The sequence below is a fragment of the Anolis sagrei genome, chromosome 2 (genome assembly GCF_037176765.1).
Source record: "Anolis sagrei isolate rAnoSag1 chromosome 2, rAnoSag1.mat, whole genome shotgun sequence".
Taxonomy (NCBI): Eukaryota; Metazoa; Chordata; class Lepidosauria; order Squamata; family Dactyloidae; genus Anolis; species Anolis sagrei.
Window position 1 is genome coordinate 281,642,082 of NC_090022.1, and position 246,631 is coordinate 281,888,712.

General features: G+C 40.4%; 1 protein-coding gene across 2 annotated transcripts; it reads left to right on the forward strand.

Annotated features, from left to right (window-relative positions):
• Positions 1 to 11,874: 11,874 nt before the first annotated feature.
• On the forward strand, positions 11,875 to 197,868 carry CCBE1 (collagen and calcium binding EGF domains 1). Of its 2 annotated transcripts, none has more exons than XM_060760797.2 (11): positions 11,875 to 12,122; positions 13,484 to 13,564; positions 164,777 to 164,829; positions 176,144 to 176,278; positions 179,391 to 179,528; positions 182,185 to 182,291; positions 186,246 to 186,366; positions 187,278 to 187,417; positions 187,506 to 187,541; positions 189,173 to 189,208; positions 192,467 to 197,868. In XM_060760797.2, exons 1-11 carry the CDS (start codon positions 11,995 to 11,997, stop codon positions 192,698 to 192,700), a joined length of 1,209 nt encoding a protein of 402 aa, XP_060616780.2. In that variant the 5' UTR covers positions 11,875 to 11,994; the 3' UTR covers positions 192,701 to 197,868. The 2 variants fall into 2 exon arrangements, with proteins under 2 accessions (XP_060616780.2, XP_060616781.2); XM_060760798.2 differs by having other exon boundaries at positions 182,188 to 182,291.
• Positions 197,869 to 246,631: the final 48,763 nt, after the last annotated feature.

The following is a 246,631-nucleotide window of genomic DNA, read 5'->3' on the forward strand; positions in this document are numbered from 1 at the left end:
TAGTAATGACATTTGTAAAAGAACTGTGTGTGGTATGACATTTGTATTGGGTTTTTAAAAAAACAGTACCTCAAGACACATTAAAAAGAACTGCAATGATTTAAAAAAGTATTTTCATTGCAGGCCTGCATTCAATACTCGGTCTGACTTCTGCATTTAGGTGTGAGTGCTTGTTGGTTTTAGTGGGGAAATAATTTGTTGACATCCTTCAGTAACTGTTTACCTTTCCACTCCTATTTCTAAAAAGTTGACCCCATACTTGTCAAGGAGGTCAAGAATGATTAAGCACAAGCTCACCTCAGGTCCTTTGAGTAACTGATAGACAGCAGAGATCTGTGAAAGAGCCCACTTCCTTCATCTTGAACCTCTTGTAACAAAATAGGTGTCTTCAAGTAGTTTCTGACATATGGCAACCCTGATGTGAGTGGAGTTTTATTGGCAAGATTCACTCAGAGGGAGTTTGCTCTTCCCTTCCTCTGAGGCTGAAAGAGTGTGATTTGCCCAAGGTCATCCAGTGGGTTTTCATGACACTGGAGGAATTTGAACCCAAAATCTTAGGTCAACATCCAAATTACTATAGTAGCTGGCTCTAAAAGTCTTGATTTTTTTCACTACAGCTCATAGAATCTACCTGCCAGCATAGATACTGGATACATTGGCTGGTGGATTCCAGTAGCTGAAATTCATAAAAGAAAAGGAAAAAAACAACAACCATGCTCGGGTTGAATTAGATTAAAGGTTCATATCTCCTGTCTCTCCCATAGGTAGCTAGATCTCTTCACATTTGCTTGAAACCAGACCTGAAAATGATGTTACTTCATCCTTGGATGCCTAGGTGTTTGGAAATGTAAAGATTCTATATACTATGTAAAGATTTTAAAGATTCTATATATCATATTATATCGTGTAGAGTAAATCTCTGCATTACACACTGGTTGTCTTATACAGGTCTTCTACTGAATGGCAACATCATGGAATTGAATGTGGAGCTCTATGCATCACTGAATATGTAGTGCAAAGCCCAGCTGAATGTTGTTGTTGTTGTTGTTCATTCGTTCAGTCGTTTCCAACCTTTTGTGACTTCATGGACCAGTCCACGTCAGAGCTCCCTGTCGGTCGTCACCACACCCAGCTCCTTCAAGGTCAATCCAATCACTTCAAGGATACCATCCATCTATCTTGCCCTTGGTCAGCCCCTCTTCCTTTTTCCTTCCATTTTCCCCAGCATCATTGTCTTCTCTAAGCTTTCCTGTCTTCTCATGATGTGGCCAAAGTACTTCATCTTGGCCTCTACTATTTTCCCTCCAATGAGCAGTCAGGCTTTATTTCTTGAAGTATGGACTGTTTGGGTCTTCTTGCTGTCCAAGGCACTCTCAGAACTTTCCTCCAGCACCACAGTTCAAAAGTATCTATCTTCCTTCGCTCAGCCTTCCCTATGGTCCAGCTCTCACATCCATAGTTAAATTGCTTTAACTATGCAGATCTTTGTTGCCAGTATGAATATGCCCAGCTGAATGTGCAACTGAAAACACAAGCAAAAGTGTGTTTATGTATGCAACAATAAAAGGTAAAAGTTTCCCCTTGACCTTAAGTCTTGTCGAGTCCAACTCTGGAGGGTGATGCTCATCTCCATTTCTAAGTCAAAGAACTGGTGTTGTCCATAGATGCCTCCTGGGTCATGTGGCCACCATGACTGCATGGAGCACTATTACCTTCCTGCTGAAGCGGTACCTGTTTATCTACTCGCATTTGCATATTTTTGAACTGCTAGGTTTGCAGATGCTGGAGCTAGCAACAGAAGCTCACCCCATCTCATGGATGCGAACCACCAACCTTCTGGTCAGCAAGTTCGGCAGCTTAGTGGTTTATCCCACTTTGCCACTGCAGTATCACATACATCATTCCGCTTCACCAAATTTGGATTTAATATGGGCATTTTGCACTGGGCAAAATTTTCCAGCCTTCCATAGAGAAACTCACATAAGTGAAAGATGGCGGCAGGATTCCAGTCCATAGTTTTATATAGCTCTAATGCAAGTAAGAATATATAAATCTCCTCCAACAAAATGTCCCAGCACAGAGAACTCCCCTTCAGAACTTCTCGGTAATGCTATAATCTAGGACTGAGTTGTTAACTCACTGAACTCATAAACTCAGGATGAATCCGTAACTAGTCATGTTTCAATAATACCAACAACACATTTGTGCAGATAAACAAAGATAATTGCGGAAGCTGTTTGGCGTCATAAAAAACACAAGGAACAGGCTGCAATGCAAAGCTAAAACAAACAAATGTTTCTGCACCCTGAATAGCTTTTGCTGATGGCACGTGACACAATTCTTCTAAAGTATTATAAACGAAAATATACAATGCAGCTGTACACCATTCAGTTTCCCTTTAAACAGTTCTGGGCAGGATTGCTTTGCTCAGTTCTTTAGCTCATGTCTAAAAATGCTCCCAGATTGCATCTGTATCATTTCTCTACTTGCCTTTTCAACTGAAAGCTAAAGCTGCCTCCATCCAAGGAAGAGAGTGTCCTCGCACCAGGAAACACTCCATTGAAGTCTACTTTAGAAAAATCTGTGCCAGATTATTTCTGCCCATGGCGACAGAACTTCTAATATTGCCTTGACTATTGGAGCACTTTTTAGGATGTAACTCGTGCTCTTTTAATGGAGTTGGCTAGCCATCCTTTACAAAAGGAGATAAAACAAGATCAGATTCACATCTTTTATGTATTAGTGTTATGATTACCAATTGCAAAAGATTCCGTTGCGTTGTATCACATCATATAACTTGGAGAGGCCTCTTGCTGAAGAAAGCATTTTCATTCTGAAAACAAGAATTTACAGCATACTTCACTGTGAGGCATACTTCCAGTAATCCATCTGGATACAAGGCAACTGCTTGGCTTCTTTATTTATCAAAACACTTGCAGATATGAGGCCTTTGGAAAAGAAACAAAAGCAAGTTGAATGGCCAGTTGTAAGCTGCTTTGGGTTGAAACTTGGAATATAAATCAAACAGATTACAATAATGGCTTGATATAAAGATGATGACGACGATGACGACGACGACGATGATGATGGAAGTAGCACTTAACTCCAATATAGTTATATATTACTATATATATTGGAGCCTCCAGTAGTGCAGTGGGTTAAATCACTGAACTGCTGAATTTGCTAATTGAAAGGTCACAGATTCGAATCTGAGGAGCGACTTGAGCCCCCGGTGTCAGCCCCAGCTTGTGCCAACCTAGCAGTTCAAAAACATGCAAATGTGAGTAGATCAATAGGTACCACTATGGCAGAAAGGTAATGGCGCTCCATGCAGTCATGACCTTGAAGGTGTCTACGGACAACGCTGACTCTTTGCTTGGAAATGGAGATGAACACCAACCCCCAGAGTCGGACACGACTGGACTTCATGTCAGGGGAAAACCTTTACCTTAGTATATATTTTATCCTAATATACATATTACATTTACTGCCATATTTTAATCTTTGTACCATTTATTTAATATATATGTTTTATGGCATGTAATGAATTTTACTACTGTTGTTGGTTCTGATGTTTGTTCAATATATTGTATAATGTTGTTTCATTGTGTTATATTGCTTTTATTATTATTTTTGTTGATGTGATTTTAATTGTGTTATTAACTGTACTATTGGGCTTGGCCGCACGTAAGCTGCTCCAAGTCCCTTTGGGAGAGATGGAAGCGGGGTATAAAAATAAAGTTATTATTATATCATGTATTTTGTGTTTATGTGTTTTGACTGGATTGTATCTTGCTTTGAACTGTGAGGAGAGGCAGGTTAATAATAACAACAACAACAGCCCAGTGCTCAAACCATTACAATGTGCTTGCCAGAGTTCCCTTCATAGTTCAGGACCTTGGACAGCTCCACTAAACCTTGGAATGGATTCATTGTCCCACTGATATGGGAGTCACCACTTATCATTAAGGGTAGCCAGTGGATTTGTTGATTGTGGGAATAAACCCTGTTTCCTTGCTGCTCCTCCAACATTTGGACAGAGCTTCAGATCCAGAAGAACTTCTGTACAACTACAGATGGAGCAGCTGTAAACCCAAGTGTGGATTGTAAGTTGAAGCAGCCTTTCTGGTACCTCTTGAGAAATGACACAGAGACAGTAGAATATGCGTTATATGTACTTCATGATAACTTTCTCCTTGGTAAGATTTTTCCAGATGAGGTTTTCTATTGCCATTCTGAAAGGCTGAGACAGTGTGTGTTGCCTAAAATCACTCAGTGGGTTTCAGGGTCTGAGTAGGAACTCAAACCTTGGTCTCTCTGTGTTGTAGTTCAACACTCACACTACTTAGAATATGCCCGTCTTACATGACATTCCTCCCCCTCCTTTTCCCACTCATGTTTCCTTCAACCTATGGAGGTGGTTTTCACATTTTATTACTTCTTAAATCTAAATTGAATATGCCTCCAAAAAGTATTCTAAATGTAGATTTAACTACATTCTACTGGACAATATTAGTGTATAGCAAAACATGCAGGAGGTTTCTACACACTTGGACACGCATTTAGATATATCTACTGAGCAATGCAATGCACGTGGAGTGAGTCTGTTGTTGTTTATTCATTCATTTGCTTCTGACTCTTTGTGACCTCATGGACCAGCCCACACCAGAGCTCCCTGTCAGCTGTCACCACACCCAGCTCCTTCAGGGTCAAACCAATGACTTTAAGGACAACATCCATCCATCTTCCCCTTGGTCATCCCCTCTTCCTTTTTCCTTCCATTTTCCTCAGCATAATTGTCTTCTCTAAGCTTTCCTGTCTTCTCATGACGTGGCCAAAGTACTTCATCTTTGCCTCTACTATCCTTCCCTCCAGTGAGCAGTCGGGCTTTATTTCCTTGAGGATGGACTGGTTTGATCTTCTCATGGTCCAAGGCACTCTCAGAATTTTCCTCCAACACCATAGTTCAAAAGCATTTATCTTCCTTTGCTCAGCCTTCCTTATCATCCAGCTCTCACATCCATAGGTTACTACAGGGAATACCATTGCTTTAAACTGGTCTCGAACGGAGGTGAGAAGACCGGTATACAAAACTGCTAAATAAATAAATAAATGTAACTATGCAGACCTTTGCTGTCAGTGTGACGTCTCTACTCTTCACTATATTATCGAGATTGGTCATTGCTCTCCTCCTCAGAAGGAAACATCTTCTGATTTCCTGGCTGCAGTCTGTGTCTGCAGTAATCTTCGCACCTAGAAATACAAAATCTGTCATGGCCTCCACCTTTTCTCCCTCTATTTGCCAGTTATCAATCATTCTGGTTATCATCATCTTGGGTTTTTTATTTTTAACTGCAACCCAGCTTTTGCACTTTCCTATTTCACCTTGGTTAGAAGGCTTCTCAGCTCCTCTTTGCTTTCAGCCATCAACGTGGTATCATCTGTGTATCTAAGGTTGCTAATGTTTCATCCAGCAATTTTAACTCCAGCCTTGGATTTATCGAGCCCCACACCTTACTTGATGAATCAACTGCATACAAGTTGAATAAGCAGGTTGAGAGTACACAGCTCTGCTATACTCTTTTCCCAATCTTGAACCAGTCTGTTGTTCCATGGTCAGTTCTTACTGTAGCTACTTGGTTGTTACACAGATTCCTCAGGAGGCAGACAAGGTGACTTGGTATCCCCATATCACCAAGAACTTGCCACAATTTATTATGAGCCACACAGTCAAAGACTTTAGTCTGTACTTGTAGAAATTGTTCAAATTATCCTTCATCATTGGCTATGCTGATAAGAGCTGATGAGAGTTGTAATATAACAGTTACATGTTCCCCCAGCCTTGCTTCCAACTTTATGGAAGCACTTTATGTTGTATTTTAAAGGGTTAGTCTTAAGGAATCTAGTATTCATTGTCAGTTTAGTCAACTATCTAAAAGATGTTGGGTTGTAATTTCTCAGCAACTCCAGCCCGTATAGCAAATGTTAAAGGACAAGGATCACACTTTGCTCATTCCTGGTTTAAAACATGGAGAGGAGAGGACTTGAGGAAAACTACCCCAAGTAGGTTACCTGTGATGCCCACAAAAGTACAGAGTATGTGTCATTGCAGTAAAAAAAATGCACAAAAAATGGGACATCAAAGGGAGGGAGCAAAGCCCTGTTGACTTTAGTTAACTCCTTTTGTTTGAAGGTGTTGGAAGATTAAGCCTGCCCGGAAGCAAGGACTTCTGACCTCATGAAATCTGCCCTTTAACCTCTACTGAGGATTCACTTGTCAGGGAAAAGAGAACATTGACTGTGCATTCTCAAATGCAACCTTTCCTATACTGTTACCAAATGCTTTATTCATTTACTTAGTCAGTTTGGTAATGTTTCTAGACAGCTGCTCATACCAGTGGAGGAATTCTGGAAGGTGCAATCCAAAACATAATAGGAAAGCTTTGTGCTGTCATCTTTCATTAAATGTTGAGATATATATATATATGTTAAAAGCATGACAGACTACAATAACAACAACCAAAGCAGAAAATGCTAGCCAACTGTGCCACTCCTATTCAAGAATTGATTTAAAATGTGTTCCTGAGACTGAACTGGCAATTAAAACTGGTTCCAATTCCCTAGTTTGAATTAAGATGCGGCTGCCCAACCATGAAGCTCATAGTTGGCCTCGGATGAATCACTTTCTTTCAGCCTAACCTTCCTCAAGGCCAAAAAGAGACACGTATCTTTTGGGTTATGTTAAGCCTCTAGTCCACAAGGTTTGGCTCTAGGCAGCCAGGTTGCAGGACATAGAGGAAGAAGGGTGAAGGAATCAAGAGAAGGTGAGGTTGGGTTTCACAGAAGGCCAGGGAGCCAGAAACAGGTGTGTACTGTGCGTCAAAGAGGGTGTTAAAAACTCGAGGTCACCTTGACCAACTTCCTACTCAATGCAGGAATCTTGCAGCTGCTTCAGTAGCAATAATAGTTCTGACACACAGTCACCCCTGGTACACATAAATACATCCAGCAAAAGATAATCTACTACCCCCAAGTCAGTCTATTTCTCTATCAAGTAGTTTTTAGAATTTGGAAGTTTTCCCCTGATGTTTATCCCAAATCATCTTCTAATAACAGCTCAGAAATGATGGGAGGGAATACACACATTTGGTTCATGAGCCACTGATATCTGTTTCCTTGCAATGCCATCTCTGTCTTAAAGCATAACTTTTCCAAGCTCTGAGGGTGAAGAGACTCTATTGCTGATTTTCCAGCACTTGAATCTTCCATCAAGATACAGAAAGTTATATCTACTGCCAGAGGCGGCCCTAGGTAATTTTCAACAGTAAGCAAACAGTATTTTGCCCCCCCCCCCAACCAATCATTGATATGTATTTTCTGTTCGTCGTGGGAGTTCTGTGTGCCACATTTGGTTCAATTCCATCATTGGTGGAGTTCAGAATGCTCTTTGATTGTAGGTGAACTATACATCCCAGTAACTACACTTGCCGCACTTGCTCCCTTGCCTGGCCCGCTTTGGGTCCGGAGGCGTGCCTGAAGACCCCGGCGTGTGCACCAAAAGTCACCTCTTCTCCTGACTTTCTCCTCAGCCATTGGGACCAAGAGAGAGACAGAAACAGAGAGAGAGAGAGACAGAGGTGGAGTTGCCCACGAGAGGGGCTAGGTGAGGCTCAAGGGCCCAATCCCTTTGGGAAGAGGATTGCCCGGCAGTGAGGCAAAAAAGCCGAGGCTCCCCCCGGACTGCTAGGGCTGTTGTGAGCTGAGGGGGCGCTCCTCAAGTGGCTGTCGAGGGGCATTTACAGAGGCGCCTCTGCGCCCCTGGCAAAAAAAAAGTGTTCTGCGGCCGCTTACTTCGCGTAATGGACGAGCCGCCCCTGTCTACTGCTCTTTTCTGCTTAAGATTTCCACCATCGAGCTGTGAGAGCTGTTCAGCAGTGGAACTCTGCCCCAGAGTGTGGTGGAGGCTCCTTCCATGGAGGCTTTTAAACATAGGCTGGATGGCCATCTGTTGAGGGTGTTTTGAAAGTGATTTTCCTGTTTCTTGGCAGGAGGTTGGACTGGATGGCCCACGAAGTCTATTCCAACTCTACGATTCTATGATTATAAGCTCTGTGTTCCTTGCATTGCTGTGAGTTTTCCAGGCTGTCTGGCCATGTTCCAGAAGCATTATCTCCTGATGTTTCACCCACATTGAAGGTAGTCATCCTCAGAGGTTGGGGGGTCTGTTGGAAATTAGGCAAGTGAGGTTTATAGATCTGTGGTACATCCAGGGTGGGACAAAGAAATCTTGTCTGCTTGAGGTGAGTGTGAATGTTGTAATTGGCCGCCTTGGTTTGCATTGAATGGCCTTGCAGTTTCAAAGCCTGGCTGAGTGCTGCCTGAGGGGAAATCCTTTGTTGGGAAGTGTTAACTGGGCCTGATTAATTCTTGTTTGAAATTCCCTTGCTTTTTGAGTGTTGCTCTGTTCCTTGTTTTCTCAGTCAAAACACAGTCCTGATAACAGGGACAGGGATTTAACAAAATAAGCATTCCAGGAAGGACTAGATCGATTGCCTTAGTCAGATCACACGTGGAATACTGTGTCCAATTCTGGACACCACAATTAAAGGGAGATATTGGTGGTGCAGTGGGTTAAAGTGTTGAGCTTGTTGGTCATAGGTTCGAATCCGGGGAACGGCGTGAGCTTCCGCTGTCAGCCCCAGCTTCTGCCAACCTAGCAGTTCGAAAACATGCATATGTGAGTAGATCAATAGGTACCACTCTGGTGGGAAGGTAACAGCGCTCCATGCAGTCATGTTGGCTCCATGACCTAGGAGGTGTCTATGGACAACGCCAGCTCTTCAGCTTAGAAATGGAGATGAGCATCACACCCCAGAGTCAGACACGACTGGACTTCATGTCAGGGGAAAACCTTTACTTTTACCTTATTGACAAGCTGGAATGTGTCCAGAGGAGGGCAACAAAAATCATCTAGGATCTGGAGAACAAGCCCTATGAGGAGCAGCTTAAAGAGCTGGGCATCTTTAGCCTGCAGAAAAGAATGCTGAGAGGGGGCATGATGTCCATGTATAAATTTGTGAGGGGGAGTCATAGGAGCAGGGTGAAAACTTGTTTTCTACTGCCCTGGAGACTAGGACAGGGAACAATGGCTTCAAACTACAAGAAAGGAGATTCCATCTGAACATTAGGAAGAAGTTCCTGATTGTGAGAGCCATTCAGCAGTGGAACTCTCTGTCCCAGAGTGTGGTGGAGGTTTTTAAGCAGAAGCTGGATGACCATTTGTCGGGGGTGCTTTGCGATTTTCCTGCTTCTTGGCAGAATGGGGTTGGACTGGATGGCCAACGAGGTCTCTTCCAACTCTATGAGTCTATGATTCAGCTCTTTTCTTTCCCTTTTCTGCTTCCCAACAGGAAAAGGGAGATCTTTGCAAGCAAATGCAATTGCCTGAGCTTTTGAATAAGAATCTTCTGTTCACATCAAGTCCTTTGGTCAGGTATTTTGTAAAGAAGGAGCAACCTCAGTCTCTTGCAGCATAAAAAGGAGGAAGGGAGGAGGAGGAAAAGGGAAATTGGTGGGCAGCACTTTTAGGTATTGTAACTCTCTGACAGGTCTAAGGGAGATGTGATTGATGACTCTCCCTCACCCCACTTTTCTCCAAAAGAGAAGCCAAGCAGGATTTACAGAGCTGTTGTCCAAACGAATTAACAGGTTCGTTTTTTGTTAGTTGAGCAGACACCACATCCCACACCAAGGGATGCAGTGTTTTCTGTGCAGAAGTGCTTTCAACAGGTCTCTTTCCTCATTCGCCCAAGTGAGTCCTGCAGCTCCTCTCTTCCCTTGCTTTCCAATCCCTGTCCGGCTTCCTCTGCTTGTCCCTCTCCCACCTCTTCTGCTTCCTCCAGTTCCAGCTTCAGGGGTTCATCTCCCCTTGTCCTTCCTCCCCCTCTCTTGGCATCCAGGATGCCTTCTTCTTGCTCCTTGGGCTCTTCTGCTCACCCACCTCCAGGTTCTGGGTCTCTCCTGCCTGCCCTTCCTGCTCCTCCCCACTTCCTAGAGCAGTAATTCTCAACCTTCCTAATGCTGTCACCCCTTAATACAGTTCCTCATGTTGTGGTGACCCCCAACCATAACATTATTTTTGTTGCTACTTCATAACGGTAATTTTTCTACTGTTATGAATTAAATAATGCAGGATGGATTTTCATTCACAAATTTTGCACAAATACCCGATACGCCCACATTTGAATACTGGTGGGTTTGGGGGTGGGGTGGGGGTTGATTTTGTCATTTGGGAGTTGTTGGGATTTATAGTTAATCTACAATCAAAGAGCATTCTCTACCAACAATGGAATTGAACCAAACTTGGAACACAGAATTCCCATGACCAACAGAAAATACTAGAAGAGTTTGGTGAGCGCTGACCTTGAGTTTGGTAGTTGTAGTTCACCTACATCCAGACAGCATTGTGGACTCAAACAATAATAGCTCTGGACCAAACTTGGCACAGACACTCAATATGCCCAAAAGTGAACACTGGTGGAGTTTGGGGATAACAGACCTTCACATTTGGGAGTTGTAGCTGCTGGGATTTCTAGTTCTCCTACAATCAAAGAGCATTCCGAACCCCACCAACGATAGAATTGGGCCCAACTTCCCACACAGAACCCCCATGACCAACAGAAAATACTGTGTTTTCTGATGGTCTTTGGCAACTCCTCTGAAATCCCCCTCGTGGCCCCCCAGGGGTCCCGACCCCCAGGTTGAGAAAACTGTCCTAGAGCCCTTCACCTGTGGGAAGCGGGTCTTGATAGAATCATAGAATCATGGAGTTGGAAGAGACCTCATGGGCCATCCAGTCCAACCCCCTGCCAAGTAGCAGGAAAAATGCATTCAAAGCACCCCCGACAGATGGCCATCCAGCCTTTGTTTAAAAGCTTCCAAAGAAGGAACCTCCACCACACTCTGGGGCAGAGAGTTCCACTGCTGAATGGTTCTCACAATCAGGAAGATCTTCCTAATGTTCAGGTGGAATCTTTTTTCTTGTAGTTTGAAGCCACTGTCCCGCATCCTAGTCTCCAGAAAAGCAGGAAACAAGCTTGCTCCCTCCTCCCTGTGGCTTCCTCTCACATATTTATACATGGCTCTCATCATATCTCCTCTCAGCCTTCTCTTCTTCAGGCTAAATATGTCCAGCTCTTTACGCTGGTCCTCATAGGGCTTGTTCTCCAGACCCTTGATCATTTTAGTCGCCCTCCTCTGGACACATTCCAGCTTAGAGTCAATATCTCTCTTGAATTGTTGTGCCCAGAATTGGACACAATATTCCAGGTGTGGTTTAACCAAGTCGGAATAGAGGGGGAGCATCCCTGGATCTCAAATAGTTGATGCTACAACTATTCCTGATTCGGAGGGCTGCAGTTCCTCTTCTTCCTCCTCTCGCCCGGCGTCTTGTCCCTGCTTCTTCTTCCCACGGAAAGAAACCCCACAAATCGCGTCCTCCCCCCTCTTCCTTCTTCCTCGGCCATTCCCAAACTTCTCCTTCAGCCAGATCCTGCCTTCATCTTCGCCTCGGGAGACACACAGATTTCCTTACCCAGCGAGGGCTGCTGCCCCCACCCCACCTTCCTTGCCCCACAGCCAGCTTTTCCACACACCTCGTCTTCCTTCTCCTTCTCTTCCTCTTCTCCTCTTCTGCCTCCCGTTCCTCTCCTCCCCCCGGGACTCTCTCTCTCTCTCTCTCTCTCTCTCTGTTTGCAACAGCTGGGGGAGAACCCTTCCCCGCCCCCTCGCCTCCTTCACAGCCTCAGGCAAAGCCTGGGAAGGATCCTTTCCCTCCGCGAAGTCACCTCTCTCTTGCCTCCTCCTCCTCCTCAGCTCGCCTTCCCCTTCCTCTCTCCCACAGCACGCGCTCAGGCCCCACGCTCGGAGGCTTCCCTCTTTTTTCCTCCTTGTTGGAGAATCCAGGCTCAAAAGTAGCAGAAGCAAGTCCTCCCGATGGGGCTGCGCCGGCCTTGGTGGCCCTCGCGCCCTCCGCGCCTCCGGCTCCCGCTGGTGCTGGCGCTGCTGCTCGCCGCCCTGGGACACGCGTGGACCTACCGCGAGGAGCCCGAGCAGAGCGACAGGTGGGTCCGCGGGAGCAGCAGCAAGGGCGAGGGCGAGGGAGGGAAAGAGGACGGAGAGGCAGGTTGAAGGCACAGGGTTTAGGACAGGCAGGGGCCAGCTTGGCCCTCCCTCCAGGTGGTTTGGACTTCAGCTCCCACCATTCCCAACAGACTCAGGCCCCTTCGCCCCCCTGCCGAGACGCTGGTGTTTTGGACTTCAGCTCCCACCATTCCCAACAGCCTCAGGACCCTGCCTTTCCCTCCTCAGCCGCTGGTGTTTGGACTTCAGCTCCCACCATTCCCAACAGTTTCAGGCTCCTTCCTATCCCCCCCCCCCCCAAGACGCTGGTGTTTTGGACTCCAACTCCTACCATTCCTAACAGCCTCAGGCCCCTTCGCGCCCCTCTCAGCTGCTCGTGTTTTGGACTTCAGCTCCCACCATTCCCAGCAGCCTCAGGACCCTTCCTTTCCCTCCTCAGCCGCTGGTGTTTGGACTTCAGCTCCCACCATTCCCAACAGTTTCAGGCTCCTTCCTATCCCCCCCCCCCCAAGACGCTGGTGTTTTGGACTCCAACTCCTACCATTCCTAACAGCCTCAGGCCCCTTCGCGCCCCTCTCAGCTGCTCGTGTTTTGGACTTCAGCTCCCACCATTCCCAGAAGCCTCAGGACCCTTCCTTTCCCTCCTCAGCTGCTGGTGTTTTGGACTTCAGCTCCCACCATTCCCAACAGCCTCAGGGTCCTTCCTATCCCCCCCCCCCCCAAGACGCTGGTGTTTTGGACTTCAGCTCCCACCATTCCCAACAGACGCAGGGCCCTTCGTTTACCTCCCCCCCCCCTCCACATGCTGGTGTTTTGGACTTCAGTTCCTATTCCAATTCCAGTTCCAATTCCAGTTGGGAATCAACAGCCTCGGGGCTCTTCCTTTTCCCCCTCAGCTGCTGGTGTTTTGGACTTCAACTCCCACCATTCCCAACAGTCTCAGGCCCCTTTCTATCCCCCTGCCCCCAAAACGCTGGGGTTTTGGATTTCAACTGCCACAATTCCCAACAGACTCAGGCCCCTTCCTTTTCTTCCTTGGCCGCTGGTGTTTTGGACTTCAGCTCCCACAATTCCCAACAGCCTCAGGCCCCTTCCTTTTCCCCCTCAGCCACTGGTGTTTTGGACCTCAACCCCCACTATTCCTAACATCCTCAGGTCAATTCCTTACCCCCCTAGGCCACTTAAGGAAAGGACCTGAGACTGTTAGGAATGGTGGGAGTTGAAGTCCAAACCACCTGGAGGGAGGGTCCAAGCTTGTCCATGCCTGATTGAGAAGATGTGACAAGATGCCTTTCTTTGCACCCAGTCCTGGCTAACATGCAGGCGTCTTCTCCTCTGGCAGGGAAGTGTGTTCGGAGAGCAAAGTGGCCACCACCAGGTATTCCTGCCTCAAGCCCAGTGGGGAGCTCGCCACCTGCTTCAGGTGAGTGGCCTTGGTTTCGCGAAAACGAGGAAGAGGAGGAGAAGGCTTCGAAGTGCCTTGCAATTGATTTTCTCCAGCCAGAGGTCTTTCTCCTCTGAGAGTGTCTGAAGTCCCTATTCCCTTCCTTCCTTCCTTTCTTCCTTTTTCCATTGTGGTTAATGCCTTGAGCAAATCAGCCCTGTGGCACCGTGGGAGGCAGGAGCATGGGCAGAGTGCCATTTCCATCAGGCACTTGCTGCATTTTATTTGCTTCCAGGTTTCAGAGAAAAGGCAGCAGTGTCACTAGAGTGGCTGTCAGCTGGACCTCCTTCCAAAACAGTCCTTAGCACAATATTGTAGCCAAAATACCAGAGTATTGGAGGAAAGCTGCTATTCAAGCCTCCAGCAGCAACAAAACTGACAGCAGGTGCTTGTGGCATGTGCAGGCGAAACCCTGCGATTCAAAGTGTCATGGGGTAATTGTGATCACTTGGATGGCATGCACATTAGAAAGTTCAAAAAGTGACCTAGCATTGTAGGTGGAATCTGGGTTTACAAAAAATCCTTTTGTGGTTATAACTAATTGCAAGGATAATTTTATTTTTAAAAATCAATATATTTCTGCTGAAACGCTGCACAAATTTTATATGGTGCTAGCCCTGGTAATGGTGTCACCACCAAGTGTGTTTAGCACCCCGCACATTCCCCAGGAAAGGAGGAGGCTTGGTTGACCTTTCCTCTTGGCTGTCTTGGTTTTCCTTCCTCCCGGCTTTCTGGGATAAATGAGACAAGATTTGAAACCCCTTTGCCTTGTTTCTTCTTATGTTTGCTGGCTTGGAGAGAGTGGCAGAAGGTGGTTGTGTGTCATTTTCTGATAACTTCTGGTGTCAAGCAGCACAGCAAATGATTGTATTGTAATTTCACCTTAAATGCCCCTTTACTTTCCTTTTTCACTCTTCTTCATTTCTCTTTTGCATTGGTCAATCTTCTGTTTAATCTTGTTCACCTCTGTATTTATTTACATATCTGCTCAGATACTGAAATGCAGTGGCAAATGTCTTTAGGTCAATGTCTATTCAGTGCCTTGACTGATGGTAATGAGCCTTTCTCTGTTTTTTGAAAAATTGTGCTGGCTTCTGCTGTGCAACTGTGAATCAAAATAGCTTTATAACTGTAATTATTTCCCATTGAAATGGGTGTCATTGATTCTTAGGATCTTTCTGCACCTTCCTGATGTCTCTTAGGGCCCTTCCATACAATCATATAACCCAGAATATCAAGGCAGAAAAGCCCATATCTACTTTGAAGTGGGTTATTTGAGTCTACACGGCCATATAATCCAGTTCAATGTGGATATTATACAACTGTGTGGAAGGGGTCTGAGAATAGTTTTCTGTAGAAGGACCCAAACGTGTGGGCATAGTAATGCTTTGTTTACAGACTTGTGCACAATACAGGTGCTTCACTCTCTGCAGGTTCCTTTAAAGTGCATACTTCATCATGCAAATCTTTATATGCTTTAGTTAATGTGTTCTGTGCCATCTGTCTCAGAGATCAGTTTTTGCCCTGATGATAGGACACACTTTTCAAATCCTCTAACTTTGTATAGTGGGCTGTAAGTCGGTCACTACCCTTTTCAGCAATGATGAGACAAATGACTCCGAAATAAGGTAATTCATTGCTGAAATTAACATGGTACAATGTTGCTGTTCCTGCTCGAAAAGAGTGCTCTCTGTGTTGGCTAAATATAATGTTGAGATAAAATCCTTTTGGTGTTCAAGAACTAGTTACAGTGTCAAGTGTCACGATTATAATGCACAGTTTAACAGTTTTGAAACACATTTTATTTTGTTCTGTAGCACTTTACCAAAGGGTTTTCTGGAATATATGGCAGCCCACTCATCTTAAAGCAGTGGTGCCCAACCTTTTTTTTGACCACGGACCACTTTGACCAGGGACACTTTGCTCCACTTTGACCAACATTAGTACTAAAAGGGTTACGAATCAGGTTTTGGTCAATTTTAGATTCGGTTTGGTTATTTGGGGTGCTGATTTAGAAAATAGATAGGTCATATATCTCATTTTTGATACTTTATTTATTGATTTATATACAGCATTCATATTCTGCCCTTCTCACCCCAAAGGGGACACAAGGTGGATCACAGAACACATACACGGTAAACATCCAATGCCATTAGAAAGGACAGACAACAGATAGAAGTATTATGTCGGAATTTTTCCCAACTTCAGCGTCCTGGAGGTTGTGCTCAATTCCAGCCACAGGGGAGTGCTGTTGCTCCATCCTCTATGACAAAGAGCCCTTGATCAAAGACTTCCTCCTTCCTTTGATCACTGGCATTTTCTGGTATTTTCTTCACGGTGTCATAAAATACCTCCCCAGTTAAGCAGTGTCTAATTTCTTTACTCACAGCTGTTTTCGGACTGTTTAGGTGGACAGTAAGCTGGGCTAAAAGTCAGGTGTTCACCCTGACCTGGGCTTTGAACTGCAAACCTTTCAATTGCTAAGATCTATTGCTGCTGGTGATTAACCAGCTGTGCTAAAGCCTAGCCCATATGCCATCCAGTAGTTGCCATCTGCTCTCCCACAGAAAACCATATTTAATAATCTAGAGCCAATGTGGTCTATACAATTTCCAAATCAGTACCCCAAATAACCCCAGGAAGAGGCCTAAAAACAAAGACACCAAGGTGTCCTATCTTCCAGGCACCACATGGAATGACTCTGCTCAGGGGGAGGAAGGAGGAGGAGAAACAGCAGTCAGGAGGGTTGTTGTGGTGCCTTTCATGGGTAGTCAGCCTTTTCCCTCCTGACATCCCCGTTGCCTCAGCACTATAAGAGGGTTTCACAAGACCAGTTTCTCTTGTCGCAATGGTGTAGTAATGGTGAAGCTGCAGACCATATTTTAGTTCATGGGGACCACTGGTGGTCCATAGACCACAGGTTGGGAACCACTGCCCTAAAGCAATACCTGTTTATACTGGTGTCTTACATCATTTTAGTCTAACAGTGCTTGGCTGATGCCTACAGTCTACCTACAATGAGGAACTGGAGTTTTCCATGTAAATCTAATTTCTTGTGTCAGCTAGAGGAGGCCAGCTGAACTGACTGAAGTGTTAATTTGCTATCCAGCAGTTCAATTGGATTCAGGCCTCTCTAATGCTAGTCCAAGACATTTTAAACAGTGCACTTTGCAATAATTAAAAGATAATGCTCTCTGGGTGGTATCTTCACATTAAGAATCTATTTTTGAGTATGTGTGAATTAATTTGGCCAGGATGCTGTGACATTTCTAGATCTTTAAAATACTGACACTTTGCAATGTGTAACTGCTTTTCATTAGGAACATATGTACATCCTTACGATGTATGCCATTATGTGATTATGATTTGTGTCCTTATGATATATGCATTAATTTAAGTTTCATATTGCTCTTAAACTTAAAGCTTGTCAAACACTATGTTTATTGGACACAAATTATAATCATAGTTTCATTTTTTGCTGTTTAGTGTTTATTCATAAGACTGTAGCCTTAGTTTGTGAAACATTTACAAAGAGTAGTAAAGTAAAGGTTTCCCCTTGACATCAAGTCTAGTTGTGTCTGACTTTGGGGGGTGGTGCTCATCTCCATTTCTAAGCTGAAGAGCCGGTGTTGTCTGTAGACACCTCCTAGGTCGTGTGGCCAGCAGGACTTCATGGAGTGCCGTTGCCTTCCCACTGGAGTGGTATTTATTGATCTACTCACATTAGCATGTTTTCAAACTGCTAGGTTGCTAGGAGCTGGGGCTAACAGCAGGCACTAACTCTGCTCCCTGGATTCTAACTGCTGACCTTTCAGTCAGTAAGTTCAGCAGCTCAGCAGTTTTACCTGCTACACCAATGGGGGCTGAAACTAGCGAAGAGTAGACATGCGTTAACAAAAGTATGAAATTGATGTAAGCATACAATTTTATTTTGAAATATTGTTGAAAATCTAAGCAAGCAAGCGAAGCATAGTAAACAACAGCACAAGAAACCCACTAATTAAGACCAAAAAATTTGAAATGAAACTCTGCTTTACAGTAGAGGTGTGAATGACGCAGCTCTCCATATGTTGAGATTGTAGCTTTCAGGATTCCTTGCTACTGGTTGTACTTACTAGGGCTAGTAAGGCTTCCAACAACATCTTGAGGGCCACGTGTTACTTGCATCTGATTTATCAGAGGGATTTGGAGATCGGAATAAAACAGCTTGGCAAATAGCTTATGAGTTATTGAGAGTATATGAACGTAAAATTTCTGTAGCTGAATTATAGTCAGAATATGCATATGTATTTGATTGTAGTGTGATCAGAAACTTGACGGGCTTCCACAAAGGAAATAAATGAAAAACTTAGTGCCGTAACATTTTTAGAAATGGAATGCCATGCTTGCAGCACTTGTTGCGCAAGAATGTGAAATGTTTGACACGTTTGTAGTGTAGTGTTGTGTCAAGAGTGCAAGTTCCCTGTGTGTCTGGCGATGTCTGTGTTATGCCAACATGACACTCGAAAGCTTGTGAGACTTGTGACTGTGGCTTGCAATATGTGGCTGTCAAGGGCAATGTGTTCTGGGTACTAAAGACTGCGCATAATGCGACTTTTTAAAAAAATGGCACAGCATGTATCTTGAGAGCAGCTGACAGTGCTACACATGTAAACATTTGCTGCAGGCCATTCAGCAAGATGTATGACCACTTTAATTGCTGCATGCTGTTTATAAAAGAATTGTTAACTAAATCCAGGCAGGCTGTAGCCATTAACTTGGGAAACGGCCTGTCATTTTCCCTGCCCTCTGTCATTTTCCCTTTGACCTTTGTTACTGTGAAGAGTTTAGAGAAAGATGAATTTGTGTAGCAAAATGAAATCACAGCTCTATGTTATAGGATGCAGTTGACTAAAGCAGAACACCTTAAACTTTGCTGTGCCAAACCACTATTCTGATAGGCTTCCTATTTGCAGACCACCCCATTTTTATAACTTCCACCCTTGTTACTAGAAGGTCCATGAAAGACTTCCAGACTGAAACTAAGCTGATACATTTGAATCCAGAATAGGTCTTCATATTCATAGTCATTTATTGATCCACCTCTGGAAGATAATCACACTTGACCACAAGTAACGGCTATAGGAAAGATAGGAATCCAGATTATCTGCTTTGAACTGGGTTATATGGCTGTGTAGACTCAGATAATCCAGTTCAAAGCAGATAATGTGGATTATCTGATTTGATAATCTGGATCATATGGCAGTGTAGAAGGGGCCTGAGAAGTTGGAGGGAGACTTTGTGGCATTTTCAGCAACTGGTTGAAAATGTCCTATCAAACTTTAGTATTTCCTTTTATTATTTTAATTGTATGGCCTTATGAAGGTTCTCCTGAGAATGTGTGGGATTGCCTAGTCACAGGGCTCTTCCACATAACCATATAATCTAGAATATCAAGGTAGATAATCCACAATGTCTGAGTCCACACTGCCGTATAATCCAGTTCAATGTGGATTTTATACAGCTATGTGGAAGGGGCCATAGTGTAAGAACTAATGCGAGATACAAATATCACAGGAGATGAATTCTATGAGAGAAGGGTACTGTGTACTGAGTTTAGTGTAAGCAGCTCAGCCCAGATTTCATAAAAAGGTCCATCTTAAATTTAATTTGGAAAGAAGAGAGAGACAGCATGCATGTGATTGTGTAGGATGTCTGAGTTGAAGTTCTAGGCATAAAATTGAAGGGAGAATGGGATATGTTGTTTTATTGTAGAATATCACACAAATACCCATTTAGCAGACTGTAATGGATGCTTAGGTAGGTGATTCTGGAGTGCATTGGTATGGATCCTCATGACCATTCATTGTGAAACCTTTCTATACAGTAGAGTCTTGCTTTATCCAACCTTCGCTCGTCCAATGTTCTGTATTATCCAACACAATGTGCCTCCCGTACGGATCCACAGCTGTTTCAATACATTGCGATGTTTTGGTGCTAAATTCATAAATATAGTAATTACTACATAATGTTACCATGTATTGAACTGCTTTTTCTGTCAATTTGTTGTGAAACATGATGTTTTGGTACTTAATTTGTAAAATCATAGTGTAATTTGATGTTTAATAGGCTTATCCTTAATCCCTTCTTATTATCCAACATTTTCGCTTATTCAACATTTTGCCAGCCTGTTTATGTTGGATAAGCAAGGCTCTACTGTATTTCTGAATTGGTAGTTGACAGATGGTGAATTCTTATAGTGGCTGTCCTCTCTTGCATGGTCACTTTCTCCCAGTGTGTCACAATAGCCCTTAAGAGTGTGAGAAAAAGAGAGGCAGCCAAACCATTCACCCCAGCAGTCATTGGGTAAATAAAGGTGTTGTCCTGCTCATCCAAAAAATGCTTTGCATTTTGGGCATCTATTTGAACAGACAAGGAGAAATGATAATGTGAAACTGGGAAGACATAGTTAAGATGTGTCATGCAATGCGGACTGTACCACTGTTTACTTCTCACAGATGAAGTGAAGGATGCTGGCCACTGTTACAAAATAAAATGTAACTTCAAAGCCAAGTCAGCTTGTGGATCTCCATCTTGTTCTTTTCTTAGGCAGGCCCTGCAGTTGATGCAGACTTGCTTGGAAATTGAAGATTGTTCACTCTGCTTTTACAATGGCTCCATGTGATATTGGCAGTCAAACTTATTTATTTGTTTGTATATTTAAATGGGAGTCACCGGTGGCGCAGTGGGTTAAAGCACTGAGCTGCTGAACTTGTTGATCAAAAGGTCACAGGTTCAAATCCAGGGAACGGCATGAGCACCCGCAGTTAGCCCCAGCTTCTGCCAACTTAGCAGTTCGAAAACATGCAAATGTGAGTAGATCAATAGGTACCACTCTGGTGGGAAGGTAATGGCACTCCTTGCAGTCACGCTGGCCACATGACCTTGGTGGTGTCTATGGACAATGCCGGCTCTTCGGCTTAGAAATAGAGATGAGCACCACACCCCAGAGTCGGACATGACCGGACTTAATGTCAGGGGATAGCCTTTACCTTTACCTATATTTAAATTATATTCCTCAATTTCCCAAATAGCAGAATGAGGATCATGCAAATATTGTGCCCCTGCCCCTTCAGCTCCTCAGCACCCCAAAAGAATTTCAAAGGAATGTTATTGGTCATTTCCAGATAACTTCCTGCTGGGAAAACAGGTATTTCCAGTGCTTAAAACCATGCAAGGCCATGCCAAAACTGGGCACATCAAGGGGAAGGGTTGGGGAGAAACATGTAGGTTTTTGAGAGTCCTTGAGGGAGGCTTCCAAGGTCCCTTGGTGGTGCAATGTAGCCTCTTAATCATAGTTTATTAGTCCTGCCAAATAGGCACAGAGTGGTTGAAAACGCATTTCTGAGTACTAAAAGAATGCTTTCTAGTGGATCACATAACCTCTAATATAATCTCACGGCCAGAATGTAGATTGGAGGAAAATATAAGAACCCAAATTCAATAAAAATGATGTTAACAACTGAAGATGTATTTAAACTACATGAGCATATATTGAGATATCTGTATTCCAAGCCATAAATAACCAGTCCAAAAAGTAATGTTATAAAGTTATGTGGGTGGTGGTCTCTTAGTTTTTCTTGAGCTCTGTTCAGAGGGAAGGATAGTCTTTATTCTGAAGCCATGGAGTATTCTTCCACTTTGTAACACATGCCTTACTTGACAGTGAAAAATTCGCCAAATTAAGCCCTATGAGAAAACAGGATTTTATGAAGGTGGTCCAGTCCAAGTCTAGCTGAATCTTAAATAGTCTGAAGAAGGGAGGACAAAGGTCTTGTCCATCTAATTCTACCAGTACTTGGAAAGCTACAGAATGAGCAAGCACAGGCCCCATCTACACTGCAATTATAATACAGATTGAAGTGCATTATATGGTCAGTGTAGACCCGGCATGGACAAACTTTGTCCCTCCAGGTGTTTTCCCAGCTGTTGGGAATCATGGGAGTTGGAGTCCAAAACATCTGGAGGGCCCAAAGTTTGCCCATGCCTGGTGTAGACTCATATAAGATGCTTTAACTGCTTTGAACTGGATTATAGGACCATATAATGTAGTTCAGTCTGCATTATAATGGCAGTGTAGATGGGGCCACAGACATTACATGGTCAGAATCTTTTCCACTGTGGTGAGATGTACTGCATCTCTATTTAAATTACAGCAAAGCCCTGTATCCATAGGGGATATGTTCCTGATTTCTATGGGAATCACTTCTACCACAAGTTACCACAAAGTCACCACAAAGGACCTAGAAAATTCTCACAGAGATACCTGCTTTACTAGAAATGTTAGGTCTTCCAACATGTCTCTAGGGTAGTTTCCGGTGAAAGCATGTGATAGAATCACCTGGGGACCTAGAAAATTCCCCCAGAGGTCATATTTTGTCTGACGTGGATCGGCACCTCACTTCTAACTTCCTTCACCTCCAACAGACTTATGAAGATGCCAGCCACAGATGCAGGCAAAACGCTAGGAGAGAATGCTACTGGAACATGGCCAAACTGCCTGAAAAACTCACAGCAACCCAGTGATTCTGGCCATGAAAGCCTTTGCAAACACATAGATATATATCATGTGAATACAGCAGGATCATACTAAATAATTATTTGTAGATTTACACTTGTGCATATAAGTTAGCCTATCCCATTCCATTTTGGGGACACATGCTTCCTTTTTTTTTTGGCTGTCTATAACCAGTCACCCTAGCATCACCAACTGCCATTGGAAAGGATGCTATGGAACAGGTTAGCTTTGGGTAGGGAAACTGAGATCAGACAGAAGCATTCTGATAGTATTGATGTTTCATCTGCCTTGCAATCACAATGTGCCCATTTTCAGTGTCATCTGTCCACTCCCCATCTGACTTCTGATAAATGTTGTGTCAATGAAAAAAAACAACAACAACAACACTTGTCGGGGCTGCTTCCCCAGTGTGGATGAGATTTTCAGCCAAGGAGAGCTATTTCCTGAGGCTGGGGAGGAGACATACTGGTCCTTTGGAGAGGACCTTGGAGAGCAGCACACCTCTACCTCTGCATTTTTAGAAGTGTCCGCTCATAATTCTCCTTTCCCAGTTTACTCTGTATTTTTTAAGATCCAAAAGATGTGCAGCATCCTCTTTGTGTCTCATGCACACTCAAGTTCAGCTACAAAAGATGTTAGGAATTTTTGTGTGATGTAGTTCAAGGTTGCAGAAAAGGTGCCATTGTGGTTCCACTGTGGATGGACATGGATGAGCACTGATGCAGAGTGTGCATGAATACACATTATACATGCAGATGCACATGCTTATTTGGCAATAGAATTCACAATTGAGATGGCATTTCATAATTGAGGCTGGATCTACACTGCTCTATATCCCAGGATCTGATTTGAGATTATCTGCTTTGGACTTCATTATATGAGCCTCCACAGACAGAGAACCTGAGATAAACAGATAATCTGGGATCAAATCCTGGGATATAGGGCAGTGTAGATCTTGCCTGAGAAGCTACAGTCCCATGCTATCTCCCTGATGCAGGATCTCAGCTATGGTTAAATTACTCTGTGTACTCCTAGGGATTTTGTTAGCACAAACAAAAAGAACGAACGCTCCAACATTTTCCATAGTTGGGATAGGGAAGCCCTTGCGGTGGCTCAAAAACATCTGTGGGACCACATTTGGCTTATGGGCTGCCCTGTTCCCACCCCTGCTTTCAGTGCTACTGTGCTTCTGTTTAAGAATATTTTTCTGACAGAGCTTTCACTTCTTTGTTTGTGTTCAGCAAATCTGGCAGATTAGTAATGAATTTATCCTTAATAGTTAATTAGTCATCTTATGTTTCTCATTGGGGGCATTAGCCACTGGTTTGCTTTGATTTTTTTTCATCTTTCTTTTGTAGTGACCTTGCATTGTTTCACCAGAAAATATTAATACAAGCAATAAAAATAACATTAATTAATAATCCCACTGTTCTATTCAAGAGGAGGTAACAAAAGGGGGAAGAACCTTTAAAGACGGAACTTTTGTTGCAGGAGGCTTTTGCATATTACAAGGTATGTTATAGAAGTCTCCTGGACTACAGAGGAAGGCTGCTGCTGGAAAAATGTACATATTTATTTGCTGCATTTGTTGACCGCCGTTCTCAGCCCTAGGGCGACATATTACATCCTGTTTTAATCACATTTAATTCTACTGCTAGTTCATTGTGGGAAAGTGGTGCCTCAATGGTATAGAATAGCCCCTAGTATAAAAGGCAAGCCAGGCTTTCCTCAGAAATATTCTTACAATGTAAGAATGAGGTCTCACATCTATTATTTCATGCATAATACACATACAGTATAACCCCTGTATCCATGCAGGATATGATCCTAAACGTACCACAGAAACAGAAAACTATGGATAATAACAAATCCTATTGGAGACCAATGATTTCCACTAGAAGTTACCATAGATTTTTGCTGGAGGACCTTGAAAATTCTTAGAGATTATGCATTTTGACAAATTTGAGTAGATAAAACTATGGGTACCGGTCCTGTGGGTATGGGGGACTTACTGTATGTGTGTGCATGTACGTATGTATATATATGTATATATATGACTATATATATACACACACACACATACATATATACATATTCATACACATATATACATACACATGCACACACACATACAGTATATATATAGGTGTGTGTGTGTGTGTGTTGTGTGATATGTAGTACTTTCCAGTTCTATGGCATTTTGAATGAGCACACCTATAAAATCTGCAGCTGCAAATGTCCTCTTCTCTCCATCTCAAATCTGTTCCTGGTTCTATTGTTGTCGTTTTTCAAGAAATACATTCTATCCTTTCCTGGATTCTTTTTGAGATTTGTGTATTTAAAATGGTACAGCCTAAATAACATTGTATAAAAATGCATTCTTCAACTAAAGTAAGTTGAAGCAATGGTTTGCATGTGTTTGAAATGTGCATATTTTTCTCTGTGCAAGTTTTGGAAGATCACTGTCCTCAAATATCTAAACTTCATCCTTCCTATAGAAAGCTTGAGATGTGTGAAACTGAGTAGAAACTTGGACTGAAATTATATTTTTTGTGCATTCATGATGAAATATCCTAGATTTTGATCCTGACTTTTCTTCCCCTTCTGTCTGTCTTCATAGGTTAGGATAAAGCTTGTGCTTATTCTTCAGAGATGATTACAGAAATTAGGAAGGATTTTAAAAAACTTGGTTTACAAAAATAATCAAAATAGTAAATATCAAAGTTTCAAAGTGCTGATAATTAATGCACTTTAATGAGCCTGATGTCCTAAGTAAACAACAAACAAGGTATCTTATTGCTAAACTCCTCTACGAAATCTGATCCATATTCACTTTAGATAAGACTTTTAAACACATGAGACTTTGAATCCTGGTGGTTGTTCCAGCAGGATTAGTGCTCTGAAGCAAAAGTTACTCAAAGCAAAACAAAGTTTAAGCCCCTCTGACACCATTTGTTTACTGTGTTTGGAACTTAAGAATATTCCATGGTTTTATTTGCTGTGAAAATGGATCCTAAGCAGTCAGGGGTGCATTTATACTGCAGAATTAAAGCAGACATAACGTTAACTGCTATGGTTCATTGCAATGGGATCATGGGAATTGTAGTATGATAATGGTTTATCCTTTTCTACCAAAGAGTGCTGGTGCCTCACAGAGGCAGCTCTAGGTAATTTTCAGCGGTAAGCAAACAGTATTTTGGCACACCCCCCCCCCCCAATCATTGATATATATTTTCTGTTCATCGTGGGAGTTCTGTATGCCATATGTGGTTCAATTCCATCATTGGTGGAGTTCAGAATGCTCTTTGATTGTATGTGAACTATACATCCCAGTAACTACAACTCGCATATGTCAAGGTCTATTTTCCCCCAAGAGCGCCTCAAGAGCGCCCCTGGGCAAAATCAACTCTACTGCAAAGGCTTACTTTGCGTAATGGCTTGAGCCACCCCTGGTGCTTCACCAAACTACGAATTCCAGGATTCTGCATTAATTCATCCCTGAAAAGATCTGTATGCATTGCAACTTAATGTATTCAAATAATCTGAAAGGGCTCTAAAACCATTTACAGTAGAGTCTCGCTTATCCAACATAAACAGGTTGGCAGAATGTTGGCTAAGCGAAAATGTTGGATAATAAGGAGGGATTAAGGAAAAGCCTATTAAACATCAAATTATGTTATGATTTTACAAATTAAGTGCCAAACATCATGTTTTACAACGAATTGACAAAAAAGCAGTTTAATACATGGTAATATTATGTAGTTATTACTGTATTTACAAATTTAGCACCAAAACATCACAATGTATTGAAACAGCTGTGGATCCGGGCTGGAGGGAGACTGTTGGATAATACAGAACGTTGGATGAGCAAAGGTTGGATACGCTGGACTCTACTGTACATCCATTTGCCTCCCCTCCACTTTTCCCCAAAGAGCGCTGAACTCAGTTTGTCTTTGAAGTACTAGGGACTCTTAGGGTACATGCACACTATAGAATTAATGCAGTTGGCACTACTTTAACTGCCATGGCTCAATGCTATGGAATAGTGGGAGTGGTAGTTTTACAAAGTCTTTTAACGTTCTCTGCCAAAGGGTTAGTGCCTCACCAAACTGCACATCCAACGATTCCATAGCACAGAGCCATTGCTGTTGAAGTGTGGTCAAGCTGCATTCATTCTACAACATGCATTCTCTCCGCTGGAAAACACCAAAGCTTCCTCCTGTCTTGAGCCAAGTTGTTAGTAAACCTGGGGTAGGGGAAGGGGTGAAACAGTGCTTTGTATGATCAAAGTGAACACAGACCTGTTTATTTTGCTTGTAGCAGGCTGCAGCCAGGGTTTTTGTCCTCCCTGACCTTGCTTGCGGGCATTTTTTCACCTTTTTTGAGCAGCTGGTCTTGAATGTCCATATTAATTAATATCTTTCTAACAAAATCTTGACTCCGAGGCATGTATAGCATTACATTATTGAGCAAGCTGATAGGAGGCCCCTTCTGTACACAAAAGATTGTGGCAATGGTAAACTGTAATTTACTGTATATAAACCCTTGCATGTTTAAGATTAAGTTGTCTCCAGTTCATGGGGTCTAGGACTGTTGACTCAGGAGGTTTGTGGACTGGAGCCAAACTTAACCATATGAATGGAAACAAATGGGTAATTGCATCTGCCAGTATTGTCTGTTTTTGGCTTATGGTATACAATTCGATATTGGGGCTTTCCACATCATTGAAAGGTTTCTCATAATCCTGAGCCATACAATATTTCAGAGTAACCAAGTGTGGTAATTCACTGCTCTCAGTGTTTTACAACTGAAGGGCTGAGGATGATATAGTGTGACTTTCTCAAGGTCATTCAACTGAATCCTTGGCTGTTCTGTGATATGAACTTGCATCAAGAGCCAATGTGGGCTGTTTTATTTATTTATTCAGGGATATATGTATATGTGTGTGTATGTGTATACACACACACACACACACACATATAAACTTTCAACTGCAAAAATAGTAGTTACTATTCAGAAGGGCTTGTGAGCAAATACTTGAGCCTGATTTCCTGCATGTCTGCTCAGAAGTAAGTTTTGATGACTTCTCAAATAAGTTTGTGTGGAACTGCACCTGTAGGGCATTCTACTATATGTGTCTCCTTATAAGTAAATTCCACTGTACTCAGTAATAGCTAATATGTCAGTCCATTTTAGTTTGAAAAAAGTGGAAGATTTTTTAAAGACTAAAGCACATCTTGTCAAACTCAAGACCCTCCAGATTCTAGACTGCAACTCATCATTTTCCTCAGCACCCATCCTTGGGAAGGCTGATTGGCCACGGTGATCCACACTGTGGTTACACCCCATATAGACTACTGCAACACACTCAACATGGGGTTGCCTTTGAAGACTGTCTGGAAGCTTCAAATGGTCCAACAAATGGCAGCCAGGTTGCTAACAGGAGCGGTTCTCAGGGATCGTACAACTCCTCTGTTGCACCAGCTCTACTGGCTGCCAGTTTGCTACCGGGCACAATTCAAAGTTCTGGCTTTAGCCTATAAAACCCTAAATGGTTCTGGCTCAACTTACATGCCCGAACGCATCTCCCCTTATGAACCATCTAGGACCTTAAGATCATCTGGGGAGGCCCTGCTCTCGTTACCGCCTTTGTCACAAGTATGTTTGGCGGAGACAAGAGACAGGGCTTTCTCAGTGGTGCCCCCTCGTCTGTGGAATGCCCTCCCTATAGATATTAGATCGGCTACCTACCTTTTAACATTCCGGAAAAAAGTCAAGACATGGCTTTTTGAACAAGTGTTTGCACATACAGAATAACTGACATAGGAAAATGGAATAACTAGACAATGATTTTTAACATGGACAACTTTTTTACAAGGAGACACTATGAATTTATATTTTATTGATTTGTTTAGTTTTTATTAAATGTTATATATTTAACTGTATTTATGACATTGTAAGCATTTAATTTTGCTCTGTTAACCGCCTTGAGTTGCCTATGGGCTGAGAAAGGCAATATACAAATACAGTAAATAAATAAATAAATAATAGTGTTGATGGGAGTTGTGATTACAGTAATACCTGGATACGGTTTGTTCTGTTTAGTCAGGATAGTGGGGTTTGAATTTAGATACAATACTTGAGAATATAATGAGTGACTTTAAAATGTCCTTTAACGTTTCCTCCAACCTCAGAATCACAAGTGCTGTTGGGTTGTAGTTCCCATTATCCTCAGACTACATGGCCGATAATTATTAGAAGTAATGGGAATTATCATTCAGTTAAATCCATGGAATCAAATTTGGTAAAAACTAAAGAGCACTGACTGTTGCTCTTTAGTCAAGGAATCAGTTAATGCAAGGAATCAGTTAATGTGTGTGTGTCAACTATAAAATAAGATACATGAAGCTGATTGGTAGGGCAATGCCTGGGGAGATGGCTGAGCCTGGGACTTTTGAATACTGTTACATTTTTGTTCAGGCTTGAGCTATGCAAGTGCAGAGAGAGATAAAGAGAGAAGCACAGAGAGACAGATATTGGCGTGTGCTCTCACTTCATGAGCTGCTGAAGGAAAAGAAGACAAAAGAAAGACCATTTTAAAATCTCTCATAAAAGGACATTATGTGAGTTGGTGCAACTGATCATATTGTACATATGTTTTCTGAACTAAGAAGAGCAAACTGCTTGTTCTTTACTGTTCACCTGTGTGGCATATTTTCTTTCTGTGGTAAGGCAGTGTGTGGGCTGATCAAACATGAACTATACGTGGTTTATTTTACTTTATGCAACACCAATGACCATGTTAAAAAAAAACTATAGTTGCCCTCTGTATCCATGGATTTCACTGCCCTTTGAAGACAACCGTAAGGCTGATGTGGCCCTCTATGCAAATGGATTTGACACCCTAGACTAAAGCTTAAGTCTTGTTTTTAGTCCTCACTAGAAAATTAATTCAGTTGGATCAACAATTGTTTCTGTGGCTTTGTTTCAATTAGGATAAACCAAAGCATTCTGTTATTCTCCATGACCATTCATAAATTGAAACCCACTTCCTCCTGTGGGTAGTGAAACATCTGATATAAATGCACAGTTACATACCCCTCACATTATTCAACTATATATTTATATGTATTATGGTTATATCAAGGGCAGGGGTGGTCAACAGTTGAAGGCTGACAGGGCACGAGGGACATACAGAGGGCTTCCTCCAAATTGTCGAAATATCCCCATTAGGGGGCATTTTATTCCATTTTATTTCTATCCCAAAATTGGATTCAAGATGGCTGGAGGGGAAAAATAAAAGAAAAAATAATTTCTTTTCCAGAAAAACATTTTGACCCCTTGGGCTGCACTTTTCTCATCCTTGACCAAACAAATTGATGGTAATCCATGAAAGCTGATGCTAAAATACTTCTTGTGTGTTGAAAACAGGCTGAGATGGCATGCCATACTGACTCAATGATGAGACTTGAAGTTACGTGAGCCTGGAGATCAATGAATAAACTAGAAGAATGCCAAAGTGTGTGTGTTGCCTTTGTTTAGTTTTATCAGAGAATGAAAGAACTCTGTTAAATTGTGGTCAAATGTTTTGGCAGTACGTTTTCCTGGAATGTGTTGTATATTTTAGCTGTCTGCTTGTTTTTCAGCAAATAAAGTAGTTAATAAACAAAAATGATTTTGTTAAACACACACACATACACAAGATGAATAACTGCTACGAGTAAGTACACATGGAACATGTTTTAATTAATACTACAAATTCGGGATTTTAGTATGCAATTAATCTGGCCTGGAAGAAAAACAATAAAGCTTAGGCTGGATCTACATTGCCAAATAATGCAATTTGAATTGCAAAATATGGTCAGCATTGAACCATATTATGAAGTCTGAACTGTATTGAACCTTGTTATATGGGTCTACACTGACCATAAAATGCAGTTCAAACTGCATCATTTGGCAGTGTAGATCCAGCCTAGAGGCAGTAGATTGCCCAAAGCTTTTTGTAGCCAGGATCTGAATTCAACTTCTACGAATGCTTCTTTACTACATTAATTTAATGGCATATATAGGAAAATCTCATTGCGTTTGTTTGATCTCCCTTATTTTCACATGGCAATTCAGTACCAGCTAGTAAACAAAAAGCAATTCAACACTTTTAAATCTGACCTCCTGATGACTGCCACACTGGCAAGCCTGCCTGGGCATATCCATGCATTTGTAACATCCTTATTATCATATTCATGTTTTTATTAACCTCATCTATATCTTGTCTCTCTATCAGAAGTGGAATTCATAGAGGCAAAAAGAATGAAAATAGATACGAATTTGCATCAAGAGCCAATGTGGGCACTTAAAACGAATCAAAAGAAGGTGGACATAGTAAAACAAGAATTGGAATGTATAAACACTGTAGTACTTAGCTTTTTTTGTGTCTGGAGCAATTTGAGAAACTGCAAGTCACTTCTGGTGTGAGAGAATTGGTTGTCTGTAAGGACGTTGCCCAGGGGGCGCCCGAATATTTTGATGTTTTACCATCCTTGTGGGAGGCTTCTTTAATGTCCCCACATGGGGAACTGGAGCTGACAGAGGGAGCTCATCCGTGCTCTCCCCGGATTCGAACCTCCAACCTATTGGTCTTCAGTCTTCAGTCCTGTCGGCACAAGGGTTTAACCCATTGTGCCATCGGGGGCTCCTAGTACTTGGGCTGAATGTGGATGGGAATTGGACATTTTTGAGTTACACAGTCTTTTTCTCAAGCAATGAATACCTTAAAAATGGGGTGGCATTAATAGTGAGGACAAATGTAACTGAAGCAGTCAAGGCATGTAATGGAAAGTCTGACAGTATCAATAAGATAAGGGAACTTGGAGGTCTCTTGTTTATGCAGTCAAAGCCATAAGTCGAAGCCCACTTGATGACAGTTAACAACATCAACAAATTCCTTGGGGCAGAGACCTCTACTCTTGCCATTCACAAAACACCGAACTGCAGGGTTGCAACATCCACTGGTGTTCTCCTCCAAAACCTGCTCCCTTTGTTTCCTCTCCAGCCCTCTTTTTCTATTTTTCACCATCTAAAATACAAACCTACCCGTTGCCAGCTCAATAAGTACTGTATTCTGTCTTCTGATCTTAATAAATAGGATATTTTGGATTACACTTTTGTTATGTACACATATTTTTCAATACAGTTGTCAGCGTTTTTTGGATTATTCTAGGTGGCATGGGCTATGGAATTCTCATGATGACCATGCACACTTCAGAATGTACCAGTGCAGCATAGCAGATAGAATTAGAAGAATATTCTTTCCCTGTTAATGTATTATTAGAAGTTCAAATATTCAAGATATATGCCAAGAGTTTCCTGTGCAAAATGGTAATCTGCATTCCACATCTGTGTTTCTTGGGCTCTCTGGTGTGGGGGAATGATCCAGGGAACACTCTTTTGGGTAACACTGATTTGAATGATTCCTTCTTGTATGTCTATATGCGTTTACACCCAGAAGCATTGCGAACAAGATATACTCCTATCTTTCATCCTGTTAGATAAAATATATACATATCCTGTGTCTACACAGTTTAATTCATCTAAGTGTCACTAAATTTGCCCCCTCTAAGCATTTTCTAGGTCCTCAAGCATGACACTATGGCTGAATCTACACTGCCATATAATGCAGTTTGAACTGCATTATATCATCAGTGTAGACCAGTGGTTCCCAACCTGTGCTCTGTGGACCACCAGTGGTCCACAAGAACTAATATATGGTCTGTGGCCTTACTGTTACTACTACGGATAATAACACAACCCAACTATTTTTTTTCTTGGTGTCTTTGGTTTTAGGCCTGTTCCTGGGGTTATTTGGGGTGCTGATTCATCTCTAGATCACTAAATTACTAAATATGGTTTCTGTGGGTGAGCAGATGGCAACTACTGGATGGTATATGTTCTGTATCAGAAACTAGAGCTGATGTGATCTATCCAATGCAATGTTCTGAATCAGCACCCCAAACAACCAGTTCAAATCTAAAGTTGACCAAAAACTGATTTGTGAGCCTTTTGGTACTAATGTTGGAGAGTGGTCCCTGGTCAACAAAAGGTTGGGAACTACTGGTGTAGACCCATATAATGCAAAGCAGTTAAAACTGCATTATATAGATCTACATTGAGCGTATAATGCAGTTCAAATTGCATTATTTGACAGTATAGATCCATCTTGGGATAGAAGTCCTTGATTTCAAGAGGGTTTGCTGTTATCCATGTTTTCATGTATCCATATGAAGTCTGGAAATGTATCTCCTGTGCATAAAGGAATTTTCCTGTATTTAATTGAATTTATAGTATACAAGATGCTAGAAAAAAGTTAATAAAGCTACCCCAGTAGGCAAAAAGAGGAACAGGAGTTTACTTTATAAGCCTAGTTTTCAGGCCCCCTTTTAGGCTGAAAAAGCCCCCCTCAGCTTATACTCAAATGAGGGTCCTGGTGGAAAGGCGTGGGACTGAAATAAGGGTTTATTTCAGCCCCACACCTTCCTGCCATGACCCTCACCTCTCCGCACAGTAACCCAGCTCGCTTTCCTCTCCCCCTCTCTCGGCGCAGTCAGCTTATACTCGGGTATATATGGTACTTAAGTTCAGACATCAGTAAACAGGTACTGCTCTTGGTGAATATGGACAAATGGAGTGCTAAATGGTAATGTGAGTGGAAGAAGATTCATTGCATCCTCTGTTAAACCTTGAAACAAGGTCTATGTTCACATTCAGAACTAGAGACTTAAAGGGAATTTTGAATTAAAATGTATCAGGAACCTTTCTGTTCACATGAGTTGCTGTTGGAAAACATCTTTCTTCTCTCCAGTTTTGGCAGAATATGAATTATTGATAAAGTTAAATGTACACAAAGCTCTGTGTTGTTAGTATTCGGCTGATAATCCGTGATTTCCTTTTATGCAGTGCAGCGTCCCTTTGTTCTTTTGTTAGGGATAAGAGCAGGGATATATTGGTTTGACTCCCAGTGACCTGCTATTTGTTCCCATGGGGGGAGGAATGACATTTGAGGCAGACAGACCACATGTTATCATGAAGTAACTCCCTTGTGTGTTCTCGTGAGAATGTGTTGTCTTTTTAAAATACAGTTCTTTGAAGTTAAGGCACTTGAGCATCTAGCTTAAAAGAGCATTAAGATCAGAATGGAGAATGTTACAACGCGTACGTGAAAACTTGCTCATGGTAATTTTAAAAGGAAAAAACAAGAACAAGAAAAGAAACCTGATCTTATAAGAAGCCATGCTGTAAATGCAGTTTCTCAACATTCAAAGGGAAATATTGCAGTCTGTTGGAACAGCATAATATGGGCATAGCTAATAGTGAATTTGTTGCTCCATTGAAGTAATTTATTAAGACTTACTCACTTAAGAATACCAGCAGTTGTGATTTTATCTTTAAAATGAAAGGATTTGCTGGCTAAGCTCTGTGGTTATGTGCTGACATATAATATAGAAATAATACACACAAAAAATGACAAACTGTAATAGATTCTGGCACTAATAAAAGGAGGTATGTTTTTTTAATTTTTTAAACAAAAGTAGAGTGTGATATAGTTCTATTATGGGCCCAAATATAGCAGCAATGTTTCCTTCTATCATCATTTCTAGGTTCAAAGGATAATATTTCTACAAAAAACACAAATTGGCTCATTCTGGGTACTCAACTTGTGTGGTTCAGATTTTTCATTTGTTAAGGTATGAATTCCTTATAATATGAGTCATTTTTTTCCAAGCTAATTTGCACTCAGGAGCAAGGAATGTCATGGCAGAGTCAGAACCCTAATTTGCAATAGCAAGGACTGAACATTATTTGTATTTGAAAGTCTAGGGCAAGATTCCGCGTTATGCTTGCAGTGCTAATATGTGCCCACATAATTATATAATGGTTGCATTATACTACCCATCTGTTGATTGTGAGCAGCTAGTCCACCTGCTTATTAAGATATCTTTCTGCACTCCCTCTGAATACATTAAAGACAGCAGTACTTATGTATAATAATAGTAGTAGAAGTAATAATAATAATGATTCATTGGAACTTGTGCCACAAATACAATCCGCCTGCAACAAAGAACTGGTGGGATCACAAGCCGGAAAACGTTAGAGAATGAACACATCAAGCTACTCTGGGACTTCCGGATTCAGACAGACAGAGCTTTGGAGCACAATACTCCTGACCTCACAATTGTGTTAAAAAACAAAGTATGGATTGTCGATGTTGCAATCCCAGGTGACAGCAGGATTGCAGAGAAACAACTGGAAAAGCTGACACAATATGAGGATTTAAAGATCCAACTGCAAAGACTCTGGCACAAACCAGTAAAGGGGGTCCTAATGGTGATCGGCACGCTGGGTGCAGTGCCTAAAGACCTTGGCCTGCACTTAAACACAATTGGCGCTGACAAAATTACCATCTGTCAGCTGCAAAAGGCCACCTTACTAGGATCTGCATACATTATTCACCAATACACTTGGGAAGTGTCCGATGTGTGATCCAATACAACAGCCAGCAGAGTGTCTGCTGTGGACTCATCTTGCTATGTTTCAAATAATAATAATAATAATAATAATAATAATAATAATCCTGCAAAGGTAGTAGAAAATGAACACACAAAAATACTGTAGGACTTTCAAATCCAGACTGACAAAGTTTTGGAACATAATACACCAGACATCACGATTGTGGAAAAGAAAAAAGTTTGGATTATTGATGTGGCAATACCAGGTGACAGTCGAATTGAGGAAAAAAATAGGAAAAACTCAGCCATTATCAGGACCTCAAAATTGAACTGCAAAGGCTCTGGCATAAACCAGTACAGGTGGCCCCAGTGGTCATTGGCACACTGGGTGCCACACCAAAAGATCTCAGCTGGCATTTGGAAACCATAAACATTGACAAAATCACGATCTGTCAACTGCAAAAGGCTACCTTATTTGGATTTGCGCACATCATTCGAAAATACATCACACAGTCCTACACACTTGGGAAGTGTTCGACTTGTGATTTTGTGATAAGAAATCCAGCATATATATCTCGTTTGCTGTGACATACTGTGTTTTTGTGCTAGTAAAATAATAATTTTATTTCTTACCCGCCTCTCCTTGTTATGCACCCTCCAGGAAGATACAGCATTATAACTAGGATCCTTTGGTTAGTCCCAGCTTGTGTAGAGTCATTGAATCAATTGTTGAATGGTGATTAGACATGTATGTTAGGGCCCTTCCTATATCCCAGGATCTCATCTCTGAGTTTCTGCTTTAAACTGGATTATATGAGTCCACACTAACAGAAAATCTGGGATCAGATCCTGGGATGAAAGACCTGTCTGCCCTAAATCCAGTTGATTCCATGTACTGTAGATGGGACTAACACTAGCATTCAAGGCCATGTGAAATGGATATTAAAAAGTACAACTACACGCGTAATGGGAGTTACATATGTGTCGTCCGTGAATAAGATTCTGGCACATATCACTGGGAAAACAATCCTAATATGTTATCTCCAATAGTTTAAAAAACAATACGATTCTATGTTGCACTACTACAGTGGGTAGTCTGAAGGATGTAACAATTCCGCTCAGTTCCGCTTTGGTCAGAATACTGTCCTCAGTTCGGGATACCATATTTCAGGAAGTTGAAACTATGGGCATAAAGGCACATAACAACTCATGGATCTTAGGCAAGGAGAGGCATTTTCTGGCCCGTGATCTTATTTTTGTGGGAAGCGTATGCTTTACCATTGAAATCTGTGACATCTACAACATTTTTGAAGAAAGGAATTAACGTTTGTTCTTAGTATACCGGAAATTGCCTGGGTCTTTATCTTAATGGCCGGAACAATTGGCGAATAGGCTAGACTATTTCATGTCTTTGATTTTGAGTATGAAAAGAAAACCTTTCCTAGGTAACATCAAGATAAGCACATGCATACTTTTGTTGCTTGCTGATCAAGAGTGCTAATTGAAAAAATACACTTTGGAAAAGGCTGTTTTCCTTTTTATCATGTTGTGAGGTCCAAACTTCCAACTTGTGATTTTGTGATTCTTTTTGACGAACTGATTTTTGCTGTAACTTGTATGAATTGTATGAATTGTATTTTAATGTATTTTATATTGATGATTTATAATGTTTTTCTTATTGTATTGAATCTTATGTTGTTAGCCGGCCTGAGTCCCTCCTCGGAGGTGGAGAAGACCGGGTTATAAAAACTTCAAATAAATAAATAAATAAATAAATAACTTCACCGTTCCGAAAGGTGCTTGTGCAATGTATCCCTAATGTTTCACTATAAGCTGGAACACATTGTACTGGGGTCATGAGACTAAATTGGGCAAAATGTTCTTGTCCAGATGTGGTTGAACTTCAAATCCCAGCACCTAGGCCCCATAATCAGTAGTGAAGAGTGCTAGGACTGGATCTGAAAGGTTTCTTAAACTATGCACGGTCATCCGTGCAGGTCACATTCTCCATCACAGTTGTGCACCTCCCCTCTATCTAGGTGATTGGTGCATTTCCTAGCATCAGTACACTGAGCAGCACAAAGTGATCAAATGGGAAAGTGATACAACAGTCGAGCAGGTTTCATTTACCATAGACCAGTGGTTCTCAACCTGTGGGTCCCCAGATGTTTTGGCCTTCAACTCCCAGAATTCCTAACAGGTGGAAAACTGGCTGGGATTTCTGGGAATTGTAGGCCAAAACACCTGGAGATCCACAGGTTGAGAGCCACTACCATAGATCTTTTGCATGCAAAGACCTACAGACAACCCCTCTTATTGAAGTGACATTTGCAATGTTCTGTTGGGCACTGGTGGCTTGTGCTGCTAATAATATATTTCCCATATTAATATATCCTATATTGGTTCTGTTCTGGAAGGCAAGCTCTGTTCTATGCAAATACACGCATACAAAAAAATTCCCATAGCTTGCATTGTGATGCAATAGTGAAGGATGTTGATCTTAGGAGGTCCGTGGTCTGTCTGGCTCTTACAGAGCCCTGGAATACACTGGCTAATGTTGGGTTGTTCACTTTTTTCAGCCTGATCTACTTCACAGGGTTTTTGTTTTAGGATAAATCAGAAAAGAGTAGAGCCATGCATACGGCTCCGAACCCATTGAGGGGAAGTTTGGGTATAAGTCTAAATAAACAAATGGATAGGTCAATGAAAGTTTCCATCATTAACAAAATTAGAAATTTAAGAATGCAAAATAAAAATGTTGTCTATTTACTAATTTAATTTATGACAGTTTTGCAAAACTAATGCAAGACGTTTTGCTATTCTAGAATGGTTTGTATAAACATATTCATCAGATCATGGTATAATATGAAAGCTTCAGCTTTTAAAAAAGTTTTACTGTAATTTACTGATGTTCTGAGAAGTCAAGATAGATGCTTTTGGTTATTTTTTTTAAATATAAAGAGCTGTAATATTTCAGGCTATACTTTTGCCAAAATAGTGTTTTAAGATCTTATAAACTAACAATTCAGCATTTGTATGTCATTGGCCTTTACACTTGATAGACACTCTGAGTTTTTTAGAATGAAGATGATACTGTCTGTTCTTCAAGAGTGTCACGCATTCCACATGTTATGATTTTTACTAGCAACGAATTATGAATATGATTTTGGCAGTTTATTTACAAGCTCAGCTGTTGAAACTCAGAAAGAGTAACTCGTGTGTCATACAGAACCATATACTGCACATAATCTTAAAAACCCAGTTTATTAAATCATTAGTTTGAAAAAAGTGTTTAGTTTTAGAGCAGATGTTTGTCCAAGACACTAAAGGCTGAGATGCAATAGGTTCGAGTTTCAGTAAAGCAAATAGGAAAAAGTTTATTAATTGCCAAACTCTTTTTAGCCATTGTTACACTGATCATAAAGTTGGATGAGAACTTTTAAAATAAATAAGTAATTTGCTTTCTGTTTAGAGTTATTCCAAAATGCATTGGAATATTTTGATCCCATATCACTTGGTTTCAATCCTCAATTAAATGCATCTGCTTTCTCTCAATAGGTCAGCTTAGCTCAAAATTAATTTCATTTTGATAGATCTTACTGAGATTTAAGGGATGATGATCATGGAAGGAAAATGTGCAGACTTATAGAATGGAAAAAAGATTAGAAAATATTCAAAAATGGTAGAAAATATATTTCTTGAATGCTGGGAAACACTGATGAAAAATGACCTGTGCAGTGATGTGCAATCTTCAGGTCAGATTTTGCCCAGAGTAAGTTCATTACATTTGCCTGTGTTATTTTAGTTTAGAAAGCCACACTTTAGTTATAAGAAACAGTTTTTGCTGTATCAAAAATAATAGATGATGATGATGATGATGATGATGATGATGATTTTATTATTTGTTGTGTCCAGAGTCTGATAGGCAGCATAGTGTCATGATTTGAGCACTGCACTAGGAATCTGGAAACCAGAGTTTGAAGCTTTGCTCAGCCATGGAAACCTATTGGGTGACCTTGGACAAGTCACACTCTCTCAGCCTCAGAGGAGGGCAAAGGCAAACCCTTTCTAAATAAACCTTGCCAAGAAAGCCTTGTGATAGTGCACCTCAGGACCACCATATGTCCAAAACAGCTTTGAAAGCATAGAAAAAGAGCTAACATCATCTGCACTATTATACAAACGAAGCAGAGAAAGTTTTGTTTGTGTGATACAGATGTTTGGGCACTCTGTGCAAAGACCTTTGACATGTGCTGCCCATATAGCTGGTTTACAATGGGACAGGTCCTTCAAAATAGAAGTTCCAATCTGTGCTTTATTTCTTTCTCACTGACTTTGAATACATGCAAAATTACCTATCCTTTGATGCATGATCATTTGAGTTACATGTACAAAAATTACAATTCCATTCCTGAATGCAACATTACAGGCATACAACACATATTTGTATTGTATGCCTGCATTGCTAAAAATTAATTTTAAAAAACCAAGACCATTAAAATCAATAAACATCAACACTGTGAACATGGGGAATGTTCCCTGGGCAGAGAAGTCATCATCATTGCATGTGCATGGGCGACATCCCTCCCGCTAGTAGCACCAAGGAAGACTCAAACACAGAGTTGGGAAGAAAATGGCCACAACTTGTTTATTGATTACAGGAACAAGGGTTGGCTGCCAGGCATGGGTTCTGGATCATGATCAGTCAGCCCACTGCTGACTGATCCAATACACATCGGGGTGCTGCCAGCACAAGCTGAGGAGGCACAGTGCCTGCAATGAGCCCCAGGGCAGCCTTACAAGGGGATGCCCAGGGACAATGGAAGCCAGCTCTGGCCAATCCAGGGATGGAATGGGGCTGGCCATTGTTTGGCCTGCCAGCCAAGTGGCTGGAAAATTCTTGCCGCACAAGAGGCTTATGGGAGAAAGACGCCCCCTACATGCAGCATGGCTAGTGGGAGAGCACCCCTCGTCGCAATGGCCCTTGCCCGGTAAGTCGGGCAAAGCTTTTACATTGACTAGACAGCTGAGTAACTACCAAGGCTCTGTCTATGGGCCTTTCCATGCAGCCATATAACCCAGGATATCAAGGCAGATAATCCACAATATCTGCTTTGAATTGGAATATCTGAATTCACACTGCTATATAATCCAGTTCAATGTGGATTTTATACAGCTGTGTGGAAACGCCCTATGTCAGCACAAATAATCTGAGTGCAAAACAGAATAATTTGTCCTGTAGGTACTCTGCATTTACCATGTTGGTGCCACACTAATGGTATGGAAATGAGCTGATGTGCTGATGGTCCTCACATATGTCTTCTGCCTGAATATGAATTAGTATTACTCACTCCTTGAGTCCTCTACTACTACTACTACTACTTCCTTCCTTGGTTTCCCCCCTTCCTTGCTTAAACAACTCCCTAGAGAACAGACTGTCTTCTCCAGGTTCCTGCTAAAGAGGAGGAAAAGATTGAATTAGCTATGTGATTGTATTGCTATGAACTGCCAAACCACCCTGAAATTTTGAAGCAAATTATTCTTCTAGAATTATAGAATCATGGAGTTGGAAGAGACCACATTGGCCATGCAATCCATACATGCAGGAATATACAACCAAAGCATGCTGAACAGATGGCCATGCAGCAATCTCAAGAGAAGGAGGCTCCACCACCTTCCGAGGCAGGATATTCTACTGCCTGCCTTGCTCTAGAAAATTTCACATCTTAACTCCATACAATTCTGTTTGTCAGAATTTTCTAAATTCCCTGTTGGACTAAAATTCACCTTAACCCTTCAGAAATCCCTACTTGACCTCTTGGCATTTTTTTTTATTCTTTAACAGCAACTTTTAGAAGACTGATAAATTACAGACTTGCATTTTTGCATTCATGTGTGCTGAATCTTTCCCCGTGAAGTAATTTTAAATACTGTGGAAAGCAGAGCATTCTGAGGTTGCTGAAATCTCACTGGAATGTTAATGACTTTAAGATCCCATTAAAGATACTGTACTTTCCATCATTTGAACTAGTCATTAAGATGATTACTGAACAATTACTGAATCTCAAAATAAAGTTTCTTTCCTTAGTTTGAGAAGGCATGGCAGTTTCTGGCATAGTGGTTTTGCTAAAATGTTTAATTTAGACCATTACGTTTGATAGACAATGTATTGAAACGACCTATAAATCAAATAGAAAAAGATGGCTGAAGAACAAATTGTTGTCTGTTTGAAACATGGCTTTAAAATTGTGCATGCCTACTGGGTTAGAAAGCAATCTGTTATCCATCAGCATTGTTGTCTGAGCAACCTTCCACTTGGAAACAACTGTAGGAAGTGGAGATGTTTTGCAGACTTCGGCTTGAGAGGATGTTCAATGTCATTTGAGGGCAAATTGTTCATGATGGAATGTCAAAGGAGTAGTGAGAGATGGAAAGGAGAAATTCCAGGAAAAGTTAGGAAATAGGCATTCAGGATTTATGCAGGGCAATCAAATTGCTCAGTATGAAGGTATAATATAGAGAGAGGGGAATAAAAGATCCATGGAGGGAACAGTTGGGTTCTGTTCATATCAGTTAACATGTTAATAACTCCAAGGAACAAAATAGAAATCAGGCCAAAGGTAGAAATGTGGTATGTTGGGACTACAGAGTGAAATCCAGAGGTCATAAACCGGGAACTCTGAGTATTTTCACTGCCCAGAATTACTCTTGGGCATGGAAGACTTTTTTTACAGGTCAGAGAAGTCAATGATAATATGCATCAGTGAAGAGTAGAGAAAACCTTTTTGGTCAGGGAGTATTCCCAATTCTTTATCAGCACATGGGAGAGTTTCTCACAAATCATTTGGCCCTGAGTTCTAGCCTTTACAACTTCTGAAAAAAGGAAAGCAAAACAGCTCAAAACAAACAATAATAATACACTATATTTATATTCCGCTTTATCTCCTTGGAGGGATTACAGTTTTGCATACATATTTCACATCAAAAGCACTATTGTGGGGAAAGGAGATGCATCTCTGAAAATAATAATAATAATAATAATAATAATAATAATAATAGTAATAATAATACACTTTATTTATATTCTGCTCTATCTCCCCAAGGGGACTCAGGGTGGATTACAACATACACAGATAGGTAAACATTTGCCTTGGGTTGTTGTAGGTTTTTTTGGGCTATATGGCCATGTTTTAGAGGCATTCTCTCCTGACATTTCTCCTGCATCTATGACAAGCATTCTCAGAGGTTGTGAGGTCACTACGTCACTACCTCTGAGGATGTTTGCCATAGATGCAGGCGAAACTTCAGGAGAGAATGCCTCTAGAACATGGCCATATAGCCCAACAGAACCTGCAACAACCCAGTGATTCCGGCCATGAAAGCCTTCAACAATATATTCAATGCCTTTTTACACAATAAACAACAACATACAACACATAGACAGAGGTACAGGCCTTCCCCTTCCATTTCTATGGGGAGATGTTCTTGTTCCATTTTACCTCCCTGCCAAGGCAGTACCTATTGATCTACTCGCATGACATGCTTTCAAACTGCTGGGTAGGCAGAAGCTAGGGCTGACAGCCAAAAGCTCACCTTGACTCGCTGCTTCAAATTGCTAACTCTCTGGTCAGCAGATTTCCTGCAGCTAGTGGTTGAACCCGCTGCACTACAAACAGGTAACATGGCAACATTTCTATACCACTTGCGGCAATTACACTCCCAGCCATAGCGATTCCATGATCTGTATAGCTGGGTGATGGTGTTGGGGCAAGAAGATGGCATGTCATGTTCTGGCCTTTGTAATTTCTCAGTGGAATTGGCCATTACATGTCTTCCAAGATATTTGATTAGGTAGTTCAAATGAACCCCCAATGCAAATAACAGGGAAAAAGCAGAATGAGGATAAGAATGAATATGATAACGATATTTTCCATAAATCCAGGATGCTATCAATAGCCATTCTAATTGTTTACTCTGGATTTGTTAAAGATAAATGTTGAAGATAAAAAAGGAAAAGGGCAGTAATTTCTTGAGTTTTGTTCAAAACAGCCACATCTTGGATTGGGAAACTGTAATACCAATGCAACTGAGCAGATAGCATCAAACAGGTGTCTGGCATTTCAATATCCCCGTTCCCTGTGGATTAAGAAAACCCTAGCTGAGTATCTTAGTGTTTTGAACCTTTCCTATTTTCTGTCCCTTCAGTATTTCCGACTCCAGCATAAACAGATGTTTGTTGCATGTGGTATCTCTCTGTGTGTCTGTTATGTTTCTCAGCCAACTGGAAAAGGCCGTATAATTTTAGTTGGATGTATAAACATGGTCTTTTTTTGGAATATAATATTCCTGACCTTTTATAGGTCATTTATCTTCTTTTGGAAGAGACATACATTTTCCTTCTGCTTTCATGGAATGAATTCAGCAACATGAGAGATGTGGTGGAGATGTGAACTATAAACATGAATGCTGACATAACAAATACTGGATACTTCTGCATTATTTGTTTGAGTAAATAAGGAAAACAGAAGGGTTGGTTACATGTTGCATTCCAGCCAGTCTCTGCAATCTACTCCTATCCCACAATATGGTGGTGGTGAATATTGTGAAAAGAGCTCCTCATTTCTGTTTTCTGCATAATACTTCTGCTTTATTTTAGGAGGAAGGACATAACCTATTAGTGGTCAGTAGGAGCCCTTTATTTTACAATGTTGCTTTCCTTCCATCTGAAAAAAAATGAATTGAGAAAACCTAGAGCTTGGAGTTGCAGTTAAACATGAAAAAACCAAGATTATGGCAACAAGAATGATTGACAACTGGAAAATAGAGGGAGAAAACATGGAGGCAGTGATAAAGTTTGTGTGCCAATGTAGGTGCCATGAAGTCACTTTTCAACTTACAACGACCCCATGAATTTAATGAGTTTTCTTATGAAAGGAATACTCGGAGGTGGTTTATTTCCTTCCTCTGATGCTGATGCTTATGGTAGCATCCTAGTTTTTTTAAATACAAATATGCCCCAGATCACCCCAAGAACAGCATTTTAGAATTAACAAGTCAACACTACTTGTCTATTTAATAAGCTTGTTGAGAAGTATTACAGTTGGTCTTTGGTATTCATTGGGGTTTATTTCCAGGATCTTCCATGAATATCAAAATATGGATTAAAGTATTTTCTAGCTGTGCATTGTTGAAGCTATAGATGCAGAATCTGTGAATATGACATGCATCAGTATGGTTTTCTTACCAATCTCTAGATCAGCGTTTCTCAGCCTGGGGGGTCAGGACACCTGGGGGGGGGTCGCGAGGGGGTGTCAGAGGGGTCGCCAAAGACCATCAGAAAACACAGTCAGATTCTGTGTGGGAATTTTGGCTCAGTTCTATCGTTGGTGGAGTTCAGAATGCTCTTTGATTGTAGGTGAACTAGAAATCCCAGCAACTACAACTCACAAATGTCAAAGTCTGTTTTCTCCAAAACAGTGTTCACATTTGGACACATTGTTTGATCCCACAGTGCTCTCTGGATGTAGGTGAACTACAACTCCAAAACTCAAGATCAATGCTCACCAAACCCTTTCAGTATTTTCTGTTGGCCACGGGAGTTCTGTGTTCCAAGTTTGGTTCAATTCCATCATTGGTGAAGTTCAGAATGCTCTTTGATTGTAGGTGAACTATAAATCCCAACAACTACAACTTTCACATAACAAAATCAATCCCGCCCCCAAACCCACCAGTATTTGAATTTGGGCACATCGGGTATTTGTGCCAAATTTGGACCAGTGGATGAAAATTCATCCTGCATATCAGATATTTTCATTACAATTAATAACAGTAGCAAATTACAGTTATGACGAAGCAATGAAAATAATGTTATGGTTGGGGGTCACCATGACATGAAGAACTGTATTAAGGGGTCACGGCATTAGGAAGATTGAGAAACACTGCTCTAGATAGAGATGGTTAATGGTGAAAAGTGCAGCCTTAGTGCTGAAAACTTCAGCATCCCAAAGATCTTTGGCTAAGTCCCTTCTGTGTTTGGGTCCCAATGAGTGACTATGAGGAGGTACAGGAGGTACAGTCACAAGCAGGAAAGTGTTTGCTTTATTTTGGTGAAGGCAAGCATCCAGGTTATCCTATTAGACCTGTCTTTTCAGGCTGTCTTTTGGGTCCATTCATTATGACCTTGCCTTATACAGAGTGAGGGAAATGCAATAAAGGCAGCACTGATTTTACTCTTAGTTGGCTTCACTTACTCATTCCACAATTCCTGATACTCAGCGGCTATTTTCTGATGAAGAAAGAAACCTAGTAAGGAAAAACAAAAGGACACTGAAAAATATATATGGCAAAATTAAGCTAGCAGTAATTTTGCCCATACACTGACTAATTTAACATTTTGGGGGGGGGGGGGGAGGGGGGAAGGAACTCACTTTCCATACTTAAAATATTCACCCAAGTACATTTGTTACAGCCTTTATCTCTGTTTCTTGAAACCGAGGTAATTCTCAATATAGACTCGGATGTCCTTGTGAGTTAAACTCTTAAAAAGAGCCAGTAGACATTGTTTGTTTGTTTGTTTGTTTGTCTGTCCTGAGCCATTATTTTCAAGGTCTGTGAGTTAATACACCCCAATGCAATGGGAAAGAAAAAAACTGTATTGTGATTCTGGAACATACTTTTCATATCCATGGAGGCAGAATGTAGATTTTTGAAATGTTTTCTTATGTAGCAAACCTATCCAAACCATTTCCACAGTGGGAATATGCAAATGGTACATAGCTGTAACTGTTCCAGAAAAAATAACTGTGGTTGGGCTAAAACAGCAGGATTGAGAGTGGGAAAAACATGGAATACGTTTCTTCTTTTTCGACTTCTACCGAGTTGGAATGGACAAAGACTATTGCTTTGTTTTGCATTGCTTCTTTGTAAATTCAGCCTTTTGTGTCTAAGAAAATAATCCTAATCTTCTGGAATTATTCTGCACATCATTATCATCTTCCTTGTTATTACAGTGGGTCCTCCACATCCGAGAGATCCAGGTCCACAATTTCCAGTGGTGACAATGTGAATGTGGAAATGCCAAAGCATACATGTTCATATCACCACCACTGAATCGTATGGTAGTAATATGAACAAAAATTCTATTTTCCAAGTAAAAATATCACAAGATATTTGTGCAGAATAAACTAAGCATGATGAATAATTTTTTAAAAAACTTTCAAACGGTGGGAAGAATATTGCTAAAGTGGGTTGTTGTGAGTTTTGGGTTCAGGCCGTAAGGTCATGTTCCAGAAGCATTCTCTTTTGACGTTTCACCTGCATTTATGGCAGGCATCCTCAGAGGTTGTGAGGTTGTTGGAAACTAGGAAAATGGGGTTTATATATCTGTGGAAAGTCCAGGGTGGGAGAAAGAACTCTTGTCTGCTTGAGGTAGGTATCAATGTAGCAACTGGCTGCCTTGATTAGCATTTAATGGCTCAGCAGTTTTCAAGGTTGGCTTCTTTACTGCCTGGGGGAATCCTTTGCTGGCAGGTGATCAGCTGGCTTTAATTGTTTCTTGTCTGGATTTCCCCTGTTTTTGTGTTTTTTTTCTTTATTTACTGTTATGATTTTAGAGTTTTTTTAAAAAAATACTGATAGACATGTTTTGTTCTTTTTCATGGGTTTCTGTTGTAATTGTCCACATGTTTGTGGATTTCAGTGGCTTTTCTGTGTAGTCTGACATGGTAGTTGTTAGTGGTCCAAAATTTATAAAATTACCCATTACTTTCTTTTAGAAGAAAACCTCCAGAGAACTAGATCTTTAGTGGCCAACCTTCTGGTGATGGACATTTCTGTACTATAGTAGTTTCACCTTTAGTTGGCAGAACGTCATTCTGGTGCTGGAATCTTACTCAAAGCCAGTTTGGTAATCCATATAGTGTATTGTCGAAGGCTTTCATGGCCGGAATCACTGGGTTGTTGTAGGTTTTTTCGGGCTATATGGCCATGGTCTAGAGGCATGGTCTAGAGGCCATATAGCCCGAAAAAACCTACAACAACCCAATCCATATAGAGTTTGAAATATGGAAGTAATACATTTCCAGGACCACACCATTAGCATCCTCCCTGATGCATTGTGGGTCAAAAGAAGTTTCTAGAGAGTCCTCTATCTAGGGCAAACTTCAGTAATCCAGTTAAGGTGCCACAAACACATTATTTGTGATAACTAAGCCTTTTTGACATCCTGGATAAACTATTTCTGGCTACTGCTATTGTCTTGATATCCAAGATACTCATTCGGGTTCAAAAGTATTCCTAAATGACAAATTTGCTTTTTGAGGAAAAGGACTAAAATAAAATCAATTACAACCCAACATAATTTCTGGTTCAAATACTTTTTTTTCTTTTGAGAAAGTACATCTTCCGGACTTCCGGTGGACATGGCGACGGGATAGCCTCGTCGAGAGGGAGCTCCCGACGAGGACCAGCGTGGGTGGTTAGGTAGAGCTAAAAAAAGCTCCCCCCTTTGCCGGATTGAGTGCAAAGGTGTCGTGAACCCCAAGGACGCTTGAGGCCCCAAAGATCTCTCCCCCCTCAAGGAGGAGAAATCGAGAGGGTCCGAGCGGGAAGGGGAAGCGAGCCACCCCGCAAGGATCAAGCCGCGAGGCTTGTCTAACCGCCGCCAAAACCACTCAAAATAGAAGAAGAGGAAGACAGAAGAAACCCCGGCTGGGGAAAGGAAAAAAGAAAGACCCCAACCCCAGGTAACGGGAAGGTGTTCCCAAATTAATAATATTTGAAGGAAGGGAGGAACGGAGGGAAGAGAAAGACAAGGAAGGCTGAAGAAGGAACAAACAATAAGAATAAAGAATAAAGAACCAAAGAACAAAGATAATCAAGGAACATAAATTATATATAGGTGATTTGATAACTTGGGCAAATTGGACTAAATTGGATAAGAGGAAATTTGGCGAAAATAGATCAAATTAATGGAAAATAAGCTGATCTATGGAAATTAATCCTTATATATATACTATAATTTACTATAAAAGAAGTAAGGAGGATAAAGAGCCCCTCACGCAATCCTAGTGGAGGTTCCTTTTGGAACTAGAGACGGAAGAAAGAAAGATAAACAATACCGACCTTGACGCCATTATTGTTGAGTCTACCCCTGCCTTCTTTATAAACAATCTGGCTGCATGAAGTAAAGGAAGTGACGGAGCAGGAACAGGAAGGCAGGAGACTCTGGAGGACTAAGAAAAGAGAGGAATCAAGAGGGGTCGGAAAGGAGTGAAGGAGGAAGTGACGGGGCGGAAGGAGAGCTGGCGCCATTTTGGATCATAGAGAAAAAACGCTATAGACTGGCAGAGAAGGAATTTGTGCATTTGGAAGACAGGGAGAATTGGAGGAGCAAAGGAGTGGCGGTGCAAGCATAAGAGTCATAAATAGAAGTGACGGAGAGGAGATACGAGGACGAGAAGAAGACGACGACGGACCAGGAAGAGAAGAAGACGGCGACGGACCAGGAAGAGAAGAAGACGACGACGGACCAGGAAGAGAAGAAGATGACATCGGACCAGGAAGAGAAGTAGACGAAAATTACTATAATTGGGAGGAGAACTGGATGATAAATAACCATTGAAGGAACAAACATAAAGAGGAACAGATAAGTAAAGGACTAATCTAAAATTTTGGTGCTCCCAAGTGGAGGAAAAGAGTCTGTGCTCCCTATTAGAAAGTTTATATTTTAGAAATTTTATATTGGTGATAAATGGATAACCCATTGTAGTCAATATACTATTACATGAAATTGACTTTAGACAAGATAGTGTCATATCCTTTTTAAAAGGGGGAAAATTAGAATAAAATAAATAAAATTAATTAAAATTAGTGAAAGTATTAGATTTTAAATATTAGTGGGTAGATATATTATGAGTGAATGAATTAACTTTATAATTTGTTAATAATTGAATAATTGAAGACCTTTAAGAAGTAAGAAGTAAGAAATTGATTTATATCACAATTGGCTATGAAATTAAATTAAATTGATGGACTTTCGCTTTGAAAATCAATACTATAATTGATAATAGATGTAATTAGAATAAAGATTTTTGGGAAATAAGAGGCAATTGGGAAATGACAACTCCAGGTAAAGCAGAGTCAAGAAGAGGATCATTGGATATAAATCCTAAAATGGATAATCTTTTAAAAGAGATTAAAAAGATATCAGAGAAACAAGATGCATTGAAAACAGAATTGAAGGAGGAAATGAAGACTAAACATGAGGAGTATTATAAGAAACAAGAAGGAATAATTACTAAAATGACAGAAGAATTTAAAGTAATGAAAACAGAAATAAAAGAGGAATTTGGACAGATAAGGAAAGATATAACACAGCTGGATGGAGAAGTAAAGGAATTGAAAGCCTCTAAAGAGAAAATAGAAGGAACGCAAAAGGAGATGACACAAAAAATAAAAGGATTAGATAGACAAAGGGAAAAAATAGAACTAGAACAAGAAAGACTACTGCAAATGCAAATGGATTTTCAATTGAGATTCAGAAATATAATGGAAGATGACAAAGAAGATATAAGATTATTGATAATCAAAATTCTGGCAGATTGTTTGGAATGTGAGGGAGATGAATTAGAACAGGAAGTGGACCAAGTCTACAGGATATCATCATTTTATTCTAGAAGAAATAAGACAGATAGGGACGTGATAGTGAAATTTACAAGAAAGAAGGTACGAGATGATGTGCTCTATAATAATAATAAAAAACCAATCTTTTACAAAGGAAAGAAAATTGCGGTTCTGAAAGAATTCCCACAGGCAACCTTAGCAAGAAGAAGAAAATACTTTTTCTTAACAGAAGAATTGAAGAAAAGAATGATAAGGTTCAGGTGGGAAAGAAAAGAAGGGATAATGGTGACATACAAGGAAGAAAGATATTGGTTGACAACAGAACACAAGGCCAAGATTTTTTATGAAAAACTTATGAAAGAGAAGGAAGGAGATGAAGAGCAAGGAGAAGAGGAAGAAGAAGAAGAATTAGGAGAAGAAGAAGAGGAAGAGGAAGCAGAGGTAGAGGAAGGTGAAGAAAGAAGATTATCTACACCAAGGAAAGGAGTAAAGGCAAAAAAGGCAAGATATAAATCACCAAAGGATTATGGCTTTTTAGGAAAAGAACCAAAACCACAGAGAATGACACCACGGAAAAAGGAAGAAAAAGGAGGTCAGAGTTCGGAACAATCGGCAACTGAAACAATGGAATTGGCTTTTGGCGACACAGGATTGGGACCAGATAAGGATAAATAAAATGATGGAGAGACAAATAAAATGTTTTTCGAATAATATTAACGGTATGAATTCCCCCCAAAAACGGAAGAGAGTATGGAGGAGTCTGAAGAAACAGAATTTTGATGTAATAATGTTACAGGAAACGCACATCTGTGATAAACATGTGGCACACCTTCCGAATAAAAAATTAGAAAAGGAATATTATTCGGCCTACGAAAAAAAGAAAAGAGGAGTGGTTACGTATGTAAAGGACTCAATAGATTCAGAATTGGCATTTAGAGATACAGAAGGGAGATGTGTGGCAGTGAAAATAATAATTGGAGATTCCAAAATATTGGTTTGTAATATATATGCTCCCAATGGACCGAAGAGAAAATTTGCTGAATTCTTAAATACTAAGTTAAAAGAAACAGAATTTGATGAACTGATTTTGGCAGGAGACTTTAATGGGGTCGTCGATTGTCAGATAGATAAAAGTTTGAAGAAAAAGAAGTTTAAGGGAGGGAAACTCCCCCAGAAATTCATGGACTTACAAAAAGACTTCGATCTTGAAGATGCATGGAGAATTAGAAATAAAGATAAAAGAGACTTTACCTTCTTCTCGAATAGACATCAATCCTGGTCAAGAATTGATATGGTTTGGATTACTAAGAATCTCTCTACTAAAGTGAAAGAGATTAATATTCTGCCACGAGACTTATCAGATCACTGCCCTCTGGAAATTGTCGTAAATCAAAAAAATTATCATAGAAAATGGAGATTAAATGAGAACTTAATAAAAATGGAAGATGACAAAGAATATTTCAAGAAGTTAATTCAGGACTACCTACAAACAAATAGACTAGATTCAATGGAGCCACGAGTGGTTTGGGATGCCTTTAAGGCAGTCATGAGAGGGCACTTTATTCAACAAGGAGCAAGAAGGAATAGAGAGAGAAATAAAAGAATAAACGAGTTGAGGGCAGAAATAGCAGTAAAAGAAATGGAGTTAAAGAAAAACCCATCTAAACGAACAGAGAAACAATTGGTGACACTGAAACAGGAAAAAAATTACGTGGAGCTGGAATTCCAATCAAGACAGATGAAATTTCTAAAGCAACAGGCTTTTGAAAATGCTAACAAACCGGGTAAATGGTTGGCAAACCAGGTTAGAAAAAAGAGGCAAATCAACCATATTGCTAAAATAAGTACCAAGGACAAGGACTTGAAAACGGACAAAGAAATTTTGGAGGAGTTTCGGACTTTTTATACACAACTATATACAAAGGAGGATATAAAGAAAGAGGATATTATGGAATATATTGGACAAATGAAACTGGATAAAATAACAGATGAAGATAGAGAAGAACTGAACAAAGAAATAACAGAAGAGGAAATCGAGAAAGCCATTAGTAAAATGAATGCAGATAAAGCTCCGGGACCGGATGGGTTTACGGCAGGATTTTATAAAACGTTTAAACAGCAGTTGATACCTATTTTTAAAGTTATAGCGAATGAAGCTTTAAAATCTCGAAAGGTCCCAGACTCCTGGAAGGAGGCAGAAATAACTGTGATACATAAAGAAGGATCACCGGAGAATGATATTAAAAATTATAGGCCGATCTCCTTGTTAAATACGGATTATAAACTGTTTGCAAATATCATGGCCACAAGATTAAAATTTTTTTTAAGTAAGTGGATTGGAGAAGAACAAACAGGTTTTCTTCCAAATAGACATATGAAAGAAAATATACGCAACGTTCTAGATCTTTTGGAATATTATGAGACCAATCATCAAAAAGAATTTGCCCTTTTGTCAATAGACGCCGAGAAAGCATTTGATAATTTGAATTGGGATTTCTTCAAGATTTTGATACAAGAGTTGGATATGGGAGAGAAATTTAATAATGCAATTAATGCTATTTATGAATTTCAAAAAGCTAAGGTTAAAGTGAATGGGCAAGTGACTCAAGAATTTGAAATTACGAAAGGCACGAGACAAGGTTGTCCACTCTCCCCATTAATTTTTGTTATGGCAGTGGAGATCCTGATGAAGAAAATCAGAGAAGATGAAAAGATCAAAGGAGCAAAAATTGGTAAATTTGAATATAAAATACGAGCGTTTGCAGATGATTTAATAGGTACAATTGAAAACCCGGAGAAAAATTTACAAAGTTGGATAAACAAAATAGAAGATTTTGGAAAGGTGGCAGGTTTTAAGATGAACATGAAGAAAACTAAACTTTTATTTAAGAATGTGAATAAGGAGAAACAAATAAAGATTCAACAACAGGTTGGAATTGAAGGTGTCAAGAAAATTAGATATCTAGGAGTCTGGATCACAGCCAGAAATGGACAACTTTTAAAGAATAACTATGAATTAGTTTGGAAGAAGGTCCAAAGGGATTTGCAGAACTGGGACCGGCTGAAACTATCTCTCCTGGGTAGAATATCCTTGATAAAAATGAATGTATTACCAAAACTTATGTTCTTGTTCCAGAATATACCGATAATAAGAAGTCAAACTCTGTTCAAACAGTGGAAGAAAGATTTAATGAAATTTGTTTGGAAAGGAAAAAGACCAAGAATTAATTATATGAATTTAATAGACAAGAAAACAAGAGGAGGATTGGGATTTCCCGATCTGAAGACCTATCATGAGGCCTGCGCACTGTCCTGGATTAGGGATTGGATGACTTTAGATAAAGAGAAGTGCCTAAATTTAGAAGGTCATGACTTAAGAGTGGGATGGCACGCGTATATATGGTATAATAGAGAGATGAAGGAGAAAAATTTCGGCAACCATTTCGTGCGAGCCTCCCTATTACGGACATGGATGAGGTATAAAGCTCTTTTTTATAAAACAACACCATTATGGATTTCAGCAATGGAGGCGCATCAAAGAAGACTACTAGGATGGAGGACATGGCCAAGATACAAGGATATATTGGTGAAGGGGACAATAGAGATGAAATCATTTGAACAATTAAAGACTTTATTTAGCAATATAACTTGGTTAAATTACCTACAAATTAAAGACTATTTTAAACAAGATCAAAAAACAGGTTTTGATTGGAACGAGAATATATGGGATAGAATACTAAAAACACAAAGGAAAACGGTTACAATATTATACAATAAATTGCTCCAGTGGATGACAGAAACAGAACAGGTGAAAACCTCTATGATTAAATGGGCGGAAAATATAAGAAGGCCCATCCACTTTGGGGAATGGGAAAGGATGTGGAATAAAAAATTGAAATACACATATGCTATGGACTTAAAAGAAAATTGGTATAAAATGTTTTATAGGTGGTATTTGACTCCGAGTAGACTGAGCCATATGTATCAAAATGTATCAGATAAGTGCTGGAAATGTAGTGAGCAAGTAGGCACCTTTTACCACATGTGGTGGACATGTAAAGAAACAACAAAGTTCTGGTCTATTATTCATGAGGAGTTACAAAAAATATTAAAGAAAAGCTTTAAGAAGAAACCTGAATATTATCTTCTGGGATTTACAGATGATGACTGTAAACTGGATGAGAATGAAGATAAATTATTTACCTATTGCACAACGGCGGCTAGGATGGTTTTTGCCAAATACTGGAAGAATGGTGAGGTTCCGAGTATTGAAGACTGGTGGAAGAAAATTAAAGAAATAAGAGACATGGACGAACTAACTTTTTTGTTGAGAAGAAATGAAGGAAGAGTTTTGAGGAGGACAGATTGGTCCCTGATATATGATTATGAAAAGAAAGCTGAAAAAACAATGGGATGAGAATAGATATTAAGGTGAAGAAATATCTTGAAAAGATCCTGAGGTTGGAGTGGAAGTCATTTTAGAATAGTTTGAGTAGTTGTATTGTATGTATTAGATGGTAGTTAGATATGGTGGGTTTTTGTGTTTTTTTGTGTGTACCTCTCCCTTTCCTACTGTTCTATCTTCTTGTTTTTTGTTCCCCCTCTTTCCTTGTGTGGATTGTGAAAAACTTAATAAAAATCATTTCCAAAAAAAAAAAAAAAAGAAAGTACATCTTCCTTTCTGGATTTATTAGTCTTCATCCAGTCTTTCCAAGAGCTGATTCAGAACTTCAGCAGTTTTTCTGGAATTAGATGGAAAGGAGAGATAGAGCTGAGAGTCATCAACCTACTTGGAGTTTTGTTGACTCATTGAGACACATGTGGAATGAACCGAATGATCCACTATATAAATATCTTTGTGTTTGCCAAAGGTTCAATATGAAGAAATTCAGTATCAAAAAGTCCTTAATTAAAATAAACACCTGAAGATCCCAGTGCAGTCTCTGAGTCTGCCTTAATGAACTAGGCCAAAGTCACGCAAGCTAGAATAACAAGGATGAAAAGTGTTATATAATTTGGATTTCATCAAATTAGTATTCCTCCCTCCTCCCCTTCGTTTACACATGATACCAAAATTTTGATATGATGACACAAAGCAGATGTTACGATGGTGATTGGGAATATGAAACAAGGTAAAAGTTGTATCTGAACTTTTACTTACCCTTAAGTAACAAGGCCTATAAGATGTAGTTGATGTCAAACTCCAAATTGAATATTTTCTTCAATACTTTTTGTGTCATCCAGATCAAGGGACCATTATTATTTCTGTACATACCCAGTTGATCCAACACTATGATATTAAGATGGATGGAGAGTTCTCTTTTACTATAAAGAGGCAAGAAGATTTTTTTTCTCTCTCTCACCTCAGAGGTTCTTCTATCCTTCAGATTTCCCCGTGTAACCAAAGCTGAAAATGGTTGTAAATTGTAGGAAACAGACATGATTTTAATGGTATTTTGATTTGTACTATGGCCTATTCAAAAAGGTTTTACAAGTTTCTGAATTAACGCACACTTGCAAACCCAATCAGTAGAGGAAATAAAATGATTAATGTGCACACCATGCATGAATTGGTTTCTTTCATATCAACTAATAAACATGCAACAACAACAACAACAACTTTATTTTTGTATCCCGCCACCATCTCCCCAAAGGGACTTGGGGTGGCTTACATGGGGACAAGCCCTAACAGACATAGATTAAAAACACAATGCAATAAAATTTATAAAACAACACAATAAAACAACCAATGCAAACTCTTTAAGAGGAGCCACTTCTCGGTCTCCAGCTCTACCTAATCTGGAACCCAGCAAAAACATAGCAGGGAATACAAGAGAATACACTCAGTATATTTGTCTTCAAAAAACCAAAAAACAAAAACAAAAAAGAAAACACTGAAATTCTGAAATCCAAACCAACCAACCAACCACATAACTTAGCATGTTTTTACTTTAATTTTTTGAAAACCATTTTTATTGTGGTAAAGCTAATGTTAGATCAGTTAAAGAGGGTAAAGATCAATTTGCATGGTGCAGTAAAGAACAAGATTTTATTCTTCTGCTATGTTTCCTCAGCAATATATGATAGAGGTGTGCACAGTACCCGTTTCTCTCATTTCATCCGTTCTTTTGTTCCTTTTGTTTTGTCCAGAAGTACGAAGCAGGAACCCCTCCCCCAGAACAAAAATATGCTCGAAACGAAAGAAAGTGGGAATGAGTACTGCTTTTTCCCTCAGAGCCCTGCCTGTTGGGCCAACCGGCTCCTCGCCTGCTGCCTGCCTTGCCTCGCCCACCATTGTTTGTCTCCTCTGCTGATTGAGGGGAAAGCATCGCAGAAATAGTGGTATCTTAAACCCTATCTTTATACCCAGGTCTCCTCTGCAGCCTGAAGGGAAAGCATCACAGGAGAAGTGGTATCTTCAGTAACTCTGATGCTTTTAATCCAGATCATAATGAAGGATATAAAGAGCAACCATGCCATTGCCAAAAAAATCCCCTCCCTCCCCCATTGCCACCAGTTAATGAAGAAGTGATGTAATGGGGCTGAGCACTGGGCTGTGTGAATGGTGTGTGGAGCATCTTTGACATTTGGCAGGAAGGAATGGTGCCCTGCCCTGCTTTCCTCCTGCTGCTGCTCCTGGAAAAAATAGAGCACAAGGCCATTGGGGGAAGGGGAATGCTTTTAAGGATATTTAATTTATAGAAAAAAAATATTTCTAAAAACTTGGTAGGCTAAAAGTGGCAGATGTGCCCTTTATGTGTGGCAATTTTCACCCCTCTAGCCCTAAAACTGAGGAGAAGGGGAGCCTGGGGAAGTTCATCCATAGTGGCCAAATGAGTTGAAAGTTTTTTTGAATGCGGAAAGAAAAAGCCCATTCAAAAGGACATCCATTTTGGGAGGCGTGCGAAAACGAAAACGGGTGTGGGCTTATGAATGAAACAAACAGAAACAGATAACAATTCTATACAAATGCACAAGACTAATGTATGCCAATATGGATCTAAAAACTGGACTAATGTTTTATATTTTCAGAGCTGTATCTCCTTTCCCCAATGATAGTGAAATGAGGTGCGCTAATGAGAATCCATCTTCCTTCAGTATAGATCGCTATTTTAACTTTTAAACAATATGAAAAAGCTTTAAAATATCTTTAAATATTTCTTTTCTGAAGAGAGGGTCAATTAGGATAAGGATATCGAAACCACTTCATGTCTTCATGTGAGTTTCAGGAATCTGGGGTGGGATACATTGTGTAGGGCTTTGGTCTATGGCTTCTGTGAGACAAAGCAAAAGCTGATGACGGGAATGTAGGTTCTTCAGACTGGTTCTTAAATCTCTTTCTTTTTTCTTGTCTGAGAGTTAGTCTCTTCAGAAAGAAGACTCTTGCTTGTCTTTTAAAATGGCTTGCATAGATCAATCACCACAAACTTTTTGCTTATTTTAGGTCCCCCCCCCCAAAAAAAAATCATATCATAAATCTGCACTGAGGTCTTTGAACTGTTTTTATTTTTGGCCAGATTAGGATATATACACATATAAAATATTTTGGCCTTGAAGAATGTCTGTGCTATGCAGTTACATTGTCAGCGATTTTGTACTGTTTATAAATAATGGCATCAAGACCTGAACACTTACGAGGTGGTGGAAATTTAGAGTGGATTTGCATGCCTCTCTTGACAGTTTCAAAAGATATTTCATAACCTCAGTCTCATTTGCTCAAGATCCGCCAGAGGAAAGATTTTGGATTGCAATGTCTGGTGTTTGTATAATTCCCCCCACCCTTCTCCTTTTCCTAGAGGTCTCCTTTGGGGACAAACTATCGGATATCTTAAGCAGGCTACTAGTTATTAGAAATCTTGACTTTTTATTTTTACTGCAGCGTAGCTGTAGTGCACAACAGCTTTTTCGTGGCACTAGTGAATAGAGATAGTGTTTTAATATTCTTTGTTAAGACAACCCTTCTGGTTCATGCATTCCTCATGGAATTTTACAAGCATCTGTAAAATCATAAATTTCTTGAACAATATGATAAAATTAGAAATGGGGGAGTTTGCTTACTTCATTATTTCATGTCAGAATGAGTACTTCTGTATGTTTCTTCTTGCCGGGTGAAATTACAAAAACATTTGCACATTTCTCATTTTCTTTTTTGCATTGGGAAATATTGCAAAAAAAATAAATCTATTTACATGAAAATACTAGTTATTTACTCCAAACCAGAGTTTTTGGATAGATAATTATAGTATTTTGAGCAAAGTACACATGGTTTTCCATGATCATCCCTCAAAATGAAAAATCTCCTTCAGACCTGTTTCTCAATAGGATGAAAACATTATGTTTTGAGATTTTTTAATTTATTGTATCATAAGCGAACCAAGGGTACAGTTGTGATGTATTTTAAAAACACAAAACTTGGCATTATATAAAATATCCTTTGACCAGTAGCTGGCCACTTGGAGTGCCTCTGGTGTTGCTATAAGAAGGTCTTCCATTGTGCATAAGGCAGGGCTCAGGGTGAATTGTAATAGGTGGTCTGTGGTTTGCTCTTTTCCACACTCACATGTTGTAGACTTTCTTTGTGGTCCCATTTCTTAAGGTTGGCTCTACATCTTGTGGTGCCAGAGTGCAGTCTGTTCAGCACCTTCCAAGTCACTCAGTCTTCTGTGTGCTCATAGGGGGGGGGGGGAGTCTCTCATTTGGTATCAGTCATCGCTTGAGGTTCTGGGTTTTAGCCTGCCACTTTTGGACTCTCACTTGCTGAGGTATACCTGTGAGTTTCTTTGTAGATCTTAGAAAGCTATTTTTTTTTATTTAGATGTTTTAAGATGGAGTTTCATGATGTGTTGAGGCACCTTTCTTCTTGTGGACCAAACATTTTGTGAGCATCACTTACAACCTTCGCTGAAATCCTGCTGCATTTATTCATCCCATTTTGGAGAGTGGGAACCAATTAATATTCTGTTTAATGATATTGTGATGAATTCTGATATACGTTGTGACAGTTACACCCATAAAAGAAATCCAAGAACTCAGCCAACTATGCGGATCAATATCAGTAAATCATCCCAGGCAGCTTTTATCTCTCCCAGGAATGGTGCTTTAGTAAAGCCAACATTTCTTAATTGGTCTTTCAAGATCAAGCCACCCCAAAATAAAGGAAGAGTAGATTCCAACAATATATTGCTATTGGGAAAGGTCGACTTCCCAGCATAATCTACTTTGAAGATTGTAGCTACACTCAGAGCAAGCAAACATTTAATAGGATGGAATTTATCGAACAGTCCTAGCACTTCCACCCTGTCAGACACGGGCTAACTATAATATGAATGCAATTGTGGTTAGGTGCATGCCAGATGGGGAAGTTCAAGCATCTGTAATTTGAACCTCATTCAATATGGAGAGGAACTTATTACAAAGATACTTAGCATACTTGCTAGACAATACCAACAGAATTCACCAATTTATCCAATAAACAAGACAAACCAAAGAAAGTGATGATATACTTGTGTTATGAAACGTGTTTAGCATTAATGACATATAGTCAAACATGATAAAGTCTGTAATTACTAGATGAATGTAGCCACAAGAATGAAAAGGAATGCTTTTGGAATATAAAAAGGACTCTTCAATCCTTAGACCACTGTGTATGTTAATGTACAGCTTGGGACATCTGCAACAAATGCACTGATCTAATCAGCTGTGATTTTGGAGCACATACAATCCCAGACTCCAATTCTTGATTGAATCTTGTTGTGGGTTCTGGAGGACATAGCATCCCACTCAGATTCTGACAGCAGACTGATCCAATTATGGGTCTCCAGTCACCTGTTTTGGATTATCCTTCGTTATGGGATGACTTATCTTCGGTGACCATCAGTCCTCCGTTTATTGAGGTTTCACCCTGCTAACCGCTTTGAGCTAGTGGTTTACTTATTTTGGCTCTTCTTACTTACTGAGTGAACTTTTATATGGCAGTTACTTGCAGTGGATTCATCTTTTGTTTCCCAGTAAATCATCTTTTTCAAACACAAGACAGAGTTTTTTTAATTCTGGGCTTCTACAGCATTAAGGCTGAAATTCATAAATGCTTTCCTACACTCCACTGTCCACAGCAGGTTAATTGCAACCACTGGTGGCTCCAAGGTCACCAAGGGTGGAGGCACAGCAGTGAATCCCATCTTGAATTTAGTATTTAATTTTAAATGAGATATCCAAATTTCTGAAATTAACTTTGAGTATAGATCACAGCACCTAGGATAGCTCCTTTGAAGTAAGAACTTGAACCAGGAATGGATTCAGGAGGTTATGGTTAGCTTCCATGAAATGCCATATGACAACAGTGTGAGGCTACATCAGGCATGGACCAACTTTGGCCCTTCAGGTGTTTTGGACTTCAACTCCCACAATTATGGGAGTTGAAATCCAAAACACCTAGAGGGCTGAAGTTAACCCAAGCCCGCCCTGGAGGTTGTTAAACAGAGGCTGGATGATCATCTGTTGGAAATTATGTATTCTTGCGTGGCAGGGGATTGGATTAGATGACCCTTGCAGTCTATTCCAACTCTATCATTCAATTTTTTTAAGCTGTTTTTTAAATTTTTGTTGATAGTTTAATAACTTTTTTAACATTTATACTTTGCAAGTTTTAACTTATTTTCACAATCTGCTATCACAATCTGCTATTGTTTTAAATTGTTTTTAAATTGTGTTCAATTTTAGCTTGTTCTTGTAAGCCGCTCTGAGCCCCAGGGGAGTGGCGGCATATAAGTTCAAATAATAAATAATTTAATAAATAAATAAATAAAATATCAGCCACCATGCATCCTGAACTTGGGAAATGGTGGGATGATGATGTTGAAGATGATGATAATACCTTTTAACATTTGAACTTGTTTTGTATTTTAACTGTATTTTAAAGGCTTCTTTTTTCTGAGATGCTCCAAATGCATTTCTGGCAACATTCTAACTTACTGAATTTTTATGTATACTATAAAAAAACCATATTCTGAGCTATTGTAGGTCACAGTCCTGGGAAAAAGGTGGAATATGATTAAATAAGGCTTTGCTAGACTTAAACGGAATTTTTTGCACAATTATTTAGGGCTAAGTTTCACTGGTGGTTAATTCCAAATCAAAATGCACAGGCACAGGTTGCTAATGAAGTAGCACTGTTTGATCTCCACTTGGCAAATCAGGCACACTATTTTTTGTCCTAACTGTAGGAAGTACTTTAAAAAGCTCAATTCAATTTCAGATTTAACAAAAGATCTAGGAACCTGTGATTTGAATTCATGGATTGCTGCTTTTGATATTTATTTATTTATTTATTTACAGTATTTATATTTTGCCCTTCTCACTCCGAAGGGGACTCAGAGAAGATCACAGAACACATACATGGCAAACATTCCATGGTGTTATACACTGATGGGACAGACAACTGTACATAGATAGAGGTATATATAGGCTTTCCCATCTTCGGCATCTTGGAGGCTGTGCTCGGTTCCAACCATGGGAAGTGCTGTTGCTCCACTGTTCCTGCTGAAGAGCTTTGTTTGTAAACTTCCTCCTTGATCAAATCTCCTACATTTTTCTGACATTTCCTCATGGGTGCCTTAAATACCTCCCTGCTTAAGTGGTACCTATTTATCTACTCACAGTTTTCAAAACTCTAGGTAGGCAGAAGCTGGGCTAAAAGGCCAGGAGCTCATCCTGACCCAGGTATCAAACTGTCGAGCTTTTGGTTGGTAAGATTTACTGCATCTGGCAGTTAACCTGCTGTGCTAAGGCCCGGCTGTAAACCTAAGCAAAGTCTAGTCTGTCTGGGAGAAAGAGGAATTACATAGTGTCCACTATTTGACTTTCAATTCCCTTGAACACAGATATTCACATATTTGAATACTGAAGCTATACATTTAGGAGTATGAAAAGCATATTAATTTTAGGTACCACCTGTTTTTTTTTTCAGGACATAGTTGCTTGCTTATGGAAGTTTGCATACCAGTTGTGAGATGTTCTCTCACACAACTCAGATAGAGCAGATAAGTTCATAGGAGTGCGTAGGAACATGTTTGCACATTGGTCTTTTTGAGGTTTTTTTTTGTCCTGTCAGGAGTGACTTGAGAATCTGCAAGTTGCTTCTGGTTTGAGAGAATTAGCCTTCTGCAAGGACATAGCCCAGGGGACACCCGGATGTTTTGATGTTTTTACCATCCTTGTTGGAGGCTTCTCTCATGTCCCCGGATGAAGAGCTGGAGCTGATAGAGGGAGCTCATCCGCGCTCTCTCCAGATTCGAACCTGCGACCTGTCAGTCTTCAGTCCTGCCGGCACAAGGGTTTAACTCACTGTGCCACCGGGTAAGCTCCAACAAACTTAGGATATTCATCAGATACATATTACCAAGGATTTTTTCATTGCATATGTTGGGCAGATCCCTTCCCCAAAGGCATTAATCTTCACAGGTATGACAATAGGAGTGTCCCTCTTCAAATGTAACAGCACTTAGTCTGCTGGCCTTATTCTTATCAAGATTTGGCTAATCGTTGTTCATTTAGACCGCCATATGATATTGATGGCCCAGACCCAAACTCTACATTGTGTTTATGAACAAGCTTGACAAGATGAGATAACTCACCTCAATACACAAGCTGTTCTGTTGTACATCTTTATATATGCACATCGAGCTGGCTCAGAAGTAGTCCAAGAAGAAATGAATCACATGCAAGGAGATATGTGGGATATAAGCTAAATACGTAATGAAGGATTTGAATTTTATTTTAATCTGTTACCATATGTGTTGGAGATAGAAACTCATCTGGAGTATCTTTTAGAATATCTTGCAAACTTGTGATACATGTGTTACATCTATCTGAAATATGCATTCCTTGCTTAGGAAAACCCTCTGAAATGCATGGGGTCACCATAAATCAATGGATGGCTTGAAAGCATATGCACAGAGAGGCCAAAAAGACATACTGTATTTTGGCAGAACTAGGGGTGCAGATACTCTGTAGAATTAGTACAGATTGACACCATTTTAACTGTCATGACTCAATGCTATGGAATCCTAGGATTTGTAGTTTGGTGTGGCCCTAGCACCCTTTGATGGAGAAGGGTAAAGGTCCTGTAAAACTACAAGTCCCACGATTCCATAGTAATGAGCCATGGCAATTAAAGTGGTGTCAAACTGCATCATTTCTACATTGTAGGTGCATCATAGCACTTTGTTCCTTCACTGAGGCTCCTTCCACACAGCTGAATAAAATCCCACATTTTCTGCTTTGAACTGGAATATATGGCAGTGTGGACTCAGATAATCCAGTACAAAGGAAATATTATGGGATTTTCTGGCTTGCTATTCTGGGTTATGTGACTGTGTGGAAGGGCCCTGAGTCCAAGTGCCATTTCATGAAGGACTCAGTATAAGAACTGTTGAAGAAAAACCATTAATTGTAATAAACATTCAAGTTTAGAGACTAAAATTACCTAATTGTACCAACTGGCTCAGACAAAAGAGAGGTTCACAATGGTTCCTTAAGAGCTGATGGAATGTCACCTGTAACCATGAATTATGCAGTTATCTGTATCTCCAAGTTACTTCATTAAGTCCAGGTTTATCTTCTATTAGCGTCGGTAAAGTTGGAAGAAACAGAGCAGTGGTGATAATAGGGTTAACTATGTTATCAGAGATGACAAATGAGCCTGCCTTCAGATAGTTATTTTAGTATAACCCTCTTTATTGTGTTAAGGATTTGTTAAACCGAAGTAGGCATTTTATTTTATGACTGGACTTGATTAGCTGTTTAAAGTTCTCTGCAAGTATCAATAGTATTTATTGAAAGCAATGCAAAATGTTTAATTTATCCTTAATCAATAGAAGATCCACAGAAATACCACATTTTATCTCTTATCTTGCATTTGCTAGAAACTAAATATTTCTAACATATGTTTCTATTTCTTTTTGTATTGTTCGTATTCATTGCTTTGTGATAGGAAAGTATATAGAAGTTTGTGTTTATTGTCTTTAAATTGCACCTTTCTTGTGTCCCTTGCATTGTTGATAAGATTGGATAGTATTTTTGAAGTATGCATGTTGTTTTTGACCTATTCGAGCTGCCCTTTCCCATAGAAGGCATACCACAACTCTATCCTTGGCTCTGCTTTTGCAGCATTCTTTTTGTTTTGTTATTCGACTTCTCTTATCTAAGAATTAGTCCCCTAGGGATTGGGGAGAAAATAAATATGAGCAAGGATTTGGCAGGAGGTAGTTTGGAAGTAGGGATTATCTGGTACATTCCTTTGGCTGCCCTCTGCCATAAATGCACACATATATATCCTTTAACACAGAAGCACAGGCAATGGAGGTAAATTAAAGTGACTGATGCCAAACAGTCCGTGGCCTCTTATAGTCAAACCTTCATTTTCTCCTGTTGACTCAGCAATAATTAGGCATACTTTCTGTGCATTGTCTTTGGCTTCTGGATGACACCATGACTGTTTAAATTGCTTGTTTATTTCACAGATACCCTCCAAACTCTCCGAAGAGTTCAGAACTATGGTTCCAAGCAGCTTTCCATTGAAGCCAGTAACTCTAGAAAGTCTGCTTAGTTTCAGCAAATAAACTAGTCTCCATTGTGTACCTTTTAACCACTATCTGCATTTTGGAGAATGCAGAACTTTTTAAACTATCATAGGCACTTGTCAGAATAGTGTGCAGCTTATTTATAAGAGTCATGTTTGTTTTATACTTCCCCCCCCCCCCCAAAAAAAAAACCTCCATGACTTGCTTCATCCTTGCAGGTGCTTTATGGGGTGGTTTAGGGCAGCTGATAATGCCAAAAACCACTTGGCCAATTGCGTGACTAAATAGAGACTAGAACTCAGATTTCAGTACTCCAAGGTTCATATATCCATGTTACCTGGGGGATATTGGGTAGTGCCGTCCAAAATGTAACATTTCCAAGGTCCAAGCCCTGTCATATAGGTGATGTCTCAGTCAGGATTCCTTGTAAAAATTACTAATACATTGTAAAGAGCTCTGCACGTTATAACACCCCCCCCCCCAATTCTCCTGTGGTTTGGTGCTAAAACATAAGAACTAGAAAAGAGAGGAGTTTATGCAATACATGTATGTGGGGAACGTACAGCTCTTGTAAGTGGAGAGTATTTGGGGCTGAATCAATAGATACATCTGGTTTTTATCTCTCTTAGAAAAATGTGAACAAAATTGTGTAATCTTGGAATATTTTTTGTTGAGTATAGACTTGCTGCTTAATTGAAAATTAGCCCTCCCTTCTTTCTTTCCTCCCAAATTCAAATATATACAGAGTAAACAAAAACCAGAGCAAACCCAGACAACAGTGTGGTATTTGAACTGGCTTGGAGAAGACAAATAGTTGAAGCTGAAGGTTCTGATGTTCTGAGGTTACTTTGGTAAGGGGAGTCACTTGTCAATCCCAATATGCTGGTGTATGTGCATGAGTATGTGGGTATGTGCATGGGCTATAAGCATAGTCATCCTGACAGCTTACACATACACACCCTTTTTGGTATATGCACCCAATGTTTGCTCAGTCCCATTTTGAATCAGAAATGCCTTCATTCTAATTAAATCACATCTCCAAATGTTGAAATGTGGCTCTCTAGGTAGTGTTGGATTGCAAGTTCCATTAACTATAGCTATAGTTAATGTAACCCATAGTGAGGGATAGTGCAATCAGTGGTATAATCACAGTGCCAAAGCTTGATGCAATTCAGCAATATTTGGAGAGCTTACTGTTCCCCAAAACTGCAATATGCAGCAGCATGTATGTGTGTGTCTTCAAATCACCTATTGACTTATTGTGACCCTATGAATATTAAGAATAATAATAATAACAATAACAACTTTATTTTATACCCTGCCTCCATCTCCCCAAAGGGACCTGGGGTGGCTTACTTGGGGCCAAGCCCAACATAACATATTAAAATGCGTATCAACAAAATAATAACAAAAAACAATATAACAAAATAAAAACAACAACAACATTAAACAGTACATAAAATGAACATCAATTAAAAACAATTCCTGCAGCACATGAAAGACTAGTAAATTACTACGGCATGTTCTCAATATGTTTGTTAGTGTTTACAGTTATTGTTTTGTCGAAGCAGATGATCATAGTCCACATCACATGAGTGGGAGTGGAGGAAAGTGTTGGGAACTGCCTTCTTTCATTCCTTATCTTTGAGGTTCCATGTCTTCCATCTTCCGTGATGGCAACAGTCAGTTGCAATCACGTGTTTTTTGCCCATCTTTCCATTTTTATGTCCATTTTATCTCATTGGAAATTGGGTAGCACCCAACTCTTTAAAATGCAGTCTTCTCTCTGTTTCTCTGCATTGCCACAATGGAGTCCCATGGGCCACCGCCAGAAGTGATCACGCGTCATGTGATGGCCTCTATGGGACTCCGTTTCAGTTGTACAGAGAAATGTAAAGAAACCGAATGGTATGAGATCCATAGTAATCCCTTTGGACACTATTAAAGTTAGAAGAACATGATTATTTTAAGTGTAGAGATTGAGTGGTCAGTTGGTGGAAAGCAGCTGAGTCCCCCTCCGGGGGTTGAGAAGGGCAGGGTACAAATGTTTGAAATAAATAATAATAACATAAGCTGCCAGAGTCCTTGCCTTGGCCCACAATCTCCAAGGAAGGCCTTGGGCTAAGTTGAAAAAAGGAAGATGCACAAATGCAGAGTTGAATCGTTTCTCCTTTGTTCTGCATCACTTGCAAACCCACCCAGAATTACAGACCTTCATTTTGTGATGGCATCATGTGTTCAACTACATAGGAATTTTCTTCTCTGTCTGGGATCTGGCCTCTGCAGTCATTGTGTGTTGGCAGGGCTGGTTCTCTCAAAAGGAAAGGACAGTGGGCCTGGGGTGAAAAAGTGAGGGCTGACTTCCAAGAAACCCCTCTCCAAGGAATTAGCATTGCATTCCCTCTTGCCTTTGTTGCCTCCTTGCCCTCAACCACTGTCCTAATGTCCATATTTGTGCATTTGAAAGGTAGAGCCTGTTTTACGCTTAGCTCACATTTTTTCCTCATTTGTTCATTGTGAAATTGTGCACTTAAAGCAAATTTTTAAAAAATCCAGATGGCCTGAGCATTCTTTAGAAGGTTATTGTGATCATGCGATTAACATAGTCTCATCTTTTTTCGTCTTGTAGCAGAAATCCAGGGTTGCCAACTGGCAGTGTGGACAATGGAAAAAATGTTCTTCCTTTTCCTCCTCCACTCTTCAGAATGAGTAACTCAGATAGAAAAGCCAGCAAAAGTTCCAGAAAACAATCAATCAAAGAAAGTCTTTTATTTTGTCTCTTCCCAGTTGTGAAATTACCTGTTGTTGGAGACATACAAAATTGTCTTATTATAATTGTTGGGAGGTGGAAATGGAAAGAAAGATTGCTCAGATGTGTATAACCACAGCACTTTCCACTTTCTGTATACAAATTTGATAGCCTTACCTAGTGTTTTGAGCTGTTGAGCTGTTGGCACAAACTATTGACTTAGTAAGCCAAAATCTCTCTCTCTCTCTGAGTCTTGTATCTCTATTCTTCATACTTCTCCATCCATTCTCAGTGAGCTAGAACTGAATGGTTTCTGGGCTTGTTAACACTAATCTCTTATCACAACTGGTTTATTAGAACAGGCAGAAACTAGAATCTTGACACTACCATTTCAAGATGATTTTAACTACTGAGCTTTCCTAGACTGCAATCCTACATTGTACTTGTAAGTGTGAAGATAAACTGATATAGTTATATGTTCAATGGTTATATAACACTGGCCTTCAGTTGAATATTGTTAAACCATTTCAAGCATACAGATATGAGACACAAGGCTAATGGGCTTACTTGTTTTCCTTTTTCATGGTTAGGAATGCACAGTGTCTATTTCTTCAGTCTCAGTGAAACAAGTGGTACATTGGTTAACACAGCTCAACCAACCCCCCCCCCCAAAAAAAACCCCCAAAACACCTCAATGTCTTGGTTTTTAGGCTTCTTCCTGGGGCTATTTGAAGTACTGATTCAGAAAATTGCATTGGATAATCTGCAGCAGCTCTAATTTCTTATATATGGTTATGATTTTCATTGGGTGAGCAGATGGTGACTAGTAGATGGCACATGTTCTGTATCTCAAAAACTAAAGCTGATATGGGGAAACTAGTACTATTTTTGGAGTCAGCAGGTCAAATATACTAACAGGGTTAACATTTGAGGCACCAAAATGTGTGTTGGCAAGTGTAATTAGTTATGCACTACCCAAATATTCACAACTGCATGTAAAGTAGTTATGCTGGAACAGCTTGAACTCATTGTGCCACAGCCAAAATGTACAACACAATGAGTAACGGAGCTTACACTTGTGTATGACACATTAACCAAGAACATTTTCAGATGCAGTGAGTAGTAAAAGGAGAAATTAAAGATCTGGAAGAGGTCTCTTGAACATCTTGGTCCAAGATTCATAGATATCTTAATTACTTGAGAAATTTACATTGTAACCAGGCTATTGTTTGTATGTAAGTGCAGTTCTCAACCACCAAGGCTCCATATTTTGCTAGATTTCAGTGTCCAGAAACTGCAGTCCATGCTGCCAGTGGTCAGGGATTCTGGTGGTTGAAGGACAACTTCTAGAACTTCCTGGTTGAGAACTAGCTTTCCAGGTGTTGTAGGCTGTATTTCACAGGAAGGAACTGGCAACATTACCTCTTGAGTATAATATCCTCCTCTTGAGTATTCCTTGCCAAAGAAAATCCTATGAAATCCATAGGGTCATACCATAAGTCAAGAGGCACCTTGGCACACAAACACACAGTTTACAATTGCCTAACTAGTGTAAGTTGAGTATGGTTCACACTGAAGTTCAGCATTCACTTTGGATTGCAAAACTTGTAACAAGTAGAAAGACTATTGACTCCCTGCTCTCTACTTAGGATTTGCCAACTGTTTCTATGCAGTTTATTTTGAACTTTTAAGCAAGTTTGTTGTTTTTATGTGCTTTCAAGTTGACTTATATGATTGACTATTGTAAACTTTTTCTTGCCAGTATTTATTCAGAATAACTTTTCTGTTGCCTTTAAAGTCGCTAGCCTGATTTGCCCAAGGTCACCCAGTGGGTTTCCATGGTTGAGCAAAAATGTATGGCAGTCTTCTGTATTAAAGTAAGATTTTAATTGATGTAAAATTTGTTTTTATTTAATACTATTTTACTCTTAATTTTGCATATTTTTTGTGGGTTTCATTGCATTCTCTGCCCCTTGTAAGCCAGGAAGAAAAGTGAGATATAAATAAAGGGATGAATGTGCTAAACCACCCCGGTGTTTCCTGAGAATCTACCTTATAGTAAATGCATGGGTTATCCTACCATCTCTTATAGAGTAGCAATGGCTCTACAGCAGTGGTTCCCAACCTGTGATCCGTGGACCGCCAGTGGTCCACAAGAACTAAAATTTGATCCGCAGCTGCACCATTACTACTATGGATAATAACACCTGTTCCTGGGGTTATTTGGTGTGCTGATTCAGAATATTGCATCAGATAGACCACATCAGATCTAGATTATTAAATATGGTTTTCTGTGGGCAAGCAGGTGATGACTACTGGATGGCCTATGTTCTGTATCAGAAACTAGAGCTGATGCAGTTTTCTGAATCAGCACCCCAAATAACTAAGTCCATTCTAAAGTTGTCCAAAAACCGATTCATAACCCTTTTGGTACTCATGTTGGGGAGTGGTCCCTGGTTAAAGTGATCCCTGGTCAAGTGGTCCCTGGTCAAAAATAGGTTGGGAACCACTACTCTACAGAATTATGCTATGAGTAAAATCATGATGGCAGCCAAACAAAAGAAAAAGCCTTCAATACGAGCACAGAATATCTGAAAGGAGATATAAATAGGAGATATGGCACTCTATAGTCCTTTCCCATAAGCATTGAATCACCAGGTGAAAATTCTCTTTTTTCAGAACATCTTTGGTATGAGTAATACCGTATTTCTTCAATTCGAAGATATTGTTGATTATAAGTTGCACACAAGTTTCACGACCATCAACAGAAAAAAGCTACTCTCTCACACACATATATCTCACCTGTGGTTCTAAGATACACCATGTTTCAGAGATGTCTATATGGGGGGAAAGGTGTGTCTTAGAATGAAAGAAATACCACAATTACATTTTCTTTTCCTTTGGATTTTTTTCTGAGTTTCTTGGGCTAATTCTTTCCTTCTTACTGTTGTATTTATTATTTCTTTGGTTGCAAATATGTTTTGACATTTTTTTAAAAAAAATCTGATTTAGTAGTTCCATACATGGAACAAAAAAAGTAATATTAACAGATCTTAACAGGATCTTAATACTTGACATTATTATCAGCTCTCTTATGAACTCTTTCGTAAAAGAAAATGGCTATCCCACCAGCAATACTAATCAATACATCAAAGAAAGAAAGAAAATGAGTAGACGTGTTTGATCTGTTAAGTATAGGGAGTGCGAGTTCAAGTCACCTGGGCCTTTTGACAAGGAAGGGCATAAGGTTAAGATTCAGGGGAAATGTTTTGTTGTATAAATGGAGGAATTGGATTGATTTATAACACAACTGTAATGTTTATAACAAAAAAAAGCTTTTGATAGTTGCCTAATGTGCAATAAAATAATTCCACACCCATACAATGGTATTTGCATGATTATGTTGAATCTCGTTTAAATTAAAAAACAACATTTTGCCAAATGGAAAGCAGATGAATGGTTTTTAATAGGTAATGGTTGAAAATTACTCACATCGTTGTGGGAGGAGGCTTCAAAACAATGTGCATGATTAAACACCATGTTCAAAGTGTGTACAGAAAAATGTCAAAAGAAAAATGGATTTGCAGCATTGTTTAATTGTGTTTATATCAGTAACGTGCAAGGGAAATTACACTTCTTTTTAATGCCGCAGTTATTAAACTTTTTTTTGCAAAGGTTTTATTAAGAGACTGTGTAAAGTAAAGCAACATAATGGATTTTTACAGTCTATCATCTCACGTGACAGCTGGCATCCTGTTGATGTTTTACACACACGTAGGTTTCATTAGGCATTTGACAGTCCATGTTGATGTTATGTCTGCATTCAGTTTATAGTTGTTTAAGTGGGGTTCTGCAAGAATACATCTAAGTAATTTTGAGTAGACACCTAGAAGATAATATGGGAGGCCACAAAAAGGTGTGTGTTGCAAGAATACTTGTTAAGGAGTTGTGAGTGATCACAGTTCCCTTTTATGTATGCCCCGGGTAGCACAGTGGGTCAAACCACTGAACTGCTGAACTTGCTGACCGAAAGCTTGGCGGTTTGAATCCAGGGAGTGGAGTGAGCTCACACTGTTAGGCCCAGCTTCTGCAGTTCAAAAACATGCAAATATGAGTAGACCAATAGTTACCGCTTCTGTGGGAAGGTAATGGTGCTCCATGCAGTCATGCTGGCCACATGACCTTGGAGGTGTCTACAGACAACACCAGCTCTTCAGCTTAGAAATGGAGACGAGCACCATCTCCCAGAGTCAGACACGACTACACTTAATGTCAGGGGAAACCTTTACACCAGTGATTCTCAACCTGGGGTCCCCAGATGTTTTTGTCCTACAACTCCCAGAAATCTCAGTTGATTTACCACTGTGGTTGAGAACCACAGTGGTCAATCCAGGTTTGCCTATGTGTGATATATCGAACACCTCCATTAGAATGTGGGAGAAATTTGATTTAACCAATTCATATATGCATACATCTATACCCTCACTGGGCAAGGGCGCCTTTAGATGTTGTTGTATTGCACCTCCCAGCATTCATCACTATTCCTTACCATTTACTATGTTGGTTAGGACTCTCTACCTTTCCTTCATAAAAAGTCTGGAATAGCATGCAGTTTTCTCAGTTTTCCCATTCAGCTCCAGACCTGAATGTGCAAAAATTCCTTTTTGGGACTGTGGGTTGTGTGAATTGCAGTGTAAATGTTAACTTCTAAGTTTTGTGTCAGCACTTCATAGGGCTCAAACATGCATGGCTTCCAGTTGTACAGCTTGCTAAACTTGGAGAAGGAGCGTAGGTGAATGGGAAAGCACTTGCATGGTTCATAAAAGGTCCTAAGCTTAAGTATTGGGGTCTTCAGTGGAAAAGGAGCAGATAGAGCTGGAAACATTCCCAGCTGGAGTTTGTATGGAGTCTCTCTGGACTAGGCAAAACATCTGCCCTAGAGTTAAAATCATTTTTCTGTTCCTGTTTCCAGCCTCGATAAGACATTGCTGTGCTCCCAAAAGACTCATAGTTTTGGGAGTAAATGAGAAAAGGAAGAGCATTGCCAGCTAACCATATATCCAGTAGCAAACAACAAGTCATGGGACCAGTCTATACTACCATGGAAACTAAGTCAGGTCAGAGAATGCTCCCCTTCCTATCACTCTGTTATCTCCTGACAATACTGAATAAAGATATTAAGGTAAATCAGCTTTAGGAGAGAATTTGGAGCCTGAATGAGGATATTTCTAGCAAATTTCAAAGGACAAGTGGGCACTGTTATTGTCTTTCTCCATTCTGCTGCTCTGCTTCTGCAGAAATACCAGTTGAAGGTTGGATAAGATAGAAGCAGGAGGGATCTATTATTGAAAATATACTGCCAAATGATATGTCATATGCATGAAAATAAAGGAGGAATATTATTGTGCTATTAGGTTTTTATAAACTGTCTTTGATTTGGACTTTTAATGATGTGCAGTAGTTTTTAAGGTTCCATATATAGGCACTCCCCAAGTTATTTATTTACTTACTTCACTTGTATACTGCTTTTCTCACTCCTGGGGGGGGGGCACTCAAAGCACTTTCCAACATATATATATGGCAAAATTCAATGCCTCACATACATAAAAACCCAACATAAAATAATGTTGTTGTTCATTCGTTCAGTCGTCTCCAACTCTTCGTGACCTCATGGACCAGCCCATGTCAGAGCTCCCTGTCGGCCGTCACCACCCCCAGCTCCTTCAAGGTCAGTCCAGTCACTTCAAGGATGCCATCCATCCATCTTGCCCTTGGTCACCCCCTCTTCCTTTTACCTTCCACTTTCCCCAGCATAATTGTCTTCTCTAGGCTTTGCTGTCTCCTCATGATGTGGCCAAAGTACTTCAACTTTGTCTCTAGTATCCTTCATAAAATAATAACAACATACAATTATCAATTAAATCATAAAAATGAGACATTTAAACATTAAAATGTGGAGTTTAAAACATATTAATATAAACGTTAAAATCACATAAACCAACAATCCTAGTGCAGGTTTATTGCACATAATCCCGACCATTCCTTGTATTGCTTACTGCCCAAAAACTTGGTCCCATAGCCAAGGTTTAACTTTTTTTTCCTGAAGACCAGGAGGGAGGGCGCTGATTTAATTTCACTGGGGAGGGAGTTCCATAGCTGAGGATCCACCACTGAGAAGATCCTGTCTTTTGCTGCCGCCAGCCACACCTGCAAGGGTGGTGGGACCAAGAGCAGGGCCTCCCTGGATAATCTTAACCTCTGAGATGGTTCATAGAGAGATATACATTTGGACAGGTAAGTTACAAACCAGAATAGTTCTGTAGGTTTGTTCTTAAGTTGAATTAGTTTGGGAGTACTTTTTAAAGTGTAAACCACCTTGAGTCGCCGATAAGGCTGAGAAAGGCGGTATAAAACTATAGCAAATAAATAAATAAATAAATCTATTTTTTAGCTTTGGATAGCACAGGGGGGTGTTAACACCCCTATGGAGTTTGCTTTGCTGTCTGTGCTCCTGTTCAGGAGATTTTATTTCATTTTCTGTCTCTATGAGAATTGGATTTGGAAAAATATGGCTTGTTGTGGAAACAAGGATTGGTAATAAAGCCTCACTGGAAACACCCTTTCCCTATGATAATAACTCTTTCAGGAGAGAGTTTCCCTTCTTAGAGGTAGATTTATTTCTCTTTCTGTTGCCTCATCCCCATTCTTAACTGTGAGTCATTTGTAAGTTAGATGTTTGAGGATCAGGACATCCGTAGGGATACCAAGGTGCTTGTTTATAAAGCTATTGTCCTCCCTACCCTGCTATACGGCTGCAAAGTTTGAACTGGATGTCACAATCAACTCCTGGAATGATTCCATCAGCCTTGCCTCCAAAAAATTCTGGAAATCTCTTGGGAGGACAGGTGGACAAATATCAGCATGCTGGAAGAAGCAAAAACCACCAGCACTGAGGCTCCTATGCCTGATCACCATCTCCCAAAGCAGTATACTTCCAACTCAGGAAGGGGAAACATAAGGTTGGTGGACAGGAAAAGAGATTTAAAGATGGGCTTAATGCCAACCTTAAAAACTGTGGCATAGACATCAAGAACTGGGAAGCCCTGGCCCTTGAGTGCTCTAACTGGAGGTCAGTTGTTATCAGCAGTGCTGTGGAATTTCAAAGAGGCATGAATGAAGGGTGAAAGGGAGAAACACGCCAAGAAGAAGGCATGTCAAGCCAACCCTGACCAGGACCACCTTCAACCTGGAAACCGATGCCCTCACTAAACATGTGGATCAAGAATAGATCTCCACAGCCACCTCCATATCCTCAGCCACCTATGTATCCACTGCCAAGATACTACACTTGGAGGGCCATCATCCTTGGACTATGAGGGATCACCTAAGAAGAAGAAGAAGAAGATATGTTTGTAATTCAGAGACTGCCTGTAATCTTTTAATCAATTTCAATCCTTTAATGTTTTAACATTATACATTGTTTAATTATTTTTAAATCTTATATTTATACTTTTATTATTGCTTCTGTATTGTTTTCAATTTGTACTGAAATAGGTTACTAGCCCCTTGAGTTCCATTACTGGGAGAAAGATATAAATGAACGAAATCAATCAACCACACATTCAAACTCTGATTCTCATGGAGAGACATAAACATTGTTGGGAAGCTTGGAAATCTAGTCCTTCCCATGCAACTCTTTTGCGGGGAATGGCTCTCCTCTCTCCTTAAGCATGTTCTGCTTGGAAAGTGATGTTTTATAAATGTAAGCAGTTTTAGCAAGTGGTTGCTAAAAGGAAAAAAAAAGAGACATTTCTGAGTTAATCGGTTGGTTGGTTTTACTACTGAAGCTTCACAGTCTCTTGGCTTATGCTTGAATAGTACTTCCTGACAGTTCCCTGTGTGTTAAGCAATCTTACAACATAAATATTTAACAATAGTATTATACACATTGCAATAAGTGTTTTCTGTAGGGAAGATTTCGTGCTCCATAGATGAATCTGCAAGTAATGTATACTAATCAGTCTTTTACTTACAAAACTGGAAGAGCAGTGAGTCTGAGGATTCTTGTGTTTTGGTTCAGGGACGAAATTTCTTGATCCCTTCTTTCAACCTTCTTGAAATGCCTAGTTAATCGCCTCTTTCCTGAAGACCTCCCCTCCCCTTGTAGACGGCCAGCGGTAACTCATTCTTTATTACTTTTTCAGTCACTGACCTGCTGTTTGTAGTAGTTTCTGTATGAGTTCTCGACAGTGTTAAAACTCTTTTATTATATAGTAATCCCTTTGTAATCCCAAAGGCAGAGGGTCAGTCACCTTACCATTCAGAGTTTCAGATCCCTCTCCCAATGTTTAGTTAAACTTGTGAATAGGGGTTTCTCTTTAATATTATCTCTGTGTATACATATGTATGCAAGTATGAGAGGTTTGCCTTAGGGATGCCGTAAGTTGGAAACTGTTTGAATACACACAATAACAACAAATGCATACAAGAAAGTACACTTATGGACTATAGATGCTTTATTGGTGATGTTGGTTTCCTTTTCTCTTTTTTTGTATCCCTTTAAGTAAATTATAGGGATCCCTTTAAGTAAATTATATTGCATAGCTTGAGATGCTCTGAGTTCTAGTTCATCTTGTTGATTTTCCATTATTTTCCGAAACCTATCTGTGCTGTCACGCACTGGGCCTGTGAAAAGACGTGTTCTGTTTGCCCAATGGGATGCCGGGGGTGCCTCGGATTAGAAGCCCTATAGATTTCCCTAAACAAAGTCTTTAGAAAATTGGAAAGTTTAACAAAGTTCTTTATTAGTGCTTAGGTCTTCAATAAATCAAACAAATATTTCAAGGCTTTGAATCAACTGGTGGCTTTCTTAATCTTGGGACAGGCAACTATCTGTCCCAACTATCTTTACTATGAGGGAAATCCTTGACCTCTACCTGGGCAATCTGTCTTAGGCTCTGCTGGTGTGGGCCCCTACATCTGGTCCAAATTGCGTTATGGCTGCCGCGAGTGGTCCTTACTGAACAGAGTCCTTTTGTAGATTTCCAAGAGGAAAGAAGGTCTTCAATTCCCAGCGAAGGCTGGCTGTAAAGCTGTGGGACTGGATTCCCCCAGCAAAAGCTATGCTTCTCTGTAGAGCTTTGGGACTGAGTCCCCCCCAGCAAAAGCTATGCTGTAGTTATCTGTAGAGCTGTGGGACTGGATCCCCCCAGCCAAGCTGTAAAAGATGAAGCTTTCTACAGGTGGAACTGATTCACATCCTGTACGAAAGGCTTCTCTGTGTGAACAGAACTAGAGGTCCCCCTTTTCCCTCCTTAACCCAGAAAAAGGGGTGGAACTAAAGAACATAATGATAATTGATGGGTCATTGGCCCTATGATTGCAAACCAAGGGAAGCCACCTTATTGCAAAATGCATGGAACTTTGGGATACATGCAAACACTCAGTGAAAGAAAAAGAAGTTGGAGCTTCTGGTACAGCCATACCAGAACACCATCCACTGATCAATCTCTCTTCCTTACATCTCTTAGCCATCATTATATACTGTTGTTACTGTTTTATTGCTATATTGTTATTTAAATTGTATATTTATGTTTTGGTTGTGGGCACCATGGGGTGCTGGTTTGTTAGCCGCCCTGAGTACCTCTCCGGAGGTTGAGATAGGACGGGATACAAATGACTGAAATAAATCAATCAATCAATAATCATTTTTTCATTATACCTTATCTTGTGTTCCTTGTTAACCATGGATTTAATTTCCATTTGATAATCACATACTTGGTCTCCACAGACCTCACCAGCCATTTCTAGTGTTAAGGAAAATTGCTTCAGGAGAAGGCAGTTTGCAATAATGAATTCACAGCGATCTCTCTGTGTGCTTTGTCCTTGCCCTTCAACTTATGCTGTGTTGTTGTTGTAAATCCTGCCCTGGGTGCTTCTACCTTCATGAATGTTGTTGGAAAAATAAATGCAAATATAGAACCCTGCAAAACAATAAAGAAGGATAAAATGAGATTAATTGAGGCTACTCTGGGAAATTGGTGGAGGTGTGTGTCTTCTTTGCTTCCAGCTTATCACTTTCAGAGAGCTGAGTATGATAAATTGCGGTACTGAAGGCCATTGGCCTTTTCAAAACCTTACATCGAAACTGTTTGATATGTGGACTTCTGCATATTTATTCTTGGAACTAGCCAGATACTTGAGAAATAGCCTTTTGCATTTTTGGTCAGCACTGTTAAAACTGGAGGGGTTATTAGTCATCTGAGCAGAGCGCAATACCTGGTTGTAATTTTGTGTATGGACTGGAAATGGGCAAGAAATGAGGAATGTGTTCTGCAGTTTGATTTTAAAATAAAATAAACTCTTCAGAAGCAAGTCTCATTGGATCCAGTGGCAGCTTCAGACGCCCTTGCTTCAATCACTTGAATAATTCTCTCGAATTTGCATTAAAGCTGTGCATTTGTAGTCTTTTCCAAATTATCCAAGAATCAAGAGAGCCAGAAATGTCTGTATGAGAAATCTTTAGTGTAAGATTTCATTTGTGCAAAAATGTGTACACAATACTGTGCTCTTTTCATGGTAATTGTACTAGAATTTTTAGAAGCATTGTACTTTTATATCGCATAAATAACTTAATTAAGATAAATGGCTTGCTTGTAAAACTGAAAGATTTGGCAGAGTCACATGATGAGTTGAATCTCACCTTATACAGAAACATAACATCACAGTTTGATTCCATGAGCTGTGTAAAATGGAACAAGCTGGTGCAAATTAGTCTCAGTTCTAGCTTCCCTTCTGGTCTAGCAAAGATTTCATGTCATGTGACGTTTCTATTTTATCTGTGTCCCTCTGAAATCACCTTCTTAGGTTTGAATGCCTGGATAATGTAGAAATTTGCCTTCTTGAATCAATTGAAGAACAATTTAGACCTTTTAGTAATATCTCTAGCATGCCCTCCAACATTTCTCTAATGTTAACTGTGGCACAGGAGCCCCCGGTGGTGCACTGGGTTAAAGCGCCGAGCTGCTGAACTTGCTAACCGAAAGGTTGCAGGTTTGAATCTGGGGAGCGACATGAGCTTCCGCTGTTAGCCCCAGCTTCTGCCAACCTAGCAGTTCGAAAACATGCAAATGTGAGTAGATCAATAGGTACTGCTTCGGTGGGAAGGTAACGGTGCTCCATGCAGTCATGACAGCCACATGACCTTGGAGGTGTCTACGGACAACGCTGACTCTTCGGCTTAGAAATGGAGATGAGCACCACCCCCCAGAGTCAGACATGACTGGATTTAATGTCAGGGGAAAACCTTTACCTTTACCTAAACTGGGGCACATATGACTGAGCAAAGTGTGGTTAACATGTATGAAGTTATCAATAGGGAAGAAAGCACCAGCTAAGAGAGGCTGCAGCAGTTTGCTTTTGTTTGAGCCTACTGGGAAGATCAAGATCTTTTCCTCTCTTCTTACTGACATAATTGACCTTCAGAGTACTTCTGCACCTTGAACTCAGATTCTACAAGTGAAGTAAATTAAGGACAAAGGGGACGAGCAAGAAAAGAGACCATTGATTGATTTTGTGTGTGATAATAAAGAAAAATGCTTTCCAAACCATATCCCATAGGAAAACAACAGAAGGAGGATGGTATCATCTGATAAGGCCAAATGGAAAGTACTATTATTCTGCTGTAATATCAATTTATCTACTTTTTTGCAGTAATTAAGCCATCTTTTCTTCATTTGGTAAAGGTAAAGGTTTCCCTTGACTTTAAGTCTAGTTGTGTCAGACTCTGGGGGATGGTGCTCATCTCCATTTCTAAGCCGAAGTGCTGGCATTGTCCATAGACACCTTCAAGGTCAAGTGACTAGCATGACTGCATGGAGTGCTGTTATCTTTCTGCAGAAGCGGTACCTATTGATCGACTCACATTTGCATGTTTTTGAATTGCTAGGTTGGCAGAAGCTGGGACTTACAGTAAGAGCTCACCCCGTTTCCTGGATTTGCACGGCCAACCTTTTGGTCAGCAAGTTCAGCAGCTCAGCAATTTAATCCACTGTGCCACCAGGGGGTCCTTCGTTTCTGTCTAATTTGAAGGTTTTTTTCCCAGCAGCATTGGGCAGAAGGCTGAAAAAAAAACAGACGTTCAGTACTGAATTACATTGCCATTTCTTCTATAAACAGTGCAATAAAGCTTGAACTAGAAAAGGATGGGATTCATAGCTGACTCCAGTCTGATCATATGTAGCTGGCTGCATACAACAGGCAAAGTAAACAGCAGCTACCTCCAAATTCCTTTTCTGCCTATATGTGAATGTCAAAACGGGGGGGGGGGGGGGGGAGAGAGAGAAAATAGATTAACCTGCTCACCAGCTACTTTCAAAATGTTGAAAACAGCATGGATCTATATGTTCAGTCACCAAAATGACATGACAAAAGTAGAGGCTAATTAATCAAAGGTCACACTTGTATTTTGGAAGAAACCTTGAAGTTGCCACAGAAAGATTTTTTTTTACTGTCCTGCTTTTCTTTATTTCACAGGAGCATTTTGTTAGCTTTGATTAAAAGATTTGCTGAAACATGTTGAACTGCTCTTTTTTGTGGCATAAGAATCCATCTCTACTCCTTCAGTGTTATTTCTGTCTGAGGTACAAAATTTTCTGTTAAAGAACTAATGTACAGGAAGAAATCCTTCAATCATTTCTGTTTTATGGTAACTTACCATGGCTTTTCTTGGCAATATTTTTTTTCAAAGGGGCTTGCATTTTTCCTTTCTCAGGGCCCTTCCAGACAGGCCCTGTATCCTAGGATCTGATCCTAAGTCTTCCGCTTTAAACTGGATTATATGAGTCCACATTGCCAGAGATTTAAAGATGGGCTTAAAGCCAACCTCAAAAACTGTGGCGTAGACACTGAGAACTGGGAAGCCCTCATCCTTGAGCGCTCTAATTGGAGGTCAGCTGTGACCAGAAGTGCTGCAGAATTCAAAAAGGCACGAATGGAGGGCGAAGGAGAGAAATGTGCCAAGAGGAAGGTGCGTCAAGCCAACCCTGACTAGGACTGCCTTCCGTCTGGAAACTGATGCCCTCACTGCAGGAGAACGTATGGATCAAGAATAGGGCTCCATGGCCACCTACGGACCCACCGCCAAGACACTACATGTGGAAGACCATAATCCTTGAGCTACAAGGGATCACCTAAGAAGAAGAAGAAGAAGAAGAAGACTGCCAGATAATCTGGGATAAACAGAAAACCAGAGATCAGATCCTGGGATATAGGGCCTGTCTGGAAGGGTCCTCAAAGGTGTGGAAGAGCACAAACTGCTCAAGGCCAACCAATGAGTTTCCATAGTTGAGTGGGAATTTGAATTCGGATTTCCAGAATCATAGTCCAATGCTCAAAATGCCACATTATACTGCCTCTCAATAAGTTATCAATTAATTATTGGATCAGAGAAAATTTATTGGGGAACAGAAGTGAGAGTGGTATGAACCGGAAATTGACTGTTTATGTAGTTCTGCTGCCAGTGAGAAACATTTTGAAAACCTGTCACTTGGGTGGTTGTCAGTATATATGAGTTAAGAAAGTTTTCTAAGATTATCTGGTTCAGATTTGATGTATGGAGGAGGAGAGGGAATTGGTACATGCAATAGCCATGGTCTCTTGGTGTGCCCTTTATCCTAAATCTTTATTGACTCTCAGATCCATTTTCTCTTTTATCAGAAATGGGCTTTGAATGTGTGGGGTTATAATAACAGCCCCTGCTTGTGACTTTCTATTTAAAATAGTGCTTTAAAAGCGGCATCCCCAGAATTTACATCCTGGGTATCGTTGTGTTCTTTGTTAAACTTTACTAGCCTGCAGAGAGCAAGATATTAAAAGAAACATAAGGCAGTTTTCACTGAGCGGAACCTCAACTTTGGAACACCTCTATGGCAGATTGTTTTTGATAGTGGCCTTGGGAATTGTAGGCACCACTCAAAATGTAATTAAAGATCTCTTAAAAGTCTTAATTGGAGCTTTGGGGTTCACAATGCTAATTCCAACGCTCAGAATTTCTGTAGGATTTCACTGTGAGAGATTAAGTAAATCCCTGCTTCATTGTGACAAGCGGTTTTCTCTCCAGGAAAAATCCACAATTAGTTTTTAAAAGAACCCAATTAGGAAGTTTTTCATGCTCTTTTTTATCCAGTTCATTAAATACTTGTTGCATTAGCTTGTCAAGTACTTGGGATGGCAATTTGAAGTAATTGCTATCTACATGTTTGGTATTTTTATCACACTACTCATATTAGAGGTGTGCACAACTCCAAAAATCAGCTTCTTTTGTATTTACAAAATTGGTATGATTCCCGTTTGATTCTAAAGTGTTTTGAACTATTCCTAATATAGTATCTAATTGTATAGATTAATGCAGATGCAGACTGGAGCCAGGAAATCAGAATATGTTTACTTATTGGGAGTTGAGCAATGACCAATCTTGATAAGATAGTGAAGAGCAGATACATCATGCTGGCAACAAAGATACACATAGCTAAAGCAATGGTATTCCCTGTAGTAAGCTACAGATATGAGAGCTGGACCATAAGGAAGGCTGAGTGAAGGAAGATAGATGCTTTTGAACTGTGGTGTGGGAGGAAAATTCTGAGGGTGCCTTGGACCGTAAGAAGATCCAACCAGTCCATACTTCAGGAAATAAAGCCCAACTTCTCATTAGAGGGAAGGACATTAGAGGCAAAGGTGAAGTACTTTAGCCACATAATGGGAAGACAGGAAAGCTTAGAGAAGACAATGATGCTGGGGAAAATGGAAGGAAAAAGGAAGATGGGCCGACCAAGGGCAAGATGGATGGCATCCTTGAAGTGACTGGCTTCCCCTGTGTAGCCTTAGGTGAGCAGGCTACAACAGATTCAAAGTGGTTTCTAAAAATGTAGCTCTATTTTATGGTTTGAGTTCTACCAAAATACAAAAATTTGGAGATCCAAAGCAGCAAAATGTAACAATACCCTGAAGGTATTATGTAGTAAAACTCCCCTTCTTTGTTTGTGGGCATGTCTTGGTCCTTCAGCATGACTCTGTGATATACCTGGGCTGGAAGTTGACTTCCCACCCTCAAGCATCTGTACAAGCGTATGAGGAAGCTGCAAGAGAAAAGCTGGGAGCTGACTGGGGCAGGTGAACTGGGAGGAGACTCCTTCTGACCATGAAAAGCCATGCTTTCCACTGCCCTTAAACTTTATAGTATGCCCTATATTACCACACTATGGTTGACTATGCTAATTTCATAGGTTAAGATATAGCTACTAGTACACCAACAAGTGCTATCCCTGAACACTTCTCAGTGCTAAGTCTGTGTTAAGTTACTTTTGGTTCTGTTGAAGTCACAATGTAAGAAGACATGGGATAGAAATCCTCCAGGGATACAAACTAATATGTGATGTTCAGGTAGACCTTGCATACTAAAATGGAAACTTCCCAAGTCTAGTTATCAGCCAATGGCCACTTTAAGACATGTAGATGTTATGATCATCCATGCAGGGCTTGGACAAGAATAACCACGGCTTTTATCAGCATCTTGCGTTAAGATGCAAGGGTCTTAAAGTCAGGTAGAGGGAATGGATCAAGCAGGTCTCCAGATGATTTGGGGTTGTAACATAGCCAATGGAGAGATATATGGAGAATTGCAGTCTACCAGCATCTGGAGGACTGAATGTTTCTATCCTTGCCCTAAATCAATGGGTGATTATAACTTGAGCACAGCCCAATAGGTCTGGCTTTATGCCACTCCCCCTCCTCCTTTTTTGCCAGGTTCTTATGTGTTACATACATTTCCGTCCTCCTACTATACATTTTACATTACTTCTCAACCTTCCTTCAGAAAAGAATTAAAGCCATGTGAGAATTCGAACTCCTGCTGTTGCAAGGCCTCTTCAGAGATGAGGGGGGAAAGAAAGAAAAGAAAACCTGACACAAAAGGAAATGGTTATTGCTGATCGACTATCTGGGAGATAAAACATTACAAGTATGTCCAGTGAAGCATTAAATCTTAACAGATGATATATTGCTTATGGAGACGCCAGTGAAAGAATGGTACATTGGCAATGAAAGCCTGGGGCAGGGTCTATGGAGAGCTTTTGCTAGAGGTTATCTCTATAAAACAGGGTTGGGAATCGGACATCCAGCTCTCTGGATGTTGTTACACTGCAAGTCCTATCAGCCCTAGCCAGCATATCCAATGGTGTGGAATGCTTGGAGCTGTGATCCAACAACATATGGAGAGCTGCATAATTCTCATCCCTGTTGTAAAACTACATGTGAGAGATGGAAACTAAGGTTATGAAAAACAACATATGGAGCTGGGTATATTCAACTTGGAAAAGTTCAGTGGAGAGGTGACATGATCGCTATCTTTACAAGTAAAGAAGATGGAGCTAGCTTATTTTCTGCTTCTCCAGAGACTTGAATATAAACTAGTGGATTCAAATTACAAGAGATTCCTTCTAAACATCAGGAATAACTTTCTCTCTCATAAAAGTGCTTTGATAGCAAAATAGATTGCCTTGGAAGATGATGGCTTCTCTGTCTTTAGAAGTTTTTAAACAGAAGTTGGATGGGCATCACTTAGGGCAGTGGTTCTCAACCTGTGGGTCCTCATGTATTTTGACCTACAACTCCCAGAAATCCCAGCCAGTTTACCAGCTATTAGGATTTCTGGGAGTTGAAGGCCAAAACATCTGGGGACCCACAGGTTGAGAACCACTGGCTTAGGGGTTCTTTAGTTGAATAGCAGGGTCTAGACTAAATGGCTCTTGTGATACCTTCCAGTTTTACAATTCTATGCATCTTTTAAAACTTTAGTGCTGGCCATTGTGATTCTTAGAGACTACAATTGTGCCTTCCCATGCCACTAAGTTCTGCATTTGCTTTGTTTTGTCTGAAGTATCAAGTAATGTTATCATTTCATACAATGCTAATTGATTAACCTAACAGTGGCTCCCTGCTGACATGGTTCCTATGTCTTCAAACATACAGTTATTGAATTAATCAGAGCATTTAAAAGTTATGTTTTGACCATTATTTCCAGAATTCCCCAATCAAATTGGCCACAATTCCAGATTTGCAATCAATATTTTTAGTATACGTACCTTTAACACATCAACACAAAAAGCACAGGAAGATCTAATGTTGGTGTGATGAGATGGTTGTTTTTAATTAACCAAACTGTATTATATTCTGAATATTGAGTGTTGTTTGCAACAGAACATGCTAAAATAATTTTAAAAAGAGTAATATATGATAGCTGTGGAAAAGAGACATTGTGCACAGGTACGTAGTATCAACAGTCTCTCTGGGTTGTTGTAGGTTTTTTCGTGCTATATGGCCATGGTCTAGAGGCATTCTCTCCTGACATTTCGCCTGCATCTATGGCAAGCATCCTCAGAGGTAGTGAGGTCTGTTGGAACTAGGAAAAAGGGTTTATATATCTGTGGAATGGCCAGGAATGACCAACAGTCTCTCTTTCAGCTAGGTACCCTTAGTAAATAAACAGCATACACGGACTGTCATGTATTTAAAAAGAGTAATATATGATAGTTTTGGAGAAGAGACACTGTGTACATACCCCAGGTACGTAGTATCAACAGTATCTCTTTCAGTGTATTGTCAAAGGCTTTCATGGCCAGAATCACTGGGTTGCTGTAAGTTTTTCGGGCTGTATGGCCATGTTCCAGACCTCACAACCTCTGAGGATGCCTGCTATAGATGCAAGTGAAATGTCAGGAGAGAATGCTTCTGGAACATGGCCGTACAGCCTAGAAAACTCACAGCAACCTGATCTCTTTTTCAGTTAGGCACCGTTAGTAAATAAACAGCATATATAGGCTGTCACATATTTTAGAGGCTTGTAATCCAGTATTCATACAACAAATGAAGCTACACGTGCAATTGTACAACTGAGCTTATTTCTTTTTTCCTTTAGTGACAGTCATGTAATAAATTATATCTGCAAAAGCTTTGCTTGTTGTTCTGTTACGTGCTGTTGAGAACGACCTTTGGAAATACTTATCTAACCACAAAAAAGTATCATCGGGCCACCATATGGTACTTATCGGCAAATGAGTAAAGAATGTTTACTGCTTTCCTTGACAGCAATTTGTTATAGGATGTCATAACAGCTCTTTCTCGCATGCTCTAGATTACAACAATCATTTGATTTTGCAAATGTTGTGCCGCGAGGAGCACGCAAGGAATTAAAGCATGTTTACTCTCAAAAAAGCATCTCTCTGCAGAGCGTGGGCTGGTTTTTAAAATAGCCTCACTATGCTGAGCAAATGTGGAACAAGTTTTCTCCGAATGCATTGCTCTATAATAAGAAAGGACATTTTTAAACATGGTCCGTTTTGGGTTACCAGCCCAGCACTTTGAATAGGATACCTGCTAATATCACATTTTGTTCCCATTCATTTAAACATTAATATTCCTTTCAGTTTCTGAAACTGTCAACATTTTTGTGAGTTTAACATTACTACACAACACTGGAACATGTAACAAAATTCTTTTTTTAAACCAATACTTTGAAAATTTGTACAGAATGGTGGAAAAGTCTGATTAAATATTATAGAGTTGGAAGGAAATCCAAGAGATAGCTAGACAAATCCCCTTTTTATATAGGAATTCACAGCTAAAATATTCCTGGTAGATAACCAGCCACTCATTGTTTAAACACCTCAAAAGAACACAATAATATCAGAAATTATTTTAATGTTTTGGCGAAATCAATACAATACAGTACAAAGCGGGGCACAAAGAAACTTTGGTGGAACCTCTCTTCATGTAATTTGAATTCATTGATTTAAGCCCCAGGCTTTGCTAGCAGGTAGTCTCAGAGGTAAGCAATTCATTGATTTAAGCCCCAGGCTTTGCTAGCAGGTAATTTTCAACGGTAAGCAAACAGTATTTTGCCCCCCCCCCCCCCCAACCAATCACTGATATATATTTTCTGTTTGTCATGGGAGTTCTGTGTGCCATATTTGGTTCAATTCCATCCTTGATGGAGTTCAGAATGCTTTTTGATGTTAGTTGAACTATACATCCCAGTAACTACAACTCACATATGTCAAGGTCTATTTTCCCCCAAGAGCGCCTCAAGAGCGCCCCTGGGCAAAATCAACTATACTGCAAATGCTTACTTTGTGTAATGGGTTGAGCTGCCCCTGGGTAGTCTAATACCTACATGTCATCTTTTAAAATATTTAAATATATCTCTCATGTCACCTGTCAATCTTCTCTTCGAAATAAACATAGATCATAGAATCATAGAGTTAGAAGAGACCTCATGGGCCATCCAGTCCAACCCACTGCTAAGAAGCAGGAACATGTCCATTTCTCTTAACCATTCTCTAGACCCTTTATCATCTTGTTCACTCTCTTATGAACATATTTCTGAAATGTTGTTGCCCAGAAATGGCCATAAACGAGGTCTGAACAGTCAGAGCATACTGTTATTGTTACTTCCTTTGATCCGGACACTATTATTCTGTTGATGCATTGGCTTTTTTTGTTAATGCAGCCTACTGTTGAAGCCATTGAGCTTGTAGTCTACTAAAACCCCTAGATCTTTTGCACATGTAATGCTATCAAATCATGCTACCCCATGTTTGCCCATTTGACTTCTTTTCTGTCTTATTGTAGCATCTTTCATTTATCTTTGTTGAAATTCATTTTGTAAGTATTCACCTAGTACAGCTATTGTTTTCTTTTCTATTTGTTTGCAAGATCTGATGAGAATCATCCAGTTTCTCAGATTTTGTAACGAAGCTGCATATTCATAATAGCACAGGTTTGATATCCCTTATTCAAAATTCTTGGAACTAGAAATGTCTTAGATTTTGGACTTTTAATTTTTTTTGGAACGTTGGTATTTGTATAAATGCACATGTTGAAATATCTTGGAACTATTAATGCAATTTACAAAATCAGTGCCTCATTCACTCACTGATAGTGTAAAAGGCATTAATGTTGATGAATCAATTGTGAATGACCTGAAATATTGAAATACTGGGGCATTTAAATTCAATTGCATTTTTGTGTGTGTCAGAAGCGACTTGAGAAACTGCATGTCACTTCTGGTGTGAGAGAATAGGCCATCTGCAGGGACGTTGCCCGAGGACACCCAAATATTTTACCATCTTGTGGGAGGCTTCCCTCATGTCCCCACATGGGAAGTTGGAGCTGACAGATGGAAGCTCACCCTGTTTCGTGGATTCAAACTGCCGACCTTCAAGTCAGCACTTTAGTCGGCATAAGGGTTTAACCTACTGTGCCACTGTAGTTCCAGTTTTTTAAATGTTTTTATTATTCTTATAAAACAATTATACATAACCATAATTACCATGCATTTTATCCTTTTTCATTCCCTTCTCAATCGCAGCTCCAGTTGTATTTAAAGCTATATATAAGTACTTAAAATTTGACTGCTGATGACATTAAAAGTGGTCAACTCAAAAAAACCTGGTGGTGAGCCCAAGTTTCCAGTTTCAAGAAGCAAAAGAATAACTTTGTTGGTGTTCTAAGCCATAGGAAGTCCTGGCGTTTTGTCTCCATATCATAATTGTTTAAAGATGTTTGAAATGTTTTTGTGAACAATGATATCTTTCAAACATGAGCTTCACCAGTTGAAAGACATTTTGCAATTTGATTAACAATGTCGGATTAACTAATATATACTGTGTCAGCTGTGTTACACCCACTTTTATTTGTTGTCCTTCAGTGTTTGGCTTAATTTGAAAAAAAAATATCAGTTGAGATTTATACATTATTGTATCAGTGGGATTACACAATTCAGACTAAGCAAATAAATCTGTCATATTATGGTGTCCTTCCCTTATATTCAAGTGTTTATTCCTATTCTAGCCTTTCTTGAACAAGTAAAAGTCAAGCTTAGCACAAACAGAAAGTGTTCAGAGAATAGTTTTTACATTTATAATTCAGAATGGTTTTATTAAATTTGTGAGAAGAATATTCCATTGATTGCCATTTGGTGAACTAAATAATCTGTGGTGCACGAAGGCATCTCAGTTACACTGTAGAAACATATTAAGGAATAAACATGTCTGCCAATACAGCAAAATACTACAAAATACATAAAAGGGGAATACCTTTACTGGCCAATCAAAATGCAGAAAATACAAGGGTTGTCTGGAAAGTAAGGTTACAAAGCATGTTGCTCTCATGGGGAATTTTCTTGGGGGAAGTTGGTATCACTGCAGTGTAGAGGGAAGCCAGTGGAAGCAAACAAGCAGTGCCAGTCGTCAGTAGCTCATTGACTGGCATTCTGGTGAAGGTTAGAGATGAGCATCCTCATTCTGTTTCCTTCGAAGTGCATTTAAGTAGCTCATTACAGCACAAACTTCACACTTGGAGGGAAATGGAATGAGGACGCTCATCTCTAACCTTTACCACAATGCCAGCCGATGAAATACTGATAACTGGCACTGCTCGTTCTGTTCGGCTGGCTTCTTGCTACACGGTAGTGATACCAACGTCTCATGGGAAAATTCCCCATGAGAGCTAAATGCCTTGAAACCTTACTTTCTGTATAACCCTTGTACATTGTGCAAGTTTTTGAAGATTATGCAAGCGTTTGAGGATTGACTTCTTCATCAGTCAAAGATGTTGAAAAATCACACAGAAGAAAAGTTACATTGGAGTCGTAGACTTTTGTATCAAACAAGTATTTCTGATGTTAATTAAAAGAGGTATCAATACAGGCAAGCCCGTAGCCAGGATTTCGATTCGGGGGGGGGGGGGGGAGGGGGCTGAGTTTGTTTCGGGGGGGGGAGGGTGAGTCTGAGTGAAAGAGGATCTACCCTAGCAAACCTTTTGTATAGTTACCCAATACCCCCATGCATATGGGATATATTGAGTATGGTGATCAGATCATGATATGAATAAACATAGCAGTTTAAATAATGCACCAGTAAGGTCTTTTCGTAAACCACCATGAGAATTTTGAGGGGGGGGGGGGGCTGAAGCCCCTCAAGCCCTCCCCCCCCCCCCCAAGCTACATGCCTGAATACAGGTAAGGGGCCACTCTCCTTTTAGTTTATATTTGTTAGGAATGTGGAAATAGGAATTCCATTTAGGAATTCAACTCCATAAGCCAGGGGTCCACAAACATTTTAAACAGAGGGCCAGGTCACAGTCCCTCAAACTGTTGGAGGGCTGGATTATAATTTGGAAAAAAATGAATGAATTCCTGTGCACACTGCACATATCTTATTTGTAGTGCAAAAACACTTAAAATGTAATAATTAAAATGAAGAACAATTTTAACAAATATAAACTTATTAGTATTTCAATGGGAAGTGTGGGGCTGCTTTTGATTGATGAATGGCATTGTTGTTGTTGTTGCTGTTGCTGTTGTTGTTGTGTGCTTTCAAGTCATTTCAGACTTCGGTTGACCTTGAACGAGGGCAGGTAAATGACCTTGGAGGGCCGTATTTGGCCCCCAGGCCTTAGTTTGAGGACCCCTGCCATAAGCAATTGAAAAGTAACTTTCCCTGAGATCCAGGCTGCCCCTTTTGTGTGCAAAGCTAACTGCACCTTCTTAGGAAATAAACACTGAATTTCTCAAGAAATTCTTGTTCTGTTATTTTCGGGGAAAATAAGGGTGTTGTACAGATAAAACTTTTGGATTGCTGATTTTGGACAGTCACACTGTCTCCTTCATTAATATATAATAGAACTACTACTTTTAAACACATGCTATAAGATGATGTCTTTGTGGGCTGTTCTCCAAAATTGCATGCCCCCTTTAAATAATACATGTATTAGCCATTTCCTCTCATACAGAAAGGGTTGGGTAGTCTATGGCTACTACAAACACGGGAACAAGTTCTTCATGTAGTTGGGCAAGTGTGAATAACAAAATCTCAGTGAGAAGGAAAATATTGAGATGTCTTTTCTTGGCTAATTTTTTACATACAGTCACTCATCCACATTTGTGTTTGACTTTCGCAGATTTTATTATTCATTGATTTTATTAACATGTTCTCTCTAGGAAGTTCTATGTCCCAGTGGAAGTTTACCATAGAGTTGCATTGACGGTCCTAGAGACTCCCAGGGAGGCATTTTCCCAGGTTTTTTAAAAAGATATTTTTATTTGCAGTTTGTGTGTCCCTAACCCAGGGAATGTGCCAAGCCAATTTTTCCAAATACACTGCTTGCTCTTCAGACATTGCCTGACATAACCAATCAATTGTCTCTCCTTGAACAGCAATAATGTTCCAACAATATTTTGAAATGAGGTGCAGGTTTATAATTTGCAGTTCTACATATCAAGAGTGTACAAATGTGCTTCTTATTTTTGAATGGATGCATTCAAATTAGATGGCTTTAACAACTTTGAAGTCAATAAACATTTCCAGATTTTGCTTTTGGAAATAGGTCCTAATAAACCATGTCTGTTATCCTGGGGAATTTAGAGGTCCTTTCATGGGTGTTAAGCCATGTTTGTTGGTTTCCTGGGATTATTGCAGTGAGCATATAGAGACTGAGGCCCCATCTACCCTGCCCCATAATGCAGTTTCAGAATGCAGTGTAACTGCATTGAACTGCATTACAATATATGCCAGTGCAGACTCATAGAATTCAGTTAAACTGCATTCTGAAACTGCATTCTACTGCAGTGTAGATCCAGCCTGAGAGTAATCAAAGTGAAGATACATTGACATATATCTGAACTTTTATACTGGCTATGTGAACTTCATTCTTTAGTGAATCAGAATACTGAATGCAGCCCTTTGCCTAGGATGCATAATGGTGCAGACTGCATGCAGAGGAATGCTGGTAATTTGGATCTCTCAACGGTTTTATGGCTGAGTAGATTTCACTTTATGCAGGTCTCCTAAAACAGGAAATAATATACATACCTTTCCACATATGTAACACGGTTAATATGGTGTGGCACCTCTGCAGACATCAACCATAATCCGCCAATATAAACAATTCAGTGTGTATAAGATACACAAGTTGTCTCACTGTAAGCAAAGCGGTACAAGAAAGCAAGTGTTATATGTATGTCAAGAATCCCATCGATCACAACCATTGGCTACTGATGGCCAGAGCATTTGTACAGATATTTCAAAGCTAGGTGATTTTTTTTAATAAAAAAAAATGCATACAAACAGGTGGGGAAGTAAATCTTTTAGATTTGTACACGGGAAATGAAAAATGTCTCCCTGCTGAGTGAGATTATGAACTTATTCTTATTTGTATTCATATGATTGGTTTATTTCCCACATTATGAGACTTTTTGTGCAACTTTTTTCTTTGTTTCTTCCTTTAGGAAAAGTTATTGGTGATATTGTATCCCCAGTGCATCAACATGTGTGAAAAAATACACATTGATTAGATGTATCAGTATGTCAGAGTATGCTTTGTTGTGGTGGGTCTTTGGTATCCACATACTATTATATATAATGGGTCTTAAGCATCCATGGACTCCCAGGTAGATACCAAAGTCCATGGATGTGTAAGTCCCATTATATACAGTGATGGAGTAAAATGGTGTCCATTATGTAATATGGGGAACAGCTCAAAACTGAATTGGCAAGAGCCTACAGTAGATATATACATCAGCATAATGCTTGGGACACTGTAAAAATGTTATTTTGTTTTATTAATATTAATGTCTAAACTAAAGCATTCAAATATGCAGTTTTGTCACTGCCCAAGTGTCACTTAAAACTTTGTTGACAAGCTAATTAGCAACATGTCTAGTCCCACATAACATTGGCATGCACTGAAGTAAGTGTTCAAATCTGGTTTGCAGCTGGGGAACTACATTTCTAAATGTTGTGGTCAGAGTTTAGCAAAAGCGAAGACAGTGTAAATCAGAAGACTCATTGTAGAGCACATGCTTTGCAAGAAGGAGTCCCAAGGTTCAATTCCTGGCATCTCTAGTAAGAGCTGGATGATTAGTGAGTTTCAAAGGCATCTACCTGAGGTTGAGAGCTGTTTCTTGTCATAGTGTCTTAGCTTGGAATTAACTAGTGAATTACCATTGACAATTATTGTATATTCCATGGGGTACCCAATTTAACATCTTAATTAATATTACCTAAAAGCACCTTAACAAATTAAGTCATTTTTATCACAAGTTTGCATAGTATTTAATAAATCATATCACAGTTTCTAATGGTTGACATTATTGAATTAATTTCCACACTTAATATTCTAAGCTCTGCAAAATAGACAGTGTAGGGAAAATAATTAACAGATAGCCTGATCTAGAGTGTTTCTTACATAGGGAGATAGGCATGATTATGTCTAGGAACAATCAGGGATAAAACAGGAGACCAAGGACAGAGATGGTTGTAATATAAGAATGGTTGCTTTGGTTGCTTCAAGCCCAGAACTTTAGATAAGTTACAAGTTATGGCTGGGGAATTCTGAAACTTGTAGTCCAACAAATATTTTTTCCATGTTCTCCTCTGATTGGAAGATGACATACCGAGCAGTAATTATGAAAGCCAAGCCATGGAATTTTGTTTCTTGGGTTTGAAATGCTAAGAACAGCATATGGGGGAACAGTTGCTATTTTATAAATGTCCAGTCCTGATGTTCAGTATCAAAAGGAAACACGACAAGAAACTGTCCAGATGGCGTGTTCATTTTGGGGTGTCTCTTCTTTCTACTCTGCTGATGAAGTTATTTGTCCCCCCTTTAAAACATTTAGGAGAACTGCAATTTCAAAGCCTTTTACAAAGTCAGCGTGGTTTCACCCAGATGATCTTAGGCAATAAGATACAGCCAGAGAGTATTAAAGGCACGGAGGCGGTGGGAGTGTGGAATATAGCAATTCTTCAACATATGGACAAGTTTTTATTTCAATCTCTTAACTTTTGTGGATCTACCGCATGTGGTTTGAAACATACTGAAGATGAAGCCTGGATCGCCACAACATATACCTCCAGCAGTGATTTGTGTCTTTTCAAACCTTGCTTTGCCGGCCAAGGTGACAGCTGTCAAAATACCAGCTGGCAAACTATTGAGCAGGGATTCTGTAAGCCAGTATGGAAAAGGTGCAGGAATAAGTAAAAGTTCTTGTTTAGATAATGATCCCAATGTGTTGCTCACTGTAGACAAGGCAGTGTCCTATACAGACTATTTCCAGGATTTTTTTTTAAAAAAAAACTATGATCAGGTCCAGCTTTCCCCCCCAAAGTGCAGCCTTCATAAATTATGTCAGTCAAACTGATTTGCTTAACATCTTTTTTACTTAGATTAATTTAATCTGTATTGTTGCCTGTTTGCACATCTTATTCCAATTTTTCTAGTTATGGAAAAAGAGTGAGAAATCATAAAAAGTGCTGGATCCCAACCATTGACAATCTGTTTCACACACCTCTTTGATTTGTGAGATTTTGCAAATATTGGCTACATAGTTCCAAGATTATTTTTGAGCCATATGGATTAGCAATATGGCAAAAGAAAGAACAATGGATTTTTCACTCTCTACAATGTATTACATTTTTTTTGCTTTTCCATGGCTCTGTGCACAACATCAAAATTGGAAATAAATAGTATGCCATAGTAACAGTAGAGGAAATTGATTCTGTTTCTAGTTCTAACTAGAGCAAACAAATTGAATTGATAACATTTTGATAAATGTTCAATTTACCTTTGATTTAATAAGTCAAAGTTGGAAACAAAGATTTAAGACACAAGGTCTTCTTTAACGTGCACTTAACAATGTGAAGGAGTTTCTGAAACCTTGTTAGCCAAAGGGAGAGATGAGATAGTAAAGTGGCTGTGTTTGCGAATAGGTTTGGAGTGCAATCTGTACCCATGTGTAAAGTACAGTTCTGGTTTTGGGAAGAGGTAGAAAAATCACTTATCATCCAATCTAAGCTTCCTCATAGGATTTCTGTAAAGCTAGACCACATATCTGGGTTCATAAGTGGGAAAAGATGGGATTCAAATAACTTGAATCTAGTCTTGATTGGCACATCACCTCTCCTTGGCCTGGAAGGTTAAAGATTGTCTGCAGAGTAAAGCTGTCTGCTTTATTCAGCCATTCGCCCTATGTTTATTGATGTTTATAAATTCACATTTTAAAAACATGATCTTCAAAATTCTCTGGACTGTATAATAGGGAAATTGCTGTGTGCATGCATGTGCATTTACAGAATGTAATCCAAAGAGCCGAGAACCTGTAACGTTCCAAACATTGTTGGTCAAATTTCCATTATATCAAACTATTATCCATGGAGGAAAATACTTTCCTTCTTCTATGTGCTGAGACTGATGTGATCTGAAGTCCAGTCATATCTGGAGAAACACAATTTCCTCACCAAATCTCTGATCCCAAAATGCCAGTGAGTAACTGTGAGGAATGGCTTTACTTTTTGTATACATTTTGCGAATGTAGCTTCTATGTGAAGCAAAATGCTAGATTAAGCTAGTGGTTCACCACTTTTGCCACAGATGTTTAGAGTGGCAGTTTCCTGATTTTTGCCCAAAATGTTTCAGGAAAAAACATTGAGTGTCAGTGAATTAGATGAGCCTTGGTATGATCTAGCAAGACAACCCTCTGAGTATTGTAAAAAGACATTTATCAATGAATGCACAAAGATGGCCACATGCTAGATTTTGTTTGTCTGCTATTTTGCTTTCTGTATATATGTACATACACTTGCAAATAAGTAACATTCTTACTAGCCTGAGTAAGTGTTTAGTTGTCAGCTAGTAGCCACATAGATTCTTTCTCTCATAGCAGACTAGCTAGGACAATAGGGAAAGAGAAAGCCTGCATTGAGGTGGATGGGCATACGGTAATCAAGGAAGCAATAGCTCCAAGTTGGTAATATCTGCAAGGAGAACAGGGTGGCTTTGAGGTCTGTCATTAACCATTAGTTGTAGTCAACTTGAAGGCAGCTGACAACAAAGCTGGCAAAAAAGGTCTTTTTCCATAGTCACTACTGAAGATCTCTCTGCCAACCAATCCAGCATATTTTGGTGATGGTCATTGAAATCATACACTGGCATTCCTCTGTGACGAATGTGGAAGCCAAGTAGTCTGACAGAATGGTTTGGGTTATATTTGCCTGAAGAAGGTTAGTTATTATGTCAGTATAGGAAGACTCACTGATTGAGATAAACCTTTATTTAAAAAGGTCTTGTGGTAGTAACCACTGGATCACATAAACAGTATGATGTCTTAAGTACTTTAGATCGCAGCTTGAAGTTTTTGTGTGTTTTCTAAAGCCAGATTGTACGTGTAGTTTGTGTCTGTACTTTTAAAAATCATTTTGTGGAATAAGCTGGAGAAGCATTTCTCTCCATCATAATATGAAAGCCAAAGGCATGATTCTCCTTCTTTCAGCCCCCCACTTGGTACATTTCTGAAGCTTTGCTCTTTTGAATTTGAGACTTGTTGAGCATCGTCCAGCAGCTGAAGGGGTTGGATGCACTTCAGATTCAAGTGCCTTATACCTTAAAAAGATATATAGTTTTTCAGAGAACTAAATCAAATTAGCAAATGCTCTAGCCAGGTTTTATATGCAATGCCATTAGAGATGCAACTTGTATCAAGAAACTGGCCAGAATTCAAGAGCTTCCCCCATATTTGGACCTCACCAATCCACATTTTGTCAAAGCTCGCATGAAATATCCAATGTTTCTGGTTTCGATTTACCAAAAATAGGCTTTTGTTCTCCAGCTTGGCTCTAAAGGATACAAACTGTCAGATGATAGGCAACACTTGGAAATCTGCTGGGCCCTTAGACCTGTCATTAGAGCTGCTCGAATTTGTGTACTTCGATCACTTAAACTAACGTATTTTCCTGGGCAGTGTTAAGGTCTTTAAATCATTTCCCTTTTCTCTAAAGACACCAAATGTGTTTATTTTCCTTCCTCTATGCATGAACTTCTTTGATTAATGCTGGTTTGAAACTATATGATTTCATTGATCAGTCACTAGGGTTTACTTACCAAATGAGTAAGGACGTTTGTATTGGCATCTCTTAGTGACCTCTTGGAGTAGGAGCAAGAACAACGAAGGCCTAAAAATGGTGCTTCTTGTGCAGCAGCAAGAAACACTTTCAGCCCCATCATCAGGAGTGTAGCTCACAGATTAACAACTGGCACTCTTGCCAACAACTTTTGTACCTTTGAGCACAGCAGCATCTTGAAAACATGATGGCGGAAATGCCCATTCTGATAGTTGGGATGATGTCAAGGTTAAAAGAATGAGCTGTGAGCTCAGATTGTCCCTGTTTGAAAGATCCTCTCTTTCATAAACTCAAAGGGTGGCCATAACTGTGCTGCTGTTTGCCAACTTCATCTTTCTGGCTTCCCAGTCTTCTGTGTAAGTAATATTAGTAATGGTGCATTGTTCAGAAATAAATTACAAACATTCAACTTGATTTAATGACTCATAGTTAAGAACAAGGGTGAGACAACAGAAATAAGAGAAATCTACCCCCCAAAAGAAAAGTCAATCATGGGGAAAAGGTGTCTTCACTGAAGCTTTATCACCAATCCTTTATCACCAAGCCACATTTTTCAAAATCCAATTATCTCAGGGACAGAAAGGAAGGTGAAATCTTCTGACCAGGGGCAAAGATAGCAAAGCAAACCCGCAGGGGTGTTATCCCTTCTCTATACTATCCAAAGTTCTCTCTCTCTCTCTCTCTCTCTCTCTCTCTCTCTGTGTGGCTGGACTTACGCTTACAAATGAACATGCTGCTACTTACATACATATTCAACTTAAGAACAAGCCTACAGAACCTATTTTGCTTGTAACTTGGGGACTGCTTATACCAGTGGTTCTCAACCTATGGTTCCCCAGATGTTTTGGCCTTTAGCTCCCAGAAATCTTAACAGCTACTAAACTGACTGGGATTTCTGGGAGTTGTAGGTCAAAACACCTAAGGACCCATAGGTTGAAAACCACTGGCCATTACTAAGGTAAGAATCATGAAGCAGCTTCAGTGCTAATGAAAAGTACTATAAAAACCCTAAATGTCTGGTTGTTAGGCACCCCAGTATCAAGAATGAAGCTAGGAAAATGGCTTTGTTTATTTATTTTATTTACTTATTTACTGTATTTGTATACTGCCTTTCTCAGCCTTTCGGCGACTAAAGGCGGTTTAGAGGCAGCAAGTCAATACACATAATATCAAAATGCAAATAAAAACATTAAAATACAATATAAAACCATGAAAGAAACAATAAAAAACCAACATTATTAGCGTCTCCTTGCTACTATTGCTTACATATGCCTTTTTCAGAGCATATTCAAAGGGAGGGAAAAAAAGACATAGGCCTTATCTTACACTGACCATTTAATGCAGTTCGAAGCTAGCTTTAAACTGTGGTGGCCGGGCAACACATAGTTCATGAGAAATCGTGATAATCAAGTCCACACTTTATATGGTGCTCTACAAAAAAGCAGAGGAAGAAGCCCCATTCTGAACATGTGGTTGTATGTGGAGTACGGTGACCTAAAGATGAGTAATCATAATCATATTGTAATTTCTTATCCACCTCTCCTTGTGGCTTGAGGTGAGTTACAACATAGCTAAAACATAATTATTATATAAAATACACATATAAAACATATTTCTAAAAAACACATATTACAATACTGTATACAGAGAAATGATTAACATTTTGTAGACACAAGATGTGAGCTTAAAGGTGGCTTGGTAGGCCTTTCAAAAAAGATGGGTCTTCAATTTTGTCTTAAATTTGGACACCTCATTTAGCTGTCAGAGCTCTTCTGGCAGATCATTCCATAGTCTTGCGGTCGCCAATGAAAAGTACTCTGGGTGAAAGTTGCTGACTGCCATATTTTGGACCAACTGGACTTTCTGAACTTGGTACAAAGGTAGCCCAACCTTGAGGTTACCAAGGCATGGACTACCATCTTTGGGTCCTCAAAATTTAGGAAGGGGCACTGCTGATGTATTAACCGAAGCTGGTCATAAGCACTACTTACCATCTACTGAAGAAAGGGAACTGGGGTAAGTATAAATTCAACCGTGGAAGGGTCAAAACATTGGCATAATAGTGTTCATTTTCTTTCACTAATGATATCCAACACTTTCCTTCCTACCTAGACATGTTGTTATGTTACTTAATGCAATACATTGCACGAAGTGGTTGTTTTCCTAATGTGGCCACCCTTGCTCTAAAAGGTGGCTTTGCTTTCCATATATTCCCCCCTCTCCCATGTCACAATACATGTTAGAGGACGTTTCTTTCTTAACCAAACAAGTTTTGAAGCAAACAATCCAAACCCTGAAAAACCACAAGAATTGTCAATGCCAAATACTATATTAATGTTGAGACTGGTAACCACAATAAAGTTCAAGGAGATTTTGAGTTATGACAACCAAAACTTGGCTGTGTCACAAGCAGACAAAGGCAGTGAAATTAACACCACCACACAATAATAAAATAATGTCAGATGTGTGAGCAAAGTGTTTTGAATTGCAGTAGCTGTGGGAGCTCTTACTCTGAATAACTATGTTTTCCTTTTCCAAATTTGGAATGCTGTGGATGGATGCTGTATAGAAAGGGCACTCAGTCAACCCTTCCTTATTTTCCATTCTGAAATTTCTGAAAATAATTTTCCTCTTTCTTTGGAATAAACACCTGATGTAGACTCCATTAAAATCAACTTTTTTGTGGGGAACACAGAAAAAACAGTTGTGGTGCTATAGACACCAGTTCCAGGATCCTAAGGAGCAGTTTTGTTGGTTGAGCTACTTCCAACCATGGAACTGAAAGGTGGAAGATTGTCTTCACTTCCCTGGAGTGTCCTGAAGGTATTCTTCAGTCAACATGATGGGAAGGAGAAAGGAAGAAAATTCTGTAGACCTTGCTGGCATGACATTGGTTGCAAAGAGATTTTATTGTGGTTTGTTGAAAGTGTGTGTGTTTATATATGCCTTTTTATTATGGCGACTCCATGATTATCATAGGGTTTTTCTTAAGCAAGGAATACTTGGGTGGGAGTGCCAGTTCCTTCCTCTGAAATATAGCCTGCAGTACCTGATGTTCATTGGCAGTTTCCCAACCAAGGATTAGCCAGGACTGGCCTACTTAGAAAGTGCCTATGTCATATCCGAAACCAAAATAACTGCTTGGGTATTAGTATTTACAAGTAGCATTGACTCTCAGGTATTGTAGACTATATTTCAGAGCAGGGCAACAGCAAACCACCGATGAGTGTTTCTTTCCTGAGAAAGCCCTACGGAATTAATGGGCCTGCCATAATAGCTATAGACAGTTTTGAGGCAAATGCATAAACACAAGGAAAAAATATATTTTCTAAGTCTATTTTATTGTGTGTGAGAGAGAGAGGGAGGGAGAGAGGGAGAGAGGGAGACATACAGTAGGAAGAGCAAACAATATATCTCCTGTAGCAATGGTCTGCTTTTCTAGGTGCCCACCATAGGCAGCCTGCTTGCTTTCAATGTTTGGCACATAACATATGCTACTGCCTCTTTTCATATATGTGGTATGATGAATCCACTCTTGGTTTTTATTTTAAAACTTTAACATAACAGTGGTGCAGTGGGTTAAACCCCTGTGCCAGCAGTACTGAAGACTGACAGGTAGCAGATTTGAATCTGGGGAGAGGCGGATGAGCTCCCTCTATCAGCTCCAGCTCCTCATGCAGGGACATGAGAGAAGCCTCCCACAAGGATGATAAAAAAAACATCAAATCATCCTGGTGTCCCCTGGGCAACATCCTTGCAGAAGGCCAGTTCTCTCACACCAGAAGCGACTTGCAGTTTCTCAAGTCGCTCCTGACATGACAATCCCCCCCCCCCATCAGATATGCTCATTATGACCTATATGGCTCTATATGTCTTAGGCCTAGACTATCAGAAGGACTATATCTTCTCTTAGGAATCTATCTAAGTTCTGGGATCTTCAGGAGACGAGTATATACTGATTCCATCATCCTTACAGCGAACACCACAAGAAAGCACTGCTAAATATTAGTGATTTTTCCTAGCTTCTGAAACTCCAAGTGAGATTAGCCTGGCTTCACTCTTGCTTTTCTTTGAATGGCAGATGAAAAACCCAGTAGATTTTAGGGAACTAACTGTTTTGCAAGAAAATAGATTTTCCTAGTGAGCTATACAGGTTGAGCATCTGGTATCCAGAATTCTGAAATCCAAGATACTCCAAAATCCAAAATGTTCCAAATGGGTGACAGAGATAGACACCTTTGTGTTTTGATTGTTCAAAGTATACAAATGTTGTTCTGTTCACAGAATCATTATACACAAGACTGTACAAAATTAGCTTCAAGCTATGTGTGCAAGATGCAACTGCATATGAAACAAATGATTTTTTTTTTTTGCATTTAGACTTGAGTCAAAGAGATTTTGTTATACAGGGATATGCAAATACAGTCATTCTGGAATTCTGAAAAAGCCAAAATACTTGTGATCCAATCATTTTGTATAAGGGATACTCAACCTGTGTGGCTTTTATCCTTTGATTTTTAAGAATTTGTTGTTTTTTTTAAAAAAAACCCCATGATTTTAATTATATGAACAATTTTATGCTTTTTAAAAAATACTAACAGTTTGTAACTTTTTAGTTACATTTGTTTGTACTGGTGTTCTTTTAATCATGTTAGCAGGAGCACAATGGGTTAAACATGGTGCGATGGGTTAAACCCTTGTGCTGGGAGGACTGCTAACCGATAGGTCAGAGGTTCGAATCTGGGAGAACGGGTTGAGCTCCTTCTGTCAGCTCAAGCTCCCCATGCGAGGACATGATATAAGCCTCCCACAAGGATGGTAAAACACCAAACATCCCCTGAGCAACGTCCTTGCAGATGGCCAATTTTCTCACACCAGAAGCAACTTGCAAATTCTCAAGTTACTTCTAGCCATCTTGTATCCAAGTTTAGAAAACAGACGGGATGAATAAATAATGCAGCAAAACACAAGGCACTGGATCCCATGCCTCAAATAGGTTTAGTACCTAGGAGAGCTCATTTAAAAGTTTAGAACAAAAACCAGCTTGGATTCACCACCCACTGATATGGAAACCATCAGCTACCACCTGTGGTTTCCATATCATTTCAGAAGAGCTATTCTGTCTATTCTCCAACTTGCTGATGCACCTTGTTTCAAGACAAGGGATAAAGCATTTATTGTATACCACCCTGAGAGTTTTTTTTTTTTACTAAAGCTTGACATAAGGAATTGTTAAATAAATAAATAAATGTGCTGGGGATTCCCATCTTGCCAAAAGACCATGAGTTCTTTTAAGATCACAACCAAAAGATCTAAATATGAGCGGCCTGTAGTTCTCAGGAGGAGTGGGACTTGAGTCACTGAGCCTTGTTTCCTGATATGCTTGATGAAGAGGCTTTGGGGAATAACCAGAATTCCCTTCCTTTCTCAATGAGATTACCAGCTGCTGGTGGTTTTGACACCTTCACACTATGAGCCCTGCTACCACTGACAGGCGGTGTGTATTTTAGGAAACCGAACGCTTAGACCTCAGGTGGTAAAACCTCCCTGGTCATCTGCTTCCCATGGAAGATTTATGTGACTTTGGATACTATTTTTGGCCAAGGATGTTTTGCTTTTCAGAACTCATGTGAAGAGGTTTGGTTGGTAAATGTTATCCTTTGAAAACAAAACAAAACTTTAATATATAACTTCTGTACTAATAGGTTGAAGGTGCTATCTCATGGCCAGGTAAATTTGAGATACAGTCTTTGTGTATCTAAGAAAATTCAATAAGAGGGAGGGTTACAGCAGTGCTAACTGAATTTTCACAGAAATGTCAGTCCATTGTTGCTTTTCCCTCTCCAAGGGCTCCCAAACTACATCCAGTGCCAGTTCTTTAAAGAAGACCTTTCTTCTTATTTTAGGCAGTTAGAGGAAATAAATACAATATTGTCAAAAAATCCCACTCTTATTATCAATGTAATGTAGCAATGGTTACATTTACAGGATCATGTAATGTGTGGTAATTGCTTCTGGGAACACTTTTAACCACCCTTTGGCTCATGTGGTAGTTTTTGAGGAGCTTTAGACATAATAGGTCACATTTGTGTTTTTATACATTCTGTGCTTCCCCAAGCAGAGAGAGAGACTGCGGCAAAGCCTACCAAGATTTCATTTGCTTTGGAAGGGAAGATTACTGGAAACATGGCCATGCTGGGGATTTAGGGATCTGTAATATCATTCCCAATCTCTGATGGAGGTGGGCAACATAGCACTTCCACAAGCAGGTCAACATCAGATCTCCAGATTAAGGTTTTAGTTTAATTTTCCTTTTATCAATCTGTGTTCCCCTCAAATACCTCTTTTGTCCCAATACACAAACCTATCTTCATGTGTCCCTTTAGGTCAGTGGTTCTCAACCTGTGGGTCCCCAGGTGTTTTAGCCTACAACTCCCAGAAATCCCAGCCAGTTTACCAGCTGTTAGGATTTCTGGGAGTTGAAGGCCAAAACATCAGGGGACCCACAGGTTGAGAACCACTGCTTTAGGTAAAGGGAAGAATAATCCTCCAAAATGGCTCCCATAATCCAGAAGAGTCTATAAATCTGGTTTTTAGGAACCTCTAAGGACTTATTCTGAGCTTGTGATAGCAGCAACATTCAATGTTTTTTTGTTTCCGACAAATCCATTAAAAGATGACATTTTAAAGTCAGCAAAACATTACCATATCAGAACCTCTAGAAATTAACTTCTAAAAGCCACATGGTAGTAGAAGGACAACAAGGATGTTGCTCTAGGAAGGGAATTCCAAAGCAGGCCACTAAACATGGTGGTGGAGGTAGTAGGATTGAGAGGAAGATCTTAGAGTCTAAGATCTAATTAGGTTATTCAGATTGCCTGGATCTGTCCCAGACAGGACTGCATACATTATAAACTGCATTTTGAATTGTGCACAGAAATGGACTGTTGTAGCGACGACTTACATGTTCCATTAGCCAACTCAATTATCCAAAGTGGTGGGCTCCAAGGAAGGTTTTACCAGTTGACATTTTACAACTCCTTCAAGCATAATGGGACCAGTTTTGCTGTAAAGAGGCACTGGCCACTCCCTTTACCCACTTGACCAGCCCCCTCTAGTTTGTTCAAAAGAGTCAGGAAGGGCATGATATGGCTTTGTCTTTCCAAGGATCCAAATGATGCCTCAGACTAATCCAATTTAAACTGGAGCAAACCTCGATTTCCAGGGTTTTAAAAAAAAGCCCCTGCAAAGATCCAGACTTCTCAATAAGGTTTGGAAGTCTGAGATACTTGGAGACTTCTCCTGAGATGGACATCCACAATCTCAGGAGCAGTCTCCACTGTGATCCCACCTCCTTGGGCTCAATCAGCAGTGCCTTTTCTGAAAAAGGGGCAAGGGAAAGTGACACCTGAAAATGACACAACAGATCAGTTGTATCATTTCCAGGTGCAGTGGAGCCCTTAGAAGCCCCCAGCCTTGGTAACATCTATTTTTAACTTGTTTAAATGCAGGAAAGGGGGCAAGAGAGATCAGGGAGCTGGTGGCCATATTTCCCCTGTACCGATGCTGGTTTAGCATGGGAGGGAATGTGGACAATACCCCCCCCCCCAAATCATGGTGTTTGGGGCCTCTGATTGGCTTCAAACCCAATTTTTGGCCTGTGTGGAAGAGCCTACAGTTATGTCCAGCAAAACAGCATCAACTATATGATGCTTAAAAACACAATTCTTGCTTTGGATGGATGGTCCATTTGGCTCATTTGTACAACAAGCAATATCTGGAGTTTTGCATACCACCCCAATACTATAAAATAAGGGCTCATCCTAAGGAAAATGTATTAGTGAAGGGAGGTGCCTGCTCAAATTATCAGTGAGTAAGGAACATTAGGAGGAGGAAGAGCTGGCATGGTGAGACTGTGACTTTGGAGACCAGAGTTTGATTCCCTTCTCAGGCATAGAATCCCAGTGGGCGACCTTGGGTGAATCACATACTCTCCAATCCATCAAATTTTATGATAAGTTCACTGTAGTGTCACCACAAGTTGGAAACAACTTGAAGACAACAATATTTTTATAGCAGTGGTTCCCACCTGTGATCTGTGGACCACCAGTGGTTCCCACCTGTGATCTGTGGACCACAAGAATGAAAATATTGTCCATGTCCTCACCATTACTACACTGTTGCAGAGGCAATGGGGATGTTGGGAGGAGTGCTGTTGACTACCTGTGAAAGATTATTACCACCACATCAGCTCTAGATTAAATTTCCGTGGGCGAGCAGATGGCAACTACTGGATGGCATATGTTCTGTATCAGAAACTAGAGCCAATGTGGTCTATCAAGTGCAATTTTCTGTATCAGCACCCCAAATAACCAAACCAAATCTAAAGTTGATAAAAAACTGATTTGTAAGCCTTTTGATACTAATGTTGGAGAGTGGTCCCTGGTCAAAAAAAGGTTGGGAACCATTGTTTATAGGATGGACCATAACTCTGGGATACATAGCATATGCAGTGTATTCAGAAGGTTCCATGTGTGGCGGCAGTAAGAGACATTAGGCAACAAATGTATGAGAAAAATGAGGTATTGATGGACCCTTTTCATCTAGAGAAAGAAGACATCATGATTTTTTTTTAAAAAAACTTTTTTTGCAAAAATGATGCCCACCAGCACAAAATTCCTTTCTTTTAGTCTTGCAGTAAAAGTCAAGATAAGGAGAAAGGAAATAAAGCTATGGCATTTTTTTCCTTTTCTTTAAAGAGCAAGTGTACAAGATCCATGCTATTAATCTTATTGACTCTTCTCAGACCAAGCCTTGAATCTGGAGCCAGCTAATCAGTCCCTAACAAGCAGTTTTTGCGCAGCAATCTGATTTGGTGCAGACTTAGTCTTTTAAGTCAGGGTGGGGATGGGGTTAGGGAAACTCCATTCGACTGTTTAGATCTAGACTCTCTACTTTACTTAAACCACTGTCATTATGGAATGTGTATGTGCATGTTGTGGGAAGGGTCTTTCAGTTTCAGTGGAAAATAGGGATAGTGACTTAACTAATAGGTGCTAAAAGCAAATAAGTTGGCAACATTGTTTAACTGGGCTTTTTTTTTTAAAAAAAAGTTATAGACCACAATACGTCAGCAGCTTCAGAGAACTGTAATAAGTCTTGACATAAGGGGAATAATTGCTGGTAAAACATCTTCAAAGTCAGTGCATAATCTTCTCCAAGAGGAAACTTGGTTTTGTGAGGAATTCCCAAAAAGACAGCTGGCAAAGCTGAACAGACACATCCTTTCCTCCTGCAGAATGGTGATGATATTCTTTGAAGCTTGAGCAAGCAGTCGTTTATTCGGCACAAAGAGAAACACATATAGTTCAATACAGGTGTATGTGTGTTTTCTTTTTTCTTTTATAGGGTGGGGGTTGGAGCTTTATTTCACTGATTATTGAATTGAAATTCTGGCTAAATTAGCAGACAATGGCTCCTTTCTTCCAGCCTTAATGTATGAAAGAGAAAGTAATGGACCAGATCTTCCCCTTCTGAATGCCTCAATAGTTACTTCCTAATTTCAAGACACTGTAACTATGGAAGGCATTGTTTAGATATGCCAACATGGGGACTAAAATTATACACTAAGAATTATATCCTTCATTTGATGGTTTGTCTCTGCCATGAACTCACTAGTCACCTCAGTAAGCCACTCTCTGCTTCAAAGGAATATGCCATACAAGATAAATGCTATGAATTTTTATTTACTGTCTTTTCATATACAGTCTGCATTCCACATTTCCAGGTTTAATTTTTAAAGATTTGATAAATATGCTTCTTGTTTTCTAGGCAGTAACTAACTTTTTGGCATAGGAAAGTGTAGAAAAACCAGGGATTTTGCACAAAAATGTAGTTTTGTCTGTGACTATTTCATCCATAATAATTGGGGACATTCAAATATTTATTTATTTATTTATTTACAGTTCTTATATTCCACCCTTCTCACCCCACAGGGGACTCAGGGCGGATTATAGTAAACACATATATGGCAAACATTCAATGCCAGTTCGACAAACAACATTTAACAGACAAAGGCTATTTAACTTTTTTTCTGGCCGCCAGGGGAGCTGCTGCTTTTCATCGTCCATCAACGACACCGATGAAGTTCTTCCGCATTCCACATTCCCCGGAGTCTTCTTTCTTTATGGCCTCATAAATTAGTTAAATTTAGCCTCCCACACAAGGTGGTCCCTTATTTTCCTACTTGACAGATGCAACTGTCTTTCGGGTTGCAAAGGTCGACAACGGGCTACACAATGGCTGGACACCCACTCCAGCCCGGGCTGGCTTCGAACTCATGACCTTTTGGTCAGAGTGATCTTAATGCAGCTGACACTCAGCCAGCTGCGCCACAATCCCGGTGCGAAATGAGAAAAGTGTGTGTGATTTTAAGATTCTATAATTCTACCATAATTATCCATAATCATGTTGAGATTTCAGCTAGGGCTGTGGATAAAGAGGTCCATGCCCGGTGAGCTTCCACTAAACCAGATCAGCCAGGATAGAGAACAAGGACTTTGGTTTGAAGGCAAGCTACAGAAATTTTTTACAGTTTGGCCAAAGGGGATGCAAGTACCAGCAGACATTCAGAATGTACAAGCATTATTCACAAAAAATACAAGACATTTTATGCAGTTTTGGCAACTACTTAGACTTCCCTCTCCTTCTCCTAATTGGTTGAGAAACCATGCTAGCTAGGATCCATTCAGGGATTGAAAGGGGTTTTTCCTGATGCCACTGATTGGAGGATGAGATCCCTGTGGCGAGAAGAAGAACAGCTAATGGTTGGGTAGTTTAAAGGTCCAGTCCATTGTAGAGATGTCCATGTGGAGAGTGTGAAACAGAATGGGGGTGATGACATGGTTTTGCAGATGATTCCTTGATTGACTTGTGTCCAGTTCTATTGAAACAAAGGTGCAGGACCCAAAGGACAAAGGGTGATGATCTCAAATAATCAGGGGCTTGGTTGCCTATTCAGAAAGCTAATGTATTCATATTTGTGTAGCTTTCTCTTTCCATGAGATTGACAAGCCTCTAGTCTTAGTTGAACAGGAAAAAAAATTAAGCTCATTTTGGTGCCCAAAAGGATAATCTGTTTCACATACATATACAAAGGGTTTGATATTATCTGGCTTGAGAGATTGCTAGAAAGACCCTTTTGTTAATTATACAGGGATCTCAGTTCCTAGGCTTATGCAGACAGGAGGCATGGGAAAAGCAGATGCCTTCAGGATACATTTGATACAAATTTATACATTTAGAAACTGATGAAGTACACATCACACCAAAAATTTCATATTTATAAATTTATTAAAGGGTTTAGCTTTGAAATAGTTTGGGGTGCATTTGCTGCTGGGTTATATCGGAACCTCCAGTGACTTCAGTATTGACAAACTTTGAAAGAGCAGAAAATGTTTAAAAAATAAAGAAAAATATTACTTGAAATCCTCTTATTTATCATAAACCTGTGGGGAGGGGTTGCTGTGGCTCGACAAAACTGACATGCAAGGTTGAAATAGACAAGAGTTTATGTCTTGACTTGGACGCATCTACACAGGCCAGTTATTCCAGGATTAGTCCAGAGGGGCAGTACACTTCCAGCCTCTATTGTGATGAATGCAAGTAAGGTGGAGGGGAGGAGAATGAGTTGTATGGGTGCCTTTGCTTACATCAGCAAATGAGCCCAGGGATGATCAGGGGCTCCATGGAGCACAGGTAAAGTGGAATATCAGCACTGAAATTGGCTTATTTTTGGAAGATGCTTGTTACTGCCATCGGTATCATAATTTACATCTTGTGTGCTATCAAAGCAAGCCAGCATGGTGTAGTACTTTGAATGGTTTGTTTTGACTCTGGGGACAAGTGTCTGGAACCTCGTTCAGCCATGGAAACCCACTGGGTGACCTCTCAGCCTAAGAGGAAGGCAAAGTAAACCCCCTCCAAACAGATTTTGCCAAGAAAACCTCATGACTTGCTTTGATAGCACACAAGATGTAATAAGAGGTAACAAGCATCTTCCAAAAATAAGCGAATTTCCATCCTGATATTTAGTATAACCTTGCATGATGCATCATGAACACAGACCACCTTTTGCATGTGACAACCTAAGACTCCCTCTCTAGCTTCATGATCACCATAAGTCAAAAATAACTTGAAGTGATACGACGACAATGTTATCAAAATGCATTTCTCCATATCAGTGTAAATAGCTACTTGTTTTTATTCAAAGTAGTCATTTTGCAGATTTTCTAATAGTAGAAAATGTTCTTTGACATCTATTCCATAATACCTTTAGTTAAGCCTCCTTGGTTTTCCCCCCTCTGCACCCCTTGCTTTTTGTGTGAAGAAAATACAGCAAAGCAAGCATACTTAAGACATGTGTTGCAGATTGGTTAACTTATTGTTAAATATACTCATCAGCAATACATTTATCTTTAACCTGATGAAGCAGAGCAAGATAAAAATGATCATGGGAAGTAACTTATTTTGACATTTCTCACATAACATTTCTTGAAAAGCAAATGGAATATGATATCATTGCAAGCCTGTGACTTTCTGAATAGTGCTTGTTTACATTAATTGTCCTTATGAGAAATTGCTTCTTTGAAACCATCTTCCAAATAACCCTCAGCAAAGTCAGTGTCATGGACTGGAAAGAACGTGGAGTCCATATGTGATTAATTGCAAAGGAAGAAAAGGGGAGTGAAGTTGAAAGAAACTCTGAATGGTCAGAGCTAGTCTGTAGTAACAGGAAATTATGAGCCATTTATATTCAGGACACTTCTTTCATTGCAACTAACAAGTAATTCTAGTTTTGTAAAGCCTGAGCATATGACAGCTATCATAATATTTCTGTGGCTGTGCTATGCTGGGTCATAAATCCTATCTGGTAATATATAGTCCAGGGTTAATATATATCAGTTACAGAAATATATTGAACTTGCTGGTATGCTGCTGTTTATTTCCATTTATGGCCAGTGTCATCAATAGAGTTCACTATGAAATGGTGAATTTTTTTTTAAACCAAGCTTATATATTTATCTCATTAAAATGTCTATCCTGCTTCATCTTAAATGTACAGTCATTTTAACCAATTTCATTCAGAGTTCTTGTTTGCACATTTCCCAAATCCTTCCAAGTTTTGAAAGTTGCCTTTCAGACTATTGTACACTGATGCCCTTTCCTTGAGAGTACTGCCAACCTGAGTCAGCCATCTGGCAATTATTTCTGAAATATTCTTCAGAGACTGCTTGGTGGGCTACTTTGCTATATCCCATTGCAACCTTTTTATGTACGTGACCAAATCAACTCCAATGGACAGAAGTTTTTCTTGAACCTTGTCAACTCTCTTCCAGCGCATCAGCCAAATGTTTTGCAACCTTCTTAACAACATCTTCCACAAATTCACCCAGTTTAATCAGTTCATCTCACAAGCCAACTAAAACATTAAGGGTGCCAATATTTTGATCTGTAACATTAAATTTGAAATTGGTGGAGAGATTATTATTCTTGATAGTTGCAGCACAGAGTTTCTCCCAAGTCTGGTGACATGTCTTTTCCCTAGGACAATGGTTCTCAACCTGTGGGTCCCGAGATGTTTTGGACTTCAACTCTCAGAAATCCTAACAGCTGGTAAACTGGCTAGGATTAATGGGAGATGTAGGCCAAAACACCTGGGGACCCACAGGTTGAGAACCACTGCCCTAGGAGCAGAAATTAACCAGAACTCCATTTTGGTCACTTTATTGTTATGCTGATGATGACTTTGGAAGAGAAGTTGAGCATCTCTCTTAGGAGATATGGTGGGTAGAAGAGTGTGAAAGCAGTCATGGCTGAGGAGGAAGAGGAGAGAGAAAGGAAAGGAGAGTGCCAGGTTTTGAGGAACAGGAAAACACTCATCCTGGGAGTCACAGGGACAACTGGGCCACGGTCTTGCAGGGACAAACATGGAACGAAATACATTGATACTTTTCAGGTGAAAGCCATTGTATAATTCCTATGAGGAGTGGCAAATCCATTGGCCTTCATGTAGGGCATGTGTCTAGATGTCTCCAATCCTTAAGATCACTTAAAATGGCTTCAGAAAAATGGGTCTGTAGGCTCTTTCTCCCTGAAAACTAGTTCCTATCTCATACAAAAATTGCCCATTCTATATGGCTATAGAAATGTTAACAGCAGTCTTCCTGCAATCCCAAAGCTGAGAATAGAATAAGCCCAATGAACCATTAACCATTTAATGCAGTTTGAAGCTAGCAGTAAACTCCCAGAGAAGCATACAAAACAAAGCCCCTATGTGCATCAGTGCTCTGTGGCTTAAGTAATCATCAACCGGGTTTCAAACTGGTTGCAGGTTTTCCTATGTAATCACCTGCATAGTAAACCCATTTTCTTGAATACCACTTTGAACCTGTACTAGATGGTCAGTGTAGATGTGGACTTGAATCCTGAATGTGGGGTGAAGTAGCTGCTTTTAAACTCCTCCACAGAACTTCTAAAGGTCTGGTCTTCCTTTTCCATTTCTGATTGATTTTTCCCCATACAGAAATTCTAAAAACGATTGGAAATATGGCACTATTGTGCTGCTTATCCAGGGATGGAACCCATTCTGTTATTCATTGTCTGGTCTTAGGGTTCAAATAAGTTCTCCAGGTAAATTTTAGTGGCCCAAGCTTGTATGCAAAACGTCTATTCCCTTGCCTCTCCGGGCAGGAAAGATAGCTTGACCAGCTGCTGTTGGTCATCTGGACAACACTCAGTTATACAGACCAAAGGTCTGCATCTGTATATGATAGCTTTCTATCTTTCAAGCATTCTGTTTTTTCTGGCTTGGAAAATGGCTCCATTTAGTTTACATTTTGACTAATAAAGAAAGTAATCTGGAAAGAGACATTGTTGGTGTTTTTTTTTTTTTTAATGTGAGAGATAGACATCTATTAATGTAAGCCATACATTAGCTGTTTTCCCTGGAGTATGTTGACCCAAACAAACTAGCCCTGTTTGTTTTTAATTCTTTCTTTGCTTTTCATATTTATGATAACTATTAACTACCGATATCTTTCAGAAAATCTGACACTATAGATCAAAATGGCAGATACACTTTTCCTTCAAATGATTTCGCTGAAAATAATAGTGTTATGCTTTTAATAACTATTTATACTATCTAGGACTTTAGCCTGACCATGAACATCTGTTTTGGAAATGAACTTTTGTGACTACAAAACCTTGTATTATTATTTGGCACAATAGATATTGGGTTAAATAATCAGCCTTCAAAGGAGAGTCTTATAAAAGTCTGTGTTAGGAATACTTTAACTGTGGTAGAAAGAGATATTTAAGATCTTTTTGTTATATTTTTAAAGCAAATGACCCAGCCTCTTATTTTCGTGCCTTTTTCTAATTCACAATATTGGATATGACCATGGGATTGCATTCAGAGAAGATAGATTTTACAAAATCCTGAAGAAGCACAGTCATTATAAATACTGTAAATTAAATATACGATACCTTTTTAATCACTGCTTTCTTTCTTTAAAAAATTGTACACCGCATAGATGTGGTATTCACCAATTGTGTGCAGTGCTTTTGGAAAATTGAGAGGGTTCAGAACCTCACCTTAATAAACCAACTCGGTTTCTTTTTGCATTTGTGAAATATCTAGCAGATATGGATGAATTAGCGGTTTCCCCAGTTATGGAAGTTGTAGTTTTACAAGGTTTTTAGCAGTCTCTTCCACTGGGGGCTAGTGTCCCCACCAAACTACATATCCTAGGATTCCATAGCATTGAGCCCTGGCAGTTAAAATAATCTCAAACTGAATTAATTCTATGCTGCAGCTGCACCTTGAGAATGCCTTCTCTTATAAGGTTGGAAGAGACCTTGCGGGCCATCTAGTCCAATCCCCTGCCAAGAAGCAGGAAAATCGCATCCAAAGCACCCCAACAAATGCTAAAAGCCTCCAAAGAAGGAGCTCCACCACACTCTGGAGCAGAGAGTTCCACTGCTGAACAGCTCTCACAGTTAAGAAGTTCTTCCTAAGGTTCAGGTGGAATCTTCCTTCCTGTAATTTGAAGCCATTGTTCTGCGTCCTAGTCTCCAGCGCAGCAGAAAACAAGCTTGCTCCCTCCTCCCCTCACATATTTATACATGGCCATCTGAAAGATGTATCTGTGAGGTTAGTGGGATACAGAGATGGGCCTTCCCAGTGAAGCTCAAAGCACGGGCTCGTTTGTTAGACATTAAACATTAACATATGTGCAAGAAACCCAGTATATATGTCTGTGTGACAAATTAAAGTCTTCTTGCTCCCAGGGATTGCTGATTAACCTTAGTGGACCTTTGCAAAATTAGAATGGACACTTTTCAACTCGTGCCAAAAAAGGAGAAATACGAATATGAATTATCAAATAAAGCAGCAGCCAAAATAAAAATGTTTCCATTGGCGGTGCTGGCTTTTTTTGCCTACCTCTTGGAATCAAGCATGAAAGGATTTTCCATCGGGAGAATAAAGGTCAAGGTTAGCTTCCTCCAAAAAGAAATCTGCACAGATTTATTCTGAGCATATTCCATTTTGTAATTATTTTTTTATAGAAACAGAAGAAAACTTTTGGGATTTAAAATCAGATTAATTCTCTGTGGGGATTTGAAAAAAGAAAAACACATTTCTTCCTTAAGTGGCTTCCAGTAAAATGCACTCATCAGTTCAATAAGCACATGCAGGGAAACTGATATGAATTGGTTCCAGAGGTCAAGAATGCAATTCTGAAGAACAATTAGATTTTGAGTCTTCCATCACTCATTTCAAAGCAACTTGTATAGGATATTATGTAGAATTTTGGCAGATACTCAACTCCCAAACACATGTTGAAGAGCAATGCTGTGTGAATACAGAATATGGGTTTAGAAGGACTCAGACCATTTTCAGTCCATTGTCCTATACCATTAGAGCAGGAGATGCAAGGAATTGTGCCAGATGCCTTCTGCATGCATAATATGTGCTTTAGTTATTACTCTCAACAGTCTGAAAAAGTGTAATTTTCCTCAAAAGCATAGTGGAATTCCCAGATGCTAACCTCACAAGCACACTGTTTCCTTTCAAGATCTTCTGGGCAGAGGGTCAGCTATTGGAAACCATATATCACATGGTTCTGTACAGTAGTCATGTGTTTACTGCAGGCATGAGAAGATAGCCCTAAACATTTCTGCTTGTTGACTCATTGTCCAGCATTGAGCCTTCTTTCCATTAGGCTTCCCTAACCCTAACCCTAACCCTAACTCTCTTCCCCCTTGAGAAAGAGAGAGAAACTGGATTTCATAGCTGTAGTTCCCCAGAACTTTGGTGTCCTTTGGAGCTGATTATAGTAGAGTCTCGCTTATCCAACCTTCACTCATGCAATATTCTATATTATCCAGCGCTTCCTGCCTGGATCCACAGCTGTTTTCATACATTGCAATGTTTTGGTGCTAAATTCATAAATATAGTAATTACTGCACAATGTTTCCTTGTATTGAGCTGCTTTTTCTGTTGATGTGTTGTAAAACATGATGTTTTGGTGCTTCATTTGTAAAATCATAATGTAATTTGACATACAATAGGCTTTTCCTTAATCCCTCCTTATTATCCGTGGGGTTGCTTTCGAAGACTGTTTGGAAGCTGCAATTAGTCCAACATTCTGCAGCCAGGCTACTAACGGGAGCGGGGTACAGGGAGCGCACAACTCCCATGTTGTGCCAGCTCCACTGGCTGCCAATTAGCTTCTGAGCACAATTCAAAGTGTTGGTTTTAACCTACAAAACCCTATACGATTCCAGCCCAGTTTACCTGTCCAAACGTATTCTCCCCTATGAACCATCAAGAGTGTTAAGATCGTCTGGAGAGGCTCTGCTCTCGGCCCCGCCACCTTCGCAGTTGCATCTGGTGGGGCCTTTTCTGTGGGGTTCCCTGGCTATGGAATTCCCTCCCGAATGAAATTAGATCTGCCCCTCCCTCCTGACCTTTAGGAAGCTAGTGAAAACCTGGCTGTGGAACGAGGCCTTTGCAGAATTATGGGTGAGACCAATAATCGACCAAAGTATTGACTACAATACATGGACTGAATATACGGACTGAGTTGGACATGTTTTTTATCTTGTGTATTTATTTTATATGTATTGTTAATTTACTGTTTTATATGTTGTTTTAGATTTTTACTGTTTAGCATTGAATTCTTGTTGTCAGCCAGTCTGAGTCCCTCTATGGAAGTAGAGAAGATCAGGATATAAAAGTTTTAAATAAATAAATAAATAAATGTCCAACATTTTCACTTATCCAACGTTCTGCCAGCCCATTTATGTTGGACAAGTGAGACTCTATTGTGCAAAGTTTCAAGTTGTGTCTACAGACCTCTCACTTGAGAACAGAAAGATCCAACCTTTAAAACAGTTGAAAGGACACAGAATGCAAAGTGCATGATATTAACAAACAAGTACAGTTTGAAAATGCCAGTAATAGTCTCCTTGTGTTGTCGAAGGCTTTCATGGCTGGGTTGCTGTGAGTTTTCCAGGCTATATGGCCATGTATTGTCGAAGGCTTTCATGGCCGGAATCACTGGGTTGTTGTAGGGTTTTTTGGGCTATATGGCCATGTTTCAGAAGCATTCTCTCCTAACATTTTCCCACATCTATGGCACTTTGTGTCATCTGTAAGCCATCCCAAGACCCTTTGGGGAGATGGTGGAAGGATATAAGAATAAAGTTGTTGTTGTTGCTGTTGTTGTTGTTGTTATTGGCATCCTCAGAGGTTGTGAGGTCTCCTTAGTTATTCTTTTAAAGTTACAGAATGTGAAAATGGATCTGCTAACTAAGGGAGTTTCAAAAACACCAGTTTAAGATTAATACACTACTACAGGTTTTTGCCGTAGTGCTTTTCTGAACTAAGGATTACACTGAATTCTTTTTGGCTTTCTGCATGGCTGACTGGAGAGCTTCATCCTGGCTCTGTTCACATTCAAGAAATCAAGAAAGGAAGAAGGAAGAGGAAGGGATTGAGTCATCGTAAAGGAAAGAAATACTTTAATCCACGCATTGTGAAATATGGCCAATTTCTTCTTCTTGTTCCCTTACTATAGTCAGAGCTATACTTATGATCATGTGCAGATAATGGTCAAAAGCCTGGGCTAGTTAAATATGTGGGCCAGCTGGCATGATCTTCCTCCTGTTTTATTACAGGTGCCAATAACAGCTTTCCTTCGGAGCCAGATAACAACATCAGGGTAGGGGATCCATCAGGACTGCAATCTGAGGAAAAATGGTTTATCGCATCATGCTTTTTATTTCCCTACATTGCTAGTAAAGTTTTGGAAATAGATATATGGTGTGCAGTCATACATTTCAAGTATCGGTTTTCATGACCCTTAAATGCTTCTTGATGCTGTATTTGCTGATATGTTGCTATTGTCATGAAGAGAATATATCTGACAGAAAACCTCCTTAATCAGCATTTCAGAGGAATGCAGTCGAGGGAGTAAGTTCTTCTCCTCTTGTTCTTGCTGATATGAGGTCTTTTCTCATTCTGGTATGAAAACACAACTCCTGCTTTATCATTGCCCGAAGACATGAAGCAGCTGTCCTCTGCCACGCAAGCAGTTTGAAGTCTTTCTATGCTGCTGACATCTCATCTCATTGCAAACTGAAAGATCGCTGGTTGCGTTCGGCACTTTCCCATTTAACTCTGCATCCATATGTATACAGGGTAATATGTGAAGGCAAGGATGGGGATGGCACCTACCAAATCCATGACTGGCTTGAAACCAACCATATGGCAAGGGAGGTAACCCAGATTGTGCAGCAAGTACTGGATTTTGGGCATGAGAACTTTTAGATGCTTGATTGGAGGTCAAGTTGGAGGCAACAGATGGGCCCCAGGAAACAGGAAGTTGTTAAAGGGAAAAGTGATGGGAACTACTCAAAATGAGGCCTTAGTCTAAACAAGCAGGGGGCAGGCAGGGAGCCTGGGAGGAAGGCATTGCTTGTTCACAATACAGAGAAAAGGAAATCATAGAATAGCTTGGGGATTGTAGCTACCATCAGTCCTAGAAACAGAGAACAATGGTAAAGAAAAATGTAGGGCCTGGATACTCTAATGGCACAAGATCCAATCTGATCTTGGAAGTTAAACAGGTTCAGCCCTGGTTAGTACTTAGATTTATTTGTTTCGTTGTGTCAGGAGCAAGTCGCTTCTGGTGTGAGAGAATTGGCTGTCTGCAAGGATGTTGCCCAGGGGACGCCTGGATGATTTGATGTTTTTATCATCCTTGTGGGAGGCTTCTCTCATGTCTCCGCATGAGGAGCTGGAGCTGATATAGGGAGCTCATCCGCCTCTCCCCAGATTCAAACCTGCAACCTGTCGGTCTTCAGTCCTGCCGGCACAGGGGTTTAACCCACTGTGCCACCGGGGGCTTCTTAGATGAGTACTTAGATGAGATACTGCAAAAAATACCCGGTGCTATATCCAATGTTTCCTTGGAAGGAACTGGCAAAGCCACCTCTGAATATGGCTTGCTTAAGAGAATGGTGGGAGCTGAGCCTTGGTTTGTAGGAACACACCCTAATTGTTTTGGGGGTGGATATTCAAAAAAATGCTTCCAGAGGACAAAAAATGAGAAGTGGAATTCATAATTGTACTGCCCTGAGGAGTATGTTCTTCTCCTCTTGAGGAGGGCAGTGGGAAATTGTGTGTGTAGACACCATTACCACTGAATGGTTTTGTACCTACAATGTGTGCAATGGAATGATTTCAATTCTCTGCATTGCATTGTAAGCCCTATTAAGTGATGATAATCTTTTGTAACTTAATTACACTTGATCCATTGCCCAACAGACCTTGAACCTTTATCATTTGCTTAGTTGTGCTTCTGCATTCCTTCTCCCTATTACTGAAATGCAGAGGAATCTGCTCTCCACAGTTGAAAGTTTACTGGCAGAAAGTCAAAACTGAAAGAAGCGGAAGGAATTCATTCTGAGACTTGTTATGCCACTGGAAATCTGACAGTTTATATTTTGTTTACATGTGGTCTTTGTTTTCTATGAATGTGCAGATTACTATTGCTCTGCCATAGATGGTAACACTTAGAAGCATAGATACATAGAATTGGAGGAGATCTCAAAGGCTTTCTGACATCATTGAGCATTTACTGATGTTTGACACATCTAACTGTATTTTCTGGATTGCTGTTGCTTCCTGTGTAGGTGAGTCTATCTAAATATTGTGAAACTGAGGTGAGAACATGCATTTTTAGCAGGGACAAGCAGATCTCCAAAGCATCACAAATGCATATCTCTGTAAGCTGACAGCAATATGTTGTAGGGCTAGAGTACTACTGTACATTATATTGTTGACTGGTAGCAAATGGAGATACTTGTTATCATTAACTATAAGCTAAATGTGATGTTATGAATGATGCTAATGCAGTATTCTATCATTCTGTTCTCGCTTGACTTCAGCCGAAGGTTTCTTGACCGAAATAAAGGCTACAGACTGATATTATTGATTGTAAATAATCCAATATTATATAGGGTTAGAATACCCTAATGGCATCAGAACTAATCTTATTTTGGAAGCTAAGCAAGATCAGCCCTGATTAGGACTGTTCTTGGACGGGAAGCCACCAAGAAAGTCCAGAATTGTAGGCAATGTGTCTCAGAAAACCCGAGGGTCTATGAGTCAACTTGAATTTCACTTTAAGAGAAAGGTGGGATGAAATTCTATAAATAAACGAATTATTCACACATATATAATCCAATATTATAATTGTATGAAAAATGATATTAAGATAATTATAGTATGAAAAATAATATTAAGAGAATTAAAATCTCTGAAAAGCTCATTCAGTTAAACATGCACCTTTTTTGTGTCAGGAGTGACTTTGAGAAACTGCAAGTTGCTTCTGGTGTGAGAGAATTGGCCATCTTCAAGGACATTGCCCAGGGGATGCCCTGATGTTTTACCATCCTGTGGGAGGCTCCTCTCATGTCCCCACTTGAGAAGCTGGAGCTGACAGATGAGAGCTCACCCTGCTCCCTGGATTTGAACCATCAACCTTTTGGTCAGCAGTGCAGTCCTGCTGGCACAAGCAGGCATGTAGCTGGGGGGGGGGGCTCGGGGGGGCTTCAGCCCTCCCCCCCAAATTCTCATGGGGGTTCGCGAAAAGGCCTTACTGGTGCATTATTTAAACTGTTATGTTTATTCATATCATGATCTGATCACCATACTCAATATATCCCATATGCATGGGGGTATTGGGGTAATGATACAAAAGGTTTGCTAGGTTAGACCCTCTTTTACTCAGACTCAGCCCCCCCGAAACTCAGCCCCCCCAACCCCGCCCCTGAAAAAAAATCAGCCCCCCCCCCCCCCCGAAACGAAATCCTGGCTACGGGCCTGGGCACAAAGGTTTAAACCATTGCGCCACCGGGGGCTCCTATGCTGCTAAAGGTGTTTAACTATAGCCTAGCTTGAGTTTAACTGTAGCCTAGTGTATATGAATCTGCAGTCGGCCCTCCTTATTTGCTCGAGTTAAGGGAACAGCACCTCCACAAATGTGAAACGTCTCAAACAAACTGGGAGAGAACATCATTCTAGGAATACCTAGTTTCTCCAGCATGACTCCACAGTCAACTTCTGCCAGATCATACTGGAGGACTTAGAAATTCTTAGAGAGAAAACTTCACTCAAATCTGCAAATGTGGTGGGTCAATTGTACTTCTTGTCATGACTTTTAAAAATGCCTTTATGTTGTTATGAAGCTGCTTTGGGAAGATTCAAGCAACATTTTTCTTCAGTCATTAAGCCCTCCCTATCTGAGAAGTTCCGAAATACGTCTTCAAATGGAGTTTATTTTCAGTCACACATATTATCTAACAGTTCTCCTTAACTCATGCCTTGACAACCAGTTCCCCCTTACATGATGAACCCCTGCAGATTTCATTATTAGTCTTGTTTTTTTTTTGTTCTGTATCAAAAACATGTGAGTTATTGGCTAGAACATCTCACACCCAGAACCATGGCAGGATGGGCTGGCAATAAGAGCGGTACACAGCAGGAGCGAGAAGCACAGTTCTGCCATCACCACTCAACAGAGCATAACATTCCAATTTTTCCCCTTTTTTGTATTTTAAGTTTCTGGTTTTGATTTTCCTCTCTTTCCCAACCTCCTGATTCAACAAAAAGGGAATTTTAGCATAACATTAGCTAAAGTGAAAATTCTAACCCTATTATTCCATTATTGTTCTCAGTATGTATGTGTCTTGAATTCACCTGTTGACTTAGAGTGACCCCAATACTTTCATATGGTTTTCTTATGCAGGGAATGTTTACGATGCAGGGAATTCTGTGGATGTAGCATATCTTGATTTCAGTAAAGCCTTTGACAAAGTCCCATGATCTTCTTGCAAGCAAACTAGTGAAATGTGAGCTAGGCAATGCTACTATTAAGTGGATCTGTCATTGGTTGAGTGACCAAACCCAAAGGGTGCTCACCAATGGTTCCACTTCATCCTGGAAAGAAGTGACTAGTGGGGTGCCATGAATAGTCCTGGGCCCAGTTCTGTTCAACATCTTTATTAATGACGTCAATTACGGTTTAGAGTGCATGCTGATCATGTTTGCAGATGACACCAAATTAGGAGGGATAGTTAATACTCCAGAGGACAGGATCAGAATTCAAAATGGCCTTAACAGATTAGAGAAATGGACCTACACTAACAACATGAGTTTCAATGAGAACAAATGTAAGATACTGCACTTAGGCAGAAAAAAAATGAAATGCAAAGATACAGAATGGGTGATACCTGGCTCGACAATCACCCATGTGAAAAAGATCTTTGTTGACAACAAGTTGAATATGAGCCAACAGTGTGATGAAGCAGCTAAAAAACCAATAGGATTTTGGGCTTCATCAAAAGGAGTATTGTGTCTAGATCGAGAGGAGTCATGGTGCCTCTCTATTCTACTTTGGTCAGACCTCACCTGGATTACTGTGTCAAATTCTGGGCACCACAATTCAAGAGGGATATTGACAACCTTGAAGGTGTCCAGGGGAGGGCAACTAAAATGATCTTAAAGAACTGGGTATGTTTAGCTTGCAGAAAAGAACGTTGAGAGGAGACATGATAGCCATGTGGCGGAGGCTCCTTCTTTGGAAGCTTTTAAACAGAGAATGGATGGACATCTGTTGGGGGTGCTTTGAATGCAGTTTTCCTGCTTCTTGGCAGGGGGTTGGACTGGATGGCCTATAAGGTCTCTTCCAACTCTTATGATTCTGTAAATATGTGAAAGGATGTCATAAGGAAGAGGGAGCAGGCTTGTTTTCTGCTGCCCTGGAAACTAGGACTAGGAACAATGGGTTCAAATTACAGGAAAGGAGATTCCATCTGAACATTAGGAAGAGCTTCCTGACTGTAATAGCGGTTCATCAGTGGAACTCTCTGCCATGGAGTCCGGTGAAAGCTCTTTCCTTGGAGGCTTTCAAACAGTGCTGGATGGCCATCTGGGTTTCTTTGATTGTGTTTTTCCTTTATGGCAGGGGTTTGGGCTAGATGGCCCATGTGATCTCTTCCAACTCTATCATTTTATGATACTTAGGCAGGGAATACTCAAACTGGTTTTAGCATTTCCTTTCTACAGCCTAAAGAAGATGATATTCATTGGCAGTCTCTTTTGGGAGGACGGGGGATGGTTGATGGGGGGAACAGGACTTGTCTTACTCAGCTTTTAAGATCAAACTGGACCTGGTGTTTCTTTAAGGGTATTTAGAGCCATGTTCTCAGTCCCATCCACAAAACGTTTCTCTAGTTTTCCCCATCTATTGTTCTTTAGATAGATTGTGTTGCAACTCTCATCTTTACATGTAAAACCTTCCCGGTGGGTCTTGAACTTTTCTCACAAAAGTTAGGAAATTGTTAATGCCACGTAAGATTCAGTTTGTCTTCCTGAAGTGGTTGTTCTGGATATGAGATTGTAGCTGTAAAACATTTTGATTTGCTTCGTAAAGAAAAACACATGTTTTTGTGATTGCTTAATGGAGCAATTTTTTAATTATTCTGCCAGCTCTGTAGATGCAACACATTCTTTCTCACAGGGATCAGTTACTCACCTTAGGTAAAAAGACTAATTTATTTACTGTTCTTACAACCCACCTACCATATGTTCCTAACTGGATACAAAGTTTTTTGTGTTTGTGTGTCAGGAGCGACTTGAGAAACTGCAAGTCACTTCTGGAGTAAGAGAACTGGCCATCTGCAAGGACATTGCCCAAAGAACACCCAATGTTTTACCATCTTGTGGGAGGCTTCTCTCATGTCTCCACCTGGGAAGCTGGAACTGACAGATGGAAGCTCACCCCTTCCCCAGATTCGAACCGCTGAACTTTCAGTCAGCAGTCGTGCCGGCACAAAGGTTTAACCCATTGCGCCACTGAGGGATACAAGGTGCATAAACCACACAGCAGTGCATAAGAATGCATATAATTATACAATTATACTCATGTAATAAAATGCATTGACAAAAAGACAATCATATAATTTTGCAGCAGTGATATGATTAAACAAAAAAAGATGTATTAAAATGATGTGAGCAGGTTTCAGTAAATTAGACCTTGGTCTGGATGGAGACCAACAAAGTAGGAGCAATCACAGAGAAGGCTGCCATTGGCACAACTGCCACACATAAGAACATCCCACACACATGATCTGGGCTATATCTTTAATGATCTTGGGTCCAGCAGTATATAGAGCTTAAAAGATAACCAATATCTGGTAAGCTTTCAAAAGGTATACAGGCTACCATTGCAAGCTTATTAAAATTGTAGTAATATTCAGATTCCCTACTCTCCTAGATTACACCTCGGTGGCATCTTGCACCACTCACAGCCTCTGTTCCATCTTCAGGGACAGCCCCATGTAGAACATATTGCAGTAGTATAGCTGAAAGGTGATTAGAGCCTAGATAACTGAGACCAGGAATAATTATAGATGGAAAATCAACCAAGCTATCTGGGACTGTGCCTCACAGTCAGTAGCTACTTCCAGTAGCCCCTGGTGGCGCAATGGATTAAACCCTTGAGTTCAAATCCAGGGAGTGGGGTGAGCTCCTCTTTGTCAGCTCCTGCTTCTCATGTGGGAACATGAAAGAAGCCTCCCACAGAATGGTAAAACATCTGGGCATCCCTTGGGAAAGGTCCTTGCAGATGGACAGTTCTCTCACAACAGAAGCAACTTGCAGTTTCTCAAGTTGCTCCTGACACACACACACACACAAACCTACTTCCAATCTATGCACCAGCTGAAGGAGAGTACTCTCTCTTCAAGAATAGGTCATTTTCCAAATCCAAGAACCATCTATCTACAGCATCAGCCTCAGATGGTTCTCATCCATTTTCAACAGCCTCTCCTGATTTAGAAAGAAGAAAGACTTAGGCATTATCCACATATTATTTACATTGATCTCCAAATTTCTAGATGGTGTCTCCAAGTGCTTTCATTTATCCCTACAGAGGAAGCAGCTGGTGGAAGAGGAAAAGGAAAGCAAAATTGTCGTTATTCAAATATAATGAATGCTAGGGTTATTTCTAATAGCTTATATAGTAGGGTGTCAGCATAGTGATTGGTGGTTTGAAGCAGCCAGTTTGTAAGTATCCTCTGTTTTCTTTTCTTTTTGCTTTTTTGCTAAGTCAGTTGTTGTGGGGAGAATGGGGCAGATAGATGAGGTTTTTTTCTGTGTCAGGAGCAACTTGAGAAACTGCAAGCTGCTTCTGGTGTGAGAAAATTGGCTGTCTGCAAGGACGTTGCCCAGGGGATGCCTGGATGTTTTGACGTTTTACCATCCTTGTGGGAGGCTTCTCTCATGTCCCCGCATGAGGAGCTGGAGCTGACAGAGGGAGCTCATCGGCACTTTCCCTGGATTCGAACCTCCAACCTGTCGGTCTTCAGTCCTGCTGGGACAAGGGTTTAACCCATTGCACCACTGGGAACTCCTAGATAGATGAGATGAGTGGTCTGAACCATTTGAATGCGATTTTCTTGCTTCTTGGCAGGGGATTGGACTGGATGGCCCACAAGGTCTCTTCCAACTCTACCATTCTATAAGAGTCTCTCCTCTTCTCAGACTCAGGGATTTGGTGGCGTAAGCTACTGCTAGTTTCCTTAACCTGCTGTCCCCCAGATGTTTCTGACTGGAAAATCCCAGTTAAACCTAACCATTGGTCATGCTGGGTAGAGTTTATGGAAACAGTAGTTTTTTAAAAAACGGACCACACCATGTTACGAAAGGCTGAGTCACTGATTTCTTGAACTGTCCTGGCTTAGTGAAGTCAGTTTGGGATGCTAGAGAATTTTCAAGTACACTTAAATTGTTTCAAGATGCTAGAATCTGAAGAAATAACAAATGCCACCTGGGATTAGAAAATGTGCTGCAAGCAAGATGCCTGCTACGATTTTACGTTTTTTTTTCTTGTTGTTCAGATGTGCAAATCTGCCTTCTCCTTAAGCCAAGCATGTTATCTTTGGCTTGGTTTGGTTATTACCTTTTACAATATTCTCTTATTGTTCAGCTTTTTGGTTTTGGGGGGAGGGGGGGTGTCTTCAAAGAAATGCTCTCTACTTGTTTAAATGTGGTAGATATGGTAAGATATTGAGGAAAAGCAGTTACTGGTTTTTTTTTTAAAGGGTGTCTTTGGCTAGAAGATTGTCCACCTTCTAGTGATACCTTCCCCAGCATCATTGTCTTCTCCAAGCTTTCATGTCTTATCATTATGTGGCCAAAGTACTTTGTCTATGCCTCTAATATCTTTCCTTCCAGTGAGCAGTCGGGCTTATGGACTGGTTGGATCTTCTTGTGGTACAAGGCACTCTCAGAATTTTCCTCCAACACCACAGTTCAAAAGCATCTATCTTCCGTTGTTCAGCCTTCCTGATGGTCCAGCTCTCACATCCATAGGTTACTACAGGGAATACCATTGCTTTAACTATGCAGATCTTTGTTGTCAGTGTGATGCAGGCATGTAGCTGGGGGGGGGGGGGGGGGCTTGGGGGACTTCACCCCCCCCCAAATTCTCATGGTGGTCTGCGAAAAGGCCTTACTGGTACATTACTTAAACTGTTATGTTTATTCATATCATGATCTGATCAACATGCTCAATATGTCTCATATGCATGTGGGTATTGGGGTAACAATGCAAAAGGTTTGCTAGGGTAGACACTCGTTCACTCAGAATCAGCCCCCCCCCCCCCCCCCGAATTAAAATCCTGGCTACGGGCCTGGTGTGATGTCTCTACTCTTCATTATTTTATTGAGATTGGTCATTGCTCTCCTCCCAAGAAGTAAATGTCTTCTGATTTCCTGGCTGCAGTCTTTGCACCTAGAAATACAAAGTCTGTCACTGCCTCCACATTTTCTCCCTCTATTTGCCAGTTGTCAATCAGTCCTGTTGCCAGAATCTTGGCGTTTTTGATGTTTAACTGCAACCCAGTTTTTGCACTTTCTTCTTTCACCTTGGTTAGAAGGTTCCTCAGCTCCTCCTCGCTTTCAGCCATCAAAGTGGTATCATTTGCATATCTAAGGTTGCTAATGTTTCTTCCAGCAATTTTAACCCCAGCTTTGCATTCATCAAGCCTTGCACATTGCATGATGTGTTCTGCATACAAGTTGAATAGGTTGGGTGAGAGTATGCAGCCTTGCCGTACGCCTTTCCTAATCTGGAACCAGTCTGTTGTTCCATGGTCAGTTCTTACTGTTGCTACTTAGTCTTTATACAGATTCCTCAGGAGACAGACAAGGTGATTTGGTATCCCCATACCACCAAGAACTTGCCACAATCTTGATGTAACCTGTCATTATGATAATGGTAATAAGAAGAAAGTAAAAGAAAATAAAAAGAAACTTCTACCAATTGTGGAAACTATTGTCCTTTGTGGTAGAAAAGAACTGACTTAAAGAGGGAGCAATGATTCAGGACCTATTGCCTATGAACAACCTTTGCAGAATGATGGTAAATTCAGGACCTTGTTGAAATCTTGTGCCAGATCAGGAGACACTGACCTGAAAAGTCAGCTGGGGAAAAAAAGTTTCAATCCCTCCTGAATTTTTTTCTGGCTACAGGCCTGTAAGACAATATGCTTAGTATATAATTAGAAGTCCTCTTTCATCCAAGTGATGAAAGATGTTCATTTGTTTCAAAAAGCACATGTTTTCCCTCCCCTACACATTTTGTATTTAGCCTGCTTTATTCAGTGATCAGTCATTTGGAAGGTAGACAAGGCATTTGAAAGTCTGATTGCTGAGGCAAACATCTGTGAAGGAACCTCTTTGGTGGCCGAAAGTGTATGACATGATTAACTAAGAGTTAACCAGATGGAGTATGCATCCTCCTTAGTTTTTGGTTTGACTATGGGAAGACAACACACAGCTGCCAGATAGTCCCACCAGCATGCATACTTGCGTGCAACTCATCTCAGAAGGAAGCTACATTCTTGCTACACAATGCTATCTGTGGCCCACTTGGCTGGTCTTTGGCATAGCAAATCCTAGCTAGCAAATCTATCCATTATAACCAGTGGTAGGAATCATAACCCAAGAACATTTTCAAGAGTAACAAGTTACTGTAGCAGTGTTTCTCAATCTTCTTAATGCTGCAACCCCTTAGAACAGTTCCTCATCTTGTGGTGAACCCCAACCATCAAATTATTTTTGTTGCTACTTCATAACTGTAATTTTGCTACTGTTATGAATTGTGGTGTAAATATCTGATATGCAGGATGTATTTTCATTCACTGGAGCAAATTTGGCACAAATACCCAATATTCCCAAATTTGAATATTGGTGGGGTTCGGGGGAGGATTGATTTCATCATTTGGGAGTTGTAGTTGTTGGGATTTATAGCTAACCTACAATCAAAGAGCATACTGAACTCCACCAATGATGGAATTGAACCAAACTTGGCACACAGAACTCCCACGACCAACAGAAAATACTGGATTTGGTGGGTATTGACCTTGAGTTTTGGAGTTATAGTTCACCTACATTCGGAGAGCACTGTGCACACAAACTATGATAGATCTGGAGCAAACTTGGCATGAATACTCAATATGCCCAAATGTGAACACTGGCAGAGTTTGGGCAAAATAGGCCTTGACATTTGGGAGTTGTAGCTGCTGGGATTTCTAGTTCACCTACAATCAAAGAACATTCTGAACTCCACCAACGATAGAATTGGGCCAAACTTCCCACACAGAACCTCGCATGCCTTGAAGGGACTCGTTGGCAAAAGCTCCCTCCAGCCTCACATACTCTCCCTCCCCTGCACATGCACACCATGCTGCCATGTGCCGAGCACACCTTCTCTCCTCTCCCTGCTTGGAGTCTCAGGAACAGCCCTCCCCTTGGCTGAGAGGCCAACCGAGAGGCCAGCCAATCACAGCAGAGGAGGGGTTTTAGTGGGAGGATTCACTGTCTGTTTCCAAAAAGGAAGAGAAGGACAGGTGGTGCAATCTTCAGCTTTCTCTGACAAAGGTGTTCCTAAGACCATCAGAAATACATGTTTTCTGATAGTCTTTGGTGACCCCTCTGAAACCCTGTTGCACCCCCCCCCCAGGGGTCCTGACTCCCAGGTTGAGAAATTTTGTACTGTGAAAATGCCTAATTACCCAGTAGAGACCTAAGTCTTCATGGGATTTTACAAATGAATGAGAACATAAGCAACACAAATATTCTTGCAGACTTTTTCAAGACAAAAAAAATCCGTTAACTTGGAGCGATAAGGCTATCATTTTGTATTTTTTCTTAATCAGTGTTTGCCTCCCCTCCTATCAACTGCAGTGTCAATTATTTGAGGATTTGTTTATAAAAAGCCTTTATTCAGAGGAATATGTCCAGAGGGGTAATATCTTAATCAGTAGCTTGTAGAGATAAAGATTAAATTGAGGCAGGAAACCTAGGGGCTCTTGCAATTTTTTGACAGTAAATTATAAACATTTGCTCATGAACAAGAACCAAGCTTGAATTTTTACTGTCTGGCTTTAATGAGGGATATCTCAGCCATTTTATTGCTCTTTTCCGTCGCTGTCTGAATGAAACAACAAAAACCTGTTCATAAATTCATGCTATTGGAATTTTTGTAGGTAGGGTTATAAATAGTTTTCAATTATTTTTGTTTATATGATCTTTTTCTTTACTTTATCAAAACATATGTTGCTTTTCCATGCATAGTGTCAATATTCAGTATGAAATGGCAAAAGTCTGACAAGGCTTAGAATGAAAGAAATGAAAGACAGACAGATAGTTGGAAATACCTATGCAGTTTATTGTATATGTGTGCATATATTTACATGGCTTGATGGAATGAAATCCTGGGCATTGTAGTTTTGCAAGTAGTTTCATGTTAAGAAGCATCCAGATGAATTAAGTATTCCAAAGACTATGAAGGGTGTTCATTAATTTCCCCTGACCCACTTCTTGTGGACTGAGAGCAACGAAACTTGGTACAGTTGTTAGTCCTTCTCTGCATAGGTGCCACCTAGGGACACACACTTCCCCCATCTTTTTAAGCAACTGTAAACACTTCGCTTGTAGAAGTCGACAGGTTGCTCCAAAAGCCATGTTGTTATTTTGGAAACCAGAGTCTCATCATCTGAAAAATGCTTGCCCTTCAAAAATAGCTTTATTGTTGGAAAGAGGTGGAAGTCTGATGGTTCAAGGTCAGGTGAATAAGGGAGATCAGGTAGAATTTCAAAGCCACGGGAGCATGCTTCCGTTTGGGCAACATGTGAGTTGTGGTGCACTGTCTTGCAGAAGGTGGACACCTTTGGTGAGCATGCTACATTTCTTGGTTTTGATGGCCTCCTGCAATTTCCACAGCTGTGAAATATAGTATGCTCTGGTGATCATGGTACCCTTGGCTAGGAAATCCATCAATGCTACTCCGTGCTGGTCCCAAAATGCTGTGAGCATGACCTTGCCTGCTGAGAGTTGGGCACGTGCCTTCTTTGGAGGCAGTGAGTCATGATGCTTCCATTGCATTGACTGGACTTTAGTCTCAGGATCACAGTGATGGACCCAGCTTTCATCCTGTGCAATCAGTCTGTTGAAAAAGTCCTCCTGGTTTCCATGACACATTGTCATGGAAACCAGGAGCATTCAACTCATTCCTGCTTCTGGAAAGGTGTGAGCAGCCGGGGTCCCAGCGAGTGGATACCTTATGCATATGAAAATGGTGTTGGATGATTTTTTCACTGGACCACACAATAATCTTAACATTTGAGCTAGGTGGCAAATGGGTTACACAGTGATTTTCAAAATGGTGACCTCCACTTGCTGGATGGTGTGTTCATCCATAGCAGAATGGGATCACCTTGGAATTGGAGCTGTTTGCTCCGAAGTCGGACCACATTTGAATTGACGATGCCAGTTTCTGACTCCATCATATGATGGAGAATCATCACCATAAACCTCTTCCATCTCATTGAATGTCTCCATTGGTGTGTACCCTTTCAAGTAAAGGAATTTGATGACTGCTCTGTATTCCACTGGGTCAATTTATCAAACCTCACACCACTTCAGCAGTTGTAAAATCAAAACCGTTATCAGTTCTGACTTGTAACCTGTAGAGACTTATATCATTACACGTGTGCAGTTTCAGCGTCCTGTGATAAATAGAAGTGGGTCAGGGGAAATCTTTAATGAATGCACCTCATATGTTTAGAAGTGTAACATAAGATTAAAAGTCTAAAATGATATGTACATAGAGTTCTCCCATTTTCACTGCAATGTACACACAGAGACACGCTTACAAACAAAGAAGATGTTTTCTGGGCAATTTAGCTTCAGTTATTCAGTATTTGCTGCCTGCAGTGAGTGATCTATAGTTTTATAAAAATGTCAAGTGTCATCAAATAATGTAAATATACACACAGTATTATTCTATTCAGGGCATGATGTTTAAAAACCTTAGGGTTTTACTATTGTAAACCAACTTTCTACCCATCTGGAAATACGTGTGGTAATATAGGCTTGTGTTGGGAAACATGGATGGGGCATTCTGTTTAGTCCAAATTAGAATCTTGAGAATTTCAGTTCTTCTTCTTCTTACTTATTATTATTTATAGTGCAAAAGAATGGGCATAGAAATGCTAAAATGCTAAAAGTACAGCAGAAAAGAAGGCTGTGAAAAAAGAAAACAATATATTCTGGTATAAGGCAAAAATGGAAATTGACGAAGGCCCCATCTACACTGATCATTTGATGCAATTTGAAACTGATATTGAATAAAATGTTTTTGCTATGCAGATGATTACACTGAAAGTCCTGGAACCAGTTTGAGGCCTGGATGGTAATTATTTCTTTATTTACTGTATTTATATCCCACCCTTCTCACCTCAAAGAGGTCTCAAAGAGGCCTTCTAATTGCCAGCAGTTCAATACCATATCAACAGACATAATAAAGTAAACATATTATAATAAACATATACATTAAAACATAAATTATAATGCAGGTCATAGTCTAAAGTCGTTATTGCCCATATTCCAACTTCACTTATTGCATTTTACTACTGGCCAGAAGCTTGTGATAAACCATAGAGCACTGATGTACATTAAGGGCTTTCTTTTGCACACTTTTTGTGGGCGTTTGTTGTCTTGCTGCCATAATTTGAATCTGGCTTCAAATTGTATTAAATTGTCAATGTAGATGGGACCAAAGGACATAATAACTTGTGACTTTGAACTTTCCAGAATTTCTAGGCCTAAATGCCAATGTTTTTCCAGCAAAACTGGAAGAAATTGACCATAGACACATAATGAAAGAGCTAGGGATGCCTAGAGAAAACATTTCAAATCAAATTCATAAAAGGAAAAAAAAAACCACCCCATAAATATGGAAGAACATCTGAATCTACTTTAGGGATGGAAATTATATCCTCTATGCATTTATAGGAAATGTAAAACATCCAAACTCATACTTAGAAAAATAGGTGCATTTATAAAAGCCTCTAATTTAAAATTAATCGGGTCCAGCTTGACTTCCATTGATCTCATTTCGATTTTTTCTGAATATGACTAAAAGCGAATCCAAACCAACAGATCTGTAGTCAATAGCTCTTTTGTTTGTAGTCATACTCTTTGTTTTTTTTCCTTCATTTTTAGTGTTACCATGAAGCCAGTTTTTGCATACTCTCAAGCAATATACACTTGTCAGTATATTGTATGCATTGGCATCATGAATATTTTCTTGACATTTAGTTTCATCGTTTATCCACACAGGATTCCAACAATGATACCATAAGGTGCTTTCCCCCCCCAAAGGCTGCGTGAATGAATTTTTCCTACTAGATTTTATGCATTAGTAGGCAGTTCTTCTTCTTTTTCTTTTTTTAAAGAAACCCCAATTGTTATCCATGCTAAACCATGATGATCTTGGCTAGAAATGACAGTGTGTTTGCCATGAGTTACACACACAGTAAGCTATTTGCGTAAACAAAAGTCCCAGTTAGCGGATACTGTGCAAATTCTTGCCTCTTAACGCAAGAACATTTGGTACTCTTTAGAAGTCATAATTTTAGCAAATTATATCTGTCTAGCACAGGCATGGGCAAACTTTGGCCCTCCAGGTGTTTTGAACTTCAACTCCCACCATTCCTAACAGCCGGTAGGGGTTCTGGCTTTCATGGCCAGAATCACTGGGTTGTTGTGAATTTTCCAAGCTGTATGGCCATGTTCCGGAAGCATTCTGTTCTGAACTTTCACCTACATATATGGCAAGCATCCTCAGAGGTTGTGAGGTCTCAACCTCTGAGGATGCCTGCCATAGAGGCAGGTGAAACTTCAGGAGAGAATGCTTCTGGAACATGGCCATACAGCCCGGAAAAATCACAACAATCCTCAAATAATCCCGCCTCTTTAAATGCAGGAAATATTTAATACAGAGAGTCTGACAAATGCCCATTACTATGGATCTGTTAGTTGAATGTCTACAGGCCTTTGATACAGACACAGATTCAGCCAAAAGGCAGGCATGGAGGTCTTGTTAGCAAAAAATACTTAGGAATAATCAGATGAGATTTTATCATTTTTAATGGGTAATTGGGCCATCTTTGGTTTGGTATGTCTATTTTCTGAATTTATCTGGTTTCAGACTACTTATTTATGGTACTGTTCCATACATGAATTGTGTTTCTATTACGCTGCAAGTGATTGGGTTTTTTTTGTTGCACATTGTATGAAACATTGTAATAGCAAAACAGCAGAAAAACATTTTAGAGATAAATAAACAGCTGCTTTGTTTCCCAATCAGCAGTGTATGCTTTTTGTCTCTTTTAAAGACATAAATACACCATGTAGGTATTTTCTGTTCTAAACTAATATTCTTGTTATAGTTTGTATATGAAGTAATTACTTCCTCTTAGTAAGTGCATTACGAGTAAAAAGCAACTGGGAAGAGTTTTGTTTAGTTTAGTTTGTATAATAAAAGCTATAAAAATGTCCAATAAAATATTAATTCAAGAGACGGAAATTAACCATATTCTCTGTTCTTTCTGGTTCTCAAGCCTGAAAAAAAACACCCCTCAGTTTACTACATACTTTTCTTAATTGCTTGATGATGCTACAACTATGAAGCAGAAAATGAATCCATATAGTCGAAGGAATGCAGTTTGACCCCACCTTAACTGCCATGGCTCAATTTTATGAATGGTAGTTGTTATAGTTTGGTGAAGGACCAGCACTTTTTCTCAGAGATGGTGAAAGATCTTGTATAACTACAACTGCATAGCTTTGGGCCAAGGCAATTAAAGTGGTGTTAAAAGTTCTGCTGTGGATTGAAACCCCAAAATATCTGGTGAGCCACATGATTTACAGCTTGATGTAGAACAGACATGGACAAACTTGGGCCCTCCAGGGGTTTTGGACTTCAGCTCCCACAATTCCTAACAGCCTCAGGCTCTTTCCTTTCCCCCTCAGAGGGTTAAGTGGCTGGGGGGGGGGGGGGTCTGAAGGAATTGTGGGAGTTGACATCCAAAACACCTGGAGGGCCCAAGATTGCTCATACTTTGTGTAGAAGGTGCAGTTGCTTCTTGTAAGTAGTGCAGGTAGAAATCTGAATGCCACAAGAGAGAAAAGGCCGAATTAGCCACAATGCCATCTTCTTTAGGAATTGCATTGTGTGCTATGCGGCATGCCGCATTATCACAGGGTGTCTGCGCCCCACATCACTGGAGAAATTACACTGCTTAGCCGGTATTGCACCACCTGACATCCACCGGGAAGTAGCAGCCAATAGTGAAAGGACCAAGGCAGAGACATCTCCAGCTCATCCCCTGTTTGGGTATCAGCCAGCACGTCAACGACTTAAATCAAGACATAGTTTTCTTAGATCTACAGAGACATTTGCTGGAACACCCCAGCAAGCGAGAGTCCAAAAGTGGCAGGCCCAAACCCAGCACCTCAATCCCTGGGTGATACCAGATGAGAGACTCCCCCCTGGGCACTCAGAAGACTGGGCAACTTGGAAGGCGCTGAACAGACTGCGCTCTGGCACCACGAGATGCAGAGCCAGTCTTAAGAAATGGGGCTACAGGGTGGAATCCTCAGTATGTGAGTGCGGAGAAGAACAAACCACTGACCACCTGCTGCAATGCACCCTGAGCCCTGCCACATGCACAATGGAGGACCTTCTTGCGGCAACACCAGAGGCACTCCAAGTGGCCAGATACTGGTCAAATGTTGTGCATTCATTCAGTCACTTCCGACTATTTGTGAGCTCATGGATCAGCCCAAGCCAGAGCTCCCTGTCAGCCATCACCACCCCAGCTCCTTCAAGGTCAAGCCAGTTGCTTCAAGGATACCTTCCATCCATCTTGCCCTTGGTCGCCCCCTCTTCCTTTTTCCTTCCATTTTCCCCAGCAAGGTTGTCTTCTCTAAGGATTCCTGTCTTCTCATGATGTGGCCAAAATGCTTCATCTTTGCCTCTAATATCCTTCCCTCCAATGAGCAGTTGGGCTTTATTTCCTGAAGTATGGACTGGTTGGATCTTCCTTCGCTCGGCCTTCCCTATGGTCCAGTGCTCACACCATAGGTTACTATGGGGAATACCACTGTTTTTACTATGTGGATCTTTTTTGCCTGTGTGATGTCTCCTCTTCACTATGTATGCTATACATTTATTTAAATAAAGTTATTGTAACATTTTAACACACACACATCTGCTCTCCTGGTGTGGAGACCTGGCCGAAGTCTGTAACGGAGGCCATCTAAGTTTCCATAACTTATTTAGCCCAGTAAACTGTGGGAATACTGTCTGGACTGCAGTATTGGATTTATCCAGCACCTTCCAAGAAGTGACAAAATAAACCCACTATGTAATTAATTCACCCCCAGGTTTTCCTGGTTGTAGCAAATTAATTCAGGACTGTCCAGAACACCGTCTGGACAGCCCCTCCTTTATTGGACAAACTTGGTACTGTCTGGATTGGCTCCCAGAAATATAAGAAGGCATGCTTTTCTACTTTCATGGGGTCCTGTGCCCCTAAGTCCAGAAAATATGGAGGGCTCATTGTACAATGCCTGCCACTATTGCTGTGGTGAACTATATGTTCTAGTTTTTCAGAGCTTGGAAAAGTTCTTTGGACCACAATTTTCAAACACATAACCATATTGGCCTGGGGATTGAAAAAACTCTTGTCCATCAAGGTAACTTTGACACAAACAATTAAAAGTGGTTAGTATTCGACTTCCTCAATTATGTCTTTTACCAATAGGAATTTATGAACAAAATAGAATTCACAGGTGATGTAAGGAATCAAGATACATTTATGATATATATAGAAGGTGTTAGTTTGCAATGGTGGTTTATGCCATCCATGTCAGATACAGTGAATCTTTTCTGGATAGTTCCTTTCCAATCTTGATGCCAGATGCACCACCTTTTTTTGTTGTTGTTGTTGTGTCAGGAGCGACTTGTGTGAGAGAATTGGCCGTCTGCAAGGACATTGCCCAGGGACGCCCGGATGATTTGATGTTTTTATCATCCTTGTGGGAGGCTTCTCTCACGTCCCCACATGAGGAGCTGGAGCTGATAGAGGGAGCTCATCCGCCTCTCTCCGGATTCAAACCTGTGACCCGTCAGTCTTCAGTCCTGCCGGCACAGGGGTTTAACCCACTGCGCCACCGGGGCTCCATGTACCAGCTGCCATTATGTGCCATTATGTGAATTCCATTATGGATTCTTTGAGAGCTGCAGTTAAGACTATGAGATGACCTTTGAGGGCCCTTCCAACCATCTGATTTTGTTATTCTGTAGATGGCCTGAATGGTCACCTGTAACTCTGGATTTAGTGCATTAGCAAGGCATTAAACAAAGTTTGAGATCGGATTCTCTGGTTCCATTAAAAACAAAAGTAAGTGACATAATCCTTTTCAAAAAATTAAAAGAAAACCTTGAACATCTGGCTCAATCTGTTGAAGGAAAAATGGAAAATCTACCATGAAACGAACAATGTTCTACTGTCTTGCTAGAAAATGGGCAACCTGGCACACATAATCTCCCTGTAAAGGAGAACACATGCCCAAATGTAATGAAAACATGTTAAACCTCCAAAATCTCCCATCAGTCTCATAAGATACATTCCAGGGGGTCAGAAGCCACAGATTCTATCTCTCAGGCTCACCCTAGTGACCTCTGGAATAACAACAGTAAGTATATCTGGGTCAGAGAATCTGGATGCTCTTTCAAGTCAGTGAGTGCCTCTTGGTCAGTGTGATTGATACAACTCTTTCATTGATTGGCTTCATTTTCTTGCTCTTTTGCACGTTTTCTCCTTAAAATGTTATCAAGGGACACAAATTACTACTCTTCTCTGTTGACTAACAGTCATCTTTTTCTCTAGTGTTGGCCTTATCTGTTGTTTCCTTCAATTTGATTTATATACTTTTTTGATTATCATGTGTTTATCCCATCCTTCCTCTGTGGACATCCCTTTTATCTTTACACTAGTACAGTATTACCAGTGCTGTATCTGCAAGGGATATATTCAAAGATCCTTTGTGGATATTGGAACCCATAGATAAGAGTGAATCCTATATTTTGTTTACTAAACTTGGGTAGGAAACATACCATGAAATCACACTGGAGGACCTAGAGAGGCCCACCAATACCTCCAAAGAAGATTTTTTGGGGGGCGTGGGTAAGTGAAACCATGAATATCAAATTCATGAATGAAAGAGAGGTAGTCAAGGTAGGCAGGAATACATTTTAACATGTAGTTTTAAACATTTGTGTTGTGGAAACTGAAAGGATAAACTATCATAAGAATAACCATGAAGGGGAAATGTATTTCTTTCAATCGCTGTAGCAGTCATGAAAAAATACTCTCTTTTCTGATGCTTTTGAAGTTTATTTGTTCAGTCGCTTCCGATTCTTCGTGACCTCATGGACCTCATGTTTTCTTCTTAAAATGTTATCAAGAGACACAAATTACTACTCTTCTCTGTTCCGTCGCTTCCGATTCTTTGTGACCTCATGGACCAGCCCATACCAGAACTCTGTTGGCCATGGCCATCCCCATCTCCTTCAAGGTCAAGTCAGTTGCTTCAAGGATACCATTCATCCATCTTGCCCCTGGTCTATCCCTATTCATTTTTCCTTCCATTTTCCCCATCATCATTATCTTCTTCAAGCTTTCCTGCATTCTCATTAGGTGGCCAAAATACTTCATCTTGGCCTCTAATATCCTTCCCTCCAGTGAGCAGTCAGACATTATTTCCTCGAATATGGATTGGTTGGATCTTCTTGCAGTCCAAGGCACTCTCTGATTCTAGGATATATATATTTAGAGAAGTGTCCTTCTAATTACCAATGAGTAATCTCTCCCTCTCATTCAGCAAAGCAGCTAATGGTCAAGCTTACTCCAGAGAGAATTTCAAATGGTAGATATCCCCGCACCGGTCAAGTAATGATAGATTGATGTATCAATCAATGGATCAACAGGCACAAACATTTAATGGAGGCTAGTGGCTTCTAATTTAGTGGGGTAGTGTTGGGAAAGTTATCCTAGTTTGAATGTTAAAAAATCAACATCTGGTCACTTCTATTCTTACTTTGTCAAATCTGTAAAAAAATGTCTTCTCCAGCCAAAAACAAAACACATGTCCCTCCAAAATTCCAGGGAATCCAAATTCTTAAAGACTCATGAGTAGAGAATCTCTAATTTAAGTACAGGCTGATATTCAAAACTTCTTTCATATCCCCAAGTGCATGAGGTTCAGTCCAATTTATGTCACTGTGATTTATACTTAGAAGGAACTGCAGAGTGGAGAAATGAGCTTGAAAGATTGTATTAAGCCACATAGCCAGCAATGAAGAAGAGATCTGGAACCCTTTCACACTATGCAATTGTAGCACTATATTTCACTTTGTCATGGCAACATCATTTAGGATCCTGAGAGTCGCATTTTAGGGGAGCATATTTCAAATTCTCATCCAGAAACCCAGTATTCCATAGGAAGTAGCCATGGCAGTTAAAATGGAATACATTGCTATAATTGTATACATTGTGACTCCCCCATATCCATGAGGGATGCATTCATGAACTTACTGTAGGAACAGGAAACTGCAGGTAATAGTTATTTATTTTGTGTTGAAAGCATTGCATAAATAAATGAGAATAAAATTGGTAAAATAAAGGGAGTACAAGCAGCTTAATGATTTTAGACCAAAAACAGGCAACAACTTCCACACTTTCTGTAGGTTTAAACAGTTCTTCCTCTGTGCATGAGGCAAGGCTTTGTAGGCAAGCATACAGATGCTGAGTTGTTGCTCCACAGCCGCACAAGGTGGAGGATTCTTCTAGGTAGTGCAATTTTGCCAGGTTGTCTTTTGATCTGCCCACTCCAATTCTGAGTCTGTTCAGGGACTTCCAAGTTGCCCATTCTTGGTTTGCCCCTAGAGGAAGACCCTCATGGGGGGCCATCCAGTTTGAATTGCCCGATTTTGCTGCCCAGAGGGATATTCTTGCTGTTGTTGGAGGAACATTTAGAGGAGTGATGGTTCTCATAAAGCATTTCCTTGATTGAAGTCTACTGGGAGGAGGCTCATAGCCATGCAGAGGTAGCTTTCACAGTTTTCAACCTTATTTCTCTTGCAATTGGCAACAACTTCCCATCACACATCGTTTGGGGTGGGGGGTGGGGGTGGACAATGCCAGCTAGCTTATAAAGTCTATCAGCAGGTGTAGGTTTAAGAGACTCTGTGATTAGTCTCATTCAGTGCTATATTCACCTGCTTCACATGGGGAGATCTATGCCAGACATGGCAGGCATGGGTAATAATGACCCCTATTGAAATGAATGACTTCCATAGGAAGTTACCATAAAATTGTGTGGTAAGACCCAGAAAATTCCTAGCAAATGGCAAGGTTGGTTTAACATTTTCTGTGTAATTTTGTGGCTACTTTAGTGTAAAAGCCTTTAAACATGTCTTAGACATTTGTTATCCAGAAACATAATGTCAATTTTATTTTCTTTCTTCCTTGTGATTGGGAAATACAAAAAAAAAAAGTCCAAGTGTACTCTTTTGTTGATCTCCCCAAAGCCAAAAAACAGTTCATAAGAATTTAACACACACTTGATTTGTTGAAGAATGGCTTGTTGTTTCCAAGTGGTTGTCTCAAAGTATTTTTAGGAGGGCTGACTCAGGATTTCTGAGTATTTGGAATTGGCTGAAACACCTTTGCCAGAAGAAAGGCAGCCAATGCATTTCTCCTTTGTTGGAGCAACTCTTATGCTGTGTGCTAACATTGAAAAGCAGACTAAAAAAGCCAGCTACTTGCAAAGAACATCAGTCCCCTTCCTGAGCACATAATTGTTGTACGTTCAACCTGTTTGGAAACATGATGCTCATCTTGAATATATATATAAACGTTTTGCCACAGGGGACACTTTAGTCACTCTAGCCCAATGGTTAACTAGGTCTGGCTGAATCTCATATCGCTTATAGCCAAGCTAAAATGGAATTAGACACAAATGCAAAATTCTACATGTAGGCTATATAAATTATGGATACTTGAATTAACAATACTATATGTGAAAAGGAATTTGGAGTTATCGTTGGAGATAAATTAAACATGAGGAAGCAACGTAATACTGTGGCAAAAAAGGCAAATGCTCTTCTAGCCTTCATTAATACAAGCATAGCTTTCAAGTTGAGGTGAGTAACAGTCCCTATACTACATTGTTCAGACTTCATCTGAAATACTGTGTTCAGTTCTGGGTAATACATTTTATAAGGATATAAATAAGCTGGAGTGTGTTTGGAGAAGGCAATGGAGATGAAAAGGGTTATAAACCGACCTGAGTCCCTCGTCGAGGTTGAGAAGGCCGGTATAGAAATCCTCTAAATAAATAAATAATAAATATAGAGAAGCTACAAACTATCTACAGACCCACTATGAAAATTCAACAAATGCTACGTTCAGCAAAGGACAAGACGTAACATCTCTCCTCTGCAGGAGTCTCCCACATACCATGCAGCTGTGGACAAGTCTACATAGGGACCACCAAATGCAGCATTGCCCAGACACAAATAAAGGAATATGAAAGGCACTGCAGACTAATTCAACCAGAAAACTCAGCCATGGTAGAGCACCTGATGAACCAACCTGGACACAGCATATTATTATGTAGTCTGACATGGTGGTTGTCAGAGTGGTCCAGCATTTCTGTGTTCTCAAATAATATGGTGTATCCAGTTAGTTCATCAGTTAGTGCTCTGCTATGGCTAACTTCTCTGGTTGAATTAGTCTGCAGCGCCTTTCATGTTCCTTGATTTGTGTTTGGGCAATGCTCCTACGTTTGGTGGTTTCTATGTAGACTTGTCCACAAGCTGCATGGTATATCGTAGATTCCTACAGTGGTGAGAGAATCCCTCTTGTCATTTGCTAAACATAGCATTTGTTGGATTTTCCTAGCTATGGCATTATATAGCTCTTGTACTTCTTTTGCATAAGTGTAGGTGTATGTAAACATGCAACATATAAATGTATATGGCACTTGAACTTTGGAGAAAGAAAAATAAAATTCCATTCTCACAAATCTTGCCAAGAAAATGCTATGATGGGGTTGTTTTAAGGTCACAATAACTTGGAAATGACTTGAAGATACACAATAACTGCAACTAGTCTAATGTATTTCGGTGGAGTTTGTGCAAGAACATTTCTGGTGGACTATTTCCCAAGTTAATTATTGGAAGGGATACAGCTTGTTTTTTCCAGTTTGGGCACCAAAATATCTTGAGCCATGGCTGTGTTTATAATGCATTGAGCTGTTAATCTCATTAATGAAGAGCCTGTTTCCAATTCAGACATCATAATTCTTTTTTAAAAAAAGAATATAATTATGAATGCATTTTTTCTTTAGCATCCTTCCAACATGTGTTGTTTGATCTGTAGGGCTTTGAAACAAACAACCTGTAACTGAGCCGAAGTAAAATGTAAACCTTGGCTTAACCATTCCATTGTAGAAGCACTCCATAATTCTCTATTGCTTTATCTTCTGAAGATATCATGTATAAAGATAACACATCAGTTCTGGGAGCTGTTCATAAGGAAAAGATGGACTCATAATGACTTTTGCATCTCTAGCATATGTTGCTTTCCTCTCCATGAGTAATAGATGTTTCTCTGGCTCAAGAAGAAACATTTGCTCACACAAACAATTCTTGCTCATTTGTTTCTTCTTTCTTCCATCCTCTCTAACACAGTTTATTAAGTCAGTGCACTTAATTTCAGAATTGTTCAGCTTTAACAGTGTAATTTCCTAAAACAATACAGCAGGCATATAAATGGAGAAAAACATCTGGATATCCATTTTGTATGTTAACAGCCATACATTAAATGTTTTCTTTTCTTTATAGAGATCTTTAGTGGTTCGCATTAAAAAGTCTTTCCAACTGACTCCTGTTGATGTTAGTGAATATGTTAAAAACACAATGTTTTAACCTATAAATAATTATTGGTTTGGTATATTAGAATTAGCAATTCAATGTTATATTGCAATTTAGTATTATTTTGCTCCATAGCTTATTCCAACACATTGAGCTACATCACTACACTGATATGGATCAGCATACCATCAAAGCCCTGCCCTTCTTCATGTGTATAAGTGTTTCATCAGGATCTCAACAGAAAGTAGAAAAACCCTTGATGTTGTACCAGAACACACAGAAAATCTTGAAAGTGGTCCAAAGAGTATGGATTTTGGAGCACTACTGCAACTTTTAGGAGGCCTTGGAGTTAGAGTTGCAAGAGGCTGTGTCTAGCATAAGGCTGCTTTTCCAAAATGGTCTGGCAACATGACAGTCCAAAATAAGACAACAGGGTTGTAAACTTTGATCATTCAAATATGCATTTGCTGTTTTGCGCCTTCAAGTCATTCCCAATTTATGGAGCTCCTAAGGCAAACCGATCCTGTGGTTTTCTTGGCCAGATTTCTTCAAGGAAAGTTGGCCATTCCCTTCCTTGCAGTCTGAGTGTGCGTTGCTTGTCTGGTGGATTTCCATGGTCATGTGGCATTTGTACCTTGGCCTCATAGTCCACTCAAATCATTGCACCCATATTGACTATCTGATTCAAATATATTACGTAAGGTAAAGGTAAACTTTTCTCCTGTGTCCAACTCTAGGGAGTGGTGCTCATCTCCATTTCTAAACCAAAGAACTGGCATTGTTCATAGACACCTACAAGGTCAGGTGGTCAGCATTAGTGCATGGAGCGCCATTACCTTCCTGCAGAAGGGATACCTGTTGATCTATTTATTATTTACTATATTTATATCCCACCTTTCTCAACCCTGAGGGGGACTCAAGGTGGCTTATAGATAGGCGACAATTCAATGCCTTAATAACATTGTACCATTAAAATAAACATTTAATTTAAATTAAGATCAACATTGAAATGATTAAAACATTTTTTAAAAAAACATTACAATCACTATAAAACCACACTATCCGCAATCATAATCTAGTCGCATTTGCATGTTTTTGAACTGCTAGGTTGGCAGAAGCTGGGCCTAATAGCGGGAGTGTACCCCGCTCCCCAGATTTGAAGTGCCAACCTTTTGGTCAACAAGTTCAACAACTCAGCGGTTTAACACGCTGTGTCACCAGAGGGCCCTGAAATATATTATTGGCCCTGAAGTATGGAATATATTACATACTTGTATATATATACAGTATTGACTGGGTTTATATTTCTTTTCTTCCTTCCTTTCCCTCTTACACCTTATTCCTCTCCTTTCTTTCCTTTTTCCCTTGCTTTCTCTCATACACAAGTCTCTCCCCTCCCTTCCTTTGTGTTCCTTTCTTTTTCTTTATTCCCTTCTTTTTTCCCTCCCTTTGCCTTCCTTTCCCTCATACCTTTCCTCCTTCCTTCCTTCCTTCCTTCCTTCCTTCCTTCCTTCCTTTTTTTTGTCCTTCGTGCAGCCTTTTCTTGGAAATTCTAGTCTCTGAACTTCAGAGCAAGGTGCATAAACATAACATTGTATTGTTTGATCTGGACACAAAAAAGGAAAAGGCAACAAAAGAAAATGCATTAAAAGTCTCATAGTTAAATGCTCTAACATGTTTGTACCTCATTATTACAAATATTGATAGTGACTGATAACAGTTACTGTTTCCATGTAATAAGTAATGTTCCCACATGATTTTCATGTTATGGCTGTAGAACAGAAAACATAAGGAAAACAGAAGGTGGAAGGGAAAAAGGCATCCCTGGATAGTATCAGAAGAAGCTTTCAAGTGGTCTTTAGAAAGTTTTAAATGTTTTGGCTTACTTATGCAAGACTTACCTAACCCGGTTGTTTAGTTCCATATGTACATGTTAATTTGGGGCTTGTTATTTTTTTACCCATGGAAAAAGCTACCTCTGGTCTTTTTGTATTATGACTGTCTCAAGTACCAATCAGCGGCAAGGCAAAAGGAGCTACAATCCTTGTGATAATTGTGAGAGAACAACAGCAACATCTCCCTAAGTCCAGGAAGGAAAGCTGCCCTGTTAGCTGCCAAATTGCGTGGGAATTGCTAGAGAATTTTTATTTCCTAGTGGGAAATTATGAAGCTCATGGTGGCGCAGTGGGTTAAACCACTGAGCTGCTAAGCTTGTTGACCAAAAGGTCGCAGTTTCAAATCCGGGGAGCGGCGTGACCTTCTGCTGTCAGCCCCAGCTCCTGCCAACCTAGCAGTTCAAAAACATGCAAATGTGAGTAGATCAATAGGTGGGAAGGTAACGGCGCTCCATGCAGTCATGCTGGCCACATGACCTTGGGAGTGTCTACAGACAACGCCGGCTCTTTGGCTTAGAAATGGAGATGAGTGCCACACCCAGAGTCGGACACGACTGGACTTAATGTCAGAGGAAAACATTTCCCTTTTTTTTACTAGTGGGAGATTACATATTTGCTATTGTCATACAGGTGTTGTTACACATTGGTCAGAAAGGACTTGTGTGTATTCTTCGTGTGACTTAATGAAATCCCTCAATAGGATTCTGGCTATGTCTTCCAAGCTCTGGTCATTACTGAGCAGTTGATAACTTCAGACATCTGGTTAAAACCTATGCACTGACCTCAGCAATGAGGGGAACCTATATTTTTAATGTAAAAACTTCTAACTGAAACTAGGGGAGGGAAGCGCAAACACTGACCTCACCAACAAGAATTCTTTCTCCCCAGTGGATTCCCATTTCTAGTGGAGAGATGATGAGACCTTGAAAATAACTGAATTGCTAGAAGGAAAATTTCATTAGGTGGAAGATTTTTCTTGGGGGCAATGCTCTCATTTCTCTCCCTTTGTGGGTAAGTCAGACTTGGCCATGATAGTCCTTTCTCTGGTTACATCCCAAATAGACTACTGCAAAACATTATATGTAGGATTGTCTTTGAAGACTGTTCGGAAGCTTCAAATGGTCCAATGGTCAGCAGCCAGATTGCTCACTGGAGCAGCGTACTGGGAGCATGCAACCCTCCTCCCTCCCATTGCGTCATCTCCACTGGCTGCCAGTCTGCTGCCAAGCACAATTCAAATAATAAATAAATACATAAATAACTTTATTTTTGTACCCCGCCTCCATCTCCCCAAAGGGACTCGGGGCAGAGTACATGGGGCCAAGCCCAATAGACACAGTTAAAAACATAAGATAGTAAAATGTAATGTAAAATACACCAACAACATTATAACAATATATAAAAACAAGCATCAAAACCAACAACAAATAATGAAGTTTATTTCACGTAATGGATGGGTGGACTGGTGCAACAACAATTTAGAGAATAGAACTGGTAAAGAAGTGCAAGGTCATATGGCAGTAAGTAAGGATAGAACAATGCAAAATAAACTATTATAGCTTTGGATACAGAACAATAGTAAAGTGCGAGGAGGGATTCAAAGTGCTGACTTTAGCCTATAAAGTCCTAAATGGTTCCAGCCCAGCTTACATGTCTGAACGTATCGACCTCTATGAGCCACCTCAGAGATTAAAATTGTTGGGGAGGCCCTGCTCTTGGTTTTGCCTCTTTCGCAGGCTGGTGGGGATAAGAGACAGGGCTTTCTCAGTGGTGGCCCCTCGGCTGTGGAACTCCCCAGAGATATTAGATCAGCACCCTCCCTCCTGACCTTTAGAAAGAGAGTGAAAATGTGGCTTTGGGATCAAGCCTTCGGAGAAATGCAACATAAGGATATTGAATATGTGCAATGACTATTGGAGTGGCCCTGGATTACGATTCTGGGTGGTGTGGTTTTTAATAATGGTTGTAATGTTTTTAACTGTTTTAATGTGTATTAATTTTAATTAATACACATTAAAATACAAAAATGATTGACAACTGGGAAACAGAGGGAGAAAACATGGAGGCAGTGACAGACTTTGTATTTCTAGGCGCAAAGATTACTGCAGACGCAGACTGTAGCCAGGAAATCAGGAGACGCTTACTTCTTGGGAAGAAAGCAATGTCCAATCTCGATAAAATAGTGAAGAGTAGAGACATCACACTGGCAACGAAGATCCACATAGTAAAAGCAATGGTATTCCCCATAGTCACGGATGTGAGAGCTGGACCATAGGGAAGGCTGAGCGAAGGAAGAGAGATGCTTTTGAACTGTGGTGCTGGAGGAAAATTCTGAGAGTGCCTTGGACTGTGAGAAGATCCAACCAGTCCATACTACAGGAAATAAAGCCCGACTGCTCACTGGAGGGAAGGACAGTAGAAGCAAAGATGAAGTACTTTGGCCACATAATGAGAAGAAAGGAAAGCTTGGAGAAAGCAGGAAAATGGAAGGAAAAAGGAAGAGGGGCCGACCAAGGGCAAGATGGATGGATGGCATCCTTGAAGTGACTGGATTGACCTTGAAGGAGCTGGGGGTAGATTGACCTTTAAGGAGCTCTGGCGTGGGCTGGTCCATGGGGTCACGAAGAGTCGGAAACGACTGAACGAATGAACAACAACAATTTTAATCTTAATTTAAATGTTTATTTTAATTGTATGTTTTAAAGCCTATGTGTAAAGCCGTCTTGAGTTCCCTTCAGGGTTGAAAAGGGCGGGGTATAAATATGGTAAATAAATAAATAAATCCCAAAGCTCCTTCGAATCTGAGTCTGATGACAATGTTTTCTTCCCAGATTTCCTGTCACCAGCTTACTCACTCCATAGTCATCCCTATGAGTCGTAATGCACAGACATCATTCAATACAAAATGAGCTGGTGGTATATTTATCATTTTGACACGGTGGTGATGTGGCAAAACCACTGTGTGAACAGACTCCATATGGAGAATTTATAAGTGATTCCTTATGCCTTGCAAGGCTTTTGATTTCCTTTCATCATATGGTTACCCCCATAGACAATAAGAATCTGCTTTTAAAACAGCAGACAGCTTCCAATAGGAATTTGGAGTGTAGCTTCATGACAAACTGCAGTTCCAAGAACTAAAAGCTCATTTTTATAGTAAAAAGTATTTGCCAAATGGATATTGTGCAAATCTTTCCGCATCACTGAAAGGACCTTCCTAGAACCGGAAGAGCACCATGTAGGCACAAAACACGATCAAGAAAACACTTGAGGTTTGGCATGGTGCGAACATAAAAAAGATTTAGGAGACAAAGGGTTTCTTGGAGGATGGATGTTACCAAAACAACCTTATTTGGCAAGAATGCTCAGTAAGGACAGAATACTGTTCACTGACTGCTGTAGGAGCAGGAAAGAAGGACAGAAGGAAGCTCAGGTGTGATTCAATAAGCAAAGCCTCTGATAAATATGTCCCCTTTTTTACAAAATAGTCTTTAGATCATTAAGTGATTCAAAGACTTTACAGTGCTATATAATTGTTTATGAACGTGTATGGTTTTAATGTGTTGTCGAAGGCTTTCATGGCCAGAATCACTGGATTGCTGCGAGTTTTCCAAGATGTATGCCCATGTTCCAGAAGCATTCTCTCCTGACATTTTGCCCAAATCTGTGGCAGCACAGGCATCCTCAGAAGTTGAGGGGTCTAATGGAAGCTAGGCAAGTGCTGTTTATATATTTGTGAAATGTCTAGTATGGGAGAAAGATCTCTTGTATGCTTGAGGCAAGTATGAATCTTGGAATTAGTCACCTTGGTTAACACTGAATGGCCTTTCAGCTTGGCCAATTCCTGCCTAGGGGAATCCTTTGTTGGGAGGTGTTAGCTGACCCCCAGTGGCACAGTGGGTTAAAGCCCTGTGCCGGCAGGAAGGAAGACCAACAGGTCACAGGTTCGAATCCGGGGAGAGGCGGATGAGCTCCCTCTATCAACTCCGCTCCTCATGCGGGGACATGAGAGAAGCCTCCCACAAGGATGATAAAAACATCAAATCATCTGGGCGTCCCCTGGGCAACGTCCTTGCAGACGGCCAATTCTCTCACACCAGAAGCGACTTGCAGTTTCTCAAGTTGCTCCTGACATGACCAAAGCTGACCCTGATTGTGTCATCCCTGGAATTCCCCTGAATGTTGTTTTTCATTTACTGTCCTGATTTTAGAATTTTTAAAATACTAGTAGCCAGATTTTGTTAATTTTCATGGTTTCCTTGTCCACATGCTCATGGATTTCAATGGCTTCTCTGTGTAGTCTGATATGGTGGTTGTCCTGTGATCTCAAGTAACATGCTGTGTCTAGGTTGGTTCATCGGGTGCTCTGCTATGGCTGACTTCTCTGGTTGAATTAGTCTGTAGTGCCTTTCATGTTATGCAGTGCCTTTCATGCTTTACTGAAAGCAGCATTGGAGTTTCTTAGTGGGTCTGTAGATAGTTTGTAGGTTGTGTTTCTTCATCAACTTCCCTATGCGGTCCGTTTTATGGTTTTCTTTTTCATGTTTTCCACAGTATACCTGAATGTGTAAACATTAAGAAGTTAGCACTTTTCTGTTAAAACATGTATATATTTAAAATATATTTTCCAATCTGTTTAATGATTCTGTGCTCAGAATTATTTATTTACCATATTTATATACCTCTTTCTCAGCCTGAAGGTGACTCAAGGGGGTTTAGAATTGGCATAATTCAATGCCCCCAAGAAAATAAAATATAATAAAAAAGAGTAACATATAATATAAACCATATAAAAACAATAGGAACAATAAGAACAATAATGAGTCCTTAGCGTCTCATTACTAAAATCATTTTCCAGTCGCATTGTACAATCGTTCCATGGATCTAAATTAGCCTGTTACACTGCATTTGCAAATGCTTGCTCAAAAAGCCAAGTTTTAACTCTTTTTCGAAATGTTAGGAGGGAGGGGACTGATCTAATATCCTCAGGAAGGATGTTTCATAGCTGAGGAGCAACAGCTGAGAAGGCCCTGTCTCTCGTTCCCACCAATTGCATCTGCGAAGGAGGCGGGACCGAGTTCAGGTCCTCCCCAGACAATCTTAGAGACCTAGGTGGTTCAGAGGGAGAGATACGTTCAGACAGGTAAGCTGGGCTGGAACTGTTTAGGCGCAGTGGTTCTCAACCTGGGGTCCCCAGGTGTTTTTGGCTTACAACTCCCAGAAATCCCAGCTAGTTTACCAGCTGTTAGGATTTCTGGGAGTTGTAGGCCAAAAACATCTGAGGACCCCAGGTTGACAACCACTGGGGGCTTTAAATGCTAAAGCCAGCACTTTGAATTGTGCTTGATAGCAGGCTGGCAGCCAGTGGAGTTGGCACAGCAGAGGAGTTGTATGCTCCCTGAGTGCCACTCCTGTTAATAACCTAGCTGCCACTCGTTGGACCATCTGAAGCTTCTGAACAGTCTTCAAAGGCAACTCCACGTAGAGTGCATTGCAGTAGTCTATACGGGATGTAACCAGAGCATGGACTACTGTGGCCAAGTCAGACTTCCCAAGGTATGGGTGCAGCTGGCACACAAGTTTTAATTGTGAAAATGCTCCCCTGGTCACCGCCGAAACCTGGGGTTCCAGGCTCAGCGATGAGTCCAGGATCACACCCAAGCTGCGAACCTGCGCCTTCAGAGGGAGTGTAACCCCATCCAACACAGGCTGTAACCCTAATTAGTAGGCATAACTAACATAACTTGGAAGGTTAACTTGTCAGAGATCCAGCTTAGTGGTTAACCCTTCTCTTTCATTGATGTATATATTCAAAGGTTTGTATGTCATACATCTCACTTACCCTTCGTTGAATGAGATGTGAACAAAGTATAACCCCACCCCCACTCCCCGCCTTTACATTTTTCAGTTTGAGCTCTCTTTCAGTATAACTTCATCAGACTGTAAGTAAGCAAACACTACCCAGGAGGACTCTCTTAGCGCCTCTCAAGAGAGAAGGTAGATTCTCAATGGCATCCTGTGGTTTAAAAAGAGCATCGTGTTGCAGAGAACTGCCAAGATCTTTCATTCACTGCCACATTGATTCATGATTATTTAAATATACTCTAAGATAAGCATGGAACTCTTAACTGATGAACTTGAAGAGGGAAGTCCCTGAAATTTGTGGAAAGAAAAATGAAAACCCCAAGTTTCATAGAGCATAATCAAGTTTTGTGTGTGTGTGTGAAGTACATTTCCATATGTTTTTCATTTGCGGTGTACCACCATTAGGTTGCCTCCAAAACTCATGCTTTTCTGCAGAGTGACACACTCAAATATACAGTATTTGATTAGCTTCTTTTAGTACCTGTTGTTGTATTTATTACAGCCAGCAGTCCACATTTGTGGGGTTAGAGGTGCAGGACCCCCACTAACGTGAAAAAACTACAAATAAAAAACAGTTGTATTATTTTATAGCTTCTTCTGGGACACTTTGGGAACTAAACTCAGGAGTGTGCACTGACACAATTGTTTTCAAGCTTCGACCTCCCAGGCATTTGGGGCTTTTAACATCCAGAAGCCAAAACTTGTCATCCAAGCATGGGCAAACTTTGGCCATCCAGGTGTTTTGGACTTCAACTCCCACAATTCATAACAGCCTACTGGCTGTTAGGAATTGTGGGAGTTGAAGTCCAAAACACCTGGAGGGCCAAAGTTTGCATGTGCCTGTTGTAATCAGTACTCATGGATTATATGAGTTGCTGTCCAGAACATATGGAGGGCTATAGTTTGACAACCACTGTACTAGAGCTTTCTAGCACAGAGCTCTGAGTATCTTGTTAAATTTGCAATCCCAAAATATTCAGAGTTGGACTCGTGATGGCAAAATTGGTGTCAAGCTAATATTATTACATAATGCAGGTAGTTGTTGTTGACTTCTGTTGAGTTGACTTTGACTTACAGAGATCCCATGAATGACGGACTTCCAGGTCACTCTGCATCAACTGCACTGCTCGGGTCCATAAAACTGGCATGAGGTCTTCGTTTACTGCTGTCTTCTACCTTACCAAGCATTATTTAGTCATCTTGGCTTCTAGTGAGCAATATACCTTCTCAGAAAATTTGTGCCATAATTTGTTTAATTTTTATATCTCATCTGGTTCAAGATGATAGTGCCTTGGATGGTGTTTCCAGACCTTGGTATCATAATTTTAAAAACTCTCTTTTTCTGGCTATGTACGGACTTTTTATACTGTGATACTGCTGTCTTCTAAAATGTTGTTGTCTGCCTAATCAGCTTAGATTTCTGATGACATCAAGGACATTTCTCAGGATGCAGATGTGTTCATGTCCTAAAAGCATCATTTTTAAAGCTTGTCTCATGCTATTGAAACACAATCTCCCAATATACTTCATTTTTGGCTAGGTCTGATGGGATTTGAATTCAAGTAAATCAGGCCCCCATGATGGTGCAGCAGGTTAAACCACTGAGCTGCTGAACTTGCTGGCCGAAAGGTTGGCTGTTCGAATCCAGGGAGCAGGGTGAGCTCCCACTGCTAGTCCCAGCTCCTACCAACCTAGCAGTTCGAAAGCATGCAAATGTGAATAGATCAATAGATATTGCTTCTGCAGGAAGGTAACGGCACCCCATGCAGTCATGCTAGCCACATGACCTTGGAGGTGTCTATGGACAACACCAGCTTTTCATCATAGAAATGGATATGTGCACCACCATCCAGAGTCGGACATGACTAGACTTAATGTCAGGGGAAACCTTTACCTTTAAATTTGACCAAACCTACCATCCCTGTTCATCTATTGAGCATTATTCTACAGGCCAGAGTTCCAAAGTATTCTCAAGTGGCCTTTAAAAGTCTATAATTAAGCCTGAAGAGCTCCACAGTTAGATCAACTGTTGAAATTTTAAAACCATCTAAAAACCTATATCTTCTGGCAGGCTTACCCAGCCAGTTGAAAACATGAATTTTAAACTCATTTCATGTGTTTTGGTCTCTGTCCTGTGTGATTAATGTATATATTACATAAATGCTTTGATCTGTATCTTATATGGAACTGAATTTTAATGTGTATTTGTAGAAATTTTTAAAATATTTAACTGTGCTGTGACTCACCTCAAACTGTGGGAAGAGGTGGGTAAGAAATAAAATTATTATTATTATTATTATTATTATTATTATTATTATTTGTAAATATGTATAACAGGAGTAATAACCTATTCATCCCCTGTTTACCCCTTGCTCAAGTTTCCCCTCCTTCCCATGTTTCTCCTTTGAGTCTTTTTCTATAATGGAAGCCTATCCACAGAATTTATTTATTTATTATGTATTTATTTCATTTTCTGAGTGTTGTTCTTTATTTACTGTCCTGATTTTAGATTTTTTTTTTAAAATACTGGTAGCCAGATTTTGTCCATTTTCATGATTTCTTAGTCATGAACAACATTTAGGGGGACTCTAGTGGTTCACAACATAGTAAATGACATAGATTCAATACCTAACATCGATATAAAAACATTACAAGTTTAAAATCTGATGAGGAAACTGATGAGGAAACACAACATACAAACCACTTACAGACCCACCAAGAAAATCCAACAAATGCTATGTTCAGCAAAGGACAAGAGGGATCCTCTCACCTCTGCAGGAGTCTACCGTATACCATGCAGCTGTGGACAAGTCTACATAGGGACCACCAAACGCAGCGCCCAGACACGCATCAAGGAACATGAAAGGCACTGCAGACTACTCCAACCAGAGAAATCAGCCATAGCAGAGCACCTGATGAACCAACCTGGACACAGCATATTATTTGAGAACACAGAAGTGCTGGACCACTCTCACAACCACCATGTCAGACTACACAGAGAAGCCATTGAAATCCACAAGCATGTGGACAATTTCAACAGAAAGGAAGAAACCATGAAAATGAACAAAATCTGGCTACCAGTATTAAAAAACTCAAAAATTACAACAGCAAAACAACAGAGGGGAAACAAACAGGCACATAAAATCACTCTCCACAAAAGATTCCCCCCAGGCACTTCCAAGCCATTGAATGCTAATCAAGGTGATCAGCTGAAACATTCACACCTAGCCCCAGCAGACAAAAGTCCTTTGTCTCACCCTGATCATTCCACAGATATATAAACCCATTTTTCCTACTTCCAACAGACCTCACTACCTCTGAGGATGCTTGCCATAGATGCAGGCAAAACGTCAGGAGAAAAATTGCCTCCAGAACATGGCCATATAGCGTGGAAAAACCTACAACAACCAAGTCTAAAATCCATCACGTATAACCATAAATTAAATAATTAAAAACTATACAAAACATCAGTGTAACATATTGTCGAAGGCTTTCATGGTTGGAATCATTGGGTTGCTGTAGGTTTTTTTGGGCTATATGGCCATGTTCTAGAGGCATTTCTCCTGACGTTTCGCCTGCATCTATGGCAAGCATCCTCAGAGATAGTGAAGTCTATTGGAACTACCTCTGAGGATGCTTGCCATAGATGCAGGTGAAACGTCAGGAGAAAATGCCTCTAGAACATGGCCATATAGCACGAAAAAACCTACAGCAACCCATCAGCATAACCATAAAACGATAAAGCATTAAACATTAAAATGCAATATCCTTATGAAGTCATGTATGTGAATGCAATATCAAAAAATATTTCTCAGTAACAATAGATAATGTTAGATGGCTTTGATGAAAGTCCATAATGCATTAGGGAGATTGTTCTTATTAAACTTTGATCTATCTATCTATCTATCTATCTATCTATCTATCCATCCATCTATCTACAAATACCTAGAATGAGATGGCACCACTGGCAGCAACACTACATTGGCAAAGGAGATGTTGGTAGTAAAAGGTAAAAAAATGATGGGATAAGACATTAGGATAAGATGATGGGATAAGAAAATGGGATAAGAAGTCTAACATCTAAACCACCTCCTCCAATATGACCCCAGCACCATAGATTATTTCCTCCCCTCAGTGTGGAGCATAGTGTGCCTCTGTATTCATAATGTGTGCATATGTTGGCTGAGTTCATTCTAATTGCTGTTTTGTAAGAGATTTTATTAGCTGTCACTTGTGTGACTCTTTTGTGATTCCACTGATGAAAGATACTGCATTGAACTGAACCAGATTATTAAATCTAAGAATCTATCATCAGCCCGTTGCTATTTAACTTGGTTGACCTAGCAACAGAGTGACCACAGCTCAAAATTCCTCCTTATTGGCACTGGATTTGTTAGTGAAATGGAATTTATGGCTTCCTATCTAGCCTGCATTTTTGTGTGAAACTGGAGTTGCGAATGAAGAGCCATGGAAGTCTAAGAATTCCAAAAGAGTCTGGGCAGATGCGTGGTAATTAGTTTTGGATTCTGGCTCACCTTTGTTTAGACAAATAGCTGACAATGTGCCATTAGCAAGGCAACGGATTTACAGACTTGGAAAGAAACTCGGCTTTGGGACTAATTAGGAGTTGGAAGATCGCAGGAAGAACATTTGTATTGTCCCTCTGCATTTTGAACTTCGGTTCCAGTCATGTTAAAACTTGGTTGCTTTGGATTTCTGTACTGCATGGTGATCACTCCCAAAAATGGCCAAGAACTTCTTTTAGTAAAGAATCTGGCCGAAAGACCACTAACTTGGACTCAGCAACACAAATATATTTTGCCAGTGCTTTGTCATGTTCACTGGCTTCCAAAACAGTTCTGACTCCAGCTCTGACTGCTGGGTCAGAGTCATTCTTGGCTAAGAAGCAGGGGATCTGCACGCTTTTGGCCCCTGGATCTCCTTGGAGGCCCTTGTGAAAGTCCTTGTGGTTCCTGTCCTTACACCACACTCCTTTTCCTCTTGGGGAGGACTCTTTTGACCATTCTGGGAAGCTGTTTTCAACTTTCCCCTTCAGTCGTTTGCTAATAACAGAGGCTTTTCTCAGATTCTCACTCTTATCCCCCATTTGAGCTGCAGAAAAGGAACCGTGAATGTGTTTAATATGGCTCTTTAGGTTGTACACAGGTTCCAGTGCTAGTGAACAATAGCAGGCATGCTCAATATACACTACTTCATATACTTCAACTCCCAAAATTTCTAATAGCCTTGTGCAGGTACAACTGTACCAGGAGCTCCAATTTTGTTTGCTTTGCATTGAATGTTTGTTGTAGTCCTAAGTTTCAGGGACTCTGCAGATAGGTGGCTTCTTTTGGCTGCAATCACAGGGCAAGCCACCAGTCAATTATAATTAGGTTCCCTTTTTGGGTTTTGGAGGGAATAGGAGCCAGTTTTGGGTTCGGTCCACACAGAGAAGCTTTCCATGCAGGACAAAATAACAAGAGCTCCTGTACAAAGCTTTGTCTTCTACGGCTTGGCCGGGGAGATATACAGTCCACAGCTTGGCCGGGGTTATACAGCTGTACATTTCCTTTACTGAAGGACTTCAGTCAGCCATCACGGAAACCTGAATTCTTTTTCCCCTGGAAGTCTACAAAGCTCTGCTTGGTAAGGGTCACTCGCGGAAGCCAGAAGCAGTCGGTACTGGGTGCAGGGGCTCCACGCCAACAGAGGCAAAGACAGGCTGCCCATATTAGAAGTTAAGGATTTCCCCATTAGTTACAGTTATGAAGATAGTGCCTGTTCCCTGTGGACAAGATTGAGAGAGAGCCAATAGACTGTTAAGAAAGCCTTAAAGTACCTGTTTGTTTTCATTAATAAAGAACTTTGTTGAACCTTTAAGCAATCTAAAGACTCTGTTTTAAGGAAATCCAAAGGCCTTTAATCTGAGGCAGCCCCAGCGTCCTGTTGGGCACACAGAATTTATGTCCTGTCTACAGTCTTATGCACAGGCCTAGTGTGCAACAGCACAAGCCTAATAGTAGGAATTGTGGGAGTTCAAGTCCAAAAACCTGGAGGACTGAGTTTGCACATGCCTGCTTCAGCCACTATGACTAGTAGCTGTGTTGGATGTGGGATTTTGGTCCAAAATAACTTTTCTATCTTCTATACTGCAATCCAGTTGAAATGACACACATATGTTGCAATTTTTGGCAGCAGTACAATCAACACATTTCTTTATGGTTGCATGACTGGATTTCTACAAGTATAATTATTTCATGTGGAGATTCACGCACACACTCTTTTTTCCCAATAATTTTATTAAAGACATTTTCAATATACATAGAAAGTGAAGGAGCAATCATATGAAAAGAACAGTGAGAAAAAAGGGGGTAGAGAAGAAGAGGGTAGAAGAAAAAAGAAAAAAATAATAAATAAAAATAGTAAATAAAAAAATAAAAAAATGAAAATAAGAATTAAAAATGTTGACTGTGACTTCCATCTCCTCTTCGGTGGTTGGGTATTTATGTACTTTCCTTTTACTGCATCTTCTTAACATCAACAACTTAAATCAAGAAATAGTTTTCTAAGATCTACAGAGACACTCGCTGAAACACATCAGCAAGCGAGAGTCCAAAAGTGGCAGGCTCAAACCCAGAACCTCAATCAATGGCTGATACCAAATGAGAGACTCCCCCCTGGGCACACAGAAAACTGGGTGACTTGGAAGGCGTTGAACAGACTACGAGATGCAGAGCCAATCTTAAGAAATGGGGCTACAAAGTGGAATCCACGACATGCGAGTGTGGAGAAGAGCAAACCACTGACCACCTGTTGCAATGCAACCTGAGCCCTGCCACATACACAATGGAGGACCTTCTCAGAGCAACACCAGAAGCACTCCAAGTGGCCAGCTACTGATCAAAGGACATTTAATAGAATACCAAGTCTGCAAATGTTGTGTTTTGTTTGTTTGTTTGTCTGTTTTTTTTAATGCAATGGTTTGGTTAGCTCCTGACACAATAAATAAATAAATAAATAAATCTTCTTAATAGTACAAAGTCCCCATGTGTCCAATTGATATCCTGAGAAGCTCTCGCCCCTAGTTCTTGTTACCTTTTCCTCTTTATTCTTAATTCCAAACTTGTTTTAGATAATCTTTACCAAGTCCCAATTTGTCTGTTTTTTAGGTAAACCATAATTTGGTGTTATCCAATATGTAAGCCTGTCCATATTCATTATTTCTAATATTTTGTGTCTACTATTTACTAGAGATGTTAAACATAGAAAAATAAAGATATTCTTTTTTATATTTAAGCACAGCAGCAAGGATAGTGTATGCAAAAAAAATGGAAATCAAAAGAAATACCATCGATAGCAGATTAGCAACACAAAATATTAGAGATTCACACTGTCTCAGGCTACATAAACTTTTCTCATTGCCTGTGTGTTCCTCTATTCCATGATGGGACAATGAACAAGAAAATGAGAAGATAGGCAATTGTTGCACAGTATTAGTATTCAACAGGAGGATAGTAGTGATACCATTATGCTACTTTGTGTGTCTCAAAGCACACTATGAAAGCACAGTGTAAGAACTTTTTCTATCCTCTACCTTGGCTCCACGATGGGAGTTCTTGCTATGACAGATGTAAGAGATGATTGTAAATGACAGGGAAAGTAACACTGGGAAGTATCCCATGCTGTTTGTTCTTCTGTTCATGGAAGACTTTTTGATCCAACAGAGACTTCCATGAATAGACTAGAAAAGTAAATCACTTTCTGCAAATATTCCTTCTGTCTTGCTATGCCCCTCCCCAGCAATCCCAGAAGAGCATCTGGAGCAGATTTGAAGGCTATTGGTGAAAAAAAAGTAAAGAATCAGCAAAAACAGTTTCCTCTCCTGTGACTTCTGTAGACAGAAGCCGCTGTGACATCAAAGGGTCTTCCATGAATGGAGGGACACTGCTGGATACAATCCATTGAGTGCAGAAAGGGAGCAAACAGTTATTTCAGGACTTTGTTATTTAGCTCCCAAGAAATCCCCAGGAAAAAAATCCAGCTTTCAGTTAGGTCATTCGAAAACAGCACAGCTGTCTCAATCTCTTTGCATATGAATTATTGCTGGAATCTCACCAGCTACTGTGTTACTTGACATGCTTGCAAACACAGATGGCCTCTATTTGTTCATATTGATTTTTTGGCAAAGGAGCAAAGATTACAGTAAGATTATTTTTAACATAAACTTAAAACAATTAAGCTATTTTTGTAACTTTTTGACTCACCAAATAATTACGAGTTTATTCAAAACTATAATTGGGCCTTTCAAAATATGTACCTAAAATTCTGTAAGAGCAAAGCCATTAGATCAACATCTCCAGAGTGGAAAATCCATGTGAGCACATATATTAATACTGGTATTCAATGAAAGATGTATCTCCCTTCAGGTTCACAGGAAATAGACCACATAATAAGCATTATTCTATAGGTAAATATTGTGTTGAAGAAGGATGTGCCTTAACATTCCCACCCTTTTTTTCTTATGTTGCTTTTACATGTACTCACATCATTGCCCGAAGTTTTGATGCCTTTTTAAGTATTGTTTCGTCTTCTTACATGATCCTTTCCTATCAGTTGTATACTTCTGATGCCCAGCATTGGAGTGGCTGGATATGTTTTTAGCTATCTCCCTCCTTCACCCAGTTCCAGATTAATTCTATAATGACCAGCTTTTTAGCCTCAAATGCTGAACTAAATCACCTTGCTGTAAGCTCTGTAGCACAATAAAACTTACTGCTGACTTACTGCACTTTTAATAATAATAATAATAATAATAATAATAATAATAACAACAACAACAACTTTATTTGCACCCCGCTACCATCGCCCCAAAGGACTCAGTGCGGCTTACATGAGGCCAAGCCCACAATACATCAATAAACAAAAGCAATAACAATAATCAATACAAAACAGTTAAAATAACTCAAAAACAGAAAACACACAATAAGCAATAGACAATAACAATATCAAAGGCATGTGTTTGTGGGTCAAAGTCTAGCTGCAAATATCTAGCTGAGTAACAGTTTTGTTGTTGGTGTTGCTGCTGCTCTTATTTACCTTCACAATGTATCTGGCTTATAGTGACTCTGTCACATGATTTTCCTGGCAAGATTTTTTTCTGAGTAGGTTTGCCATTGCCTTCCTCTTAACCTGGAAGAAAGTAGCATATGGAAGAATTCAGCACCACAGTCTGGCTTTTGGATGACATTCCTAGTTGTTGCATTCCTGTGAAAACTTGCACAAGGAAAAATGTGTGCTTCTGGACTTTGTAGAGGTCTTCCAGAGGTCCAGGAGGTTGGTGTCAACTTCCTTCTAGAGCAGGCATGGGCAAACTTCGGCCCTCCAGGTGTTTTGGACTTCAACTCCCACAATTCCTAACAGGGATTGTGGGAGTTGAAGTCTAAAACACCCAGAGGGCCAAAGTTTGGCCATGCCTGTTCTAGTGGCTGCAGGAAAGGAACCTGGCTGCCCTTGATCTCCATTCATCTTTCCTGGCTACTGAACGACCATAGGAGAGGTAATTCAGCATGCAGATAGGTGGAGAGAGATTTGGGTGAGATGTAACTACTTAGTATCTTCCAGAGTAATGCAGGGTCTTCGCTGTTGGTTGTTTTGCTGGTAGGTTACTCCTTACTCCTTTGAATTAAACACATAGTTAATTATTTGAGAGCTCACTGTTCTGAAAATATGGTGGGCAATTTCACACATAGTAGCAATCCGGGGTTAATTGCCACCAAGTGAACATAGGAAAGAAGTGGTAGCAAACTATGGATGCATCTACACTGTGCAACTAATGCAGTTTGATACCACTTTAGCTGCCTTGACCCAATGCCATGGAACCATGAGATTTGTAGTTTTGTGAGGCACCAGCACTCTTTGGTAAAGAATACTAAGACCCTGCAAAACTACAACTCCCATAATTCTGTAGTGTTGAGCTGTGACAGTTAAAGTGGCATTGATTTTAGAGTGCAGACATATCCTCAAACTCTTCTTATATGGGCCCTTCCACACAGCCCTATATCCCAGAATATCAAGGCAGAAAATCCCACAATATCTGTTTTGAACTGGGTTATCTGGGTCCATACTCAGATAATGTGGGATTTTCTGCCTGATATTCTGGGATATAGGGCTGTGTGGAAGGGCCCAATATTTGTAACTTTCACACTTTTTATTGAACTGCAATTCCCAGCAGCCCCATACTTCATAGCCAATGGTTTTAGAAGTGTTTGGAGTCACAATCTAGCATCTGGATGGTTGCATGATTCCTATCCCAACTCACATTTTTAGGTATACATTTTAAAGAACATAAGAATTCATCAGAAATTAGTTGTGCAGCATGAATATGAGGAGCATAAGCACGTGGTGCTTGAACCAACCATCAAAGTAATTAAATAGACCAATAGAAGCCAAATGTTTACCTGTCTCTATGAAACTGAGGTCCAGTAATTTGGTGAGAAAATGCCGGTCAACCTGTTTCTTCTTGTCTGACAATTGGTTTTGTCTGGAAAATACATCTGGCAATCTCCCACTTTTCTGTCAGTCATTTTGATAAATTGCTTCTGGGAAACATAGTTGGCATGAGGAATGCCAGAGGTCACATCAGACCTTGTAATTTAGAGCTGTGTATATCAGGTTAATTTTCAGAGGGTTGCACTGTCTGTTCTGCACACTCAAAACGTGACTTGTCAAAGCTGCCTATGTAATCAAGGCAAGATTGCCTGTCTGGCAGTTTTAAAAATTGAGAGGAAGTCACCTGGGTTGAAATTAGAGACCTTTTATTAAAATGTAAATATGGTTGTGTGGAACAGAAAGGCAATAACATGCCATTAGAGGGCTGTGGTGACATGACATGATAAGCCAGTATAGTTTACATAACTCTAAAGTAGATGATTAAGACACAGAAATAGTCAAAAGCTTCACTAGACTTTGGTATAGTCATTAATCAAAATGGGGGCTGCAATCAAGAAGTTAGAAGAAGACTAGGACTTGAAAGGGCATCTATGAAGGAACTAGACAAGACCTTCAAGTGTAAATATATGCAATTGAATAGCAAGACAAGGTTGTCCATTCCAATATTTGTATATATGGTAGTGATAACTGGACAGTTAAGAAAGCTGATAGCAAGAGAATCAACTTGTGCATGAATAGAGCCAAAGGAAAATTCTGTGGATATCATGGGCTGCCAAAAAGACAAAGAAGTCCTGCAGAAGGCTAAGCTGCTAGTGTTGTACTATGGACATATGGGAAGACATTAGAAAAGACAATGTTATTTGGCAAGGTAGAAGGCAGAAGGAAAAGGAAAGACCACAATACAGATGGATAGACTGTACTTCTTATTAGCTGGAATTTCAGTTTGTTACCTGGTTTACATGACAAGGAACACCAGCTGAAACTTCCTTTTCTATATAACTGGTACTGGTACAGAAGTCCTCTCCTGTTTTTAGTCCCAGAGCCCTGTTTTGTATTTCCATGTGAATTATTTTTAATCCATTTTCCAGCTCTGTTGATTTTGTAATAGTACATTCATTACATTGTTATTTGTGTCGTTCTTTTCCCCATATCATTTTTCAAGCCTCACAGTTTGAACAGCTGTGAATAGGCCTTGTTGTTTACTGTGTACTACCAAGGAAGAGTCATACAGATTAAATGTGTTTGTCATGAATACTTTTTAAACCAGGTTCTTTTTATTGCAATTTTCAGTGTGAGAGGGTATATCAGAACTTTTACACAAAGAATAACATTGGACGTACAGACATACAGATTCTATGTAACTACTTTGGACTCACAAACAACTTACAGTTACATTGGCTAAGAAACAAACAAACAAAAGTGAATTACATTTTACTGAGCATTCACACACATGTACAGGCATTCATTTTCATCTATGTACCACCATTTCACCATTCTTCCAGCGTGAAGAACATCTCTTAGGTCAGACTGCTTCCTTGCAAATCTGCCATCACATAGATTGAAAACTTCCATAATGCCAAAATGCTTCTAAAATACCAAGGATCAGATCCCTGTTTTCCATACAGCAGTACCTAATTCTCTGCACAGAATCCAATACTCCAAAATCACACTCCTTCCTCTTCCCTTGAAAAAAGGAGGCATACACCATCTCTATCCATAGAGCATGGTGGGTGGGCCAGACTCCTGTGGTTTGCCACACTTGAGAATTATTAGATTGTGTCTTTTATAGGAATATTCTACTGTTGTAGTAAATAATTGCCATGTTGAAATGATCTTGAGTCTTCACCTCTGACATAGATGTTGATATCCAGGTAACTAAACATTGTGTTCTGGATTTGACTTGAAATAGCATTGTCTTTGACTGATGTAAACAGCTTTTAGAGTTAATCCAGTTTCTAGTCAGCAAATATAGACAGACGTAAACAGATGTAAACATTTATCTTGTCACTGCCACAGTTCTTATCAATGTCAGCAGTTTACCATTTCAGTTCTCATTAGCAACTTTTAATTACAGTCCAGCAAGCAAGTAGTAAATGATGTAGTTATTGCCAGCCTCCAAAATGATTAGCTCTCATTCATTCATTCTTTTCATTCAATTCCATTCATATACACACATATCAAATCCGTGCATCATATTCTTGTGACACGTTCATCTTTGTACAAAGGTTTTTAATAAAACCGTTCCCACACACATGTTGTATTGTTAGATTTTCTATCTTAGAGGGTCAATTTTGATGTTTTATACTGTTTTTTAATTGATGGCATTGAATTGTTGCCAACAATTCAATGCCAATAATAATAGTAATAATAATAATAATAATAATAATAATAATAATAATAATAATAAATCGAACTACTTATTGCATATGAACTATTGCTCTGCATTGCTACTCTGTTTCCTCATTTTGATTATATTAAAAACTTTTTGAGGGGCTTTGCATTTGTTGTGCTGCTCTATATTTCTTTGTACACAATATCTAATTTTCCAGTTTGGAATTGAGTATGTTTTTCTCTATGTTCTGCTAGTTCCATATTCTACAATTATGTTAATGATGATTAAGAAAACGATATAGGTACTGAGATTACTAAAAGTGTGTTTCTGCCTGAGAAGGAAGTAAATGGGTGTCTCCGGCAGAGGCATGAAATGTATTGCTTGAAAATCCATGCAAGATGCTTTGGCATCTTAAAATAGATTATCCTATGAACATCCCTCTTTTACACAAGGCAGTATAAATACAATTGCAATAGTAAATTGATTAGTAAGGTTTTGCTGACATTTCAGGATATCCTAAATCTGTCTCACTCTGCTCAATGGCAGTGCTGGCCACCCAGTCACCTTGTGTGGAAGTCAGAGGGATAGAAAGAACATTATTGAAATGTCACTTTGCCACAAAGGCCGAAAAGAAGACAAGATTGGCACCTTTGGTCAGCCATGAAGCCGAAAAAAATGGAGACAAAAAACTTTATGAATGGGATGGGGAATCCAATTCAAGGAGAGTCGATTTAATCACTTGAGCCATGCAGACATCCTTCCTGCATCATGCAGGGCTATTCAAAGTAATGCTTCTGGTTATTTGAACACTTTTTCATGCATGAATATAGGTCACTGCACAGCAGCAACTTGGATTTATGTAGAGTCTGGACAACCAATATGTGAAAGGTTAATATGAGTATGATAACAAAAAAAAAATGACTCAGATGCATCTTACCTTGTGTCATGTGTGTGTATTCTGGAGTCTTCCTTTTTCATCTCTGAACTGCTTCCTTCCTTCTTGTCTTTTGTTGTTGTTAAGATGAAATACTTATAATACTATTTGCTAGGAGATCTAATGAGGATCAACATTTGTACAACACAGAAAAGCTTTCCCTCTCCTCCACCCCATTTTAGACTTAATTCAAGGCTATTTGTTCTTGTCATAAACTTTGAAAAAGAGATGTGGAAACTGAAAAAGTGACCCTAATGGATTCCCAGAATCCCCCAGCCATTGACTGTGCTCTATGGGGTTCTAGTCTCTGGGTAAGAGGACAAATGTGGTGTAATCATTTGAGTATTTCACTAGGGGACCAAACTGCAAATCCTGCCACCCCTCAGCTGTGGAAATCCACTGGCTTTTCTGAACTTTTGGCACAGGAAGATAGGAGAAAGACTGGGGTGGGTTACTTTACCATGAAAGGCTTTTTGGCTCTGGGATTGCTATTAGATAAAGGGAAATGTCTCTTCATCCACTTTCTCCACATTATGTATAACTTGTATGATCCCATATGAGTCCTAAGGGTTGTGGCTTAAAGAGTACAATGGTGAAGTCTGGTGCACCATTTAATATCTCATTTGTCTAACCACATCTGTAAAACATTCTGGAAGTCACACTCCTTGAAATCACATGTTGGAAAAAGAAAGTTAGGTCATTTGTTTTAAATGTAATTTAAACAGAAATTGAACCTACTCATGTCTATGACCAAGAGACCACCACTCCCAATGCATTTAAACTATTAGTATGCTTTGAAAAATAAATGCATTAATACTGCATTCAAAAGTCCACTGGCAATTTCAACCTAAGAAAGTGTGCACTAGTCAGTGTTTGCAATCTTATAATACCTGATTGCAAGTTCTATACAATTACGTGAAACCTGTTAAAGAGGAGACATGGACTAAATTTGGTCTTCAAGATTCTGAAAACCCAAAGGAATTTGATGTAGATGAAATCTGTTACATCTCTGTCAAATCTCTTGTTGTGATGTAGCCATTTTAAAATAACTCTTCATTGGGACAAGCAATACCATTTTTGCATAGATTATGACTGGAGTATTATTCAGCTACTCCCAATGCAGAGAGTTACCTGAGCTCACATGGATCTGCTTTGGGTTTTGCTCCTTTGCTATTCACAATGTGCTGAGTTTGATGCCTCTGTAGCCAACTCAAGATTTGTAAGACAGCAGGGCTATAAGCACAGCACACTCAGGGTGAGCCCATAGTTGTAAAATTGGAGGAAAATATTCAAAAGAGAAGAAATGAGAAGAAACTTTCTTGAGGTCTGAGCATGTTATCTTCTTTAGGAGGGCAAATGAGGGGTTTGCCATGAAGTATCTTGAAAGAATGCATGGCTAGTTGGTTGGATAGATCAATTCAAGACCACAGACTTCTGCTTAAGGTCCTACTTTGTTCATACTCTGAGGACCAGCTTAATGTAGCAGTTTGAGCATTTCACTATGATTCTAGAGACCAGGATACAAATACCCACTGCCATGAAACCCACTGGGCCAGTCATGCTATCTCAAAATTGGCAGAAGACAAGACCCCCTTTCTGAACAAATGTTGCCGAGGGTTACCTTCAGTTGGAAATTCCTTGAAGTTACACAACAATGAAATATATACCTTAAAACCAAAGAATAATAGAATCCTAGAGTTTGAAGAGACCCTAAGGGCCATCCAGTCCAGCCCCATGCTGTGTAGATACACAATCAAATCACTCCTGACAGATGGTCACCCGGCCTCTGCTTAAAAACCTCCAGAGAAGGAGACTCCCCCATACACCTATGCAACATTCTCCAAAGTCCAACAACTCTTACCCTCAAGAAGGTCTTCCTACTATTTAGGTGGGATCTGTTTTCTTGCAATTTGAATTCATTGCTTCATGTCCTAGTCTCTGCAAGGTTCCTCCACTTTAATAAGAAATAATGTAATTTTCTTATCAGAAATTTTAGACATAAACATGTACTTTAAAAGACTGTTGTGTATTACATCCCGCTCTTCATATATATGCCGAAAATACATATAAATAGTTTGCTTCAGACTATTATTAGAAACAGATGGGTTCTCTCCCTCATCCGTAACATGTTCCTATCTTGAGCTGGTTGAAAAAGAAAACTCTCACATCATTTAGAATCCTTTTCATATCTGACGGGACCTTTTTGCAGAACAGCAAGACCACATGTTATGCTAATTCCTTAGCATGTGGATAAAAGTATGTCACTAATCCATTTTATTTGCTCTTCTTTAAACTATGAACAACAAGTTATAACAGTGCATTTTTAAGTCTTCGTAGCCAAAATTTTAAATTGTTTCTTACAGTCAGCCAGATTCCAAGTGCCCTCTCTCAAGCTTGAAAGATTTGTTAGGTATTCACAGAGCAGGCATGTTTAGGACATCCTATTTGTATAAAGGGGGTTGGCTTGGCTTCAGCACCAGAAATCCTTGGACAGCAGCCATGGCACCAGTTTTCTGACAGTGTCTACCCCTGGCATCTGGCATAGATCTTCTATTGGGTTTTTTGTGAGGATTTTGTCCTGTTTCTCCAAACTGTGTTCTCCTTCTGCAAGTAGTGTGTTTTCTGTCATTTTCTGTCCATTTAATTGCACTCGGTACCCTAGAACTGAGTAATTAAAGCAAGGAGTATGGGAGAGAGTACACCTTGTTTTTAAGCTGGACCTTTTCCAAGGAGCTCTGTTTGTTTCAAAAATAAGGCACATGCTCTCAATGTCCTTTGTTTTCAAGTGAAAATATGAACTTTTCTCCCCACATCACATAATGCCAAAATGGATTGGTACAACAGAAAAAGAGAAACAAGAGGGCCGAGTGCAACAGGGTAGCGAAAGTATGCTGTGCAGAAGTGTCCTATATGTCATGTGTTGTTCATTCCATCTCTAGATAAAAGATCTTTTGCCTCAAGGTTGAAATGTTGGTTTGACATTAGTTTACTGTCCTACATTAAGCAAGTTGGCATAATTCATATCAGAATGAAATCTATAACGGCTTTCTTCCATAATCAGGAGATAATTTAGTTGTTGTGCACTTCTATTTGAACTCATGCCTTAAGATCATGCACTCTCCGTTGGTTCCCTCAATGGGCTTATGCAATGGGTACATCTCATTTGGCAAATCTTGCCTTTGAGTATATGTGTAGTGGAATGACATCACATTGAGATGAAGGAGTCTTGAGATGATAGACTCAACTATACTATCACAATTGAAACTTCCGAGTCCATTGTTCAAAGCAGCAACTATCCAGATGGAGGAGCACCCTGAATTTCGGTCTCTTTTTTGCTGTGCCTTAATTTATTTCCATGTGAGCAAGGGTTACATGGATGACCACACAAAAAAGGCATTCTACCTCTCAACAGCAGTAAAATAGCTACTGACCTTCACTAAATTTGAATAGGTAAAGGTTTTCCCCTGACATTAAGTCCAGTCATGTCCAATTCTGGGGGTTGGTGCTCATCTCCATTTCTAAGCTGAAGAGCCAGCATTGTCCATAGACACCTCCAAGGTTATGTGGCTGGCATGACTGAAAGGAGCGCTGTTACCTTCCTGCCAGAGAAGTACCTATTGATCTACTCACATTTGCTTGTTTTCAAACATGTATACCGACAAATTCCTACTGATTAGTTCATGTATATTTTCATTTCTCTTTTCAGGAAAAAGTGCTGTCAGGGCTATAAGTTTGTTCTTGGACAATGCATCCCTGAAGGTATGTAATTAAAGGTTCCTTCACCTCCCACCTTTGTTATTTCATTAGCTCTGTCCTAGATGCCTGGACTAGTAAGAAATGCAAGATCAGTTATTCACATTGTAAATATCATGCCAATGTTTAGGCCAAGCTTTAAGGATGCTCTCCGAGGTTCTTGGCTTGTTTAGGGGTTAAGTTCCAGTACCTTTGGCACTTCCTTTCAATTTCAAATTGAGTCCTCATGTGGATTCATCACCCCATTGACATGAAAGCTACCCACCAACACTGGTGTGTGTGTGTGTGCTTCCATCATGTGGCTTTTTTCAAACTTTGAGTCCTTTATAACCCATCTCTTCCATTCCTTCCTGAAAAAAATATTAGCAAAAATATCAGCACTTTAGATAAGCCCTTTAAAGTCTGGACTAAAACCCATAAAGGCCAGAGATTTATATGAACAATCAAGCCTAATGGCCACAATCACATTCCCATTTGTGGAGTGTAAATTAATAGTTTTGAATATTTGCTTGATACACGTGGGTTAGCATTCTCTTTTGATTTTCCATCAGGATGGCCACTTGTGAAGTATTGGGAAGCTACATTGTTTCCCTGGAGAACTTTGAAGGGCTATCTTCCTGCATAAAGAATGAGAGGAAATGCTCTTAAAAGCCACTATACTTTTTTGGGGGCGGTGAGCTACAATCTGTGAAATACTACCACTTTCACAGTATGGCACTATTGCAACACTAGTGGGCATTTGGGAACATGTTATGCTGAAGAAGGCTATTTGGCATCATCCTGTTGCTCTGAGGCCAGTGTTCAGCTCCCTGGACACCTGTTACCAGCTTGTGTCGCAACTTGATCTCTGCTACACTTTGTTCAGCACAGTTCCAGCACTTCTTATAGACATCTTCTGGGATCCTGTTGAGGAGTTATAAATGAGTAAACATTGTTGTTATTTCACTATGCTATGATTCTGGGACCTTCCTCGTCCCTAATTTTTCCAATCTTTCAATGGAGTTTGATCACCCTTTTGGGGGGGCAGTCCAAGGATTCAAGGGGGCAGGGGCTGAAAAACAAGGGGGAGATTATATGTGGCCTCAGGTGTGTCCTTTGCCTGTTCTAGAAGTTGTCAGAAACCAACTCTTGTCATCTTTACCCAATGGCTAGGTACAGTGGAATCTGTAGTTCAACAACTCTAGGAGGGTTATATGTTCCCCTTTAAGGGAACCAGATATTTAGGCTAAGATTGTGGATGGTGAAAACATAATGTCAATTTTAATCATATGGAAGTGTGCTATACCACCTTAAAGGTAAAGGTTTCCCCTGACATTAAGTCTAGTCATGTCCAACTCTGGGGAGTGGTCCTCATCTCCATGCCAAAGAGCCTGCATTATCCGTAGACACCTCCAAGGTCATGTGGTCAGCATGACTGCATGGAGCACCATTACCTTTCCACAGAAATTGTACCTATTGATCTGCTCACATTTGCATGTTTTTAAACTGCTAGATTGGCAGGAACTGGGCCTAACAGCGGGAGCTTATCCTACTCCCCAGATTTGAACCGCCAACCTTTCGGTCAGCAAGTTCAGCAGCTCAGCGGTTTAACCTGCTGTGCCCCAGGAGGCCCTTTCTTACCTTGTTTCCTAAATGCACATTTTAACTGCAGGACCTTCACTCCATTGCCTTTCAGCAAATGATGGAGAGCAGGGGGCATCAGAGAAGCATCCGTCTATGTTACTGTAGCCAAATGCAAAACAATGACATCATCCATTCTGTGGCAATCTAAGTAGATGATGTCATTGCTCTGCATCTGCTGTAGGGCCACAGGGTTTTATTAGGCTGGGGTGGGATTTGATCCTTGCTCAAGGTCATCAGGGAATTTTGTCCTCTGCAATGACAACAAGAAAAAGAACCAAAGAAAAGAGCAAATTATGATGACGTAAGTTGGACTTTTGCCGTTGCAAATCACTAATAGGCTGACAGTCATGTTTTAACTCTTATGGGATCATTACACCTCTTCTGCAATTTGGTATGGATGAGCTCAGCCTGTGGTTCATCATATACTGAAGCTTTACACTTACTGTGTGTTGTTTGGAATGGTAGTGTTTTATGGACCATACATTCTCTGCTTTGGCAGTTGATCTTGTACCGTTACGAGTGGTATCCTGCCAAGACAGATGCATCTACTTAACTTGACACACTCTTGCTGTGAAACAAAATGTGCTGTAGTTAATGGATAGACTCACCTTGATTTTATCGGGTTGAATTATAGCTGGCAGATGTGCTGGTCACTGCAGTTCAAAATATTGGCAACCAGACACAGGTTTGATGTTCATGTGTTGGGTCAAAACCAAAATATAGATCAAAATCTTAGGAGGCGACTAAATGCAGTCAGTGACTTCACCTATCTTGGCTTTGTTGTCCACACTGAGAAAACACTTCTCACTGAAATGGGCTAAAAGCAAGTTTAGGAATGGGACATCCAAAAGATAGTGGACAACATTACATCATCTGCGTTCAATGAGACTTCCTAAGTTAAAGCCGTATTTGGAAATATGCAGCGAAAATACTTGTAATTGGTTATTTAATCCATATCCTATCTTTTTACAAAAGGGCATACAAAGTACAGGTTAAAAACAAAATCTTGATTCAAACATGATATGAGAGCCAATTAATTGAAAACAATAAAATATGGAACTAGCTGGATCCTCTTCTATGCAAAGGTATTTTGGAATAAAAATATGCTTGCCTGCTGTCAAAAGGAAAATAGAAAGGGGGAAACAAAATTAGGGAGCAAGCACTCATCCCAAAGGCATCCCAAAGCACTCATCCCAAAGGCTTTTGCCCACATTTCTGCCATATCTACCTCCAATTTCAACAGGGATAGGCTCTTTGAAGAATATGAATTTGTGCTGGAATTCAGAAGTGATAGTATGGAATTCTGTTGTTTTCTCTAAAATATACTTCCATAAGTAAAAACAGTGCTACATGAATGGAGGGATACATATTTAACAATAACAACAATAACAACAACACTTTGTTTATATTCCATTCGTCCTCCTCAAGGGGACTCAGAGCGGATTACAACATGCACAGATAGGCAAACATTCAATGCCTTTAATACAGTGGAATAACAATGACACATAATACACAGAACAAAGGTAAAGGCTTCCCCTTTCATTTCTGGCTTTCTGGAGGAGCTGTTCTTGTTCTATTTTCAAGCTGAGGAGCCTGTTGTCTGTAGATACCTCCTGGTCATATTGTCAGCATGGCTACATGGGCACCTTTATTACTTTCCTGCCAAAGTGGCACCTATTGATCTACTCACATTTGCATGTTTTCGAACTGGCAGGAGCTAGGGCTAATAACAGGAGCTCACCCCAACCCATGAGCCCCCGGTGGCGCAGTGGATTAAACCCCTGTGCCAGCAGGACTGAAGACCAACAGGTCGCAGGTTCAAATCCAGGGAGAGGCGGATGAGCTCCCTCTATCAGCTCCAGCTCCTCATGCAGGGACATGAGAGAAGCCTCCCACAAGGATGATAAAAAAAATCAAATCATCCAGGCGTCCCCTGCACAACGTCCTTGCAGACGGCCAATTCTCTCACACCAGAAGCGACTTACAGTTTCTCAAGTCACTCCTGACACGACTAAATAAAAAAAATAATAAAACCCCAACCCATGGCTTCAAATATTTTTTTTTTGAAATGATTTTTATTAAATTTTCCACAAATCCACACAAGGAAAGAGGGAGAACAATAAACAAGAAGAAAGAACAGTAGGAAAGGGAGAGGTACACACACAAAAAAAAAAAAAACAAAAAAAAAAAACAAAAACCAACACTACCTAACTAACATCTAATACATACAATACAACTACTCAAACTATTCTAAAATGACTTCCACTCCAGCCTCAGGATCTTTTCAGAGTATTTCTTCACCTTAATGTCTATTCTCATCCCATTGTTTTTTCAACTTTCTTTTCATAATCATATATAGGGGACCAATCTGTCCTCCTTAAAGCTCTTCCATCATTTCTTCTCAACAAAAAAGTTAATTCGTCCATGTCTCTTATTTCTTTAATTTTCTTCCACCACTCCTCACTACTCGGAACTTCGCCATTCTTCCAGTATTTGGCAAAAACCATCCTAACCGCCGTTGTGCAATAAGTAAATAATTTATCTTCATTCTCATCCAGTTTAAAGTCATCATCTGTAAATCCCAGAAGATAGTATTCAGGTTTCTTCTTAAAACTTTTCTTTAATATTTTTTGCATCTCCTCATGAATAATAGACCAGAACTTTATTGTCTCTTTACATGTCCACCACATGTGGTAAAAAGTGCCTACTTGCTCATTACACTTCCAGCACTTATCCGATACATTTTGATACATATGACTAAGTCTACTCGGGGTCAAATACCACCTATAAAACATTTTATACCAATTTTCTTTTAGGTCCATAGCATATGTATATTTTAGCTTTTTATTCCATATCTTTTCCCATTCCCCAAAGTGAATGGGCCTTCTTATATTTTCCGCCCATTTAATCATAGAGGTTTTCACCTGTTCAGTTTCTGTCATCCACTGGAGCAATTTATTATATAATATTGTAACCGTTTTCTTTTGCATTTTTAGTATTCTATCCCATGTATTCTCCTTCCAATCAAAACCTATTTTTTGATCTTGTTTAAAATATTCTTTAATTTGTAGATAATTTAACCATGTTATATTGCTAAATAAAGTCTTTAATTGTTCAAATGATTTAATCTCCGTTTTCCCTTTCACTAATACATCCTTGTATCTTGGCCATGTCCTCCATCCTAGTAATCTTCTTTGATGCGCCTCCATTGCTGAAATCCATAATGGTGTAGTTTTATAAAAAAGTGCTTTATATCTCATCCATGTCCGTAATAGGGAGGCTCGCACAAAATGATTACCAAAATTTTTCTCCTTCATCTCTCTATTATACCATATATACGCGTGCCATCCCACTCTTAGATCATAGCCTTCTAAGTTTAGGCATTTTTCTTTATCTAAAGTCATCCAGTCCCTGATCCAGGACAGTGCACAAGCCTCATGATAAGTCTTCAGATCGGGAAATCCCAATCCTCCTCTTGTTTTCTTATCTATTAAGTTTGTATAGTTAATTCTTGGTCTTTTTCCTTTCCAGACAAATTTCATTAAGTCTTTCTTCCACTGTTTAAACAAAGTTTGATTTCTTATTATCGGTATATTCTGAAACAAGAACATAAGTTTTGGTAATACATTCATTTTTATTAAGGCTATTCTGCCCAGAAGAGATAGTTTCAACCGGTCCCAATTCTGTAAGTCCTTTTGAACCTTCTTCCAAACTGATTCATAATTGTTCTTTAAAAGTTGTCCGTTTCTAGCTGTAATCCAGACTCCTAGATATCTAATTTTCTTAACACCTTCTATTCCAACCTGTTGTTGGATCTTTATTTGTTTCTCCTTATTCACATTCTTAAATAAAAGTTTAGTTTTCTTCATGTTCATCTTAAAGCCTGCCACCTTTCCAAAGTCTTCTATTTTATTTATCCAACTTTGTAAATTTTTCTCCGGGTTTTCAATTGTACCTATTAAATCATCTGCAAACGCTCGTATTTTATATTCAAATTTACCAATTTTTGCTCCTTTAATCTTTTCATCTTCTCTAATCTTCTTCATCAGGATCTCCACTGCCATAACAAAAATCAATGGAGAGAGTGGGCAACCTTGTCTCGTGCCTTTTGTAATTTCAAATTCTTGAGTCACTTGACCATTCACTTTCACTTTAGCCTTTTGAAATTCATAAATAGCATTAATTGCATTATTAAATTTCTCTCCCATGTCCAACTCTTGTATCAAAATCTTGAAGAAATCCCAATTCAAATTATCAAATGCTTTCTCAGCGTCTATTGACAAAAGGGCAAATTCTTTCTGATGATTGGTCTCATAATATTCCAAAAGATCTAGAACGTTGCGTATATTTTCTTTCATGTGTCTATTTGGTAGAAAACCCGTTTGTTCTTCTCCAATCCACTTACTTAAAAAGGATTTTAATCTTGTGGCCATAATATTTGCAAACAATTTATAATCCGTATTTAACAAGGAGATCGGCCTATAATTTTTAATATCATTTTCCGGTGATCCTTCTTTATGTATCACAGTTATTTCTGCCTCTTTCCAGGAGTCTGGTACCTTTCGATGTTTCAAAGCTTCATTCGCTATAACTTTAAAAATAGGTATCAACTGCTGTCTAAACGTTTTGTAAAATCCTGCCGTGAACCCGTCCGGCCCCGGAGCTTTATCTGCATTCATTTTGCTTATAGCTTTCTCAATTTCCTCTTCTGTTATTTCCTTATTCAATTCTTCTCTGTCTTCGTCTGTTATTTTATCCAGCTTCATTTGTCCAATATATTCCATAATATCCTCCTTCTTTATGTCCTCCTTTGTATATAATTGTGTGTAAAAAGTCCGAAACTCCTCCAAAATTTCTTTATCCGTTTTCAGATCTTTGTCCTTGGTACTTATTTTAGCAATATGGTTAATTTGCCTCTTTTTCCTCACTTGGTTTGCCAACCATTTACCCGGTTTATTAGCATTTTCAAAAGCCTGTTGCTTTAAATATTTCATCTGTCTTGATTGAAATTCCAATTCTACATAGTTTTTTTCCTGTTTCAATGTCACCAATTGTTTCTCCATTCGTTTAGATGGGTTTTTCTTTAATTCCAGTTCTTTTGCTGCTATTTCTGCCCGTAGCTCATTTATTCTTTTGTTTCTTTCTCTGTTCCTTCTTGCTCCTTGTTGAATAAAGTGCCCTCTCAAAACTGCCTTAAAGGCATCCCAAACCACTCGTGGCTCCATTGAATCTAGTCTATTTATTTGTAAGTAATCCTGTATTAATTTCTTAAAATACTCTTTATCTTCTTCCGTTTTTATTAAATTCTCATTTAGTCTCCATTTTCTATGATAGTTTTTTTGATTTACGATCATTTCCAGAGGGCAATGATCTGATAAATCTCGTGGCAAAATGTTGATCTCTTTCAATTTAGTAGAGAGGTTCTTGGTAGTCCAAACCATGTCTATTCTAGTCCAGGATTGATGTCTATTCGAAAAGAAGGTATAATCTCTTTTATCTTTATTTCTACTTCTCCATACATCTTCAAGATCAAAATCTTTTTGCAAGTCCATGAATTTCTGAGGGAGTTTCCCTCCCTTAGGTTTCTTTTTCTTCAAACTTTTATCCATATAACAATCGACGACCCCATTAAAGTCTCCTGCCAAAATCAACTCATCAAACTCTATTTCTTTTAACTTGGTATTTAGGTATTCAGCGAACTTTGTCTTCGGTCCATTGGGGGCATATATATTGCAAACCAATATTTTGTAATCTCCAATTATTATTTTCACTGCCACACATCTTCCTTCTGTATCTCTAAATGCCAATTCTGAGTCTATTGAATCCTTTATATACGTAACCACTCCTCTTTTCTTTTTTTCATAGGCCGAATAATATTCCTTTCCTAATTTTTTGTTCGGAAGGTGTGCCACATGTTTATCACAGATGTGTGTTTCCTGTAGCATTATTACATCAAAATTCTGTTTCTTCAAACTCCTCCATACTCTCTTCCGTTTCTGAGGGGAATTCATACCATTGATGTTGTTCGAGAAGCATTTTATTTGTCTCTCCATCATGTTATTTTTCCTTTTCTAGTCCCAATCCTGTTTCACCAAAAGCCAATTCCGCTGTTGCAGTTGCCGATTGTTCCGAAAACTGGCCTCCTTTTTCTTCCTTTTTCCGTGGTGTCATTCTCTGTGGTTTTGGTTCTTTTCCTAAAAAGCCGTAATCCTTTGGTGATTTATATCTTGCCTTTTTTGCCTTTACTCCTTTCCTTGGTGTAGATAATCTTCTTTCTTCACCTTCCTCTACTTCTGCTTCCTCTTCCTCTTCTTCTTCTCCTGATTCTTCTTCTTCTTCCTGTTCTCCTTGCTCTTCCTCTCCTTCCTTCTCTTTCATAAGCTTTTCGTAAAAGATCTTGGCCTTATGTTCCGTTGTCAACCAATATCTTTCTTCCTTGTATGTCACCATTATCCCTTCTTTTCTCTCCCACCTGAACCTTATCATTCTTTTCTTCAATTCTTCTGTTAAGAAAAAATATTTTCTTCTTCTTGCTAAGGTCGCCTGTGGGAATTCCTTCAGAACCGCAATTTTCTTTCCTTTATAAAAGATTGGTTTTTTATTATTATTGTAGAGCACATCATCTCGTACCTTCTTTCTTGTAAATTTCACTATCACATCTCTATCTGTCTTATTTCTTCTAGAGTAAAATGATGATATCCTATAAACTTGATCCACTTCCTGTTCTAGTTCATCTCCCTCACATTCCAAGCAGTCTGCCAGGATTTTGATTATCAATAATCTTATGTCTTCTTTATCGTCTTCCATTATATTTCTGAGTCTCAACTGAAAGTCCATTTGCATTTGCAGTAGTCTTTCTTGTTCTAATTCCATTTTTTCCCTTTGTCTGTCCAGTCCTTTTATTTTCTGTGTCATCTCCTTTTGCGTTCCTTCGATTTTCTCTTTGGAGGCTTTCAATTCTTTTACTTCTCCATCCAACTGTGTTATTTCTTTCCTTATCTGTCCAAATTCCTCTTTTATTTCTGTTTTCATTACTTTAAATTCTTCTGTCATTTTTGTAATTATACCTTCTTGTTTCTTATAGTATTCTTCATGTTTAGTCTTCACTTCTTCCTTCAATTCTGTTTTCAATGCGTCTTGTTTCTCTGATATCTTTTTAATCTCTTTTAAAAGGTTGTCCATTTTAGGATTTATATCCATTGATCCTCTTCGTGACTCTGCTTTACCTGGAGTTGTCATTTCCCAATTGCCTCTTATTTCCCAAAGATCTTTATTCTAATTACATCTATTATCAATTATAAAATTGGTTTTCAAGGCAGAAGTCTATCAATTAATTGTTTAAATTCGTAACCAATAGTGATATAGGTCAATTTCTTACTTCTTAGAGATCTTCAATTCAATTATTAACAGGTTATGAAGCTAATTCATTTACTCATAATATATCCACCTACTAAAATTTAAAATCTAATACTCTAATTAATTTTAATTAATGTTATTTATTTAATTCTAATTTCCCCCCTTATTTAAGAGAATATAAAAAACCCCTCTACTTAATAATATGACATTATATTATCTAAAATCAATTTCGTATAGTAATATATTGACTACAATAGGTTATCAATTTGTTAAAAGGTATGGATATATGTGAGAGATCAAAAATTGCTGCTATGCAGTGAGTAAAAATATAAAATTTCTAATAGGAAACAAAAACTTCTTCCTCTTTTCCTCCACTTGGGAGCGCCAAAATATTAGATTAATCCTTTACTTATCTATCTCTCCTTATGTTTGTTCCTCCAATGGTTAGTTATCCTCCAGTTCTCCTCTTTATTTTGATGCCTTTCGTCTACTTCTCTTCCTGGTCCGATGTCGTCTTCTTCTCTTCCTGGTCCGTCGTCGTCTTCTTCTCTTCCTGGTCCGTCGCCGTCTTCTTCTCTTCCTTGTCCGTTGTCGTCTTCTTCTCGTCCTTGTATCTCCTCTCCGTCACTTCTATTAATAACTCTTGCCTTGCACCACCACTTTGCTCCTCCAGGTCTCGCTGTCTTTCAAATACACAAATTCCTTCTCTGCCGATCTATAGCGTTCTTTCTCTATGATCCAAAATGGCGGCAGCTCTCCTTCCGCCCCGTCACTTCCTCTTTTTCACTCCTTGCCGACCCCTCTTGGATCCTCTCTATTTCTTGGTCCACCCTGTCTCCCGCCTTCCTGTTCCTGCTCCGTCACTTCCTTTACTTCGTGCAGCCAAATTGTTTATAGAGAAGGCTGGGGTAGACTCAACAATAATGGCGTCAAGGTCAGTGTTGTTTATCTTTATTTCTTCCGTCTCAGGTTCCAGGGAGCCTCCGCTGGGATTACGTGGGGGGCTCTTTATCCTCCTTACTTCTTTTATGGTAAATTATAATACATATAAAAATTAATTTCCATAGATCGGCTTATTTTCCATTAATTTGATCGATTTTCGCCAAATTTCCACTCATCCAAATTAGTCCATTTTGTCCAATTTATCAAATCACCTAAGTATAGTTTATACTTTATGCTTCCTTAATTATCCTTATTCTCTGTTTCTTTATTCTTTGTTCTATTATTTATTTCCTTGTCTTCCTCTTCCCTCCGTTCCTTCCCTTCCTTCAAATATTGTTAATTTGGGCACCTTCTCCCGTTACCTGGGGTTGGGGTCTTTCTTTGTTCCTCCCCCCAACGAGGGTTTCTTCTATCTTCCTTTTCTTCTGTTTTGGAGTGGGTTGGCGGCGGTTAGACAAGCCTCGCGGCTTGATCCTTGCGGGGTGGTTCGCTTCCCCTTCCCGCTCGGACCCTCTCGACCTCTCCTCCTTGAGGGGGGAGAGATCTTTGGAGTCTCAAGCGTCTTTGGGGTTCACGACACCTTTGCACTCAATCCGGCAAAGGGGGGAGCTTTTTTAGCTCTACCTAACCACCACAACGCCGGTCCTCGTCGGGAGCTCCCTCTCGACGAGGCTATCCCGTCGCCATGTCCACCGGAAGTCAAATATTAATGCTTCTCAATGTTAGTAGTGCTTTTCAGCCTTAACTAAATGTATCTATATAAAGAAAGATGCAAAAAACATTCCTTCAAGGATATGTTCAGATACATTAACTAACACACATCAGTTAACCTCTTTGGCCTGAAGTGCACATAAGTGGAAATGTAGTGACTATAGATAGTGATGTCCATCTTCTTCTGTTCAGTTTGAACTTCAAAGGAACTATCCAAGGGCCTAAGCTTATTATAAAGGATATCGCTCAGCTTCATGGATAATTATTTTAAAGTTCAGACTAAAACTAGAGGGGATTCAACAACCCAATGGCATGGAAGCCACCAGCACCATCAGGATCTATAGTTCTTGAATCCTATGAAATACCAGTTATGGGTCTGCAAATAACACTGTGGAGGCATATGATTCCTTGTCGGGTTAGTGTTCGTACTTTAGCAAACTTAATATTCAAGTATGTTCTCATATATATTTTACAGAAATATCAACAGTAATATAATTGAAAAATCATTGACTACATACAATTTTTTCATCTAGATAAGCAGAGAAACAAACACTTAAAAAGACACTTTCTATATTGATTAGTTGGAATATATAATTGCATCAGAAATGTAAATAAAAATCTCATACATTCTCATTGCTTTTGCAACATTGTACAGTTGTTAACATCAACTACCTTTTCACTCCTTTAGATTATGATGTCTGCGCAGAGGCTCCCTGTGAACAACAGTGTACAGACAACTTTGGTCGTGTGTTATGCACTTGCTACCCTGGTTACCGGTATGACCGAGAAAGACACAAGAACAGGGAGAAACCCTATTGCTTAGGTGCGTGGAAATATACAACTTCTGAACTTTCTGGTTCTTAACTATGATCAGTGATGTTATGGTTTGTGGTTTCACAGATAAGCAATGAAAAACTCTAGAAGGAGGAAACCATGAAAATGAACAAAATCTGGCTATCAGTATTAAAAAAACTCTAAAATTACAACAGCACAACAATAGAGAGGAAACAAACAAGGACATCTAATAATCTCTCAACAAAAGTTTGCTCCAGGCACTGTCAGGCCATTATATGCTAATCAAGGTGGTCAGTGGAAACATTCACACCTAGCTGCAGCAGACAAGAGTCCTTTGTCCCACCCTGGTCATTCCACAGATATATAAACCCTTTTTCCTAGTTCCAACAGACGTCACTACCTCTGAGGATGCTTGCCATAGATGCAGGCAAAACGTCAGGAGAGAATGCCTCTAGACCATGGCCATATAGCCCGAAAAAACGTACAACAACCCAACTTTAGAAGCATTTTTGTTCATCTCTAACTGCTTTTCTCTATATACCAATCAGTGTAATTTATGAGGATATCCTTAAACAAACCCTATCTTTAGGAATATAAGAAACTGCCTTTTACCCAGGACCTTTCACACCACTTCATTTCAGCATGATGGTTTTATTTTAACAGCTGTGCCAACACCCTAGGGAATCATGTGGTTTGTAGTTTGGTGAGGCAATGGAACACAAATAACTAAAATAAGACTTTCATATTTTGAATGTACCATGAGATGACATGACTTATTGGAAAAGACAATAATGGTTGGTAACATATAAGTCTTTCAAAAAATGGAGACCACACTATAGGTAGCTTGATTAAATCAAGAAAGATACAGCCCAGAGTTGCAAGACTTGTGTGGGACAGTTGAGTTCTTGAAGGCCTCTCAGTCATAGACTCACCATAAAACAAAGTTGATTTGATGGAAATAATGACGACAACAACAGAATCTTGTACTCCTGGTCAGTCGCAAGGGCGAACAGGGCATATAGTTACAACCTGTGCTGGATGGGGTTGCACTCCCCCTGAAGACACAGGTTTGCAGCTTGGGAGTGATTCTAGATTCACCAGTAAGCCTGGAATCCCAGGTCTCAGCGGTGGCTAAGGGAGTTTTTCCACAATTAAAACTTATGTGCCAGTTGTACCTGTACCTTGGGAAGTCTGACTTGGCCATGGTAGTCCATGTTCTTGCTACATCCTGAATAGATTACTGCAATTCACTCTACATGGGATTGCTTTTGGAGACTGTTCAGAAGCTTCAACTAGCTCAATGGGTGGCAGCCAGGTTGCTCATCGGAGCGGCATACAGGGAGCATACATCCCCTCTGTTACGTCAGCTCCACTGACTGCCAGTCTGCTACCGAATATAATTCACAGTGCTGGCTTTAACCTATAAAGCCCCGAATGATTCCGTCACAGCTTACCTGTCTGAATAGCTCTCTATGAACCATCATGAAGGTTAAGATCATCAGGGGAGGCCTTGCTCTTGGTCCCACCATCCTTGCAAATGTAACTGGTGGGGAGGAGAGACAGGGCCTTCTCAGTGGTGGCCCCTTGTCTTTCCAGTGACATCAGATTATCCCCCTCCCTCCTGTCCTTTAGAAGAAAACTTAAAAAATGGATGTGTGACCAAGCGTTTGAACAGTAGATGCAGCAATCAAGAATGAGACCAATTCTATGTGACCAATAATGGACTGACCTGGATTATGATTTTGAACTTATGTGATTTTTAAATGAATGTCTTAAATCAGTGTTTCTCAACCTGGGAGTCAGGGCCTCCTGAGGGGGTCGCGAAGGGGTGTCAGAGGGGTCGTCAAAGACCATCAGAAAACACAGTAAACATAGGGGTTCTGTGTGGGAAGTTTGGCCCAATTCAATTGTTGGTGGGGTTCAGAACGCTCCTTGATTGTTGGTGAACTATAAATCCCAGTATCTACAACTCCCAAATGTCAAAGTGTATTTTCCCCAAACCCCATCAGTGTTCACATTTGGGCATATTGAGTATTCGTGCCAAGTTTGGTCCAGATCCATCATTGTTTGAGCCCACAGTGCTCTCTGGATGTAGGTGAACTACAACCCCCAAACTCAAGGTCAATGCCCACCAAACTCCTTCCAGTATTTTCTGTTGATCATGGGAGTTCTCTGTACCAACTTTGGTTCAATTCCATTGTTGGTGGGGTTCAGAATGCTCTTTGTTTACATGTTAACTATAAATCCCAGCAACTACAACTCTCAAATGACAAAATCAATCCCCCCGCCAACACCACCAGTATCCAAATTTGGGCATACCAGGTATTTGTGCCAAATTTACTCCAGTGAATGAAAATACATCCTGCAGATCATTATTTACATGGCGATTCATAATGTTAGGGTTATGGTTGGGGGTCACCACAACATGAGGTACTGTATTAAGGGGTCGCGGCATTAGGAAGGTTGAGAACCACTGTCTTAAATATTGATGTTTAACTAATTGTTTTAATTGTAATTGTTATGTATAAATGTTGTGATGGCATCAAATAGTTGCTTGTTGTGAAACCACCCTGAGTCTCCCCTCAGGGGTAAGAAGGATGGGATACAAATATGTGAAATAAATAAATAAATTGTACTAAGAATTTCCCAAACTGCCAACCCCAGGATTCCACAGGATGGAACCATGGCAGTTAAAGTGGAATTGTAGTGCAAGAACTGCATAGTGTGATTTGTCAGCAGACTGTTTGTCTAAACTATGCTATAGGAGACATACTTGCATTTGCAAACAGGCAATTCCTTGTGTCCTGAGTGGCATATCAGTCAGTGCCTTTCTCAGCATATAATATTTGATCCCCTTTAAATGGATATGCTATTGATTGATCTTTTCATACAATATATTTTGCCTACTCATGAATCTGGGCTCCCTTCAAATCAAATACAGTTACTAAACAATTGAAATGTCACTTTCAGAGCTCAGAAAAGTAACTTTTGCTGACTACCAAACCCAGAAGCATCTGTGTATGTGTGTACATGTGTGTGTGTGTAAAATATAGATCAAGAATGAAGTATCTCCAAGCCCTTATACATTTTTATTTCTAACTATGTTCCCCCCCCCTTTAATCTTCATACCTTTTTTTCAGATATTGATGAATGCACCACAAACAATGAACCCCCCTGTCCCCACATCTGCATTAATACCCCTGGCAGCTATCGTTGTGAGTGCCACGAAGGTTATATTCGGGAAGATGATGGGAGAACATGCACCAAAGGAGACAGAGGTATTGCCTGGTGTTCCTTAAATATATTGCCAGAGAGAGATCTCTGTAGACACAAGAGATGTAAAGGTTCCAGTTTACAGTCCTTAATTAAATCCTGAATGTTTAATTAAAGTCAGGGAACTTTAATGGAGAGGAATGAGTCCTTGGAGATGCTGAAATCTCACATATATTTCAAGGCTCCCTTCAAATCAGATTGAGATTCTTAAACTTGGCTGTTGTCAATACCAGTTTCTCTTTGTGTGTCATGGCATGAGATGAAAGTATATACACAGCCATCTCTTACTAACTTCCTGTATCAACAGCTCTCCTAACAGGTTCAAGATCATTAATAGATGGCTCCAACGAGTTATGGTATGACTTGTGATCCAGTCAGGGTCTGCACTTTGTCCTATAGGATGGAGTGATCCAACATCACCACACTGACCCCACAAGCAATAGGTGAACTCCATCTGCCCCATTGTTGGATTTTGACTCTGTAGGTCAATGGTTCTCAACATGTGGGTCCTCAGTTGTTTTGACCTACAACTCCCAGAAATCCCACCCAATTTACCAGCTATTAGGATTTCTGGGAGTTGAAGGCCAAAGCACCTGAGGACCACTGCTTTAGGTGCATCTACACTGTAGAATTCGTGCAGTTTGATACCACTTTAACTGCCAAATAGTTCCAGTACCTCAATGGATTCCATAGGATTGAGCCATGGCTATTAAAGTGGCGTCAAACTGCATTAATTCTACAGTGCAGATGTACTCTGTGTCAACACATTAAATGCCAGTGTTGTGTTGCACATCATAAAGAGTTACCCTCCAAACTTTGGAATATGTTTCCAAATAGGGACAGGTGCAGGTCACAACAGAAAAAAAAGTTTTGTCTTCCCCCCCCCCCTCCCCTGCCCCCAAATAAGCCAGACTTGGAATGATCTGAACCAAAGCACTTTTGCATATGGATCCAATTAGGCATATAAACAACAGGAATCCTCCTTGAGCTGAAATTGCAACCTGTGTGTCTTTTTCTTTTGAGATTTCCAGCTCATTGCAAGAAAAAGAAAAAACAGAACTTGTTCTCTGGCCTCTGCTTTGAAACCAACTACTTTAGGATGCCATCCTGTGGCAGATAAAGTTCCTGCAGCATAGCAAAGCTATCCCTAGTTTCCATATGATCTGCTACTAAGAATAGCTGTATCATATTGCAATGTTTAGACCATTGAGGCAGATCTTCTGATAAATTCCTTTTTATGGACAAAGTTAATAAAATGCTAATAAAAAACTTGGTATCTTGCCCTAGCTCTAAACACAATACACAGCATGGAGGAAAACTAATCATTGTGTGTTTGTTCTGCAGCACAAAAGGAATGAAAGCTGTCTGCCTCTCTTGGCCTTTGGAGAGTGAATTAGATCTACACATTTGGCTTTTCCCTGTGTCTAATGTTGGGGAAGATGGGAATTGGGGAAGATGCAGTCCATAAGATGTTAACACATCAAGTTAGGGAAGGCTGCATTAAGGATATAAAAGAAGATTTAAAATAATATGAAGAACTTGGAGCTTGGAGAGGACAGATAATAAGCTCTCGAGGATATCAGGTAGCCAGAGGATGATTAAATATCTCCTTTCCTGGAAAATAAAAGGGGCTGCGATGGTGCAGTGAGTTAAACCGCTAAGCTGCAGAACTAGCTGACTGGAAGATCGGTGGTTTGAATCCATGGAATGGGGTGAGCTCCCATTGTTAGCCCCAGCTTCTGCCAACCGAGCAGTTTGAAAACATGCAAATGTGCATAGACCAATAGGTACTGCTTCTGTGGGAAGGTAACAGCACTGGTTCTTCGGCTTAGAAATGGAAATGAGCACCACCCCCCAGAGTCAGACTCACCTCAACTTAATGTCAAGGGGAAACTTTTACCTTTTACTTCCTGGGAAATTATTTGTAATTAATGCAAAAAAGTAAGGTGCATCCAGATTTGCTAAATGTGCACCAGGTGTAAAGAAGGGTACATAACTACAGCTTTCTTTGTAGCAACGTATTGACTTTTTTCATGTAGGTTATAGCAAAGCCCTTAATGTTAAAGTCTAGTATAAAGTTCCTTATTCATGACTGTTTCTCTAACCATTTATCCTGTATCCCTGCTCTTAAGGGTTCCCTTGCACAGCAGATACACTCAATGATAATAAAGATGGCTGTTGTGCAAGGCAAAGGTCTTATCCCATGGGGTATTGGTACAATTTATGATGGATGAAAGTTGGTCCTTGAAGAGAAATAGTAAATCATAATGATTCCATATAGGTCCTGTACAATAAAGTCTCAGATAAGAGCAGTGAGGTAAATAGTTTTCCCCCATTCCTGCGATATAAAATGAATTTTACAAAAGGCATTAAAACCTACTAACTGGAAACAGATGCTACTAAGAAGACTGTTTGCAACAGACCTCACTGAGGATTTGTATTAGCCTTTTGTGGTGATTAATAGCAACAAAAAAAGGGGGGGGGTTGTTAATATTATGGGCACCTTTTCATCTTGTGGAATATCCTCAAAGGAGAATTTCAAAGATTCATCTCCAAACAGCTTTCTTTGGCATTACATTTCTATATTCTCCTTCCCTCCCGTTTTTTAAAAAATGTATTGGAATATTTACTCTCTCTTTTTGTTGTTGTTTTTGTTTTAAGCAGGCTTCTCTGAGAAGACAGAGAATGTGGTGAAACCAGGGGCATGTTGTGCCTCTTGCAAAGAGTTCTATCAAGTAAAACAAACAGTGTTGCAATTGAAACAAAAGGTACAACAGGTGTTTTGTTTTGTTTGTTTGTTTGTTTTAATAATTTGGGTTTTGACAGATATTCTATAGTTTTATTGCAAAAGCATAGAACGAGATACCGATAAAATGGCTCTAAAGGGAGCACATCTGCAACGAAGTTCATTCCCTAGTGAGGTCATGGAATCACTTTCTATTGAGGCTTAAAGATCAACAGGTTTTCATACAGATAGGTCATTGACAGATCAATATAATCATAAATCTAGTAGCATAATCTAAGACCAAGTTCAGTTGAATTTTTCACTTGAAAATTTGTACTATAGTTCTAGGAATCAGCTTTTGAGTAGGATCAAAATGAAACTGGAAAATTGTGGGAGGAAGATAATAATAATAATAATAATAATAATAATAATAATAATTTCTTACCCACCTCCCCTTGTGGTTCAAGGTGGGTTACAACATCACTAAATGTTTAGCACAGCTGGTTAATCACCAGCAGCAATAGATATTTCCTAACCAAAAGGTTGGGAGTTTGAGCCCAGTTTGTAGTGAGCACCCAACCTTCAGCCGAGCTTACTGTCTGCCTAAGCAGTTTGAAAAGAGCTGTAGCTATGAGTACAGAAATTAGGCACCGCTTAATGTATTTTATAGCACCATAAAAAACCAGTGATCAAACAACAAGAGGAAAAGTCTGTGATCAAAAAGGTCTTCGTCATAGAGGATAAAGCAACAGCACCCTCGTGGCTGAAATCGAGCATAACCTCCAGGACGCCAAAGTTGGAAAAATGCCGAGACACATACCTCTGTCTGTCCTGTATGTCTAACGCCATGGAATGTTTGTTGTGTATGTGTTTTGTGATCTGCCCTGAGTCCTGTCGCAACTCAGGATAGATTCACCTTGCTCAGAACTAAACCACACATCAGGGCTGTAGGTTTTGTAGTTTATTGAAGAAAGGTAAAATCAAAACATAGAAATAAGGTTGCAGAAGTTCAAAAGTCAAAACAGGAACTAAAATGCAAGGCAAAGCTTCCAAGGTCCAAAAGCAAATAACATGAATATAATCCACAAGCACTGGTCAAACCAGAATCCATGGCATCATGACAAAGTCCCAGGAATGAAGATCCAAAAGCAAAGTCCCAAAGAGCTAACAGCTTTCCCCTGAAAGCTGAGGAGATTTCAAGGAAGGTCACAGGGTGTGAGCGAAGATACTCTGACAAAGAGTTGCCTTCAAACAGATAATTAAATATGCTTTGCTAGCAGGAAAGCATTATGTTGCCCCCGAAGTTCCCACTTGTTTGCAAGCCAGGTGCTTCGGCATAACCTTAATTGCAAACGGTCCTCCCTACACAGATCCTCATTACTTTCAGGTCTCATGGGCTGGCATGTGGAGTAAAACTCTGGGTAACAGAGTTCAAATCTCAGTTCAGCCACAGAAACCTACTAGGCAGGCATTTTACACTTGCTCAGCCTTACAGGAAGGAAGAGCAAACACATTCTGAATAAATCTTTCCAAGAAACCCCTGCAATAGGTTTGCCTTTGGATTACCATACATCAGAAATGATTTGAAGGTGCTTAACTACTGCTACTACAAACCCAGAGAGTACTGTATTTGAGCCCTAAAATGCTCCACGTGATGTAGGCAATCTGTAATGGATATAGTGAAAAGGGCTCCATGAAGGTGACACTTAAAATAAATAAATAGGAGACCATCTAGATATGTAAGGAATGCTGTATGAGGAAAAGCTCTACTTGTACATGTGCTTACTTAAATAAGTGTAAGTATGCCTTTAATTAGAAGTAAATATTAGACTGGATCCAGACAATCCATCTCTAAGCCAGTTCAACAACAGTTCCTGCATAGAAGCTCTCCAGAAGGAGAAGATGAAATGCAAGCAACTGTGAGGGTCAGATCTCATCTTTATGAGTGTTCATCCTTTGGAAGATATTCTTTTCTTCTTGAAGGGAAAGATTTGTGCCTCAAGAAGGACTGGAGTGAGATCACTTTCACACCATGGATCTGAGCAGGAATTACGAAAGGGAAATATAACAGGAATAATGAAACAATTCCTGGCTCGGATGATAACATTCAACATCAAAAGCACCTAACTCAACATGTAAGACAGATGCTTCTAGATAGGGAAGATGAATTGATTGGACTAGATGGGTGGGCTATTGCATATGGTGTAGGCTTCAAGGCTACGTTGACTCATCCGGTTGGCATCTGTTATCGTACATGTATTTTTGGATTAATGCTGTCTGTGATAAATGTTAAAGATAAATAAATGATTCATTTATGGATACTATTGCATCCAAATACACTCAGCAGGAAGAGAACATGTCCTCATGTTTTAAGTATTCTAGCTTTTGGAAAAGCTGAATCTTAGGGCACACATTTAGATTGGGGAGGACTCCAGGTTCTTTCTCTGACCCCCACCCGCCCCTTTAAAGAGACAAAGTACATTATTATACCAATCCACTATTCCACTACACTCACATTAGCATAGATAATGAAACTTACTAGGCCGAGTGCATTCAATATTGCATCTCTTCAGTAGAGAAAATTCACTTATTTTACAGTCCATAGTCTAGTGATCAGACTTCTGCAGAGGCTCATAACCCTGCCTTCCTGCCCTACTGCATTTCATTAAATTTATTGCACAACTGTGCAATTTCAGCATAAAAAAGTCAGAAAAGGGCTTATATACACATGCACACAACCAGTTTGAGAATGGCAAAGAGAAGGGGAGAACCTGGTTCCTTGACATCACATTGCCACTTTCATAGAAAAAGAAGGGATCCATTGCACATGGTAGGAGTGGGAATGTAATGGGATGGGAAGCTAGTATTGACAGTTTCTACCTGTTAATAACTAGAAATGGGAGAATCATGAGGCCAGGGAGGCACATGGTTTCATGCAATAGGAACCAAAGGTGACATTAACATATGCACCATTGGTTCAATTACAACTTTAGTTCATCCACCCAAATGTAGTCTATTCTGAAGATGTTATTCAAGTAACCATACTCAGTTTGCTGGACTAAGGGGTTGAGGTGGTTATGAAGCAGGCTGTTGTTCCCATTGTTGCCCCTGCAATGCAAAATATTTGTGCCAAGTCTCGCTTGAGGCCACAAATACATGTACAAGACTTCAATATGTTTCCTTCAAGTTACCAGACAAGACAGTTTGCTGAGAGCTTTCTTGCAATTGTGAATATTGGGCCTCAAAAAGCTCAAAGCCCCTTTCTTCTAATGAAAACCAGACCTTTCCCACAGGAGTTATTTCTGAAAGAAAATTAGGTGCACATCTCTGAAGTCACACTGTCAACCTCAGAGGAAGGCAGTGGCGAAACCCTCTGAATAAATTTTTACAACAAAACTTAGGATAGAGTTTTGATAAGTTTCCATAAATCAGAGTCAACATAGAGTCCCATAACAACAAGCGTATATCTATACATGTGAAGTTATGCCTTAATTCTGCCATTCAGTCCTTGAGTGACTGTACTGTGCAAGTGACAATGATATATTTTCAACTGAGCATACAAACCAATATATATGTTTCCATGCACCGTGTTCATCCATGTGCAATGTGTAGTTCACATCTATGCTCAATGTACAATGCAAGCTCATGTGTGATGTGTCATGGCTTTCAATTCATGGTGCTCATCTACATGTATAATGACACTTCATGGGTAACATTGAACTTAATGTGGATGGGAATATTCAGTTCTCTTCAAACAGGTACTTAAAGCATTACATAAGACATTCCAAACTCTGTATGTTCTCAGTCAATGTCTACCATGTTCCTCATTATATCACTTTGGCTTGATAAGGAAACCATCTTCAGAAGCCGGGTCATGAACTGAAATAAATGACAGAAAGAATGTTATATTGAATCATGGATTTATATACAACACCTCAGCAAAATGACATTGAACATGGCGAGCAGCTGTTGATTAATAACACTTTATTTGTTGCAGATCTCCTTGTTGCCAAACAATGCTGCTGATATTAGCAAACCCATCACAGGAGAAAAAGTACTTGCTTCCAATGCCTATATACCAGGTCCTCCTGGACAGCCAGGCGATCGGGGTCCTCCAGGTAAGGTAACAAAAGAATAAGCCCTTTGTAGTCATAGAATGGTCATTTTGAACTTTACAGATGTATCATATTTCTATCGCATGCTGACGACCTGAAATCAGGAGCAACATATACCCATCTCCCATAATAGAGGTTTCAATGCCTGGCTTATTCCATCTGGTTTTTTTTTCCCCATGCCATGAGCTGTCCAAGGTACTGTTAGCTTAACTTTTCCCCTCTTTTGCTAACTGAAAAATCATCCGTATTATATGTTTGTTGGGTAACACATGAAACCCACAACATGTATATCACAAATAAATTTGAGAAAGGACTGGAAATTCTCCATGTAAACAAATCAGGACTGCTTCTAGTTTCTCATTGACATATCTATGTCCAGCAATGTGAGGCAAATCTAAGAGAAAGGAGATTCCACTTAAGCATTAGGAAGGAACTGCTGCCTTGGAGTGTGGTGGAAGCTCCTTTGGAGGTTTCCAAACAGAGGCTGGATGGCCATCTGTTGGTAGTACTTTGATTGTGTGTTCCCGTGTGGCAGAATGGGGGCTGGACTGGATGGCCCTTATGGTCTCTTCCAACTCTATGATTCATATTATCATAACATAGAAGTGGACTTTCACAGAAGACCAAGAAGACACAACTATCTCATTTTCCACCCTACCCCAAACATCCATAGGGCACACTTAACATTTCCTGGAAAAACTGAAAGTCAAAATTGAAAGGCAAAGTAGTAAAGAGGGTAAACAAGTGCCAGGAGGCACAAAGTTTCATTAGTCTTTAGGACTACTGAAATTGTTTGGAGAAAGGAGATTCATCCAGCCACTGATCTACTCCCATCCCTGTCTTATGTAAACCATACTCAGTACAGTATTTACTCTGAACCTACTGTCAACTTTCACTGTTGTTTCTGGTTACAGGTGCTGTAGGTCCAAAAGGGAGCCCTGGCTTTCCTGGATCTCCTGGTCCTCCAGGAAACCCAGGCCCTAGAGGAGCAATGGGGCCAATGGGACCATCACCAGACTTGTCTCATATTAAACAGGGCAGACGGGGCCCAGTGGTTAGTATTCTGCTTCCATACCATAAATACATGCCATCTTCTGGTTATGTCATTACTTGTTTTTGAGGATGGTGGTTATGTCTTACAGGGTCCTCCAGGTGCACCAGGGAGAGATGGAGCAAAGGTGAGTAAGCAAATCTCTCTCTTCCCTCCTTCTAAACATTATGTTTTGTATGTAGTTGTGTTTCCCACATTTGGAGAAATCACAAGGGTCAGCACAATTGAAAGTGCTGACTTTAGCATATAAAGCCCTAAACAGTTTCGGCTCAGTTTACCTGTCTGAATGTATCTCTCCCTATGAACCATCTCGGACCATCCCCTGCTCTTGATCCCACCTTCTTCACAGGTACGATTGGTGGGAACGAGAGACAACCTTTTCAGTGGTGGCACCTCAACTGAGGAACTCCCTCCCCAGCAGTATTAGATCAGCCCCTTCTCTCCTGACCTTTAGAAAAATGTGGCTCTGGCCTCAAGCCTTTGGCAAATAACACAGTACAATAGATAGTCTTGTATTTATGTATAATGATTATCAGAATGGCCTGATTATGATTGTGGATAATGTGGTTTTATACTTATAATTGCAGTGTTTTATATGTTTTAATGCTCTTAATCTTGTTTACCTTTTTATTTGAAATGTTAATTTAATTGTATATTGGATATATATTGTTTTTAAGGCATTGAATTGTTGCCTGTGTTGTAAGCTGCCTTGAGTCCCCCTCGGGATCGAGAAAGGCGGGATATAAATATAGTAAATAAAGAAATGTAACAAAAAGATAGCATTTGCTGTATGTGTGGCCAAAGTCTTCTATGGTGGTGATGAATACATTACCTAAAGTTAAACACACTTGATTGTTGCATATTCATGATCCCATGAACTGGAACCCATGAAAATCTCCCAGTCTCTGTTTACAGGGTAGCAGCTGCTAAAGTTGATAGTGTCTGTTCTTCTATCCATTCCATCATGAAGCATCTGACAGTTCCCACCCTCTCTGATATGAGCAATCTCTGAAGCAAGGGAGAATTGCAACAGGGCCCTCTTCTGACAGTTGATTCAGAAATTGCTCATGGGTAGGGAGTGGAAATGGCAGACTCTATTGATTGCTGTAACTGCTTCCCAGTAAGTAGAGATGGGAATGGTCAGGCCAGGATTCACTGTGTAGCACAGCAATTATGGTGTTTAGGCATAGATGTCTCCCATATGAGAATCCAGCCAATGTTTGTAATACAGGGTGTCTGTAAACTCTCTTTACCATTTAAAGTCTCTTTCCCATTAATTTGGGAAAGAGACTTTAAGGTCACCCTGTATATAACTGATTGCCCATTGAATATTACTTATTGATATTATATCATTTAAGAATAACACTTTGGGGTCGTGAGTAATCAAAGAAATGCTTGCAGAAGAAAAACAGTGCTGTTTGGAAATATGGCAGAAATGGTAAAATATTGGGAAAAATCCCATTGAACTCAGGGCACTTCTACACTGACATTATAATCTAGTTTGGAACTGAATGCTGCAATTGTAATCCCAAATTTATCCAGTTATCTCAGATGAGCTAAGTTGGTCTTACTTTTGAATAGTGCCTATGATTTTACAGTAAACAATTCAGAAGTGTGAAAATAAGATTTGGTTTTATCATAATGGAAAGGACTTTTGATCTAAATCGTCATTGCAGCAAAATCGTAACATGGAATTGATCTGAAAGTTATGATCCAGTTTTGATCAGTGCTGATTAAGCAGAATGGTGTTTATTACAGGGCGAGAGAGGTGCGCCAGGAGAAAAAGGAGCACCTGTAAGTATATTTCATCTATTCAGGGGGAGTTTGTGTGGAATGTCGGGTGTCCATTTATCAACATTGTGAAGCTGCAAATAGAAGCAAGTGTAGATTTATTTCCTATACAGCTGAGGTCAAACCAAAAGGGGCAACTAGTATCTTATGCAATTTCCCCATGTCTGGAGAGAATTGTATTCCTAATCTATATTCCCATCCTGCTCATATGGTGGTAATGTAACAATGGAGAAATGCAGCATGCCACAGTTTAAGCATATTAGTAGATTCTATGAACATTACAGAAAAGGAAGGGAGGTGTGCAGTATCATTTTCGCTTTATTCACTGTACCATCTAGTCGACAAATTTAAACTCTCTTAATGGGGTCAAAGTGGGTTTCACTGCCAATTATTCCATATTGCATAATAGTGAAATATAGTGTACCGGGTTGTCAGAGGCCTTTTAAAACCCACCATCCAGGATGGGTGCCCTGATGACTCGGCAGCTCGCTGTGAAGCTTTTGCTCGGTTCTTTGCAGACAAAGTCGCTTTGATCCGCTCTGGACTGGATGCCACATTAACGGCAGTCTCTGAGGATGTAACACGAGCATCTGCTTGTCCGATTTTGATGGATTCATTTCAATTGGTTCAAACCGAGGATGTGGACAAGGTGCTTGGAGGAATGAGAGCTACTACATGCATCCTAGACCCCTGCCCATCCTGGCTTCTAAAGGAGGCCAGAGGGGGATTGGCCGAGTGGGTTAAGGTGGTGGTTAATGCCTCCCTTCGGGAAGGCATTTTTCCAGCCAGCTTAAAGCAAGCTGTGATAAAACCGCTGTTGAAGAAACCATCACTGGACCCCACTCAATTGGTAAACTATCGGCCTGTTTCCAATCTTCCCTTTTTGGGCAAAGTCATGGAACGTGTGGTGGCCTCACAACTCCAGGCATTCTTGGTAGACACGGATTATCTAGATCCGGCGCAGTCTGGCTTTAGGCCGGGACATGGTACCGAGACAGCCTTGGTCGCCTTAGTGGATGATCTCCGTCGGGAGCTCGACAGGGGGAGTGTGTCCCTGTTGGTGCTTCTCGACCTCTCAGCGGCCTTCGATACCGTCGACCACGGTATTCTTCTGGGACGCCTCGCAGGAATGGGCCTCGGAGGTACTGCTTTGCGGTGGCTCCGGTCATTCCTCGAGGGTCGGTCTCAGAAGGTGTTACTGGGGGACTCCTGTTCTACCCCACAACCGTTGTTTTGTGGGGTTCCTCAGGGTTCAATATTGTCCCCCATGTTGTTTAACATCTACATGAAGCCGCTGGGCGAGATCATCCGGAGTTTCGGGGTGCGGTGTCATCTGTACGCAGATGATGTCCAGCTCTGTCACTCCTTTCCACCCGCTACTAAGGAGGCTGTCGAGGTCCTGAACCGGTGCTTGGCCGCTGTGACGGTCTGGATGGGGGCGAACAAATTGAAATTAAATCCAGACAAGACAGAGGTGCTCCTGGTCAGTCGCAGGGCCGAACAGGGTATAGGGTTACAGCCTGTGTTAGACGGGGTCGCACTCCCCCTGAAGACACAGGTTCGCAGTTTGGGTGTGATCCTGGACTCATCGCTGAGCCTGGATCCCCAGGTTTCGGCGGTGACCAGGGGAGCATTTGCACAGTTAAGACTCGTGCGCCAACTGCGACCGTACCTTGGGAAGTCTGACTTGGCCACGGTAATCCACGCTCTGGTTACATCCCGCCTTGATTACTGCAACGCTCTCTACGTGGGGTTGCCTTTGAAGACGGCCCGGAAGCTTCAACTAGTCCAACGGGCGGCAGCCATGGTATTAACAGGAGCAGGGCGCAGGGAGCACACAACTCCTCTGCTGTACCAGCTCCATTGGCTACCGATCAGCTACCGAGCCCAATTCAAAGTGCTGGTTTTGACCTTTAAAGCCCTAAACGGTTCTGGCCCTACATACCTATCCGAACGTATCTCGGCCTATCAGCCCACCAGGACCCTAAGATCTTCAGGAGGAGCCCTTCTCTCCATCCCGCCTGCTTCACAGGTGCGGCTCGCGGGAACGAGAGATAGGGCCTTTTCTGTGGTGGCCCCCCGGCTTTGGAATGCCCTCCCTATTGAACTAAGATCAGCCACCTCGCTAATGGCATTTCGGAAAAATCTAAAAACTTGGATGTTCGAGCAAGTTTTTAACTAATTTCCGATGTAAGGTTATTTTGACCATGGACTTGCAACCAAGGATAACGAACTGAATTACGATTTTAACTATGAGATGTTTTCGACTTGTATTGGTGGCCCGATACTAAGTATGTTCATACTATGTATGTTTTATGTCTTGTATTTTGATATCTTATTTTATATTTTTAAGTGACTATTGTATTTTAACAAGTTGTAAACCGCAATGAGTCGCCGCACAGGCTGAGATATTAGCGGTATACAAGTGTATCAAATAAATAAATAAATAAATAAATACTTACTTACTTAGGCAATCCCTCATAGTCTACGTATGATGGCCTACCAAGTGTAGTGTCTTGGCGGTGGATATGTAGGTGACTGTGGAGCCCTATTTAAAGATAGAGTTAAAGCCAACCTTTAAGTTCTTTCACAGTGAGGGCATCAGTTTCCAGGTGGAAGGTGGTTCCGGTCAGGATTGGCTTGATGTGCCTTCTTCTTGATACGTTTCTCCCTTTCGCACTCCATTCGTACCTCTTCGAATTCTGCAGCACTGCTGGTCACAGCTGACCTCCAGTTAGAGTGCTCAAGGGCCAGGGCTTCTCAGTTCTCGGTGTCTATGCCACATATTTTAAGGTTGGCTTTAGGTCCATCTTTAAATCTCTTTTTCTGTCCTCCAACATTCCGTTTTCCATTCTCGAGTTAGGAGTACAGTAACTGCTTTGGGAGACAGTGGTTGGGCATTTAGACAATGTGGCCATTCCAGTGGAGTTGATGGCGTAGGAGCATTGCTTCAATGCTGGTGGTCTTTGCAATATAGTGAAATATAGTGTAGTATGATACAAAACAGAGACAGAGGCACAATGCCACCTAAATCCTGCTAATTTGCTTTTGGGTTATAAGGTGCTTCAGTTGTCACAAGACTCCAAAGTTTTGTAGATACAGTTGTTATTTATGCTGGATAAGAGTAACATACCATATTTTCTAGAAAATGGCTATCAGCATGAGATTTGTGTGTTCCTTAATTTCGAAACAGATTGATGATATGTACACCTTCTCTTCATTCAGTCTGAGAATAACTTGTCCCATTTGTGACATTTCTAGGGACCACCAGGTTCTTTCGATTTCTTGTTACTGATGATGGCAGACATCAGGAACGACATTGCAGAGCTGCAAGAAAGAGTGTTTGGGCACAGGACTCACTCCTCGGCAGAAGAGTTTCCATTACCTCAGGAATTTACGAACTATCAGGACATAATGGAGTTGGGATCTGGAGAGGACTACAAACAAAGGACTACATCAAAAGACTCCAGAACGCCCAGGGAAAGCAATCATTAAAAAGAGCTTGCAGCTTGGGAAAAAAAGTTTTTAAAATGTGGATAGTGATCCGCCAGTCATTTAAGCCAGCATACTTGCATATATCCCAGTTTAGCCCTGTGGAAATAAACAGGAAGTAGAATGGTATGCACATTTCAATGGGATTACCACATTCCCTTCCTCAAGTATTACAGACAGACAAGATTTAAATGAAGAGTGAAATAACATGACAGTCTGGCAGCTCTCATGTGAAATTATCTGTTGCTGGAATTTGCCAGTTCTGGGTGCCAATTGCATAGATGGATGCTCCACTTCTATGTAAAACAAAAAAACGTGTCTGCTTGAAAGAAGGCGCCTGCTCTGGAGCTTTTCTTGGCATGTTGTGTTTTGTATGTTGTGAGTTGTTTACTTGTCTTTTTTTTTTAAAAAATTGAAATGTCCAGATATTTGTTATTTTAGTGCCTCTCTGAAGTGCTGCATATCATATGAGCCTTGCATGGTGCCACTCAAGTCTCAAAAGTGGCATGATGAGAGTTTTTGTGTAGTTGTGGCAACACATCTTGCTTTAAAGACAGGACTTCACCAGTGTAGCTCACACAGCTCTACATTGTTGATACTGGCCAAGATTGTGTTCCATACTGTGAATTATCAAAATGCGTACATACATTTGACATTTCAGCAGCTTTTATTTATTGAGTCATCAGCAACCAGTCAATTATATTACATTTCTAACAGAACAAAGCAAACAGACAAAATATAAAAATACAAAATACAGAATACAAAATTTGTGAGTTTGGTAGTTGATTAGATGTCCTTTGACCAGTATCTGGCCACTTGGAGTGCTTCTGGTGTTGCTGCAAGAAGGTCCTCCCTTGTGCATGTGGCTGGGCTCAGGTTGCATTGCAGCAGGTGGTCAGTGGTTTGCTCCTCTCCACACTCACATGTCGAAGATTCCACTTTGTAGCCCCATTTCTGAAGGTTGGCTCTGCATCTCGTGGTGCCAGAGCGCAGTCTGTTCAGCACCTTCCAAGTCGCCCAGTCCTCTGTGTGCCCAGGGGGGAGTCTCTCATTTGGTATCAGCCATTGATTGAGGTTCTGGGTTTGAGCCTGCCACTTTTGGACTCTCGCTTGCTGATGTGTTCCAGTGAGTGTCTCTGTAGATCTAAGAAAACTATGTCTAGATTTAAGTCATTGACGTGCTGGCTGATACCCAAACGGGATGAGCTGGAGATGTCTTTGCCTTGGTCCTTTCACTATTGGCTGCTACTTCCCGGAGGATGTCAGGTGGTGCAATACCGGCTAAGCAGTGTAATTTCTCCAGTGGTGTAGGGTGCAGACACCCTGTGATAATGCGGCATGTCTCATTAAGAGCCACATCCACTGTTTTAGCGTGGTGCGATGTGTTCCAAACTGGGCATGCATACTCAGCAGCATAGTAGCACAGCGCAAGGGCAGATGTCTTCATTGTATCTGGTTGTGATCCCCAAGTTGTGCCAGTCAGCTTTCGTATGATATTGTTTCTGGCACCCACTTTTTCCTTGATGTTAAGGCAGTGCTTCTTGTAGGTAAGAGCACGGTCCAGAGTGACTCCCAGGTACTTGGGTGCGCTGCAATGCTCCAGTGGGGTTCCTTCCCAGGTGATCTTCAGAGCGACCAGCATTCCAGCAGCTATTCCACCTGAAATCTGGTGCGTGAGACAACTATTTTGCTCAATGTTAGAGCTGGCCCTGCCCACAGTGATCTAAGATTGGCATACATATCTGTAACAACGGGTATTGTGTAATACATAAATAAGCTTCCATCACAAGTTTCTGTGGCCTATAAACTGACTTTAATACAAGTATCGTGGCTTGAATGGCTTGCCGATTACACTGTCCAAAAGAGTTGTAGGATATTTCTTTAAAATGCACTGATAATGTATAAAGTTATATAAGTATTTTATTGTTCAAAGGTTCCTCTCTTTTTTATTTCTGCCCATTTTCTCTTTTCAGCAGAGATTTTATTTTACCAGAATTGCACACAGAACCACTTGTGTGTATCTGAATAAGAATTAGACCTTCAAAGGGAGATCTAAATGTGGAATTTACAATAGATTTGCAGTGGATTTTCTTCACAAAACCTCTTGAAAGGTGTCAGTCTGTGACTATTGTTATTTCGAAGTATTTTTCTCAGCATCACTGCATGATTTCTACTTTACTGACTTCTCAGTTAAACAATGAAATTATATTTTTTAAAGAAAAGGTTTTTGCTAACTAGGCAAGTGTAAGTGTTATCAGTTCATTAACAAATAGCATTTTTCAGCCATCATGTGTTTCCCTTAAGAAATGTATGTTAAAGTTACATTATACTGAACACACATACTGTATAATGATGCTGAGCCAAGAGTCTTCATAGGAGCCCCGGTAGCACAATGGGTTAAACCCTTGTGCCGGCAGGTTCAAATGGGGAGAGAGCAAGTTGAGCTCTCTCTGTCAGCTCCAGCTCCCCATGTGGAGACATGAGAGAAGCATCCCACAAGGATGGTAAAACACCAAACATCCAGGTGTTGTCTCGGCAATGTCTTTGCGGATGGCCAATTCTCTCACACCAGAAGCAACTTGCAGTTTCTCAAGTCGCTCCTGACATAAAAAAGGACTCTTCATACACATTATTAATCCAGTTCTTGGTGTACAAGTTTCCATACCAATCATATGATTGATTAGACTCAATATTGAAAGGAGAAAACAGTAGTGCAGGAATGGGATACAGTTTATTGGTTCACAGAGAATTAGCCCTTTCCGTAGCACAGTGATTGCATCAATATCGTTTAACATAAACATTGGTAAACTTTGGTTTACTTTGGAGGAGAGAGAGCAGTGGAGACTTTTGGTCTTTGCAATATTTTCTTTATTTTTACCCAACAGATTTTCTGAATTAGTAAGATCGACTCTGAAGTTCCCTCCACTTTTATGAGTCTAAAGTTTGTAGTGACTGTTTGGCTGTGAATATAGGCCACTGGAGCCAAACAGGCTCCTTTGGAAAGGTAGCAAATGAAATAGCAAAGAAGTCACTGGCTGTACTCTAGATTTAACTATGTTTTGCACACCATTTCTTTCTCTTGAAGTTGCCTGGGAAAGATCAGATTTTGCCACAGACCTGCATAGCTTCCTTACAGAAGACTTTGAAAATTATGCCAGTGACCTCTGGGTGATTCACATCACTGTATGAGGAATCCATTGATCACAATAAGTTGCTTTCTTTGGTCTTTTTCTCTCTTTCCTTTTTGATAACTGGAAAATGAAACATGCAGATTAGTCTTCAGTTTCTGCTTGATTTAACATTCCTCACAAAATCCACTACAATCCTATTTCTTACTCATGTTGTCTCTGGTAAAATAGAAATAGTCTTGTACATCAGCTTTCCTTCTGTAATACTTTTCAAGTTTTCAGAGTTAATTGTAACTTGTGTAGAATTCCAGTTTTGTCCACAGGATAGGATATTATGGCTGGTCCATAGTACAGAAAAAGAATTCAATTTATATGTAAGTACTGGCTTGAGAACTGCATTGCCCATAGGATTGCAGAGTATTTGTAATACTTTAGGAAAGTCTCACCAGCATTAATCGGTTTGACCCAATGCTTTGTTTTCATATGATTATACAACAAGATGTAGGGGCAATTCCTCCCTTCATTCTCTGCACAGTGGACAAGATACCACATTAACCAAAATAGTGTAAAAATCTGAACTATGCTGCCCCCCAGAGGTAAAATGGGTTAAACCACTGAACTGCTGAACTTGCTGACCAAAAGGTCACCCGTTCAAATCCAGGGAGTAGGGGGAGCTCCCACTGTTAGCCCCAGCTTCTGCCAACCTAGCAGTTTGAAAACATGCCAATGTGAGTAGATCAATAGGTACTGCTCCAGCAGGAAGTAATGGCACTCCAAAGCATCGGCCACATGACCTTGAAGGTGTCTACGGATAATGCCGGCTCTTGTGCTTAGAAATGGAGATGTGCACCAACTCCCAGAGTCGGACACGACTGGACTTCATGTCAGGGGAAAACCTTTACCTTTACCTTGCACTGCAATTCACCATTTCAGGACTCATAGGCCTTCTGCAATAGCTCCCCAGAATGGTCATGTTATTGGAATAGTGAACCTGCTCTGGGCTTTGGCCTGGAGTTGAAAAAAGCTGTCCAATGTGCTGAATCTATTTTGGGGATGAGGTTCATTCAGCTTCCTTTGAAGCTGAAACTAAAGCAATAAGAGGATTCATCATCACAATGACATTAAAGCCACCATCTGTTTCTACCCACTTCCAATCTGGCTGGACTGACAATAGCAATTGTTCTCAACCTGTGAGTCCCCAGATTTTGGGCTTCAACTTCCAGAAATCCTAACAGCTGGTAAACTGCCTGGGATTTCTGGACGTTGTAGGCCAAAAGACTGGAAACCCACAGGTTGAGAACCACTGGACAATAGACTCTTCCCTGTCTCCTGACTCCCTTTAGGATTGGTTTGTAAACATCAACATTAATGGTAGTATTGTTGATTTCAGTGGAATTCCTTAGGTTAGAAAATATGGCAACCTCCTCACATGCATGTTTACTAAGCGATAAACTCCACTCACTTTCAGGAGACTGGTTCTCATATAAAAGAACACAAGGTCACAGTCTTAATGTGTACATATACTATGTGTACATGTTTATATGGTAGTAATTTCCAGAGAGGACGGGAAACCTGAAGTAGCTGTAGCTATTTTTATGCTAGGATTCTCCCATTTGATTTAAACCAACTAACCTACAAATAGAAAAGACGAAATAATGCGCTATCATTTTAAAAGGCTCCCTGGAGATCTAAATGCATGTCCAGTCTGAGATCATTTGCAGTTATACAGACAATTAACGTGGATTTTCTCCTCTGCCTATCCCATATTAATGAATAAATAAGAGGTTAAACTAATTACCATTAGATTTGTGCCCTTTGAGGTCTTATTTCACAGTAAATAAACAGAAGCAGCTGCACATTAATGATGGGTCCTATAATATCATTCCTTCCTCTATTTTTATGAAAGATACACTGCTTCATCCCTTTGTGCACATTTAGAAAGCTATGCAGCACACAATTATTTATGATAAATATATGAAGTATTAGAGAGTGTATAAAGCTGTGATTATGTATTTGCAATTAAAAGAAAGCTATTTTTCTTAATTGTGTCATTGGTTTCTCTTTCTACTTCCTTTTTATAACAATGGTGATAAAGGAGGGATGAACCTGTTGGGTTTCAACCCTGGACTGCACAAGTGTCTTGTGTCATCACGTGTCCAGTTCTCAATGAGTAACTAGACTAGAGATAGGATTAGGCTGAGGGATTCCTCCCCCCACTCCAATTTCTATGCATGTTTACCAAAAAGGGGGTTGTCTTTCCTCCTCCTCACTACTGTCCCCTTTGAAGAATGGAATTTCTATGAGGGATTTCCTTTTTAAAGGTATTTCTTTATTGCCTGGGGCTCACCATGTGGCCTTTCATTGTCATTGTCTCTTCTGCCTTTTCTTCCTTCCAGTGAAGATGCACATTTTGCCTCTCTCTTTAGGCAAAATGTGGCTGCATGGATAGTTCTGACTCTGCAATCCTGTCCCATCCTAAGTAATAGAAGCTTATCCCAGCTCATCAAATGTAAGTTTCTGCTGGTTATGAAGTTTGCTTCTGTACTCTGCTATATTTATTGTGGAATTACCAATGTTGAGGGTTATTTTTGAGCCTAACAGCTCAGATTCCCCCAACAGAACCAGTGGGGGATAATGGGTTGAGTGCTGGAGTAAGACTCTGTGGGACCAGGATTCAAATCATTTTTTCTTTCAGTTTTAGATGTAATACAAACCACACATTCACACAAAAAATCCTCTTTAAATAGCTCTTATTGACAAGAAGTTCTTCCTAATGTTTAAATGGAATCCCTTTTCCTGTAATTTGATCTGATTGCTCATGTTCTAGGCTCTAGATCAACAGAACAAGCCTAATAATAATAATAATAATAACAACAACAACAACAACTTTATACCCCGCCACCATCTCCCCAACGGGGACTCAGGGCAGCTAACATGAGGCCAATTACAACAAATCAAAATAAAATACATACAGCATACAGCAAATAATTACATCAAATGAAATGAAAACAAATTAATACAAAATCAAATACAGGAAATGAAATAAGAAGATAAGAATGTGAACAACGGGCTGAGCCAACAAGAGGGTAGAGTAAAATAAAAACCCTGGGTGAGGTAGATAAACTGGGTAATGTGCTTGATGGGGGATTTCAGATGGGAACAAGTAATGGGGTGAATATAACTGAACGATGAGATAAAGTGCATTGATGGGCATATTGTGCTGAGCAGGTCATGGTGTGGGGATTGTATTCATTCCTCAAAGGCACACCGAAACAGCCACGTTTTTAGACTCTTCCTGAAGGTTGCCAGGGTGGGTGTTTGCCTAATCTCTCTGGGTAGTGAATTCCAAAGCCAAGGGGCCACCACAGAGAAGGCCCTCTCCCTTGTCCCCACAAGTCATGCTTGCGACGGAGGGGGAAGCGAGAGGAGGACCTCCCCAGATTGAATGGCTGTTAAGACCCACCTTAACCTTTCTTCTCCAAGATAAGCATTCCTAACTCCCTAAGCCACTCTTCATAGAGTTTGGCTTCCAAACCTTTTACCTTTTTGGTCTTTCTTTTCTAGATATCCATGCTCACTTGTGGACTACTGTTAACATTACATCATATGGCCATTTGTTACATAGGTGTAGCTAATAGAATGACTGATGCTCCATGTCCCAGAGTAAATCAGGTGAATTCCAATTGATGCATGGACCACATCTGGGAAGTATTGGAGCACAGTGGGAATACCTGATGCACACCAGACATGCCCAGTGTCCGGATGCACATCTTTGCCATTTTATTAACTGGGCTTTGTTGCATTGCTATGGATTTGTAAAGTTATGAAACATACACTATGAAGTAGGATCCCAGCCATCATAAAATAAATTAAACAAAGAAGCAGCTGAGCTTGAAGATACCGTTAGGATTTTAAAAGTGAAACATTTGGCTGTAACCTTGGCACAAAGGGCGGGAAAGAATCTCTTGATAGTTTAAAAGTTAATAAGGCACAGCAGAAATCTGCAAACAGTTTTCACAAAGCTTAGAAAGTAAGGGAGAAAGAGCCCGTCTTTAAGAATCGTGCTCCAGCTGTTGTTTGCTTTTCGAACAACCTAGACATCTAATTCCATGTGTGCAACATCAGCAGTCGGAACCACTTTCAAACCTCAAATCACCACCACATGCTCCTCTTCCTATTATGATTTGGAAAATGCCCAGAATGTGTAGTGCGTGTAGTACATGAGATTTTCAGTGTCACTGGGAAAATGTACATTGCCATCATATGGAACCAGAGGCGCAGTTTGACTATTCAGCGGTCTAAAGCTGTACAGAATAAGAGGAATAAACTGAAGAAGTCATTTGTTATTCGGCAAAATAAGAACACTTTAAAGCACTTGCAGAATGCATTTCCCTCCCCTCCGTAAACAAAAAAAATGCCTCTCTTCACTTAAAAGTAGAGTCAAAGCCTTCCATGATATCTTTCATACCTCAACCTTGCCTGTAACATACATCAGAATAGGAGCTTTCCCATCCAAGAGCTTAGAAAAAGATCTTTTGGAGCTCAGAATTTTACAGCCAGAACGGTCACTAGCTATACTGTCTGAAGCTATAGCTCCAAGCGATAACATTTCCAAGCTCTGCTCTATCCCCTTCCTAAGGTGCTTCTCTTCACCATAAAACTCCCCACTTCCCCTGTAGAAAGCAAAACAGAAAATGCTTCTGGAACATGGCCATACAACCTGAAAAACTCACAACAACTTAAAAACAGAAAACTCTGGGATCAGTTAGGTACCACTGTTAGCAATTACACAAGGATCAGTCTGAAATAGATGATGGATCCACACAAGCTGAAAGTTGCTCTTTCTTCTGCAGTGAACCTTTAAAAATAGTAGATGTTGTGCTGCTACAAACATGGCCATTCCTGCTTGTATACAGTACAACACACAATTGATTATCTCTGGAACAATTTATTCTTGGTTGTTTCCCGTCAAATGTTTCATGTCAAATTCTGGCTCACTGGTGTTTCATTTATTATATACAATTATTGTATATGGGTTGTCATGGTATCATGCTGACCTACAGCCAGAAGAGGGTGCTTCCAGACAGTACCTATAATTTGGGAGAGAATGGGTTAAATGGGGGGGGGGCAGATGATGTTTGAGCTAAATTCGTGTTCAATTGCAGCAACTGAGGGAAAACCCGATTCAAAAGGGTCCTCTCTTATCCTGGTTCTGGACAAAAAACAAACAAACAGATTTTCCCATGGCTGTGTCCCTGCAGTCATGTAAAGTTTGGGATTTCTCTCTTTGCCCCCTGTGGAGACTGCTTTCCACTCCATGCTGGTTTTAAAAAGCTTGATATAGCTGAAAGGCTGTCTGGGATCCCATGGAGCTACAGCTGATTTCCAGCTGGTTTCAAGAGAGGAAAAGCAGAGAGCCATTAGAAGTCTCTGAAAGTGTTACTTTAAACTTCATAATATTGAATAGATTGTGAGTAAGCAATTGGGGAAAGGTCTACAGTCAAAGCACACTATACATTTTTGCTGCGGTGAAGTCACCTTTCCTTGCAGTGGATCATGGGACCTGTAATGAGATGTGCCCTGCCAAGAAAACTCTCCTCTTATTTAAGAATCACATAAGGAAGGAATTGGCAGAACCATCTCTGAGTATTCTTTGTCTAAGAAACCTTTTGAAATGCATGGGGTCACCATAGAAGGACACTTGAAGCCACATGCATGCATTGCCTAGAACAAAAATTGGCTCAATGCTGTGCATCAACATCTTGCAGTACAGAACATTGTCATTATCATTCAGAAGGAAATGAGGCATAAAGCAGGCCTTGTGAATTAGAAAGACAGCTTACAATAAAGGAATGAATGTTCAGAGTAGCCAAAACCATCCACCCAGCATTTCCTTTAACTCACCATGATGAAATGCATTCAGCTGTCATGCACTAAAAGCAAACACAACTTCTCCTGGGCTTATCAGTTAGAACCCTAATGTGTCTGCAAGCGTGGAATGTGTGTACACATGTGTGTCTTTTTGGATGGAGTGCAATGTCAAAAACCACATCCAGCAGCTTTCCAGGCCCATGACAGCTCACTGGCAGTGCTATTGCTGTGATTGATGTGGGGAATGAATCTGTATTGTACAAATAATTCACATGGACCCTACTTTAAATGCTATGGTGTAGTGCTATGGAATTATGAGAGTTGTAGTTTGGTGAGACACCAGCATTCTTTGGTAAAGAAGCCTAAAGACCTTGTAAAACTACAACTTACAACATTCCATAGCACTGGGCCATGGCAGGGTCCAAAGTGTATTAATTTCTATAACGTAGAACAGAGCTTACCAAACTGTGTGTAACATATATCTGAAAAGTGTGTCACCAACAGGAAATGTTGGGGAAGCTCTGGCATAGAGGCATTCCAGGAAGGTAAGTAAACTGATGTACATCAGCAGAGAAAGGGGGTAGAAGGGTGCATTCAATTTGTTCCTTTTCGGAGCTGAGCCATTTTCTCTCCCCACAAGCCAAGCCAAGCTAAGCTGATGTCAACTTTTGATTTTTTTTTCTCCACTCCCTTTCTTCTCACCAGCAAAGTGGGATTTGACAGCAATGTGTCCAGGGAGGAAGGTTTTGGATGGGTATAAAGAGCTTCCATTTAATCTGAAAAGAGACACATATCCTCCAATTGCTTTTTTGGGGGGGTAGGGACAGTCCTGATCAGTCCTTGATGGTCCTACTTTTTCTGCTGCTCTTCAAATGTCCCAGATTCTCTCGTCCCCTTTCCTCCTTTGTCCTCAGCTTTCTTCTATTGTTGCAAACTGAGTTCAAAATGCACATGTCACAGCTATCTCTTGAATTATTTACCCAGTATCCTTCCATTCATGAATGAAACAAGGAAGGTGGGAAGGAGGACTCAAATAAGCCTGCCCCACCAGTTACTTGCCAGCAGTTAAAGAAAGAAACTTTGGCTGTAAAAATGAAAATCCTAGGTACAAAAGTATGGAATACTTAAAATAGTCCCTAGATGCATTTTGGAAGACACTTTCAAGTTATCTCAAGTAGACTCAATATATTTTTGTTTAAACAAATCTTACCAGGCCTGTATTGTCAAAGGCTTTCATGGCTGGAATCACTGGGTTGTTATAAGTTTTTTGGGCTGTATAGCCACGTTCCAGAAGCATTCTCTCCTGACGTTTTGCCTGCATCTATGGCAGGCATCCTCAGAGGGGATCCTCAGACCTCAGAACTTCTGAGGATGCAGGCAAAATGTCAGGAGAGAATGCTTCTAGACCATGGCCATACAGCCCGAAAAAATTACAACAACCCACTTATCAGGCCTATTTGTTTCATTTTACAAGCGTACATTGTTGTTTTGAATTAAGTTTGCTAAATCATATTGCGGTCTTTGAACCTACTTTTTCTTCTATGAACCTATTTTCTCTATGTTATTTCTCTGGTATCGAGTTTTTTGTAAAATAAGTTATATACAGAAATATATCTACTTTATTAAATGAAAGTATACCTGTAAAAAAAGGAGCCCCCGCTGGCGCAGTGGTTAAAGCACTGAGCTGCTGAGCTTGTTGATCAAAAGGTCACAGGTTCAATTCCGGGGAGCGGCGTGAGCTTCCACTGTCAGCCCTAGCTTCTGCCAACCTAGCAGTTCGAAAACATGCAAATGTGAGTAGATCAATAGGTACCGTTCTGGCGGGAAGGTAACGGCGCTCCATGCAGTCATGCCGGCCACATGACCTTGGAGGTGTCTACGGACAACGCTGGCTCTTCGGCTTAGAAATGAAGATGAGCACCACACCCCAGAGTCAGACATGACTGGACTTAATGTCAGGGGACTACCTTCACCTTTTATACCTGTAAAACAATAATTTAATGTACTATTAATACCAAGCAGGCTTAAGTCATTCAGGGGGCCCAGTAGACCCCAAAATATGTGAATCCTTCCAACTTTGCTTTGTTGTTGTTAGCATTTTGTGTCTTCAGATATAAAGGATTCTGAGCCCAGGAATTCACTCTCAGTTCCAGAGAGTTCCAAATCCTTGAATGCCAGTGTTCATTTCCCCTCTTGCTCCTATCTTTTCTTCATCTCAGTAATGTAATTTCGAGAAAACTGCTATTGTTAAAGAAACGTTGCTGCTGTTAAACAACTGGGAATCAGAAATACTTGTCACTCAATATACCAGAGATCATTCAAAGGTTTCTAAGTATATCTAGATTTATGTTCTTCGCTTACTATGCAGATGAAGCACAAAACATAACAAGTCATTCTTCTTCTCTTACAGTTACTACAGACATTATCACATGAGGATCACAACATGAGTTGCAACTTCCCCAACTGCAAACAGAATTGCTTACCATAACATGTCATTGTCCTATATTTATTCCAAATTTGTGGTCAATTCATAACCAGTGCTTTTCTTGGGAAGTTGAAAGTTATTTGAAATTCTGTTCAGGGTGTTTACAAATGTGCATTAAATGCGTAAGTAGGTCAGCAGTGAATTTGCGGACGGTCATGTGTCACTCTGGGCATGTTGGGATCATCAATTCACTTTGCCATAGTATTAGTCATTATATTTCTAGTGATCAAAATGAGATGAACTAGGCTGCAGAGCCATAGCTGTCCTATATGTTGTTGAAGGCTTTCATGGCTGGAATCACTGGGTTGCTGTGAGTTTTCCAGGCAGTATGGCTATGTTCCTGAAGCATTCCCTCCGAACGTTTCACCCACATCTATGGCGGGCATCCTCAGAGGTTGAGAGGTTTGTTGGAAAACAAGGAAAGTGGGATTTATCTGTGGAATGGGTGAAACGTCAGGAGAGAATGCTTCTGGAACATGGCCATACAGCCCAGAAAACTCACATCAACCCATAGCTGTCCTTTTTGTCCCCATTCACTTTTTTCTTCTTCTTTTACAAAACTGTGCAGTTTTGGAGTTAATCCCTGGCACTTCCCCTCTTGATTAAGCATTTGCAAACTATTTACTAATTTTCCTTTGGTCTTTTGAAAACCTTGTTGGAATCAAACTGTCGCAAACTGCAGCCTGCACTTGTTTGGCAATGAGAAAGTGCCTTGTCCCTTGCAGAATACACAAAGTAGGAAAACTGAACTTAGGGGGTTGCACATTTCATCTGAGAGAAAATGGGAGAGGGGGTCACCAATTTGTAAAAATGGCACCCAGTTTATAACGATGCCACCACTTTGTAAGGACTTATTAAATTGATAACACAACTAATAGCTTGTGATATTGATTTGGTCTTTCTTCAATGTGTAGCTTGGCTTAACTTGAAAGTATTTGTAACAGAGACTTGGCTGTAGAAGAAACTGTAACAAGTTTATTGAAGTATAGAAGAAGCTTGATGGTTTCAATGTTTCTTAACTTTTAGAGGCACATATCTTCAGCGGTTACATTTATAACATTTCGTAAAACAACTCTTGAGAGGGCTGCTATAGACACATAGAAACGGTAGTCTGTAATCTGTAATCTTCACTGTCACAGGGTGCTGCTTCCTCACCAAACTCTAACTCCCATGATTCCATAGCACTGAGCCATGGCAGAATCAAGTAGAATCAAACTGCATTAGTTCTGCATTAGTTCTAGAGTATAGATGTACCCTTATCCCCTTAACCCTAGAACCCTCAGGTGAAGAATAGGAATCTCAGGATGAGCATTTCACTTTGTAAGTCACAGAATCCACCAGCCAAGCTGGCAAAACCAATATTATGGTACTCAGTTCTTGTGGGTTTTTTCGGGCTATATGGCCATGTTCTAGAGGCATTTCTCCTGACGTTTCGCCTGCATCTATGGCAAGCATCCTCAGAGGGTGAGGTCTGCTGGAGCTGGGAAAAGAGGGGTTTTATATATCTGTGGAATGACCAGGGTGAGACAAAAGGCTTTTGTAAGTGGACTAGGTGTGAATCTTTTCAATTGACCACCTCTTTTCCCAGCTCCAGCAGACCTCACCCTCTGAGGATGCTTGCCATAGATGCAGGCGAAACGTCAGGAGAAATGCCTCTAGAACATGGCCATATAGCCCGAAAAAACCCACAAGAACTGAGTGATTCCAGCCATGAAAGCCTTCGACAATACAATATTATGGTATGTCTTGAATTTCTTGCAGTTGCTGAGCCAGTAATAGTGGCAGCCCAATGTAGAAAACATTGCAGTAGTCTAGTCTAGAAGCAGTCCTGGGTGTGCATTCCATCCGCAGAGAAATTATTTCAGCATCCCAGGATGGCTACTTGATCCAAGTGTTTGCTCCAATTAAAAGAATCCTGGCATAATTGAGCATTTAGTTGAATGAGCAATTCACTTGTGAATAGCACAAATATTTGGATACAAGTGTGTGGGCAGCAAACGCTTCTCGGACAATGAAGGGCCCTGTGGGAACAAAATGGATATAAAAGAAAAAGCATCCCCTTTTTAAAAAGGTCACAAAGGAGATCCTCTACTCTGAGTCCCAACACACAGTTGATCTTGCCCGCTGATGGAGCAAAAGGGTCTGGTATGGAATACAGTCCACCAGATTAGGATCCTGACTCATTAATTTTATTAGAAAAAGGTTAAAATTGGGATAGAGGAAATCTTTCAGTGTTCAAAGACTGCAAAGTTTGAATTACAATTTGTGATTGAGTTATCATTGGTGCCTTTCACTTCTGGTGTGGGTCACATTAAGATTTTCTTAATTTATACGCCATTGTTTCCCCTGGCCTCGGACTAGTTATAAGATGCCTGAATAAAGCACTATTTAAAAAGTAGTACGGCATCAAGGCAGGCATGTGAGGATCCACATTCTTTATAATCTGGCCTATTTTCATTTATTAAAATGTCTTCCAATGTTATTATATTTGTGGCTTTTCTTATTTTTCTGGGCTACTATTTTAGCACAAAGTTTTGAACCAGAATTATGAAATATTTCTGGTTTGAGACTTTTTCACATATAAGGCTTAGGTTATCTTTCAATTGCTATTACACTATCTTTTTCATGGGCAACAATTGCTGATGGGAAGAACAAATTGCAGAGCTTGGAAAATAATGGGTTTTTAAAACTCCATGGATGGTTGTTATTTATATCCCGCTTCTTCTGTTCCAAAGGAAACTCAAAGTAGCTAGCACTCAAAATCATACAATATATAAATTAAAGCCTAAAACATGCAAACATTAAAATATGATTAAATACAGTGAAACCAATAAAACAATGTATAAACCTGTTAAACTACTAGCTGGCATGCTGACTGGTGAAAATTGTAATCTTTCTAAGTTTGGAAAAGTAACATGGGAAATTCAGAGTTGCAAGCTTGGAAAAAAATATATACCCTTGAACTCAGCACTTTATTTTTTTTTTCAAATCTATTTTATTAAAGGTGAAGAAGGGAAATCAGGGGCAAGTGACTCCAGACAAAAAGAGGGGAAGGATAATTTTTTTCTTATGCAAGTAAGGTATATTTGAACTCAGCATTTCATTTATCACACACACCATAGGCTGGAGGAAAATCCTGAGAGTGTCGTAGACTGCAAGAAGATCCAACCAGTCCATACTTCAGGAAATAAAGCTGACTGCTCACTGGAGGGAAGGATATTAAAGGCAAAGATGAAGTACTTTGGCCACATAATGAGAAGACAAGAAAGCTTGGAGAAGACAATGATGCTGGGGAAAATGGAAGGAAAAAGGAAGAGGGGCCGACCGAGGGCAAGATGGATGGATGGTATCCTTGAAGTGACTGGCTTGACTCTGAAGGAGCTGGGGGTGGTGATGGCCAACAGGGAGCTCTGGCATGGGTTGGTCCATGAAGTCACAAAGTGTCGGAAGCAACAGAACGAATAAACAACAACTTAGGCTGGAGCTACACTGCTATATAATCCAGTTTCAGATAGTAGGTTAACTGCATTTTAACTGGGATATATGAGTCTACACGCACTCTCTGCTCCGGAGTGTGGTGGAGGCTTCTTCTTTGGAGACTTTTCAACAGAGGTTGGATGGCCATCTGTCAGGGGTGCTTTGAATGTGTTTGTCCTGCTTCTTGGCAGGGGGTTGGACTGGATGGCCCACGAGGTCTCTTCCAACTCTATGAGTCTATGGTTTTATACGATATGATTCATATTAAATTTCCCATCTCCTTTGCTCCCAATTCAATTGTGATATTACCTGGATGTCTACATACATGCTCCTTTTTTACAAAATGTTTTATGGAGCCTCACTTTTTATTCTCATCCTCTAGTAGCAAATGTTTTTAGCAACATCAGCACTTAAAAGACATTCTGGAGATATACAGACTTTCAGTGCTGGGTTCCAGCAGCATATCTGCAGTAAATAATGCAATAAAAGCAGAACTGGGAAAGAATTAAGATTCTGTTTTAGTCAATTGTACTGTAACTATGTGTGCCTGCTTACAATAGGCAAGAAGCCCCTACCAGAAACATGCCAGAAGCCCTTAACATGCCAGAAGCCCTTACCAGAAACATGAACAGAAAAACAGGGAATGAGGGAGAGTTGAAGATCTTGCTTCACCACTTCTCCCAAGTTCTATCCAACATGAATATGATAAGAAAGGCACGGGCTGGTAAAATAAGGAAAAGTTGACAATGGATGCATTCAAGTGGTGTCTAGACGATTCTAAATGGTTTTTCCATTTTCGTTCCTAAGCCTTATGTAACTGGTTGTTTTGTCTCATATTTGCCTGTTGTTTTGAATTTTAAAAATGCCTGAAACATGGGAAACTGCGGTGCCATAGCAGAGAACATAGGGGATGTTGGTGCTCCTTTTAGGTTCTTCCAGAATGGACTGAGCTTTGCCTCTCTCTGCTCTGCTCCTTTTAGATCAGAGTTAAGTCAGTACTTACATTAATCCGTGAATAAGTCAACCCAGGCTTTTTTTTGCTTGATTTTTTAGTTACAATTTCTAGACTTATCCTTGAGTATATCGGTTCAATGTATTGTCGAAGGCTTTCATGGCCAGAATCACTGGGTTGTTGTAGGATTTTTGTGCTGTATGGCCATGTTCTAGAAGCATTCTCTCTTGACGTTTTGCCTGCATCTATGGCAGGCGTCCTCAGAGGTTTAGTTCCACCCCACTCCCATAACTGTGTAAATATGCTTTATAACTGAGCATTTATTAGCACACTGTACTGTATGTGAAGAATTTATATCCATTAAAGGTCATGAAAAAATAAAACTAGGTGTTGCTACATTTCTTTTTCCATTAACTGCTTCCTTTTTCCTTTTTCTTCCCTTCATATCTCTCATCCTTTCTTGTCCACAAGATGGCATCAGCAAGTTGCAGAAACAATCACAACAGAAAATGATGTCCTTTCAGAATAAGGTCTAAAAACATAATTATGTTTCTGCACCAATGTCATTGGAAATGCACTTAGAACTTTGTTTGAGTTCCTCAATTGAATTGTCATTCAATCTGATGTCCTATACTATATTAACTGATCCTGTTAATTTACTCTGTTTCCATGATATTTCCTATGCAGTTATACATTGTTATCCACCTTATTAAACCACTTATCCTTTAACTAGTTCATGTAGTGGTCCCCCCCCCCCACCTCCCAACATTAGTCTGCTGTTATTGTTGTTGCTAGCTATTATTGTTATGTTGTTTTACGTTGTTTTATGCTGTCTTAATTGTTTTTGCTTTGTTTTTAATTGTATTCTGCCTTGGGCTTGGGCCTCATGAAAGCCGCCCCGAGTTCCTTTGGGGAGATGGAGGCGGGATAGAAAAATAAAGTTCTTCTTCCTCTTCCTCTTCCTCTTCCTCTTCCTCCTCCTCCTCCTCCTCCTCCTTCTCCTCCTCCTCTTCTTCTTCTCTTATCAAAATCTCAGGTAACGAGGAGAGAAAGAGGCTACTTCCCTAATCATTATTGCTTGGAAGTAGGAAGTTAGGAAATATTTCTACACTATAGACCTTTCTGTTTCTCGTCTGCTATGAGTTGTATATTGACATTGTTCCCCTCTATGCACACAATCCCTCTCTTTCATTATTAAATGCAACTAAACTTTCAATAGAATTCAAAATGCTGTATGGCCCTGATGTCCATGGGGTATATATATTTCAAGACAGCCCCATAAAACTGTGAATAATAGTGAATTGTCAGGGGTGCTTTGAATGTTATTTTCCTGCTTTTTGGCAGGGGGTTGGACTGGATGGCCCATGAAGTCTCTTCCAACTCTATGATTTTATGAATTCTATATTTGGTCTATATATTTTTTCTATACTGGGTTGGAAACATACAACAGGAGTGCACTAGAAAACCTAGAGAGGCTTATAAACTCTTCTGGGATTTTTTTTTTTTAGTATTCATAACACTGGATATATAGAATCTGTGGATAAGGGGATTATGATGCATTTCAAATGAGCTTCTTAAAAGGCAAAAATAAAAATCAGCAGAGAACTATGTATCTTGAGAACATTATATCTTGTTTCAGTGTTTTTTCTTACCTTGTAGTCTGGTTCTAAAATTTAAGCGAGGAAAAAGAAAAGTAATTATTATATATTGTAGTTTGTGGACAATAATTGTTGAAGGGGGGCTTTGTACCTATATGTTTACGGTTCCAGGACTTCCCATAGATACCAAAATTTATGCCTCAAGTCCCATTATATAATATGGTGTGGTTAAAATGGCGTTCCTTATATGAAATTATGAACAATTAAAAACATATTGGCCAATACCAGCATTGTGGGAGCAGTTGAGGAAAAAAATGTGTACCGCCAGATGTTCCTCATCTCTGTCATTTATTTATTTATTTATTTAAAACTTTTATATCCCAATCTTCTCTACCTCCACAGAGGGACTCTGACTGGCTGACAGCAAAGATTCAATGCTAACACTAAAAATCTAATACATAATACATCAACATTAAATTACCAAATACATATAGGCAGGGACGGCTCAACCCATTACACAAAGTAAGCATTTGCAGTATAGTTGATTTTGCCCAGGGGCGCTCTTGAGGCGCTCTCGGGGGAAAATAGACCTTGACATATGCGAATTGTAGTTACTGGGATGTGTAGTTCACCTACAATCATAGAGCATTCTGAACTCCACCAATGATGGAATTGAACCAAATATGGCACACAGGACTCCCACAATGAACAGAAAATATATATCAGTGATTGGTTGGGGGGGGGGGGGTGCCAAAATACTGTTTGCTTACCGTTGAAAATTACCTAGGGCCGCCTCTGCATATAGGATAAAATTACATAAAAGCCGTTCGCCAAGTTGTTGTTTTTTTTTGTCGTGTCAGAAACTGCAAGTTGCTTCTGGTGTGAGAGAATTGGCCATCTGCAAGAACGTTGCCCAGGGGACGCCCAGATGTTTTGATATTTTACAATCCTTGTGGGAGGCTTCTCTATTGTCCCCACATGGGGAGCTGGAGCTGACAGAGGGAGCTCATCCGCGCTCTCCCTGAATTCGATCCTGCGAACCAGCTAGCACAGGGGTTTAACCCACTGCACCACCGGGGGCTCCTGTTCGCCAAGATAAAATCGTGTCCAACTCAGTCCGTATATTCAGTCCATATATTGTGGTCAGTAACTTTGGTCGATTGCATATAGCACTGAGAATACAAAAGGACCAGAAAAGGAAAACCATCCAGGAGAAGTCATATATTGGCAGATGACTTTTTATACCGTGCTATCGTAGCATTGAATTTTTGCTGTTCTTGTTCTTGTTGTTAACCGCTGTGAGTCGCCTAAGGGCTGAGAACAGCGGTATACAAATAAAGTAAATAAACAAATAAAGTAAATAAATAAATGAATGACTTAAAGACACAAACCCACTGGTCAAAACATCTGGAGACCTGTGCTCTAGAACAAACTTGGATCCCAGATGTTGGTCAACTCCCAGAATCCACATTTGACCAGGTTGAGTTGTTACAGGTTTTTCGAGCTGTATAGCCATGTCCTAGAAGCATTCTTCTAGAACATGGGCATACAGCCCGAAAAACCTACAACAACCCATGAAAGCCTTCGACAATACTTTGACCAAGCTGTTTGTGAATTCTGTGTGTTGAAAACTAACAACATGGGCAGGAATCCAGGACTGTAAACTCTACGATCTTTTGTAAATAATTTCAAGGAGAAGATCAATTCAGCCTGTGTTAAATAGCCTTGCAACAGAATAAGTATTGTTTTTGCTATGATAAATTTGTTTTAGATGAAGCCAACTATTTAATGTAATTGCATGTTTAAGCTTTCAGAATCTCCTTTTCCATATCAAGAAAGTTTCTAGCAGGGCTGCTATCAAATCTATTAAGAGTCACCAGCCAAGGCACACCAAGCTCCTAGAAGTTGTCAGACTCTTTCCAAAGAATGCTGATGGGATTATAAGGATGTGGGAAATGGCTAAGCTTGTTAACTTAACAAACCTTGTTAGAATCCATGATGATGGACAGTGAAAAATTAATTTTCCATCTAGTTAGGCAAAATTCATTTGTTTCAGTAGATGCTTTATACTAGTTTAAAGCAGCACCTCTGAGTTTCCAATTATAATTTCTTGTTCTGATGGGGATTTAGAACTTCCCTCACTGCTTTTTTTGGGCTGCATACTATTAAAATTAATCCAGGATATTTAAGTCTATATTTTTTCATGATGCACTCCTTATATGGTTTTCTTTCTACATTAAAGATTTAATTACACTTATTACATATGGAGACACCTACAACAGTGTTGATTCATGCACCACAACAAGCCATGTGAGGTTTATGATATGCTGTAATCAGTGGTGCAGTGGGTTAAACTCCTGTGCTGGCAGAACTGAAGACCGACAGGTTGCAGGTTCAAATCCAGGGAGAGTGGGATGAGCTCCCTCTATCAGCTCCAGCTCCTCATGCAGGGACATGAGAGAAGCCTCCCACAAGGATGGTAAAAAATCATGTGCTATAAATATATGCTACTGATAGCAATGGAAGCAGAGTTGCAAGTTCATCTATGCCTTTGCAAGTGGTACATTGTGTATTGTGTTAGTGCCTCCTATCCTTTGCAATGCACTTGTGCATTCAATAATTTGCAATGCGGTTCTGCACTCCATACAGTTCCCCTGTGTTTGAGGAACTCCAGACAAGAAACACCTAAATAGTAAATACCGCTCAACAAAAGACTCTCCCAGGCAGTAACAAACCACACCTAAAAACTGTCAGGCCATCAAATGCTAATCAAGGTGGCCAATCGAAACATTCACACCCAGCTCCAACAGACAAGCGTTCTTTCTCCCACCCTGGACTTTCCATAGATATATAAACCCAATTTTCCTAGTTTCCAACAGAACCCACAACCTCTGAGGATGCCTGCCATAGATGCAAGGGAAACGTCAGGAGAGAATGCTTCTAGAACATGGTCATACAGCTCGAAAAACCTACAACAACCCAGTGATTCCGGCCATGAAAGCCTTCGACAATACATTATACATCCTACTCTTTGCATTACAGTTGTGCCCTGAGGTTCTGCCCTCTCATTGTAGGCATCAGTCAGGGCTGCTGGGACATCCGTAGGGATACCAAGGTGCTTGTCTATAAAGCTATTGTCCTCCCAACCCTGCTATATGCCTGCAAAACGTGGACTGTCTATAGACGTCACATGCAACTCCTGGAACGATTCCATCAGCGCTGCCTCTGGAAAATCCTGCAAATCTCTTGGGAACACAAGTGGACAAACGTCAGTGTGCTGAAAGAATCAAAGACCACCAGCATTGAAGTGATGGTCCTCTGCCATCAACTCCGCTGGGCCGGCCACATTGTCCGGATGCCCGACCACCGTCTCCCAAAGCAGTTGCTCTACTCCGAACTCAAGAATGGAAAACTGAATGTTGGAGGACAGGAAAAGAGATTTAAAGATAGGCTCTAAGCCAACCTTAAAATCTCTGGCATAGACACTGAGAACTGGGAAGCCCTGGCCCTTGAGCGCTTCAGCTGGAGGTCAACTGTGACCAGCAGTGCTGCAGAATTTGAAGAGGCACGAATGGAGGGTGAAAGAGAGAAACATGCCAGGAGGAAGACGCATCAAGCCAACCCCGAACGAGACCGCCTTCCACCTGGAAACCAATGTCCTCACTGTGGAAGAAGATGCAGGTCAAGTATAGGGTTCCACAGCCACAAGAACATTGATAATCGAAGACTAGCCTACTCATCCAACGAAGGATCGCCTAAGTAAGTAAAAGTCTGCCATTCTGCATGGGACTTGCATGGCGTTGCAGTGTTATATGCTTCCATGTGGTTATTTATGCTAAGAAGGTGGTGGATCGAAGTCTGCTTGGGTTTCATTCCAACTCTATTTATGCATTATTTATCAAGAGCAGCTCTTTGCTTCTTCAGAGATGCTCAGGTGTTATTTGGTCCGGGGCACAAGAAACCCCTTTCCAGCAGTAGTAACTCAGTGGATGCAGTTAATAGTTTGCAAGCTACATAGGCCAGCCTGTGAAAGCTTTTAATATTCTCTGAAGTGCTGCTTGTCTCCAATTATAACTCGCTACTTGCCATCTTAATAATTTAAATCTGTCCACTCGGTGGAGGCAACGGAGGGGGTAGAAGAAAATGCCGCCATCAAACCATGGAGGCTTTTCTCCTGTTCTCCGTCCCCTTTGCTTTTGACAGCGTCAAATTAAAACTTAAATGGGAGACCTTGAATGAGTTACTGTGCCCGAAGAAAGGCCTTAATGAGGTAATTTCATTATGGAGGCTCATCCAAGCCTATGTGAAAACAAGGGGGAGGCAAATGGACAGGAAATTAGGGTTCCTTCCACACTAATTAATGTTTAAAGGCATTTAGTACAGTCACCAAATTAACTGCTCCAAAGAACTCTCATTGGGGGGAGAGAGAAAAAGACATTGTTGCCCTTCGCCTGTAATTAGAAGACAGTACAAGGAGAACACTTAATGAGTATAAAGCAGGCCTTTAACTTATTCTGCCCGGCCCCTGAAAACAGGCTTTTATGGAAGCCTAGGTTTAAGGAAGCACTGAGCGTACAATATAGGATTGTTTCGGCCCTTCTGCTCTGCGAGTTGTAAACAGGTAGCCCCTGAATGGGCCACTCTGAGACTTCTGGGAGGCCTCTCTTCCCAGCCCAAAAGAGTCCCCAATTCATCCCCAGCGAAGAAAGAAGGGTGAATAGGCCCAGCTCTGGTAGAGCCCTGAATGGTCCAGCCTGTCTTAAGCGATTACATGATGTTATGCCACCCCGCTCTCATTGAGTTATCTTTACCCTGCTTTTGTCTCCTCTAATTGAAGCTGATGAGGTGCTAATTGGTTGCTTCTTTTTTTAAAAAAAAAAGAGGGTGGGGGCCCAAGATTTTTTTTAATTTTTAAGTGCTACTTAAGCCTCGGCAAACAGAGCGAGAGGGCGCGAGGGGAGTTAATGAGGGTTTCGGCCCCAAAAGGGGAAGAAGCATAAAAAGGAAAGAAAGAAACGGTTCTCCTAAAGAGGTATGAAAGGTGTGTGTGCACATTGGTCCCAGGAGAGAAAGGCGGCTAGGGTGGGTCGAAGGAGAACATGTTTTCACCACATTGCTTTGGTGCACTTCTGTTGAGTAAGAGATACTGGACTCACCGGCTTTGATCTGAAAGCAAAATGGGGAAGGGTTTCCAAATAGCACACAAAACAGAGCCAGATTCCCATTCTTCCCTACACATAGTGCCATAGAGGTATGCTTTTGGGCAAAGCACTTCAAGCATAGCCCCAACACAATTTTGGGCAAAAGAATCAGGCGAGAAGAGGCCCTGCTCCCACCCTCTTTACCCCATAAATACACTTTTGAGCACTTTCCATCTTTGCTTGTGTAAGATATCACAAAGAGATACAATGGGTCTAGTAAAGAAAGAAGTTAGCCTGCAATAGCCAAAATGCCACCTTTGTTTTCCCAAGATGTCACACTTATAAATAATAAACTTTATTTATACCCCACTACCATCTCCCCATGGGACTCGGTGTGGCTTACATGAGGCCGAGCCCACAATACAAGCAATACAAGCAATAACAGATACAATACAAAGCAATTAAAATAAATCTCATACACAAAAAGCATAAACATTAAACAATACTGTGCACATTTAAAATCTATGGCTGGGCCAAATGTAATTAAAGTTTAAAAAATAATGCTAGGCATGAACAAGATACAGGAGGTGGGGTGTTGATAGAGACATACAAGCAGTCCTAAATCAATATAAAGTGCTTTTTGGGGGGACATAATGCTAAGGGTTCATTATTCTGGGAAGGCACATTGGAACAACCACGTTTTCAAGCTCCTCCTGAAGACTGCCAGAGATGGGGCACGTCTGATGTCCTTAGGGGTGAGTTTCAGAGCCGAGGGGCCACCACCGAGAAGGCCCTCTCTCTCGTCCCCACCAATCATGCTTGTGATGCAGGTGGGAGCGTGAGTAGGGCCTCTCCAGATGATCGAAGAGATTGAGTGGGTTGGTTTACAGAAATGCGGTCACGCAGGTAGGCAGGTCCCAAACCGTTTAGCAATCATATCTAAAAGCTTAATTTTCAGTTTGTGGATGGGATTCTCACAGTTCTAAGAGAAAAGCAGACAAGTTACCTTGTATACCATGTAACTGTGGACAAGTTTACCTAGGGATCACCAAACACAGCATTGCCCAAACACAAATCAAGGGACATGAAAGGCGCTGGAGATTATTTCAACCTGAGAAGTCAGCCATAGCAGAGTACCTGACAAACCAACCTGGACACAGAATATTATCTGAGAACACAGAAATGCTGGACCACTGTAACAATCACCATGCCAGACTACAAAGAGAAGCCAATGAAACACGCAAGCATATGGACAATTTCAACAGAAAGGAAGAAACCATGAAAATGAACAAACTCAGGACAGTAAATGAAGAACAACACAAAAAAAGCAGGGGAATTCCAGACAAGAATCAATCAAGACCAGCTAACACCTCCCAACAAAGGATTCCCCCAGGCAGGAAGCAGCCGGGTAGGGTGGGGTGGGTGGGGGGTGTTCATCTCCATTTCTAAGCTGAAGAGGCAGTGTTGTAGACACCTCATAAGTCATGGGAGTGACATGATTGCATGGAACGCTGTTACCTTCCTGCAAAAGTGGTACCTATTGATCTACTCACACTTGCATGTTTTTGAACTGTTACGTTGACAGAAGCTGAGCCTAACAGCAGGAGCTCACCCCACTGCCTGGATTTGAACTGGCAACCTTTCGATCAGCAAGTTTAGTAGCTCAGCAGTTTAACCCTCTGTTCCACTGGGGGCTCAATGGGAACTTACACCCAGCTAAATGAATATAGGGTTGCAGATTATTATATGGCAACCCCCCTCCGCAAAACATAACATTTAGGATAACCACCAGCATGAACTACATGGGGTCTCAATCACATAATAAACTAGCTTTTATCTGTCTCAGTATTTAAGGTAAACAAAGCAAGCTTGCTTTGGCTTTCACTGAGAAGAAATTATCGTGTAAAGAGCCCTTTCTTATAGGTTGGCCTGGAAGGGAAAGCATACTGGCAAACAGCCAGAATCTAGCTAAATGTTTATTGTGTAATTTGTAACTCTCTATTCATAGTCTCAATGGAGAGCAAGTTGTCTCCAGATTCTTTTTGAGCCTTGTGCTTTCTTTTTTTTTTGCCTTAAACTTCAATTGTCATTAAAATTAAGGATTTCCTATTAGCTGTGGGGGTGGGAAGTGGGGAGGGCAGAAACTTCCTAATGAACAATTACAAAATAATTGATATAAGCAGGTCTTAATCCAAGGCATTTGCTTACAAAGATGAAAGGCATCCATAGTGGCAACAAGTGCAAAATCCAGCAAGAATGTACGAAGGGCTTGGCGGGATCGGACCTTTTTGGACTATGGTTCCCTAGAATCCCCCATCGGTATGGCCATCATGCAGAACAGGGGAACATGATAGGAGTTGTAATCCTAAAAGTAAACTGTCCAACTGCTTCTGAAGACTTATTTAGCCGGGTATTCAGTTCCCACAGTTCTTTATCCAGATGCCTGTGGGAAAACTCACAAGTAGGGCAATGAATATAATAGCATTTTCTAATTCGCAACCCCTAGCAGTGCTTTTGAGAGGCACGCCACTCGCCCATGAGAGAGGACACAGAGCCACAAATAGCCTCCGTCCCCTGCTTGAGCCACAGACCATCAGTAAGGAGGCATGCATGTTTTTATAGTACTCTCAGTGCATTTGTTGATTTATTGTTTTTTGTTGTTGATTGTTGATTTATGGAGACTCATGAACCAGCCAGGAATACTTGGAAGTGGTTTTGCTAGGTCCTTCCTTAAGCATGTAGTACTTGAATAGTGATTCTCAATCCAAGTACTAACCAGATCAGATCCTACTTAATTTGCAAAATCAGTTGGGATTTGGTGCCTTTAGGCTATTTGGGAGAGACATTTTGGTTTCAGTCTTTTTCACAAATCCTCCCACAATTTTGTACAATTTACAAGCACACTCTCTTCCAAAAATTCTACTAAGCTTGCAAATTTCTTCTGATTACATGAAGAAATCAAGGCACTATTGGTAGTTCCAGAATACTTAAACTATGGATAATAACAAACTCTATATTTTGTCTAGACTTGGGCCAGAAGCAAACTGTAACAAAGATGCTCACGAAACACTTTGGTGGAGAATCTGGGATATTTTTTAGAGCATGGGTAAGGGAAATCATGACTGTTGAATTGTGGATAAGGGGGTAGAAAATGTTAATGTAGAACAATTTTTTTACATGTGATAAAGGGGAAGGAATTGTGTGGGACTCCACATTTTGGGGTTGGAACTGACAACACTCATCCTTGGCTATGCTGGCTAGGGTTCCTTGGGGTTGCTATCTGGAGGACCACAATACTCATAGAATAATAGAGTTGGAAGAGACTTTGTGGGTCCAACACCCTGCCAAGAAGCAGGAAAATCACATTCAAAACACCCCCCCCCCAAAGATGGCCATCCAGCCTCTGTTTAACAGCTTCCAAAGAAGGAGCCTCCACCACATTTCAGGGCGGAGAATTCCACTGCTGAACAGCCCTCACATTCAGGAAGTTCTTCCTTGTGTTCAGATGAATCTCCTTTCCTGTAGTTTGAAGCCATTGTTCCGCATCCTAGTCTCCAGGGCAGCAGAAAACAAGCCTGCTCCCTCCTTCCCCTCACATATCTATACATGGCTATCATGTCTCCTCTCAGCCTTCTCTTCTTCAGGCTAAACATGCCCAGCTCTTGAAGCCGCTCCTCATAAGGCTTGTTCTCCAGACCCTCCTGGCATAGCACATGATGTACCTGACCTCCGCAATGATAGCCCTCTCTTAAGGTTTTGCTAAACCCAAAAATTAATTCAACAGAAACAAGAGAACTTCCTAACTGTGAGAGCTGTTTAGTATTTTAACTCTCTGCCCCAGAATGTGGTGGAGGCTCCTTCTTTGGAGGCTTTTAAACAAAGGCTGAATGGCAATCTGTCAGGGGTGCTTTGAATGTGATTTTCCTGCTTCTTGGCAGGGGGTTGGACTGGATGGCCCACGAGGTCTCTTCCAACTCTGTGATTCTAAGAGAAGATAAGTTATAACCATATTTCTACTTCCCGTGAATCTACGAGTACCTGGCAGTAGAACCCAAAATGTAATACTAGAATCATAAAATCATAGAATCATAAGAGTTGGAAGTGACCACAAAAGCCATCCAGTTTAACCCTGTTTGGGCACTGCAGGAACATATAATCAAAACACTCTCGACAGATGACGATGCTTCAAAATCTCCAGAGAAGGAATAGTGAAAGGTATCAAATTTATTTCCAAAGGTGGCCGTTGCTTTGGTGTGAAGAGACTGCTTAAACAGTGGTTCTCAATCTGTGAGTCCCCAGATGTTTTGGCCTTCAACTCCCAGAAATCTGAACAGCTGGTAAACTGGCTGGGGTTTCTGGAAGTTGTAGGCCAAAACCCCTGGGGACCCACAGGTTGAGAACCACTGGCTTAAAGGATTTTATTGCATCCAAAGTGCTGAAGGTATTTCAGGAATATGGTTCAGTACCTTGGATAGGTCCCACAAAACCTAGGGTCAATATCCTACTCTGAAGCAATGGAGCCATTGCCTGCTTCTAAACAGAAATAAAACTTCGAAATCACAGCGGAACACTTAAACTGCCCTTTATCACTCTGAATGTAATAAAGTCCTTACATGCTGTCTAGGGCTCTTATAATGTAATTAAATCCTATTAAAATGGATACAAGATATAACTCCTATGCCAAGCATTACAGTGCATTGTTCTCTTTCAGAAGAACATAAAGGAGTTCGTTGATCGTTTTGGTTGCCCTTCTCTGGACACATTCCTTCTTGTAAATATCCTTCTTGAATTGCGGTGCCCACATATGGACATAGGCGAGCTCTGATTAAAGCGGTATAGAGTGGTATTATTATTGCTCTTGATCTAAACACTAATCTCTTTTTGATGAAGCCTAGAATCGCATTTGCTTTTTTAGCTGCCTCAACACACTGTTGAGTCATGTTCAGCTTGTGGTTTACTAAGATGCTTAAGGGCCCTTCCACACAGCCATATAACCCAGAATATCAAAGCAGATAATCCACAGTGTGGATTTTATACTGCTGTGTGAAAGGAGCCTAAATCTCTTTCACATGTAATATTTCCAAGCCAGTTTTCACCCTTTCTATATCAGTCCATTTTATTTTTTTTCCTTCCTAAGTACTAATAGTACTACTACTGTACATTTCTCCCTGTAGATATTTATTTTGTTAGTTTTGTATAATGCTTTTTGTATAATGTTTTTTGCATAATGGTTTGAGAATTGTTTTTATACTGTGTTTTTTATTTTGTTCTTCCCATGTTGTACACCGCTGTGAGTCGCCCCTGGGCTGAGAACAGCGGTATAGAAGCAAAATAAATAAATAAATATATAAATAGAATCATAGAATCATAGAATCAAAGAGTTGGAAGAGACCTCATGGGCCATCCAGTCCAACCCCCTGCCAAGAAGCAGGAATATTGCATTCAAATCACCCCTGACAAATGGCCATCCAGCCTCTGCTTAAAGGCTTCCAAAGAAGGAGCCTCCACCACACTCCGGGGCAGAGAGTTCCACTGCTGAACGGCTCTCACAGTCAGGAAGTTCTTCCTAATGTTCAGATGGAATTTCCTCTCTTGTAGTTTGAAGCCATTGTTCCGCATCCTAGTCTCTAAGGAAGCAGAAAACAAGCTTGCTCCCTCCCCCCTGTGGCTTCCTCTCACATATTTAAAATAAATAGTTTGGGCTCTCTAATCTGTAAAGGTCATTTCAGATTCTGATCCTATCCTCAAGAGTGTTAGGTATCCCTCCCAATGTGGTATCACCTGCACATTTGATAAGCAAGACTCTAGTAGTAGTGAAAGAAGAAAAAGTCAGCACTACAGCTTTAAAAAGGTGTTAGGAGGGTAACTACAGAAGGTGGAGAATGGAGAGGAGAATCACTTGAGTCGTTTTGCATGATGGCATTTGGATAGTCAGAGTTCAGAGCCCTTGCTGCTTCCCTGGTTTTTCATGGTTCACTTCCAGGTCATTTGCTTTGTAAGATTCTAAACTCTCTAGCCATCAGTGGTCAAAGGGCCTTCAAGATGTCCAAGCTGGCTTGCCTCAAATCCTGCTTGAAATAATCAGAAGCAAAGTTGGTTGTTCATTTTGACACAAATACTTTCACAGAAAGGTAGTGGATCATTCTCTCAATGTTAGAACTGATTTTTAAAGGATGAGTGAGAAGGAGGAGATAATTCCTTAAATGAGCGGAAGGTCATGAAATAAGTGAAACACAGAAAAAAGTAGTCTTTGGACTCCAAGTACCAACATCCGCAATCAGCATAACCACCCAGGTACATGTAGCTTACTAGATCATGTTGAATTGCAACTACCATAATAGAGAAAGTGGTGTAAGATGGGAGATGTAGTCCAGCAACACATCTCCCAATCCTTGCAATAAGAGGTCACTTTACTTAGATACGAAAACATTAATTAAATGGGATGTATACTGGGTGAAAGTTTAAGTAGCCACAAAACTCTTTGTTGCTTTTGTGGGAGAAGAGTGGATTGTGATGTGGGAAATAAGAGAGAATTAAGTTTCTCTCCTGTTAATAACAAGTACACAAACAGTTACAAAGAAAGCTAAAACCCACCATGGCAAGTCCTATGGAAGGAAACAATTTCCATAAGAGCTTCCATTCATTTCATTGTGGATTGCTGAAATTGTTCCTGGTCTTGCAAACTGTGCTGCCTTCCTGAGTTATTTTCATAAACTTATGAGTTACACAAGGCATAACACGACATCAAAACACCAATCAAGCTTTAGTCATATGCAACTAGTTACCTGGAATAGATCAGGAGTAGAAATACTATTCCCATTAATCTCAAAAGATCAATCCAGCCAATTCAGGAAGGTCCAGGCAGGCATTGGAATGGCAGTATGTCAGACTCTGCTCTTGTATGTTGATGTCATTCTTACTCAGTCAGGACAAATATTTGGCAACACACCCTGCCATCATGCCCAGATAAACAAAATTCCTTCCTTCCTTCCTTCCCTTTTTTGCTTTCTTCCTGCGATAGAAATTCTTCTCTAATTAATAGCAAAAGCAATTATTATTATTAATATTATTATTAGTTGTTGTTGTTCATTCATTCAGTCGTCTCCGACTCTTCGTGACCTCATGGACCAGCCTACGCCAGAGCTCCCTGTCGGCCGTTACCACCCCCAGCTCCCTCAAGGTCAGTCCAGTCACTTCAAGGATGCCATACATCCATCTTGCCCTTGGTCGGCCCCTCTTCCTTTTGCCTTCCACTTTCCCCAGCATAATTGTCTTCTCCAGGCTTTCCTGTCTCCTCATGATGTGGCCAAAGTACTTCAACTTTGTCTCTAGTATCTTTCCCTCCAGTGAGCAGTCGGGCTTTATTTCCTGGAGGATGGACTGGTTGGATCTTCTCGCAGTCCAAGGCACTCTCAGCACTTTCCTCCAACACCACAGCTCAAAAGCATCGATCTTCCTTCGCTCAGCCTTCCCTAAGGTCCAGCTCTCACATCCATAGGTGACTACAGGGAATACCATGGCTTTGACTAGGCGGATCTTTTTCTTCCCTTTTCTCTTCCCACGAATTGAGGTGCGGAAGAACACCATACTGAAAATAGAACAGAAAAAGCACATAAGATCAATGAAAAGCACATTTGTTTAAAAGAACATACAGAATCAAGACATAATGAAACAATCAGTACATAGTGCAAAATTCATAATTTAACAATCGTCTGGATAGGCCTGCCAAAAGAGACTTGAATGAGGTGTTAAATTTAGATAGTGTATAGCTGTCGAATTTCTTCCAGCATGATATTGCATAATCCTAGGGTGGCTGAAGAAAAAGTCCTCTGAAGGTGCATCTACGCCAGTGGTTTTCAACCTGTGGGTCCCCAGATGTTTTGGCCTTTAACTCCCAGAAATCCTAATAGTTAGTAAACTGGCATGGGATTTCTGGGAGTTGTAGGCCAAAACACCTGGGGACCAACAGGTTGAGAACCACGGATCTACACTGTAGAATTAATGCAGTTTGACCCCGCTTTCACCACTATGGTTGAATGCCTTGGAATTATGGGAGTTGTAGTTTGATGAGACCCCAGTACTATTTGGCAGAAAAGGCTAAAGACCTTGTAAAAGTGTAACTCCCACAATTGCATAGCATTGAATCATGGCAGTTCAATTAGTGTCAAACTGCATTAATTCTGCAGTGTAGATGCCCCCTGGGTGACTGTCGCCAGTCTTGTCCTGGTTGAATAATGTCATCCAAAGAACTTATGCATATGGGGTGGGTGATGTGGAAGAAGCTGATCCCATAAACTAACTTGGATCCAAACCATGTTGGGCTCTGAAGGTAGTAACCAACATGTTAATCTCCTAAGAAATATATGAGAATCAAAATATTTTTTTTTCAATCCACTCCAAAGTGTTGTGTTTCCCACTTTCATAGATCTGGTAGGTTTGTGAGACATCACAGACTGCAAGGGCTCACTCATTTTTAGGATCCTGGGCTGTGTGATGAATATTAGGCCAGCAGATGGAGTAATTTGACCAAGAATCAGATGAAGCGCTGCACATGGGATGAAATGTGTTCTGCTGTTCAGTACACTGTGTAAATAAATAAAGCTTCTTTGACACAGTATCCTGATTACTTACTAGTGACATCATTTGTCCTTCGTCCTGATATGTAGCATCTTGTTGAATGGTTGGAATGGTGGCTATTAGCATCCTCAAACAAATAGATGTCCTAGGGCAAAAGTATGAAACTCATTTTCATTGATGGCCACACCAACTTCATGGTTACTTTCAAAGAGCTGTGAATCCATGGATAGAGATTCTGTGGATAGAGGGCCAATTATAATTTTTTTAAAGAGTGGTCAGCATTTTAATGAATTTGTTTCCCCAGATGTCACTGAAGAACAACGCCTATCATTTTTTATTATCCACCATGCAGACTGGTAATAGTGGGAATACAACCCAACAACACTTGTGGCTCTGAGGTTGGGGACAGGTTGAAGGACATTTTAAAGATGGACATCATATCCACAAGTCTTGTATCTAAATGCAAACCCCATTAGCCTGACTAAATAAACCAAACTTCCAGATATTACTGTATCACAACTCCCATCAGCTCTGGTGGCAACACATGAGTTGTAATTCCACATGTGAAGGGTCACATAAAATGACATGGTGGGCCAGATTCAGCCCGTGAAATTTGAGTTTGAGATGTGCCCTAGGGGTTTCAAAACTGGGCAATTGAGTTCATCCTTCTACCTTTATTATTGTTGTGTGACTTCAAGCAACATTCAACTTTTGGTGATCCAGTCATAGTGTTTTCTTGTTGAGATTTATTCATAGGGGGTTTTCTATGGCCTTTTTTTTTTTTTTTTTACTATTATTTGCCCAAGGTCAACTACTGGGTTTCCATGGCTTGAGTGGGGATTTCAATCCTGGTCTCCCAGAGTACTGGCCCAATTCTGTGAAAATGAACATTGCAAGCGGTTTATGGGGGTCTTACATGCATGTAAATAGAAATATCCAGTGACCTGTTTGAAGTATTGTCCTCTTCAGAAGATTCAAATGTGTCAGGAGATTGTTGCATTTCTTGCTATAGATATTTTTATATTACCAGAGAATGAAATACATTGTGGTGTTAATCTGTAATATAATTATATGGAGCAATAACTAAGGAATTAACTAAGAGAATGAAGTTGGTAGCATAATTTTTAATAACTTGATAAGGGACCAACAGAGAAGTGTAAAGACCTTGTAAAACTACAACTTCCAGGATTCCATTGCATTGAGCCATGGCAGCTAAAGTGGTGCCAAACTGCATTAATTCTACAATGTAGAGGCACCTTCAATTCACTTCCTCAAATGTAGACAATGTTCCTGTTGTCCCAGACTATTTTCTGTTCATGTCCAGCACCAGATACAGCATTATATTTTCACCTGGAAGTGATTCCCTTTCTAATTCTGGAATACCTCAAAATGGAAAGCAATTTTGCTTTTTGGGGGGGGGGAGGGGGGTGGATTAATTTTTAATACAGCATTATGGCATTTCCACACTATAACTCTCTAAAATGTAAATCAGAGAAGAGTAAATTTGACCTTCAAACCCTAGGATCGACTTAGAAAAACATGCTCCTTTTTAAATAATAACAATTGGAAGAGCCCTACAAGAGATTGCCAAAAATAGCTCCTAAAATAAGGCTGCTAAAATAAGCCAGCATTCAGGAGAAAATAGAGTCTCAAAAGCAAAATATGCTTCCTTTTTAGTGCAGAGGGGATCTTTGGATGGTTTTTGTTTCTAAATTGTGTATTATCAAAACACTTGCGCCCAGTGACAGAAGATAAATGATGAGCCATGAAAGCTCTCTTAAGCCTAATGTACTCTCTACTTAGTAAACACTACTTGTTTTATTATTGTCATATTACAGTTTCCAAGCCAATAATCCGATTCCCAAATGGCTAAACTACACGACCTATTGCTTATTAACCAGACAAAAGGATCGGATGATTACAGACAGAAACAAATGCACCTTCTTATTATTCTCATTTGAATGGGATGCGTGCGCGCGCGGAGGGGGGGGGGTTAAAGAAAATGAGACACAATTGCAGAGGAAACAGGATTGAAATAAGAGTTTATAGTGTCTGTTCAGCTGGATCTTGTGACTCATTCACTGGATTGGCTGTTGGGCTTGACTTTTGTCCAGCAACTGGAAAATGTGTTTATTTTCTCCTCATTCTTCTAATCCAACAGCAACCAGATGAAAGTATGCAAGAACATGGGAAGGGGGTATTGGGAACAAGAGGCTGAGGACCTAATCATAAGATACATCTGGTTGGGAAACCGCAATCAGTGGGCTTGTAGTTAAAAGGTATTTCTCACATATATAAGTGACACTGCTATGTAGTGGTTAGAGCACTGAATTCTGCTTTGAGATATTTGGATCCTAGTTCCTGCTGAGCCATAACCCTTCACTTAGGCCACTTCCACACAGATGTATAAAATCTGCATTGAACTGAATTATATGGCAGTGTTGACACATAACCTCGTTCAAAGCAGATATTGTGGTTTATCTGCCTTGATATTCTGAGTTATATGGCTGTGTGGAAGGTTCCCTATGTGGGAATTAGTGAACTTGAACCTTTCACTTTCTCTCTTTCTCCAATTTCCTCTCTTATGCCTATCCCACAGGAGTTCTGCAGGAATGAAATGGAGGAAGGATAAACTATGTAGGCTGCAGCCACATCTACACTGCCATATAATGCAGTTTGAAACTACATTACATGGCATTGTGGACTCATATAATGCAGTTCAATACAGTTAAAATATGAGTCTACACTGACCATATAATGCAATTTGAAACTGCATTATATGGCAGTGTAGATGGGGCCTTGAGCTCATGGGAGGACAAGTAGGATAGAAATATCAAGATGTTGAATACTTTTTAAAAATCGAGGCATCACTTTCTTCCGTGAAAGAAAGGCTGCACAATAAACCACAGGTAGGTGTCCGTATGTGCCTTCAAATCACTTGTCAATTTACAGTGGCTGCATGAATTTAATATTTTATTTATTTATTTATTTATTTATTTATTTATTTATTTATTTATTACTGTGCTTATATACCGCCGTTTCTCAGCCTAAATCGGCGACTCAACGCGGTTTACAACACAACGACAAGCAGCAATATTCCATTAAAAAGCATAAAAACACATACACAATACACAATATTATTGGGCCACCAATAATAATCCAATGCATCTCTTAATTGTAGTCGCAATCCAATTTTGTCATCTGTAATTAACCAATCCTTGTTCATCAGTTTCGTTGCACCAGATTAATTGAATGCTTGTTTAAACATCCATGTCTTCAACCTTTTTCGAAATACCATCAGTGAAGGTAAAGTTCATAGAGGCAACTTGGAGACATGTACATATACACATATGTCGTGGGCTGCGATTCACTTGCTTTTGAAGCTCTGAAGATGTGGAGTGTAGCTGAATTGGGCTTCAAAGGTTCTACAAGACTCCTTTGTTTTCTGTTTGTGTTTATGTGCCTTGTCGACCTATGGATATTAATTTCGTAGAGTTCTCTTAGGCAAGGAATACTCAGAGGTAGTGCTGCTAGTTCCTTTCTCCTAAATCTCTCCTACAGCACCTAAGTGGTGGTCTTCCATCCACCAGCGCTGGACCTGTTTAGCTTCCAAGATTAGATGGCATCTTTAGGATATTGAGGTTCTCTGATAGATAGATCGATCAATTGATAGATAGATAGATAGATAGATAGATAGATAGATAGATAGATAGAGATAGACAGACAGACAGATAGAAGGTAGACTTACACTCTCACTTTGAATGAGTTTGAGAAGTTCTCTGATAGGTCGATCAATAGATAGATAGATAGATAGATAGATAGATAGACAGACAGACAGACAGATAGAAGGTAGACTTTTATTGAAGAGTTTGAGAACCTTATGCCATGTTGCAATACTCATATGAGTATAACTCAGTGATGGGAATGCCCAGTGTTAAAGCAAGGAATCTCTGGATCTCTGTGTTGCATCCCTTTATGGTGTGCTAATTGGGGCATGATTTCCTTGTATGATGTCCTTTTTGATCCCAGACACTCTGATCATTGATTTTATCCCAACGAAGATGTAATAAGCCTTCCTTGCTCCACAATGATATTCCAATATTTGACTTTAACTTCCATGGCAACATAGAGGCAAAGTACTACAACTCTCTGGCTAATAATAGTAAAGATCCCTTCCTGGCTTGGAAACCTCTGCATTTCATAAGATGTTCCAATAGTGATTAATGTGAATGAAGTAAACGAAGGAGATGCAGTCCTTGACATTACCTCTTTAACAAAAATTATGGTGCCAGAGGTAGAAATAACAAGGAAATAATAGAAATAGGTTCCTGCAATGCCTCTTCCTTAGATGTCTTAATGATAAGCCATATATGAAATAATATACATTAATTTTGTGTTATGAGCTGGGTCCCATTATGTGCATATTTTCATACAAGTATTCCAAAATCTGAAAAACTCTGAAGTCCAAAACACATCTGCATCTCAAGCATTTCATGTAAGGGGGACACAAACTGTACTTTACAAGTATATTACTTAGGCGATCCCTCGTTGGACGAGTAGGATAGTCTTCCATGATCAGTATTCTTGTGGATCCATAGGTGGCTCTGGAGCCCTGTTCTTGACCTGCATCTTCTCCCACAGTGAGGGCATTGGTTTCCAGGTGGAAGGCGATCTCGGTCGGGGTTGGCTTGACGCGCCTTCCTCTTGGCACGTTTCTCTCTTTCGTCCTCCATTTGTGCCTCTTCAGATTCTGCAGCACTGCTGGTCACAGCTGACCTCCAGCTGGAGCACTCAAGGGCCAGGGCTTCCCAGTTCTCAGTGTCTATGCCAGAGTTTTAAAGGTTGACTTTGAGCCCATCTTTAAATCTCTTTTCCTGCCCTCCACCATTCCTTGTTCCATTCTTGAGTTCGGAGTAGAGCAACTGCTTTGGGAGACGGTGGTCGGGCATCCAGACAACAGGCCCGGTCCAGCGTAGTTGATGGCGGAGGACCATCGCTTCAATGCTGGTGGTCTTTGCTTTTTCCAGCACGCTGATGTTTGTCCGCTTGTCTTCCCAAGAGATTGCAAGTATATATAGCCATTAGGAAAAAAAAAGAGGTGCATATAAGGACAAAGTGACAGACCTCAGTGGAAAACCCAGGCAAGACAAGGGGAAAAGTTTGGAAGGGTTACTACCTTTTTTGGAATTAAAATTGCTAGAAAATCCCAAGTCAGGAGAGAGGATGCTGATAGTCAAATTGCAGTCACATTCAGCATGAAGAAGAATAAATTAGCTTTGAAAAAAAACATTTAAAAGAAGGAGAAACCTATAATAGGCAACAGTGAACAATAACCTGATCTCATGTGAAGCAGCTTTGTTTTGTCCTCTCACAGGTCGTGGGGATCCCTTGCCTTACATTGCATTAGAGGGGATATCCAGCAGGTTTCCAATGATTGTTTATGATTTCCAGGGGTTGTTGTTTTTTAAAGGTTGTTTATGGTTGTTCACAGTTTTTATTGAGACTTCACACTACACTGCTCTTATTCTGATCAATCAAGAATGAATTCCCACCATTAACACGATTATTATCATTCCTCAATAACTCAAAACATTGAAATAGGGAGGATTGGCAGTGACTTATTTTCTCTTTGTATTTCCCCTATAGACATAGTATATGGAGTAAAGTCAATCTAGGAATTTTAGAGGTGTCAAGGGCCACAAAACTATCCCCTAGCTCCAGGACCACACTTTCCCCTCCTTTATGTGTGTCCATAAAGAACCAATAAGTATTAGACTTTTAGTGCCTGCCAGATGGCTCATCTTCCATCTTTGTGCAGTATTGGTGCACACTTAATGCAAATGCCCATAGCATCTTGAGTAAAGTGACAAAATCCCTTTCTCCAAAATAACTTTCCTCACATTAACCTTTTTCATTGAGAAGTGTCCCGCACCAAACTACATGTCCCATAGGATGCAGATAGTCATAATAGCTAAAGTGAAATCAAACAGCTATACGTGTGCAATAGTGAGAAGTGTCCCTCACCAAACTACATGTCCCATAGGATGCAGCTAGATAGCTAAAGTGAAATTGAACAGCTATACATGCGTAATAGTGAGAAATGTCCCTCACCAAACTACATGTCCCATAGGATGCAGCTAGATAGCTAAAGTGAAATCGAACAGCTGTACATGTGCAATAGAGTCACACCCCAAAACAACTTTTTGTCACACAGGATAGATTTCTGAATTTATTGTGGAACATGTTTATAGACTTTATCCAATATGTGAAGTGCTATTATAATAAGGTTGATAGGTTTTTACTTGTGTTGAATGGCTTGAAGATATTGCTGTTGTTGTATATTTTCAAACCATTTTTTATTTATGGTAACCTTAAAACAGATACTATAGTGGGATTTTTTTTTTTGAACTGTGAGTGTATCAACCAAAGTCAGCTTCCACGGCTTAGTGGGGAATTGACTCCTGGTCACCTTAGGTTGAATCTATAGTGTAGATTTGGTGATGCTCCAGCACTCTTTGACAGAGAAGACTAAAAACATTGTAAAAATTAAAACTCTATTCTTCCATATCATTGAGCCATGGCAGTTAAATTGGTGTCAAACTGCATTAATTCTATAGTGTAGACATACTTTTGTCCAGAGTTCAAAGCATGACATCATGTGGTTTTGAAGATTTGGATGGCGCAGTGGGTTAAACCGCTGAGCTGCTAAACTTGCTGACCAAAAGGTTACAGGTTCGAATCCAGGGAGCGGTGCAAGCTCCCGCTGTTAGTCCCAGCTTCTGCCAACCTAGCAGTTTGAAAACATGCAAATGTGAGTAGATCAATAGGTTCCGCTCCAGTGGGAAGGTAATGGCACTCCATGCAGCCATGCTGGCCACATGACCTTGGAGGTGTCTACAGACAACGCTGACTCTTCGGCTTAGAAATGGAGATGAGCACCAACCCCCAAAGTCAGACTTAATGTCAGGGGAAAAACTTTACCTTTACATTTGAAGATTAAATAAAACATTAAGGTAGAAAATTAGAATAAAGAAGTTGTTTAAGAGAAAAAGGTAAGAGGGATGACAATATTTTCAACATGTTTTCACTGTGAGAGGTAAGATATCATTTTCAACTTTTTTTAGGGTGAGAGTGAAGTCAGTTTTAACAGGCTTATAGGTGATATAAGTGATGTACTGGAAAACTACTGATTTTTCAGATTGTATCATGATACTCATATGGCTGGGGTGGGGTGGGGGAAATCAATAAATATGTAGATTTAAAAAGAAAACACACTGTGCTAGCTCTCTGAGCTAATATTGCTTGTACAGGAGGAACCAGATCTCTATCATTAGATGCAAAAAGAAACAACACTGTAGTTAAGATGTCAAACAACAAGGGTTTCTATGGTCATTGTTTCCCCCATCCACTTCAACATAGTAGTTGCGACGTCCACAGATGACGAAGGAAGTGATTGGAATTCAAAAAATATGAGATTTCTTTGTCCAACGTCATTGTTTGCAGTTTCCCTTGACCTCGCTCAGTGGATTGCCCCCCTTGGTCCACAACCCTTTGTCACCGGCGTGGGTTATTATTTTTTCCCCTTCTTCGTAAGCTTGCGTTTTCCATTATCAAATTGTTCAATGGTCATGTAATTGTTATTTCAATGTCCATGCCTGGAACATGTTTTGCAGGCCGTCACCATTCCCAGTTCATTAACTGGCCGACCTCGGCTTTAATGCCCCCCCTCCGTCCGAGGTTGCCTTGGGAACAAAGCTTCCTGTGCGTAATCCAAGATTATCTAGCTCTTTATCCTACATGTGACCCTTAATTACTTGCTAAATTAGAATGGTTTTCTAAAAATCACAAGGGGAGGTTAATATGTTCTTCCAGAGCTGGTCAAGCTAAGATGACACTAAATTCGACGGGAATTCAAAATACATGATCCCTGAAGGCGTCTCTTTCAGGGGGAAGATGAACTTTCCCAATGAGAGGCCGCTCACCATGAGATTTGCGCCTGTCACTCATTTTCCTTGTCCAGCGTCTCCAGCCCGGAGTTAATCTGTCCTGAACAAATTAACGAAGTAAATATCGGGGAAATTAATTACGGCACTGGGCGCATTGTCCGTTTGTCTTCGGCAATTAGCACGGTAATCAAAATCAAGAAATCTGCTCCTGTATATATAAGAGCACACCAAGAACCCAGTGTGCCACCAAAGATGAATGTTTTCTTGGACACATTTAATAGAACTGAATGTGAGATTTATTATGCACTTGGCTCTCACGCAGAATCTCCAGAGTAAACATTTCTTTTGTGTAAAACTCAGTGGACATGCAAAGTTTTTTTTTTTTAAAAAAGACATTTAGCTAGTGTTGTGAATCATAAATCCATAAGGCTCATAAATGTAATGAAGAGTTGCCTTAGGTTTGAAAATACAGTAAACTCTCAGTTCATGGGAACTCAAGCAACCAGAACTTTAAAGCAACTGGCATATTTTCTTGAAAAAATAATACTTTAAATAAAATATAAAATGAAAACAACAGTAAAATCAGTTTTTCTAATACAGTAAAAACTTAGTTACATTAACTTTGTCATTATTTGCTTTTAATTATTGTATTCTGATATTAATACCAAGTCAATACAGAGTTTATGGTATGGATTATAGTATTACTTAGGCCTAACTCTAAAGTAACCAGAAACTATATTTATTCAGCATCTCCCTATCCTCATGTTTGCCAGTTAACTGAAAATCTAATGTAAGCACTCAACAATCAACACACATAATACCTCAAGTCATTTCTAGCAAGAAAAAAAAATCTTTTTATTGTCGAAGGCTTTCATGGCCGGAATCACTGGGTTGTTGTAGGTTTTTTCGGGCTATATGGCCATGTTCTAGAGGCATTTTCTCCTGACGTTTCGCCTGCATCTATGGCAAGCATCCTCAGAGAAAATGCCTCTAGAACATGGCCATATAGCCCGAAAAAACCTACAACAACCCAAAAAATCTTTTGTGTAACTGGGTTGGCAATTCTTTTTCTTTTTTAACTTCTACCTTACCACAAAAATTTCTTAGATCATTGTGATAAAGATAAGATACTGGTGGACTGAGGCCCTTCCGCACAGCAGAATAAAATCCCACATTTTCTGCTTTTAACTGGAATATATGGCAGTGTGGACTCAGATAAACCTGTTCAAATCATATATTGTGGGATTTTCTGTCTTCATATGCTGAGTTTTATGGCTGTGTGGAAGAGCCCCAAGTCATGTTTATTCTAAAATTTGTTCTTTTGTGTTTTGAGTGAACACAATTTTCAAGATGAAAATCCAATGAAAGTATATGGAGAATATTTCACCGCTTTTAGGAAGCCCCTAGGTCCCTTAAGGCTCAAAATAATTTGAATATATATTTTATAAAAATGCTCCAGATGTCTTTTAGAATACTTTTTTTCACTTACCATTGTTAAAAAAAGGACTTTTCATGGGTCCAAAATGGCCAAGGAGCACACAAGGTGTGGTGGAAATGTCTCCATGCTAAAAACAATGGTTTTCTTTTTTGTGGAAGCAGGGTTACTGAAAAATCAAACTCCAAAAATATGAATTATGAGGCGCAGCTCCATGAGGACAAACAGTGTGTCCTCTTTGCCTTATCCATTTTTCTCTGTGACAATCCCTCGTGAATTCTTTTTGCATGTTGTTTCACCACAACTTGGACTCTAGGAAACAACAACCAAAATGTTCATAATTCTTTTACAATGAACTGGAAGGCTTGGGGGGAACATACAATGGATTTGCATCATAGCCTCCTGGGTCCTTTTCCTGTTTCACCTTATACGATCTGGGTTTTCAGTTGGAACGATTCGTCTCCCATGCCCCCAGGCAGACCCACCCCTGCAGCACCCATTGAGATCGCTATCACCCTAAAGCACCCATTGTTTATCTGGGCTAAACCCATTGTCCCCGCTGGAGCCAGGGCATTACACCCATTGATCACCACACCACATTTCTTCCTGATCATGCCCCTCTCAGGGGCAGATCAATAAACAGACAGACCCTTTGAAATAATCCAATGACAGTTTATAAAAGTTTCACATCACAGCAAAGACCAACCAGAAATTACATCAAAGGGAATCCCTGACCAAACAGGATGTGGATCCTAACCAGAATCTACCTGGACCAACCAGGTGCCAGTGTCAGTCTTGAATAGCTGTTAAAATGTAATATATATGCACTGTATCCGCAATTGTTGTATGTCAGTTCTTTAGAGTGCCTTTTCCACTGACATCCTCTCAGGCCAGTGAGAATCAACCTCTGATTTTGCCTTCCACCCATCTGTCTTTTGGCCTTCTGGGAAGCTAGATACGTTGGGCCCCCAAACACATGGTTCTTGCAGTAGCTGAAATCACAACAGCAGTATGAAGGTCTTCAAAAGTCTCCTGGAGGAGTAACAGCCCCTTAGTCTTCTACACTTGTCCACAATTGCCTTAAACTGCATGCATTTGACAATATAGATCCATCCCTATTCCCACAAACACATAGGCCCAATTAGGATAGTGGCTCCACTGTTTTCTCAAAAGATATTAAAACCTGGATGAAACCATACCGAGATGAGAGATGTCATATATGAATATGGAGAAAATGTTAACATTTAACAGGCAAGCCAGAAATGGTGTATAACAGCCATTTGATTATAGCTACCGACTTTCAAGCAGCTGCCATCATGATGTTTTCACACTGTTCTAGCAGCTGCACTCATGTTTCCAGTTTATACTCCTGTTTCATAGTTATTTGCCTTCACAATTCGGAGAATGAGAATCTAAAATTGCTGAAAGACGGCAACAGCTGCCAGGCTTAGTTTGTCAATGAACCAGAAGAAAAATTGGACCTGGTACCAGGGACGGGAAGCCAGCATAAAAGTGCTGAACAAAACCATCTGTTGAACCATACCATTTATTGTGCTTTATTGTGTATTTTAAGAATTAACTCAAAGTTTTTAGGGACATAAATAAGAGGTGAAATGTTGGAAATCATTGCTTTCGTTTGCACTTGCTCTTAGGAAAAAAAATGCTGACTGCCCCACAGAGTTTTCTCGTTAATTAGATGATTTTGCAACTCCGAGATATAGGTTATAGAGACGGTTATCATGCAAAGGTTTTTGTCTTCTTTTTGTCTCCATGACAATCTCAAGGAGCCGCTATACTGTAGAATTAATTAAGTTTGATACCACTTTAACTGCCAGGCTCAATGCTATAGAATCATAAGAGCTGTAGTTTTCCCATGTCGTTAGCATTCTCTGCCACACAGTGCTATTGCCTCACCAACCTACAAATCCCATGATTCCATAGCACAGAATCATGGCAGTTAAACTGGTGCCAAACTACATTAATTCTACAATGTAGGTGTATCTACATGTCAACTTCTTGGCATATCAAGAAGAAATTTGCAGGCATTATGGTCTTTTCCAAGGGAATCAAGGCTGCTCATTTTAAAAATCAATAGTTCCTCCTTTAACTTTTGAACCAAAATGTGGAACAGATTCATTGCCCCACTGACATTGTATGTAGAGAGATGCAGCTATGCTGTTTCCAGAGCACTTGATAAGGCAGCCCCTGTTCATTCTTGTTCGGCAAGCAAGAAAGCAGAACTTTATTTTGGCTAGCCTCCAAAAGTAACCCAAATTCCAGCACCTGTTGATTTTTAAAATGAGCAGCCTTGATTCCCCCAGAAGATACCAGTATGCTTTCAAATTTCTTCCAGATATGCCGAGAAGTTGACATATTCTCAGCCGTTCTTAAAAAAAAAAAAACATAAAAATTCAGTGGCCTATAGCATACATATATTAGTCACAAAGCCATTTGTTTGAAACTTGCCAGATATGTTGTTGTTCATTCGTTCAGTCGTCTCCGACTCTTCGTGACCTCATGGACCAGCCCACGCCAGAGCTCCCTGTTGGCTGTCACCACCCCTAGCTCCTTCAAGGTCAGTCCAGTCACTTCAAGGATGCCACCCATCCATCTTGCCCTTGGTCGGCCCCTCTTCCTTTTACCTTCCACTTTCCCCAGCATAATTGTCTTCTCTAAGCTTTGCTGTCTCCTCATGATGTGGCCAAAGTACTTCAACTTTGTCTCTAGTCTCCTTCCCTCCAATGAGCAGTCGGACTTTATTTCCTCGAGGATGGACTGGTTGGATCTTCTCGCAGTCCAAGGCACTTTCAGCACTTTCCTCCAACACCGCAGTTCAAAAACATCTATCTTCCTTCGCTCAGCCTTCCCTAAGGTCCAGCTCTCACATCCGTAGGTGACTACAGGGAATACCATGGCTTTGACTAGGCGGATCTTTGTTGTCAGTGTGATGTCTCTACTCTTTACTATTTTATCGAGACTGGACATTGCTCTCCTCCCAAGAAGGAAGCGTCTCCTGATTTCCTGGCCACAGTCTGCATCTGCAGTAATCTTTGCACCTAGAAATACAAAGTCTGTCACGGCCTCCACATTTTCTCCCTCTATTTTCCAGTTGTCAATCATTCTTGTTGCCATGATCTTGGTTTTTTTGATGTTTAGCTGCAACCCAGCTTTTGCGCTTTTGCCAGATATATTATTATTATTATTATTATTATTATTATTATTATTACTTTATTTGTACCCCGCTAGCATCTCCCAAAGGATTCGATGCGGCTTACAATAGGCCGAAGCCCAACACAATACAACAATACAACATCTAGCAAATAAAAACAGTTAAGCAGAAAAACAATAACAATGGCAATACGACAAGACATTATTAAAAACTGAGTTGGCCGAAGTAGGGGTACAAGGTTAAAAGTTCTGATGTGTCGGAGGGGTGTGGGATTATGATATAAGTGCGGTGTGCAGTGTGCGGTGATTTTGGTACTAAAGTGCTTCTGGGATTTGGTACTGGGAGAATTCCTAATCTGAAAAGGCACATTGGAACAGCCAGGTTTTCAAATTCTTCCTGAAGACTGCCAGTGTAGGGGCTTGTCTGAGATCTTTCGGGAGGGCGTTCCAGAGGCGGGGGGCTACCACGGAGAAGGCCCTGTCTCGCGTCCCCACCAAGCGCGCTTGAGACGCGGGTGGGATCACAAGCAGGGCCTCTCCAGATATTTGGAGTTTGAAATGAGTCTTTTGAGTGGCATTCACCATATCATGAGTTATTATAATTCACATAAGGTAAAGCAAATAGGACATCAAGTGTCTAATTTCAGTCATGACATAATCATTGGTATTTAAACCGATTGTTCGAATCCATTCAATAAATACAATTATGAGCAGTATTACTATTAACATTTCAACCCCGCTTTTCAGTCACTGCTGAAATGGCATTTTTCATGTTATGAATAAAGGGCAAAGCTTCAGCAGAAACAAGACGTGGGCTGCCCTCTTTTCCCCTGCTGCCATTGTCAAATATTATTGTTGGAAGGTTAGCAGGAGTTCTTCATCCAAAACTAAGCAGCATATTTCTACAATTAAATGTTAAGAGTTAATGATCGCCAACATTTAATGTGGCAAATGTATTTGTCTTTGAATGTTAAGGAGCCTGCTAGTGTTCTAACCACTTCCATCTGTTAGGTCTTAAATGGAGAGTTGCTCACCACCTTTTTAATGAACAGAGGCTCCATGAATTAAGGTTGTTCAGCAGCCAGAATCCATATGCTAGAATGTGACTCCTAGTATAGCAATGGGGAGATGGGGAAAGCATTGCTGCCAGATATGCAACACTCAAAGGCAGAGCAAATCTGTTCCTATCTTGCAACTCAATCTGGACCCTTAAATAAAGTTAAAAGAACCTGGAGATCATTGCAGCTCATCAGGACCAGACCAAGACATTTTTTTGCTCCAGATATTGGAACCATTGAACTCAAAGATGGATCTTCAAAATTTGGAAGAACTTCTTGACTGTAAGAGCTGTTCAATAGTGGAGGTATAGTGTTTTGGTGTATTACTTCTGACTTCTGGAAATCTATGCCCTTAATGTAAAAGACCATGTGGATCAGGCCCGTAGCCAGGATTTCGTTTCGGGGGGGGGGGGGGGGCTGATTTTTTTCAGGGGGGTTTTGGGGGGGGGCTGAGTTTCGGGGAGGCTGAGTCTGAGTGAAAGAGGGTCTAGCCTAGCAAACCTTTTGTATCATTACCCCAATACTCCCATGCATATGGGATATATTGAGTATGGTGATCAGATCATGATATGAATAAACATAACAGTTTAAATAATGCACCAGTAAGGCCTTTTCGCGAACCACCATGAGAATTTCGGGGGGGGGGGCTGAAGCCCCTCAAGCCCCCCCCCCCTCGGCTACATGCCTGATGTGGATCCAACTAGGTATTCACACTCATTTATGGACCACCATGACTCTACCTCTTGGAAGACTATAATACTCATCCACGAGTGATTTGTCCATGATGATGATGACTTCTGTTAACTTCCCCAAGAATAATCTATAGCTGTTGAAGCTACAACCCAAAACATCTAGATGGCCCAAAGTTCTCAATGGCTATTCTATAACATTTATTACATTTATAAGCTGTCAATACTCCCAGGAGTTCCAAGTGGCAAGTATATTTTATTTTCTCAGCAATCCTATGGTGAGATGTTAAAACTGATCTAAAGTTACCCTATGAGCTTTGTGGTTAAATTGTAATTGAGGATGAATCTTAGCTTGGGGAGAAAAGGTGATGCTGATCCGGAGTGGAGTAGTCCAGATCAGCATTGTGAGAGATTACACTCCATGCTTCCAAATTGCCCCAGTGACTGAGTGGTAACTGCATAGCTACAAGGCTCTGGAAGCAGTTTAATACTGCTTACCTATTACCTTTATCTTTTCCCCTGGACATGAAAATAGAACTGAAAACTGCTCAGTGTTTGGTGTGAGTATATCCCCTCTCCCCACTTCCTTCTGCAATATCTCCACACTCTGGATATTGTTACTCCATGTGCTGAGCAGTGTCCAATTCCATTTTCATGCCAGTTGGGCATGGCAAATGGCAGATCAAGGGGACAAAATGGGACCACCTCCTATCTTTAAACTGCCTGATCCCAGAAAAAAGTGAGATGGTGATGTAAGTAGGTAAAGGTAGTCCCCTGACATTAAGTCCAGTCATGTCTGACTCTGGGGTGTGGTGCTCATCTCCATTTCTAAGCCGAAGAGCCAGCATTGTCCGTAGACACCTCCAAGGTCATGTGGCCAGCATGACTGCATGGAGCGCCGTTACCTTCCCGCCGGAGCAGTACCTATTGCTCTACTCACATTTGCATCTTTTCGAACTGGTAGGTTGGTAGAAGCTAGGGCTGACAGCGGAAGCTCATGCCGCTCCCCGGAATCGAGCCTGCGACCTTTCGATCAACAAGCTCAGCAGCTCAGTGCTTTAACCCACTGCACTACTGGGGGCTCCGGTGATGTAAGTAACTGTGGCCATTTCCTTAATAGGTAGTGGAACAGTTTATTAAACATGCCCAAAGTACCTGACTACTTCAGACTTTTTGGAAAGCTTGGAAGTATTCTGCAACTTCTATTAACATGATTCAAGACTGCTGTAAGGACCCTTGGTTCCCATTCTACCAAAGCAGCTCTGTGAGTTGTGCAACTGCCATGGAGCTGATTCAGCCCCCCTTCATCTTAAATTCCCACAAAGATGTACACTGACTCTTCCCAATCCTAGGGGGCTTAATACAGTTTGAGACCGCTTTAACAGCCATGGCTCAATATCATGAAATCATAAGGTCCGTAGTTTGGTGAGACTCCAGCACTCTCTCTTGGAAAAAGGATGAAAACTTTATAAAACTACAACTCCCAAGATTACATAGAATTGAGCCATGACAATTCAAGAGATATGAAAGTGCACCAATTCTACAGTGTAGGTGCACTCCTAAAGCTTTGTGGCTAAATGGAAATTTAGTATTCCCAATCCAAGAATCCATCCATTTGGTGTCAATGCAGTTTGACATTACTTTAACTGTCTTGGCTCAATTCTTGTTTTTACAATGTCTTTAGTATTCTCTACAAAAGGATTATGGCAGTACCAAACTACAATTCACAGGATCTTATAGCATTTAGCCATGGCACCAAGCTGCATGAATTCTGCAGTGTAGGTGCACTCCTAGTCAGAATCCCAAATCCATATTTCCGCAACTATGAGTGTCCAACCTCAGCTCCTATTATTTTCAGCCATGATGTGGCCAAACTCATTGTGAATAATGGGATTGACAATACTTTAATCAGAGAAGATTGCTCTAATTTCTACATTTTTACTGTTTCTCAGCACTAAAGACTAATGAAGATATAAGCAGCATGCTCTGAGTTGGTGACGTTGATGGAGGAAATGGTCATACTTGTGGATAAATGTAGATTCCGAATGCAAATTGCGCAGGAATAGCCAGATCCCTTGACCATCTGGGAAATGTACAGTTTAGGGTATCTCCTGTCATGTCTCATGTCCACTGAAGGATTACAATCTCTTTTCTTCCCTCGTTCTCTTGTTCTCAATGTGTGCAGAAGCTGTTTATGAATTTTCCCCTGGGAAGAGCTTCAAAAGCATTTGGTGTGTCATAAACGCTGGGACACAGTGGGAGGCTGCCATTCTCCAGCCTGGCAAATTACAGTTTAGGATCGTCCCTTTTGTTGTCTGACAGAAGGCAGCCCTTGATTAAAACCCTACTTGATCAGGATTAAAACAATTCCTGAAAGAAAGTCTGGGATTTATTTACTACGAGAGTCAAATCCAAGAATCGGAATTGACCTTCAAGTTCAGGATAAGAATTTTCATATTTCTTTGGATCTTCCCAATTTTATAAGATGCCAAAAATTCAATAACAGATTATGGGATTTTTCAAGAGTCACGTTTGCTCATTTATTATAAGGAGAATCAAATTTTGTGCTGCCTTAAAAACTAGGTAAATTGAATGAGATAAAAACAATGGTGACGTGAAAGAAGACATATAAAAAGGATACATGGATAGAAGCTTGTAGGTTGGGAAATTGTTGCAGTATCCGTTCACAAAGAATCAGAGTTGGAAGAGATCTTGTGGCCCATCCAGTCCAATCCAAGAAGCAGGAAAATCACATTCAAAGCATCCCCAACAGCCTCTGTTTGAAAGCCTCCAAAGAAGGAACCGCCACCACACTCCGGGGCAGAGAGTTCCACTGCTGAACAGCTCTCACAGTTAGGAAGTTCTTCCTAATGTTCAGGTGGAATCTCCTTTCTTGTAGTTTGAAGCTATTGTTCTGCGTCCTAGTCTGCAGGGCAGCAGAAAACAAGCTTGCTCCCTCCTCCCTATGACTTTCCCTAACATATTTATACATGGCCATCATGTCTCGTCACAGCCTTCTCTTCTGCAGACCCAGCTCTTTAAGCTGCTCCTCATAGGACTTGTTCTCCTGACCCTCGATCATTTTAGTCGCCCTCCTCTGGACACCTTCCAGCTTGTCAACATCTCTCTTCAACTGTGGTGCCCAGAATTGGATACAGTATTCCAGGTGTGATCTGACCAAGGCAGAATAGAGAGATAGCATGACTTCCCTGGTTCTATTTATGCAGGCCAAAATCCCATTGGCTTTTTTAGCTGCCACGTGACATTATTGGCTCATGTTTAATTTGTTGTCCACGAGGACTCCAAGATTTTTTTTCATATATACTGCTGTTGAGCCGGGCGTTCCCCATTCTGTATCGGTGCATTTCATTTTTGCTGCCTAAGTGGAGCATCTTGCATCTGTCCCTGTTGAACTTTATTTTCTTAGTTTTGGCCAATCATCTCTCTAATCTGTTCAGATCGTTTTGAATTCTGCTCCTGTCTTCTGGAGTATTGGCTATCCCTCCCAATTTTGTGTCGTCTGCAAAATTGATGACCAAGCCTTCTAACCCTTCATCAAAGTCATTAATGAAGATGTTGGAGAGGACCGGGCCCAGGAAGGAACCCTGCTTCTGGCACTCCGCTCGTCACTTCTTTCCAGGATGAAGAGGAAGCATTGGGGAGAATCACTGTCTTAATGAGATATATCACATTATCACAGGCTGTCTGTGCCCTACACCTCTGGAGAAATTACACTGTTTAGCCGGTATTGCACCATCTGACATCTGTCGGAAAGTAGCAACCAATAATGAAAGGACCAAGGCAGTGACATCTCTGGCCTATACCATGTTCTAATATCAGCCAGCACGCCAACTACTTAAATCAAGACACAGTTTTCTAAGATCTACAGAGACACTCATTGGAACACCCCAGCAAGCGAGAGTCCAAAAGTGGCAGGCTCAAACCCAGAACCTCAATCAATGGCTGATACCAAATGAGAGACTCCCCCCTGGGCACACAGAAAACTGGGCGACTTGGAAGGCGTTGAACAGACTGCGCTCTGGCACTACGAGATGCAGAGCCAACCTCAAGAAATGGGGCTACAAAGTGGAATCCGCAACATGCGAGTGTGGAGAAGAGCAAACCACTGACCACCTGCTGCAATGCAACCTGCGCCCTGCTACATGCACAATGGAGGACCTTCTTGCGGCAACACCAGAGGCCCTCCAAGTGGCCAGATAATGGTCAAAGGACATTTAATTAACTACCAAGCTTGCAAACTTTGTGTTTTGTCTGTTTGTTTATTTGCTTTGTTTAAAAAAATGTAATACAAATGTCTGGTTGCTCCTGACACGATAAATAAATAAATAAATAACTTTATTTTCCAGATCACTAGACTGGGCCACAGCACCGCATGGCAGGGGACAGCTAGTAAATAAATAAAAACCCTCTGGGTTCGTTCACATAACTAATTACAGATCCACCTAACCGTAGTTTGGCCTAGCTCACATTTGACTAGTTTGCTTTGCCCGAAGGTCGTGGGGGACCTTGTTGAAGGAAGGCCTTCCTGAAATCAAAATACGCTTGGACTATTTATGGCAACACAAACATTTGTACACTATCCCATTGTTGAACTTCTGCACTGAGATAAAACTCCATTAACTGGATTTCAGTAACAGGTAATGCAACTGGAATTCCGTGATAAGATATGGATGAATCATTTCAGGCTTGGAAGTCCTTGTTGAAGAATTCTTCCAGGATGTTTGAATGTTTCTCTTCCTTCTTCTAAAACAGGCCTGGGCCAACTTGGGCCCTCCCTCGAGGTGCACTCTGCACAGACCCAGAGACCCTGCTACTTGATCTGCACATGCCCAGAGGCCCTGGTTTACTCAGGTGCACTCTGCACATGCTGAGACTGTTTTACTCAGTCTCACTCTGCATATGCCCAGAGGCCCTGCTACTTGATCTGCACCCTGCACGTGCCCAGAGGCCTTGCCTTTTTCAGCTGCATTCTGCACATGCTGAGAGACCCGGCTTTACTCAGCTGCACTTTACACATGCCAACACTGTTTTACTCAGCTGCACTCTGCACATGCCCAGTGGCCCTGCAACTTGATCTGTCCATGCCGACACTATGTTTTACTCAGTTGCACTTTACACATGCCAAAACTGCTTTACTCAGCTGCACTCTGCACATGCACAGAGGCCCTGCTACTTCATCTGCACTCTGCACATGCCAAGACCCTGCTTTAATCAGCTGCACTTCACACATACCAAGACTGCTTTACTCAGTTGCACTTTGCACACACACACCAAGAGGCCCCGCTGCTTGATCTGCAATCTGCACATGCCCAGAGGCCCTGCTTTACTCAGGTGCACTCTGCACATGCCTAGAGGTCCTGCTTCATTTGCACTCTGTACATGCCAAGACCCTGCTTTACTCAGGTGCACTCTGCACATGCCTAGAGGATCTGCTACTTCACCTGCACTCTGCACATGCCCAGAGACCCTGCTTTAATCACACGCCCAGAGGCCCTGCTGCTTCACCTGCACTCTGCACATGGCCAGAGACCCCGATTTAATCAGCTGCACTTCAAACATACCATGACTGCTTTACTCAGTTGCACTTTGCACACACACCCAGAGGCCCTGCTGCTTGATCTGCACTCTGCACATGCCCAGAGGCCCTGCTGTAATCAGCTGCACTCTGCACATGCACAGAGACCCTGCTTTATTTGCACTCTGTACATGCCCAGAGACCCCGCTTTAATCAGCTGCACTCTGAACATGCACAGAGACCCTGCTGTAATCAGCTGCACTCTGCACATGCCCAGAGACCCCGCTTTAATCAGCTGCACTCTGCACATGCACAGAGACCCTGCTTCATTTGCACTCTGCACATGCCCAGAGGCCCTGCTTTAATCAGCTGCACTCCGCACATACCAAGACTGCTTTACTCAGATGCACTTTGCACACACACCCAGAGCCCCTGCTGCTTGATCTGCACTCTGTGTGTGAGTCATATCTATCTATCTATCTATCTATCTATCTATCTATCTATCTATATCTATCTATGGCTGGATGGCTCTTTGTCAGGAGGACTTTGATTACGTTTTCTTGCCCTGATGAAGGGAGTTGGACTGGATGGCCTTAAGTATTTTTTGTTGGTCATGGGGGTTCTGTGTGGGAAGTTTGCCCCGATTCCATCGTTCGTGGGGTTCAGAATGCTCTTTGATTGTAGGTGAACTGTGAATCCCAGTGACTACAACTCCCAAATGTCAAGGTCTATTTCCCCCAAATTCCATCTGTGTTCATATTTGGGTGTATTGAGTGCTTGTGCCAAGTTTGGTCCAGATCCATCATTGTTTGAGTCCACAGCGCTCTCTGGATGTAGGTGAACTACAACTCCCAACTCCCAAACTCAAGGTCAATGCCCACCGAACATTCCAATATTTTCTGTTGATCATGGGAGTTCTGTGTGCCAAGTTTGGTTCAATTCCATTGTTGATGGAGTTTAGAATGCTCTTTGATTGTAGGTGAACTATAAATCCCAGCAACTACAGCTCCCAAATGACAAAATCATAATTTTTTGAGTGATGGTCACTCCTTGTGTTGTGAGACATTTTGTTGCCAAATTTGGTGTGATTTCGTTCATTGGTTCTTTTGTTTTTAAAGGTACTCATTATGCACAGAGCATTCTTTATTTTTCCATTTCGTATTTATGTGAACTTCCAAGCTTGTATGAATCTGGTATGTAACACTGGTCCACTTTCAATAGTGTAAAAGTTCCAAATCTCGTCTGAGTTTTAGAAGCCAAGCAGAGTCAACCCTGGTTAGTACTTAGATGGGAGACTGCCAACAGATCCTATGTGCACAGACTATATTTGAGAGAAACGAATTGGCAGAACCATTTCTGAATATGCCTTGCCTAAGAAAGCCCTATGAAATTCATATTGCTGCACTGAAAAATTATAGTACTTTGACATCACTGTATGTACCAATGCTTATAATTCTGGGATTAGTGCCTCAGCTGTGAGTCGTCAGAGTGTACACTTTAGGAAATAATGTATTCTTCTCATTTAGGCCAAAGTCTTTTCTGCTGTCAAGGCCCTTCCAGACAGGTCCTTTATCCCAGGATCTGATCACAGGTTTTATACTTTAAACTGGATTATATTAGTCCGCACTGCCAGGTAATCTGGGATAAAGGGCTTGTCTGGAAGGGCCCTCAGTCCTTGATATTTCTGCAGTTGCTTATTTGCTAGTTCAGGAAATGACTGGATATGAAACCATTTGCCACTTTATGGTGATGTGTCAGTATTGACAGAAATGAGAGGTTGTCTTTTAGTCTGGAACTAAATTGCCATGTCATTCAGTTTCAGAATGCAGATTAACGGCATTCTGGAACTGGATTATTATGAGTCCACACTGCCATATAGTCCAGTTCAGTACAGGTAATCTGCATTCTGGAACTGGATTATTATGAGTCCACACTGCCATATAGTCCAGTTCAGTACAGGTAACTTGATCTGTCCATGCCGACACTATGTTTTACTCAGTTGCACTTTACACATGCCAAAACTGCTTTACTCAGCTGCACTCTGCACATGCACAGAGGCCCTGCTACTTCATCTGCACTCTGCACATGCCAAGACCCTGCTTTAATCAGCTGCACTTCACACATACCAAGACTGCTTTACTCAGTTGCACTTTGCACACACACACCAAGAGGCCCCGCTGCTTGATCTGCAATCTGCACATGCCCAGAGGCCCTGCTTTACTCAGGTGCACTCTGCACATGCCTAGAGGTCCTGCTTCATTTGCACTCTGTACATGCCAAGACCCTGCTTTACTCAGGTGCACTCTGCACATGCCTAGAGGATCTGCTACTTCACCTGCACTCTGCACATGCCCAGAGACCCTGCTTTAATCACACGCCCAGAGGCCCTGCTGCTTCACCTGCACTCTGCACATGGCCAGAGACCCCGATTTAATCAGCTGCACTTCAAACATACCATGACTGCTTTACTCAGTTGCACTTTGCACACACACCCAGAGGCCCCGCTGCTTGATCTGCACTCTGCACATGCCCAGAGGCCCTGCTGTAATCAGCTGCACTCTGCACATGCACAGAGACCCTGCTTTATTTGCACTCTGTACATGCCCAGAGACCCCGCTTTAATCAGCTGCACTCTGAACATGCACAGAGACCCTGCTGTAATCAGCTGCACTCTGCACATGCCCAGAGACCCCGCTTTAATCAGCTGCACTCTGCACATGCACAGAGACCCTGCTTCATTTGCACTCTGCACATGCCCAGAGGCCCTGCTTTAATCAGCTGCACTCCGCACATACCAAGACTGCTTTACTCAGATGCACTTTGCACACACACCCAGAGCCCCTGCTGCTTGATCTGCACTCTGCACGTGCACA

Excerpts from the sequence above, each read along its gene's own strand:
- CCBE1 (XM_060760797.2), top strand. The coding sequence starts at position 11,995 with ATGGGGCTGCGCCGGCCTTGGTGGCCCTCGCGCCCTCCGCGCCTCCGG. Across the intron at positions 13,565-164,776 it reads GAGCTCGCCACCTGCTTCAG|GAAAAAGTGCTGTCAGGGCT; the intron begins GTGAGTGGCCTT and ends TTCTCTTTTCAG. Across the intron at positions 186,367-187,277 it reads AGGCGATCGGGGTCCTCCAG|GTGCTGTAGGTCCAAAAGGG; the intron begins GTAAGGTAACAA and ends TTCTGGTTACAG.